This window comes from Mustela lutreola, chromosome 7 (genome assembly GCF_030435805.1).
Source record: "Mustela lutreola isolate mMusLut2 chromosome 7, mMusLut2.pri, whole genome shotgun sequence".
Lineage (NCBI taxonomy): Eukaryota > Metazoa > Chordata > Mammalia > Carnivora > Mustelidae > Mustela > Mustela lutreola.
The window spans coordinates 114,090,049-114,315,348 of NC_081296.1; the positions used below are offsets into that span (position 1 = coordinate 114,090,049).

Consider the following 225,300-nt stretch of genomic DNA (forward strand, 5'->3'; position numbering starts at 1 on the left):
AAGGTGGACCTGAGGGAATTTTGTGACAGAATAATTCGGATGGGTTGTTTACTCTGATCTCAAATTAGATGTTCAGTAAACTATTATTTTGAGAAAACTGCTCAATATTAAAGGTAATTCACCTGAGACATACCCCTTCTTGAATTAGAATAACTGTTACCAAATAATTAGAACAATTTTTAATAATATATTACCACCTATATTGATAAATAAATGTCACAGGGCTGTTTATACGTCTTCCAAACACTTTTTAAGCACCTTAAATTCAAAGAAATGTCTTTAAATGAAAAAAAAAAAAGAAGAAGAAAAGATTGCATTTAAGCTTTAAAAAAGATTTAACCACTAGAAAGTCCTCTTCGTGGAAATATTGATGTTAATAAAAACATTTCTATGTACGTCTGGGCTCTTCCCTAACATAAATGTTTGTTCCAGGCCAAACAAATGAAAAGGCTTTTATTTGACTTCAACTTAAGTATGCTTTAAAATTCCTGCTGGCTGCTAAACTGTAGCAAAATCATCTGAAATATTTATTTTGTTATGTCTTACGCATTATGAAAGTATTTGCCTATGTATATGTGAACATAATGATTAGTTATTTTTTGAGAACCATAAATAATATGACAGCACATTTTCCCCAACAGCTACTGAAATATATAAATAAAATAATTTTGAACATGTAGACATTATAGCATATATGAATGAAGGAAGAAAAGCAGATGTGATCTAAAACTTGATATTTAAGTGTAACTGTACCTGAATTATAACCTGGACAATAATTTCAAAATCAGTTAAAAAAATCCAAATGAAAAAGGACATAGGTGAAAAGCTTAACTTTGTAATGATGGTAAGGAAAGCACCCCTTATTTTCTGAGATTATAAAGTGAGCAAAAGATGTAGATATTCTGGATTTCCATATAAATACTAATTATTGAAGGATAATCTCCGTTGTCTGCACATTTTAAAGCAAGCCTTAGTATCCATTTTTGAGAAAGCCTGAATCCCTAAATGCTTTATTGAGACCTGCAGTCCATAATTACTCTAAAGGAACGTTACTTCCTGGACCCATGTGGTTAAACTTAGGCCTTTAATGCACACAGACAGTCTAAGGATTGACAGCTCTGTCATTTGATCTTAGATTTTTTTTTTTTTTTTAAAGATTTTATTTATTTATTTGACAGAGAGAGATCACAAGTAGGCAGAGAGGCAGGCAGAGAGAGAGAGGAGGAAGCAGGCTCCCCGCTGAGCAGAGAGCCCGACGCGGGGCTCGATCCCAGGACCCCGAGATCATGACCTGAGCCGAAGGCAGCGGCTTAACCCACTGAGCCACCCAGGCGCCCCTGATCTTAGATTTTTTAACTGAAAATGCTATTCTTATTCATATTAAATGTCCCATTTTAAAAATTAGCTGTTAGTTTGCAATGATTTTCTATGGTAGCATATTTCTAGATTGCTTTTTTCTTCTTCCCCAATGTACATCTCATACTTTTTGCTCACATTTGTTGTCTTTAAAATGTTACCTACTGTTTTGGAAATTTCCTGAAAAGACAAAAAGGGGTTAGATCCACATTAAATTACTATACTATAAAATGAAGAACTTTGACTTTCCTTGTGGTTTCCATATTTTTGCCTTAGGTCAGATAGTGACTTGACTTAATCCTTTCCAGAACTTGGAACAATGAATAAATACATGTTGTGCTTCAGGAGTTTTGTGTTTTTACTGCCCTTCTACCTGATAATTGATTCTACAGAATGAAATGTGTTCAACAACATTTTTTCCATTAATGCCTCCTATAAACTGAAGCAGATCATAGTTGTGAAAACAAAAAAAGTTGTGCATAAACGGATATTTTTTTGGATAAAGCCATTTTATAGGAAGCTGATCTTTAAGGCAAACAACTACTTATTTTGGTTTCATAAAAGTCTGGACATTCAGATTCGCTTACAGGAAGGCAAACCTGCATTGACATCACCTACTCCTAAGTTTAAGGGCCTCTGCCACCTCCACTGAGATTCTAACCATTCCTGTTTCTATACACAAACAATGACACAGAGTCATCAGACTTGCTTAAAGTCAGTGAAGAAGTGGCCTATCGGCTTCAGGTTTCCTGAATTTCAGATCAGTGTTTTCTTTAGAATACTGCCCTTGGTCAAGTCACAAACATATATATAATAAGGCTTATAGTTGCCTTCCTAGGGGGGCATACACGCAGAGCAACAGACTCCCAGTCACACATTCCTCTGGTTTTCCTTTAGTTCGTTTTTCAGTTAGTTTTAATTATAGGAGGAACATGATTCAAACACAATTGATTCAGTCTTTTCAGCTTGCTCTTCTAAAACACTTTTTGGTCAAACAGAAAATGCTTAGGTAAAGTGTACACATTTCGTACCAATTGCTTAGACTAATTTTGTGTTCTTAGCAATATCATTAATTTTTAATCTTAAAATGTCAAGCAATGGGTTATTCTGTAAGCACCAATTGACTTATCATATTTCTATAATTGTAGAACTGGCAAGATTTGCTCTGAACTGTATTTTTCCATTCAGTTGTTAGGAAAACAAAAGCCCATCTCCATGATGCCAGAGAGCCAAACAAGCAGGATATTACACTGCTGTGGCAAAGGAGGAGAGACAGACCGAGGCTCTCTGCAGCTGTGGCGGCCAGTAAGGTACCTGAAGAGTAACATCAATCTATAGCTCTCACCAAACGCGTCATTTACAGCAGCAGGCTAAAACAGTCACTGGTGCATTATGGTACCGAATGAGACTTTTACCTTGTGAAGCGGCTACGGAAACAGAAGGCAGCTGCAGTGGAGAGAATCCAATGCTCCCATTAAGGAACTGGCTGTTCGTTCCGGAATTGGGGATCTGGACAATGCCATACTGGTTAATTTGCACGGGTGTAGTAAAAGTCACCACAGAGCCTCCGTCCTGGGAAGCCACTGTTTGAACACCTTCTCTTTTTACCTCAGTGCTGGGGATGAGCCCTGGGAATGACACAGGGGCACTGGAGCTGTAAGACGTGGTGGCTGCTGAGTTAGCTGAAGAACTCTGGAGGACTTTGAATTCCTTCACATCCTGGGAGGTAGACCCAAGTATGTCACTCATGGATATACCATTGCTCACAATGTTTGAGGCCATTTTTGGTGGGTTCAATGACACAGTCTGTGTATTCCCCACATTTAGTCCATTAAGGATGACTCCATTGGGTCCCTGAATGAAAGAATTACCATTAAGAAAGACAGGTGAAGTACTAGCGGGCACCAAGCTTCCGTTCAACAAAACTCCAGAAGAGCTTAATGAGATCTTAGCATTTCCAATTTGTTGCATGTATACTGGCTCCATGTGACTGGGAAGGCTGAGGTTGGCAACACTATCCGAGGAACCGGAGAGTGGATGAGGAGACAAGTCCTCATGGCCCTTGCTGGATTCATCTTCAGTGCTGGGATTGCCATCTGACTCACTGCAGAGAGAGGGAAAACCAAGACATTCCAGAGGTGAGAGGGAGGACGTTCTACATAGTGCCATTTGTTTAGAAATCCAGCCTCTAACCCCATTAAAGTCAGTATTTAAGGAAAGCAGAGCAGGAAGCCTTTGGTTCTGTTTAAGCTATGAGACCTTCCAGCAGATTCGGACCTTCCAGAGAATGTGGGAAGATAAACTCTCCTGTGCCGACCATTTTTACCAATAATAAATTCAGGCAAAGTCCAGAGATCTGGAAGATGTAAATTCAGCTAACAGGATTTACTATGAGAATTGTATATACATTTTTATAGCATTGAAGTTATTCCTTCCTGTTAAATTCGCTGCTACCTACACCACAGAAAAAATTCCCTAGATGAGGTAGGTGGTCAGTGGTCAGTCTTTCCTGTTTAGGAACTCCTTCCCCTCCCCTCAAAACCAATTCAGATTAGTGTGATCTTGGAGGGAAATGAAACTGCCAAAGGAGCAGGAGGTGGGAAGTGTTTTGTTTGTCAGTTAGTTAACAAGAGATCATTTTCTCACCTGCTCCCAAACTTCTACTCCACCAGACTGACAACTCTCTCATTCAACAAAGTGGCTGTCCTTGATGTAGGAAAGGCACTTTCAACCCAAGAACTGTTATGTGCAGTCTCCTTTGAATCCAAAAGAAGCCATAGGGGCCTATTTAACATACACCATCCAGTGCCCTGGTGAGGTGGGAGGGAAAGGGTGTGGGTCACTCAGCAGCCTTGTAACCCCTTCCCCAGCACCCTCATTCCTTCTGCTCCAGGCTGGACTGTGTTCCTCACTCCTTCACTTAAGGGGAAACACCAAATCCGGGAAGGGGTAGTGGTGGGAGTTCCCATTTGGTCTGAAGCTGGGAGGGGGTGAAAGGGTCAGTTAGTGGGCAGCTGGGAAGCGTGGTGCGACTTGGCCTCGTAGAAGATCCACGTCCCTCGCAGTGCCCGGCGGTCGGTTCGCTTTCAAGGGGAGGGGAGGGGATTACCCGGGCTTTGGGCTGCGGGGCCAGGAGCGCAGAAAGCGCTTTGATTTACGAGCTGAGGCTGAGCAGCCGTCGCCGTCTGCGAGGGTGACTCACCGGGGGTGCGGGTGGGAGGTAGATCCGGAGAGGGGCCCAAACCAGGCAACTGGGCCGGGGGCGGGGGTTGTGGCGTTGGGGCGGGGGGACGTACAGAGCCGGCAGAGTGTGGCTAGGGAGACGGGGAACGAGCTCAGGGGAACGAGCTCAGCCGGGGAGTGGGGGCTACAGGGCAGCTGGCCTGCGTGCCACGCCCGCTCCCCACCCCCTGCCTCTGGCCCTGAGGATTCCGACGGAGCTCCGAGCGACAGGATCCGCTGCCACAAGCTGGCGCGGGGTGACCAACAGGCCTCCTCTGGGTCTCCCCTAAAGTCTGCGGAAGGATGCATGCAAGTCACAGTGCGCGTTTTGTTTTGGTTACCGCGAGGCCCGGCTCGGACACAGCGCCTCCCTCCCTGCCTCAGGCGACGAGCGCCGGAGCCGGCCGGCCCCGGGAGGGGCGCAGGGGCAGGAGCGGCAAGGGCGGACCGCGGCGGACGCTGGAATGCGCGGGGTGATCACCTTCGCTCGGCCCGGACGCGCTCCGCGGCTCCCAAATTCCTAACCGGCGCAGAACCTCGAGCTGTAGGGTTCTTTCTGTTCTATGCCCGCGTGGCTTGAGACACCATCTCTTTAGGCGATCTTCTCCATAGTTCGCTCAACAATAAACAAAATATACCCTCCAGGTGTCTGACTCGAAAGGACGCAGGAAAGAGGTGGAAACCCTATTTTCTACCAGCTGGGATCCAAAACTCTGCCAGCCCAAAAGTTCAAACCCGCCAGAGTGGGCACTCTAGGAGGTGTGGAGCTGATAGCGCCCCCACCCCCAATCGCTGTCCCAGGAGGGAGCCACGCAGGGTTCGGGGACCGAGGAAGCAAGCCCTCCAGCCCCACTGCCCCGGCGGCGCTGAAATCCGATCCGAAGGAGTTCAGAATCAGGTTTCAAAACACGGCAGAGCCCAGCCCGCACCATCACCCCACGTTGCCGCGGCCGCGAAGGGAACCACAGCGGGCCGGGTGAATGATTAACTCTGTCACATAAAACCTCGACGTCCCCAGCCCCCCTTCTGAAACGCAAGCCCCCACCAACACCCTCATTCTTCTAGAGCGGCCAAGGCGACCTCTAACGCAGGTTGCGGCGGCGGGGCGGGATGGGGGGCGGCAGCCGAACCCGGGGCGCGGGGTGAAGGAGCTCGTGCGCACGCCCGGCCGGTGTAACCCGCTGGAGGTGCAGACCCGGGCCCGCGCTGGCAACCTCCGTGGGCCTCTGGCGGCAACCAGAGCTGCCTTTCCGGCGCCTACACACGCTCCTGCGCCCCGCCAGAACCCGAGAGAGAGTGGCAACTTCAAAGCCAGCGGGATGGGGGTGGGAAACTGGGCGGCAGTGACCAGCCGTGGTGGGGGCGGGGACTGAGACCTAAGCGGGCGACGAGAAACTTCTGGGGGGAGGAGGGGGAGGGTAAGGAGGGAGGTTCCCCCGCCTCTCGCCACCGCCGCCCCCCCATCCCCCGGTCCGGGAGAGGTGGGGGGCGGGGAGAGGTGGGCAGCCGGACCAGGCTGGTGGGGAAGGTAAGCGCCATGTTTGCGAGCACTTGGAGGAAAAGAAAGCTGGGAAGGGGGTGGGGGAGAGAAAAGGGGAGGCGGAGGAAAGTTGGCGCTCACCTTTTGGACTGGGTCTCTGAGGGGTTCCGATCGCGCTGCCGGCGGTTCTTGAACCAGTTGCTGACCTGGGTGAGGGAGAGGCCGGTGATCTTGGCCAGGTGCCGCTTCTCGGCGGGCGAAGGGTAGCGATTCTGCTTGTAGAGCTCCTTGAGCGCGTTGCGCGACTTCTCCTTGAAACAATACACCGTCTCCTCGCCGTCCCAGATGGTGCGGGGCAGGGGGAATTTCCTGCGCAGCCGGTACTTGTCCACGGCGCCCAGTGGCCGGCCGCGGGCTCGCTCGGCCTCGGTGTAGCGCGCCTTGTACCAGAGCTGCTGCAGCAGCGGGTGGTTGGCCGACTCGAAGCTGTGGCTCTCGAGGATGCTGTAGAGCTCGGGGTAGATGCCCTGGTGGAAGGCCACCAGCGCCCGCGCCTTCAGCAGGCTCTCGTTGCCACGTAGCAGGTCGCTCTGGGGCAGGGACCACAGGAACCGGGCCAGGCGGTCCAGGTTGCCCCCCTGCTGCAGCGCCTCGCACACGCAGGCGACATGGTCGGGCGAGAAGGCCAGTGGGGTCTGCGCGGCGGCGGCGGCGGCGGCGACGGCGGCCGCGGCGTGGTGGTGCCTGCCCAGAAGTTCCGAGTGGAGTTGTACCTGATCCGCCGCCGCTGCCGCCACTGCCCCTTCCTCTCCGCTCACCCTTGCGGCGGCGGCCGAGGCGTCCCCCGGCTCCAGGGGGAAAGGGGCTGGAGCCGGGGGACTCAGCCCCGCCGCCGCGCCCCCCGCCACTTCTCGGGGCGCCTCCTGCCCTTCCGAGGCGCTTTCCATCCCATTCTCCTGCTTGATGTCCGCCGCACTTGCAATCTGCCCGGTGGGGGAGGAAGAGGACATTTTTTGTTGTTTATTTTCCTCCCTCCCTCACTCCCTCGCACTCTTTTCCTCTTTCTTTCCCCCTCTCTTACTCCTCCTTCTTCTTCTCCCTCCCTCCTCCCCCCCTCCGGAAAGCCCACTCCCTCCCTCCCGGTTTCGGCTGGATCTGGCCGATCAGGTTTCCCCCCGGCCACGCAGTCACCATTAAGATAGCTGCTAGAGCAAAGTAGTGTAAAAGGATAGCTGCTTTCTGCTGTTCCCCCAACGTGACTCCTCGGGTTGCTGCATACTATATGGCACTGGCGGCCGGGCCGGCCCGGCCGCGCTACCTCATTGGCTATTTCACATTCAGAGGGAGGAGGAGACACGGTTTCTATCCCTGTCGATCACCCGCCTCCCACTCCACCCCTTGCCTTTCCCTCTCCCCCTGACCCCCAGGCACCTATACCTGAAGGGAAACACCGACATTCTTTTTAGGCCATGCTCCTGGGCGGGAAATTACCTAATGTGGCCTGAAAACTGGACAACAGGCTTTTTCAAAGAGAGTTCCTAGGATTCCAGCGGGAATATTAATTGTGTGGCCTTGAGGTCCAGATGCTGAACTCTTAACAAAGAGACCACCGTCAAGCATCCAGATGACAAAATTTCAAAGGAGACGATTGAGAAGCTTTTATATGTTCCTGTTTCCCCTTTACCTCCCTGTCCAAGACGACTTTATCAAGGATTTTGTATTCAAAAGGGTCCAGAATAGAATGTCACTAGGGAATGTTCCAAGGGGAAAAGGTTTATGCTAAACTAAAAAGGGGGAGATATTTGAATATCTTAGAATAATAGATGTATAAAGAGCCCACTGAAAGGACAAAAACAAGAAACCTTCAAAAGGCATTTAACATTCACTCACCTGGAGGTCTGGCAACACAACAAAGTTGAACAGGGTGCAACTAAAGATATAGACTGTTTAATCAATGTGTTTATCTCAGGGAATAGAGTGGAAGAGATCTAAGCTTTACATTATAATAAAGTATGGAAATTTAAGTCTTCAGTATGGACATTTTTCATGTAAATGTATGAATAGTTCTCTGGTGGTGATATTCTTGGTGGAAGCACCAGTTCTAAGTGCAGGTGTCTTCCAGGAGATCAATGCAGGATCAGCAGCCCTTTCAGCAGCACAGACAGATGGAAGACTGCCCTCTGGTTTGAGGTGAAATGCCTGGGGGTGAAGTCTGCTGCTGTTTGCAGTCATGTCTCTTTTATGGTTTGCATGAGGTCTTAACACAGAAAAGGATGAACCCATCTCTGCTTCTGTGATTTCTTTGGGTTAGTTAGGTCCATCTGCTGGTATTCTTTCTCAAAATCCAACATTTTAATGACATCGTCTTAACATCATCTTTCAAGGTGGCTTTGTGCTGTTTCTGCTTCCCAGTTACCCGTAACTGCCTATTTCAGCACATTATAAAGAAGCTGTTAAGGTTACCTGCTGTCATGATCAGCTTGGTGAGATTTTGTTTTTGGTGGACAGATTTGTTTCATTGCTGTCCAACCAAGATGTCATTCGATTTTGGACTTGCTTTTGTACTGTCCTAATGAAGACAGCACTGAAATCTCTGGCAGATTAAAAAATTCATAGTTATAGAAAAGACCATGGGTCTGTACCCCATGGAAATATGCAGTTAGGTATCCAGCTTTAGGACAATATCTGAGATTCACAACTTCCTTGAATTAAAAAAATTTTTTTAGAATAATTTTGACTTACAGAAAAGTCACAAAAAGAGTTGGAGAGTTCCCACCTACTCTTTACTTAGTTTTCCCTAATTTTGACATTTTACATTACAATGATACATTTGTCCAAACAAATTAACATTGCTGCAATATTATTAACCAAACTGTAGACTTTATTTGGATTCACCAGTTTTTCCATTGATGTCTTTCTTCTATTTCACAATCCAATCCAAAATATGACACTGCATTTTATTCATTGAATTTTTAAAGCATATTTATCAGAGCAGAGTAGACAGGAGGTAGGATGGTTTAGTGGAAAAAATGTGGACTTGGGGATCAGCTAGCTAGATGTAGGTTTGGTTTTTTAAAAATATTTTATTTATTTATTTGACAGAGATCACAAGTAGGCAGAGAGGCAGGCAGAGAGAGGGGAAGCAGGCTCCCCGCTAAGCAAAGAGCCTGATGTGGGGCTCCATCCCAGAACGCTGAAATCATGACCAAACCTGAAGGCAGAGGCTTAACCCACTGAGCCACCCAGGAGCCCCTAGATGTAGTTTTAATCCTAGTTCTGCCTTTTATTAGCTACTTGATATAAAAAGTGGACAGGTTTGTTGTGATGATTAAATGAGATAAGGTGTGCCAAAAAGCACCTGGCACATGATTAATCTTTGTTAAATGTTTGTTTGTTAATGTTTGTTACCTTCCTCCTGATAGTGCAAAGTAGGAAACTTTTTTCAGTTGCATATATCCAATGAAAACTCATTTGGCTATATTATAGGATGACCCAAGTTCAGTTCATAGGACTCTTCTTCAGGCTGTTATCCATTAAATATAGTGCGTTTATTTGGAAAACCACTTACTGGGTTTCTGCATGTCTTCTGAGCATATCTTTTGCCTCCAGAGCACCAAGTTCAACAGATCATATAGAAGTAACAGTGACCTTTTGTGAATTTGCAGCCTGTAGCTACAGTGGTATTGTATAGCTCCAGGAGGAGATTCCTGTAGAACCAGAAGTGAAATGCAACCCCCAGCTCTGGATTCCTTCAGCAGGCTGAGCCTCAGGCTCATTCTGGCAGCAATTCGAAGTGGGACCGGAGGTCTTCCACTTCAACAGGGTCAGCTCCTTGGGAACGGAACACCAGACTTGGCGTCAATCTCCCAGCACTGGTTTACAACTGATTTGTGAAATCATTGACTACTTCTATTCCCCACGTCTGCCATGCTGTAAACACTTGAGTCTGCTGTATTGATATGGTGTCTAAAGGGGTGTTATGACTTGGGAAAACAGAGTTGAGGCTGGGATTGTGTGAGGGTGAAAACCAACCTGCTTGCTTCTGGATCTTTTCCTTCCAGCCTGAGGATAGCAATGAGCGAATATGGAGAACTTTTGCTATTTTAGTGTATTGAAGAAAATCTGGCTTGGCCCAAATTTTTACTCTTTGCTTGAGTATATTTAATGGTGTTGCCGAGAGTAGAGCTGTCCTTTCTCAAGGCTGACTTTGGCTGCCTTGGTAGAGGGATAGATTGAGGGAAGGCCTATATAACTGTATCGTGTTGGGCTCTTTCCATTTCTGAAGCTCATGTACTGGTACTATTAAGAAGTTAGGTTGGAAAGTAATCTCCCAGGTAGAGGGGGCGATCTAGTGTTATTTAGTGACCAATAGTTGGTGATACGCAGTCAGCATTTCTGAAGGATCATTCATTTGCCAAATATTTATTTGGTCCTGATTAAGTGCAATTTATTAGGTACCAGGTGATAGCAAGATGAATATTTTGGGGTCTCAGAAGGGCTTAAAATCTGGTGGGAGAGATAAAATACATCCATTAGGAAATACAGTAGAGGGGATGGGAGTAGTGAGGATAAAGAGGTTAATTTGGGGAGGATGAGGGCAATAGGGAGTGGATTTTTTTTTTCAAGATTTTATTTATTTATTTATTTGACAGAGAAAGAGAGAGAGAGAGACAGTGAGAGAGGGAACACGAACAGGGAGAGTGGGAGAGGGAGAAGCAGGCTTCCCGCGGAGCAGGAGGCCTGATGGGGGGCTTGATCCCAGGATCCTGGGATCATAACCTGAGCCAAAGGCAGATGCATAATGACTTAGCCACCCAGGCATCCCTGGGGAGTGGATTTTTTTGCTAGGTCTTTAGAGACAAGAATTTTGAGAGGACAAGGTTAGAGATCGATAGAGGAAGAGGGAAGAAAATGAGTAGAGCACGGAGCCATGAAAGTATGTGTATATTTCTGAAAATATTGAGTAATTTAGTCTGTCTGGGTTGTGGGGTTTGTATAGTTGTGTGGTGGGAGATTAGCTTAAAGGGCATCTTGGGGACAGATTTTGAAGGCCTTTGAATGGAATGTTCAGTTTGCTGCGGCATGAAGCACCCAGTGGTCCAAGTCCACAGCAGTCTGTGTGTAATGTCATAGCCATGACACATAGCCAAAGTGTCCAGGGATGTACACTTTCCACAAACCAAAGCATTCAGAATCCTTTTTCTGGGGTTTTTCACATTTTAATGAAGAAAAAAAGTTAAGACTGGTAGAGGGAGCCTTGGATGTAATGCTTGGAGTTCTTAGTAACCAAGCTATCTACCTGTGGAGAACATGGATGAGCAGTAGGTAGGAGGGAAGGTGACCTAGTGAGTCTCATGGGTGATAATGGAGGGAGAAGATCCCTGAGTCTCATGGGTGATAGTGGAGGGAGAAGATCCTGGCAGAGAGTGAGTGAGTGCCCGGTTCTAGTCCTCTCCCAGGTGTAGCAGCATTCTTGCCTTTTTTGTGGTGCTGCAGATTTCTCTAGGAGCCAGAAACCCCTCCTTGAGCTAGACTCGACAAAAAGATGAATTTATTGGAATCTGATACCAAACAAGGTGAAAACCTGGAATGCAACTGGTTGAACTTAAAAGACTTGTTGTCCCATGTCACTTTCCCGTTCTCTTTTGTCATCAGTTTTAGCCTTTCAAAGGGTTTTACCCAGAAGTTGGGAACCAGGGCTCCCAGGATTTTTCAACTCACATTTTCTGTCTTCTTACAGGGGTTCTCCTGCTTTTTTTTTTTTTTTTTTTTTAAAGACTTTATTTATTTATTTGACAGAGAGAAATCACAAGTAGGTAGAGAGGCAGGCAGAGAGAGAGAGGAGGAAGCAGGCTCCCTGCCGAGCAGAGAGCCCGATGCGGGACTCGATCCCAGGACCCTGAGATCATGACCTGAGCCGAAGGCAGCGGCTTAACCCACTGAGCCACCCAGGCGCCCCTCCTGCTTTTCTTTTAATGCCAATTTGAAAAATTCTAGAGAAGATCTCTGATTGGCCCAGTAAGGGTTGTATATCAACCCGTAGGCCAGAGGGCCAGGACTATGATTGGCAAGCCCATTAGAAACACAGAAGCCTGTTGGGGAGGAGTTGTTTTGCATTAGAAGGGGGGAGGATGCTATCTTTAGTCAAGGGACAAAACAATAAATAAATGTCACCTGAAGATGAAGTAAGCCCAGTCTGGATCCATAGCCTGGGGGCTAGGAAAGGAGGGTCTGCATTAGAGAAACATTGCAGCAGGAAGACAGGATCTGTAGACATGGTAATGCTAGAAGATGAGCAGATATGGGAAGAGAAATAGTGGGCCAGTTGGTTCACTGTTGGGTTGCTGCTGTCTTAATATCTGTAGGAAACCTGATAGTTTAGTAGTTTTTACAAAGGCTGAGAAGTTCCATTTGAATCAGAAGTCAGGTGCTGTGAGGGCTTTCCTCTTCAAAGCTTTCTGATCATTCTTAGTGAACCTTACAAGTAATTATGGTATACATTTCAGAGTTTCTATTATGTACAAAGCATTGCAGTAGGGCCACATGTTATGTAATTTGATAATTGTAGCAACCTCGTGAAGTGTATTACCTGGAGGAAAGTAGCTGAGGTAAGGGAGGGTAAGAAATTTGGCTCAAAAACAGGTCTGGGTCATTTAAGAGTAGTCTAAGTTCTCATTACCTCTACTTTATCTACTTTAGATACTACTACTTTTATAGTACTGTTAATAAAGGCTAACAGTTATTGAGCTCTTACTCTGTGCTAAGCACTTTAAATGAAATAACTCATTTAATCTTTACAAATACTGTCCTTGATTTATAGTTAGGAAAACTGAAGCCTGAAGCCCTGCAACTAGAAAGAGATGAAGACAACACTTGAATCCAGGTCTCTTGGAGGCAGAGGCCAGATCTCTAAGCACAACTTTCTACTGTCTCCAGCTGCATGAACGATGCTTGTCCAGTAAGAGTTCCAAGTCAGCCGTTGCTACCATTCTTCTCTGATAAGTAGTTCACAGCGTGGGAAAAGGATAAAGCTGGTGGCAATGTTTCCTCCCACAGTCTTCAGTGCTTTCTTTGCCTTGGTGTCAAGATTTGCGCTAAAGGCAAAACAATTCACAAAGTGATTAGGGTCTCCTTTTCAAGGACATGATTAAACAATAAACAAGGGCGCCTGGGTGGCTCAGTGGGTTAAGCCGCTGCCCTCAGCTCAGGTCATGATCTCAGGGTCCTGGGATCGAGTCCCGCATCGGGCTCTCTGCTCAGCAGGGAGCCTGCTTCCTCCTCTCTCTCTCTGCCTGCCTCTCTGCCCACTTGTGATCTCTCTCTGTCAAGTAAATAAATAAAATCTTTAAAAAAAAAAAAAACAATAAACAAGAAGGCCAACTTAATGGATGATGTCTCAGTGTAGTATTGGCTAAAAAAAAAAAAGAAAAGAAAAGAAAAAAAATTTAAGAGAAGCGTAGGGGGCAAAGGAAGAGGGAAAGAATCTTAAGCAAGCTCCATGCCCAATGCAGAGCCTGATATGGGCATCAATCTCACAACCCTGAGATCATGCCCTGAGCTGAAATGAAGAGTCAGGTACTTAACTGACTGAGCCATCCAGGCACCTCTTGGCTAAAAATTTTATTTGCTCACTGACCACATTTACTCTTTAACCAGAAGTTCCTATTCTATTAAAATATAAAGATCAAAAAGCTGTCTTTATTTTTATTTTATTTATTTATTTTTTAAGATTTTATTTATATATTTGACAGAGAGAGAGAGAGATCACAAGTAGGCAGAGAGGCAGGCAGAGAGCCCGATGCAGGGCTCAATGCAGGACTTGATCCCAGGACCCTGAGATCATAACCTGAGCCAAAGGCAGAGGCCTAATCCACTGAGCCACCGAGGCACCCAAAGTTGTCTTTATTTTTAGAGAGCTTCACTCTGAGTCATGTATCTGGTTTGGATGTGGTCTTTTTCAATAAGACAATAGCTGCACAATAAGCCTCCAGGTCAGCCTAGCATTTGCATTGCCTATTTTAATAAACTTACATTTGGTTAGCTCCTGTTAGTGAACAATACTATGATCAAGCAGATGACATGATTTGTTTATTAGGCGAATCCCTGATGTCTACATTTTAATATAAGCGCTGTGCTGCTGTAGCTTGCTTTGGTCCACTGGTTCCTAGATGTGGTATCCAGCTGTTCGTCAGGTTCCCCCTCCGTAACCCATGGAAACCCCAACTGTATTACCACACCATGGGTTTTCTACTGAGTTTATCATTTAAAAAAGTGGGAGTTGGAATGTTCCTTTTTATGTTTTTATTGAAAAGAGCAAAAGTGCTATGAAAAGGTAAAATGACTGTGTGTGTATATAGCTGATATTCTTTGTATGGGTTAATTCGAAAAACTTTGCATGCCTACTTTTGATGGAATTTGGGTCAGATTACAAGATAATGCTTGGCTTAAAATTTTTTCCACAGTAAACTAGTATTTGATGCTCATTCATTCTTCACTGTACTTATTCAATAAAATATCAACAAATCCTTATTATGTGGTTGAACATGTGTCCCTTATGGAGGGAGGAGTTTATTCAATAGAGCTCTATATAGACTTTGTTTTGCAGTCTTGATAACTGCATTGAATGTGGCTTACAATTGCCAGAGACATTCAGGCTCTCAGATCCTACAATTGCTGAAATAAAGTGTATACTCCTGGAGGTGTTGGGAGGGGGGTGTAAGAACCAGGTGACGCGGTTAAGTATGCTTGACAGTCTTGAAGCAAGTGGCTATCTGCAGAGCAGATGCTAGATACAATGTATAGAAGTATCTGACATTTAGTGAGAATCTGTAATATTTAGGGTCAGTGTAGGGGCTTTTGTTCTAGATCATTTTCCCAAACTTCTACCTGCCAATACATAGTATTTTCTGTGCTTGCATGAGTGTGCAAGTATAAAGGAGATTATAGATAGCACAGGCTATCGAATTGTTCAAAAGAAAATGCCAGTCTAAATTATTGATTATGTACACAGGGAATAAATTTTTGAAAACATGATAATGTTTCCAGACAGTACAAGATGGAATCTATGTCTTAGATTTCCTTAAAAAAATGCTGCTGGATGCATGGAGATGGAGCTTTGCGTACAATTTACCATTTTAATAACCCCAGCCGTAGATCTAAGGTAGTGTACTGGCCTACGGAAGCTAAGACAGAGCACCCGGTGCAGGACCGGAAAACTTGCTGCCGGAACCTTTGTGCTGCAGTGTCTCGCCTCCGGCCGGTGCTCATTCTCAAAGGGACCGTCTCAGCCGAGTGCCTGTTGGTAGGAACCCGCTTGGCGTCGGGTCTGTGGAGGTTTGGGGGTGCTCTGGCTGTAACTGAAGCAGGCGTCGGAGAGAGTCCATCGGAGAGAAGGCGCCATGGACGATCAGGGCTGCCCCCGGTGTAAGACCACTAAATACCGCAACCCCTCCTTGAAGCTGATGGTGAATGTGTGCGGACACACGCTGTGAGTCGGGAGACCGTGGGTTCCGGGGGGGGGGGTGCGGGGGTGAGACGCGCAGGGTGGGAGGAGGGAGCAGGGAGAGGCTTGGCCTCGGCTCTGGGGAGGAAAGAGGGCGTCGTTCGTTTCGACACTGAGGAGGGACACGGGACGAGGAACGTTGTTTCTGTGAACGGACTCCAGCCGCCAGCCCCTGAGCCGCGCCGGCCTGCTTTGGACTGCTGGTGCCCAGATGTCGTACCCAGCGGTTTGCCAGGCTCCCCCGCTCCACAGCCCATGCGCTTCCACACCGCGTTGACAGCTGGGGTCCAGCCGTGTCGCGGGCGAAGGGGCGGCGGATCGGAGTGTTTTCATTTCACGCGCAGTATTTTTATGGACAAGGGCGAAATGGCTATGAAAACAAAATTCCTGGGAGTTTCTGCTTGTGTTCATTATGGGGGTTGATTTGAAAACCCCCCGTCTGTAAACCCGTTTGTCTTGACGGAGTTGGGTCAGATACTTCTCCTCGCTGAAAGGGAGAAAGTCTAGATTCTCGGCAGTTGATTTTGGAGAGAGAATGATGGCTGGCATTTAACGAGGCCACCTTGTGTGCCAGGCACTGTTCTAAGCTTTTGCCATGAGTTGTCTCCCTTCATTCCCTCCACAGCCCCATGAGGTGAGTACCCGTCTTATTCCCATTTCACAGAGAAGGAGGCCGAGACTGCTCAAGGTCCCTTATTCAGTGGGCCCTGCTAGAATTGGAACACACCGTGGTTGACGGTGGAACGCGCATTTTGGGGAAGGGACAGGAAAGAGGGAAGTTGAGTTTGCGTATTTTGAAGAACAAGTGCAGGAATTGGTCAATATATTTCTTGTCACATTTTTTTTTTTTTAAGATTTTATTTATTTATTTGACAGAGAGAGATCACAAGCAGACGAAGAGGCAGGCAGAGAGGGAGATAGACGGAAGCAGGCTCCCTGCTGAGCAGAGAGCCCGATGTGGGACTCGATCCCAGGACCCCGAGATCATGACCTGAGCCGAAGGCAGCGGCTTAACCCACTGAGCCACCCAGGCGCCCCTTTTTTTTTTTTTTTTAAGATTTTATTACATTTTTTTAAAAGATTTTATTTATTTATTTATTTATTTTTTAAGATTTTATTTATTTGTCAGAGAGAGCGAGTGAGAGCGAGCACAGGCAGACAGAGTGGAAGGCAGAGTTAGAGGGAGAAGCAGGCTCCCTGCAGAGCAAGGAGCCCGATGTGGGACTCGATCCCAGGACTCTGGGATCATGACCTGAGCCGAAGGCAGCTGCTTAACCAACTGAGCCACCCAGGCGTCCCAAGATTTTATTTATTTATTTGACAGACAGGAGATCACAAGCAGGCAGAGAGGCAGGCAGAGAGAGAGAGGGAAGCAGGCTCCCTGCTGAGCAGAGAGCCCGATGCGGGACTCGATCCCAGGACCCTGGGATCATGACCTGAGCCGAAGGCAGAGGCCTTTACCCACTGAGCCACCCAGGTGCCCCTCTTGTCACATTTTTAAAAAATATATTTTATTTATTTATTAGAGAGAGCGCCCGCATGATGGGGGGTCGGTAGGGGCAGAAGTTATGGTGGCCAGTGTAGGGGGAGCAGACTCCTTGCTGAGCAAGGAGCCCCATGTGGGACTCATTCCCTTGACTGCTGGATCCTGATCTGAGCCTAAAGCGAAGACTTCACCGACTGAGCCGCTCAGGGGCCCCTTCTCGCCACGTCTTTATGGTCACATGTAGTATAGTAAAGGTGGTTTTCTAAAGCACTTTGGGATTAAAGGTGATATATTATGGTGAGCATATATCTATACATGTAATTTCTCTGAGGTTTCTTAGAAATAAAAAATGACATATAAGCTGCAGAGTGATAGACTAAGTCTTTGAGTAAGCAAAAGTTGCATGATCAGTTGTAGTTATTATAATAAGGTTTATTAACTTGCTTAATTGGTACTTTTTCTTTTATTTTTTTTCAAATATTTTATTTATTTATTTGATAGACAGAGATCACAAGCAGGCAGAGAGGCAGGCAGAGAGAGAGGAGGAAGTAGGCTCCCTGCTGAGTAGAGAGCCCAATGCGGGCCTCAATCCCAGGATGATCCCAGGACCCTGGGACCATGACCTGAGCCGAAAGCAGAGGCTTTAATTCACTGAGCCCCCCAGGCGCCCTGGTACTTTTTCCTTATTTTCATTTTCTTTTGCTCTATCCAGTAAAGGGAATGCAATAGAACTGTGATTGAATGGTTTAAGATTAGAAATAAGGTAAAAGTAATAGAATGCATGGTAAAGGGGAAGTGAGATAAACAGTGTATAAAGACTAATAGGTTTTTAGGGAGATTTCGTTCAAGTTCTCTTCATTTGCCTGTAGCAGGTGTGTTGGTGCTCAAAGAAAGTGAATTTGCTTTTTTGAAGGATACTAAATGTAATTTTCTGCCAGATGTTTCCCTGCTGAGCAGAGAGCTCCATGTGTGGCTGGATCCCAGGACCTCAGGATCATGACCTGAGCCGAAGGCAGAGGCTTAACCCACTGAGCCACTCAGGCGCCCCTGAAATAATTTATTTTTAATTAGAGATTGCTTTTGTTGTTTCCTTAGTCCTTCTTGTTTTCTCATAAGAGTTAAGAATTATCTAAGTTATTGGGGCCTGGCTGGCTCACTTGGTAGAGCATGTGACTCTTGATCTTGGGGTTGTGAGTTTGAGCCCCACATTGGGTGTAGAGATTACTTAAAAAATAAAATCATTAAAAAAATTGTCAAAGTTATTCTTGTGTTTCATTTATTTTGGTTTAGTTACTAACTTGTTAGATATAGCCCACATTTTATAGTTCTTTTTTGACTTGATATATGAACAAAATGAATAAGAGTATATAGAGTATTGGCTAAGAGAATAAACTTATGATTTTGAATTCTTTGCACGGTCCCTATATAGGGCTTTGGCTTTGGGCAAATTACTTCTTGTACTCATTTTTCTTATCTGTACGATAGAGGTAGCAGCACTACCTATATTACAGTGTTTGAGGATTAAATACTATATGTAAAATATTTGGAGGTGTTTTATAGAGTTTCTGTCTCTACTGTCAAATACAGTATATGTTTAATATTATCTATGGTATTTGTTTGACGCTATCATATTCTTACTTGTGGGTAGTATGTGTGCTATGCAGAAATGAAATTGAAACAGGAGTCATTTGGGCTTGCACAATAATGATTATATTTAAGTGAATTCAAGAGACTAATAATATGCTAAAATATAGGTTTAATTATAGTGACCCTATGGTGATAGAGTGAGTAGGAGTAGTGATTCATGAAAGATATGAAGTGTAGGATTATGGAAAGATTAATTAGGGTGTATGGTTTATGGGAGAAAATACAGGAGCAAAAAGGAGAAAGGAGGTGAAACATTCCGAAAATACTCCTCCCTTACCTGCTAGTAGTTGAGGAAGCATATTCAGTTCAATCCAGCAAATACCCAAATGAATTGATTACATGTACATGAAAGAAGTTTGGATTCCATGTTCGTTTGTTTTTCAATTCAAGGATGAGCTTTGTTTTAATTACAGAAAAGTGTGATTTTTTTCTTTTTCTTTTTCAGGACCACTTGTTTTAAGAAACAGGCCTTTCGTAGAAATCTTTCTGGATTTCTGGAGAAATCTCCAGAATTCTGGAGCCATACTGATTTAGATCGAGTTATAACTAATTCTCATTTAACCAGGTCTTTAACAATAATTTAATTTTAATCCCAGCCATTCTTGACAAAACTCATCTCTGGAAACTTTAGATGTATTTGATTTTACTAAATCCACTTTTTTCATTTTAAACATGCATAAGACACAGAGTAGTAGAATAAACAAATATGTCCTGATATATAAAAGTCAGCATTTGGCCATATTTACTTAAGACCTTTTTCTCTTCCCTTTTCTATTCCTGCTTCTTACCTACTGATGAGTTTCTGAGAGTTACTACTATGAATTTTACTGATTGCATCTCTGTGGTATTAATATGTTCCTCTGTATTTTCTCTAAATTATTAGTTTTATTTATTTATTTAAAAGATTTTATTTATTTATTTGACAGAGAAAGAAATCACTAGTAGGCAGAGAGGCAGGCAAAGAGAGAGGGAAGCAGACTCCTTGCTGAGCAGAGAGCCTGATGTGGGCCTTGATCCCAGGACCCTGAGATTATGACCTGAGCCAAAGGCAGAGGCTTAACCCACTGAGCCACCCAGGTGCCGTTTTAGTTGTAATTAGAAGCTATATCAGGTTAAAGCTCAGTGGGTTAAGCCAGAGAAAGAATGACTCATAAGTGGCATTAATTTCTTTGTTCTAACTGATACTCTGGACTAACCTTTATGCAAATTAGGAAACAGTGTCTCCTTTGGGCAGGAAAAGTAGGAAAAGGGACTCATTCTTGGTAAAAGAATTTGAAAAAGGGGACTTTGTAGATATATTATTGTTAATTTCTAATTTTCTGTTGTGGTAGGAGAAGATTATTAAATTTCAGTCTTTTGAAATTTTCTGAAAACTTATTTATGGTCCAGTAAATGGTCTATTTCGGTGAGCAGTCAGTGTATATTTGAAAAAAATGGGGGGACCTGGGTGGCTCAGTAGATTAAAGCCTCTGCCTTCAGCTCGGGTCATCATCCCAGGGTCCTGGGATTGAGCCCTGCATCAGGCTCTCTGCTCAACATGGAGCCTGCTTCCCTTCCTCTCTCTCTGCCTGCCTCTCTGCCTACTTGTGATCCCTGTCTGTCAAATAAATAAATAAAATATTAAAAAAAAAAAAAAAAGAATGTTCTGTGACTGCTGGTGTATTATAAATGTCGATTAGGTCAACTTGGTTGGTGGCTTTACTCAGATCATCTATATTTTACAAATTTAATGTCTACTCATTTTATCAATTACTCCAACTAGATTGTGGATCTGTCAGTTTCTCCTTTTAGTTCTGTTATGTTTCATGTATTTTGAAGTTCTCTTATTAGGTACATAGATATTTAGGATTGCTGTGTTGTCCTGACGACAATCTCCTTTTGTCATCATGAAATGTCTCTTTCTGTCTCTTGAAGTATTCTTTATCCTGCAGTTTTTGTCTGAATTAAATAGTCATGTCAGTTTTCTTATGCTTACTGTTTGATGGTATATCTTTTTCCATCCTTTTACCTTCAACCAGTTTATATTACTAGTTAGTTAACATCTTGTTCTTTTATCTGGCCTTCAAATTTCTGCCTTTTAGTTGGTGTATTTGTCCTTTTATATTTAATGTGATTATTGATCTCATTGAGTTTAGGTCTACTTGTTTTCCGTTTGTTTTGGTTTTTGTTCTTGTTCCTTTCTTGCCTTATTTTGATTAATTGCATATTTTAAAGTATTGGCCATTAGCAGTAGCTCTTTGTTATTATTTTAATATTGTAAATAGTTTTTGAGTGGTTTCTCTACGTATAACAATGTATATCTTTATCAAAGTGTATTTAGAGTCACTATCTGACACTCTCCATTTTTCACTTCCCATTTAGCAACTTCTCAAACATGAACAATGTAATTCTGTTTACTCACCCATTTCATCTTTTAGGCTGATCATGTATCTTTTACTTCTATAAATGATTCAGTATTGTTATTTTTGCTTCAAACAGTTGTCTTTAAGGAAAAGTAGAAAATGAAAAAATAGTCTTTTTAAAAACATTTTTTGAGATGTAATTCACATACCACAAAATTCATCCATTTTAAGTGTAGAGTTTGTGGCTTTAAGTATATTCTCCGAGATTGCTTCCATTACCACAGTCAACTTTAGAACATTTTTGTCACTTCATAAAGAAACCCCTCGGTCACTTAGCCATCACCCTCCAAATAGTCCCTCTCCGCCATTGCCCCCCTCTAGCCTGAGGGAACCATTAATCATTCTTTCTCTACGGATTGCCTGTTTGACGTAATTGACATAAGTGGGATCATTCAATATGTGGTCTTCTGTGATTGGCTTTTTCATTTCATTTTTATTATTTATTTATTTATTTTTTTAAAGATTTTATTTATTTATTTGACAGAGATCACAAGTGGGCAGAGAGGCAGGCAGAGAGAGAGAGAGAGAGGAGGAAGCAGGCTCCCTGCTGGGCAGAGAACCTGATGCGGGACTCGATCCCAGGACCCTGGGATCATGACCTGAGCTGAAGGTAGAGGCTTTAACCCACTGAGCCACCCAGGCACCCTCATTTCATTTTAAAAAAGATTTTATTTATTTATTTGACATAGAGAGAGAGCACAGGCAGGGGGAGTGGCAGGCAGAGAGAGAGAGGGAGAAACAGGCTCCCTGAAGAGCAGGGGAGCCTGATGTGGGACTTGATCCCAGGACCCCAGGTTCATGACCTGAGACGAAGGCACTTGCTTAACCAACTGAGAACCCAGCCCTCTCTGTGATTGGCTTTTACTTAGAATTAATATTTTTATGGTTCATCTATGTTGTAGCCTGTATCAGCACTTTATTTCTTTCTGTTACTGAGTAGTATACCATTGTATAGATATATCACTTTTTATTTATCCCTTCATTAGTTGATGGACATTTGGGTTGTTTTCACTTTTTGGCTCTTGTGATAATGCTGTTAGGAACATTCATGTACAAATTTTTATATGCACAAATGATTTTATTTCTCTTGTACTTAGGAATATATATATATATATTTAATATATATATATATATATATATATTAAAGATTTTATTTATTTGACAGAGAGAGAGAGCTCACAAATAGACAAGAGAGGCAGGCAGAGGGAGGGAGGGAAGCAGGCTCCCTGCTGAGCAGAGAGCCCGATGTGGGGCTTAATGTGGGACTTGATCCCAGGACCCTGAGACCATGACCTTAGCCGGAGGCAGAGGCTTTAATCCACTGAGCCACCCAGGCACTCCAGGAGTATAATTTTTGGTTCATATAACTAAGTTTTACTATTTCAGGAAGTGTAAGACTGTTTTTCAAAGTGGCTGCAGCATTTTACATTCCTGCTAGCAGTGTATGAAGGTTCAGTTTCTCTACATCTTTTGCCAGCACCTGTTGTTTAACTTTTCTTGGGTTATAGCCATCCTACTGGGTATAAAGTGGTGAAAAGTAGTCTTTTATATTCACCTACTTATTTACTGACTTGGTGTCCTCCTTCTTCCCTTTGCCTGAAGAATTTTCCTTAGCATTTCTTGTAGGTCTGTTGGTGAATAATTTTCCTAGATTTTGTTTATCTGAAAGTGATATTATTTTGCTCTACTGTGTGAAGGATTATTTTTGCTGAATATGAAATTAGAGGTTGGCATTTCACCACAAGAAAGATACTGTTTTCTGATCTCCATTGTTTGTGATAGGAAGTTGGCTGTTACTGAGGTCTTTGGTTCCATTTACATAAAAACCTTTTGGGGCCGCTTTTAAGATTTTTTTTCTTTAATTTTTGTTTCTGGCAGTTTGAGTATGTTCTAGTTGTATTTTTGTTTGTTTGTATTCATCCTAGTTGAGGTTTGCTGAGCTTAGTAAGTCAGTATTTTTTATTCTATTGGAAAATTTTAGTGATTTTGAACTATTTACACTTTCTTCTTATTTTGGAACTCGAATTACATGTATGTTGGACTCTGACATTCTCTTAAGTCCCAGTGGTATGATTTATTTTTCTTCAGTCTTTTTTCTCTCTCTTCTTTAGTTACTTTCTATTGATCTATCTTCAAGTTCACTGACTCCCATATGCCATTTCTAATCTTCTTTTAAGCTCGTTCAGCATAATTATTACTGTACTTTTTGCTCTAGGGTTTTCATTTTATTCTTTTTTGTAATTTTCCTTGCTTTAATTGGATGTCTTGCTCATACATTCATTAAGACCGTATTTTCTTTTAGTTCTTTGGATGTATTTTCCTTTAATTCTTTGAACATATTTTGTGTTAATACTCTTAAAATATTTATAATAGCTGATTTTAAAGTTTCTATTTGCTAGATCCAACATCTTGGCTATTGCAGGGTTGGTTTCTATTGACTGTTCTTTTTGACCTTGGGTCACATTTTTCTTTTTCCTTTTATGAATGTTCAGTACTTTTTTCAAATGTAAACTGGATCATGAGGCTGCTACATTTTAGAGATACTGGATTTTATCTTTCTCTCTGTGTGTTTGTGTCTGTATGTGTGTTTTAATTTTGTAGGTAGATCACTTACTGGCTGATCACCTTGAACTTTGTAAGCTTGGTTTTAATCTTTGCTAAGACAGATCTGCAGAGATCCCAGTGTGTTTCCTTACTTTAGTGCGACTCAATGTCCTAACTTTTAATTCCTTGCAAAATATGTTGTGTCCTGATTTTAAGCTTTGTTAGGGGAGTCTGAAATAAGTCTTTTTCTAGGTTTTGGCCCTTACTCTTATTTGGTACCTTTTTGGTATTTCGGCTGGATGTCTAAAATGTTAAGGTGTAATGCGGTATCTCTACTCTGACTGGGTAGAAACTTCACAGAATATCCACCACTCCCTTTTTAAATTTTTAATTTTATTTATTTATTTATTTATTTATTTGAGAGATGGAGGGAGAGAGAGAGAATGAGCTGGAGGAGGGGGAAGGAGACAAGGATAAGTAGACTCCTTGCTGAGCAGGGAGACTGATGCAGGGCGTGATACCAGGACCATGAGATCATGACCTGAGCCAAAGTCTAGGGTCCAATGCTTAACTGACCCAGCCACCCAGGGGCACCTCATATATCCACCACTCTTAACTACCTTTTATTCCTCTCTCATCCTCTGTTCTTTAAGCCTTGATTGATTTTTCCCTGCACAGGTATAGCCTTTTTGGCCAAGGACTTATGGGGGGTTTCCTATATATAGACTTCTGGACCTACTGCTTTGCGGTTTTCAGCCATATCAACTGCACTGAACTCTGATCTCTGACTCTTCAGTTTACCATAACCACTGTGCCCTTCTTAAACTCTTACTTGCTGATCCTGGTCATGGAAATTGTGCCAGGTAGAAAACCGAGGCAATTGTAGGGCTTGCTTTGTTAGTTTCCCATCTCTGAGGGATTACAGTGTTTGTGTTGCCTATTGTCCAATGCCTGTAAACCTGTGTCTCATACATTTGTTTGTTTTATGGTTGCTTATGGTGAGAATACTAGTCTGACATCAGTTAACTCCATCATGTTTTTAAGGAAAAGCTGGCCTTAACTATTGTTGAGTCATTTGCTTCCTTAGTCTTAGTTCTATATGTACATGTTCATTTTCTTACCTCAAAATTGGCAGTTGCTTGTACCTATTTAACATTTCTTTTGTAGTTTCTAATTTTTTCACTACTTTAATTTTTTCCCCAGTACTTTTCTAAGCATTCCTTTTTTCTTTTTAGTGGAGTGAATATTTTCAATTGATTAGAATATAATATTGCAGAACAGCTTCAGAAAATTAATGTCTCATATCTTTTGTATGACAATTGCAATAAACATCTCAATATTATTTTTGTAGGGGTGATGGTTTTTGTTTTCAGTATGAGTTGATGTCCTATATTTTTCATAATCCAAATCTATTGAGTAGCGGAAAGAACACTGAGTCACAAGTTAGAAAATCTAGGTTCTTGGTGCACCTGGGTGGCAAAGTCTTTTAAAGGTCTGACTCTTGGTTTTAGCTCAGGTCATGATCTTAGGGTCATGAAATTGAGTCCCACCTAGGGGCTTCTTGCTCATTGTGGAGTCAGCTGGAAATTCTCTTTTCCTCTCCTTTGCCCCTCCCACTTGTGTGTGCACTCTCTCTCAAATAAATAAAAAATTTTTAAATTTTTAAAATTTATTTGAGAGAGAGACACACACAGTGAGAGAGAGAATACAAGCTGGGGAGTGGGAGAGGGAGAAGCAGGCTTCCCGCTGAGCAGGGAGCCCAATGTGGGGCTCTATCCCAGGATCCTGGGATCATGACTTGAGATGAAGGCATGATTGCTTAACCAGCTGAGCCACCCAGGTGCCCCACAAATAACTATGTCTTAAAAAAAAAAAAAAAAGAAAAAGAATATCTGTGTTCTTGGTTTGCCATAACCAGCCAGTTTTATGCCAGCCATTTAACTTTGAATTGTTTATTTGTTTGGAATAGATAATTTTTTCCGCCTTTAATCTCTTAAAATTTAGATAGTTTAGTCAATAGTTAATTAGAAGATTATTGTGGTCAGTAGTTTTGGTCTCTGAATTTACATCATTAATAAAACTCAAGATACAAAAGATTTAGTAATTTTTGTTGTGATTATTCTTTTCCAATATGGAGGAGAGTGCTGATCATTCTGTTTACAGAATATGATTACTTCAGTATGGATTGATTTTGTTTTATGGCTGTGATACATATTTTTTGGTTTGATGAGAAGTGATTATTAGTGTACTTTAGTCTTTAAGATGCAGTGTGTGCTAATATATGTAGTTCCTTTTCTTATCTAGTGTAACCTAATGTTATAGTTCTTTAAAACTACAGTTACTAATATTTAGTAATTATGTTATTTGTAATGTGTCTCTTTGTATCTTATCTCCCATGCTGCTTCTCTTCTTACCTTATCTCTGTTCTGTTCTTTTCTAATCCTTTTCTTCTTACTGGCAGTCCTTTTTAAAGATTCATTTTACCTGGTCTGTGGCTTTTATATATATGTCTATGTCTGTCTGTCTCTCTCTCTCTCTCTCTCTCTCTATATATATATATATATATATATGCATATTTTTCCCCCCTCCTGTTTTGGAGGAAAACTTTTGTGAAATTTTGCCTGTAGGTATCAGAAAATTGCATAGGAATCTTGGCTTCATGAATGGACATTCTTTAGGATTTCTTTCTTTTTTTTTTTTTTTTTTTTTTTTTTTTTTTTTTTTTAAAGATTTTATTTATTTATTTGACAGAGAGAAATCACAAGTAGATGGAGAGGCAGGCAGAGAGAGAGAGAGGGAAGCAGGCTCTCTGCTGAGCAGACAGCCCGATGTGGGACTCGATCCCAGGACTCTGAGATCATGACCTGAGCTGAAGGCAGCGGCTTAACCCACTGAGCCACCCAGGCGCCCTAGGATTTCTTTCTTTAGAAGTTGTATTATCAAATTTGTGTTGTAAGATTCAAACAGGTAATATGAAGCTGTTTTTGAGGTGTTCACACTCATTTGTTAAAATACAAGTTATTTTTTCTGCAGGAACCTGAAATAGTAGCATATTACTTTCCTTTAGGAATATAAGTATAAACAGAGATGGAATTATTTTCCTTTTTTTGAAAATAGTTCTTTTTTAAAATTTTATTTTATTTAGTTATTTGACAGAGAGAGCATGAGTAGAGGGAGTGACAGGCAGAGGGAGAGAAAGAAGCAGGCTCCCTGTTGATCAAGAAGCCCGATGATGCCAGGCTTTATCCCAGGACCCTGGGATTGTGACCTGAGCTGAAGGCAGATGCTTTACTGACTGAGCCACCCAGGCACCCCCAATTTATTTTCTCATTGCTTTTTTTCTGCTTTGGGCATAAACTATTAAATCTAGTTTATGGTTAGTGATTTCTGCCTGAGTTTGAATCCTAGGTTTGCAACTTATTAGCTGTGTGATTGAGGGAAAAGTAGTCATATTCTTTAAGCACTTGATTTCTCACCTGTACAATGAGTTTACCAGTAGCCTGTACCTCACAAGATTACTGTGAGGATTAGATTACACACAGTTCAACTAAGTTTAAGAATTCAGGTAAATTTAAGAGTAAACTTAATTTGTAATCAACTATAAGGAGTTGTTTTTAGTATTATGAATGTACATAACACAGTTTTTAGGTTAAGTGTCAATCTTTTTGGCAGTTTACTTCCTGTTTACCTAGTAGCTGGTCGCTGAGATAGTAAATAGAATGAGAATAATTGAAAATTTAATCTGCAATTTTAATGGTTTCATTCACATTTCAAACGTGTGAAGTCTGTTTTCAAAGAGAAAGAAGACTCAGTAGTAATTTATTAGTTATTGTTTACTATTAAATATAAGTTTGTAGTCTTTCTTGTGTACACTCAGTGGAATTTCCAGATGACTGATACTCAAACTTGCCTCATCCTAAGAATCATCTTGGTTGCTTAATTAAATTACAGATTTTTGGGCTCCACATAGATCTTTGGGGGAGAGACCTTGTATTTTATGCATCTATCTAGGAGAGTCTTGTGTTCAAGCAGTGTTGGAAAACAAGGTGTGCGTGTACAACAGTGAGTGTGGCAGACATGGTTCCTGCCTGAATTAGTTTTATAGTGTTTGAGCTAAAGGAAATTAGTTTTTTTCTCTTTGCAAGAAAGACAAGGGAAGTTTAGAGTTATAAAAATATATTTTATAATTAAGGTATGAAAGTGAGCTTTAACAACTATGCCCCATATTTGTTAAACTATTTGTGGAAAAAGTACTATTACAGAAACAGAAACCAGGGGCACTAGGTGGTGCAGTCTGTTAAGCATGGTACTCCTGGGTTTAGCTCAGGTTGTGATCTCAGGGTTGTGAGATGGAGCTCTGCTCTGATCTGTGTGGAGTCTGCCTGAGATTGTCTCTCCTTCTCTTTCAGCCCCTCCTGCTTGTGCTTTCTCTCTCTCGCAATAAATACATAAGATCCTTTTTTTCTTTAAAAGATTTTATTTATTTATTTGACAGAGAGACTGTGAGAGAGGGAATACAAGCAGGGTTGTCAGAGAGGGAGAAGCAGGCTTCCCGCTGAGCAGGGAGCCTGATACAGGGCTCAGACCCAGGACCCCAGGATCATGAAGGCAGATGCTTAACGGCTGAGCCACTCAGGCACCCCAATAAATAAAACCTTAAAAAAACAAAAACAAAAACAAAAAGCAGAAACCTGAAATCCTGGAACCTGATTGTCACCATTCTGCTGATTTTTAGGGGAAGCACATATTTTTTGTGGATATATTCTAAAGTTTAAGAATTTTTCAAGAGGGGCTCATGGGTGGCTCAGTGGGTTAAAGCCTCTTCCTTTGGCTCAGGTCATGATCCCAGGTCCTGGGATCCAGCTCCACATCAGGCTCTGTGCTCAGCAGGGAGCCTGCTTCCTCCTCCCTCTCTCTGCCTGCCTCTCTGCCTACTTGTGATCTCTCTCTGTCAAATAAATAAATAAAATCTTTAAAAAAAAAAAGAATTTTTCAAGATTAGCATTAAGTGAACAAAAATGTTTAGGTGGTTAAAAATGCATAAACGTTTTTGTGAAGTAACCACTGAAGAGGAAAGATCTAAATATTAGCCCCATTAGGAAGGTGGAATGTGATGTCTGATTTGGCTGTCATGCTGAACATGGAAGCCTGTGTAAAAGTACATCCCTCAAAGTGCTATTTGTTTTGTCAAAAGGATTGATAGGAAGTTGGCAAAGTCAGTTAATTTAAAATTGGGAGGAGTCTAGTAATCATCTTTTTAGTTCTTTTATACCTCTCTCCTGTCTTGTTTTATTTTAACAGATGGGAAAAACAAAGCCTGTTTAAGGTTAAATGGTTGCATTGCCCACCTGGTCAGCTCTACTTTTTTCTTTCTGTGTAAATCCTAGTTAAGAATCATTCAATTAAATTTTAATCACATTTGCTAAATAAAATTCTTTTTTTTTTTTTTAAAAGAAATTTATTTATTTGACAGACAGAAATCCCAAGGATACAGAGAGGCAGGCAGAGAGAGGAGGAAGCAGGCTCCCCGCCGAGCAGAGAGCCCAATGCAGGACTCGATTCCAGGACCCTGGGATCATGACCTTAGCCGAAGGCAGAGGCTTTAACCCACTGAGCCACCCAGGCGTCCTGCTAAATAAAATTCTTATTGATGTATTGCAACTAGATTGCATGTCAAACCCTTTTATTTATTTTTACTTTTTAAAAAGATTTTTATTTATTTATTTATTAGAGAGAGAGAACGCACAAGCACACAAGCAAGGAGAGGGCCAGAAGGAGAGGGAGAAGCAGACTCCTCCCTGAGCAGGGAGTCTGGCACTGGGCTCCATCCCAGAACCCTGGGATCATGACCTGAACTGAAGGCAGATGCTTAACTGACTGAGCCACCCAGGTGCCCCTCAAACCCTTTTAAAAAATGAAAATACAACAATATTATCAAAATCAGTTGGACACACTTAGAACAATTTTCTTTTTATATTTTAGTTTCCAGGATGTTAACATAAAAAAAACAACAACTTTAAATGTTCAATAATGATTTTTCTGCCAATCCTATATTTTGCTATATCATTTTATTTGAATGATAATATATAAACTCATAGTGACTCAAAGTCATAGTGTTTGGCTTTTGAGATATAAATTTGCAAATTGGGAAGCCTAAATGTGGTGTTTGTACAATGAAATTATTTATTTATTTATTTATATATAAAAAAAAAGATTTTATTTCTTTATTTGACAGACAGAGGTCACAAGTAGGCAGAGAGGCAGGCAGAGAGAGAAAGAGGAGGAAGCAGGCTCTCCACTGAGCAGAGAGCCCAACTCAGGACTCCATCCCAGAACCCTGAGATCATGACCTGAGTCTGAAGGCAAAGGCATACCCCTCAGGCGCCCCACAATGAGATGATTTAGAGGGTAACTAATTTTATAGTATTTTTACTTTGCATATTTCATTTTTGATTTGTATCCTAGATACATGCTTGTATAAACAAGTGTATTCTCCACAAAAAGAGAAGAAAATGTAATATTCATGGACTTTGTTAGAACTGTTTGGAAGTATTAGGTTTTCTTACATTCACTGTTAGAATATATAGAAAAACAGAATTTTGAGATGAAGAAAAATGGTTGTATACCTCATTCTGCTTTCTTTAGAACATAAATATGATAGTGGCTATATCATTGAAAATTAATGAAGTCTCCATCAATATGGTGCAGTGCCTCTGCATCACTGATACATATATATTTAATGAGTCTGCTATTGTAATTTCAGGTAACCGAAGCAAACTGCATCTAACTCTGATTTACTTAAAAACAATTCATTCCAGGGGCCCCTGGTGGCTCAGTGGGTTAATAAGCCTCTGCCTTTGGCTCAGGTCATGATCTCAGGATCCTGGGATTGAGCCCTGCATCAAACTCTCTGCTCAGCAGGGAGCCTGCTTCCTCCTCTCTCTCTCTGCCTGCCTTTCTGCCTACTTGTGATCTCTCTCTGTCAAATAAATAAATAAAATCTTAAAAAAAAAAAGTTCATTCCATTAAAATATAAATGTCTTAAAATCTTCTAATATTAAGTATAATTTCTTCATAAATAATTCTACAGTGTTTACTTTTAGGCTATAATTAAGTTGTTTCTAAAGAGAGCATCACTTTTTAGGACTGTTTCAGATAATGTAACCAAAACGTGTCATTTGATCTTACTTCTTGTTACTGATCTGTGGACTTGGAATAGAAAATATGGGGGAAATGTTTTTAAAAAGTTATAGGATTGTGGTGTGACATGGAAGATGTTATATTTTTGAGATCTGTTGGAGGATACATGAGGAACATTTTAAGGGTATATTTCTATATTTGATGTTAGGGATATAACTATATTTATATTCAGTCATATCTTAAAATGCTTTTATTTTAAAATGTGTATTGCATTAGTTTATTGAAAAGATAATATTAAAAACATTTCTAAAAACTAAAACATTTGTGACAACAGAAAAATAGTTGTAAATATAATACTTCTACAGAGAATTTACTTTAATTTTTACCTTTTGATTCTTGTGAGTGATTCTACTTAGAAATCAGTTTTATATAAAGTGTGGTTTTCATAGAACTGGAACTTGCTGAACTACATATTACTTTATTTTTTAGAAATGTTCATATTGCCAGTCAAATGAATACATAATTGATATCTTACAATTTAATAAAATATTGTGTTAGCAGATGAAGATTCTTTATCCATGTTTTTTTAATGCCTAATCAGATCATAATAAAAGGAGTGAGTTTCTTTAGAAAGTTGAGGCCAATAAGCAAAGTTTTAAAGACAAAAAGTTCCTACTTTTAAGGTAGTTTAAATATATTTCTAGGATCTAAACTATAGTATGTTACATATTTGGATTATGAATGTCTTATTTCTCATAATTGTATTTGGGATATTCATTAATATTTAATTCCTTATGGAGGTTAATTGCGAAAAGCAATCTATGTAATGTGTTGCAACTAAATACAAAAACATACAGTTTAAAGTAGGAATGGTGTCAATAATAATAAATTGCTACAGCTAGTATAAATTTAGTGCTTGTAATTTCCCCTTGGGAAATACATTATTTGTGCCTCCTGTTTGCTTTATGTATTTTGGGTTTATATTATTTCGAATTAGCATAGAAGCTAACATGTTATATGTAGAAGTTAGAATGTAGCAAGCTAGAAATTACTGAACTCATATAGGCCAAGTGGATTGATTACTAAAATTCCTCACAGAGGATAATTAGTTACTTACGTAAATACTACCAGGATGTTTTGTTTTGTTTTTTTGTCAAAAGGAAGAGCCAGAAATAAACTAGTGCTTTTTGGCTATTCTTTTTACTAGCACTATTCCCAATTATTGTGTTCATTTATGGGTTTTTGTTTTCTAGATTTTGCTTATAGAGACATTTTGGTACAGTGGTTAAAAGCATCAACTTTGAAATCAAAGAAACTTGAGTTAAATCCTTGTGCTACCATTTACTAGAGACCTGCAGCAAAGGCTTTTTTGACCCCTTGATTCCTAAATCTTAAAAATGGTGCTAAAAATAATGCTACCTGATTTACAGGCTTGTTGTGGAGATTAAGTAAAGGACAACTTGTACAACATTTGCTTGGCATTATTATTGCCTGGCATATAGCAGCTAATATTTATTGAGCACTTACTGTTGTTGTTATTAAGAGCAGTAATGTCAGTCTTAACTGTTATGTAATGTTTCTTTCTGAAAAATTACAAAATAGTTGTAATAATAGAGAATCTTCAGTGTACTGAGGGTACTGGTCAACCAGATGTAATCATAGTTTCTGTGCATATGTATTTGTTTTTTTGAAAATTAAATACAAATTGGATTGTGTTACATGGATTTCTGTGCAACTTAGTTCATTCATTTATCAATATATTTTGAATAACTTACGTTTGAGTATATAAATAGGTCCTTTTTCATGGTTGCATCTTTTGAAAATGCATTGATCACTGTAGCCAGTCCGATAGTTTTTTTTTTTTTTAAAGATTTTATTTATTTATTTGACAGAGAGAGATCACAAGTAGGCAGAGAGGCAGGCAGAGAGAGAGGAGGAAGCAGGCTCCCTGCTGAGCAGAGTTTGATGCGGGACTCGATCCCAGGACCCTGAGATCATGACCTGAGCCGAAGGCAGCGGCTTAATCCACTGAGCCACCCAGGCGCCCGCCAGTCCGATATTAATGGAAGCTTTGGTTGTTTCCAGATATTCAGTATTCCAGTTTTTCAGTGCACATCCTTATCTTTGTGCATAAGCAAGTGTATCTGTGGAGTAAATTTCTAACAGCAAAATGTGTATTTAAAATTTTGTTAGACATTGCTAATATTTTATTTATTTGTTTTACTAACTTTCCTGAGGTGGAATTGACATTCATTAAAATGCATATATTTAAAGTGTATAATTTAATCGGTTTTGACATATTAATAGACCCATGAAGTGATCACTGTAATTAAGATAACAAATATTTCTGTCATTCCCCAGATTTGCTTATGCCTTTTTGTAATCTGTTGTTCCCTTTGCTCCTATCCCCAGGTAGCAACTGATTTGCTCTTTCTTAGAGTAGTTGGCATTTGCTGTATTTTACATAAAATTAGAGAGTCTGTTTTGTTTTCCTTTTTTTGGCTTGGCTTCTTTGACTCCATTATTCTGAGATTCATCTCTTTTATTGTATCAGTGGTTCATTCCTCTTTATTACTAAATAGCATTCTTTTTTTTTTTTTTTTAAGATTTTATTTATTTATTTGACAGAGAGAAATTACAAGTAAGCAGAGAGGGAGGCAGAGAGAGGAGGAAGCAGGCTCCCTGCTGAGCAGAGAGCCCGATGCGGGACTCGATCCCAGGACCCTGAGATCATGACCTGAGCCGAAGGCAGCGGCTTAACCCACTGAGCCACCCAGGCGCCCCTAAATAGCATTCTTGTGTAGATACATAGCTTGTTCATCCACTTACTGAAGGGCTCGTTTCTGGTTACTTGTATTACAAAAGGGCTGCTATGAACTTTCATGTAAAAGTTTTTGTATGAACATGTGCTTTTGTTTCTCTTGGGTAAATACGGCAGTATTTACCATGTCTGGCTTGCATGGTAGGTATATGTTTAACTTTTTAAGTTTTATAGTTTTAGATTTTACATTTAGACTGTGATCCATTTGAAGTTAACTTTTGTGAATGGTGTGAGGTAAGAGTTTTGGTTGGTTGGTTGGTTGGTTGTTTTTCCTATGAGGATATCTAGGGTATCTAGCATTATTTGTTGAAATGCTTTTCCTTTTTCGTTGGATTGCCTTAGTGTTTTTGTCAAGAAGCAATTGACTAAATAAGTATGGGTCTGTTTCTGAGCCCTCTATTCTGCTCCATTGATTTATACCTATCTTTGCTAGTACAACTGAACTGTTTTAATTACTGCAGCTTCATGGTGAGTCTTGAGACTTGGAAGTGTAAGTCTTCCCACTATGTTTTTTATTTTAAAAATTGCTTGGTTATTCTAGGTCATTTACATCTCTGTATAAATTTTAGTATCAGTTTGTCAACTTCCGGTAAAAATGCCTGCTAGAATATTGATTGGGATTGTTTTAAATTAGGGGAGAATTGCCATCTTGACAATATTGAGTATTCAGATCAAAATTTGATATATCTCTTCATCTATACAAGTCCTTAATTTCACTCAGCAGTGTGTTAAAGTTTTCAATTAGAGGTTTTAGACAAGTTTTATTATATTTATGTCTAGGTAATTTTATTTCTTGTTTCTACTATATGTGTCATTTTTTAAAAAACCTCACTTCTTAATCATTTGCTATTAGTATGTGAGAATACAGTAGATTTTTGTATATTAACTTTATATCCTGCAATCTTGCTAAATTCTTTTATTCTAATAATTGATTTGTAGGTTCTCCGAAATCTTATTTATTAATTATAATTTCTACACCCAATGTGGGGCTTGAACTCACACCCCCAAGGTCAAGAGTTGAATGCTCCTCCAAGTGAACTGGTCAGGCCCCTCCCCGCTAATTTTCTGTGTAAACGATCATGTCTGGAAAGGAAGGGCTGTTTTACTTCCTTCATGCCAACTTTATTTATTTATTTCTTTACTCACTTACTTGGCTGTGAGGCAATGCCAGAACTTCTCCGTTAATGCCAAATAGAAGTGCTGAAAATGGCATTCTTGTCTTGGTCTTGGGAGGATGAAGTTCAGTCTTTCACCATTAGATACGATATTTTATAGATTTTCCAAATATTTCCTTTATTAGTTTTAGGAAGTTCTTTATTATTCCTAGTTTGTGGAGAATTTCTCTCTTTTCCTTTTTCAATCATGAATTGGTTTTGAATTCTGCCAGTGCCTTTTATGAATCTGTTTAAATGACCATGTGATTTTTTTTCTCCTTTATTCTGATAATATGGTGAATTACATTGATTCATCCTTGAATGTTAATTCAATATTGTATTCCTGGCTTTAGCATTAACATATCATGGTGTATTATTATTATTATTTAGCATTAACATATCATGGTTATTATTATTATTTATAAGTATTAGATATGGCTTGCTAGTATTTTGATAATCATCTTTGCTTGGGTATCTTAAAAATTTTTTTTGTAATGATCTTTGTTAGGTTTTAGTATTAGAATTACTGTGGCCTGGGCACATGGGTGGCTCAGTCATTAAGCAGCTGCCTTTGGCTCAGGTCATGATCCCAGGGTCCTGGGATCAAGGCCCATATCGGGCTCCCTACTCAGCGGGAAGCCTGCTTCTCCCTTTCCTGCTCCCCCTGCTTGTGCTCCCTCTCTCTCTGTGTCTCTCTCTGTCAAATAAATAAATAAAATCTTAAAAAAAAAGAATTATTATGGCCTCATAAAACCAGTTGTATTGTATATTAGCTATTTCTTTGTAACAAATTATTTCAAAATTTAGTAAGTGAAAACACAAATGATTTCTCACAATTTCTGTGAGTTAGGAGTTCTTTAGTGGCTTAGCTGTGAGATTCTGGCTCAGGATCTCTTACAAGGCAATGATTAAGGTATGGACTGGGTGCTGTAATCATCTGTAGACTACTGGAGAAAGATCAGCTTCCAAACTTCTGGCATGAGCTGTAGTCTTCTGAAGGCACGAATGAAGCTGTGGAGGATACAGTTCTAAGCCTACTTTTGAGACTTTTATGAGAAGTCCTGATTTCTTTACTTTGTTGGTTAGAGGTCTCAGTTCTTTTTGTCCTAAGGATTTTAGTATCCTCCTGACATAGTAGCTTTCAAGAGAAAGAGGCAGAAGCCACAATATCATAAGCTAGCTTTGGATGTCTGACCCTGTCATTTCTATCACATTCTTTTTGTTAGAGTCCTAAGTATAGTTCATATTTAGGGTGGAGGGGAATTAGGCTTCACCTTTAGGTAAGAGAAGCATCAAAGAATTTGTGGATATTTGTACGACCACACCAACTATATATCTGTATGTTCATCATTGTTAGAGCGTAATAAATCCAAGAGAGCTCCTGAGGATTCTTGCCTCCTGATTTTTATGCCCCTGCGGAATTTCTTCCCAAATGGTTATCAGAGTTGCTTGGGTCACCAATTGAATACTGTAGAAGTGATGGTTTGTCATGTCCAAGGGCAGGTCTTAAAAAGACTCTGCAGCTTTCTCATGGATCATTTGTTCTTGGGAAGGACAATTTCTCTGTTGTAAGCAGCCATATGGAAAGGCTTATTTGGTGAAAAACTGAGGCCTTCTGTCAACTGCCATGGTAGTAAGCGGTCTTAGATTTTCTGGCTTCAGTCATGTCTTCAGATGTCTGCAGCCTTGGCTGATGTCGTGACAAATAACCTGCTGTTGGATTCTTGACATTCAGAAACTGTATGAGATAATAAATGTTTATTATTTTAAGCTTGTAGGTTTGAGGGTATTTTGTTACATAGTAGCAGATAGCCAGTACAGTCATTTCACCTTTATTGAAACAAATGACACATTACCAAAACTTGTATACTATTAGGGATTCTTTTTATGATAGTGGGGATAGATTTCCAAAGTCCTGTGTCAAACAAGCCGTTTTTCATTAGGTAGAGAAGTATTTCTTATTCAAGGACATACAAACAACTTTGATTTAGATGTAATCTAGGGAGAAACCAATGATACTGTTTATTGTAATTAAATTGTAAAGGTAAAAAATTTATTATCTTTAACTTTTTAATAGTAAGTCAGTGTTTTTAGTGATAACTTTGTAAACTTCCCATCATTGTCTAAGGTCTTGAATAAACTTTATTAAAATCCACAAAATAGCAATTTGAGGAGTTAATTCTTTGTAAAAATAGTCCAGTTAGTTAGTTAGTTAGTTAATTAATTAATTTATAGTACATTCCATGCCCAGTGTGGAGCCCAACACCAGCCTTGAACTCACAACCCTGAGATTAAGGCCTGAGCCAAAATCGAGTTGGATGATTAAATGACTGAGCCACCCAGGCACCCATATAGGTTTATTTTTATAAGCGATAAATACAGTAGTGTTGAATCTTTTTTTTTTTTTTTAAAGATTTTATTTATTTATTTGACAGAGATCAGAAGTAGGCAGAGAGAGAGAGGAGGAAGCAGGCTCTCCGCAGAGCGGACAGCCCGATGCGGGGCTCGATCCCAGTACCCTGGGATCATGACCTGAGCCGAAGGCAGAGGCTTTAACCCACTGAGCCACCCAGGCGCCCCCAGTAGTGTTGAATCTTGTATGAAATTTTTATTCTCAAGTTGTGTAAGTTAGAAATTATATATAGCAAAAGAAATACCTTTGGTAAAACCAGAAATTGTCAGTATGGATAAACTGTTTTTCACTAAGCTGAGCACAGCCAGATTTTCTTTCAGCATAGGAATGAATCACTGTTTTTGCTGAACATCAGATAAAATATTTGACTCTTCTTTGGCATTGTATTGAAAAGACTTATCTTTCTTTCTTTTCTTTTCTTTTTTGAATATTTTATTTATTTATTTGACAGAGAGAGACGGTGCAAGCAAGGGAAATGGCAGGGAGAGGGAAAAGCAAGTTCCCGCTGAGCAGAGAGACCAACGTGGGGCTCAATCCCAGGAACCTGGGATCATGACCTGATCTGAAGGCAGCTGCTTCACCAACTAAGCCACCCAGGCACCCCAAGACTTATCTTTCAATGCAGTCAGATACAGTCTTATTAAAATAGAGGTATTTGGAAGTGAGTGCAAGTGAAGGAACAACTGAGTGGACATCTCTCATTTTATGCTTACTCTGGAGTGTAGACATAATTGAGAGGAAAGGCTGGTGATACAGGCTTCTTTTTTTTTTTTTTTTTGATTTTATTTATTTATTTGACAGACAGAGATCACAAGTAGGCTGGGAGGCAGGTAGAGAGAGAGGAGGAAGCAGGCTCCCCGCTGAGCAGAGAGCCCGATGCAGGGCTTGATCCCAGGACCCTGGGATCATGACATGAGCCGAAGGCAGAGGCTTTAACCCACTGAGCCACCCAGGTGCCCCTACACTTTTCTTTTTGAGGAAAGCATACACTATTAATTGTGATCTTTATTTGATAGACTGTTTAGTGGGATATGACACAAAAGGTTAAATTTTGTTGATTTCTGTATAGACAATATGGAAACCTCTGTTTATAATGAGGAGTCTTTGTCACTGAGCAGAGTTTCAGTTGTACTCAGCCAGTACACAACCAACACACACATTTGTTGAAGACATGTATTATAGAAAGAGTAACATAAAAAAGTTTAAAATAGAACTTCTATAATTTGGAGTGTGCTACAGTTGTCTGGAAAATTTACTGTCAGATTATTTGTCATTACTTTTGGAATATGCCTTATTATACATGAAATTCTGAACTTTTATAGCATATCAATTAAGAAGTGATTTTTCCCATTGCTAAAGAGGCTGAATATTCAGAAATGACCACCAAGGAATTTCTTTAAATACTACATTCTTATATTTTACAATGTCTTATGGATTGCTCATCATTTAACAGTTAAGCTAAAGGATGGAAAGATCTGGATGCCAGTAGTAGGAGCTGCTTTTAATTAGAAATCAAATAAAGTAAAATTAAAGGAAGTGCAAAGTTTTGGTATTACTGGGAGGATATAGTTTAACTCACTAAGGTGACATTCATGTTCTCTTTCAGGCTGTACACCTGTGACCTAAAGCTGTAGTCTTGTGTGGGGGCTTTAGTTATTAATACAAAAATGTGTTTTATAAAATACAGATATGTTTACTTTAATACCATATAATTCCCTTTTAAAATGTGTAAATGCCTTTGCAAATTTTGGATGAAATCTCTTGTACTCTTTTGTATTTGGAGGTAGACAGTTTAAAAAGTATTATATGGGTTCTCTTCAATTTAGTTTTGTCTTATTTAAAGCATTAGTATAACTGTTTCCAAGAGGTGCTTGGGTGGCTTAGTTGGAATTGCATGCCACTCTTGATCTTGGGATTGTGATTTTGAGCCTCATAACTGGTAAAGAGTTTACTGAAAAAATTTTGAAAAAATAAAGGATTAGTATAACTGTTTGACCTGGGCTGGAACTTGATTTTAAGTTGTCATCAGCTATGAATTCCCCAGTGATTTGCTCTCAAATTTCACTAAGAGATCAGGCTATGTTACCTGTCAGTTTTAAGAAATCATGTGTAGCTTTCTGCTAATGTAGAAAATTTAAAAAATCATGTGAAGCTTTCTGCTAATGCAGAAATTTTAAGAAATGATGTGCAGCTTTCTGCTAATGCAGAAATAATTCTAACATTGAGCTTCAAGAACATGAAAATTTCCTATTTGAAACTATGGTTTAGAAGGTAGTTTCTTTTATTATCTATGGAAGAATTAATATTTGAAAGTGAAAATTCACACTGATCAGTTAATTTCTTACTCTCATTTAGCTGCTTCCTCATTTTTTGGTTATTATTCCAATTTATATCAATTTATAGACTGTATTCAAGTGAATAGGAAAATTTTATCCAAATGAAGTTCCAAATTTTGCAGTATTTTTGTGCATTTTTTTCTTTACTATCTACACACACATGCACACGCTAGACTGACATTTTCTAGTGGTCAGTTGAGATACGACATTGAAAGGCATTGTACTGGGGAGGGGAGCTCCTGTGATCTCAGGGTCATGAGTTTGAGCCCCACATTGGGCTTTATGCTGGGCTTAAGCATCTGACCCAAACAGCAGCCATGAGTTTGGGGTTTTAGGGCAAGATTTTATTTCCTAGAATATCACCTTTGTTATTCCTAAATTATGTCAGAAAAATATAGGAGATAAACTGCAGTTTGATTTTATTTCATACTTGTTCATACCCTTGTTATCTTAGGAATTTTGGTTATGAGTCATGGAGCTTCTCTTTCTATCCTTAATCCCAGAATATATTGAGAAAAAAGTTAGGAACAGAGAAGCTGTTGATGCATAGGAGAAGCTGTTGATGCATTCACTGGATTTTTGTTTTGTTTTGTTTTGTTTTCTCCCTCTTCCAGGTAGTGCTCTAAGTTTGGTGGTTATTTCAAACTTTCTGTTCTTTTAGCATTTACTCCTAGTAGAGGTAATCTTTACCTAGAGGTCTCATAGCTATATATGGAAGGTAGACAAATAAAACAAAATGTTACAATACAGTTCAGTAATTATTATGATAAATGTTGGAGTCATCTGAGCAGCATAATTCAGATGGTAGGGCGTGAGGAGTATAGTGACACCGAGTATACCAGAGGGTCCAAGTCAGAAATATGGAAGTCATCTAGTTTATCCTCATGGCTTATATCCAAGCATCATAAAGTCTTGCCCATACTGTCCCTAAATAACTTTCAGATCACAGGTTTTATAATCATTCTATGATTTTAAAAGATTTTTTTTTTTGTTTACTTAGAAGAACAATTTCTACTTATTTAGATATTTTGTTTTGTTAAGAGAATATACTCTCATGTGGTTTTAAGTCCTCTAGTTAGATTTTATTTAAATAATAGAAAATTGGAACCAGTTGGGATAGGGAGAAGATAAATGAAACTAAAATGTGAAAGATTAAAGTTGCATACAACTTTCGTGCAGTTAGATAATATATGTATTCCAAGTAGGTAATAGAGATTTATACCTTAATGAAATCATATGGTCATATTAATTTGAAATTTGCACAAGTGCCATCATAGTATGCTTTAACCTTGCTTTCTTCAATTAGTGGTAGGTCTTGAGTATTAGCGAATACTACTTAACCTCCTTTTTAGCACTTAATTCTTTGCATGGATGTTTTGCCTATTGATGAGTATTTAGAAATAAGAAATTTTTATAGCTTTCTAAATTTTTTTTAAAATAAAGTGTACTAGTATACTGCAGTAGTATATAAAGGTGCCTGTCTCCTCCCGCCACCCCCCCACCCCACCCCCATCCCCCCAATCCCCCACCTCGTCCCGGCTCTTGTAACACTGAGGATTTCGTGAAGGCTAAATTAGTTTTTTTTTTTTTTTAAAGATTTTATTTATTTCTTTGAAGAGAGAGAGAGATCACAGGTAGGCAGAGAGGCAGGCAGAGAGGGGGGGGAAGCAGGCTCCCTGCTGAGCAGAGAGCCTGATGCGGGGCTCGATGCGGGGCTCGATGCGGGGCTCAATGCGGGGCTCGATCCCAGGACTCTGAGATCATGACCTGAGCCAAAGGCAGAGGCTTAACCCACTGAGCCACCCAGGCGCCCCTAAATTAGTTTTAATATACTGTAGTTACACTTAAACCTATTGCATTTCATATCTGTATTGAGTAGCAGGTCTCCAATATGATTGTAAGAATATAGAAATAAAGTATTTTTTTCTTGATGTTTGTGCTTAAATTAAAGCAAATGCACTGGGTCAAGTTATAGTTTAAAATTGTTTGACTTAATGAGTAATAAAAATCTGAAAGAACATTTAGAAATATGGTTGTATGAAATATCTATTGTTTGTAAGCACTTTATCTACCTCTTATTTTTATAAAAGTGTCATATTACAGTTAGTATAGGATCTATTCTTTGGGCAGCTGGAACGCAGGACAAAGAAAAATCATTCTCCTCTTGTCCAGTAGAAAGTACATTGTGCACTCTGGTACCAGACGTGGGTTTTTTCAGAGGATAATGGATTCCACACAGGTGAGTCAGTCTTTTGTGTTCTTACCAGGTGCCTTAATTGGTTTTCATGATGGCAGTCTAGGTGTTCTCATTCAGCAGCAGTTTCAGCGAATTCACCAAAAGCGGACAAAAAACAGAGATTCTCTCATATTGAGTGCAAGAAGTGAATTTCCTGAACTTTTGGCTATTGTACTTTTTCTTGCTAGGTGTTTATGAACTGTGACTCCTTTGAAAAATATATGCAATATATATAGTTTGTCCTTCCTTCCTAACTTCCTCTCTTTCTTTCTCTCTCTTTCTTTCTTCATGGACCCTGTGTCGTGATCTGTTTATGTAATTTAGATCATGAAGCCAAGTATGTTGACTTAGAAGTTCTTTTCTTGCCCATAAACTTAGTTAAGTAGAATGGGAAGGATCCCCTGTTACCGAAGGTTATCCATGTCCCAGATTCTAGGAATAGGCAAGTTTAGATAGTCATCTAAGGTTACCAATCATTTGATATTAACTTGGTCTTCTCATAACAATACTAAAATTCATTTTGGATTTTAGCTAAGGAAAACATTTCAGAGTAATCTTAATTAAGAATTCTTTGAAAAGATTTCTAAGTGAAAACTGTAATCTACCTAAGAATCCATAATAATTGAGCAAAAGAAAGTACTTGCTACTTTAAAGTTTGGGGTTATCCTTTTTTCAGGTTTGCGAGTTGTTTGTTTTTCACCAATTTTAGCACTAAGGTATGAGCTTAAACTATCTAGCACCGAAGAGCTTATTTTATGTCCATGTTTAGTAAATATTTCAAACAGTTGCAGTGAAATGTTATTTAGGTTGTCTTTCTTTTTTGGGGGTACATTTCTTTTTAGGGTTATATTTTCCTTTAAAAGTTTCATTGCTTTCATTAAAAAAATACTGAGTATGTGGCAAGCATACTCATGGTTACAGAATGATACTGTCTTTTGTCCTGGTCATTAAATTTTTTCAGTTATTGAATATAACTGTAAAGGTTTTATGGGTTGCTTTTCCTTTTTTACATCTTACTTTTTGTAAGTAATAGCTTAGTTTAAAAGTGTTATTTAACCTTTAGTTGTATTTTTAGTATATGTAAATAAATGGCCCAATGGCTAATTTTGGGATCAAACCATCTAGATCGGTGAGTTGATAAATACCAATTCTGGTACTTTATATTTCGTAGCATTTTTTCAAACATTCGTATATTCCTTTTTTCCCCTATGTTTTCTTCAGTTTTTCCCTTTATAAATCATCTTCTTGCTTCTCACATAGCAAATTGCTGCTTCAATTTGAGTCAGTGACTTGAAGTTTGTAGTGCATCAACTGAAGACCATAATCTCTTTCTTTTGGAAATCTCATGCTTAATTCTCAGGAGAAATAATCCTGTAAAATTATTTGGTGTGATTACTGTACTTTCTGGGTAAATCTCATCTTTATGAGAAAATTTTTAGTTCTTTACTCCAATACTTTGTAATGGATTATAGTTGGTTTCAAATAGATTATCAAGAAAGTGAATGTAGAAGGTATTTTAGTACATTCTCTGGTAAAATAGTTCTATGTTATATTTCTTTAAGTGGTTTTTCTATGAGTTTTTAATATGTTTCACTGAAAAATGTGGCTATCATTTGGCTAGAAATTTATATTGAGCACTGGCATTATATTATATATTTCTTATACATTATAAGAAAATGAAACATGTTTCTTCTAGCCCACTTTGTAGTTTGGCTTATCAACTGCTGTATAGAGATAGCTTATTCTCATGTATAGACTTCTTAAAGCCAAAAATGACTTGTAAATCGTCTAGTATAATTTCTTGCTTTTATTGGATGAGAGAGCAGATTTTTCTTTTAAAGCTTTTCTGGCACTGAAATTTTCAAATTGGCCTCTTTCTCAATTAAACTTATAAGTTAGTGATGTTAAAAATAATATCTAAAGAGTTGATTTATACAGTTCTCATTAGTGCTAATGAAATTTCTTTCTTTCTTTCTTTCTTTTTTAAAGAGAGGCTATCTTTTTTTTAAAGTTTTTATTTATTTATTTGACAGACTAGAGATCACAAGTAGGCAGAGAGGCAGGCAGAGAGAGAGAGGAGGAAGCAGGCTCCCTGCAGAGCAAAGAGCCTGATGCTGGGCTCCATCCCAGGACCTTGAGATCATGACCTGAGCCGAAAGCAGAGGCTTTAAATTTAACCCCACTGAGCCACCCAGGTGCCCCAGCCCATATCATTTTATTTATTTATTTATTTTTATTTTTTTTATTTTTAAAGATTTTATTTATTTATTTGAGAGACAGTGAGAGAGAACATGAGAGGCAAGAAGGTCAGAGGGAGAAGCAGACTACCCATGGAGCTGGGAGCCCGATGCGGGACTCCATCCCGGGACTCCAGGACCGTGAGCTGAGACGAAGGCAGTTGCTCAACCAACTGAGCCACCCAGGCACCCCGCCCATATCATTTTAAATGAATAAATAAAGAGGAATGGCTTATACTTTCCTAGAATGTGCATATATTTTAATTTCTTAGAATCATACTATTATGTTGGAAGAGATCTTAGAGAGTATCTAGTTTATGTTCCTGTCTTATAGATTAATAAACTAAGGTACAAAGTGGTGGAATGGTTTGTCTAATCTTCCATGACCATAAAGAATTTTGTATGCTTTCCTCCACTGTGTTTTAATAAAGTTAGTGACTTTAATGCTAACTGACTTCAACTTTCATTTGGTTAAATTCCAGTTTATAAATGTGTTATATCATCTACTTTCTTATTTAGTGTCAGTTATCAAGCAGTGAAAACTCAGAATTCATGGTGAGTAGTAATTGAGCAGAATCATTTCTGTAAACCTATCATTATCTGTAATTTAGAATTACAATGACCAGGAAGCAGTGTTAGTGTAAGCATAGTTTAATATATCCGTATTAATCCACCTGGCAGAATATAACATTTTAACATACCTTTTAGATCCACAGTGATGGAAAAAATGATTAAATTGCTTATTGTCAAAACAAAGAACTGTTTTAGATATGGTCATTTAATAAGCTGTTTGGCTTCATGTAAACTAGTTTTGCTTAAGCTTCAGAGATATAGTCATATGGATTTATCTTTCAATGACAGTTGTTTACTGTCTGGGTTTATGTTTAATGCAGGTGCTGGTGACAATTTGAGATTCTTGACTCATTGCCCAGCATGGAAAATGATTGGTTTTGTTGGCTATACAAAGTACTGTCTTTTAATGTTCACTTTTTAATGCAGTTAAATCTGACTGAATTATTCTGTCTTTATAGTGTTATTAAAGTGTTATGGTAGTATTGTGATCTACCTGTTCAACTACTGTATGTACGTAAAATGAAAAGTTTATACGTATGTGGTGTTTATTGCAGTAATGTGAAGTTTGAAAATAGAAAATAAACATATCAGATTTATAGCTTTATACACTTAAATTGTACAGTACCATTATACCCCTCTTTTTCTGGAAGGTCTCTTTGTGTCAGTACATTCTTCCCTTTTTCTTTTCATTTCATTTCATTTTTTTTTAAAGATTATATTTATTTGACATACAGAGATCACAGGTAGTCAGAGAGGCAGGCAGAGAGGAGGAAGCAGGCTCCCTGCTGAGCAGAGAGCCTGATGCGGGGCTCGATCCCAGGACCCCAGGATCATATCCTGAGCAGAAGGCAGAGGCTTTAATCCACTGAGCCACCCAGGTGTCCCTGCCCCCTTTTTCTTGTTTATGATTTTATGTCTGCAGTAACAGTGACCAATTGCTAAGGAAGCCTCTCTTTTTTATTTATTAGATAGTGAAGCTCATTGTCTTTTTTTTTTTTTTTTAAGATTTTATTTATTTATTTGACAGACAGAGATCACAAATAGGCAGAGAAGCAAGCAGAGAAAGGAGGAAGCAGGCCCCTGCCGAGCAGAGAGCCTGATGCGGGGCTTAGTCCCAGGACCCCAGGATTGTGACTTGAGCTGAAGGCAGAGGCTTTAACCCACTGAGCCACCTAGGCGCCCCTCATTCTCTTTTGATATTGTACTGCTTACTAACTGTCAGAGTCTCATAAATAGATAAAGCTTACTATAAACAGTTACAAGTTAATTGGTTATTTGGTTTTAGAACCTATACTTTAGCCTTTCTTCTTTTATGTTGAATTAATGAATGGGAAGAGTACCTTAACTAAGGCATTAGAGTTGAATTGAAAGTAGGGAAGATTTGAGGGGTGCCTGGGTGGCTCAGTGGTTGAGTGCCTGCTTTCCGGTCAGGTCATGATCCCAGAGTCCTGGGATTGAGCCCTACATCTGGCTCCTTGCTCTACAGGGAGCTTGCTTCTTCCTTTTCCACTCCCCCTGCTTGTGTTCCCTCTCTTGCTGTCTCTCTCTCTCTGCCAAATAAATAAAGTCTTAAAAAAAAAAAAAGTAGATAAGATTTAAGACAGATTTAGGAGGTAGATTGAAAGGATTTGGTGATCTGTTGGCTATGAGGGTAGGAAGGAGTAGTCTAGGGGTGCCTGAGTGGCTCAGTTGGTTAAGCATCTGCCTTGGGCTCAGGCCATGGATCCTGGGTCCGGGGATTGAGCCAGGAGTAGGGACTCAGTGGGAAGCCTGATTCTTCCTCTCCCTCTGCCACTCCTGCTGCTTGTGTTCTCTTGTTCTCTCTTGTTCTCTTGCTCTCTCTCAAATAAATAAATAAAATCTTTAAAAAAAAAAAAAAGGAGTAGTCTAGGATAATTCTCACATTTAGGATATTGATGATTAGGTGAAGAATGGAATTTTGAAGATTCAGTGCATTTCTTTCTGGAGCAAGACAGGGAAATAGATCAGTAAATAGGCAATAAATTAACAAGTGGTAATAGCTGAAATAGTGGGTTTGGGAAGCTAGGTTGGTTATGAAATAAAGTCTAACTAGGAGTTAGCTGATGTTAGGAGAAAAAGGAAGTATCAAAGTATTGGAGGTCTGGGTGAGATCAAGGAGAGCAGTGTAGGTAATGAGGGATTGAGAACTGATAATTCAGTTTATGGCCAGAGTTTATAATATTTTAAATCAATCAATTAATTAATTAAAATTTTATTTATTAATTTGACACAGAGAGAGAGTACGTGCATAAAAGTGGGGAGCAGTAGGCAGAGGGAGAGGAAGAAGCAGGCTTCCTGCTGAGTAGGGAGCCCTACTCCTGGTTCAATTCTTGGACCCCAGGATCATGACCTGAGCTGAAGACAGATGCTTAATGGACTGAGCCACCCAGGTGCTCCCAGAGTTTAGAATATAACTAAACAGGCAGATATTGCTGGAAAACTAGAGACAAGAAAGCCAAACACTAGACAAAAAAAGTTTGAGAGTAAAAAAATAGAGCTTCTTAAAATTACGGTAACTTTGGAAACCGGGGACATAGCCAGAGTAGTTTATTGCTGAAGGATGGTATTTACAGTTAAACTGAACATGAAAATCTTGCCTCCTGTCCCACCCAAGACATACTGGGCTGTTAAAAAATTTTTAAACTTCATCATATGACTGGTTTTGGCAGAGGTTGGATCTAATTTTCTTTTAAGTTTGTAAATACTTTTCTGCATCTATATAACTTAAACCTGCAATCTTAGAAATAATATATATTTTTATGATCCATCCATATTTCATATATATATATATATATATATATATATATAAACTTGACATACAAAAGAAAAAAAATTTTTAAATGAGGGCCTTAATTTTCCAGTATTTATTTTTAGTGATGTTCTAAGATGAAGATTCAGTTAATGTAAAGGAATTCCATGTGTTAAATAATACAGACTTCTCCCCCTCCCCTTTCTGGGTACCCATCTTGCTTTTCAAAATCTTTTTGAAAAACTTTCAGGTACAGGACAAAGAAATTTACTAAGTACTTAATACCACTCATTAAATGACTATTTGGATTTTATTTCTGAGAGGTTTATTAACATAGTTTAATAATTTAATTATTAAAAACAAATGTATTGGGTAGATTCTTGTGAGAACTTAAAATATATTACAGTTGACATTTGAAACAAAAAAGAATAAGCAGTTTTTAAGAAATAGGAAATGTTTTGAGATAATATGGAGAGAGTGTAGGGAATTACAGTTCAGTAATGAAAACTAATGTTTGTAGGTAAATCGTGTTTGAGAGTTTCTGTTTTAAGTTTAAGTTTAAGTTGTTAAGGTTTGGGTTCAGAGATCTGTTTCTCTTATAGTAAACATTTTTAATATAGGAACAGGTCAGGGAAATGGTTTCCATATGCTTTTTGAGGTGTTAACAATGCACTTTTGGATTGGGAATGCAATATAAACCTAAACTACATTGTGGAAGGTGAGTGGAGGAACATTTCAATGGTAATATGTACAAGAAACCCTTGTGCTTTGTGGATTTGTGACTTAAGGTTTTGTGAGTTTCTGGTACATGAAAATTACTCCCCCAGAAAACTGGAGTCTAATACACCTTAACTCTGTCTGGCCAGCTTACAGACTTAGTCTGGCCCAGTATTTGTTTTTACTACAGTTCATCCCTTTGGAATCTTTCTTGGATACACTTTCTTGGATACACTTACTTTTGAGAAAATTGAGGCCAGTTTTGGGGCATAATCTCAGGGGCATAAGATATATAAAACAATGAAGATGGCTAGGGGAAGCAAAAAAAAAAAAAAAATCCAAGGGTTAATTCATTTCTCAGACTCTTCTGGCATTTCTAATGATCTTGGAGACAAGAACAGTTAAGTTTTTGAATTATGACTGACTTTATCCTGCTTAAGGTTGAGTATATAAGTATTATTACCTGTTTATTAAGAGCTCTAAAATATATCCACTTAAAAATAGAATGATTGTCCTTAATGGTATTTGTAATTTTGAAGAGTTGCATGTTTTTTTTTTTTTTTTTTTTTTTGAAGAGTTGCATGTTTAATAATTTTCTTCTTGGTTGGCTTTTAAAAGTCTTGGTTAACTTAAAAAAAAAAGTCTTTTTTTTTTTTTTAAATCTTTGTAAGTGATGTGATAAAAACACAAGAAAAATTTTAGTGGGCTTTAGAGTTATATCTCTTAACAGGATTTTTCTAATCTTTCTTTCAGGATAACAACAAAGTCTTTCAAATGAAGGTAGGACAAGAGAAGGATTAGAATAAGCTAGGAAGTTTTTAAAAATTACTGTCACTCCTACAGAAATGCTTACTGTGTCCTGGGCATAGTACTGAATGCTCTTTATTCATTATCTCATTTAATCTTTGTAATAAGTCTAATTGGTAGGTACTGTTAATATCCTCTTTTTATGGATGTGGGAATTAAGGCTTAGAGACTTTAAGTAACTTGCCTAAGGTAACAAAACTAGTAAATGGCTCAGCCTGGATTCATCTAGGTCTAATTGGTGACAAATCTGCTTCTAAATCACCGTGCTATAATTTAGTTCCCACAAACCCCATTTGTCTTTCTCTTCTCTATCAGAATGGGGGTCAATGGTAATGCCATACATTTTCAAAAAGTTATCCTAGTACCCAAGGCTCTAATGTTGAGTTTACATTAAAAAACCTTTTTTGCATACAAAAATATGTGTATAACATGTTTAGCTTAATAAATAGTAACACCTGGGTACTTACCACCTAGATTAAGAAATAGGGTATTATAAAAAAAAAGAAGTAGGATATTGTTGATAACTTTGAAGACTTTGTCCTTTTAAAAATTATTTTATTTTTAAAAGATTTTTAATATTTAGTCTTAAAAATTAAAAAAATAATTTTAGGGTGCCTGGGTGGCTCAGTGGATTAAGCCTGTGCCTTCGGCTCAGGTCATGATCCCAGGGTCCTGGGATCGAGTCCCGCATCGGGCTCTCTGCTCAGTGGAGAGCCTGCTTCCTTCTCTCTCTGCTTGCTTGTGATCTCTCTCTGTCAAATAAATAAATAAAATCTTTAAAAAAATAATTTTAATTAAGTATTTAATTTTTTATTATTTTATTATTATTATTATTTTCTAAGATTTTATTTATTTATTTGACACAGAGAGAGAGAGAGATCACAAGTAGGCAGAGCAGCAGCCAGAGACAGAGGGGAAGCAGGCTCCCTGCTGAGCAGAGAGCCTGATGCGGGGCTCTCTCCCAGGACCCTGAGATCATGACCTGAGCCGAAGGGAGAGGCTTTAACCCACTGAGCCACCCAGGTGCCCCATTTTATTATTTTTTTCTAAGTGAGCCTTATTCCTCATATGGAGGTTGAACTCAAGATTCTGAGTTTAAGAGTTGAACGCTCTATGAAATGAGCCAGCCAGGAGTGCCAAATTTTTATTTTTAACACATACAGTGTTATGTTAGTTTCCAGTGTACAGTATTATGATTCAGCAATTCTGTACATTACTCAGTGTTCATCATGAGTGTACTCTTTAATCGCAGTCACCTATTTTATCCATCTCCCCTATTATCTCCCCTCTGTTAACCATGTCCTTTCTTTGTCATATTTCCTCCTCCTCCCCCAGAGATGTTTGCTACCCTGAATTTTGTGTTAATCATTCTTCCTTTTTTCTTTTCTTTATAGATATGCTGCATATTGCTGGATTTCTAAGCAGAATATTATTTAGTTTTGAATTTTATGGACCTTTAAGCAGTATATTATTTAGTTTTGAATTTTATGTAAGTGTATGTATTACATATATTTGATTTTTTTTAAAGTTTTTTTTTTGTGGTAAAAAATAACATTAAGTTTGCCACCTTTTCTTTGTTAAGTGTTTAGCTTAGTGGTGTTAAGTATGTTCACCTTGGAGTACCGGAGATTTCCAGAGTTTTTTCATCTTCCAAAACTGGAACTCTTAATTGACACGCATTCTTAATTCACCCACCCCCCAGCTGTTATAGACACTTTCCTATTTTCTGTCTTTCTGATTTTGACTACTTTTGATACTTTATATAAGTGGAGTCATATAGAATCTGTCATATTGTGACAATCTTATTTCACTTAACATAATGTCCTCAAGGCTCACCTGTTTTTAAGGCTGAGTTCCCTTATATATACTACATTTTGTTTATCTATTCAATCATTGGTAGACATTAGGTTGTTTCTGTATTTGGTTATTGTGACTCATACTACAATGAATGTGGCAGTCTGGTTATCTCTTTGAGATTTGGATTTCAGTTCTTTTGGATATATATATCCAGAAGTGGGATTGCTGGATCATGTGTTAATTTTTAATTTTTTGAGGAATCCCCATACTGCTTTCCATAGTGACTATACATTTTTATGTCCCTACTATTAATGTACAGGGTTGCAGTTTATCTATGTGTTCTTTTTCAAGTTTGTTTATTTAGCATTGTTTTTGAGTTCTAGTTTTGAGATTCGTCCATGTTGATATATATTGTTGTAATTTGCTCATTTCCAGTGCTGTATAGTGTTCCACTGCATGAGTATGCTATACAGCATTTTAAAGATTTTATTTATTTATCAGAGAGGGGGGAGAGAGCGAGTACAGGCAGACAGAATGGCAGGCAGAGGCAGAGGGAGAAGCAGGCTCCCTGCTGAGCAAGGAGCCCGATGCGGGACTCGATCCCAGGACGCTGGGATCATGACCTGAGCCGAAGGCAGCTGCTTAACCAACTGAGCCACTCAGGCGTCCCTTTTTTTTTTTTTTTTTAAAGATTTTATTTATTTGCTGTACAGCATTTTATTTATTCCATTCTGTTAATGGAAATATGGGTTGTTTCCAAATTTATTTTTGCTATAGGAAATATATTTTCATAACATTTTTGTATATGTCTGCTGTGTGCACATAGGATTTCTCTAGGATATACCTTGATTAGAATTATTAGGTCATAAGGCATGAGCTTGTTTTATTTTACTAGGAAGTGCCAAACAGTTCTCCGTAGAAGTTGTATGGTCTGCCCTCTTATCAGTAGTTTGAAAATCTGGTTTTTATATCTTTGCCAGATTTTGGAGGTAATGTGTCTGTAAAGAGACATATTTGATAGATAAGGTCAGGATAAGATCTTTTTAAGATAGAGAGATCAGTTTCTAACAAGAATTTTGGCTATTTTATGGCACAAGTAGAGGACTTATCCTTAGTTAGGAATAGGGACAGTTTTTCAATAAGAGCCTTTCTGAATAGATGACTTTTGGTTTGAGACTTGAGTAATGAGAGGAGATAACCATAGGAAGATTGGGAAGAAGAGAGTTTTTGATAGAGAACACAAGTGCAGTTGTCCTAAAACTTGAATGATTGTGGCATGTTGGAAGGGCAGGAAGAAGAAAGACAAAAAGTAGATTGATAGGACTTGAAGCTGAAGAGTTAGGTAGGGGTCATGTTATGTAGGGTCAAGCCTCTTGTAACTGAATTTTATGCTATTTAACATGAGGTGCCATTGGATCATGAACAGGGAATGAATGAAATGAGCCAATTTCTAATTTAAAGAGAATATTCTGGCTGTTCTGTAGAGAATAAATTTTGGGAAAGAGGCCAGTGAGAGTTGGGTTGATTCAGGAGAGGAAGAAAGTCATAATGAGGGAGAAAAGAGAAAGTTGCAGAACTGAAGTATTTGAGTAGAGATTAAAAAGTGAGATGCAGAGCACAAGTGGAGGGGAGAGGTTGGCTCTAGATAAGAGCAGGGATGCTTTTTTCATTTTAATATAAAGGAATACAGTTAATATGGTTAAAGAAGCAGATTGATGGAATTGGTGTTCAGAAATGAGATGAGTTTTGTCTGATTACATCCCATATTAATATAGTATGAGGCTAGGTCACCAGCTATGATTGAGGTGAGAATAAGAAATGTTGGAAGTCTGAAGAGAGAAGAGAGTATGAAATCATTTTCTCAGAGATTGGGAAAATGAATATATTTGGAAAGTGTGGAAGGAATGTCTGGTGATCTTGAATGCTCATTTGAGATCTGTGGTGATTCATGTCTGTTGATGTTGAATGCTCATTTGAGATCTGTGGTGACTCACAAGTAGGCAGAAAGGCAGGCAGAGAGAGAGGGGGAAGCAGGCTCCCCGCTGAGCAGAGAGCCTGATGCAGGGCTTGATCCCCAGACCCTGAGATCATGATCTGAGCCGAAGGCAGAGGCTTTAACCCACTGAGCCACCCAAGTGCCCCATGGTGATAATTTTTAAAGTGAATTCAGCCTGTAGGTTATGAGATGTTTTCTCCAGCAAAACTCAAAAGCTCAGTTAGAGGCATGGACTAGTGGATAGTTGGGTTCAATCACAGAGAGTGGAGAGAATGACACGTGAGTTCAGTGTATTTGCAAAGGATTGGTTATAATACTAGATCCTAGAATGTAAACTTATGTAGGTTTGAACCTTGAAGGGGTGATGAATGTGGAAGAGTAGTAGGGCCAGTGGATGGGAAGTCTTGGGGTCAAAGGATAGAGTGATGGTACTTAATACAAGTCATCCGAAAGGAGTGGAGGAAGTGTTGGGAGAGTGGATGCTAGAAATAAAGAATTCAGAGATATGTCTATTGATAATAACAAGATTGAGGATTGAAGGTATGAGGTTGGGTGACATAAGTGGGATGGAACAAGAGATCATTGAGGTTAAAGAAGTCAAGGAATTAGGTGCCTAGAATAATGGCTGGCTCATTTATGAGGATGTTCAAGTTGCCAAAAATGATGATAGGAATGGTGGTTAACAGGAAGATCATAAGCCAGATATAGAAAACTATATTTGGGAGAAAGAGGAGTTGATACCGTTAGGGGAGTCCATAAGTGAGGGTCAAGATGGTGGGATTCACAACTAGTATGGCACTGGTGGAAGTGTGTGGACAATATGAATACATATTGGGATTACTGTGGATCTTATTCACCATTCTGTGGAGGACATGAGAATAGAGTGAGTGTGATCATGACAGGAAAAAAAGGTATACTGCATTTGAGATAGTTTAAGGGATTGCGTAGTGTTTAAAAAAAATTAATTTGGGTAATTGAGTAAGTGTGTGTGCGCTTATTTAGCTTTGGGAATTAGCTTTTTAGGTAAGATATGTGTTCATTCTCGATATAATCCCATTCTGACACTAATGCATACAAGATTATGTTTTTGGTGATAGGTATGCCAGTTGGTTAGAGATACTTTTTGTTTATGTGCTTTTTTTTGGTGGAGTCCAGATGATCCAAATGAAAATATTTGATTTAATGTAATGTGTTTTCTGTATACTTTTATTATTTATTTATTTATTTTTAAATGATTTTATTTGAGAAAGTGAGCACAAGTAGGGGGAGTGGCAGAAGGAAGGGGAGAAGCAGACTCCCTGCTGAGCAGGGAGCCAGGTGCAGGGCTCGATCTCAGGACCCCAGGATCATGACCTGAGATGAAGGCAGACACCTAACTGAGCCACCCAGGTTCCCTTTCTCCTTACAGATGGTTAGATGGTTGTGCCTAGTCTACTGAGTTTAGTGGGCTTGGTGTGGGACTATACCAAAGAAATCTGAGAGTTCATTTTTTGGCAGTAGTCCAAGGATCGCACACAGGCCTCAAGGTCTTTTCTGAACGTAAACTGTTGGTACTGGGTCTGTTTTGATGTGTTTATAAGGTCCTTATTTATTTTTCAGCCCATTTTCTGCTTTATTCTCATTCTGCCGAGACACTTTCAGTGATTTATATTTGGCTGCAAAGTTTTTTTTTTTTTAAAGATGTATTTATTTGAGAGAGAGAGAGAGAGAGCACATGTGTGAGCCAGCACATAGAGGGGGAAGGGCAGAGGAAGAGGGAGAGAGAGAAAATCTTAAGTAGACTCCTCTGAGTGTGGAGTCTGACGTTGGGCTTGATCTCACAACCTTGAGATCTTAATCTGAGCTCAAGGCAACCGCTTAACTGAGCCACCCAAGTGCCCCTCCATTAGTCTTTATACCATACCTGTTGTCTGGTTATTTTGGATCCTTGGGTTCAGAGGACAACAGGGAAGAAAAGGAGTCATCATTCTGGCAAGAGTAATTGATTCTGATCGTCATCATAATGAGGGTAGGGTAGAATATGTATGGCATTCAAGGGATTCACTAGGGTGTCTCTTGGTGTTCCCAATTCCATTATTATAGTTAATGTGTAAGTACAGCAGACACAGCTTAAATAGAGAATAGTAAATAGGGGTTCAGATCCCTTAAGAGTAAGGGTCTGGGTCATCTTGATCAGCAGAGGTGCTGTTGTTCAGGAAGGGGAAATTAGAGTGGGATGATGAAGATCAGTTTTGGCCAGGAAATCAATGGCAGCATTGGGGCTGCAATTTGTCCCTTTCTCTAGAAAGTTTCTCATGGAAATAAAATAAATAGAATCCTAAAGAGCAGTTTCCAGCTAGGGAACTTATCTGAGAAGAAAGTGCATTTGTATGGTATAATTTGCCTGTTTATATAATCCATCCATTTTTCTGTAGCATTTTTTGTGTTATTGATTTATGGAACCTCTTCATATAGTCTGAATATTATCTTTAATGTGTGATGAAAAAAGTAACTTCCTCAGATTTGGTGAGTCTTTTAGTAGTATTTTGGTTTTCAATTTTGATAAAATGAAATTTATTGGTCTCCTTTGTATGTTAAAGTTTTTTAGTCACTTTTAGGGAATTCTGCTCTGATGTCATAATATTCTCTTGAAAGTGAATTTTCACTTTCATGTTTAGATTATTTATTCATACAGAATTTCTTTCTGTGTACAGTGTAAGAGAGAGGGATCTAGTTCCCCACCCCTTTCATCTAGCAAGTCAGTGGTATCCCAACAATTTATTGAGTCCTCATTCCTTTCTACATTGATTTGTAATACTATTCTTTCCTATGCAGATTCCCTGGTATACATGGAATTTTTTGGGGGGAGGGGGGACGGCATCCTCTCTTCTCTGTTTCTTTAACCAAAGTATATTTGATTCTTGAAGTGTGCTGGTATATTGTTGGCACATGAATCTATAGACATCTTTTTGGGAAATCAATTTTACCCAAAGAATATGAAAAAATTTTTGAGTAATTGAATTACTAGTAATCATTTAAGTTTTTTTTTCAATGAAAATAAATAGGATTATATTATGGAAACAAATTGAACATTTCTAAATTCTTAAGATAAAATATGTAATTTGAAGAAATGTTGACTTAGTGGGAGACCATTTGAGACTCTTGTCTCCAGTCTTCCGGGATATACATTTTTCTCTGCCATTTGAGAGTACTTTGGTGGGAAAGGGTAAGAGCCTGCCTTGCATGCTTACATGAACTCTCTTTTTTGTCCCCTTAAAGTGTTCTCTTTATTGATCTGTGTTTAAATTGTGAGTATTGATACTTTGGTTTTTGCTGTGGTTTCTGCCTGGAATGTCATCCTTCTTTTGTACTTAAAAGCCATCAGATTTTTCAATTCCTGTGTCTTTTCAGCCTGTTTCCTGAGTCCTTTCCCCTTGGTAAACTGTGATACTGGCTTTTGGTCCTTATAGGTCATTCCTTGCATTAAATACTATTTTAATAGCTAATATATATTGAGAGTGTACTATGCCTGGTATAGTTCTAACATTTTTATCTGCATTAATGGGTATAAATCGTACTAGCTCTGTGAGTCTGGATCATCCATCCCCCTCCCCATCAATCCCAGTCCCTGGAAGGTATTATTTTTCTTTTTCACAAGGAAATTGAGGCACAGTGAGGGTTAATAATTTGTCTAGGGTTGCAGGCCTAGCAAATGACTAAAGAAAAGGAGGCAGAATAGCTCCTGGAATCTGTGTACTTAACCGTGCCTTCCTTCTCAGTTGCACAATAATTAATTGTTCAAGGAGTGAATCTATTATTTTTACACTTAGACACAAATTTGTACGATTGTATTATGGGCGTGTCCTCTTGCCTTACTACTTAATATATACCTGAAGATAGTGATCAAATCTTATACTTCTTTATATTGTGACTTTATGTTTTAGGTAGAACCACTGTGTATAATAACTGCCCAGTACATGTTTTTAGATAAGGGTCTGGTAGTGAATTCAGTTTGACCCTTAGACTTGGCATAGAGTAACATAAACCTTGTAATTCATTGTCAAATTGATCTAAGAGTTTTCATGTTAAGTAGTATCTGATGGTTTGTATATTCTAGTGCCATTGATAGCATTGTGAGATATCCTGGTTTGGGCGTGGTGGGGCTTAGCTAGATCTGGAGCATTTCATTGGTAGAAAGATAAGCTTAGGAATTAGGTGAGACATATTTCTGGCCTGCTCTGAAAAAAGATCTATTTATTTATTTGGGAGAGAGAGTGAGAGAGGTTCATGAGCCAATGAGTGAGTGAGAGGGCTGAAGGGTAGAGGGAGAGGGAAAGAATCCTCAAGTGCACTGCACTGACTGAGGAGCCTGACACAGGGCTGGATCCCAAGACCCTGAGATCATAACCTGAGTCAAACTCAAGGGGCACCCAGGTGCCTAAAATTATAACCTTTGACAAGTCATTTGTTTACCATCTATAGAAATGGGAAAATCTAGTTTAGCCTTTATTTTTGAATCATGGTCTTTGTATAGACTTTTAAGCTTTCTGGAAGAAAAGTTGTATGCAATTCAAAGTAGTATCATATTCTTATACTTTGTTTTAATAACTTACATATCGTTATGTTGGTACAAATGGAAAAGAATGTATTATCAGCATAGCTATGCTTTTATTTTTAGTATGAGAAATTTAAGACTAAGAAACATAGTTTTTTTTTTTTTTTTAAAGATTTTATTTATTTATTTGACAGGGAGAGAGGGAGGCAGGAGTATGAAAGGGACAATCAGGCTTCCCACTGAGCAGGGAGCCTGACACGGACTCTGTCCTGGACCCTGGGATCCTGACCTGAGCTGAGGGCAGACGCTTAATTACTGAGCCACCCAGGCACCCCAAAAAACAAAGTTCTTAAAAAAAAAAAGTTCTTAACGAAATATCTTTTTCCTCTATCACAGAACCTTATATATCACATCCCTATAATACAATATCGTAGGTTATACTTGATGGAATTAAAATTTTAAGGAAAAGTCTGTACCATATATAAAGTTTGTAATTATAGGTGGTAGGGAAAAGTTACCGATAATCATCAGTTACATTGAAAGAAAATGTATGTATTCCTATTTGGAAAAAGAAAAATTAACAACCTTTGTAACAACTCAAGGTATCTAGAATTATCGAACTTGGAAGAAACCTTTAATATTTTATAAATGCATATTTGACTTTCTCAAAATTCCCTGTATGATAAGAGACAGAGCTGGAACAGCAACCTAGGTTTTCTGATTGCCAGTGCAGATCTAATTATATCGTTGTGTCTTTGATAAGTGACTTTTATGTGGCTAGTCATAGCTTTACCTTTTTAAAGAAATAGATTCTAGAGTAAAGGAATTATCTTTGTAAGAAAACTAACTTTTATGTGGTAAATGCTGGATTTATCATTTAAGGAAATGCATTCTAGAATAAGAAAACGTAAGTGACTTGATCTTAGGGCATGTAGGTAGTTTTCACAGTGCTTTCACATATGTCTCTCATTTGAATAACATTTTTGGGAGAGAGTTAATTTAGAGATTATTGCTTTTGTGGGTAAGGTAATTGAAGACTGTTTTTGAAATGTCATTTAGGTAGTATATAATTTTAGATGCTTTTGTTTGTAAATAATAGGAAACTCACTCAGACTATCTTAAAAATTTATTGACCTATTACTGAAAAGTACAGCTGTAGATAAGGCGTGATCCAGCTCAATAATGTAACTATTATTTTGTCTTCATTCTATATCTTGGCTTCTGTTTTCTCTTCACAGTGCCGTCTTTCTAAGTTTGCATCTAGATAAACAAAATAGTTGCTTTTTATTATAGGTTTAGAGGGAATGGCAGGATCCCAAAGAATAAGAAAGTACTAATTTCAAAGGATACATGCAGGGCACCTGAGTGGTTCAGTGGGTTAAAGCCTCTGCCTTCGGCTCAGGTCATGATCTCAGGGTCTTGGGATGGAGCCCTGCATCGGGCTCTCTGCTCGACAGGGAGCCTGCTTCCCCCTCTCTCTCTGCCTGCCTCTCTGCCTACTTGTGATCTGTCTCTGTCAAAGAAATAAATAAAAAAAATCTTAAAAAAAAAAAAAGGATACATGCACCCCTGTGTTTATTACAGTATTATTTACAATAGCCAATTTGTGGAAGCAGCCCAAGTGCCCATGGATAGATGAATGGATAAAGAAGAAGCCGCCAGCACACGCACACATGAATGTTACTCAGACATAAAACGGAATGAATCTTGGCATTTGCAACAACATGGATAGGGCAGGAGAGTATAATGCTAAGCAAAGTTAGTCAGAGAAAGACAAATACTATATGATTTCAGTTATATGAGGAATTTAAGAACCAAAACAAATGAACAAAGGAAAGAGAGAGAAACAAAAAAGCAGACTCTTAATTATAGAGAACAAACAGATGGTTACCAGAGAGGAGGTGGATAGGCGATGGTGAAGTAAGTGAAGGGGATTAAGTGTACACTTACCTTCAAGCGGAGAAAGACAACTATCATATGATCTCCCTAATATGAGGAAGTGAAGATGCAACATGGGGGGTTAAGGGGGTAGGAGAAGAATAAATGAAACAAGATGGGATTGGGAGGGAGGCAAACCGTAAGTGACTCTTAATCTCACAAAACAAACTGAGGGTTGCTGGGGGGAGGGGGTTTGGGAGAAATGGTGGTGGGGTTATGGACATTGGGGAGGGTATGTGCTATGGTGAGTGCTGTGAAGTGTGTAAACCTGGCGATTCACAGACCTGTACCCCTGGGGATAAAAATATATGTTTATTTAAAAAAAAGTATACTTACCTTGATGAGCACTGGGTAATATATAGAATTGTTTAATCACTATATTGTACCCCTGAAACTAATATAACATTATATATTAACTTTACTGGAATTAAAATTAAAAAGAAAAAAGGAATGATGGGGAAGTTTTTTTCCCTGCTTTTTTCTGTCGTCATATCTCATAGGGGCATATTGGGTTGCTTGCTTATCTTCAATCAACCATACTGTTAAAGAGGAACCCATTCACTGCTTGGATTAAGCCAGTCAGTGATCACCTCTTGATTTAGGAGTGAGGTCAAACTCATTCACATTGTGTGACTGGGAAATTCATAATTTTATTAGTTTATAATAGGAGAAGGTGTGCCTTGTTAACTGGAGAGGCAAACAAAAGATACCCTTCTCCCCGCATTCCTGCAGCAAGCTAATGTTAGTGTAAGAGTCCAGGTTTTTCATTCTTTGTTGAAAATGATAAATGAATACATAAACTTGACCTTATACTAAGAATATATAACTTTAATTTCTAAGTTTTTTTTAATTGATGTGAAATTCATATTGTATAACATTAAACATTCTAAAGTGAGCAGTTCAGTGGCATTTTGTACATTTAAAAAGTTGTGCAACCACCACCTCTGTCTACTTCTGAAACGTTTTCATCACTGTAAAAGAAAACCCTGTACCCATAAAGCAGTTACTCCCCATTTTCCCCTCATTCCCAGTATCTGGTAACCAATAATCTGTTTTTCGTCTCTATGGACTTACCTATTCTGGATACTTTATGTAAATGGGATCATATAATAGGCAACCTTTTGTGACTGCCTCTTTTCATGTGGCACAATGGTTTCAAGGTTCATCCAAGTTGTAGCATTTATCAGTACTTCATTCTTTTTTATGGTTGGATAGTTCCATTATATGTATATACCACAATTTGTTTCTCTGTTCTTATGTTGATGGACATCTGGCTTCTGTCCTCCTTTGTCAGTAGTGCTGCCACAAACATATTTCTGTATGCATTTGTTTGAGTACTTATTTTCAGTCCTTCTGAATATATACCTAGGAGTGGAATTGCTAGGACATATGGTAATTCTATATTAAACTTTTTGAGGAACCATCAAAATGTTATCCATGGCATCTGAACAATTTTTCGTTCCTACCAGCCATTTATGAGGGTTCCAGTTTCTCCATATCCTCAGCAATGCTTGTTATTGTTATTTTCTTTTTTTTTTCTTCCTTTCTTATTTTTGAATAGCCATCCTAGTGGATATGAAGTGACATTGCATTGTCATTTTAATTTGCATTTCCCTGATGTCTGATGATGCTCAGCATTTTTTCATGTTTTTGTTGGGCATTCGTTGTATATATCTGTTTTGGAGAAATATTGTTCACATCTTTGTCCATTTTTTAATTGTGTTGTTGAGCTGTAATAGTTCTTTATATGTTCTGAATATTAGACACTTAGCAACTATATGATAAGCAGATATTTTTCCCATTCTGTAGGTTGCCTTTTCACTTTTTTGATAATTTCTTTGATGCACTAAATTTTAAAAAATTTTTAAAAAGATTAAAAAAATATATATTTATTTGACAGACAGATCACAAGTATGCAGAGAGGCAGGTAGAGAGAGAGGAGGAAGCAGGCTCTTCACTGAGCAGAGAGCCCGACGCAGGGCTTGATCCCATGACCCTGAGATCATGACCTGAGCTGAAGGCAGAGGCTTTAACCTACTGAGCTACACAGCCTCCCCTAAATTTTTAAATTTTAATGAATTCTAGTATATCTTATTTTTTCCTTTTGTTGTTCGTGCATTGGGTGTCGTATCTAAGAATCTATTGCCAAATCCACAGTCAGGAAGACTTTTTTCTAGATTTTCTTCTTAGAATTTTTCTTCCAAGAGTTTGTTATATTTAGGTCATTGGTCCTTTTTATTTTTATTTATTTATTTTTTTTTTAAAGATTTTATTTATTTATTTGACAGAGAGGATTACAAGTAGGCAGAGAGGCAGGCAGAGAGAGAGAGGAGGAAGCAGGCTCCCTGCTGAGCAGAGAGCCCGATGTGGGACTCTATCCCAGGACCCTGAGATCATGACCTGAGCCGAAGGCAGCGGCTTAACCCACTGAGCCACCCAGGCGCCCCTCATTGGTCCTTTTTAGTTAATTTTTCTAGATAATGTGAGGTAGCAGTCCAATTTCATTCTTTTGCATGTGGATATAACTTTGATTTTTAAAATAATGAAATAATATTTTTAAGGCTGTAAATTTTTTACAAATATTTCAGTTACATGCTTTGTAAATGTACCATTACAATTTGTAAAATTTATAATTTTTTTATCTGTATAATTAGTTGTAATAGGTTAAGAATATTGCATAAGATAGCGTATTACTCACTGGTGTTTTATGTAGAATGAGTAGTGAATTTTGCTTCACCTTAAGAACGTTTCAGAAAGCTATTTTGTATTTTGTTATAAAAATAATACTTCATATTTGAAGATAAAAGGGGCATTGTTAATATATAGATTATCTTTGGAATTAATTTCAAAACAGCAATGAGCAAGTGTGAAGAAATAGGTGGGGTTTTTTTTTTTTTTTTTAAAGATTTTATTTATTTATTTGACAGAGATCACAAGTAGGCAGAGAGGCAGGCAGAGAGAGAGAGAGGAGGAAGCAGGCTTTCTGCGGAGCAGACAACCCGATGCGGGGCTCGATCCCAGGACACTGGGATTTTGACCCGAGCCGAAGGCAGAGGCTTTAACCCACTGAGCCACCCAGGTGCCCCAAAATAGGTGGTTTTATCTTAAATTCTTGAAAATAAACAGTGGGTTTTTTTGTTTTGTTTTGTTTTGTTTTTTGCCTAGCTGTGGTATCTTTGAAAGAAACAAATCTTCAAAGTTTTGAAAATGTAAACACAGGCATTCGCTATAACCTTACTGAGGTTTTCTTCTTCATACTGAGTTCTAACTACTTAGATATTTCCATCCTTAGTTTAGGCCCTTTATGAAAACAAAAAAAAGTCTTAAATTCTGTTGGCTACATATATTTGAATAATTGGACAAATCACTAAGGTAGCTTTTATTAATGGAGTTAGATAACTTACCCTCTCCTAAAAACTCAAGAATACTTGTTAAAAGTAATGCTTATTTGTATTCAATATTAAAAATTTTTTTTCCAGACAAACCATAAGAGACTCTTTTTTTTTTTTTTTTAAAGATTTTATTTATTTATTTGACAGACAGAGATCACAAGTAGGCAGAGAGGCAGGCAGAGAGAGAGGAGGAAGCAGGCTCCCTGCTGAGCAGAGAGCCCGATGTGGGACTCGATCCCAGGACCTTGAGATCATGACCTGAGCCAAAGGCAGCGGCTTAACCCACTGAGCCACCCAGGCGCCCCCATAAGAGACACTTAATCTCACAAAACAAACTGAGGGTTGCTGGGGGTAAGGAGGTTGGGAGAGTGGGGTGGGGTTATAGACATTGGGGAGGGTATGTGCTATGGTGAATGCTGTGAAGTGCGTAAACCTGGCGATTCACAGACCTGTATCCCTGGGGCTAATAATACATTATATGTTAATAAAAAAATTAAAAAATTAATAAAAAAAGAAAAAATTTAAAGAAAAGAAAAAAATTTATTTTAGAGGTAATTGTTTTAATTTTACTTTTAACGGTTTTTGAGAAATACTTTCCCCATAAATCCTTGTCATAGAATATGCTCTTGGTGTCAGTGAAAATGGAAGAAATATGTACCAATTTTATAAAAATATGAGAATTCAGGATGTTGAAAATTGCTGGAAATTTAAATGATAAGTGGAGGGGTGCCTGGGTTGGTTAAGTGACTCTTGATTTCAGCTCAGGTCATGATCTCAGGGTTGTGAGATTGAGACTTTCATTGGGCTCTGTGCTGGGCATAGAGCCTGCTGAGATTCTTTCTCCCTCTCTCTCTGTGCCTGCCTCTCCACTGCTAACATGCACATGTGCATGCACTTTCTCTGTCTCCATCAAAAAAAAGGTAAGTGGAAAATATTATTGTGTCTGCACAGTTTAGGAATTATTTGGTCAGATGGAAAGGACTTGATAAATGTAGAGATACAGCTAACAATTGAGTATTTACTATGTGCCAGACACTGGTTTAAGTTCTTTTATATATAATAACTCATTTCATTAAGTTGATTATTGGGTGGCCATTTGGTTTTTAAAGGCTTAAGTTTTCTCTTTATTAGTGAAATTAAAAATAACTGTCTCTACTATCCAAAAAGTAAAAATCGCTTAGAAATTTAAAATATGATATGGGTTTCAAAGCAATCTGAGGAATAGGTCTCAAGTTTGTCTGTTATTTTATTAATTGAGTTTCTTTAGTGTTTATTGGATATTTAAAATGATTACTTGAAAATGTTAGTAAATGTTGAACAAACATTGGTGTACTTTGCTTTTCAGAAACAAAAATGTTAACATTATCATTGCTTTATAGACTTAATTTTTTAGAGCAGTTTTACATTTATAAGAATTGAGAATTGAGAAGGCAGTACAGAGATTTCTCATATACCCATTATCAACATCATTTATCAGAAATTATACCTTTTTTTTTTTTAACCAAGGATGCACCTACATTGATACGTCATTATCATCCAGAGTCCATAGTTTACTTTAGGATTCACTCTTTTTTTTTTTTTTTTAAATATGGATTGCTTCAAGAATTTGTGTGTCATCCTTGCATATCTTTCCAGTTTTAGTAGATGTGCTGCTGAATTGAGCACTAGGATTCACTCTTACTGTTGTACATTCTTTGGGTTTGGACAAAAGTATAATGACATATATCCATCACTATAATACCATATAGAGTATTTTTACTGCTGTAAAAATCTTCTGTTCCCCTTTCTCCCCGCTGCCAGCCACAATCCCTGATCTTATTGTCTTGAATTTTGCTTATTTTAGAATGTCATATAGTTGGAATCATATACTGGGTAGGCTTTTCAGATTGACATTTTTCAATTAGTAACATGCATTTAAGTCTTTTCATGGTTTGATAGCTCTTTTCTTTCTAGTACTGAATAATATTTTATCATCTGGATATACTACAGTTTATATATCCATTCAGCTGCTGAAGGACATCTGGGTAGCTTCCAGGTTTTGGCAATTATGAATAAAGCTGGTAATAACACCATGTGCAATTTTTTGTGTAGACATAAGTTTCTACCTCCTTTGGGGGTAAGTACCAAGGAGCATAGTAGTAGTGAGTGCTGGCCCACTTGTTCCTGTAGGTGGTTGTGTGTTTATGCTTAGGGGCAGCGGAGGGAAAAGGTGCTTGATAGCTCCTTTGTTCCTGGCTGGGGTCTTCCTGTGATCCCTACCTCTCCAGGATACCTCTGAGATGAGTAAATAGCTCTCCCTCCTGTATGCCACTCATTTTTTTTTTTTTTTAAGATTTTATTTATTTGACAGAGATCACAAGTAGTCAGAGAGGCAGGCAGACAGAGAGGGGGAAGCAGGCTCCCCGATGAGCAGAGAGCCCGATGCGGGGCTCAATCCCAGGACCCTGAGATCATGACCTGAGTCGTAGGCAGAGGCTTAACCCACTGAGCCACCCAGGCACCCCCATGCCACCCATTTTTCAAACTGCTGATTCTACACCGTATCTCCATGAGCTCTTTGTTGTGCTGTCTTTTTCAGGGTGGCAACTCAATTTGCTGTTCCCTCTGGTCTGTCCCAGAACCAAGCTTGCTGATTTTTGAAATTTCAGGTTTTAGGTCCCTGTGGTTTTAAGAACTCAGTTGGGGCACCTGGCTGGCTCAGTTGGAAGAACCTGAGACTCCTGATCTTGGGGTCTTGAGTTTGAGGCCCATGTTGGGTATACAGACTACTAAAAGATATAAATAAAAATAGAAAAGGACATATGAAAGCTGGCTCCTGTTGTTTTCAAAACCAAATATTATGGGACTTTGTCTTCCTGGTGCAGGTTCCCTGATGTGACAGTCTGTTTCTCACTTTTCTTTCTGTGGGCAGCGCCTTCCAACCCCAGATGTCAGCCGTCATTTTGGCTCCCCATCTTTTCTCTGTCCTTCCTATCCTCTTTGCAGTGGCCTCTTCTCTACCTTTAGTTGTGGAGTTTGTTCTGCCAGTCTTAGGGTTGTTTTCTGGATTATTTATGTTGATATGAGTGTAACTTAGTTGTATTCATGGGAAGAGGTGACCTTAGGGTCCTCTTACTCCACCATCTTCCCAGCCTCTGCCTATTGTGGTTCTGAATGAGTATTTTATGTGATTCCATTTTCTCTTCCTTAGCATATCCGTTTTACTTTCTTTTTTTTAAACTTTTGATAGTAGCTGCCCGTAGGTTCTGTAGTCCTTGGATATTCTCTTCGTTCAGTCTTTTTCTCTGGTTTTCAGTTTTCGAGGATTCTGTTCGTATATTTTTTTTGCTCAAGGATTATTTCCTCATCTGTGTCCAGTCTGCTAATAAGGCCATCAAAGTCATTCTGCATCCCTGTTTACATTGCTCACCTGTTCTTGCATCTTGTCTACTTCATTTGTTAGAACCCTTAACATATTAGTTATAGTTCCTTTATGTTTCTAGTTTGATAATTCTAACATCCCTGTCATGTCTGTTCTGAATTTGCTGTGTCTTCCAATTGTGTTTTTTCGCCTTTTGGTATGGCTTTTAAGTTTTTCTTGATAGCTAGATGTGATGTATAGTGTAAAAGGAATTTTTCTAAGTAGGCTTTTAGTAATGTTGTGGTGAGGTATTGTGGGGAGGGCAGTGGTCTATATTCTTGTGATTAGATTTCAGGATTTTAGTGAGCCTATGCTTCAGGACTGTGCAGTTCACAAGTGTCTGAAAGTGGTTTTTTCTTCCTCCTAGTTAGGTGTACTGGATGGCTAGAAATGGCTACCTTCTCACAGTTTAGTTAGGGATAGCATTTTTTACATTTTTGCAAATTCCTTTGTTTAAGGTTAAGAGAAAACAGCTAGATTGTGATATTTGCTTCTGTAGTGATCTATATTGTTACATGTTATTTCAGTTGAAATACATGGAGGTGATACGGCCTCCCATAGAAATATAGTTGGAAAATGGAGGAATCTGTTGATAGCTTTTCAGATAATATTCTTTGGCCTACTTAGGTAAATTTTTATTTAGTTTCTTTGAATCATTGTGAAAGTAAAGGGGATATCTTACTTAGTGTAGGACCTGCTTTTCTGGATATTCGTAGTACTAACCGAATTTGCCCTTAGCTTTCCCAAGGTAGACTTATAGTCATGGTCCCTATAAAGATACTTCCTGGCTTGGTATACTAGCAGTTTGTTTTCTTTAAATTCTTGAAAACTCTGAATGTTCCTGGTGGTCATGTTGTGTTCCTTTACTATTCATATAATTGTTTATCAGGTCTCCCAGTGTACAGTTTTATTTCTGAGGCCCTTCATAAAGTTAGCTAGAGGACTTTCCTTTTAATTTCTAACTGACCTTCACTCTGTTTCGTCAACATATTTGAAGGGGCATTGAGTCTCTGCAAAACTTAGATCTCAGCATCCAACACTATAACCTCCACACACTTTTTGGCTATTCTAGGTCAAAACTGTTCATCAGTGGCAACAAGAATGGGTTCAGAAGAGTAAAGTCCACATATTTTAGGAAATATACTCTACTCAGGATAGTGCATTTGGAACATTCATTGGCTTGGAGCATTTGGAGTGTGATGTGTTAATGCTAGCTGACCTAGAGTATGCAGTATAATTTGTTGAGCTATTGCTTATTGGCTGAGAGCTTATGATAGTATTCAGAGTATATCTTTATTATAGAGTTTTATTTTTTCTTTCTATTTTGATCACTATATTATGAACCCTTATGCACAAAGTTTGTGTTATTTTCTTTGTATCCTTAATAGAGTGGAAGATACTGGTTTTGGATATATTGAGTTCGAGGTAACTTTTTTCTAAATAAAAAAATGTACCCGTGGGATATCAAAGAGGAATTGTGCAGTAGGCAGTGTCTAATAGGAACTCAGGAGAGATATTTGGGCTGGAGGTAGACATTGGGGATTGTTACTTAGGTTATTGTAAAAGTTTTGAGTAAGGATAAGATTGAAAGAGAGAATGTGGAATGTGAAGCAGACCATGGTCACTTCTTGCTAGTTAAATGATTGTAAGTCAGTTATTTGACTTTGTAGTGCTTAGTGACCTCACCTGTAGGATAAGGAAAATCATAAAGATCCCTAATACATGTTATCTTTTTAACTTCCTTCATACATTTCCATCCTTTTTCTAGAAAATACATACAGTGTTGTTCAAGAAAGCATTTAAATTTGGGTTAGGAGTTTACGGACACGAGGGCCAAAAGGGAAATTAGATGTATTCCATGGTCCTTGCTGTCTGTGAGGAGGATACAAATCCACTTTTTGCTGTGGGGGGTGGGTGCTCATGTTTTCTTGGCACAGCTATACTAAATTACTAGCTCTTTCCTTTTTCCCTGTATATAGCTCTATTTTTCTGGCTCAAAATGGGCTTAAACATAATATTTGAATTTATGCATTGTATTATTTGCTTTTTAGTTGTAGATTGGCATGCTAAATGGTAATATCCAACAGAAGATCGAATAGTTATGAATTTTGAGTTCAAAGACAGTGGAAAAAAATGGGTTTACATAATTTCTTTCTTTTTAATTTTGAGAGTAAATTTTATTCCCCAAAGTCTATGAGGGGAAATTTATAATGTTTTATAATGTTCTAACACTTGCAGTTCCAGTCCATCCCTTCTATTTTTATGGATGAATTCTTTGTTTGGTATCTTGAAACACTATGTTGCAGTAGTTTTTGTCCTTAAGCTTTGGAGTAGATGGATTATGAATTCCCTTTTACGTATAAAGTGATACATACCAATTTAACCTTAGATTACAAAAAAGTTATTTACCGGTCTTAGAAAATTTAGGTAGCATATTTTGAGAGAAAAAATTACCTTAATTAATATGTAGCTCCTACCCTATAGAGTTCAGTACACATGAGTTTATGGAATAATTTATTACAGGGAAAATTTTTTCTTTAACAGAAGTTATTACTTGTTTATATTTCAAGACCATAAACTTCTTTTAATTTAATTCAATTTAATTTAATTTATTTTTTGAGAGAGAGTGCATGCACATGAGGAGGTGGGACTAGGGGGGCTGGCAGAGGGAGAAGGCAAGGAGCCCCATGTGGGGCTCTATCCTAGGACTCTGGGATCATGACCTGAACTGAAGGCAGACTCTAAACTAAGTACCCCAAGACACAGACTTCTATTCTGAGTTGTTTCAGGAAGCCAGTGAGTAAAAGAAGAATGGAAAGTCCTGATAAAACTACATGACTTCAGAGACAGTCTTTAAATACAAAATGTATAATTACTTACCTTTTTAAAGTCAGCTAATCTATTTTAATAGCTATTGAAATTCTGCATGAAATAATAATTCGTTTTGAGAAAGAAAAGCAAGTAAGTCAGTTAAATATCTTGACAAAGGAATATAAGCAGTTAAATTTTCATATAAGAAAATCTAAAAATACATTGTTTAGAATGAGAAGAAGGTGGGCACCATTCTGGTTTTTTAAAAACAAGAGAAAACCATAATGATATCTTTGAGAGTGGGTAATGACTAAGGATTTTGGCTTTTCCAGCAAATTTTCCTGTGCTCTGGAAAATATCAGATTTTGTATGAAAAACTTTCTTGCACTCTTGGAGGCCAGAGATTGTCCATATGCTGCTGTTTTGGTTGCTCTGTTGCCAGATGCAGTGAATTAGCAATTATTAACTTTTTCTTTTGTAAGTACTTTATAAATATATATTTCATAAATACGTAGAAAAATTGGTCATATAAACTCTAAAAGTAGTATGTTAGTTGTGGTAAGTGAGATAGAGAATGGAATGAAGTAGAGCTTTAAGTTTTTTTCTCTGTGTGCTTGTATATTTGAGCTCAAGAAAATAGTTATTTGTTCTTATAGCAGTTAAATCAGAAAGGGAGAAAGTTGTATAGGAAAATAAATTATTTTAAAAATTCTTAAATACTGTTGAAATCCTTATGATTTAAAGTAGATTTTAAAAAAAGTAAAGATATAGAACTGATTGTGGAAACAAACATATCTAATATAGAGTATAACTTTTAGAAATACCTTAGTGTTCTGTATAACCTTGTTTTTAAAAATTTTTTTTTAAAGATTTTATTTATTTATTTGAGAAAGAGAGAGAGAGAGAGAGAGAATGAGTGGTGGGGAGAGCAGGGAGAGAGAAGAGAGAAGCGGACTCCTTGCTGAGGGGGAAGCTTGATCCCAGGACCCGGAGGTCATGACCTCAGCTTAACTGACTGAGCCACCCAGGTGCCCCTGTATTGTCTTGTTAAATGAATTATCAACTGAGTCTACTCTCCAAGACCTTGAAATATAGAATACTATTTGTGGTTTGATATTTTTGAGTATTTTTGGTGGCTCCCTGCTTATAAATATCTTTAATCAGTGTAGTTTTATTTATTTATTTTTAAAAAGATTTATTTATTTATTTTGAAGAGACAGCAGGAGTGGAAGGAACAGAGGGAGAGGAGAGAGAGAATCCCAAGCTGACTCTGGCTCAGTGCACAGCCCAGCCTGGGGCTCAATCCCGTGACCTTGAGATCATGACCTGACTTGAAACAGTCAGAGGTCCATGCAGGCATTTCTAGTCAGTGTAGTTTTAAAGTATGCTCATTTTCAACTTCTATAGTTAGATTTCACTTTCTCTAACAACAAAGATTAGGGAAAATGGACCATTCCCAATCTTCTGAATCCTGAAGTGAATTTTCTGGGGTTTTGTTGATCTTGATAATGACAACTGTGATCTGTGTTCTCTTAGGATTTTTTTTTTCCCTTTCTAATATTTGGTGGCCCTGTTAAGATAGAAACATGCAAAGGTAAATGTTATTATTTTACTAATAGCCAACCTTAAAAATTCTTATTTCCTTGTGTCCCCTTATTCATTAGATTTTCTCTTTTCACCTCTTACATTCATTTTTAAAGTATGTATAGTTTTTTCAGTACTTATTATCTGTCAGGCACTGGGGATAGAGAACAGATAGGCCAGATTCCTGCTCTCATGCAATGTAAATACATCCTTCATCTTCATAAAGGTTACAGAAAATCAGCACATAAATAAATAATTTCAGGGCACCTGGGTGGCTCAGTTGGTTAAGCATCTGTCTTTGGCTCAGGTCATGATCCTGGCTGGGGTCCTGGGATCAAGTTCCCTGTTGGGCTCACTGCTCTGTGGAAAGCCTGCTTCTCCCTCAGTACCTCTCTCTGTTTCTCATGAACGAATGAATGAATGAATGAGTGAATGAATAAATAGAATCTTAACAAAAAATTCAAACAATGCTAAGAAAACAGTGATTAGGACTCTTGTAGCCCTCTTGTGTGGAATTGGGCAAGATTACAACTAGAGGACTGTATATCAAAATGTTTAAATATTAGTTAAGAATTAAGCTACACCCTTGGCATAGTCTTGAGTTCCCATGCTGTCCACTTAACTTCCTAGGGCTGCAGCCTCAAGACCCAGAGGCTGAAGGAACTGTTATTTTCTTTTAACCAGGCTTTCTACTTTTTAGTCTGATTAGTAGCATGGATATTTTGGGACAGGGCAAGGATGGTTGAGTGGTGCGGACCCATCAAAAACAGTGTGAACTGATCCTGTCAGATCCCTAGGAATCCAGTATAAGAAGCTAGCCTCTCTAGGTCCTTGTTTTTCCAAGACTTCAGGAAATTCTATACTCTTTGCCAAATTGTACTTCCCAAGAAGAAAGGAGGGAATGCAGTTCTTCTGGTGGATTTGGGGCAGCCAACTTTTACTGATTAAAACTTTCATAAGGGACCATTCCTTCTAGGATTTCTCAGAGCAGAGTAGTGGTAATTTTTTCCCTTTATCCATAGATACTGGGGTACCATCAGTTTCTTCTCTTTGGCCTGGGGTAGAGCAGGGGTATAGAAGCCCTCTTTCAGCTTGCACTTCTCCCTTGCAATTCCTCTTTGTTCAGTTGCTTACTGTACTTTCAAAAAAAACCCCCAAAAAACCTCAAGACAAAAAAACAACTTCCTTATAAGGCTGAAAGAGAAAAAAAAGTCTTTGTTTTAGTGATTGTAGTCTGCCGAGGGCTTTAAAGTGTAACCTTTCTTTGGTGGAGGTCTTTGGTAGAGGCCTTTCTTGCCTAGATCTAAGAGTGTTGCTGGACTGAGAATGGAGGTGACCACAGACCATTCTTTTACATACCTCTTTGACTTTTCCCTATCCTGCTACCTCTGAATCTGCCTAGCCCTCAACTCAGTTGTTTTAATTCGCAAATTTGTTTAATTTGTAAAATGGAACTGGCATCATTTGGATACCTGGATTTAAAAACTAAGCTCCAAATGTAAATAAATACTATCTAAAAGTTCTTTTTTGTGTGAGAGTTTTATGTAGCAATGATTAATTTTCCTGTCTCTGCTCCCCTGCTAGAAAAACACACCCAAACAAAAAACCACCAAAACAACAAAAATGGTAAAGTATATACAAAATTGTTCTGGATTTGAGTATTGGCTTAAAGGTTACCTTGTATTTTCTCCTTACAGATGTGAAAGTTGTGTGGATTTACTGTTTATGAGAGGAGCTGGAAACTGTCCTGAATGTGGCACTCCACTTAGAAAGAGCAACTTCAGGGTACAACTCTTTGAAGATCCTACTGTGGACAAGGAGGTTGAGATTCGGAAAAAAGTCCTAAAAATGTAATTGTTATTGTTTGACTGATTCAATATACAAAGAGGACTTTAAGAATTATTTCAATAATTGCTGTAATTATTTACTGATAGAAATATGGAAATATGGACAGTTAGGCAAGTGAATAATTTATAAGTTCATCTATGCATTTGTTCAACAGAAATTTATTAAGTAATTAGATAATATCTAGCCTTGGTTAGAGAAGAGTAGATCATTTTGATTGATAGCTTTACAATTTGTTTATTTACTGTTTGTTTTTTAATTTAGTTAAATACATATTGAGTACTTTCTGTGTGCAAACGCTGTGTTATGCATATTAGTCACTAGGTACAAAATGAGTAAAATAGCTATGAACCTTGCCCTCATAAGGCTTTCAGTATAGTAGTATAGGATTGCACGGAGATAGATAATAAAGCAGGCAAACTAAACAACTGTGTGTTTATAAATTGAGAAGAATATTATAAAGTTAGTGACTGAGTGTTGGTTGGGTCACTGATACGAGGTAGGGCCTCTGGAGGTATTTAAGTTGAGATTTGAAGTCTGTTAGAGAAAATAATGTTACTGGGGTGCCTGGGTGCCTCAGTGGGTTAAGCCTCTGCCTTTGGCTCAGGTCATGATCTGCTTGTCAGGGAGCCTGCTTCCTCCTCTCTCTCTGCCTGCCTCTCTGCCTACTTGTGATCTCTCTGTCAAATAAGTGAATAAAATCTTAAAAAAAAAAGAAAATAATATTACCTATAATTTGTTTTCATATGTATCTCTGTATATGTACATAATATATTTACCTATAATTTATTTTCATATATGTGTGTATGTACATAATATATTCTTTATAGTATCTTTTTCATTTATAATTTAGTTTTTACTCTTTTTTAAAGATTTTATTGTTTATTTGAGAGAGAATAAGAGAGCATACAAGCAGGGAGAGGGGCAGGGGGAAAGGGAGAGGGACAGACTCCCCACTGAGCAGGGAGCCAGATGCAGGGCTTTATCCCAAGATCGCAGGATCACAACCTGATTTGCTTAACTGACTGAGCCACGCAGATGCCCCTAGTTTTTACTCTTTGTGAATTGTTTTGGGTTTTATTTGATCTGTCCTTTTATTGAAAGTCACCTTATTGTTTTTGAAGTTTAATGAATTAATATATAAATTTAATGTATTATTATATTTTTGGTGGTATATGTCTCAACTTAGGTCACCAATGTTTTAAAGATTTGTTTAATTATTTTGGAGGGAAAGAGTGAAAGAGTGCTAGCAGAAGTGGGAGGGACAGAGGGAGAGAGAGAATCTCATGTAGACTCTGTGCTCAGCGAGAAGTTTGATGTGGGGCTTGATCTCACAACCCTGAGATTGTGATCTGAACCAAAAGCAAGAATTGGACCCCCAATCAACTACACCACCCACGTGCCCTGTAGGTCGCCAGTGTTTTAGCAGCATCTTTCTAGGTATTTAACATGTGTTATTTTATCGATGTTCCAGGCTGCTCTTTTATTATATGTATTGCTTCTGGGAAATAGTCTCTTTTGTTTTTTATTTCTTTCTTAAAGATTTTATTTATTTATTTGAGAGAGAGCGAGAGCATGAGAGAGAGCTAAGAGAGAGAAAGAGAAAGCACAAGCAGGAGGTAGGGTAGAGGGAGAAACAGACTCACCGCCCAGCAAGGAGCCCGATGTGGGACTCCGTTGCAGGTCCTGGGATCATGACCTGAGCTGAAGGCAGGTGCTTAATCAACTGAGCCACTCAGGTGCCCTAGATAGTCTCTTTTATATTTATTTATTTTTATTGAGCCCTTGTCATTTTCTTATTCTTCACAAGGATATTACAGTATTTACAGAATTTCCTGATATGGTATTCTTCATACCATTATTGTCATGAAAAATAGGAAGGTATTTTTTTGAATTAATTTTTAGGTTTCTGAAAATTAGCAAATCTATTTATAAGAAGTAAATTGGGCCCCTAATTTCTTTTTCTTTCTTTTCCCTAAGTTTTAGAAGGATTTAACATATTTTATCACCCTTTCTTGATTCTGTTCCTTCTCTATAATCGTAAGAATTTAAGAACAACATTCTTGGTCTGGTTACAAACATGGTGTCAGGAAAACAGTGTTTTACACAGTAAGCAATATTCTTTTCTATATGTCATGAATAAAATATGTGAAAAGAAACCAATTAGATAATATTGAAAGCAAGAGATATGTAATATGTTGAATTTTTTTCTTCTATTGAAGATACAATAAAAGAGAAGAAGACTTTCCTAGTCTAAGAGAATATAATGATTTCCTGGAAGAAGTGGAAGAAATTGGTATGTTTTTTGATGCTTGTGTTTTTGATATGATACCCTGTGTGCTTTTATTTTTTACATGCCTAAAAGATAAACATCTCACACAAAATCTCTAATAAGTTTTGTTGTGATAGCTGATGTTTTACCTCTTTACTTTCTGTTGTACTTAATCATGTTTGTTAAATGTTTTGTCTCAGGAAAAATAGTATCACTTTTATTCCCCCAAGATTTTATTTATTTATTTGAGAGAGACAGAGCACAAGTGGGAGAGTGGGAGAGAGAGAGGGAGAGGCAGGTTCCCTGCTGAGCAGAGAGCCTGACTTGGGGCTCGATCCCAGGACCCCGGGATCATGACCTGAACCAAAGGAAGACACTTAACCAACTGAGCCACCCAGGTGCTGCAATAGTATCAGCTTATAGATGAGAAGAAAGGCTGTATTTGTATATATCATCTATATGTTCAGGAGGTATTAGAGTAAACACAAAGAAAAAGTACACAGATTTTTTAAAAATAGGATTTCTGTTAACTGTGTATGATGACTAAAGCCACATGGTTTTTTTTTTCATTTATGTCTCTGTGCATACAGTAGTTTGAAAATAGTTAGAAGCAGTTGACTATTGAGTGGCATTTTAAAATTAGTATTGTTCTAGAATCAGAGGCTAGAGTAATCTTAGCGCCTTTTCTTTCTTTTGTGATTAGTGGAAGGATACATTCATCAAAAGAAAGAATTATTTTTGCTTTCTTTTTTTTTCTTTAAAAAAAAAAAGAGACAGAGAGAGACTCAGTGAAAGAGGGAGCACAACAGGGGGAGTGGGTGGGGGAGAAGCAGGCTTTCCGCAGAGCAGGGAGCCTAATGGGCTTGATCTCAGGACCCCGGGATCATGACCTGAGCTGAAGGCAGATGCTTAACGACTGAGCCACCCAGGTGCCCCTATTTTCACTTTCTTATTTAAGATTTCACAGATGTTAAAAAGCCTGGAAGTTGTTATACATCAATTAAAAAAATTAATTTTTTTTATAGCTGCCGTAATTATTATTACTTAATACAGGTATGGAAATGAAACAGAAATTACAGATTGTGGAAATAAGAATGAGACTTAGAGAATTAAACAAATCATCTTTTTTCTTCTTCTCTCAACCTGGTAACCAAGCTGTCTTTATGTTGTTTCATATTTAAGATATGAATATAACAGATTGATTGTTCATTAGAAGATTTATATAGAGAAATGGAGTATTCTGATGCCTTTAACTTCTTTACTAACAGAAAAATCCAGAGAATATTTTATTTCAACTGTTATGGAAACTTTTCTAAAATATCTAAGTTCATTTGTTATGTCATAGCAAATAGCATGTACAGAATATAACTTAACCTTTTTGTGGAATCTTTTAGTGCCTTGGAGCCATTGTTTTTTCATTCTAATTGTATTGATTGCACTTCATTTGTAATCTTACCAATCCAACCATCAGTGGCTTGGATTTTAGTTGAAAAAGAGGTAGAATGGTAGAGTTGGGAGTGCTAAGGCAAAGTAGAAAAGTTATGATCTCAACTGAGAAGATAAACTGAAAGAATTCTGTGAGAACTGGGCAAGTGTAGAATTCTGGCTGTATGTAGATATTAAGTATAGGACAGGTACCTGGATAGTAGCAGGAAGAAATCCAGCTCGCATTTATTATAAAGGCAATGTGATTCATTAAGAGTCTGGTCAAGCAACAAAGAGAAAGGAGATTATAGATGTCACAGAGCAAGGTGTACTACATGGTTACAAGTCCAAGCAGGCAGGTGGGATGGTTACTCTAAAGAAATCAATGGACAAAGAAGGTGGGGAAGGGAGGCGGGGATCTTGATTCTAGAGTAAGGTTCTGGTTGAGCCATTATTTTTAAACATACATATTTTTCTATGGGTTGAATTAGTTGGAAGGTATGAACAACTGGGGACCCATAGGTAAGACCATGTTTATGTCCAGAAGCAGGAGCCAGGATTGACTGGCTATTACAGCTGTACCATATGTAATTCTTCCCTTAGCAGAGGAGAAAATTGTCTCGGAGCATTTAATTTGAATGTGATTCTGCTATCACGTATATTCATGAAGGACTGTCTTCAGTTGCAGTTATGTCGAAGCTTTCTTAACCTGCCTCCACTGAATTGACGTATTGGGGTAACTGACATTTCCCAGTCCTTCCATAAAATACACTGATTGAAGCCCAAAACATAAGAATACACGATGAACCTCGTTCATTAGTAGATGTCTTCAGTTCACCTCTGTACTTCTCTTCAGTTCATTTGAATACTGAAAGTTGTTTGTGTTGGTAACCAGGCCTTATTTATTTATACTTGTAATTAGGTAATTTAATTAAGTAGTTTATATGGTTGGTGGAGAAAAGTACACAAGTGAAGGTTCCTGCTTTAGAAAATGGAAAATGAACAATATAGATGACAAGTATGGTTTATATAAGAAAGATGCAGTTAAAGATACTAACTAGACATTGGCTGTATGTCATTAAGTTAGAGAGGGACTGTATACTTACTTATATATGTTAAGTTAAAGTATTTAAGGAGTGTGTATGTGTGTTGCCCTCCCTTAACAGACTTTTGTAAGTAATCAGCTACTAATTTTTTTTTTAAAGATTTTATTTATTTATTTATTTGACAGAGAGAGAGAGAGGGAGAGAGAGAGAGACAGTGAGAGAGGGAACACAAGCAAGGGAAGCAGGAGATGGAGAAGCAGGCTTCCTACCAAGCAGGAAGCCTGATGTAGGGCCTGATCCCAGGACCCTGGGATCATTACCTGAGCCGAAGGCAGACATTTAACAATTGAGCCACCCAGGTGTCCCAGCTACTAATCTTGATCCTGCTGGATAAAGAGCCATTCTGATTGTATTTGAAGATATTGATGAAGTTTGGGGTCTAGCCTCTTGGACTTAGACTTTATTTTCTGAACTTCAGCAAATATTGTTCTATGTGAACTACTTTACTTGCAGGGCAGACTCTAAAGAGGAAAAATAATTATGTAAACTAATAACTATAATATAATGTGAAAGTAGTATAGGCATTTATAAAGTGTTATGGGAATACTGATAACATTTCAACATTGGGAAATAGAAGTATAGTTTGATCAGAGAAGAGGTCGTATTTGAATTTGACCTTAAAAGATGGAATAGGAGTTTACCAGGTGGGAAGAGGATGGAAGAACATTTTTAGCAAAAGACAAAATTACAGAGATAGAGGGTATTGAATATATTAGAGAATGAGCAAGTAATGTTATAAGTCACTAGAACATGGGGAATGACTAGAAATGAGGCTTGAGAAACAGACTAGATCTGAGTTAATGAGAGCTTTGCAAGCTGAGCTGTCAGGGTAAGATTTTATTCTATGGTCAATAGTGAGTCAGCAGGATAGTGTGGTAGTGATGTGGATTATTGACAGGTGAGCTTTGAGTTTGGGAAACATTTTTAAGGGACCATTACAGCAATTTGGATAAATAATGAGAGCTAACTTTAGTCACAGGGATATAATGAGAGTAGGGTGTAGAGGGGTAGAGTAGATAAAGGGGATGTTTTAGAATATTCAAGGACTAATTTGATATAGGTGGTGAGGTAGAGCAGGCAGGGATGAGTTAAAATTGATGATCTTACACAGTAGTATAGTATTAATCAAGAAGATAAAAGCTGGAGAACAGGCAGTATTTTTTATTGTTTTGTTGGGTGGAGAGTAAAGCAATGATGGAAAGACTAGTTTTAGCACTTTTAAGTTTTGTTAGGGTGTGGCCGCACCACTGCGTTGTATTTGTTTTTAATTGTTATGGTATAAATAAAACTTCCTTTTAAAATCTTGTTTCAGTAGCTGTCTGCTTTGTGTTTTATTCATGATTTCAAAGATGATTATTTCAATGTCCATTATATCTGTATTGGCTATCTCTGTTAATCAGAAGTATAAAATGTTAATTTAATGGGCACCTGCTAAGTGCCAGACTATGCTGTATTCATATTATCTCGCATAATTTTCACAACTCTGAGAGGGGCACTTTTATTCCTTATTTTGCATATGGAGAAGAGATAAAGGGAGCTTAGATTACATTGCTAGTAAATAATGGAGCCAAATTTTGAACATAAGTTTTTCTGACTCTCAGAGCCTATGAAGGTGCTTGCTAGTCTCAGAGTAGTTACTATTCCATGTCTAAAACATGGGATGGTAATTGGGGAAACAGTAGGAGATGAAAGAAGAAGAAGTAGATTGGGGCCATATTTTGAAGGACCTTAAAGAAGATTGAACTCAGTTATAAAGGTCGAAGGGTTCTATTGAAGATGCTTAGGCCTAGAGTGAGAGGAATAGAGTTGATAGAGAGGCTAAGGAGTCAGTGTTTGAGGATTTAGAAGTTGGGGATTGGTCATTTGGTTAAATAAATTTCATTTTGAATCCTTATAATGTCACAAATATAAAAATTTTAAGATATTGTAATTTTGAATAATGGCATAAAAATTATAATAGAAGGGGCACACATGAAGATGAACTTTCTTACAGCATTAACAATAAGCTCCTTTCTATGGTTATGACAATCTAAACATAAAAATTCTTGTTTCCTTTTGGCCCCAGGGCTTATCTCAAAGGTTTGTTCTTAGTTTCATAATAAATAGATTATTCTTTTGGTTCAGGGTATGCTTATTTTGAAAGGGTGAGAAAGTCCTAAGGGCTCTAATTATAAATTCTGGATGTCAAAAAGACTTCAGAATTGTACTTAAATAACATTAAATCTTTCAGAAAACACAATAGGTTTTTTGTTGCCTTTTAATACTTGAGTAAGGCAGGTCAACATCTGAGCTATACCAGCAGCCAGATAAAGGGGCAGATGATTGTTACAGAAAATTATCTTGTATTCTTTTTTCTTCAAGACTATTATACCAGCCTGAACCATTATGGCATGAATGAAGCTTGCTTCATCTGAAAAGTTTTTAAGATAGTACTTTTACTTTAAAAAAATTTTTTTTTCTTCTTATTAAGGGAAGTGATTTGTATTATTTATGATTATAAATTTTATTGTTATTACCTTGACTTTCCAAATGAAAAAAATGAAATGAATTGATTATTTCACTTTTATTGGGATTGATTATAAAGTTTTTAATAAGCATGAGAGAAAATTGTATACAGATGAATTTCACTTAGGTTTCAACTTTACCTATTTCTGGGTTCTACTTAATAGAAAACTTTGATCAGTAGTACTCTGTCCAGCTTGTTGATAAACTTTGTGTTTTCTTTAACGGGTCTAAATATTCTATTAAAGTTCAATATAGGATAACAGTTTGATTATCTTTGCTTCTCAGATTTATAACCAAAAGAAAGATAATTTTTTTCTTGTATTTTGTATCCATTTGCTTTGCTATTCTATAGAATTCAATTCTGTAATTATATTCAATTCTGTAATTATAAAGTTCATTTTAATCTGTAATTATAAAGGTAATTATAAACATTAGCATTTGTTTATTTATTTTTTCCTCTTGTGGTAATTCCACAAGTATTTCTTGAGCTCTTACTAGAGCTTTTTTAAAAAGACTTTATTTTTTAGAGCAGTTTTAGGGTCATAGCAAAATTAAGTGGAAAGTACAGAGTTCCATATACCTTCTACCACACACATGCACAGACTTCCCTGCTATCAGCATCCCCCCACCAGAGTGGTAAATTTGTTACAGTTGATGAGCCTGTATTGACATATCATTATTGCTCAAAGACCATAGTTGATGTGAGAGTTGTACGTGTTGTACATTTTATGGGTTTGAACAAATATAATATAATGACACGTATCCACCCTTATGGTATTGTACAGAATAGTTTTACTGCCCTAAAATTACTATGTGCTCTGCTTTTTTGTCTCTTCTTCCTCCCCTAACTTCTGGCAACCATTGATTTTTTTCTGCTTTTGTAGATTTACCTTTTTTTAGACTGTCATGTAGTTGGAATCATATACAGTATGTAGCCTTCTCAGATCAGCTTCTTTGACTTAGCAGAAATAACACATTTATGGTTCCTCCTTGTCTTTTCATGATTTGATAGCTCATTTCATTTTAGTGCTGTATAATATTTCATTGTCTGGATGTACCACAGTTTATCCATTAACCTGTTGAAGGACATGTTGGTTGCTTCCATGCTTTGGCAATTGTGAATAAAGTTGCTGTAAACATTTGTATATGGGTTTTGTGTGGACAGTTTTTAGTTCCTTTGGATTAATACCAAGGAGTGTGATTGTTGCATAAAATGGTAAGAGTATGTTTAATTTTGTAAGTAAGATACTGTCTTCCAAAGTGTTCTGTCATTTTGCATTCCTGTTGGAATGAGCAAGCGTTGTTTTTTCTTCACATCCATGTCAGCATTTGTTGTTGTCAGTGTACTGGATTTTGGTCATTTTAATGGGTATGTACTGGAAATTTTTTATTGAAGTGTTGGGAGTGATAAAGATCAATCAGACCTAGAATCTGCCCTCAGTTGATACTCTGTTAGGTCAAATAGATACGTACATTGAAAGTAATTTTATAGGGTAGAAAATGGGTAAGTGCCACCAGTGTAATATTAAACAATATATTGTGGGCATTCAGGGATGGAGAGATTGTACCTGCAAAGTGAGTTATAAAGAAGAGTTGGTGCTTAAACTGCGTATAGAATGCTGAGGCAGATACGGATATCCATAGTTCTCGGTTGAGGTTGGTACTAAGATATGGGTACTCTGGGAGCAATATGATCACAGTTTGGAAGTAGGTAAGTGTGGAGCCTGTGCTGGTGCAGAAGAAGAGCTGAACTGTGCTAGCAGTGTTTTTCTGGCATTGAGAGGAACAATACAACTAGTATTGTAGGAAGAAGTTCAGGCTTTGGAATCAGATAGTCTGTGTTAAAATCCTGGTTACAACATTTACTGGCTGCATAGCTTGGGTGTAGGTATTTAATGTCTTTAAACCTTATCTGTAAAGTGTGAATAATAGAAGTACCAATCTCATAAGGTTATTGGGAGGATTAAGTGATGTATTAATTAAGGCCAGATGCTGGACATAGTACCTGTCATATATACTTCATAGATACTTGGTACACAGTGTAGAGTGTATTCTTCAAGCAAAATTTTGAAGAGATCACTTGAAGCAAACAAATGAAGCAAAGCCTCTCTGGATAGAATTGCTTAGTCTTCCCGTTGGTTCTTGAAGAGACTCTGAGGAATCTGCAGAACTCAGAGTAGGAAGGGAAAAGCATTAGATTTTCCTTTTTCAAGGCATTGTGGAGGCAGAAGCAGTGAGTGAACTGAGTGACTAAATGACATAATCAGTACTTTGTTTTAGTAGGGTTAATTGGTTAAAAGGAAGGGCAGTTTCTTTAATAAATATTTCTTCAGCAGCTAGCACAGTGCTAGATATTATTTAATGCATGAAGCAGGGTAATTTTAGTTCTCCCCTATTGTCACTTGATCATATAGTGTCCTACATTATTACTTAAGTTTATGTGTTTTGGGGTGATCTCCCTAATGAGAGATCTTTAGTCTTTGAAAATAGGAAATTCTTTGTATGCTCGCAGCACCTGTGTTGGGATCTGAATAGATAATCATTGAGTTCTTGTTTCCTTTCCTCACTTTTTTCCTTATGTCTGGATAATACAGAGATTGTATAAAATATGGTCTTTGAGTGCAAGATAAAGTGTAAGTAAAGAATGCTTTAGGGATGCCTGGGTGGCTCAGTGGGTTGGGCCTCTGCCTTTGGCTCGGGTCGTGGTCTCGGGGTCCTGGGATCGAGCCCCACATCAGGGCTCTCTGCTCAGTGGGGAGCCTGCTTCCCCCTCTCTCTCTGCCTGCCTCTCTGCCTGCTTGTGATTTCTCTCTCTGTCAAATAAATACATAAATAAAATCTTAAAAAAAAGAACACTGTGTATGTGTATGCATATTATATGTAGTAGAAAAAGATTTTTTATAAGCTGTAAATAATGTTTTCAGCATTTATAAGAGAAGGAAGTTCTTTCTAGTTAGGGAAGTTGGGGAGAATTTTATAGAAAAGGTAGTTTTTGAGTAGACATTTAAAGATTGGGTATAATTTCACTAGTAAGAATGGGATCAGGCATGCCGACAGAATGGTATGATCAAAGGAACTAGAATAGGAAATGTAGGGGACATTTGGGAAATGCAGACTGTCCGCTTTCAAGAGAGGTCTTTATTTAGGAGAGAGAAAAATAGTTAAAGCTAGATTGTGAGGGGTTCTGAATTCTAAAAGTGTTTGATTTTTTTTTTTTTTTTCCTAGTAAAAGGGGGAAAGGCAGAAGGGAGGAGAGGACTATAGGATGGTAGAGGTGCAAGGTGATTAGAGGTGTGCTTCAGAAATATTAGTGTGACAGCATTGTATGTTATGAATTGGGTTAGAGTGTAGGATCAGATGCAGAGATTTTGGAGATAGGAGATTAAGTCAGAGATTATTAGAAATGATCTGGGAGAAATACCATCTGGCTTGTTATATTGTCAGGGCACTTTGAGAATAAGGACAGCTTTAAAGAGATTTTGGTGGTAGCATCTGCTGTTTGTAGAATGCAAAGGAGAGGGGTCAGATGAAGATGCTAAATCTTGGTGTCTTAGTATGATAATCAGTATCATACTAATGGAGGAACAAATTTGGAGGAACAAATATAACAAGGAGGAACAAATTTGGAGATAATTATGTGTTTGGCTTTCTGAAATGCACTTTGAAATAGTGTCAGCATTTTCTGGCATTTATTTGGTTGAAACTATGGAAAGTGATGAGATTGCCCAAGGAATAGAGAGGGAAGGAAAGAGGGCAAAAGCCAGAATCATACAGGTTATGTAGAGGCTAAGAAGAACCAGAGACGGAAACAGGAAGGAATAGTTGGAGTAGTGGGAGACAGATCAGGAGAATGTATTAAATTAGTCAAGAGAAGAAAGTGCCTAAGGAAAAATAAGTTATCGATATTGTTAAGTGGTCATAGATACTGAGGATGATAGAAGTTATAAAAGATGATTGGCGGAGAAAGACAACTATCATATGATCTCCCTGATACGAGGAAGTGGAGATGCAACGTGAGGGGTTTGGGGGGTAGGAAAAGAATAAATGAAACAAGAGGGGATCAGGAAGGAGACAAACCATAAGTGACTCTTAATCTCACAAAACAAACTGAGGGTTGCGGTGGGGTTGGGGCTAGGGAGAGGGTGGTGGGGTTATGGACATTGGGGAGGGTATGTGATATGGTGAGTGCTGTGAAGTATGTAAACCTGGCAATTCACAGACCTGTACCCCTGGGGATAAAAATACATTTATATGTTTATAAAAATAAATTTAATAAAGTAAAAAAAAAAGAGATGGTTGGATTTGGTGGCTGAATAGATGACCTGTTAAATACAAGAAGTCAATTGTGAATGATTGGCAAAGATAGCAGAATCACCCTACATTTACAAGTGGGTCACAGTTGACTTTCTAAGGGCAGTTGGTAGTTTTGAGCCTCCTTCTTAGTTTTTTCTAGGGGCCAGAGTGGGATTTATGCGGAGTGCCTTAGTTGCATATTAACCAGATTCCCTGGTTTACCACAATTACTATTTTTTTTTCTACTTTGTGGTAAAAAAGCTGGAGAGGTAGCTAGAGGGCTGTTGTTTCTCAGTTTCCCTCGTTTTTTTCAGAGTTTTCAAATTGCATATAATAGAATTGATGATTGGTTTTGTTTTTTTCTACACATGTAGGTGAGCCTGGGTTTTTAACAGTGATTATGATAAGTTGATGTTCTGAAGTCCTTTGGCCTTTTGAGGATCAGATTGGTCTTTAGAGTATGTTTGATGCCTTACTCAACAAAAAAAGGTAACCCTATATTGGGTTCCCAATGTTACTTTTCAGATCTGTAAGCCTCTGTAAATCCCAAAGTCTAGGAACTATTTGACTTTCTCTGTCTGGCTTATTTTACTTAGTGTAATACCTTCCAGGTCCATCCATGTTGTTGCAAATGACAAGATCTCATCTTCTTTTTATGGCTAATATTTCATTGTCTGTATATGCTCTATCTTCTGTATCCATTCCTTTATTGATGGACATTTGAGTTGCTTCCATATCTTGGCTGTTGCAAATGATGCTGCAATAAACATAGGGGTGCATATATCTTTTTGGATTAGTGTTTTTGTTTTCTTTGGTAAATACCCAGTAGTGGAATTACTGGATCATGTGGTATTTCTGCTTTACTTTTGTGAAGAACCTTCATATTGTCTTCCATAATTACTATATTAATTTACATTCCCACCAAAAGTGGATGAGGGTTCCTTTTTCAATGTATCTTTGCCAACATTTATTATCTCTCTTTTGATTTTTTAGCCTTTCTTACAGGTGTAAGGTGATATCTCATTGTGGTATTGATTTGCATTTTCCTGATGATTGGTGATACTGAGGAACTTTTCATGTATCTGTTGGTCATTTGTATGTCTTCCTTGGAAAACTGTTTATTCAGTTCCTCTGCTTTTTAATCAGATTATATGTGTTTTTGGTGTTGAGTTGTATCAGTTCTTTATAAATTACTTGTATTACTCCTTATTATACATCATTTGCAGATATCTTCTTTCATTCAGCAGGTTGCCCTTTTGTTCTGTTGATGGTTTTCTTCACTGTCCAAAAAGGTTTTTGTTTTGATATAGTCCCAATGCTGTATTTTGGCTTTTGTTTCACTTGCCTTAGGAGACTTACCATATGATTTCAATTGTATGTGGAATCTAAAAAAACAAATAAATGAATAAACAAAGTGGAATCAGACCTATAAATATAGAGAACAAACTGATTATTGCCAGAGGGGATTCACAACATGGGTGAAGGGGAGTAGGAGATTCAGTCTTTGAGTTATGGAATGAATAAGTCACAGGGATATAAGGTACAGCATAGGGAATGATATGGATTTTTCTTTAGACAGATTGATGTAAACACTGTAAAGGATAGGGTATGGGTTAGTACTTTTATAATATGATTTGTATATACCAATAGAGGTGCTTTTGGTTGTTATTCAGAGTATCATAGTGACTAATTTATGTATGTAAACTTAGAAGGGAATAAGGCATTATTTTGAGTCAGAATTATATAAAAAATACAAAATTATTACAAAATTAAAAATTATAAAAAATTCTATCTCATTGAAAGCCTATCACTTTTTTGAACATACCTCAGTGGCTTTTCTTACAAAATTATTTCAGTCTTTTTTAAAAGATTTTTATTTATTTATTTGATAGACAGAGAGAGATCACAAGTAGGCAGAGAGGCAGGCAGAGAGAGAGGGTGAAGCAGGCTCCCCGCCGAGCAGAGAGCCCGATGTGGGGCTCGATCCCAGGACCCTAAGATCATGACCTGAGCTGAAGGCAGAGGCTTAAACCACTGAGCCACCCAGGCGCCCCCAAAATTATTTCAGTCTTAAGTTTGGGTGCCAGATTATTCTTTACTAGTTAAGCTATACTAGTTAAGCTATACTCTATTCTAGACTATGTGGGAAATAATTCAGGCTTGCGTCCAGCCATGTTGGAGACCATTGGAATGTGAATAAAACTTGTTTTTCTGGGGGTACCTGGATGGCTCAGTTGGTTAAGTGTGTGCCTTTGGCTCAGATTGTGATCCCAGGATCCTGGGATTGAGCATTGGTCAGTGGGGAGTCTCCTCCCTCTGCACCTACCCCTCCTTGTGTTCTCTCTCTCAAATAAATAAATAAAACCTTAAAAGAAACTTGATTTTTTGCTGTAAACTATACCAATGTATAATATTTTTTATTCTTTTGGATAATTTTTCTGTTTGTGGAGCACAGATTCTTTTCAGTATGGATTCTGACCAGTGTAGTAGATTACAGACTTACTCTTTTTACTTAAATTTAAGTAATCTTTTATATGCTTTTAAAGTTAGACTGGATCCTTTAAAAATCAAATCTAATATGATTATGGCAAGCATATATCTTAGGTTTTCTGGGGGGTGATTTAAAGGTTTAGATATTCTGTGTGGTAGTCTGACAGTCTTATAGTTAGCTTTGAAAACATAGTTGCAGAACTAGAATAAGTCTCTAAAATAGCCAGTAGGTAAAAGAACATAAAAAGAGCTGTAAGTAGTAATCTGAAGAATTAAGTCACTCTGAGGAATTTTTTTAATCTACTCAGGATTTGTATTAAAACTATATTTTATGTCATTGTTTCCTATTTCAGTTTTCAACTTGACCAACAATGTGGATTTGGACAACACCAAAAAGAAAATGGAGATGTACCAGAAGGAAAATAAAGATGTCATTCAGAAAAATAAGTTAAAGCTGGTTGGTTGCTAAGTATTTTCTTCTTTTGTATTAGAAATGAATGCTTCCATATGATCCCTGAAAAGCTATCTTCCTCTAAAATAAATTAAATTTACAAAAAATTTAGCTGAAATCCAGATCAGAAATACTGTATATGTATATGTATACAGTATATGTATACATATACTGTATATGTATATGTAGGCACATAGATAGGAGGCACACTGTAGGCATACCAATTTTGATGGCATTATTAAAATATATTCTCTAAAGGAAGAACTGTGTGTATGCAGAGATTTGTCTTAACTTAAACAATTTAGCTGTTATTTCTTTAATACTTGCCTTTCTAGTTTTGGAGGAAAGCAGAAGTACTTATTTTTGAGGTACTTTATCAGGAATTTGTGATTGTTAATCAAAATGATAAAGTCGTATCTGGATCACATAGCTTGTGTTTTCATTTTGTGTTTAAAAGTACTTTCTCCTTATAGTCTTACAAGTGTTATCATTTAGATACTTCATTCCTGCCTTCAAGCTCTCAAGGAATTGACACTACATTCTCCTTCCATTTATATCCAGTGACTTTCTTAGAAAGTTGTCTCATTTCTGAGAGGATCAATGTGCCATAAAATGACTTTCTTTGCCCAGTAGCCTTCTGTGGGTACATTAGAAAATACGTTCAAAGTAGATAATAGGTAACTTGTTGCACTAGCCCCACTTAACTCATTAATAGAAGGATATTCCTTTCACGTGAATACTTTTTTTCATTTAGCATTTTAAGCTTGGAAATACTAAGAATTGCTGTGAAAGAATGATCTAATTTCAGGTAGCTATTTATTTTAAGGCAGAAATTTCTAATTATCTGAAAACTATAGGTTATTGAATAAAACAAATACTGTATTTCAGTGGGAATATTTGAGCTGCTTTTATTCATTTTATTCTATTAATTATAATACCTAGCTATGTTTTAACTAAGTAATTTGGTTAGTAACTCATTAACATTTATTAACTGATCATTCTATGCAGAATGTTATACCTACTAGTGATACTGACCAAGGTATTTGGTATTGGCACAAACATACAGACATAGGACCACATTTTTTAAGACAGTGCTAGTTGACCTATATCAGTAACTGTGGCATTATTGAATAGAGCTTAGCTCTCTTGTGGCCCATGAAGCATGGACTAACTTACATGGCTGGTGTCTAAGATAAGATAGCAACTTGCTTTTCATGTCTCTGTGAATGTTGAAGTCTCACTGTTCTAAAAACATCAAAGTTGTATCAAAGAAGAAAAAAAAATCTTTTGCATGATTAGTCATATAAAGCGATTCTTTTTTTTTTTTTTTTTAAAGATTTTATTTATTTATTTGTCAGAGAGAGAGAGCAAGAGCGAGCACAGGCAGAGTGGCAGGCAGAGTCAGAGGGAGAAGCAGGCTCCCTGCGGAGCAAGGAGCCCAATGTGGGACTCGATCCCAGGACGCTGGGATCACAACCCGAGGAAAAACTATACTGACATTTCTGCTAAGGAGATCTTACTTGTTTCATGGAGGCAGTCATTGTGAGCATGGAGAAACTGAATGTGATCTAATCTTGAAATAGAGTCTTAGTGAAGATTACTTTAATATTTAGTCTGTTCTCCTTATTTATTATTTGAACTACAGTTGACACAAATTGTTACCATAGTTTCCAGTATACAATATAACGATTCAACAAGCATATACTATATGCTATTCTCATAACAAGTGTAGCTATCGTCTGTCACCATACAACACTATTATAATACCATTGACTGTATTCTCTATGCTGTACCTTTTATCTCTTAGTTTATTCATTCCATAACTGGAAGCTTGTATCTTCTACTCCCCTTCACCCATTTTGCCTGTCACCCCACCCCTTGCCCCACTGGCAGCCACCAGTTTGTTCTCTGTGTTTATGGATCTGTTTCTGCTTTTTGTTTGTTTGTTTATTAATTTGTTTTGTTTTTTAGATTTCATATATAGGTGAAATCATGATATTTGTCTTTCTTTGACTTCTGATTTATTTCACTTAGTATAATACCCTCTAGGTCCATCTGTGTTGTTGCAAATCACAAGATCTTATCCTTTCTTTGTGGCTGAGTAATATCCCTCTGTGTGTGTATGTGTGTGTGGGGGTGTGTGTGTAGGTAAACTACATCTTTTTTATCCATTCAACCTTAAGTGGACACTTGGGTTGCCTATTTAGAGTAGCCATATCTGGGCTGCAATAAATGCTGCAAATTCTACTGCTGCAATAAATACAGGGGTGCATATATCTTTTTGAATTATTGTTTCATGTTATTTGGGTAAATATCCAGCAGTGGAATTACTGGACCATACGGTATTTCTATTTTTAATTTTTTGAGAAACTTCCATATCATTTTCCACAGTGGCTATTCCAGTTTACATTTTCACCAGTAGTGCACAAGAGTTCCTTTTTCTCCACATTCTGGAAAACACTTGTTACTTAAAATTATCTTAATTTTTATTTTCAGTTTTCTAGATTCTCATGAGCAGTAGAGATTGCTGTGTAGAATATCTGTCAGTTTAGCAAAATAAAAAAAAAATCAGTTCAATAAATTTGTTGAACATTTGCTAAGCATATTATACAGAAAGATGAATAAGAAGCCAGGTAATTTCAATACAGTGTCATAAGCATGTGGAAAGTGCTGTTGCTTGTTATAATAGGAGTATAAGGAGGAATACCTAATCCATTCTGAGAGTATTGGGAAAGGCATTCCAAGTGAGATGATGCCTAAATGGGAGCCTTAAAGGACAAGTAGAACTTGACAAAGTGGAGAAGATGGGACAAGGGTGGAAATATGGATGCTGCACAAGGACATTCCAGGCAGAAAGAAATCATAAGCAAAGGCAAAAAGGCATGGGTAATCAGAGTTCTGAGAGGTTTTAGTAGCTTTATATTGCTGAAGTTCAGTAGAGAGAGAGTTGAAGTTGGAGAAGTAGAAAGGGCATAGGTCACATAAGGAAATTTATCATGAAAAGTAATTTTGGCTTACATAGTTAGACCAGTTAGTGTGTGTGTGTGTAGAGGGAAAGAGTAAAGTGGCAGGAGGGACAGAGGAAGAGGGAGAGGGAGAATTCTAAGCACACTCCACCATGGGGCTTGATCCGGAAACCCTGAGATCATGACTGAAATCAAGAGTTAGACATTTAACTGACTGAGTTACCCAGGTGTCCCACTTATTTTTATGTTTTAATAGGTGAAGCTTTTCTTTAAATGAAAGCTTGCTTGGAATACTTTTGTTAAAGTGATAGTGGGAAGAGAGAAGCCGAATTTCTATCTGTTCAATCTCTTCTGTATTGTACCTTAGTCATCTTATCAGGGAGTTACAAGATTCCTTGGAGTAATGTTTTAAAATGTGTCTGTGGATGATTGTCACTGAAGGGTTTTAAACCAAGTGGTTATAAGGTATTGTCTGTGTTAGTATAAATGTAGTGGTTTGGTGGAGGCTGAATTTGAGAGAATCAAGCTGGAGTTTGGGAAACCAGTGGGAAGTTATTGCAGTCATGTTGGTGAATTTAGAGGTGACTTAGACAAGAAATGGAGAGGTGAGGATGAATTGGAGAGACAGTTTGAGTTTAAAATAGCAAGTCCTGGGGGCGCCTGGGTGGCTCAGTGGGATAAGCCGCTGCCTTCGGCTCGGGTCATGATCTCGGGGTCCCGGGATCGAGTCCCGCGTCGGGCTCTCTGCTCAGCAGGGAGCCTGCTTCCTCCTCTCTCTCTGCCTGCCTCTCTGCCTACTTGTGATCTCTCTCTGTCAAATAAATAAATAACATCTTTAAAAAAATAAAAAAAAAATAAAATAGCAAGTCCTACTGATGGAGTAGGAGTGGGAGGTGAAAGCAAGGGAGGTTGGTTGGGTAAGGTAGTATCAGGAAGAACACACAAAGATCTTTAGTTTTCAACATGCTTCTGTTCTCTCAGTCCAGTACATTCTTCATTGTCCCCACAGTGTTTGATTTTTACTGATGGCTCTTCTTCCAGTTATTCATTCAGCTAGCTAGATAGCTAATCAATATTTATTGAGGCCTACTATGTCCAAGATGCTCACATATTCTATTTCAGTGAGAAAATTGAGGCTACCAGTGTCTCATTGTTAGAAATGGTAGACTGTTGGTCTGATCTCATTTGGCCTGTTGGCAGTGTTTGGTGTAGTCTTCTCCTTTGATACAGAAACCCTGTACCTTAACTTCCATGGGACCACTTGATTTCCTCATCCTGCTGCTGTCACCTTCCCCTTTCATCTTCTTAAAGAGGCTTAACTTTCCTTCCTGACTCTAAAACATAGTTCCTTTCAGGGCTTCTCTTTATGAATTACCCCTTTAAACTAATTACTCTCAAATGTTTCTGTAGCACATTGTTTTTCTCTTGAAAAACATATATTTCTCTTGAAAAACATTATACTATGCAATATACTATACTATGCAATATAGACATATATGTATAAATAGTTAATAGATATTTATTTCTTGATGTATTATAGGCACTTTTAATTCAGCATTCCAGAGCTGAATTTTTAAGTCTTTACCTCTTGTTTTTACTATTATGTTCTTCATCCAAGTATTCAAGCCATATATGGTCTATCTTCTTATACTGTTGATGGTCTCTCCTCATCATTTTTCAATTCTGGTTCCCCTTGCATTTCTATTATTATTACCTTATTTAGGGCTCTCATCATTTCTTGTCTAGGTTATTGAAATGTTTTTCTAACTGGTTTTCCTGTCTTCAGTCATGACCCGATTGATTTGTATACTTTACTGCATCTAGTTGTCTTTCTAAAGTTATCCCTCAAATTTCCTTAATGTCGTCCTGATTATCTTAGTATGGCTCTAGTTGCCTTAGTATGGCATTAGGACCCTCCATGATCTGCCCTCTGCTTGTCTTTTCAGTTTTACCTAGAACTTTTCCCCACCCCCATACTTCATAACTTGGCCATACCATGCATTCTGGCTTTATTCATGTCTTTGCACCTTTGTTTTCTCTTCCTGAATAGCTGTCCACTCTCCAATAGGGGCAAATACCTACTGTTTGAAGTCTTAGCTCAACCTCTTAGGTTTCCTAGGGCTGCTGTAACAAATTACTAAAAACTGGATGACTTATAACAATAGGAATTTATTATTGTTCTAGTCTACAAGTCTAAAATTAAGGTGTCATCAAGGTCATTCTTTCTGTAAATGCTCTAGGGAAGACTCCTTCCTTGCCTCTTCTAGTGCCTGGTGGTTGTCAGCAATCTTCAGTGCCTCTCTGATTTGTACCATTGTCTTCACATGAACTTCTCCTTTGTGTCTCTCTCCACGTTTCTAGTATGATCCCCTTTTAACTTGATTACAACTGCAAAGATCCTATTTCCAAATAAGGGCACATTTATATGTACGAGGGGTTAAGACTTCAACATGTATTTTGGGGGGATACATTTAACCCACAATACTGTGTATGAAATCTTATCTTTCTCTGTGTGTCCTTTATCACTGCAAGGAGAGTTTACCCTCTATCAATTCTGTTTTCACCATTCTGTTTTACTATAAGACTTACCTTTTTCTGCTCATATGTCTCCAGTCAAGTAGTTTACTTTTCCAACTTTCATATCTCAGCCCCTAACCTTTTACATTTATTCCTACTAATTATTCTGTATCAAGTTTGAATTCTCTTTTCTACTGAGTTAGAGTAGCAATCTTGCCAATATAATGGCAAGTTTGCTATGGAATGGAAAAGTTTGTAAAATTATAGGGAGAGATGCTAATAGGATGTAGCAACTGATTTAAGGGGAATGGGAATGGGGGGCAGAGAGGGAGTAAACAGAGATGAATTTATGGTTTTAAATGGAGTTGACTAAGATGTAGGTGTGTACTTAGTGGACATAAGGAATATAGGAGTATGATCAGCTTTGGGAGACCAGATGCTAAACTGAATTTTGGATCTAGTAGTGAGTTTTAATTGTAGGTAAAACATCTTTTTGTTTGAGAACTTTGTTTATCTAATATATGAATTGAAAAAAAATCTAATAGAGGGTTTTATATATTATTTATATAAAAATATATTTTTCTTTGAGGTCTTTGTTATTCATATATTCATGATGCTCAAACCTATTATGTTGTCTTCCTCCATTTTGTATTTTCTTGAGGTGCCATAATTTCTGTGTTCTGTCAAATTAAAAAAAGAGCTTTAAAATAAAGCCATTTAGATTTTACTGTATTTTTCATTCATAAGAATTAAAGAGCAAAGACTAGGTATATTATTGCTTTGAAATATGACTTAGAGTTGGAATAAATTTCAGAGCGTGGAATTATTTAATATTCTGAGGAATTCCATAAAAGGAGAATAAGTAGAACTGTGGTTCATTCATATTAGCTTTGAATTTTGACTTTTTCAGTGCACAAATTTATATGCTTATCTTAAAAAATAACTTCAGTTTCTTACAACTTCCCTTAAATGCTATTTGAAATTCTAACCTCATGAAGACTTATATTTCAGCTTAGGAAAAAGAAATTCAGTACAGTGATAAGTTTTCATTATCTGGAATGTTTTGGAAATTGTTTCTTATTAAATAAGCCAATCTTTTTGATGGAGTGTTTCCATTAGTAGCTCTGTATATAGATTGTCTCTTTGTTGTATTCTTGGGTTTTTGGTTTTGTTTTTCTTGTTAAATCTTCTAAAATGAATGACTTGTGGGTGCCTGGGTGGATCAGTGGGTTAAGCCTCTGCCTTCAGCTCAGGTCATGATCCCAGGGTCCTGAGATTGAGCCCCACATCGGGCTCCCTGCTTAGCAGGAAGCCTGTTTCTCCCTCTCCCTCTCTTTTACTTGTGTTCCCTTTCTCTCTGTGTCTCTCTCTGTCAAACAAATAAGTAAAAATCTTTAAAAAAAATAATGGTAAGTGTCATTCTCTTTGACAGTACAATGTCCACATTAAATAAAATGAACTCTAGTTCCCTCAGAGTAGAGATACTGCTCTGTTAAACTGTAAGTGACTAGATGTTTTATGCTTCTAAAAAGGATAGTGTCAGAGTGTAGTTAGGATTGATTTTGGTTACTAAATTTATTCCATGTTGTATATAAATATTTCTGTTTTAGACTCGGGAACAGGAGGAATTGGAAGAAGCTTTAGAGGTAGAAAGACAGGAAAATGAACAAAGAAGACTGTTTATACAAAAAGAAGAACAACGGCAGCAGATTCTAAAAAGGAAGAATAAGCAGGCTTTTTTAGATGAACTGGTATGTATTAAGGCTAAGTGCATTCAGAGTTTATCTTTCCTATTTATTATGCTGGATAATGACATTTAAGTGGCACTTCTACTGGTATATTCAAGGCTGATATATTCAGCTTCTGTTCCTTCATTAAAAAAAACATTTTGTCAATATCTGTTTTTTTTTTTTTTTTTTTTTTTTTTTTTTTTTTTTATTTTTTTTTTTTTTTTATTTTTTTTTAAAGATTTTATTTATTTATTTGACAGACAGAGATCACAAGTAGGCAGAGAGGCGGGCAGAGAGAGAGAGGAGGAAGCAGGCTCTCTGCTGAGCAGAGAGCCCGATGCGGGACTCGATCCCAGGACCCTGAGATCATGACCTGAGCCGAAGGCAGCGGCTTAACCCACTGAGCCACCCAGGCGCCCCCGTCAATATCTGTTTTATTTTCAGATGAAAGAGCAATATAACTGATGTAAGACAGTATGCTATTAATAGGTTATTTATGTGTTTTTAAGGTTACTAACTGAAACTCATTGTTTTCAGAGCAATTTTCTCCTGATTAATACTGGCTTTCTTATAACTAGCTCATTTTCAAGTGTTTTGGCTTCATGGTGAAATTTGTAGTGATTCTAGTTACTCTGTGAGAACTGTGTTTCATATTTTTGCATGAGCAAATGAAAATGCCATTTTCAAAGAAATGGCAGTGTTTTGTTAGTTGTGTTTCCCAATAGTTAGCTCCCGAAGTATTCACCATTGTTAGATAACAGCAGTAATAATAACTAAGGTTTATGAAGTGTGTCACAGATTCGACAATATATTACTTGATGCTTATAAGCTGGGGTGATACTGTTAAAATCACAGTAGAGGGGGACGCCTGGGTGGCTCAGTTGGTTGAGCGGCCGCCTTCGGTTCAGGTCATGATCTCAGCATCCTGGGATGGAGTCCCGCATCCGGCTCCTTGCTCAGCAGGGAGTCTGCTTCTGCCTGCCACTCTGTCTGCCTGTGCTCACTGACTCTGACAAATAAATAAATAAAATCTTCAAAAAAAAAAAAATCAGAGTAGAAATGGTCCTCTCCAGAAAAGTCTATTTGCATTCTTCCCTTTCCTTGTCTGTCCATATAATTAATTTCTATGTTGTGTTAACATACAACTTTAATTCTTTGGTCTAGTTGATATGGTGTTTCTCTATGATGTACATGGGTAAATGTTTTATGTGTATATTTTTCCATTCTTCTTTTGGCCAGAAGTTAGCTAACCAAGTATAAAAAGAGAAAGCAAGAATTAAATTAGAAGTAGGTGAGAAAGTAATGGAAAAGTAAGAGGGCATTAATGAGGCTTAGGTAGAAAATGCTTATCATAAACCCTATCTACTTTGTATAAATGCAGTATAAATTGTTTTCTAAGAAGATAGTAGCATATAAAATAGAATGCGGTATTTTCCTTAGCAATTTCCATTAATTTTTCTTGAAACTATTAAGTGTCAGTTGTGGCTTTTAACAGTTGAAATGGCACATGTTTCACATTTTTTGTTGACGTTATCTTGTGAGAAATTAAAAACTTTAAAGAATGAATTAGTAAATATTTATGTTAAAATTATTTTATTGATATGTTTTTTCCCCATCATTTTATACAAAGAGGAACACACTTTCCTTGGTAACCCTTCTCCTTTGTTCAATTAATTGAATTAATTGTAAATATAGAACTTAGATATAAAATGAAAATACAGTTTAGCATTAAAAAATATTGCATCTAATACAGTCTTTAGATTTAATTTTGAGGTTAGCTAGCTTTGCATAGCAATTGCTCTTGCATATTTTTTTTAGTCCTCAAAGTACTAAGTTTTGCTGCCTCATTGAGCTGCTATTGGCACGAAGTTCCCCTTTAATTCAGTGGAGCATGAAGCAAGATGTGAAACTGCCAATGTTGTATGTACATTGTGTATAATCTGGAGTTAATATTGGTTTTTGTGAGACCTCCCTCCCCCCCAACTACTTCCTGTTTTCTTCACCTGCAAGTCATTACTGCACATACTTTCTTCACTATTTAGATCATGTAACATGGTGGTTAAATAATCCTTAGCAATTTACTGTATTCATTAGAACAATTAATTATAACAGATTGCTCTAGAATATCAGCATGTTTTGAATTTCTGGTTTCCTAATTTTAAAAATTCTGTTATTTTAATTTTTTATAATTAAATTTCTTTGTTAAAATATGACTATACATTTTAGTCCTTATTGACTAATTAAAAGTATTTATTAAGTTTCTTCTTATCTTCCTAAATCCCTAATAAGTGAAAAAGCACATTCTATTTCTTTTTCTATGTTTGTTCATCTTTTAGATTCTATAAAAAAAGATAATATTGGCATTTGTAAATATGTCTAGAACACTTAAATCCTAAAATTATTCTCTGGATCTAATTTAAGCAAAAGTATTACTTAATAGAACTTTTTCTCCTGTTTTGGGATTTGGTTTTTGTGCCTATGGTCACTTTTTAACCTTTGAAAAGCATTACATTATACTGTATGTGACAGGATTTTAATGTTATGGTCTTAATGTTTATGGCTTAGCATTTACCATAATGTTGCCTAAAAGTCCATTTATTTAATCCTAACTGTAAATTCAGTTTTTTTTTACAGTTTGGAAAAAGATTTTTAAACAGGTCCTGACTTATTAAATCTTTTTATATTCCTATTTGAAAATTCTCTTCAGTTAGGTCTTAAATTTTGTTAAGGGCTAATATTGTTGTCAAATGTAGTAGCTGATTTTTATTAGAAATATTGTTTGCCAGATGGCTTGCTTAAAGTCAGTTAAAATAATCTTTAAAAACTGGTCATTATAAAGCTTTTAATGAGTATTACAGGCAGTCTTATTAAAATTTCTTTAAATATTAAACAGTAAACCTTCAGGCAATTAATGTAAGTTAGAGAACCTTTCAAGATAGACTGGAAAGCTAAGAAAAATTAAATAACTTGCAGAGCTGAATCTGCATGTTATGTATTCCTGAGAGCATGTATGTTCCCATAATTTATTTTACTCTACAGATTTTGTTGTTGTTAGCGCTCCTGCTTAATTCTTATTTAGCATTCTCAAAGATTTTCAGACTTTGGCGTTTTGAATGCTAAAATGGAATAAAGCAGATTGAAGTAAATTGTATGCCTTAATGTCAAAATTTGTTTTAGATTCCTAGAACGTTTATTTTTTATTAAATTTCATTTGTATTACTAAGACATTTTAATATTCAGGCCCTTTTCTATGTGAAAGCAAAAGCAGGATTAAAACAGGCCGAAGTATTGATTAGCAACCTTTTTGAAGTGAACGCATCATCTTGCTTTTACACAAGGACATTCACTTACTAGAGGAAATACCAGGTATGGAAGAGCATTTGAATCCACTTATACACTAAATTGAGAAGGAATGCCAAAGAAATTTATTTTTCTTCTGTTAGGTTTTACATATGAAAAGATAGTAATGGCTTTAATTAAATTAATTAATTAATTAAACAGAGATCACTAGTAGGCAGAGAGGCAGGCAAAGAGAGAGGAAGGGAAGCAGGCTCCCCCCTTAGCAGAGAGCCCGATGCAGGGCTGGATCCCAGGACCCTGGGATCATGACCTGAGCCGAAAGCAGAGGCTTTAACCCACTGAGCCACCCAGGTGCCCTAGTAATGGCTTTTAAAAAGTACTTTGGGCCATAGCCATTTAAAATCTCTTAATTTTACATTTTATTTAAGATTCTTGGGGGGAGGAGCAGAGGGAAAGGGACAAGCAGACTTCTCACTGAGCACAGAGCCCAGTGTGGGGCTCACTGTCATGACCCTTAGATCCTGACCTGGTCTGAAATCAGGTATTGGACACCTGACCAACTGAGCTACCCCGGTGCCCCTTTTTAATACCCCCCCCCCATTTATTTATTTATTTATTTATTTGACTCACACACACACACACACACACAGACAGAAATCACAAATAGGCAGAGAGGCAGGTAGAGAGAGAGGGGGAAGCAGGCTCCTTGCTGAGCAGAGTGCCCAATGCAGGGCTCGATTCCCTGAGATTCATGATCTGAGCCGAAGGCAGAGGCTTAACCCACTGAGCCACCCAAGTGCCCTAAAATTCTTAATGGAAATCTAGAATAGCTGCAGAAATTCACAGTATTATACTATTACTAATGAAGAACTAATGCTTTATTGTAGAATATGAAAGATATTCAAGTATATTTTCATAGTATCTTTCATTCATTCTCCTTTATTATTGCTAAAGGCCCTAAGGCTCTATTTTATAAATACAATTTGTGTTCTTCTGTTGAAAAAAGTTTAATCTTTGTAAATTTCTCTTGCAAAGCACTTCTTTTACCAAATCTTTAGGTACAAATGCATTCTAGGACAACTCTGTTGAAATAAATTGCTCGTTACTCAAATTACTTCTGTACTGTAGCCTTAAAACAGTTTCTTTAACTATGTTAATTAAGTACATTTGTGCCTTAAAAATATTCTTAAGTTGTAAGATTTGGAAAGAAACTTAGATTCTGCTATATTTTTTACTTTCATACTATGAAATGTTTAACAGTATAGTTTTCTTTAAGGATTAAAGTCTAGGTATTTATTATTTTAAAAATCTGTAGGCCATTTGAAGAATATGTGTTTTTTGTAGGTAGCCTTGGTATAGGAGATAGAAATGTGTTTGTAACCTTCATTTTTGTTTACACATATAAAGTATTGTGTTTGTATATATTATCTCCTTCCTTCTTGGCTTTCTTCTGCATGTGTTTCTGAGTTTTTATTTAACTGAAATCTCAAAAAGGAAGGGGTCTGCATACATTTAGTTTAGACCTTAGTGCTACAGCACTTTAAGCATGTAGGGGAACTTCATGTTAAACAGGATAAGTAAGCCTGTGTATAAAAATTTTTTAGTAATTTGCTTGTTATTAATATGTATGTGTGCAGATTTGTGTAAATAGTAGCTCTGATTTCGTATCAGTATAAGATATTAGAAATATTTACTATCATTTTGTTAATTAAGAAAATCTAGAGTTAATTTCTAAAAATAAGTCCATAAAGGAGAAAATAAATATGTTTTTGCTTGTAGTTAACAATTATTCCGTTGTGCAAAACAGAACAAGGATCATTTCCAAACAGCCTCAGGTGAAATATAATAGGAAACAATTGCAGACTGGTCTGAATTCACTGGTAGAAGAATGTGTCTTAGATAAACATCTGATCTAAGTTATAGTACTTTGTATTACTCTTTTTGTGATTAGCTCTTAATTTTTATTAGTTTAATAAATATGGTTGGCTTTGCTAGATGAAATAAGGCCCTGTTATATTGTCTTTAATGTGGATTTTATAAAAATACTTTTTTGCAGGTTATTTTGATTTATGAATCTCAAACAGCCTTTTCTTATTATGGAATGTTAAAATTTTTTGTGAAGTGTTCTCCATAAAGTGAATATTTAGGTTGACATCAAATGCTTATGAAAAGGCATAATTTAAAATAAAAGACTTGTTGCTCATTAGTTTTTCCTTTTTAACTTTCATATTGCACTTTTACTTTTCTTACAGGAGAGTTCTGATCTCCCTGTTGCTCTGCTTTTGGCTCAGCATAAAGATAGATCTACCCAGTTGGAAATGCAACTTGAGAAACCAAAACCTATAAAACCAGTGACATTTTCCACAGGCATCAAAATGGTAAGCTCTATTTTAATTACTTGTTTGAAGAATGTATTTTAAGGATTGCACTTTATAACTTTATATTGATTTCTACAGTTAAATTGGAAGGTTCAGATGTTTAAGAACATTATCTCATCTAGGCTAGACATGTAGAAATGTGAAAACATGCAGTGTAAAGGGAAAAAGGAAAGAAATTGTTTTCAAAGTACACAACACAATTTGTTGTACATGATATTGGGTTTATGAGTTTTTTTCTTATTCTACATAAACTTTTAAGCTGGTAGTGTAGAAAAACATTTTTTTTTAAAGATTTTATTTATTTATTTGACACAGAGATAGAGAGAGTGAACAAGCACAAGCAGGGAAAGCAGCAGGTAGAGGGAGAAGCAGGGTCTCTGCTGAGCAAGAGGGAGAAGCAGGGTCCCTGCTGAGCAAGGAGCCTGATGTGGGGCTCAATTCCAGAACCCTGGGATCATGACCTGAGCTGAAGGCAGCTGTTTAACCAACTACGCCACCCAGGCACCCTGTAGAAAAACATTCTTTTTTTTTTTTTTTTTTTAAAGATTTTATTAATTTATTTGACAGAGAGAAAGATCACAAGTAGGTGGAGAGTCAGGCAGAGAGAGAGGAGGAAGCAGGCTCCCGCTGAGAAAATGCAGACTTCTGGTTCCTGGTATGGCATGTAAGAAGCTTGGATATTGCCATCCCATTCTAACAATGAGTAAAAAGCTGAACATACTGGGCGCCTGGGTGGCTCAGTGGGTTGAGCCGCTGCCTTCGGCTCAGGTCTTGATCTCAGGGTCCTGGGATCGAGTCCCGCATCAGGCTCTCTGCTCAGCAGGGAGCCTGCTTCCTCCTCTCTCTCTCTCTCTGCCTGCCTCTCTGCCTACTTGTGATCTCTCTCTGTCAAATAAATAAATAAAATCTTAAAAAAAAAAAAATCTGAACATACTAAAAAATCCAACAACTTTTCTTAGATCCATGATTGAAGAGAGGTCACAAGGCAAACCACTGCCCTTAAAATTGGAGAGATCGGTAGAGAATACAGTGAATTACAACTTAACTGGAGTAGCAACCTCATGGGGAACTAGTGCTGGTATAGGTAAATCTATTGTAATTGTAACTGACAAATTGCTGGAGGCTCAGTGTGGACAGCCCTAAGAGTTCAGACCTCTGCTGGGGAACCACTTATTGAGGGCCCCTGTACTTGTGTGAGTTTTTACCTCTTTCATCTCTATCACATTCTCTCAGTGAATATTAGAGAAAAATCCCCTCTTGCTTTTAGCAGAGAAAAGGAAAAAGGAACAATTTTGAAATATACCAGAGCATTTTGTTCTTATTAAGGCCTACCCGCAGGAGAAACTATTTTGTCAGAGCCTAAACTACTGGAGTTTATGATAACCTGCCTGATGTAGGGGAAAGGAAATACTCTATTCCAGTTGCTCAAGCCTTCTGTATGGGAGAAGGGAAACAACACAACTTCAGCCTACTTTAACCATCCTGCCCTGACTAAGGGGAGGTGGGATGGGTTGAGAAGCACTTGTGAAGTTCACAATGTTAGAAGCACAGGCTCTCCAAAGGACTGAGACTTGATCATAGAAAAATAAAATGCTCTGTCACCCCCACACCTCACCACCACATTGCTAAAGGCTTGTTTATAGTGGTGCCTCTTGCCTAGCCCATTATGCTTTGGCTGTCAAGAAAAAAAATTACAAAACATAACAAAAGGCAGAAGACACAGTTGGAAGAGACAGAGCAAGCATCAAAATCAGTCTTAGATATGACAGGGGTGTTGGAATAATCAGACTGGGAATATAAAACAATTGTTATTAATATGCCAAAGGTGCTAATGGATAAAGTAGACAACATATAAGAAAAGTGGGCAATGGTAAGGAGAAGGATGGAAATTCTGAGGAAGAGCCAGAAAGAAATGCTAGAGAAAAGAACTCTAACAGAAATGAGGATTAGCTTTGATGGGCTCATTAGTACACTAGACACCCTGATGAAAGAATCTTTGAGCAAGAGGATATATCAACACACTTCTTGAAAACTGAAAATCAAAGAGAAAAAGACAAAACCAGAAAAAGACAAAACCAGGAAAAAACAAAACCAGAACAGAATATCCAAGGACTGTGGGACGACTATAAAAGGTGTAACACATGCATAATGGGAATACCAGAAAGAGAAGAATGAGAGAAAGGCACAGAATATTTGAAACAATAATGACCGAGAATTTATCAGATACTAAACCAAAGATACAGAAAGCTCAGAGGACACTAAGTAGGATAAATGCCAAAAGAACTACACCTAGGTGTATCATTTTCAAAAATCAGAAAACTGAAGATGAAGAAAAAAGCCACTTGTCTATAGAAGAGCAAAAAATACCTTGGGGAAAAAAATACCTTGTCTATAGAAGAGCAAAGATAATAATTTTATCTAGCTTCTCCTCAGAAACCACACAAACAAGAAGAGAGTAGAATGAAATATTTAAGGTAATGAGAGAAAAAATCACCAACTTAGAATAATGTACCATACAAAATTATCTTTTAAAAGTGAAGGAGAGGGACACTTGTGTGGCTTGGTTGGTTAAGCGGCTGCCTTCTGCTCAGGTCATGATCCCAGGTTTTGGGATCGAGTCCCACATCAAGCTCCTTGCTCAGCGGGGGAACCTTCTTCTCCTCTGTCTGCTTCTCCTCATGCTTGTGCATTCTCTCTCTTTGACAAATAAATACAAATCTTAAAAAAAAGAAAAAAAGTGAAGGAGAAATTGGTGTGCCTGGGTGGCTTAGTTGGTAAAGCATCCAAGTGTTGGTCTTGGCTTGGGTCATTGTCTTAGGGTCATAGGCATGAGCCCCACCTTGGGCTCCTATACTCACGGGGGAGTCACCTCTGCTCAAGGATTCTCTCTCCCTCTGCCTCCCCTCTGCTCATGCATGCATGATCTCTCTTTCTAAAATTAAAAAGTGAAGGAGAAATAAAGATTATCAGACAAACAAGGAGTCTTTTGCCAATAGGGCCTTCCTTGCAAGAAATGTGAAAAAAAGTTCTTTTAGAGCTAAGGAAAATGATACAGGCAGAAACTTAGATCTAAATAAAGGAAGAACATCAGAGCAGAAAAGAGTGAAGGTAAAATAAAAACTGGTTTGTTCTTCATCTAACAGCAGTTTGTTTAATAACAATACTGTATTTGAATATGTTTGCTTATGTGTATGTGTATACACAAACACACACTTGCTTATATATAAGTAGTGAATGACGATGATGCAAGATACAGGAGGAAGCAGTTAGAACTATCTTATTATAAGGTAGTCACACACCCATTTTTTTTCTTCCTAACTGCCCATTCAGGTACCCTGTTTTTTTTTTTTAAGCTTTTGTTTATTTTTGCGAGAGAGAGAAAGGGAGAGAGAGAAAGCATTCGTGGGCCCACGAGCAGAGAGGAGGGGCAGAGGGAGAAGCAGACTTGATCCCAGGACCCTAGGATCATGACCTGAGCCGAAAGCATATGCTTAACCGACTTAGCTACCCACTCACTAAGCTACTGTTTTTTGATTTTTAAAATTGCCTATCTTGTTTGTCATATGTGTGCCGCCTATTAGATTATAACATCTTGAGGGCAGAAGCTGCATATTTAAACTTTGTTTTATATGATTATGAGTATGTGAGTACCTGAATAATACAAAATATCCCTGATCAATTTTAAATTTAGAAATTTAGGAAGTATTAATACATTTTTATATAATATGAAGAAAAAAATTACTCATTAAGGAATTATGAAAGCTTTTGAATTAAGAGACAGTACAGAGAAAAGAAAATAGACATGGAAAGACTCAGGAACAAGGGCATTACACTTCAGCTTTACCACTTACTAGGTGTCTGTGCATGGGTAAGATATTTCTTTGTTCTTTCTGAGTTTGTTTCCTCATTGGTGAAGTTGAGGTAATTTTTACTTTCTATGATTATTTGGAGGATTAAAAATGTATATACAAAATATTAACCAAATGTATCTTTAATGTTATCCTTTTTTTTTTTTTTTTTTTTAAAAAGAGAGGGAGAATTGGGGGAAGATTGAGAGGGAGGTAGAGGGTCAGAGGGAGAGAAAGAATCTTAAGCGGGCTCCATGCCCAGTGCAGAGACTGATGCCGAGCTTGATCTCATGACTCTTGAGATCATGACCTGAGCCAAAACCAAGAGTCAGCTGCTTAACCAACTGTAACACCCAGGTGCCTCATCAGTAATGTTTATTGTTATTATTATAGTTAAATATCTAAGTGAATTACATAATTTTTTTTTTTTACTTTGTATAATTAGGCAATAACAGATTTCTAAGATTCCTGAATTTGAGGGAATTTTATGATAAATTTGTTATTTTGATTCTTCTATAAATCCGTGGTAGTTCTGTGACCATAATGTTTTAAAGTTTTTTAAAATTTATTTTTATTTTTATTTTTATTTTAATTTTTTTTAAGATTTTATTTATTTATTTGACAGACAGAGATCACAAGTAGGCAGAGAGGCAGGCAGAGAGAGAGAGAGAGGGAAGCAGGCTTCCTGCGGAGCAGAGAGCCCGATGCGGGGCTCGATCCCAGGACCCTGAGATCATGACCCGAGCCGAAGGCAGCAGCCCAAACCACTGAGCCACCCAGGCGCCCCTTAAAATTTATTTTTAATTAGTATATATTAAAGGTCATTCTTTGTGATATTCAGGGACTTCACAAATATACAGTTGTATATCTACCACCATAGTCATAATATAGAGTAGTTCCATCCCTCCTCAAAATTCCTTTGTTCAAAATTCCTTTGTTTCATTTCAAGTACAGTCAGCTGTACTTCTAGCCCCTTAGCAACCAGTGGTTTGTTCTGTGTCTCTACTGTTTTGTGTTTTCTAGAATGTTATGTAAATGGAATCATACATACAGGCCTTTTAGGTCAAGCTTTGTTAACTTAGCAACATGTATTTGAGATCATTGCATGTTGTTGTTGTTCCTTTTTGTTGAGTAACCAGTTTCTTTATCAGTTGAAGGATATTTGGATTTGTGTTTTGTTTTTTAATGATTATGAGTGAAGCTGCTGTAAACATTTGCATGCAGTTTTGTGTGTACGTAAGTTTTTGTGTCTATTGGCTAAATATTAAGAATGAAATTGGAGAATTATATCAAAGTGGCTGTACCAGTTTGCATTCTCATCCACCTTTTATGAGTGTTCCAGTTGCTCTGTTTCCTTGCCAATGCACAGTATTTTGTGTTCTAAAAGTATTGTTTGCGGGGTGCCTGGGTGGCTCAGTGGGTTAAGCCTCTGCCTTCCACTCAGGTCATGATCCCAGGGTCCTGGGATCGAGCCCTGCATCGGGCTCTCTGCTCAGTGGGGAGCCTGCTTCTTCCTCTCTCTCTCTCTCTGCCTGCCTATCTGCCTACTTCTGATCTCTGCCTGTCAAATAAATAAATAAATCTTTAAAAAAATATTTTATGCATTCTAAACAGGTGTGTAATATTATTTCCATTATGGTTTTAGTTTGGATGTCCCCGATGACTAGTGAAGTTGAGCATCTTTTCATGTGCTTATTTGCTATCAGTTTTTCATTTGCTCTTAGCATTTACTTTTTTTTTGCCCTGTTATTTTTAATTAATTATTTTTATTAACATATAATCTATTATTTACCCCAGGGCTACAGGTCTGTGAATCGTCAGGCTTACACATTTCACAGCACCCACCATAGCACATACCTTCGCCAGTGTCCATAACCCAACCACCCTTAGCATTTGCTTTAATACTTCAGGTATCATTTTAGAAAAGGTTGTGACCTTATTGTTTATTCTTTTTTCTTCTTCCCTCTCTTACAACTTTTTTGTTTTGTGTAATGTAGTGTATGTACACAGAAGTACACAGACCAAAATATATAGCTCAGTGAATTAAGATGTAACTATCACAGAGGTAAGAGAAAAAAGTATTGTCAATGCACTAGAAGTCTGCCGTACGACTCCTTAGACTTGGTTAGTACCTGTTTTTTTCCTTGAAGTTGTCACTCTTCTTCTTCTTATTATTATTTTTTAAGATTTTTAAAATTTTCTTTTGAGAGAGAGAGAGCGTGAATGAGGGGAAGAACAGAGAGAGGGAGAAGCAGACTTCTCACTGAGCAGGGAACCTGATGCGGGACTTGATCCCAGGACCCTGGGATCCTAACCTGAGCCAAAGGCAGACGTTTACCTGACTGAGCCACCCAGGTGCCCCAAAGTAGTCATTCTTTTATGGCTTCTTCTTGCTCTTACAAATAGCTTTAACATCTAAGCATATATGTCTTAATCTGATTAATGTTGGGCCTGTTCATGTTATATTTGTGAGACTCATCCATGTTTTTTGCATATAGCTCTTTTTTTCCTCTTTTCATTATTGGATAATATTGGAGGAATATACTACTATTTATCTGTTCTACTGTTGCTGGATGATTGGATACCTTTGAGTTTTTGGTATTATGAATTATGCTAATATGTTAATATATGTTTCTTGGTGCACATTTACACACATTGTTTTGGTGGCTATTTACCTAAGAATAGATATACCAGGTCATAGTGAATATGTTTGTTTATTTCAGGCAATGTTGCCAGATCATTTTCCAAAGTGGTTTTTGCCAGTTGTACTTCTACCAGTAATGTGCTTGTTGTTCCACATTTTTGTCAACACTTAATGATTTTCTGTCTTTTCCAGCTTTACTATACTGGTGGGTATTTAGTAGTGTTTGAATTGTGATTCTAATCTGCATTTTATTTTGCTGATCACTGAACATTTGCTATCCTATTTTCTGAAATGTCTGATCAAGACTTGCTAATGTGTAGAAGTTTTTTATGTGTTTTGAATCGAAGCCTTTTATTAATTATATGTGTTGTTGGAATTTAAATTATTTGCTGGGTCATCTGGTTGGCTCAGTCAGTGAAACATATGACTCTTGATCTTGGGGTTGTGAGTTCAAGCCTCATTATTTGGTGTAGAGATTACCTCAAAATAAAATCTTTAAAAAAATTATTTGCTGTCTCTCAAGGGATAAGGATTCTTGGTTGTGTGATTTCAGTAGTGGCATTTGTAATCTTTTTTTTTTTTTTTTTTAAGATTTTATTTATTTATTTGACAGACAGAGATCACAAGTAAGCAGAGAGGCAGGCAGAGAGTGAGAGGGGGAAGCAGGCTCACCGCCGAGCAGGGAGCCCAATGTGGGGCTCGATCCCAGGACCCTGGGATCATGACCCGAGCCGAAGGCAGAGGCTTTAATCCACTGAGCCACCCAGGTGCCCCGGCATTTGTAATCTTTTGCACAACTTCACACTTCTATTCCAATTTGTTCTGAGAAATGAAAGTGTTTTTTTTTACCTGCCTCCCCGCCCTCCAAAACCCACAAGCGACTTATTTCTTTTCACTTTCTTGAGGGTATTTTTGATGCCTTTATTGTTTTACTTTTTTATTATCTACCTGGAATTTTTTTTTTTTAATATGGTGTATGGTAGGTGATCTAATTACTTTAATGCTTGTTGAGATTCATGTAACCTAAGTGTATGATAGAGTACCTATTATTATTGTTTGCTGTAACAACTCAGCTTTTGGTTCAATGGCAGGTGAAAATTTTAAATGTTGCAGTTTTTATGTGAATTTATTAAGATTACTGAATGGGGAGACTGAAGAAAATGTAGATGAGAATCCAATGTTTATGTAGTTGAATGTTTTTATACTCTTTGGAAAAGCAATCCTAAAATACAGAATGAAAGTAACATTTATTGAGCACCTATATCCCAGGGGTTGATTTCATTGAGCAAGTGTTGGTAAGGATGCCAACATTGCTTAGGACTTTGTGACTTTTGATAGTTCTTTTCAATATAAGTTGTCATCTTTTGTTTTTATATCTCCATGAAATGGTATTCTTATTTTTGCAGATGTGAAAACTGAGTCTCAAAGAAGTTAGATCACATTTAAAAGATGACACTAAGACTCATTCTCTTTCTGTTATACCTCTTTATTTAATTAATGAGAATATTAAGAAACAATTTATAAATTCTACTTCAGGTGTCTTTGTGATTTAAAGAGAGCTAGGATTTGAGTTATTGCTTCTAATAGTGGGCTAATTGTGTGGACTGGGTAATGTAAGGGACAGGAGCCAGCACAATGACTTTTTCTTTTCCTGATCTGCTCTACTTAAAGAATGTTCAGCACAACAAATGAACTCAGATATACTGAACTTGGAGAAGGTCCAAGGAAGACATACAAATGTGATAAAGGGTTTTAGAAATAGATCCTTTGAGATGTGACCGAGAAGACTAAATTTATTTATTAAACCCAGAGGAAGATAAAGGGCTAAAAATTGGTGTAATATAATGAGTAAGAAATTAGGATTTAATTATTATTTATTGAGATATGTAGAGTTGAGACAAGGGAAGATTTTGGTTAGGGATGTTTACATATATTGTACATGATGAATCCTTTGAATTATATTTCCTAGGAATTAAACTCTCAGTGGGAGGGGACATATTAGGGGTAGAATCTTAGAAAATTATTTGTAAATTTGTGACTTGACTTTCTTAGAGATTTCCACTTAATCACGGTCTTATGCATGAATAGGAGAGACTTCATTTTTTTTATTTTTTTAAAGATTTTATTTATTCATTTGAGAGGGAGAGAGAGAGAGACAAGAGAGTACCAAGAGGTGGAGGGAGAGGGAGAAGCAGACTTTCTACTGAGTTGGGAGCCCAATGTGGGGCTTGATCCCAGGACCTCGATGTCATGACCTGAACTGAAGGCAGACACTTAACCATCTGAGCCACCCAGGTGCCCCAGGGGAAACTTCATTTTATATATATTTTATCTTTTCTGCGGTGATAGTTTTGAGTCTTTTTTTTTTTTTTTTAAGATTTTATTTTTTTTAACTAATCTCTATACCCAGTGTGGGGGCTCAAACTTAGAACCCTGTGATCAAGCTTTAAATGCTTTACCAACTGAGGCAGCCAGGCACCCCTGAACTCTTAAAATAAGAGTCCAGTGTTGTTTCCCAGTCAAGCATTAGCTATTTTAATTTCATTGTTTTAAATCCCAGCAATATAATTTTAGGGTCTTCTATTTCTTCTTCATTTCATGAGTAATTCTTGTTTTTTTCCCAAAAGAATAGATCTGGCTACTATTCCTGATTATATCATTCTCAGGTGAATTTATGAATAGACTTCAAAAAACCAGGGTTTTATCCCCACTTGTTGCTAATTTGTGTAGTTAAATCATTAAATATCCATACAGAAAATCAAGTAACTAAGTCTTAGACTTGTCTTTTTTTGGGGGGGGGGTAGGGGTAGAGGGAGAGAGAGAGAATCTTAAGCAGACTCTGTGCCCAGCATGGAGCCAGTCACAGGGCTGTGTTTCACTACCTTGAGATCATGACCTGAGTTAAAATCAAGGGTTGGACGCTTAACCAGCTGAGCCACCCAGGCACCCCATCAATCAATCTTTGGGAGGGAAAAAAGCCGCATTAGTTGGGTCATAAAATTAGGAGCCAGAATCTAAGGCTGGGAATATGGTGCTTTTTCAGATAAGATGGTGTTCTAAACATCACTGTGTTTTTGTATGCAAACTGGAAACAAACTAAGTCACAAAGGTAACCTAAGAATTACTTCTAAGTATAGCTTTTGGTCCTTTGTGGGTGATTACTGGGGAGTAGTTTAGGAGAATCTGCTATTCATTGCTAAAGGGGAAAGTTGTTTGAGTATTTTAACCCTGATGTTTAAAAAATTTTATATAATCTATGGGTAAGCGAAAACAGAGCTCATTTGTGGTATACATTGACTTTTCTGATCGCAACAAATACTATTTAGCTATTTATGTCAAGTATTGTGTATTCCTCTGATCGCATTTGAGATTAAACTCTTTGTTAAAATGTTACAGAAAATTAATGTCTAGTTGTATCTGAAATAAAATATTGTATTGAATAGTCACTTTTGTCCTATAAAGCTATAAATTTGAACCAAATAGCTTAAGGCTATTATGCCTAAAAAATGAAAAAATACTTGAACAAATGTTATTAATCCTGTTTTTTTAAAAAAGATTCATTTATTTAGTTTAGAGATAGAGATAGAGATAGAGAGCTCACAAGTGGAGGGACAAGGAGAGGGAGCTAAATCCTCAAGTAGACTTTCTTGCTGAGCATGGAGCTCAATACAAGGGCTCCATCCCAGAACCTTGATGTCATGACGTGAGCTGAGAATAAGAGTCAGATGCCTAACCCACTGAGCCATCCATGGGCTCCACTATTCCTTTATTTATTTTTTTATTTGACTGAGAGAGATCACAAGTGGGCAGAGAGGCAGGCAGAGAGAGCCGGGAAGCAGGCTCCCCGCTGAGCGGAGAGCCTGATGCAGGGCTTGATCCCAGGACCCCGAGACCATAACCTGAGCTGAAGGCAGAGGCCCAACCCACTGAGCCACCCAGGCGCCCCTGTTTTTTTTTTTTTTTTTTTTTTTAAGATTTTATTTATTTCAGAGGGGTATAGGGAGAGGGGGAAGCAAGCAGACTCTCAGCCAAGCAGGGAGCCCTTATGTGGTCCCAATCCCAAGACCCTGAGATGATGATCTGAGCTAAAAGCAGATGCTTAACTAATTGAGCCACTCAGACACCCCTAATTCTGTTTTTAATAGACAGTTTGCACTTAGGTAGCAAATCAAAGTGTGGGAACCAAAGAAGTCATGTGTCCTTTATCAAGTCTTGTGAAAATGCAAGTAGTATTTGAATTCTTTTTGTTTTTATCTTTAAATGTGTTTTCAAATATTAGTAAAATTAGCATTAAAATAGCCTTATAAGTTGTTATGCATTATGAAATCCATCCATACATAAGTGATTGAGCTATTTATTACTTTCTCTCTTTTTTTTTAAATTTTATTATTTTTTTAAGATTTAATTTATTTATTTATTTGACAGACAGAGAGCCACTGAGCCTTTATTCCTTTCTCTTAACAAATGTCTCTAGCTGGGACACTTGGGTGGCTCAGTGGGTTAAAGCCTCTGCCTTTAGCTCAGGTCATGATCTCAGGGTCCTGGGATCAAGCCCCGCATCAGCCTCTCTGCTCAGCGGGGAGCCAGTTTCCTTCTCACTCTCTGTCTGCCTCTCTGCCTACTTGTGATCTCTGTCTGTCAAATAAGTAAATAAACTCTTAAAAAAAAATGTCTCTAGCTAAAATAAATAAATAAATATCTCTAGCTATTTTGTTATTTTGACAAAATTGTAGTTTATTCTAATTTTCACCATAAATATCTTCAAAGAGTTTATAGGTAAGTATATAGAAGTTTTGTTAGTTGACATATTTTGAAGGAAATGAAGATTCTTTTTTTTTTAAATTTTTAATTATTATTATTATTTTATAAACATATAATGTATTTTTATCCCTAGGGGTACATGTCTGTGAATCGCCAGGTTTACACACTTCATAGCACTCACCATAGCATATATCCTCCCCAATGTCCATAACCCCCCCACCCTCTCCTGAGCCCCCTCCCCCCAGCAACCCTCAGTTTGTTTTGTGACATAAGAGTCACTTATGGTTTGTCTCCCTCCCAATCCCATCTTGTTTCATTTATTCTTCTCCTACTCCTCAAACCCCCCCATGTTGCACCTCTACTTCCTCATATCAGGGAGATCATGTGATAGTTGTCTTTCTCTGATTGACTTATTTCGCTAAGCATGATACCCTCTAGTTCCATCCACGTTGTCGCAAACGGCAAGATTTCCTTTCTTTTGATGGCTGCATAGTATTCCATTGTGTATATATACCACATCTTCTCGATCCATTCATCTGTTGATGGACATCTAGGTTCTTTCCATAGTTTGGCTATTGTGAACATTGCTGCTATAAACATTCGGGTGCACGTGCCCCTTCGGATCACTACATTTGTATCTTTAGGGTAAATACCCAGTAGTGCAATTGCTGGGTCATAGGGTAGTTCTATTTTCAACATTTTGAGGAACCTCCATGCTGTTTTCCAGAGTGGTTGCACCAGCTTGCATTCCCACCAACAGTGTAGGAGGGTTCCCCTTTCTCTGCTTCCTCACCAGCATCTGTCATTTCCTGACTTGTTAATTTTAGCCATTCTGACTGGTATGAGGTGATATCTCATTGTGGTTTTGATTTGTAGGAAATGAAGATTCTTATAAATTTGGATAATCCTATGCTTGAGTACTTTAATAAGTAAACCTTTTATAAAATGAATAGTTGCTCATGATTAAAATTGTAAATTTGAATTTTATTATTTTAAAATTATTTAAAATGGGTTGTCCATATGTTATTATTATAAGAGGTTCACATTGTGGCTCCTCTACTATATACATTCTAGCTTTATGACCTTGGAAAAAACAGTTAACCTGATAAAGCCTTAAGTTACTCAGTTCTTTTTTTTTGTTGTTCTTTTTTTTTAATTAAAAATATAAAAACAAGTTTTAAATAAAATCCCAGTTAACATACAGTGTAATATTAGTTTCATTTATACAGTGTAGTGATTCAGCTCTTCCATACAACGCCCAAGGCTCATCTCAGCAAGTGTATGCCTTAATCCCCATCACCTATTTTACACCCGCCATCTACCTTCCCTCTGGTAAATATTAGTTTGTTCTCCATAGTTAAGAGTCTGTTTCTTGATTTGCCTCTCTCTTTTTCCCATTTATTTGTTTTGTTTCTTAAATTCCACATAGAAATCATATAGTATTTGTTTTTCTCTGACACACTTAGTTGGCTTAGCAGAAAATCTCTAGCTTTGTCCATGTCTTTGCAAATGGCAAGATTTCATCTTTTTTTTTATGGCTGAGTAATACTGCATTATATGTATGTAAACATACATGTATTTTTTTTTTTAAAAGATTTTATTTATTTATTTATTTGTCAGAGAGAGAGTGAGCGAGAGAGAGCATAGGCAGACAGAGTGGAAGGCAGAGTCAGAGGGAGAAGCAGGCTCCCTGCGGAGGGCAAGGAGCCCGATGTGGGACTCGATCCCAGGACGCTGGGATCATGACCTGAGCCGAAGGCAGCTGCTTAACCAACTGAGCCACCCAGGCGCCCCCATACATGTATTTTTATATATGTATGTATGTATATACATTCTACATCTTTTTTATTCATTTATCAGTTGATGGACACTTGGGCTGTTTCCATAATTTGCCTGTTAAAAATAACGCTACTATTAACATTGGGGTACATGTATCTCTTTGAGTTAGTATAGGGTTGTTGAGTATTCTTTTGAAATAATTATGTAAAACTCAAGATTCCTAGCCCATTGTAAGTATAAATGGGTATAGATATAGGTAAAATCTATAATAGACCAGTGAATTTTATTGTAGATAGGGTTTGTGACTTTTTAAATTTATACCATATATTTTTTACTGAATATTTTACTTAATGTCCCCCAAATGCCTTTAGAAACCTTTTTTTATACTCCACATTTCTAGATAACATTTCAGTTGTACTATGGACATATAAGAAACTGAAATATTTGTGACTATAGTTGGTGAGACATAGAAATAACTAATTATATACTGTGAGCTTTATATTCTTTCCCATGCCTTACCATGGTGAAGGGAAAAAAGCAGTTAATGCTCAAACTATTGACTATAGAATTTATTGCAGTGGCTGAATTTATTCCAGGAAACTTGTCTTATGGCCTGGACATGAGCATAGGCAGAAATAATGAATCAGGGAGCTATAAGTTATATCAGTTATTTTGATTATAATAGGAACAAGTTAAAATCAGTAAGATATGAATAGAAACTTTGATCCTTTAATCGTGGTATGGAGTTCTTTCTAGATATGTGAAAACGTGGAAATACTCTTAGTCTGGAATGCAGAAATAATGGTTTCCTGATTGAATTAATATAATAAAGAAGCATTTTTCCAAAGTGTTTTATACACTTTATTTTGTATTGCTTAAGGTAATGAGACAAATTTTTCAGTCTTACAGATGCTTTTATCAGGTACCAGTCAGCCTATCACAATGGGGTTTTATCAAGTACCTATTACCTTTGCAGGGCAATGTTAGCTGCTGGTGTTGAAGATAGGATAATTTTAAAAGTGGGGAAAAAGAAGGAAGATGTGATTAAAGCAGTCCCTGAATATTATTTCATTTAATCCTCACAAATATCCTGCAAGATTGATAGTGATATCACTGTTTATGAGGAAACATGATGACTCAGAAAAATTAAGTCTCCCATACTCATAATTCTGCTGAGTGGGAGAACTAGAAAGGCTTTGGCAGATTTCAAGTGTTTCCTCCTACTTTACCTTAGTGGTCTTTGTCATCCATAAGTTGATTTTCTAAGTGGGACGTAAAAACTAATATGTATAAATTAACTGAATGGTATTGTTTCTAAATACAGTGAAGTTTTCTACCAAGGGACCCAAATTAAATAAGTCCTTGTGGAATTGATACTTGGAAATGCTGAAGTAAATTAATTTTTTTGTGTTTGCTTAGGACTATGATATATACAGTATTTTCCTGAGAAGTCTGGCTGCCACAAATGTTTGGCAGTCTTACAAGACTACATCTGTACATGTATGTGCATGACCAAATAATTTCTGCTGTGCTTGTCAGTGTGATACACTAAATTTAGTTAAGCAAATTTATTTTTTCTTTGTAGTTTTATCAGTGCACGAACAGTATTGTCTTGAGCTAATTTAGTATTCTTGTTACTGTTCATCTAATAATATTTGTAGGAACATTACTATTTGGACTATAGTGGGAAAAGTACTCTTAGGTTTTTCTTTTGTTGATCATTTTATTGTAAGTTCCTATATAATTTTACTTGTTATTTTGTTCATCTCTAATTTATTTCTATTATAGACTCCTTTATGTTAGAATATAATTTACCACACCTTCTGGGGCTGTGGCTAAGTTTGAAAACTAGAGATTATATTCAGTTATTTTTGGAAACTCTCTTTTAACTTTCTTAACATACGCAGTTGGATGGAAAACTTATAATACACTCTCATTCTTTCAGTGCCCTTTCTCCTCACAGTTTTTGCACTAGAATCTTTTCTCTCTCTCTTTTTTTTTTTTTTTGCTGAGGATGCTTCTGGCACCTCCTCACAGCCTTCACTGGGGAATGGAGAGTAGAGCTAAGAACATATTGCTGCTGTCTTGTCTTCGTCTTCATCAGAGCTTTTCCCTGGTGCCATGGCAGTCTTGAAATCTCCACCCAGCCCCTACATTGGTCTCAGGGTGGTATAGGATTCATAACTCCTAGAAGCTTGAGCTTAGAGGGGTTAACTAATTTTAAGGAAAACAAAGGCTTTCAGCTATATCATAATTTAAATAAGATTCTCTGGGTTAGCAAAGCATCATAGCATGGCTGGTGGACTTATTAGCAAACATATGAAAGATGTTATTTATAAGTTGAGAAGTTCCTGTAGGATTTCTAGTACTGTTCCCTTTTTCATTCCTGATACTGGTAATTTATATCTTCTCACTTATTTTCTCTAGTCATTTTGAGTGGAGGTTTATCAATTTTCTTGGTCTGGTCAGAGAACCAGTTGTTTATGTTATTATTTATTTTCCAGTTGCTCTTCTATTTTCCATTCCAGTGATATTTACTCTTCATTATATCTTTCATCCTCCTTAATTGGGATATAATTTCCTCTACCTTTCTATTTTCTAAATGTATAAGCTTAGATGATTGGTTTGAGACTTTCTGATTTTTTTTTTATTACCAACACTTAATGGTATAAATGTTCTTTTAGCCATTTCTTTCGTTGCATCTCACACATTTGACATTTTATTTTGACAGTTTGAGTCCTCTGAGAGGCAGTTACAAGATAGATTTAAATGTGCAAGAAATGTGTTAGGGAAAATGCCTGTGAGAGAAAATGAGGCAGCTGTAGGAGACTGAGAAAATCATTAAATGGTGATGTGGGTTTGATCCCAAGTGAAGAAAGAAAAAAGGTTAGGTAGGGGCACCTGGATGGCTCAGTCAGTTAAGCTTCTGCCTTTGGCTCAGGTCATGATCCCGGGTTCCTGCGATTGAGCCCTGTTTTGGGCTCCCTGCTCAGTGGGAGTCTGCTTCTCCCTCTCTTCCCTGCTTGTGCTCTCTCTCAATATCTCTGTCTTTCTCAAATAAATAATAAATAAATAAAATCTTTTTTTAAAAATATTTTATTTATTTATTTGAGAGAGAGACAGTGAGAGAGAGCATGAGCGAGGAGAAGGTCAGAGAGAGAAGCAGACTCCCCATGGAGTTGGGAGCCTGATGCGGGACTCGATCCAAGGAATCCAGGATCATGACCTGAGCCGAAGGCAGTCGTCCAACCAACTGAGCCACCCAGGCGTCCCAAAATAAATAAAATCTTAAAAAACATTCTTACGAGGGAAGGCAACATTAAAAAAAGAGTTTGGGTTGAAGTATCTCAGACTGCAGTATATTTTTCTCTTTTCTTTTTTTCGCTCTCTTGTTTTGTTACACTATAGTATATTACTAAGGAAAGTTTGGCAAGGCAGCTGGGGAGTTCTTGTGACAGAGATTTTGGCACAGGTGTGTGGTGTTCCTGCCTCACTCAGTCATTGGCTAGAAGATGGCCTTAGTGCAAATGTGGAGCTGAATTTCAGAGTGTAGCAGCTGGGACCCTTAGCCCATTATGCTCCTGCACTTGGAAGATGAGAGATGCATTCATGTAGCCATCATAGTTGTGTTTTCATTTTCATTTAGTTCAAATAATTGAGTAATTTTTGTTTTGATTTCTTGCTTGACCAGGGGGTTATTTAGAAATGTGCTGTTTAATTTCCAAATATTTCCAGATTTTCTAAATACCTTTTCGCTATTGATTTGTAGTTTCATTCCCTTGTAGTGAGAGAACGTTCTTTGTATGATTTTAGACATCTTTGATATATTGAGACTTGTTCTCTAGCCCAGAGTATGGTCTATCTTGGTGAAGTTCTTTGTGAATTTGCAATGATTGTGTTATAGTCTTGGGCAGAGAGTACTCTGTAAATCTGAAGTTAATTGGCATTGTTAAGTCTTGTTTCCTCGTTGATTTTTTTTTCTTTTCTAATTGAGAGAGCAGTGTTGAAGTATTCTAGCATGATTGTAGATTTTAAAAAAAAATCAACTTTGCATTATATATTTTCAAGCTCTGTTTTTAGTAGCCTAGACATGTAGGATAGTTAACATCCTTTTCATAATTTCACATCTTTATTATAAAATATCCCTCTTTATTCCTGATAATATTCTTTGTTCTAGTACTACTTTTTTTTTTTTTTTAAGATTTTATTTATTTGAGAGAGAGAAAGGGAGAGAAATTGAGCACAAGCAGGGAGAATGGCAGAGGGAAAAGCAGACTCCCTGCTGAGCAGGAAACCTGAGGTGGGGCTTGATCCCAGGACCCTGAAATCATGATTGGAGCCACCCAGGTGCTCCTAACTACTTTTTTTTTTATGTTAATATAGTCATTCTACCTTTTTGGTTGGCGTTTTCACGTATGAGTTGCTTTCTTAATGTGTACAGTTGGATCTTGTTTTCTATTCTCCCACACTGAATTCAATTACACATAAGTTATGGAGCTTGATATTGTTATAAAGTTCATCAGTGCTTTGCTGATCATTTTTCTAGTCTTTTTTTTTTTTTTTTAAAGATATCATTTATTTGACAGAGAAAAATCACAAGCAGGCAGAGAGGCAGAGGGGAGGAAGCAGGCTCCCTGCGGAGCAGAGAGCCAGATGCGGGGCTCCATCCCAGGACCCTGAGATCATGACCTGAGCCTAAGGCAGCGGCTTAACCCACTGAGCCACCCAGGCGCCCAAGGTCACTGATTTTTACCTGGCTTAGTTATCCTTCTTGTTATTGTTTTTCTTTCTTTCTTTCTTCTTCTTCTTTTTTTTTTTTTAAAGATTTTATTTGTTTATTTGATAGAAAGAGAGATCATAAGTAGACAGAGAGGCAGGCAGCGAGAGGGAGAAGCAGGCTCCCCACTGAGCAGAGAGCCTGATGCGGAGCTCGATCCCAGGACCCTGGGATCATGACCTGAGCTGAAGGTAGAGGCTTAACTGTCCAGGCGCCCCTTGTTATATTTTTCATTTTGGGTAGTGCGTGTTTTAAATCTCTGTATATTCCTTTTGAACCTTTCTTTTTTTTTTTTTTTTTTGAAGATTTTATTTATTTGAGAGAGAGAGAGAGAGAGAGCATGAAAGGGGCGAGGGGCAGAGGGAGAAGCTGGCTCCCAGATGAGCAGAGGGCTTGATGTGGGACTTGATCCTGGGACTCCAGGATCATGACCTGAGCCAAAGGCAGTTGCTTAACCAACTGAGCCAGGTGCCCTGAATCTTTTTTTTTCCCCCCAAAATTTTATTCATTCATTTGAGAGAGAGAGAGAAAGTGAGAAAGTGCGTGCACGAGTAGGGGGGAGAGGCAGAGGGAAAGGGACAAGCAGACTTCCCACAGGGATCCTGATGTTGGGCTCTGGGGCTCAATCCAGGATCCTGAGATGATGACCTGAGCCAAAGGCAGATGCTTAACTGACTGAGCCACTCAGACGTCCCTGAACTTTTTTTTTTTTTTTTTAAACAAAAGATTTATTTATTCGTTTTAGAAAACATGCCTGTGCTTGGGGAGGGGAGGATTAGGGGCAGAGGGAGTCAGAGTCCTAAGCCGACTACCTGCTGGGTGCAAGCCCCAGGAGGAACTCAGTCCCATGATGCTGAAATCATGGACTGAACCAAAACCAAGAGCCAGGAGTTGGACACTTAACTGACTGGGCCACTCAGGTGCCCCTGAGAGTCTTTTTTTTAAATCACCATTTCTCTCATCATGTTCATGTTTTTCCTCTACCTTCTTAAGCATGTAGAGCATATTTATAATAACTCTTTTAGTGTCCTTTACTGCTAATTTAATGAGTTTTTATTTCTGTGTCTTCTGTTGACTGATTTTTTTCTCCTAGTATGGGTCATATATTTTTGCATTGTTTTTGAATACTCGGGTAGTTTTTGGTATTCCAATAAATATTTCCAAGCTCTGTTTGGGATTGTAGTTAAGTCACTTATAATCTGTTAGATCCAGTTAAGTCACTTATAATCTGTTAGATCCTTGCAAGGATTGTTTTTAAGCATCATTAGGGTATAAAGGAGAAGATTGGTAGGCTAATTTAGCTCCATTTTCAAGGTGATGCATTTAGAGGACTCTGCCTGATGCCCCATGTATTGAGACCTTTTACCTTGTTCTTTGAGAATATGAACTATTCTGATAACTGTGTGAACTTTGGAAATTGTGTGACCCGTTGGGTCCAAGGTTATTTTCTTGGCCTTTTAAAGTTTACACTTTGTCATGTCATATCAATATCCGAGCATAAATTAAGGACTTACTCTGTAGATTTCTAGAGCAGAATGGGCAAATTATAGCACCCAGGCCAATCCCCCCTACCACCTGTTGCTCTAACAAAAGTTTTATTGGAATATAGCCATACTCATTCATTTGTATATTGTCTTTATTTGCTTTTATGTTTTAATGAGTTGAGTAGCTATGACAGAGATTGTATGGCCTACAAAACTTAAAATATGTGCCCTTTACAGAAAACATTTACTGACTCCTGCTTTAGAGTTTTCTTTCTGTGCAGCATTTTCCTATCTAGTAATCTACCCTGGAAATTATTGCCACCCTGACAGCCGTGACATCTGATCTCAGTCTTTTGACTCCCTGGCTTTTTTTGGGTTCCTCACATATCATGGCCTGGAAATTGCCTTCATGTAGTAAGCTGGGGCAGTATAGGACTCACTTCATTTGCTTCCCTTCCCTTGGAGATCATAGTCCTGTATGGCTGATAGTCATTTTCTAAAACCATTGGTGTGTGTGTGTGTGTGTGTGTGTGTTTGTACACACACACTGGGAAATGGGCCATTCAGTCCTTATTATTGTAAAATGGCCATATGCAAGAAAAGCAGAATAATATTTTGAGATTCATGTTGTTTTGTTTATTAGGAATTACTTTTCATTGCTATGTGGTATTTTGTTTGAATATATAGTTTAGTGATTCTCTTATTGATGAATATCTGAGCTGTTTTGTTTTGTTTTTATCTTAATAAAGCTGCTATGAACTTTCTTGGATAAACTCACCCAAGATTTTGTGAATCTGTCTTTTAATTTCTCTTGGGTGAAATGCAAGTGAAATTGCTTATTTGTAGGGTAGTTATTTGTTAATTTTAGAAGCACATATCAGTCTTTTTCCCATTAGTCGTTACATAGTTTTATACTATAACCCATAATATGAGAGTTTTGATTGTTCAACTTTTTGTCATCATTTAGTGCTGTGTGTTTTTAGCTATTTTGGTGGGTGTTTAACAGTATCTTACTGTAATTTTAATTTGCATTTCCTTTTGAACTAATGGTTTTGAGGACTTTTTCATTTGTTTGCCTTTTTAAAATCTCCCTTTGTGATGTCTCTTCATATCTTTTGTCTATTTAAGTAATTGGAATGGTGTCCTTTTATTATTTATAAAAGATTTAAAAATATGTCATATAGGAATTTTTTGGTCAGATACTGTTTAATGAATTTCTCCTAGTCTACAGTTCACTTTTTTGGTTTTTTAATCATTATCTTTTGATGAGCTGAAGTGTTTTAATTTTAAGGAAATCTAATTTATGGTACTTTTTTCTTTTAAGGTTCGTTCTTTTTGTATCTTCTGTAAGGAATCTTTATAGCCTTAAAGTCATAAAGATACCCTTTTGTTTAAAAGCTTTAGCGTTTTTGCTTTTACAGATAGGTCCCTGATCCATCTTGGATTAATTTTTGTGTATGGTGTGTAGTACTTGTTGAGGTTCTTTTTTTGCGTATGGACATCATCCATTTATTCTAACACTATTTGCTTACAAGACTTTCTTTGCTCCATTGGATTGTTTACATACATTTGGTACCTTTGTTTATAACCAATTGTCTGTATGTAAATGTGGGTCTCTTTCTGTTCTCTCTATTCAGTTCTTATAACTCCCTATCTTGGTTACTGTAGCTTACTAGTAATTCTTGAAGTCAGGTAGTATAAGTCTCTGAACTTTGTTTTTTTTTCAAGATTGCTTTCCACAGATTCAGAATTTTATTTTATCTTTTTCTGTAGATTCAAAATTTGAGAGTCAATTTGCTAATTTTTACAAAAAGGGATTTTGTTGGATCTATAGATCAATTTGGGGTGAATTGAGATCTTAATAATATCCTTGAAGTCTATGAGCTTTAATTTTTAAAGTAGATATCGGCTATTTGGATTTTCTATATTTTTTTGTAAATTGCATTTTTCAAGGAATTGGAGTGTATCACGATTTATCATATATACTGACATAAAGTTGTTTATAATATTCCCTCAAAATTTTTTTAATGCCTGTATGTTATAGTGATGATCATTTAAAAATTCCTCATATTCTCGCCTGGGTGGCTCAGTCAGTTAAGTGTCTGCGTTTGCTCAGATAATGATCCCAGGATCCTGAGACTGAGTCCTGTATTGAGCTCCTTGCTCAGTGGGGAGCCCACTTCTCTCTCTGCCTTCCACTCCCCCTGTTTGTGCACGTGCTCTCTCTCTCTGAAAAATAAATTAATAAAATCTTAAAGAAAAAGAAATTCCAGGGTACCTGGGTGGCTTAGTGGATTAACCCTCTGCCTTTGGCTCAGGTTATGGTCTCAGGGTTCTGGGATGGAGCTCCGCATGGGGTTCTCTGCTCAGCAGGAGCCTGCTTCCCCCTCTCTCTCTGCCTGCCTCTCTGCCTACTTGTGATCACTCTCTCTCTGTCAAATAAATAAATAAAATCTTTGAAAAATTCCTGATATTCTCGCTTTTATTTTGATCAGTCTAGCTAGAGGTTGTTGATGTAGTCAATAAGCCAGGTTTTTTTTCTTTCTTTCTTTCTTTTTTTTTTTTTTAAAAGATTTTATTTATTTATTTGACAGAGATCACAAGTAGGCAGAGAGGCAGGCAGAGAGAGAGAGGAGGAAGCAGTCTCCCTGCCGAGCAGAGAGCCTGATGTGGAGCTCAATCCCAGGACCCTGGGATCATGACCTGAGCCAAAGGCAGAGGCTTTAACCCACTGAGCTACCCAGGCGCCCCAAGCCAGTTTTTTTTCCTTAAACAGTGTTATTGAAGTATAATTTACACACAGTAAAATTCACCTGTATTTAATGTACATTTTAATGACTTTTAGGGATATTAAAGATACGTGCAGCCACAATCTAGGTTTAGAGTATTTAATCACTCCAGAAATATTTCCCTGACAGTTTGCACTTAATTCTTGTTTACACTCCCAGCCCCAGGAAACCACTCATCTGCTTTCTGTCTCTATAATAAAGTTGTCTTCTTTATACATTTTCTGTAAACGGAATTATGCATTATGTAGTCTAACTTCCTTAATTTAGCATAATATTTTAATGCTTAATCCATATTACAGTATGGCTTTGTCTGGCTTTAGTGTCATGGCAATGTTGACCTCATATAATGAGTTGGAAAATATTCTCCTCTGTTTTCTGGAAGATCTTGTAAAGGATTGGTGATATATCTTTGTTAAATATTTGGTGGATTTCCCAGTGAAACCATCTGACTTCAGCTTTTCTTAATGGGAGGATTTCTAAGTACTGTTTTAACTTCTTTACTTGGTATAGGTCTATTCAGACATTTTCTTTTCTTTTTTCTTTCTCTCTCTCCCTTCCTTTCTCTATCTTTCCCTCCCTTCCTCGCTCTCCCCCTCGCATCTTTTAGTAATGTCAGTTTTCCTATGAATTGGTTAATTTCATCTAAGTAGAATTTTTATAGGGTCAGAAGAGATCTCCCCTTTTCATTTCTTCTTGTGGTAGTTTGTCTCTTTTTTTCCTTTGGTCAGTCAAGCTATCAGTGTGGCAATTTTGTTGATTTTTTTCAAAGAACAAACCCTGGTTTTATTGATTTTTTTTTTTTTCTCATTGCTTTCCTTATGTCTGTTTTACTGATTTCCATTTCAGTATTCTATCCTTGTTCTACTTTGGGTTTACTTTGCTTTTTTTCCCCCCTAGTTTCTTAAGGTAGGAACTTGGGTTGTTTATTTGAGATCTTTCTTTCCTAATATGGACATTTAAAGATACAAATCTCTCTATATACTGCTAATATGTTGCCCTAATATGTTGTGTTTTCATTTTTATACAGTTGAAAATATTTTTGTCTCTTGTAAGTTTTTGTCTTTAAAACTGTTTTGTTATTAGGGTAACCCTTTTGGCTCTCTCATGGTTATTGTTTCTGTAGTTTATCTTGTTATATACTTTCTCTTTCAATCTGTTTTATGTCTTTGATTCTAAGATGTGTTTCCTGTTGGGAGTGTATAGTTGGATCTTATTTTTTCCAGTTTTCCATTCTGATTGGCATGCTTAATCCATTTACACTTAATGTAATTATCAGTATGGTTTGATTTACATCACCATTTTGATATTTGTTCTCTGTATATCTTGTAGTCCTTTTTGGTCCCCTCTTCCTTGTTTATTGCTTCCTTTTGTGTTAAGTAGTAGGCATTTTTCTGTTGCACCTGGTAATTTTTTTACTACGCATATTTTTTGTAATGTTTTAGTGGTTACAATATGTATCTTACTGCTTCCTATTATTTAATTCATTACCAGTAATATAGAATCTTTGATCCAGATTAGTTTCTTTTTCATCTTCTGTATGGTTATTGTCGTATATGGTATGTTTTGTTATAAGCCAACGATATAATCTTACATTTTTTGCAGCCATTTTTCAAATCAGTTAAGAGAAGAAAAGAGGAATAAATGTTTTCATTGAGTTTTTTATATTTACCTGTGTAATTCCCAAGAAGTGTTCCTTATTTCTTTGTGAGAATTTAAGTTATTGCCTGCTGTTGTTTCTTTGTAGCCTGAAGGATTTCTTTATGTTTTGGGGCTTTTTTTCCTTTTCTTCTTCTTTTTCCTAAATGCAAGGGTACTAGCAACAGTTTTTGTTTACTTGGAAATATCTTTTATTTTGCCTCTGTATTTTTGGATAGTTTAATTGGAAAAGCAAGTCTTGGTTGACAGTATTTTTCTTTTAGCACTTTGAATATATTCATTCCACTATATTCTGATTTCAGGGTTTCTAATGAGAAGTCAGTTGGTAATCTTTTTGGGGTTTCCTTTTATGTAAGAAGCCATTTTTCTTTTGCTACTTTCAAGATTTTCTCTTTGTTTTTCTGTATTTATAGGCTCCCCAGGGCTTCAACTTCTCTACTTTGTCACCCTTTATTGACTTTAGAGTTAAGCTTTAAAAGAAAAATTCCATGGATTTTCGTTGTGTTTTAAAAATACTTATAACCTAAACTTATTTTTTGTATGTTTGCTTTTTCCTCAAGTCTTCATAGTTTTGAAATTCAGTTACACTTGTTTGTGGAGGGGCTACTTAAGCATCTTTGCTAGTGAGAAATGGTAGAATCCTAGTTTTCTTGTTTTATTTCATTTTGTGGCATTATATATTGTTGCTTTCAGATTTTTCTCCTGCCTTATGAGATTTTGTACACATAGATCCATGTATACATATTTTCCATATATTTGACAGATAAAAATCCATATATAGAAATAAGGCTTATAAGAATAGAAGGTATTGATTTTTCTTAAGGAATATATGATCTTAATATATTTTCCTTTTCATGAATATTAAATGATAATCTTTAAGACTGCATAAAAGATACCACAGCATATTTAGTATTTGTATTGAGGCATGTGTTAGTCTCTTTAGGTGTTTATGTCCATAAATAGTTAGTCTGGACTGCGTCATTGTCAAGTAACATCTAGGACTAGAATTCCCAGCTGGGTACCTTAATTTCGCTGCCTTATTCTTTTAGAAGTGTTACTATGAACTATAGGTAGGCAACAAAAGGAAAGAAGGGGAGTGGGACAAAGGAAAAATAAAAGACAAACAGATGTCAGGGAAATAAAAACTATAAAAAATTTCTTAAGTTTTGTTTGTTTTAGATACTTTTTTTATTTAGCACATGGAAATACTTTGCACGTTTGAGAATTACTGACTTCCTATATGCTATTTTTGAGAAACAGCAAATCATTCATGTAATATAAACACAATTATTATTTTGCTGGAATTTTTCATTTCTGGGCTTTATTTTTTCAAAAAATAAGTAACAGTGACTTCTTTCAAATCATGTTATGACAATATATTTGGAGGATCATAAATATAAATTTAAATTGAATGGTGCTAATGCAAGTAAATGGTAGACATTCATTCCGAACTTTCTGGGTCCAGCCTGATTGAGTTATAATTCTGCTCTACAAATGAAAGTTATTAGTGGGAATGGACTTTTTAGGGTACATCTTAAGTTAGTATAGTGAATTTTGAAATGCCTTTGGTTTTAGATTTCTATATTTGTAATCATATTAAAAGATCTTGTGATTGAAGAATATTTTATATCATTTAATATACTTGCATGTAAATATGCAGCATAAATGTTACTAGTTCTAACTTCCCCTTTTTTAGCTGATATGTTCTCTCAGCCCAAAAGGAAACTAAGAGTCAGAGTGAGAGTATAAGCTTTCAGATTCTAAGTTCAATTCTTTTTGTTTTCATGGTGTCTCTTGAGTTAGAATGAAAAGTAGGAGAGATGGAAAAAGGCAGAAATGAAAATAGTAAGAGAATTTGTTATAAGAAGTAATATTGGATCTGAATCAACCATATAATCAGTGGTAGGCACTCTTACATTGCCCTTGTGTATGCTTAGGTTCTTGAATGAGGATTATTGATAATGATAGGGCTCTGTGAAATAGTCTTTTTATTTCTGTATTACTGATTTTAGTTTTAGAAGTTAAAGCCATAAATGTAATTACGTATTTCTGGGGCAGGGCCTCTTATCTTTGAAATGGTAAAAGAATGTTGCATACTTTTCTATTGCTGTCACCAGTTCTAGCAAAGTTCCATTATGTTTTATCAAAGACTATCAGACTTTCCCCTGTTTTCTTTATAGTGGCAACTTAAATCTTCTAGTAGGAGCATTTGAGTTGAGAAACTAATGGGGAGTAATTGCAGGCTCCTTTCACTCTGTTCAATGTTACAGAATGTGCCTTTTATTTCTCTGTTTTTTTTTTTTTTAACCTTTTTACAGAAGATAGGTAGGATAGCAATGTGATTAGGAATAGATAAGGATTTTAATGTTAGTGGGTTAAAATTCTGGCTGTGTGAGTTAATGCTTATAGGACATAGGTAAATAACTTCATTCATCTGGAATAATATAAACCTTATTCACTGGAATGTACCTTGCAATGTGGCAGATTTTTTATTTTATTTTTTTATTTTTTAAGTCTTTATTTGATAGAGAGAAGGAGCATGGGGAAGGGCAGAGGGAGAGGGAGTAGGAGATTCCCAGCTGAGCAGAGAGCTAGACGTGGGGCTCCATCTCTGGATCCTGGGACCATGACCTGAGCCGAAGGCAGACCCTTAACTGAGCCACCCAGGAATCCCTCAGATATACTATCAATTATAAAGACAAACTCTTTTCCGGATGTAACATATTTGTTTTTTCCTATATCTATAAATATGAATAGCACAGTAGTTTAATTATTTTTTTAAAAGAAACTGACAGGGGCGCCTGGGTGGCTCAGTGGTTTAGGCCTCTGCCTTCGGCTCAGGTCATGATCTCAGGTTCCTGGGATCGAGCCCCACATCGGGCTCTCTGCTCAGCGGGGAGCCTGCTTCCCCCCCCCCTCTCTGCTGCCTCTCTGACTACTTGTGATCTCTCTGTCTCTGTCAAGTAAATAAATAAAATCTTAAAAAAAAAATAAAAGAAACTGACAATAACAAAGTAAAAGGGGAAGAGTGATTAAGTGATTAATTCCAAATATAAGATAAGCCTTAGAACTGGATATAGAATTGCCCAAAATTTTAAGTGGTCTGAAGACAAAGGGAGAATCATCTATTCTAAGTTACAAATACTAAAAAGTATTAATAACTCTTTAAAATCATTGAAGGATGACATAAGGAAAATTTCATTTTGCAGATAGTGGGAACCCTAAAAGTAACTCCATTCTTTATCAGGTTCACATTTTATAATAATTTCTATTGAGCAGATATTGTCTGCTTAATATATACATTAAAAAACCTTCGATCTTGCCATCAGTTGGAATTATTGGTGTCAGAAATCAAGAATTCAGAGTCAATCAAAGCCTTAAATCAACTCATAGTTAAGAAACAATCAGGTGCTTCCTTTACTAAAATAGCTTTAGATTAAGAAGCTTCCTAAATGTGACTTTGTATTTTGTATTACTATGGTGATAATATGTCAATGCATTTTTCTCAGTCAGAACATACTTTTCTTCAGTAAGAATCATATATCTAGAAAGTGTTATGAGACAAAGAAACTAAAGAGAATTTCTGATATGGTTTGTGTATATTAACAGTATACATAATATTGTATAATAATAGAGTTTTATCTGTGTTCTCTACATTTCATCTCCATTTAGTTAGGTGTGTATGTTTATGCATTTGTTTGGGTACAGAGGCATATTTAAAGACTGTTTTGGTGCTTTGGCCTATCTTGGTAAACATGAGGTGTTTAGCTAGAGACAGGGATATTGAAGGAGGGGTTAAAAATTCCAGTGGCTGCTAAGACTGGAGGTGGTCTTTAACATCCTGTCTACTTCTGAGATTGTCTGAATTTCATTTATAGACACTTAGATTTTAGTCAGGGCTTCTACCTTTCCAATCTTTATCATGGTACTTCAGTTGAGTCTTTGTGAAAAATGTTAATGCTTTTTGAGAGTCTTTTTTTATATAGGGAAATATGAAGATGAAAAAAATGGCCTAAATAATTTGTTGACACTTGCTAAGAATCCAAACACATTAAGCAAGATACAAAATGATCAGTGAATATTTCTTAGCGCATGACTTTAAAAGGTAACTGCTGGTTTGTATTTTGTCTGGAGAAAAAAGTTTTACAAATGTTCTTTTTGAAAGCAATAATAATCTAATAAAAACCAGATGTCCACTAAGCAAAATCATACAATGCAATTTCTTTCTTCCTAACACCTTAGAGATATCAGGAAGTTTTGATTGCAGTGAGATGCAGGTTGGTGACTTAAGATCACGGAAACACATTAGGAGTCAAGTCAGCAAGTTTGAGTGGAGTGTTTCCAATTAGGAGCATAGTATTACAGTGTTGTGGGCACATATAATGCCTGGGAAAGGCACTGGGTGCTGGGTAGGAATGCAAAAGGCAAAATGGGAGAAGTTAAAATTTTGGAAATTGGGAATTTTTGCCTGAGGTCAGGGTTGCTCCCAGGAAAGATGAAGTAAACTTCTTTGTTTTCTCTCCTATATTACTCCTAAGGCTCAAGACTAAATTTAAGAAAATTAATTTGCTTTATGTATTGTTGGCCTAGGATTGTACCATCATTTACAACTTTGTTTCTGTAGAAAGATGCTTTGAGTGAGTTCTAACTTATAAGCAGACTTTTGATGGGTGGTAACCCATTCACATGTTGATTGCCTGTGGTGATTTTATCTGGTGATGGTGACCAAGAAGAGATGGTCTGTGAAGATGGTGTAATATATTCCTTATCTTCATGAAGGTGATGATACAGTAGTAGTAGTAATAATATCGGTAGCATTTTTGTAGACACTTGACTCTCTATGTCCTTTAAATATATTTTATTTGATCCTTGTAAAATAATTTTTTACAAGTGAAACTGAGACTTGCTAAAGATAGTTGCTTAAGGTAGAGCTGCGCTTTGACTCTTTTTAGGCTCCAAAGCCTGTGTATTTTGCATGGTTTTTTATAAGGTGACACACAAAACGGGGAATTTAAAAGAATAGGATATTATAGGCAGGTAATGTATATGTTTGCATTCTTGATGGAAAGATGGGAAAGCTGTTGTAGTGTGAAGAACCACAATAAATGGAGACTGGAATTGTTCTTAAAGCTGCTTTAAGTTATTTGGAGGTTAATCTGGGTTAACCTTCTTGATGTTGCCACTTAGGGTTCTCTGGATGTTGTTTTTAATTATAGTTATGACTTAATCAAGAGTAGTTTTGGATATTTTGGAAATCATGAAGTATATACATTTCAAAATGAGTTAGAGAGCTTAGGCATTTTAAAAATACCACCAGTGTTGACATAGTATTGGAACATAGTGTAAAATCAGGTCTTGAGACTTTTTTACATATTTGATTCATACTCTGTAGTTATTCTCATCGATTTTAATATTGCCTCATGTGGTATAGATTAATATAATGAATGAAACTGGTTAGTAATTTTCTTGCATGCTAATTATGTCTAAAGATGTAATGCCTGCAAAAACACTTAACATTTAATATAATTCAGTTTTTTCTGAAAGATCATATATTCTGAGAAAAAATGTTTTGTTTCAGCAATGAATGAAAAAAATGTCCAAATTCATAAACTTGTACTTGTATGCTCTAGACAGAGGAAGAAAATATTAGGGATATAAACTGTTTAAAATCTCCTTTCTTTGAAGTGAAACAACATGGGGCGCCTGGGTGGCTCAGTGGGTTAAAGCCCCTGCCTTCAGCTTGAGTTATGGTCCCAGGGTCCTGGGATTGAGCCCCGCATTAGGCTCTCTGCTCAGCGGGGAGCCTGCTTCCTCCTATCTGCCTACCTCTCTGCCTGCTTGTGATCTCTGTCTGTCAAATAAATAAATAAAATCTTAAAAAAAAAAAGAATTGAAACAACATGAATATGTTGCTTAAAATGTTAAACTTTAATGAAAGAAATTTCTTATTTAACTCTTCAGTTATTTTGTTCTTTATGAAATATATTTGGTGCCATCTCTGAACATGTTTGTTTCTCTCAACTGTTGAACCCCTAATTCCTACAAATGTATCAGATTTTTTCACCGTTAAAAAATCAGTTCAATAGTCAATTTTTAAAAATAATTCTTCTTTAAAGACTTTATTTGGTATATAGAGAGAGATTACAAGTAGGTAAGAAAGGTAGGCAGAGAGAGAAGGGGAAGCAGGCTCCCTGCTGAGCAGAGAGCCCCATGCGGGGCTCGATCCCAAGACCCTGAGATCATGACCTGAGCCAAAGGCAGAGGTTTAACCCACTGAGCCACCCAGGCACCCCCAAAATAATTTTTTAATTATAATTTTTTTATTCCAGTAAAATACACATAACATAAAACTTACCATTTTAACCATTTTTAAATGTACAGCTCAGTGGAATTAAATACATTAATATTGTGCAACAATCACTACCATCAATGTCCATAACTCTTCCTCTTGTAAAAATTTATGCCTGTTAAACAGTACTCCCACCCCCTCCATAGCTCTACAGACATTTTTTTCAATTGTATGTATAGTTACTAATAATGAAAAATTGAAAAGAATTTAGAACAGGGAAATAGTCACCTGAATCAACATATCTTAGTTTTCTTTAATGAGCAATTAGCTGATAAGCTAGTTTGTACCTGACTTCCAGGATAGAATATTTTTGAGATTATATTAGTTTCTTTGTTTTCAGTAAGCCAAATCTTGATAATATATCAATTAGCAAATTCTGAAGAATTGATGTAAATGGTGTGGTAATTCCTGTTATAAGAGATACTTCTTAGAACTCCTGAACTCCTCTTTCCCCCAGGGTATCAAATCTGCTGTTGAATCGAGGAAGTTGCCTCGATACCAAGACTGGCAGCAGTCTTGTGTATCTGAGCTAAGTTCAGAATTGTCTAGAATGGGAAGTGTTTCTAAAACACTATGGGAAGGCTAATTAAAATAGAACTTTGGAAAAAAGAAAATAGAAAACAGTGTAGAAGTAAAGGTCAGTGTTTTCTGTCAAATGTTTTTGAAAGATTTATGTAAGAGTACTCTATTTTCAACCTGTTAAAATATGGATCCTTGAAGACGTATTTATTAATTGCATTGACCTTGCTAAAGACAGCAAGGCAGGTAATTATTTAGGTCGGAGTATTAGAAGTATTATTATTTTTGAATAAATATTAAGAAACTAAACTTAACATCTTGGTACATATGCTCTGTGTGTTGTTAGCTTTTTCCTAATGTAAAATGAATCTCAATATGCCGAATGATTGGTGACAAATAAGAAAGTCTTTGTGCAATTAAGAGAAGATCTGTTTACTTAAGAGCTCTCAAAGGTTGTAAAAGATTATACTTGGCTATATGTGAAGGATAAATGTTGTGCAATAATGCCCCTTAGTTCCCCTTTTATAATAAATCTCAGCTGTGTGTTCAGCACAAGGGCTCAGTGCCAAAAAGAACAGGTTCAGCTTGTCTGTGAGGATTTGCACCACAGTAAAGTGCACAACTGCTTTTGTAAAGGTCATTGTAGAGGTCACAGGCATGTATAGTTGAATGAAAGCAACTTTAAAAACATGGTAGAACAGATAGTATTATTTAAGATTTGAGAATCAATGTTAACTTAAACCATTAAAAGGATAGAAAAATCAAAAAGAACCCTCACATATTCACTTTCTGTTTCTGTTTTCAAAGGGATTTAAAACAATTTGTCAACTTGGGCCAGCATATTTTAAAATAACTTCATAATTGCTTTTTTCCCAAAGATTGATTTATTTTAGAGTGACAGCTGGGGGGGCAGGACAGAGAGGGAGAGAAGCAAACTCTCCGCTGAATGCAGAGCCTGCTGTGTGAGGCTTTTGATCCCATGGTACTGAGATCATGACCTAAGTTGAAACCAGGAGTTGGATGCTCAACTGACTGAGCCACCCAGGCGCCCCCATAATCACTTTCATAATAACTGTCCAGACTTGGAAACATTGACTAATGTTTGTTAAATTCTGAGGAGTGTTCTGAACAGAGTTCGTATAATAAAGGTAGGACATGACCATGGTAAAATGAGGTGTGTGTGTGTGTCTGTGTGTGTGTTGGGGCATGGGCCCAAAGGAGCATGGATGAATTCTAATGAAAATGCAGATGTGATCTAAAGGAGAATGTCTCCAGGGGTCATATTTCTTCTGAGGTTATTATTGAGTTAAAATTAACAACAAAGAAAATGCTGTCTTATATTTCTATGAATCTTTTCCTCTTGATATGTCACCAATTCTATATACATTTGTGGTAAGTGGAAATAACTCAGAAATAGCAGGTGGAGAGACTATAAGACCATGATTCCAGGCAATGCAAGTTTTGAGTTTAGTGTAATGAATACCAGAAAATGATAGAACTAAGTAATTGAGTAGCTACAAAGCTTACCTAGAGTTGTGTTTTACATGGAGTTGTATCTGGTCATAGAGTGACTGTTTCTTTTTCTTTTTTCTTTTTAATGGTGATGAAAATGGCAGGCAGCCATTGTTTTCAGTATAGAGATTAATTAGTAATCTGTTAGAATATGCTTCAGCAAATGCAGCTGATTGGCAGTAGCACCTGTCTCAGCAACTGGTAGAATGTTAGTGCTTTCATCAAGCATGTAATTTCCAGAAGGGCTTCAAAGCTGTGTTCATTAAAGTCTCCCATACTAATTACTTTCTTTGTCCTCTGGGGCACTGTTTTACTAAATGTGTACCTCTCTATTTTTATTTATTCATGTTGGTATTTATGTACATATGAAGATTATAAAATAATTTTTTTAATTTTTAAAAATAAATTATGTGGTAGTCTGTCTACTATTGTATTTGTGGAACCACCATTTATGCTTACTGAACACATAATGCTCCCACCTGAAAAATTTACCAGTATTGTGATTTCTGTGCATTGCTTTTGTAATTCATATCATAAATATAAAATATATCTGTAAATTTTGAAAAATGATCTGTTAAAGTATAGTAAAATGTGATTTAAAGGATGGGATATTATAATCAACTGTAGGTAGTTTATTTCTGCATTGTTAGGAAGTCTTTTTTCTAGTTGAAATAGTCTTTCTGGGCCATATTTCAAATTATATTCAATTTACATGGATTTATAGATAAGGCACCAGTGTATTATTGTTTGAGGAAGGTAGTATTTTTGCTTGTTATGAAAAGAAGCCTGAACTACTAAGAGAGTATTTAAAAGAGATGAAGAAAAAAATAAGGATGAAGCACATATCTTGGTATAGGTGAAATTTGCATCATTCTCAGTGTATTATGGAAGAATTGAATGTGAATATTTTCTGAAGGTAAAATTATATGTTTTAATGAATGAGGATAATTTTCATTTAAAAACTAATGATATACTAATATATTTTTTAAAGATTTTATTTATTTGAGACAGACTTTTTTATGTTTCATAAATATAAAGATAAGTTATGAAATACTTAACATAGAATCAGTTCTGGTGGTGTATCCTTTCTGTCATACCTTCACAGTGCCTATCATCCACTAAATGTTTGGATAAATAGCTGAATTTTCATATTCCAGACCTGTAACAGCAAAGTGCTTGGTGGATTTTGGCAGTATAGGCTTTAAAATCTGGGTAGGTTACTTGGCCTTGGGAAACATCAATTTCTTTTCCTGTAAAATAGGCAAAATAATAATTATTTCAAATGTATGTGTAGTGCCTAGTACAGTGCACAGCATATAGTAGATGTTTGGTAGACATTTTTGTGTCCTTTGCATGGAATCCCACTATTAATAATCATATTCTGTATATGCATGACTTTAGTAAAAGACAGTTTAGGCAAAACTGCAAGTGAAAAGGGAATCAGAGAATCCTAAACATTCTATTCTATTATGTATTTAGAATGTAGAGTTTGGGGTGCCTGGCTGGCTCAGTTTGTGGAACATGTGACTCTTGATCTCAGGGTTGTAGGTTTGAGACCCACGTTGGGTGTGATGATTGCATAAAAAAATAAGATCTTAGGGAAAAAAGGATGTAGCTCTAATTGCATGGTGGTTTTTGTGAAGGTGGTGGCAGTGCTGATGAGGGTGGTGTGGTTGTGTGTGGTTGAAGAGAGCAGTTTGGGATGGTTATAGTATTCATACCATTTGTTTCCTTTTAGGACAGAAGAAGGATAAACTCAGTTCCAGCTTGGCTTAGGTCTTTTTTTTTTTTTTTTAAAGATTTTATTTATTTGACAGACAGAGATCACAAGTAGGCAGAGAGGCAGGCAGATGGAGAGTGAGAGAAGGAAGCAGGCTCCCTGCTGAGCAGAGAGCCCGATGTGGGACTCGATCCCAGGACCCTGAGATCATGACCTGAGCCGAAGGCAGCAGCTTAACCCACTGAGCCACCCAGGCGCCCTTGGCTTAGGTTTTTACTTATTTTCTATAATGGAAATGACATGGGAACTGCTCGTTTTGTAGTTAAGTTATCTCAACTAGAATTAAGTTTGTTATATAGTTTTGGGGGATGATATCTTTGGAGTAGGGGATTGGAGTAAGTAGGATACTGTGGGTCATTACAAAACACTTGTTCATTCATAATGCAAACATTCCTAATATGTACCAAGCAGTGTACTAGGCACAGGAAGTTTAGTTCTGAATAAAGTGAGATTTCTTTAATTATTCAAGCTTTCTGCTACCTTTTCACTAAAAAATATTTCTCCTCCAGAAGACTAATAATCTTCCTTTATGGTATTTTTTGTTTTGCTAATATAATTGTAGTATTTGTAGGGAACTATATAAAGCAATTTTCTTACTTTATTACATTCAGAAATGTAGACTTATGTATAAATTGCCATTATGATTGATAACTAAAATTTCACCTAAAGTGGCAAGATAAGAATTCTTTCTGGGAACTGTTTTTGTAATTACTAAAAGCAAATTAACTAAAATGCTGTATGTCTGAAAAGTTTTAAAAATTTCCAGCAAATTCTGTTTTTCTTAAAATTAATGTGGACTCTTTTTTAAGGAGGCAAGTTTTGTCTCACCGAATAGTCTTCTTGATGCTTTTCTTTTCTGATCTTTTTATAGAAACAGATACGATTTGCTGGACACTCTGTCCTCTTGGCAACAAATGGTAGTTCAGTAGCAAGACAAGCATCAGAGAAAGAATGTAAAAATAATGCTTTCAACACTACCTCATTTATCAGTACTTAAGGAAAAATAAAACCTAGAACCGCAAAAATAAAAGAAAATAAAATATCTTCCCGGGACCCTATTTTTTCTTTAAGCTACTGCTGTATCTTTTCATTTTATCTTATAATTTAATAAAAATAATAATCACGTTTGCTCAGTGTTTCTACTTCCTCAATTCTCATTCTTTCTTCTATCATTTATATTCTTGCTCCTACTTTCACTACTGTACTGAAGCTGCCGTTAGAATTGAATTCCCTTCACTAGAAATGATCTTTCTTCCCTTCCATTTCAGCCCCATTCAGCCTTCATAGTCCATCTCAAATGTCATTTTTTCCCTAAGGATTCAGTTGAATGAACATTTAAATACCTGTCATAAGTAACCAAGTCGTATCATACATACATTTAACTTATTTGAATTCAACTAAAGTTGAAAACACAAAACTAGGGAGAAAAGTATGGTTGGCAAAAAGAAGCCAACTGCTTTATCTATCTGCTTTTGCACAGAACACACGGTCATCTATTCCAGTGCTGGAGGAAAAAGTAGTTTATTTATATAAAGCAATTACAGTATGTATAGAGCAATGTATAGTTTACTTTATGGGCTATTTAAGGGATTTTTTTGAGAGGTTATTTTGACCACTTTTTGCCTTTTTGCCTTCCTCTGACCTTAGAACCTTTAAGATGTGACTTCACTGTTGCAGCTTTGTTGAATTTAAGTCAGTCACATTACTTAGAGTCCTTCTATATAACATTTGGAGTTCTCTGATTTTTTAGGTGTAGAGCTATCTGAGGCAGAGATAACTAGCTTGTTAGTTTCTTTCCTGTCTTTGCATTTTTCAGGAGATAAATTTGTATAAATGCAATTTTAGTCAAAACAGGTAGAAGCATGGGGGGCAAATGCTATTCCTTTGTATTTCATGTTCATCTCTGTAGTTTGAGACCCTTGGCTTTCTGAAAACTAATGGCATATGTTCACAAACATATTGTTGAATTTAGTTTCTATATGAGCCATAGTAGTTCTACACCAACACAAAGGAATTTATAGAAATGCTTTTTAAAAAATATGTAGAGCTTGGTTATGATGATATTTGAGATATTTTATTAATATTAATCTTTTTAAAAGATATTGTTTCCTAATTTCCCCCCATTTTAAGTATCTACATATGCTAAATTTTAAAGTTTTTTCTCAAGGAATAATTTATGTTTGTGTAACAGTAAGAAACAAAATATAATAACAATACACACAAATATATTTGTATAACAATAATAATTTTAAAGCAATTATCATTAAAGGATGTTTTTCTCTGTGATTTTGAACACTAAATGTTGTATGTTGTAGTGAGGGAATTACAAATGACTTTAGTTAACAAAGCCTTAAAGTAATTCTACTATAGTAACTAGATTGTGATGAGGTTTCCAGGGCCAATGTGATAGAAATTGTTTTTGGAGACTTGGCTTAGGCAAGCAAGGGTATAACTCTTTTAGGACCATTTGCTTTCTAATGATGAACAAGAAGCTCAAGCCCAGCTAGATATAGAAATTCTTCTTTAATGTTTTAAAGCATAGATTACATATTTGAATGGGACTGATCATCACTAAAGAACTAGGAAAATATGGTGCTATTCCTAATGTATTCAGGATGAGGCATTTTTCATACTCTGAAAAAACCTGCCTTTTTTTGAGAAGGAAAATTCTGGAGAAAAATTGGTCCTGTAACTATTAGGCACCGTATTTTAAAAGATAGGGAATACTCATAAAGGCTGATTTGTGAGAATCAGCATTAGAAAGCTGAAAAGAGCAAACCGTATAATTTTTATTTTTATATTTTTTAATTTTTAGAAAAAGGTATATTCTCTTCTTTACAAAACATGCATTCAGAAAGAGAATGTAGTCTCATGATTCTAGTAGAGACTTGAGAACTGGGGATTCATGCTTTTTTTCTCACTGGCTGTTTCTCTGGTCATATTTAGAATAAAATTATTCTACATTAAATTTGGGGAAAATTATTTTTATTTTTATGACATATTATGAGGTAGTGGCTTTTTTCTACTTAGTGGTCATGAAGTCATAGCAGGTTAGATCTGGAAGAACATCTAGACCAACCCCAAGTTCACTTCCTACATCCCCATTTTAGATTATGAAAATGAAACTGAGAATTTTATCACCTCGTTCATTTTATTTTATTTTTTAAAAATAAGATTTTATTTTTAAGTAATCTCTATATCTATATATCCTGTGTGGGGCTCAGACTTACAGCCCTGAGACCAGGAATCACATGCTCCACCAACTAAACCAGCCAGGCGCCCCTCCCTCAGTTCATTTTAGTTTAGAGGCAGTGCCAACATAAATATAGAGTTACCTCTTACCGTGCAGGGTCTTATCCCTCATTGACCTTAATACTGTTTACTATAACTTTTTGAAAGAAATTAGAGAAAGCCATTTGTATGGGGGGAAAAATGAATTGTACTTACCATAAAATTCTGCACGACCAGGAAGTTATTACTATGCAGCTGTTGCAGCGATGACAAGCTGATATCACCCTAGAATGACCAGAACAGCATAGTATAAAAATTGTTCTGCTTGCTACCCAAAAAATTTAAGAACAACTGAATTACCAAGAAAATATTACTTAGAGTGAGCAGATAGAAGGCAGTGCCAGGTATATAATTCACTATGCTATTGCAAAATTGTGTGAGAATCCATACACACACCACACAATTAAAAAAATCTATCTATATCCATATACAGATGTGTACATATATATATGCACAAATGAAAAACACATGTATGTATGTGCACATACATATTTAAATTATTAGGACACTAACCAACATAGAAATAGTATTTCAGAAAAAACAGTTGATCTTCTAAAATGCACCCAAAGATACTTTCTTTGGAAATAATAACCAGGATTGTAGTGGTTTAATGCTTCAAGAACACTGAAATATTCAGGTTTTTAATTCCCTTTGGCAGTATGACACACCCTGTAGGATTTGATAAATTTAAGATGTGAAAGGATTTAGTTTATGAAGACAACTACCACTATCACTGTTTTCTTTCTTCTTCTTTTTTTTTTGGTTTGTTTTTTGTTTTTGTTTTGCATTTAGATAATTCAGAGACTTAAAAGTAGAAAGCACAATCTCATCAGAAAGTTATTGGAATATAAGCTCCCTGAGTGCAGGGCTTGTATCTGTTTTGATCACTGCTGGAGTTTTTACTTTTGGACATAGAGTTAGTATTCAGTATTTGTTATGTGAATGGGTGATGATAGCCACGGGATACCACAGTATCATCTGAAAATTTTTTAAAATGAATTCTTAAGTGGCTAAAGACACCTTTCCAGCCTAGGGATAAAAAGCATTCACGGGCTTTCTGAAGTGGGTAAGTGAAAGAAAACAATATTAAAGTGTGGAGAAGGTGAAGTTGTATTCCTTATGTGCCTTTATAGTACATGTGATTAACAAAATTTCAATTGTTTATGCTTAGTAAGAGCATTCTTAAATTTATAGAATATGGAAACCTGACTCTTAACAGTTTTCCTAGTGTTCATATTGGTATACCTTTTGGCCATTCATATGCCCTTTTATATTATTCAGGGTTTGAACAAAGCATCAAGTAGTTCTTTCTTGCCAGGCACTGTGCTGTACACATTGCAGCGAACATGGGGCTTTATAGTCTAATGGGAGAGATAGATGTTAAACAGATAACTCTATACAGTTTAACAAGCTTATAGGGCTTATTAGCAAATATACTAAAAATGAGACTAGCCTGGCAAGTAAGTCATTTAAGCAAGACAGAAAAATGAAGAGTCCTTAAAATTGTGTTGAAGGATTTTCAGAATCATTCAGTCTATCACCCTTAATTACTAATACTTTATAAATTACAGCCTCTTCTATGGTACTTAGCAAAAAATTATATACTGATTTTATGAAAGGATGTTTTCATTTTTAGTATTTTTCAAGTTTCTATTTATTTTTTTTTAAAGATTTTATTTATTTATTTGACAGACAGAGATCACAAGTAGGCAGAGAGGCAGGTAGAGAGAGAGAGAGAGAGAGGAGGAAGCAGGCTCCCCGCTGAGCAGAGAGCCCGATGTAGGGCTCGATCCCAGAACCCTGGGATCATAACCTGAGTGGAAGGTAGAGGCCTTAACCCACTGAGCCACCCAGGCACCCCTCAAGTTTCTATTTTAATTTCAATTAACATCCAGTATTATATTACTTTTAGGTGTACAATATAGTGATTCAACAATTCCATGTATCACCTCGTGCTCATCACAACAAGTTCATTCTTTCATTTTTAGTATTTTTATTATTGCTTATTTCAACAGCCTTATACTAATGATTACGATCATTAATATTGCTATTGCTATTGCTTTATTTTTATTAGAAAATAATATATTTTCTTTAGTAATGTTATTGTAAATGGTTGCTACATTCCAAAAGTGTGTGTGTATCTCTTTTACTTTCCTCAGTAATCACATCCTCAGTAAAACTTTTTTTTGTTTGTCTTTTTGATTATAATCAATCTAGTGGGTGAAGTGGTATTTCGTTGTGGTTGTAATTTGCATTTTTCTCAAATGTTGAGCATCTTTTCATGTACTTCTTTGCCATTTGTGTATCATCTTTGGTGAAATGTCCATTAATTCAGCTGTGATAGATCACTAGTGCATCATGTAGTTTGATTTCCTTAATCTGATAATTTGGATAATATAATACTTACTGTCTTGGTGGAAATAGCACATTCAGTTACTAATTTGCATCCAGATTTGAGATACTCTTTTGCCTCCAGTCACTTAAAACTGCCAACACTGGGGCACCTGGGTGGCTCAGTTGGTTGGGCATCTGCCTTCAGCTCGGGTCATGATCCCAGGGTCCTGGGATTGAGCCCCACGTTGGGCTTCCTGCTCAGTGGCAAGTCTGCTTCTCCCTTTCCTTCTGCTTCTCCCTCTGCATATGTGCGCATGCTCTCTCTTTCCCAAATAAATAAATCTTACTCAAAAACAAAAACAACCCCCCAACACTTTCCTCATAGGACTTGCATGACATTTTGTCTATTGCTGACTTAATTTTAATTTTAATTATGTCAATGATTGCCTGTAAGTTCTTTCCCAGCTTTAGATTTGAGAAATTCGGCATCTCTCTCCACACCAAGTTTTTTTGGGGAAAGATTGATTGACTGTTACAAAGCTAAGTTGTGCATCATTTATGAACTTTGTTTTTATCATTCTCATGGTAAACAGAATTACCACTGAGTGATGTTTACTGTTCTCTAAATGCCATAATTAAAAAAAAATCCTTTTTGAGCCTGCGTTGTTTTGACCAAATCTAAGTTATTAGAATTTGTATAAAAATTTATCTTGATCTAGGGTTTACTTACTAAGATCAAACTTTTAAATTGAGCAACCATCACTATATTATCTAAAAATAAGATATTAAAAATTATATGGTAGAACCCATACTGACAGGAATTAGGAGATTTGACTCTTACTACATGACTTTTGGAAAATTTATATTTTAAATGGTTCTTTTTTCATAAAATAAGGAAGTTAGGGGAGAAGAACACACTTTAGAATCTAACAGAACTGGCTTCTAATTCTCAACCTGCCATTAATACAGAGTGACCTTGCCAAGTCACATATATAAACCCCTGTTCCTTATCTGTAAGGTAGGAGTAATAGTATTTATCTCATAAAACTGTTATGAATACTAATGAAATAATGCATAAAAAGTCCTTAGACCAGTTCTGGGCACTGAGTAGATAATGTTAACTGTTATTATATTAGGTGATCTTTTATGTGCCCACAAACTTGCAGAAAAGATTTTGCATTATATGATTTCATAACTTTAGTAACTTGGGCTTTATTGTTGGTATTTAGTGAATGATCACTTTTAGTATGTTTCCACTGTAATGGCTTAAGAGAGTCTATCTTTTTGAATATTATTTTCTTTGGAAAGTGTTCTAGCTCTTGAAAATACCCATTGCGTATCATCTTTTCTGGGCCTTGCATGATTTATAAAATGCAAATGGAGTAATTCAGTAGGACTCTAAATTTTCTTCCTTTAATTTTTGTAATTTTTCTTTTTCACCCTCCCCCCCCCCCCCCCCCCCCGCCTAACAATGTGAATTTTTTTATCATAATATTCTGGGATTTTTATATCATATGGCAGGAGAATTTAGTACTTCGCAGCTTATGAAGAAGATACTTTGAAACAGGAATGTCAAAATGTCACTCAAAATAACTGGCTTAGGCAGTCCTTTTCTTAACCTGTGTAACCCCCTGTGCTCAGTTTCATTGTTCACAGATTGGATTTTTGTGAGATAGTGTAAGATTTAGTTTGACAGTCTGATGTTTATTTAGAAAAGCTGTGAAACATATGGAGGTTAAGGGTTAAAATAATGTTAACAGACTTTTCTAGGTATTTCACTTCTTTTTTTCCTGTGTATTACTCTCGCCAGGTAAATGAGTAAATAGAATATCTAAAACCCATTTTTTAAAAATTGTGATAAAATATGTATAACATAAATTTTACCATTTTAACTCTTTTTAAGGATATGTGTGTTTTTTTTTTTTTTAAAGATTTATTTATTTGAGAGAGAATGAGCAAGAAGGGAAGACTGAGTGAGAATCTCAAGCAGACTCCATGCTTAGCTGGAGCCCACCAACATGGGGCTCTATCTCAGGACCATGAGATTATAACCTGAGCTGAAACCAATAGTCAAATGATTGACTGACTCCACCATCTAGGGCCCCCAAGTATATGGTTCTTGATATCAAATACATTCATATTGTAGCGTATCCATCTCCAGACTTTCTCAGACTTCTCCAACTACAACTCTATACTTATTAAATACTAACACCCCATCCCCTTCTTGCCTCACCCTAGCTTCTGGCAACCACTATTCTACTTTCTGTTTCTATGAGTTTGACTACTCTAGTAACCTCAGGTAATTGGAATCATATAATGTTTGTCTTTTTGTAAGTGGCTTTTTTCACTTAGCGTATTTTTAAGATTCACCTATGTTTTAACATGTGTCAAAATTTCTTCCTTTTTAAGGCTAAATAATATTCCATTGTGTGTATATGCCACATTTGGTCTATTCATTCATCCATCCATGGATACCTGGATTGCTCCTGTGGTTACTGTGAATTATGATGCTGTGAACATGGGTGTGCAAATATTTGTTCTATTCTTGCTTTTACTACTTTTGTGTATGTACCCAAGAATGGAATTTTTGGCTCGAATGGTAATTCTGTAGTTAATATTTTGAGGAATCATGATCCTGTTTTCTATAGTGGCTGTGCCATTTTACATTCCCATCAGCAATGCACATTGGTTCCAATTTTTATACATCCTTGCCAAAACTTGTTATTTTCTGTGATTTTTTTTAAAAAAAGATTTTATTTATTTATTTGACAGACAGAGATCACAAGTAAGCAGAGAGGCAGGCAGAGAGAGAGGAGTAAGCAGGCCCCCCCTGCTGAGCAGAGAGCCCGATGCGGGGCTCCATCCCAGGATCCTGGGATCATGACCTGAGCTGAAGGCAGAGGCTTTAACCCACTGAGCCACCAAGGCACCCCTATTTTTTGTGGTTTTATTTGTTTGTTTGTTTTGAATAATAGCCATCCTAAATAGTCATGGGTGTTAAGTGGCATATCATTGTGGTTTTGATTTGCATTTTCTTAATGACCAGTGTCATTAAGCATCTTTTCATGTGCTTAATGGCAGTTTGTATATCTTTGGGGGAAATGTCTGTTCAAGTCCTTTGTCAATGTTTGATGAAGGACTTTTGAGGTCACCTTGTCAGGGAAGCTATTAATACATGATAGTGAACTAGCTAGGGTGATGCTAAATGGGATTAAAACTTGTTGAAGAGAAAAACCGCAAGTCAGATGCAAACACTGTCATGTTCCTCACTGAGTCAGTTGCACTTTAACACTTTTAAGTCATGGTTTTTATTTGTTAATTTATGTAAATAAAAGAGAAAAATGTACTGTATTAGTAATTTAGGGGAAAAGGAAACTAAGGGAGGTAACAACAGAAATCAACTAGAAAATGGTAGAACAAATAACTAGAGGAGCTAGTTTTTGTTAAAAAGTTAGGAAATAAAGAACTTGATGAACACTATACAAAGATAAAGAACAGAACTAGACTTAGAATCTGAAAACATGAACAATATAAAAAATAGGGATTTTTGAAAAATAGAATCCATGCTCAGCAAAAAAAAAAAAAAATCTACGCTCACATGTATGATAAACCTCAGTTTAATGATGTTATATGGCTAAATGGCATTTTATTTTGTATCTGTGTAATCAAATACAGTGCTTTTCTTTTGGTTATTCAGTAATTATTTGTTTTCAGAAAAATCCTAGATGTTTTATTCAATTTAGTTTATAGCACAAAATCCCCTGTGTGTGTATGTAAGTAGATATCATATACACATTTTTGGTAAGTAACCTTGATTTCATTGTGAAGACTTAAGAGAGTGGATGTTTATGTAGCAAAATTTTGTGGAGGATAATTTCATTAGTGTTTTTCCCTAATTAGGGCTTTCAAGAAAACACTGATTTTACCAAAATTCTCAGAGCTGTGTAATAAAGTAGGAAATGTGAGGAGAGACTGAGCTTTTATATTTGCTGAATTCTACCATTTATGTTGAATAGCTATATTCTTTAAGTCTGAATTTGAATTTAATGATGGATTTGGCTTGCTGCTTTTATTTTTATTTATTTATTTTCAAGATTTATTTTTTTATTTGAGAGAGTGAGTGAGTGAGAGAGAGAGAGAACACACAAGCCTGAAGAGAGGCAGTAGGAGAGGGAGAAGCATACTCCCCACTGAGCAGGGAGCCCGATGTGGGGCTCCATTCCTGAGATCATGACCTGAGCTGAAGGCAGCTGCTTAACCAACTGAGCCACCCAAGTCCCCCAGTTTTCTTTCAAATTATATGTAAATTACTATATAAAACTAGTTTAGGTTTATAAAAGTATGAAATGTGGATTTCAGTAATATAATGAATTGTACCCATGAATTGGCAGACTTCATGGATAATATTTTTAAATTTTATTTCCTTTTAAAATTACTCTACACCCTGTATGGGGCTCAAACTCAGGACCCTGAGATCAACACTTGTATGCTCCACTGGCTGAGCCAGCAAGACCTCCCCATGGATATTTTTATTTTTTATTTAAAAATTTTTTAAAAGAATTATTTATTTATTTTAGAGTAGGGGAAGGTCAGAGGGAGAGGGAGAGAGTTCTAAGCAGACTCCATGCTGAGCAGGGAGCTGACTCAGGGCTCAGTTCTAGGATCCTGAGATCACAATGTGAGTGGAAACCAAGAGTCCAATGCTTAACTGACTGTGCCACCTAGGTGTCCCAGGATAATATTTTTAAAGTGAGGAAGGAGTTTTGTCTGAAAAGATGTAGTAATATGGAAGTATTATTAACAGGTATCGCTTTCCTTCATTTTTCTAACAGGGTCAGCATATTTCATTAGCACCTGTTCAAAAGCTTGAAGAAGCTCTATATGAATACCAACCACTGCAGATAGAGACATGTGGACCGCAAGTTCCTGAGCTTGAGATGTTAGGAAGACTTGGGTAAGTGTCTAGGGACTTCTTTTTGATGGACTAATGTTTGGCTTATCTGTTAATATTTAAGTTTATTTAAGTTTAAGTTACACTTTTAAAAAAATTCTTAGATTTTGAAGTTTAGAACTTTACTCTTTTGTGAAAAATGAATGCCTAACAGTAAGTGTACACATTTTTTGTATGTTTCATTAGGTCTTTTAAGATTAAGATTGGTTTGTATTTTCTTTTTTAATGATGTTGTTGGCAGCTATATCGAAGTAACTGTTCATTTGCAGCTTACTCTGTAATTTTTTAAAAATAGGAGCTTAATTTAGTCATTAGTAAGCCAGTAAATATATGAGAGTTGACTTTGCCATGAAAAAGAGTAGATGTATGCATTGTCTGCTATTTACAGTATAACTATATTTATGAGAAAGGAGCCACAAAATATTTTAGTCAAAGGTATAATGTATGGCTGGCCCAGTGGCTCAAAAGCCATATTATATGCATCTGTTTTGGAAATGAACCTGGGATGGTGACAGTTTTGAGCGATGGAGATGATCACAGTCTGTCTCAGGGAAGCAGGTGGTGTCTATAGTATACTTGAAAAGTGTAAACCAGACTTCATTGGGGAACAATTCATGTCTGAGTCTGGTATCTCAAGTTAAAGTTTTGAATGAAAAGATGATCTAGAAACCTTTGCTTCTTAGCAAAGTAAAATAATGTAAAGAATATAATGTGAACAGAAATAATGGGTACAGTGAAACAAGTGATTAAAAAGTAATTTAATCAGCAAAAGTTTTAGCAGCAAAAACAAGATAAATAATAAAACAAAAAAAACCCCCAAGACCAAAACAACAAAAAAACCCTGTATGCGTCTTCAATACCAAAATTTTGAACGTGACTCTTAGTATTATACATATGCAACTGGAGCCTCCAAGTTCATGACTATTAAAATGATAGATAATTCGCTAATCTGCTATTTAGTAGATCTTATTATTTCTTTAGTTCTATATTTTCTTAAGGTCCTACATCTTCCAAACATGAAGCTAAGGAGATGTGAAACAAAACCTTAAAACCCGTTTGAGTCTGAGATAACAGATTTACTAAATAATTTGTGTTAAGTGCTAAAATTGAAGCTCGAGATAGACAATATAGGGTTTCATGATGTAAAAAGTTAATAGTGTTAAAGACGTTGGTTTCTTCTCTCTTATTGGGTTAACAAGAGCCAGATCTTTAAAATAAGTTTTCTTAAAATCTTTACTTTTATTTTAGTGAAGACAAAGTATTTAAAACTATTCCTTTGTTACAGGGTTTTTTCATTTTCTAATAGTTTTGTCATCAAAATTACATTTGAAAGATTATGGAAATGGGCATAATAACAATGCACAAGTAAAATGTGTGACAACAGTTAGTGCCATAATAAACAGTTAATGCCCATAACAGTTAATGCCCATAATAAATGGGCATAATAACAATGCACAAGTAAAATGTGTGACAACAGTTAGTGCCAAGGATAGAAGAGGAAATAACTTGTTGTAATGTTCTTACAGTGTACCGGAAGTGGCATAGTTGTATCTGGAAATAGATTGTAGTAAGTTAAAAATGTTTAATGTTAACTCTCTAGCAACTGCAAAAAATGTGGGAGGGGGAGGGAAGAGGGATGGTTAATTAGTTTGTAGCAGAGAAAAATTATGAAATCATAAAAAATATTAATGAAAAGGAGAACAGGAAGAGAGGGTGACAAAAATAAAGAAATGAAGCAATTAAGAAATAACATGGTAGTAGATTTAGTCTTAACTCTGTAATTACCTTGCATAGAAATGTTCTAAATCAGCACTAACCAATACAACTTTCTGAAATGATAGAAATAGTTTAGGTTTATGCTGTCATGTATAGTAGCCCTCAGTTTCATGTTTCTGCTGAGCACTTGAATATGTCTAGTGCAGTTGAAGAACTGAATTTTATATTTTATTCAGTTTAGTTTAAATAACCATGTATGATGAGTGGCTCCCATATTGGATAGCACAGATCTGAATATTCTAAGTAATAAGCAGAGATTACCAGATTATACCAAAAATAAGATTTATTTTATGTTTTCTATAAGGAACTGGCATTATATTTAAAAATATAGTTTCTCTGAACTTTCCAAGTTTCTCTGTACTTGGATCTATAATTTGTTGTTTTTTTGTTTTTTTGTTTTTTTGTTTTTTATTTTTTTATTTTTTTTTTAATTTTTTATTTTTTATAAACATATATTTTTTATATACATATATTTTTATCCCCAGGTCTGTGAATCACCAGGTTTACACACTTCACAGCACTCACCAAATCACATACCCTCCCCAATGTCCATAATTAATTTGTTGTTTTTATTTTGTAAATATCTCAACCATTATTTCTTCACAGATTTTTTTTTTCATCAAAGGAATTCTTTTTGATCTTGCTATTTTTATATCTAGCATTTCCATATCATTCCTTTTTATAATTTTCATCTCTTTTCTGAAATTCCCTGTTTATACATGTTCTCTATCTTTCCCCCCCTAAGTCTTTTAACTTTAAAGTGCCGCTTTGATATCCAACATTTCTTGGTCTGGTTCTGTTGATTAGTTTATGTCATGATGATAGATTTATTTTTCCTGCTTTCTTGTATTTATTATAATTATTGTTTGAGTATTGGATATTCTGTGTGACAGAACAGCAGAAACTGAGATTTATTTTTTTTATTTTTTATTTTTTTTAAAGATTTTATTTACTTATTTGACAGAGACAGATCACAAGTAGGCAGAGAGGCAGGCAGAGAGAGAGAGAGGAGGAAGCAGGCTCCCTGCTGAGCAGAGAGCCCGATGCGGGACTTGATCCCAGGACCCTGAGATCATGACCTGAGCCGAAGGCAGTGGCTTAACCCACTGAGCCACCCAGGCGCCCAGAAACTGAGATTTATACCCTGAAATATTTATGTCCTTTTTTTCTGTCAGGGCATTAGGATAGAGAATTGAGTATTAAGTAGATAGTTTGATTTTAGTTTGGGTTTTGTTGTTCAGTTGTTGCTCATAGGCTTCAACTTCTTCCAGATAGTCTCTTGCCACTTTGAGTCTAGTATGAGGGTTGGAGTGCTGGAGGGATTTTTCAGTCTTGCTCCAGTCTGTTTTCAGCAACAGGCTCTGACCACCTAAGCCACATAAGGGTTCTCTCTTGGTGCTCCTCCCCAGCCACAGACTGCTTTTTCCTCTTGGAGTAAGTTTTGTGATGGGAACAAGGGGATTTCTTAGTTCTCCTGTTCCAGCTTTTAGCCTTAGGTGGTCTTGGGTACCAGAGCCTCAGGGTAGGGCTTTCTTGGTGTATCTGTCTCTTTCCTAGAGGTGAACAACTTTTGTTTCTTATTTTGGAGAGCAGGCAGGTTTGCTTTTCCTCTCCCAGCCCCACAACTGAACTCTCTTATGTTGGTAGGCATGGGAAGTGTTGGCTGTAAGACAGTTTTTTGTACCCCTCCCTCCCTGCCCACTTTGCATCATTGTGTTAGCACAGGTAAGAATTGGTTTCTTCCCTTTCCTCAGTAGCTGTAAGGCTTTTGTCTGTGTCAGTATAGAGTTGAGGAGGGCGACAGAAGGTTTTCTACTTTTCCCCCAGTGGCAGCCAACCTTTGCCTTTCCCAGCAGTTGAGTCCTGGCTGTTTGTTTGTTTTTAAGTTCATTTTCTCTTGTATTGAGTGTTCTGTTATTGCCAAATTTTATTGGGTCTTTTCAATGGACTATCCCCCTTATCTTCCTCTTTTAATCTGCTACGGTGGTGCTGTTGCTATATATATGTGTGTGTATTTAACTAACTCTTAGAAATTTGTATGAAATAGATGTAGCTTGCTTTTTTCCCAATAATTTTGAGTAAATTGTTAAATTTAATAAACATTGGCAACTCTTCTGATTGTTTGGATCCCTTTTTGGTTTCCTTTTGCCTTTGCCATTATGATTTAGATTTTAAAATGTAGGGTAAGTGTCCATTAGATAAGATATAACCATAGCATTTGTACTTTTCCCAAATTTTTTGTACATGAAATCTTATTTGAACCTAAATAAAGGAGGCTGGATCGTGTGTGTGTGTGTGTGTGTGTGTGTGTGTGTGTGTGTGTGTGTGTGTTGGTGGGTGGGGGACTTTCATTAACCATTGAGTATTTAGAATACAGTTAGTTCCAGAATTTTTTTTCTTTTTTTAAGATTTTATTTATTTATTTGAGAGAGAGAACACATGTGCATATGCACTGGGGTTGGAAGGGGGCTCCTGGCAGAGGGAGAGGGAGAGGCAGACTCCTCACCAAGTGGCAGGACTCCATTCCAGGACGTGGAGATCAGGACCTGAGCCAAAGACACACTTAACTGAGTGAGCCATGTAGGTGCCCCCAGAATTTCTCAAAGTAGACTTTTGCTTTTCTCAGCAGAGACTATACATATATTCTGTCCCACAATAGTTACAAGGCAGATTGTTGTGATTTCAAATAAGCATGTATGTTTAAGTTAATAAACCTTGATGGTAATCGTTTCTTTTAGCCATTGGTGGCTAAGTAGTGTAGGAATTTCTAGATCATCAACATTGATATCAGAATTGCTAAAGAAACAGTGACTTTTTCCTGATTTAGAACTATTTATCTATCGGGAAAGAATTCATCCCACATCTCTTTAGCCTTCTACCTTGAGAAAGAGATTGTATTCAATACAGACAGCTTTAGTGTTTGGAGCTTGGATCAGCTCAGGCAGTCTTTTTGGTAATGCTCTGACCTCATACTGAAACACCTGCTAAAATAAATTCTAAATTGATTTCTTATACTATTAGTTCATTTTCTCTTCTGGAAATATTATTTGAAGCTATGTGCTATCTTATTTTTTCTTATTAAACTTTATAAATCTAAGGATATATCTTTACCTAATACAACTTTCAGAAACATTTAGAGAGAAACTGAAGAATTTGTTCTGTGAAGTGACTTTTAAAAAAATGATTTATATCCTCAAAGGTGCTGCTTTTAGGGTAGAAGGAATATAAGTTTAAATTGACTAAAGTAATAATAATTATACATCTGTCCTAAAAGTTGTCCATGTCTTGCATTTAAATAAGCCCCATTTATCCCTTTATGGCGAGATCTCCCCCTTTCCCCAGTCCTCTAGTTTCTCTTCCTCTCTCTTTTCCTATTACAACAAAATTTTCCATTTTATATTATGTTATCCTACAGAGGGAACAAGATCAATTTTTCTAGAGGCAAACAGAATTAATTACTTATTTTTATTTTCTTTTATCTGCTTTGAAATCTGTGTGACTTGGTGAAGTTAAGAAGGCTACACTTTGCACTTTCACTTTAGCTAGTGCAGAAGTACAGGTGCCAGCACTTTCAGAATAATTTTAATTATATATTTTGGGGAGCAAGTGATTTAAGATCTTGGGTAGCATCGTGTCTCCAAAGAACTACATTTTTTTCCACAATATATAACTTTGAGAAAGGGTGAAATCAAAAGTACATTGTCATGAAATTTTTGGAGTTTTTTTCTTTTACTAAGAACTTCTTTACAGTTAGTTAAACTTGAGAAGCAAGTTTAAATGAAAATTTTTCATTCAAGAGGGTATTATGAAGGTATAATTGTAGTTCACATTGGACTGGTAGTACTCTTCTGGTTTACTTAAGGCAATATGTAAACAAGTTTATTAATTCTCTGCCAGTGGGAGAATGCTTTGGGAAAACTTAACTGCTAATTGAAATTCCCTAGACAATGGCTTTCGTGGTTAGTCTAGTATTCTCATTGATTGGCACTCTGAGACTGTCTTTTTAATAATCAACTGGATTTCTAGTTAATATTTTACTACCCTCCATCCAAAGATGAGTTATTTCCTTAACTGATATAAATTATGAGTGCTTACCAATTTTGTTCATCAGTTTCACATTATTTAATCAGATACCTCTACTGTTTTAGGAAGATGGAAGTGATTTATTCAATATGAGCTTTTCATTTGTGAGCTTATTATAAAAATGAGGAAAAACTTGTTTTATAAGATGAAATAGGATCTTTATGATCTCTTCTATTAATACAACTGATAGAAGTGTGTGCTATCAGTTATGATAGCTTTATTTTTAAATAAATCTTAAATCTTTTCAAAGATTTTTTAAAAATTTTATTTTATTAAAAGATTTTATTTATTTGAGAGGGACAGAGGGAGAGGGAGAGAGAGAATCCCAAGAAGACTTCATGCTGAGTGTGGAGCCCCATGTGTGGCTCGATCTCACTAATCATGAGATCATGACCTGAGCTGAAATCAAGAGCTAGATGTTTAACTGAGCCACCCAGGAGCACCTTAAGATTTTTATTTTTTTATTATTTTTAAAGATTTTATTTATTTATTTGACAAAGAGAGAGAGAGAGATCATAAGTAGGCAGAGAGGCAGGCAGAGAGAGGGGGAAGCAGACTCTGCTGAGCGGAAAGCTGGATATGGGGCTCAATCCCAAGATCCTGAGACCATGACCTGAGCCGAAGGCAGAGGCTTAACCCACTGAGCCACCCAGGTGCCCCAAGATTTTTATTTTTAAGTAATCTCTACATCCAGTGTGGGCTCGAATTTACAACCCCAAGGTCAAGGGTTGCATGCTATACTGACTGAGGCAGCCAGGTGCCCCAAGTTGTGAGAGCTTTAAAAAACAGATTTGAAGTCTGATGATTTAAGATCTTGAGAGCTTCCTTACCAGATGCTAAGATTAGTTAGCTATTACTGCATAATCAATAGTGAAAAAATGTGTGACAGTAATAGTTGTATTGAATTGACTTAGTTAACTAGAAACTAATGATAATTAGAAGATAGTTTTTTGTTTGATTTCTATCAGCACCTATTAATTTTGTTTTCTTGTGTAGCCATAGAACGTCTTAATAAAACCAACCAACCAAAAGTAGCTAACCTATTAACAGATCCATTACTATTGGCAAAGAAAGCATTTAGAAGTGTTCATTCATGAGGAAATAGGATAGGGTATAGTCCTCAGAATAGAAGATCTACCTTCACAGTAACCTTGGAGATGCTTTCATGACTTTTCTTTTGTCTTAAGAACTGTATTTTTTTTTCCCAATTGATAAATTAGAACTTTAAATATTGAGAATTTGAGATAAGACATTGAACCTGTTCTATCAAATTTTTTGTTATAATACTGTCTCTCTTCTTAAGGACTTCCCCACTGTTGCCATGGAAGACTAATATATCAATCTGGTTATGTCTCTTTGGTTTTAATGTATCAGTCTGGTCATGTCTGTTTGTTATTAATATCTTTCAGTAGCTCATCATTACCTGCACAATCTGAACCCTGACTTTATATTCCTATACCCTACCTCCTTATACTTGGTGTTTCTTAAGAACCTTATGGTGTCTCACATATTTTTGTGTTGTTAAACATGCTGTTTCCTTTCCTTAGAATTTTCATATTGTCTTTATATTTGTGGCATAGTCCATCCAGTAATTTCTTTTCCTCTTACCTCCTATGTGTGAGAATTTCTTTTCCTCTTTCCTCCTATGTGTGAGTTGTCTGTTTATTCCCCATTGTCTCCTTTTTTTATTGGGATAATATTGTTTGCCTTTATTTATTTATATGAGTCAGCTGTGTAATAAGGATATTAACTCTTAGAATCTTAAATTCTATTTTATTTAGGGTGCCTGGGTGGCTCAGAAGCCTCTGCCTTCTGCTCAGCGGGGAGCCTGCTTCCTCCTCTCTCTCTGCCTGCTGCCTCTGCCTGCTTGTCATCTCTGTCAAATAAATAAATAAAATCTTTAAAAAAAAACTATTAAAAATTCTATTTTATTCTTTTTTAAAAGATTTATTTATTTATTTTGGGATGGGGGGTGCAGGGAGAGACAGAATGAGAGAGAGAGAGAGAGAATCCCAAGCCAATTGTGCACTGAGCACAGAGCCCAACGCAGGGCTCTATCCTATAAACCTGTGATTATGACCTGAGCCAAAGCCAAGAGTCAGATGCTAATTGATTGTGCCACCCAGGCACACCTCATTTTTTAAAATTCTTTTTAAAAAAGATTTATTTAATTATGAGAAAGAGCGAGTGCATGAGTGGGAGGGGCAGAGGGAGAGGGAGAGAAAATCTCAGACTCTGCACTGAGCATGGAGCCTGATGCAGAGCATTATCTCACCACCCCAAAACCACTAAAACTAAAACCAAGAGTTGGGTGCTTAACTAAATGCACCACCCAGGCACCCCTTAGTTTTTTATTCTTACATTGTTTATGATATGCAGTAGTTTTAATTCTGAGCAATGGTTGTATTGATGATGTCCTATTGACTTTCCATTGTTCTTCCACTAAGGAACTCCTAAACCAACATGAACTTTATGTATATTTATATTCTAATTTTTGCGTGGCTTCAGTTTTTTATCTCATCACTAAATCCATATGGAATTTATTTTGTTTATAAGGAACTATAAATGAATCTTTTTTTTTTCGAAATGGTAAACCAATTGGCACAGACCAGTATGTCTAATAATACTTTTTTCTATTCATGTGTTTTACTAATATAGTAAGAGTTTTTCTCCACTGCCCTTTCTTTTGCATTAATCTGTTTCAGGTTTTTTTAACAGTATCATATAATTACTAATTTAAATTCATGATATGTTTTAATATTAAGTGATGCATTTATTTTTCTTTTGTGTATCAAATTACCACAAATTTAAGTGGCTTAAAACAACATCCATTTTTATCTCATTCCTTTTCAGTGTTTGTAAGTCAGCAGTCAGTGTATGGGTTACCCAGATCCTTGAACCTCAAGTGTCGCATGGTTGTAGTAAAAATGTCAGCAGGTGCTGTGGTTCCATGTAAGCAAGGCTTGGTGGGTGGGAGTTGTCTTCCAAGCTTTTATACTATTGGCAGAATTAAGTTTTTCGCAGATGTCAAACTCACGGTAGCTTTCATCTTCAGTGCCAGCAAGAGAAAAATCACTTTGAATCTCTTCCTTTTAAAGGTTACTTACCTGATTAAGTTTGGCTCACCTAGATAATTTCCCTTTTTATTAACTCATAGTCAACTGATTTGAGATCTTAACTATATCTTCAAAATCCCTTTTGCCATATAATCTCAGGAGTGAAATCCATCATATCAACCCATGGGGAAAGGATTTTTGCAAGGATGCACATAAGGAAACCTCAGAATTCTGCCTACCATGGTGGGACAAGTCTTCCTTTGCTATTTATCTTTTTCACAGTAGTCTTAGCATTTTTATGCATTTATTATCCCAAGTAAACCTTGTTGGCCAAAGCAGCAAATTACTGTACAATTCTTTCAAGTTTTCTATACATTTGGAAAATTTCATAATAAAGTGTTGTGAAACAGGTAAACAAACCAAAGCCCGCCAACTACTTAACTAAGAATAGCCATTCTTCTCACTACTTAGATAATAACCAAGCACAGCTCCTTTTGGAATTTTATTTGGAATTGCTTTAAACTTATAAACTGATTAGAAAAGAACGGGTATTTAAAATTCATTGAGTTTTCATATATCTCACTTAAAAATTAATTTTTATTATAGTTTTGATACTGTTAGGAAATTATTTTCATTGTGCTTTTTGATTCTTAAATATATTTTCATTTTGTGTGTGGCTGCTTTACTGAACTCTTAATTATTTTCTTCTCTTAGGTGAATGTCTGGGTTTTATTTGGAAGTGAATCATCTGAAAAAATGAATTTTTTCTTTTAAATGCTCTGTGTCTGACTTCAGTTTTGTATTTTGTTGAATTTGGCTAGAACTTCTTGACCTGGTGTTATCTGGTTCTGATAGCTGCAGTTTCTTGTTTCTGATGCTTCCAAGTGTTTCATCAGTGATTTTTCTTACCACTTTGGAGAAGCATTTTTTTAAGTCACATTGAAGAAATTGCTGGGTTTTGGTCAAGGTTATGAGTTATCTAAAAATGAAAAAAGGTGTTTGTTTTATCTTTGTTTGTGATGCTGTCCACCTAAGTTTATGTTAGTTTTATAAAAAGTGTTAAGGATATTGAAAAACCAAAGAATATGGAAAAATTAAAAAGTCACAAAAAAGACTGCAGTATGTATGTGTATATAATATATGATATATGTCATATTTTGTAATTATGAATATAATTACAAAATTAACTTTTTTTCACTGGCTGTGACAGGAAAATGTCTTTAGTATCTGTTTTTCTTGGCATTTGAATTAGAAATCAACTCACACATCTAACATGAACCTTTATGCTTAAAGTTCTTGTCTGGCTCTAGTCTGGTAAGTTTTAAATCTTTTTTATGCATTCATGGAAAAAATATGTTTCTGGTTGAAGCAGTTGTCAAACACGCTTCTCTCATCGGCAGTCAGACACAGGGCAGCTGAATGAGGCTGTTTAGTCTAGAGTAAATGCTCACGAGATTATAAGGTCACTGAGGAAATGTAATTATGCAGTTGTTTCCAGAATAGTTTTTTGTAGTAAGGACTTTAAGACTATTAAATCATAATATTAATTAAAATACATATATTTAAAAATTAATCTTAGAAAACAACACTAAATAAACCAAATTATTTAGTTTAAATAATAAAATCATAACAAATTATTCCAGTGAAATATAGTTTTAATTCAGATTTTTGCAGTTTACTATTGGAATTTGGTCAGTTCTTCCCAAATCATTATAAAATTCAGTAGAACGAACACACACACACACACACACACACACACACACAAATATAGTTGTTTCCATTGGAAAATGAAATCTTACAATATTTAGCCCATGCTAATTGAGAAAACAGTTGGTTATTTAACAATTCCTTTACTTTTGTTTTTCATTCAGTTATGGAGTGCCTTCTGTGTAGCAATTACTCTTCTAGGTACTAAGAAAATAGCAGTGAGCAAAACAGAGAGAACATCTACTGTCATTCTGCTGGGGTGAAGCCAACAACTAAAATATACTAATGAATCTTTAGATGGTAATTAATGCTTCAAAGACAAATACAGAAGGCTAAAGGGATAGGTAGTGATTGGAAGAGAGTGCTATTTTTACGTAGGTACTGATAGAATCTTTTGTAGGAAGATATTTGAACAGACATGAATTAAGCAAAGAAGCCAATCATGTGATATCATGGGGAGAGTCAGAATGAAGTGTAACTGTAAAGATCCTGAGGTGGGAGTGTGTATGAGGAGGAGAAAGCAGGCCAGTATCTGGAGCAGAGTGAATTGGGGAATGGTAGGTGATGAGATCAGAGTGGTAGCGGGTTTTTTAGGTAAGGAGGCAGGCTGTGCTTAGTTAGATCACATAGAGTTTTTAAGGTAATGGCCAAGACTTGGGCTTTTACTTTGAAGGAGATGGGAAGTCATAAGAGAATTTTGAACAGTGTGTCATGGAACTTACGTTTAGAAAGGGTAATTATAGGAGAATTAATAGGATGAAAACAAGAAAACTTGCAGCAGTCCTGGTTAAGATGGTAGTGACTTATATACTAAGATGGTAGCAGTGTAGTTGCTGAGAAAACGGTCAGAGTATGGATATAGTTTTGATACAGAGACCAGAGAATTTTTGATGGATTAGATATAGGGAGATAGAAAAAAGTTTTCCCCAAAGTTTTTTAATCTGAGTAACAGAGCTGCCATTTACTGTGATAATGGAGACTAGGGGGAGGAGTTCTTTGAGGCAGCGTAATTGTGCCAATTGCTTTAAGTTACTTATCAAATATCATTATTAAAAACTATTTTGAAAAAATGTTTTTAAAGAGACTGTAAGAGTTGGAGAAAAACCCTAGAGATAATCTGTAGGAAAGTGAACTGTCTTGAGGCCACTATAGACAAGTGAGGCCAGAGAAGAAAACTCTTCCCTTAGTCACATCACTGGTTCATGCAAAGCTAGGACTAGCTTTTTACTTTGAAGGAGATGTGAAGTCATAAGAGAATTTTGAACAGTGTGTCATAGAACTTACGTTTAGAAAGGGTAATTATAGGCTACTTTTATAGGGTAATTTTAGGCTACTTTTTCTCTGTTGCACTGCATACCTTTGCCATGTACAGAGCTTTCAAAATCTGAATGAGCTTTTTAAAATTTTGCTTTTAGATTATTATAATTTCAGATAGTATATTAAGGGCAATGAGTTCAAGTTATGTAGCACCTTTATATTCTCAAAAGATTATTCTTTTCTAAGCATAAGGCAAGTTCTCAGTTTTCATTCAGCATTTTTTTGTGTATGTGCATGTGAGCAAAATAGGATTGAGTTGGGCAAAGTGACTCACAAGCTTTTGGGGTGGAGCATAGGTAAAGGTGAGTTGATACTGGAAGAGTTACAAGGGTGAGGCGTTAGGAATAGTCTGTCCCAGGTGCAAGCAATAAGGACTTGAATATTCTGTCAAGAAATTTAAAAAATAATAAAACCAGTTGAAAGTCGGTCTGTTTTCTGTCACCATGTACTAGCAGTTCTAAACAATGTCTGTTTTCAAATACTCCTTCCTTAAAAAAATCTTTTGTTGGTCCAAGTTCTAAACAGTTGCTGTTGTTACTTTTGAATTTAACAGTATATATGTAAATTTTCAATTAGTACATCTTTATTTTTTGTTTTTTAATAACACTGTATTGCACAGAGAAGTTAATTCAGAGAACTCCCAGTTTTATATGGTCAGCCCTACACTCCACATCTCACCATCTCCAATACCTATGCACTCAGCTATATTAAGCCTCATTCGAGAGTGAGTTTGTGAGGTTTTAGAATCCTTTCAGATTCATTCGGGCAAAATTTTTATTTCCAACTCCCCTATTCTACTATAATTTCCAGAGTTTAAGTATTAGATTTGGAGTAAATGTCAAATAGATTGATATAGCTCAGTGATTGTAAATATGAAAAAATAAAACTTAAGTTCTTTGAGTATTTATTTGTGTTTAAAAGCTTTTCAACAGGGGTACATCTGGAAGGTGTTACTAGAATCAGTCCTAAAGAAACAAAGACATGAATAGTACTGCAGTTTTTGTAATTTATTGTGAAATAGATATTTTATGAAACTATCAAAGTCATCCTTATCATTAAGATATTTCCTAGCTATTTGGATATCTGTTGCTTCAGGAAAGAAACTGGAAATTAAAATTAACTGAACATATTCTTCCTTGTTTATGAGCAAGATAAACTTTTTAATTGAAATATAATTAACATTTGGTATTGTACTAGTTTCAGGTATACATCATAGTGATTCAGTATTTTTATACATGACACAATAATCCCCATGCTAAGTCTAGTTAACCATCTCTTTCCCTGCAAAGTTATTACAATATTACTGACTATAAGACCTATGTTCTGCATTATATCCCCATGACTTACTTATTTTTTAACTGGAATAAGCAAAGATAAATTGACAAATCTGGTCTTACTGTATACTGAACACAAATATGTGGAGATCAATTTTAAATTTTTATTTTTAAAATATTTTTCTTTTCAAATTTTTATTTAAATTCTATTTAGTTAACGTATAGTGTAATAGTTGTTTCAGGAGTAGAATTTAGTGATTCATCACTTACCTGTAGCACCCAGTACTTATCACAAGTGCCTTACTTAATACCCATCACCCATTTAGCCCATCCCTCATCCCTGTTCTCCATTACCCTCAGTTCTCTGTCATTGAGAGTCTTTTATGGGGGGTACATGGGTGGTTCAGTCAGTTAAAGCACCCAACTTTTGATCTCAGTTCAGGTCTTGAACTCAAGGTCATGAGTTCTGTGTTGGGCCTTATGCTGGATGTGGAGCCTACTTTGTAAAAAAAAGTCTCTTACGGTTTGCTTCCTTCTCTCTCTCTTTTTTTCCTTCCCATACGCTCATCTGTTTTTGTTTTTCAAAACTCCATATATGAGTGAAACCATATGATATTTGTCTTTCTCTGACTAACTTACTTGGCTTAGCATAATACACTCTAGCGCCATCCACATTGTTTGGCAAGATTTCATTCTTTTTGATGGCTGAGTAATATTCATTATATATATATGTGTGTGTGTATACACACACACACACACCCACACCCCCCTTATCTTCTTTATCCATTCATTAGTTGATGGATATTTGGGACATTTTGGGCTCTCTCCATATTTTGGCTATTGTTGATAATGCTACTGTAAGCATCAGGGTGCACATACCCCTTTGAATCTGGGTTTTTTTTTTGTATCCTTTGGGTAAATAGCTAGTATTGCTGTTGTTGGATTGTAGGGTAGTTGTATTTTTAACTTCTTCAGGAACCTCCATACTGTTCTCCAGGGTGGCTGCACCAGTTTGCATTCCCACCAACAGTGTTAAGAGCATTCCCTTTCTCTGTTTCCTTGCTAACACCTGTTGTTTCCTGTGTTGTTAATTTTAGCCATTCTGACAGGTGTGAAGTGTTATGTCATCGTGGTTTTGATTTGTATTTCCCTGATGATGAGTGATGCTGAGCATCCTTTCATGTGTCTGTTAGCCATCTGGATTTCTTCTTTGGAAAAATGTCTATTCATGTCTTCTGCCCCTTTCTTAACTGGATTATATTTCTTAACTGGATTATTTCTTAACTGGATTATTTGTGTGTTGGTGTTGAGTTTGATAAGTTCTTTATATATTTTGGATACTAACCCTTTAGCAGGTATGTCATTTTTAAATACCCTCTTCCATTCCTTAGGCTGCCTTTTAGTTTTGTTGATTGGTTCCTTTGCTGTGGAGGAGCTTTTTATCTTGATGAAGTCCCAATAGTTTGTTTGTGTAGGTCAGTTTTAATGAACTCATCAACAAATTTGCAGAGGTCAGAGCTCAAGCAAAGTATTTTGAGTCCATTATGTACTTAGAAATATTTTCATGTTTTTGAAAATTAATATATTTAATGAGTATTTTCTTTTCTTTTTTTCTTTTTTTAAAGATTTTATTTACTTATTTGATAGACAGAGATCACAAGTAGGAATAGAAGAGAGGCAGGCAGAGAGAAAAGGGGAAGCAGGCTCCCCGCTGAGCAGAGAGCCCGATGCAGGGCTGGATCCCAGGACACTGGGATCATCACCTGAGCTGAAGGCAGAGGCCTTAACCCACTGAACCACCCAGGCACCCCTAGTGGGTATTTTCTTTCATCTGTTAGTTTTTACCCTCTTTTGTGATATAAATTGTATTTTTATTTTATATTAGAAATTTTTTACTGGCATAATTACATGTACAAAGTCTAATAAAAGAAAACTCTCTGTGTATTTTCTGCATTGTTACTCTCCTTTTATGATTATTACAGAAAATGGTTTTGTTGTGTATAGAAGTAGGCATGGTAAAATATGGATTTGCTCTAGTTATCCAATATTCTAGGTATGTAACTGATTGGTAAGAGTTGGTCCTGAGGACAGGATCCTGTGTCACATGTTTCTAGGACCAAAGCGTCTTGTCAATTTAGGCTTAAAAATGAATTTTTCATATTTGGTCTTATTACTTTGAGGAAAATGTGATGACTTAGATTTTGCTTTATTTGAGGCATATTATACTCAGAGACTGAGATTGTATTTGCCAATAATTTATTTTTTAAATAAAGGTTTATTTTGGAAATTATAATTTATAATAATATTCACAAGTCAATGGTATATAGGATAATGCCTCTTAATAAGCCAATAAAGAAATATTCGAGGGGCGCCTGGGTGGCTCAGTGGGTTAAGAAATATTCGAAATCAGTGATAAATTAATTACAGTATTGTTTCAGGCAAAGGAGAAGTGAAAGAAATAAGATTCATATTTAGTTGAGGTTTACCTTTCTATGAGTTGGTTCTCAGAAGAGTCAGTCAGTCTTTCCAACTAAGATCTAGGTATCACCTGCTGGCTTAGGTCCCTTGCTGCTGTAGCATGTAGTGAATGGCATTGGTGTTGGCATGCAGGGTGGGCTGTTCTGAAAGTTATTATTCTAGGGACTATTTACACAGTTTACACCACTGCCTATGATGAGTCGCCTTGCCAAGGCAGGAACAGATGTCCCTTCCCTTCCTGGGAGTGCTGCATGGTTTAACACCATTGCCAACCAAGAGGAGCCTGGTTATGGCAGGAGCAAGTATCTCAAGTATCTTCAATCTTTGAAGAGTTCTTTAGATCAACAAAGAATAGCTTTGTCCAGACTGATCACTCCTCAGTAAGACCTCACAAACTCTTGGTATTTAAAGTTTAAATGTTCATTACATTATTGCTGCTCTTCCATATGTTACTATCAGTAAGTCTCCAGCAGTGCCTGTCAACAGTTGAGCTATTGAGTACTTAACCACCAGAACAGGTGTCAGTGACAACATCCCAACACTGCTTCTTCAGTGTAAACAAATTTGCCCTTAGATCAAAACAACTTAAGTCATAAACAAGTGGATTTGAAATCATAACAAACCAATATACAACAGTTTAAAAAAAAAAAGTAATGGTCAGGAATTAGATCTTACTTAGGTCAAAAACTTGTGGTTGTTGAATCTGGAAAACAAATGGATATGCTTTTGGGGAGCAGAATAAACATGGCTGATTAAAGAAAAATTTTTTTAAGGAATACTGTTTTTGAAAGGAAAATTGACAATAAGATGGTACAATGTGGATCAGATGACCAGGCAGGATTAGACTCTCTTCATGCTGAAATGTTTTGGTGTGGGGAAAAAAATGCTGATTGGTTCTCTGAAACTTTGATTATTTATTTACTGAGAACAAGGTACTATTTCAGGTAATTTTTCAAAGCCAATGAATTGTTTTTCTTAGATACTGTATACCTCAGTATAACTTTTTTTTTTACTCTGCCCAGCTTCTAAATCTTAGCTTTTTTGGGTTATATTTATCTGTATATTTCTGAATAACACAGTTCTGCAGCAGTTTCTTGATTACTAATTTTAGACTTGTCTCTTCACATCGCAATGTGAGAGGTAAAGATTTAGCCCTCTAAAACTCCTTCCTGCGGCGCCTGGGTGGCTCAGTGAGTTAAACCTCTGCCTTCAGCTCAGGTCATGGTTTCAGGGTCCTGCGTTGGGCTCTCTGCTCAGCAGGGAACCTGCTTTCCCCGCCCTCTCTGCCTGCCTCTCTGCCTACTTGTGATCTTTCTCTCTGTGTCAAATAAATAAATAAAATCTTTAAAAAAAAAAAAAAAAAGAAAGAAACCCAACTCCTTCCCTGGCTTTATTTCAGTCCCCCCATTTTGTCTCAATAGAGTTAGTCATGCTTTTTAAATTGAATCAGTATTCACTATTTCCATGGTGAATATGTAAATACTATTTTCAGTTGAGCCACATATAAAAACAGTGATTTTGTTTCTTTAGCTTTCTCATAATAATGTTGCCTGTCCTCATTTTTTCCCCCCCTTTGGACTTAATCAACATCTTGCCTACGTCATCAAACCCTAAAATCATCTTGACTTTTCTGAGACTAATGGATATGAAAACAAAACAGAATATCACCATTTGTCAGTGTCTTTCCTACCTTAGCAAGCCCTAAAGCTATCTTACCCTTTCTGTGGCTAAAAAATATGGAAACAATAGAATAACTATTTGTCACTTCTTTTAACCTTCTTACTCAGTGTAGATGGCACTTCAGTGCTGTTTTTGTTAACAACTTAGTCTTTCCTGCCCTCATGTTTGCCAGTGTTGTAGGCATGCAATCTATCTGCTTTGCTAATTTATGATGGGTAACATCTGGGCTTATGGGATAGCTGCTTTCTAAGTCTTTAAAAAATGTTCTGCCAAGGAGTGATGAGCTGTCTTCAGATTTAGAGAAAATTTGGTCAACCTTTTGGTTCAGTTCAATTAATTGTTTATTTTTACATCATCTCCTTTCTTCCAAATACCTTAGGATATACACTAATACTATAGCAAGTTAATTATGGTACACAAACATCAAAGATAAAGAAATGTTGACACACATTCTTTCAGCAAAATGACAGAGTTTTTGTTCCATGTTATATATTGTGGAATGAAATCCATCCCATTTAAAGAAACTAAATGGATGAGGGTATAATATTTCCTGGAGTGCCTGGGTGGCACATTTAGCATCCGACTTTTGGTTTTGGCTCAGGTCGTGATCTCAGGGTTGTGAGATCCGGCCCCGCTTTGGGCTCCGCACTTTGTGCAGAGCCTACTTGAGATTTTCCCTCTGCCCCTCCTGTTCATATGCTCTCTCTTTACAATAAATGAATATATCTTTTGTTTTTAAAAAGAGAAAGAATATAATATTTCCTTTTTGTCCTTAAAAATATACCCTTTGGTGACTCCAGCTGGGCATCAGGAATCTGTTTTGGGGTAATGAAAATGTTCTAAACTGGATTGTGTTGATGGCTTTACAATTCTGTAATTTACTAAAAATGATTGAATTGAAATTGAAATTTAGTAAATGATTAAGACTACATTGATAACTCACTGATTTGGGGGTTTGAGAAAATTACCTAGGGTATTTTAATAATTCTCTTAAGAAATGATGCCAAGGGTGCCTCAGTCGTTAAGCGTCTGCCTTTGGCTCAGGTCATGATCTGAGGGTCCTGCGATCAAGCTCCATCCACATCAGGCTCTCTGCTCAGCAGGGAGCCTGCTTCCCTTCCTCTCTCTCTGACTGCCTCTTTTCCTACTTGTAATCTCTGTCTGTTAAATAAATAAATAAAATCTTTAAAAAAAAAAAAAAAAGAAATAATGCCGGAAAAAGATGTAATAATTTGAACAATGTAGTATAAAAACTGAAGATTGATATGATAGTTGTGATTTATTTAACTATTCTTTGGTTGGTTCCATCATCTTTTGTTTGTTGTTTTAGGTGGTTTTTTTTTTTTTCTTTTTTTAAGCGTTGGAGGGAATAATTGAAATAATTCCTAGGGTTATAAAGCTATAATGTACTTCTATATATAGTAAAAATAAGGTCAGTAAGATCCCATGATATATCTTACATTAATAAAATGGTTTAGTGAGCTTACATGGTAATTTCATTATGACAATTTAAAATTAAATTTACTCTATGTTTAAGCAGTTTACTGAGGTATAGATGACATACAGTAGACAACATATATTTAAAATACACAGTTTGGTGAGCTTTGACATGTGTACCATCAAGATACCTGTCATTCTCAAAAGACTGCTGGTGTCAATTTGTAATTTCTCCTTCACACCTCTCAGGCAACCACCAAGGAAATTGTCGTATACTTTATTGAGCTGTATGAGTTCGTTATATATTTTGAATATCCACTCTTTATAGGATGTATGATTTACAGATGTCTTCTATTTAACAGAAGACAATATAACAATTATTAATTATTAATAAATGATTATTATAAATAATAATTGTTAATAAATAATAATAAATATAAAATAAAATTTAATATTTTGTTTTGTTGATGATGTCGTTTTCTGTGGAGATGCTTTTCAGTTTGACACGGTCCCATTTGTTATTTTTGCTTTTGTTGCCATTGCTTCAGAAGCTTACCACCCATGTCCTCTTGTAGGAATGTTATGGTTTCTGGTCTTACATTCAAGTCTTTAATCTGTTTTGAGTTAATTTTGGGGTATGGTGTAAGATAGTAGTTCAGTTTTCATTCTTTTGCCTTTGCTGTCGATTTTGCCCATTTCTTTATTAGATTTGTTTTCCTACTGAGTTTTGACATTTTGTATATATGCTATATTCAGATTTTTATATATTCTGTTTATCAGATACATGATTTGCAAATTTTCCTCGTCCATGGCTTTTTTTTTTTAATCTCTTAAGTGTCTTTAAAACAGAAGCTTTCTTTGATCAAGTGTAGTTTATCAATTTTTTTTTCTTATATGGATTGCACTTCTGGTGTTACATCTAAGAAATTTTTGTTTAATACTAGTTCAAAATAAAATTTCCTGCCTTTTCTTCCATAAGTTTTGTATTTTAGGGGTTAATATTATTTAGCTGTGTGATCTACTTATAGTTTATTTTTGAATATGGTAAGTATGATTTGAAGGATTTGTTTTTTGCATATGAATATTGAATTGTTTCCATACTGTTGAAAGGACTATTATTTCTCCATTGAATTGACTTTTCACCTTTGTCAAAAATCTGTTGTCCATAAATGTGTAGATCTATTTTTCAACTTCATTTTGTTCCAGTGGTTTGTTGATCCTGATGCCAAAACTATGTTGTCTTGATTGCTATAGCTTTTATAGTAAGTCTGAACATCAGTTCTCCAGTTTATTTATTTATTTTTTTACAAAGTTGTTTTGACTGTTCTGGGTTCTTTGCATTTCCATGTAAATTTTAGATTTAGTTTGTCCATTCCTACAAAAATACGCTGCTAGTTTTTTTTTAAACAAACATTTTATTTTATTTTATTTTATTTTATTTTTTTTAAAGATTTTATTTATTTATTTGACAGAGATCACAAGTAGGCAGAGAGGCAGGCAGAAAGAGAGGAGGGGGAAGCAGGCTCCCCACCGAGCAGAGAGCCCGACGCGGGGCTCGATCCCAGAATCCTGAGATCATGACCCGAGGCTTTAACCCACTGAGCCACCCAGGTGCCCCAACTTTTTATTTTAGAACAGCTTTGTATTTATAGAAATATTGCAAAGATAATACAGAAAATTTATACCCCATATAATTTTCCTGTTATTAAATACGGTTAATAGTAACATGACATATTTGTTATAATTAATGAACCAATATTGATACAGATTTAGTAATTAATGTCTGTACTTCATTATGATTTTCTTTGTTTTTACCTACTGTCATTTCTGTGTTCTAGAATTTCATCTAGGATACCACATTACATTTAGTAGTTATGTCTCTTTAGGCTCCTCTTAGTTATGACAGTTTCTCAGACCTTCCTGTTGCTGAGGACCTTAATAGTTTTAAGTAGTGGTCAGGTATTTTGTAGAATGTCCTATTATATGTTTAATGTTTTTCTCATAATTAGACTAGGGTTATATGCTCTTTCGAGGAAGACTGTAGAGATAAAATGCCATTTTCATGACTTCATATCAAGGGTACATGCTGTCAGTACATCTTATTAGTGTTGGTGTTAACATGATCATGTAGTGTTTGTCAGCTTTTTCCACTGTAAAGTCACTCTTAATCCCTTTTCTTGCACTCTTTGGAAAAAAGTCATTATGCACTGTCCATATTAAAAGTGTGGGGAGTTCTGCTCGATTTTCTTGAGGATGTTGAATCTACATAAATTATTTGGAATTCTTCTGCATTGGAGATTTGACACTTTTCCCCCATCTATTTATTCAGTCTTTTCTTTTTTTTTCCCCACCACTAAGGACTCGTGAGTGAACATTTTACACTTTGGATTATAGTCAGGTTTTGGCCACTTGAGGTGTTTTAGTTAGCTCTAGTGCCTAGTTGTCATTCCCACATCATTGTGTTCTTTTTTTTAAAGTACTTCTTTACTTTCTGGCACTAAAAGATGCCTCAGGCTCATCATATACATTTCTTGACCCAGTTCTAGAATCAAACGTTCTCCAAGAAGCCTTGGTCTCTTTTATTAGAGAAATAGTATTAGAAACTAATGTCTGTGCTGTATGTATACTTGTGTTACTGGGGATCATTGCTTCTAAATTCTATCAGAAGTTGACTGGGATTGTATTCAATCAGTAGATCAATTTGGAGTGAATTGGCTCTATTTTAATAATAGAGTCTTCTGATACAGGCAAAAGACATAATTTCCCATTTATTTAGTCTTTAATTTCTCCCACCAGTTTTAATGTACATATTTTTTGTATATTTTTGTCAGATTTATCTCTATCTTATATATTTTTTAAAGTTTTTGTTTAAATTCCAGTTAGTTACCATATAGTGTAATACTAGTTTTAGGTTTAGGTATAGAGATCCAGCACTTACAAAGAACCCCAAGTACTCATCACAATAAGTGTACTCCTGAATCCCCATCCCCTGTTCAACCCATCCATCAACTGATGAGTGGATAAAGGAGATGTGATACATATATTTTAATGTTATTGTAAATGACATTTAAAAATTTTTTTCAGGGACGCCTGGGTGGCTCAGTTGGTTAAGCAGCTGCCTTCGGCTCAGGTCATGATCCCAGCGTCCTGGGATCGAGTCCCACATCGGGCTCCTTGCTCAGCAGGGAGCCTGCTTCTCCCTCTGCCTCTGCCTGCCATTCTGTCTGCCTGTGCTCACTCTCTCCCCCTCTCTCTCTGATAAATAAATAAAATCTTTAAAAAAAAATTTTTTTTTTCAATTTATAATTGCTTTCTTCTGGAATGAAGGAATAACTACATTTTCTGTGTTAATCTTACAGCTTGCAACCTTGCAGAACTCACTTAGTTCTAGTAGTTTCTTGCAGAGTCCACTGAGTTTTTTGTGTGTTTTACATGTCCTTTGCAAATTTGCTTTCATTAGGAACATAAACATTTAGGATTCTTATAACCTCTTCATTTATTGGCCTCTTTATTATCATGGAATTATTCTCTTTATTTCTGGTAATATTCTTTGCTATGAAATCTAATTAATTTGATATTAAAATAGCCACTACAGCTTCCTTTTGACTAGTATTACATGGTGTGTTATCTTAACATGTAATAAGCTTTAATTGTTATTTTAAAATGAATTAATATTTTCTGATTTTTTAGTTTCAACTTTTCTATAAGATTTATTTATTTATTTGAGATAGGAGAGGGGAAGGCAGAGAGAGGAGGGGGAGCGTCCCAACCGTGCTGTGCACTGAGCTTAAAACCTGACATGGGGCTTAGTTTCACGACCTTGAGATTATGACCTGAGCTGAAATCCAGAGTCAGACCTTTTAACCAGCGGCACCATCCAAGTGCTCCATTTTAATTTTGAATGTAGAAAATACAGGTATGTATAACCTGCCTAAACAGAACCTCTTTAAGAGTCCTCGGTAATTTTTAAGAGTGTAAAGAGGTCCTAAGGTGAAAAAGTTTGAAAATTACTGATCTTTTTTTTTTTTTTTTTCATTAGATAATGCAACTTTTGTTGTAATCATCTGTTCATTCGTTTGTTCATCAGATGTTCATTAAACCCAGTTTATTTTTAGGAAATAAAAACAAGCATATAAGACATGGTTTTGTTCATCAAAGAACTCTTGATATAGAAGAATTGAGGGATATGATGATGGTATGTGAATGAATAGGATACAATGCATTGTGTGAGATATATGCTCTCATAGTGTCACTGTGCCTAGCACAGGGTTAAGCAGCATAGATTTAGTGTTAAATATACCTGACTTCAAATCTAAGCTCTGTAGCTTAGCTATGAGAATCTATCTCTCAGGATTGTTTTGATTATATAGCTTAATTTATAGTATTTAAGGCATAGTACTTTCAGTACTTAGAAAACATTCCATAATTTCTAACTGTTGTTGTTGTTTTGATAGTAAAGGTTTTATGGAGCAAGGAAGGAGAGGTATAGGTCACATCTGGCTTTAAAGGCAAGGGAAAGGTTCATGGAGGTGGACACTTGTTGAATTGAGTCTAATTTTGGTTTACCAAGATTGTGGGCTAGTTAACATAGGCAAAAGGAATGCCCCATAGTAGTTGGAATGATAAATTACTAGTAGGAATAATGTCATCTCTTCCTCTGTTAATTTATTAAATATAGGTATAGTAATTTATCAAATATAGAGGTAGTAATTAAACCAATCTATTTAAAGTTTATTATCACATTAACCTTTTAATGTAGAAATTAAAAGAACATACTTTAGAGCTACATTGGTTGGGTTTAGTCAATACTAGATTTTTCATTGATTAGTTCCCTTGGCAGTTTGCTAATCTCTCTGTGCTTTGTTTCCCCATTTTCAAAATGAAGATAATATTAGTGCCCATGTCAGAGAGTTGGGAGGATTTAATGAGTTAGTAAATGATAAATTCTTACAATAATACCTGACACGTGGTAAGTACTATAGAAATACTAGATATTTGAATGATAAATGCTACCATTGGAATTAACATTTGTTGCTGGGAATACTGATGTAGTGAGCTCTGTTAATATTGAACTGAAACTCATTTTTTAAAGTTTAAGTTCAGCTTAACTTTGTTGATGGATTTTGTTTTTCTTTCTCATTTGATTGTCAAATTGCATTTTCAGGCCAAAGATGCTTTAATATAAAGACACTTGTTAAATTATGTAAACTAGGTCATTTAATTGATCTGCATGATCTGTATCAATTTTTTTTCAAAGTGAAGTTTTGTTTTTAATCTCAGTACTATTTCAGTTTCTACAATCTTCTACTATTTGTTAAGTATAATGATTTTTTTTTTTTTAAAGATTTTATTTATTTGACAGACAGAGATCACAAGTAGGCAGAGAGGCAGGCAGATAGAGAGTGAGAGAAGGAAGCAGGCTTCCTGCTGAGCAGAGAGCCCGATGTGGGACTCGATCCCAGGACCCTGAGATCATGACCTGAGCCGAAGGCAGTGGCTTAACCCACTGAGCCACCCAGGCGCCCCAAGTATAATGATTTTTAAAGATCTATAAAGAATAATTATACCCTAGAGTTTGTTTTTTCTAAGTTTATAGGTAAATGTTAAAATATATAATTTTAACATACCTATGAGAAATATTTTCTAGTCAATGGAATGTGACAGATAGTAATCAGGGAATGCTTGTTAAAGACTTAAACAGATAAGTAGTAAATGAGATGACTGTGCTAGGAGGTCTTTGTCATTTATTTTTTGCTTGTTATTTGTTGTAAAGAACACTTAATGAGGGACGCCTGGGTGGCTCAGTTGGTTGGACAACTGCCTTCGGCTCAGGTCATGATCCTGGAGTCCCGGGATCGAGTCCCGCATCGGACTCCCAGCTCCATGGGGAGTCTGCTTCTCTCTCTGACCTTCTCCTCGTTCATGCTCTCTCTCACTGTCTCTCTCAAGTAAATAAATAAAATCTTTAAAGAAAAAAAAAAAAGAACACTTAATGAAAATTGTTAAGTGTTTTTAATTTTTTATTTTTTTATTAACATAAAATGTATTATTGCCCCAGGGTACAGGTCTGTGAATTGCCAGGTTTACATACTTCACAGCACTCACCATAGCACATACCTTCCCTAATGTCCATAACCCTGTCCCTATGCCCCTCCCCCTGGCAACCCTCAGTTTGTTTTGTGAGATTAAGAGTCTCTAATGGTTTGTCTCCCTCCTGATCCCATCTTGTTTCATTTATTCCCTTCCTACCCCCCCAAACCTCTCATGTTGCCTCTCAACTTCCTCATATCAGGGAGATCATATGATAATTGTCTTTCTCTGATTGACTTATTTCGCAAAGCATAATACCCTCTATTTCCATACATGTCATCGCAAATAGCAAGATTTCATTTCTTTTGATGGCTGCATAGTATTCCATTGTATATATATACCACATCTTCTTTATCCATTCATCTGTTGATGGACATCCAAACTTTCCATAGTTTGGCTATTGTGGACATTGCTGTTATTAACATTTGGGTGCACGTGCCCCTTCGGATCACTATGTTTGTATCTTTAGGGTAAATAACCCAGTAGTGCGATTGCTGGGTCGAAGGGTAGCTCTATTTTCAACTTTTTGAGGAACTTCCATGCTGTTTTCCAGAGTGGTTGCACCAGCTTGCATTCCCACCAACAGTGTAGGAAGGTTCCCCTTTCTCCACATACTCGCCTGCATCTGTCATTTCCTGACTTGTTAATTTTAGCCATTCTGACTGCTGTGAGGTGGTACCTCATTGTGGTTTTGATTTGTATTTCCCTGATGCCGAGTGATGTGGAGCACTTTTCCACATGTCTTTTGGCCATCTGGATGTCTTCTTTGCAGAAATGTCTGTTCATGTCCTCTGCCCATTTCTTGACTGGACTGTTTGTTCTTTGGGTGTTGAGTTTGAAAAGTTCTTTAGAGATTTTGGAAACTAGCCCTTTATCTTATATGCCGTTTGCAAATATCTTCTCCCATTCTGTCAGTTGTCTTTTGGTTTTGTTAACTGTTTCCTTTGCTATGCAAAAGCTTTTGATCTTGATGAAGTCCCAATAGTTCATTTTTGCCTTTGCTTCCATTGCCTTTGGCGATGTTCCTTGCTGCTGCTGAGGTTGAAAAGGATACTGCCTGTGTTCTCCTCAAGGATTTTGTTGGATTCCTTTCTCACATTGAGGTCCTTCATCCATTTTGAGTCTTATTTTCATGTGTAGTGTAAGGAAATGGTCCAGTTTCATTTTTCTGCATGTGGGTGTCCAATTTTCCCAACATCATTTGTTGAAGAGACTTTTTTCCATTGTACATTCTTTCCTGCTTTGTCGAAGATGAGTTGACCATGAAATATGTTAAGTGTTTTTAAAGGCAGCTTTGAGTTTTGTAAATAATGACTTCAGTAATACAATGTAGAGTTTAAATTAATCACTTAAATATTTATATTCACATTGGGGGTAATATTTCTGTGCCTATATTGAAGTGTGGGTCTTTAAAAAAATCAGCAAGAAAAGTCATTCTTTTAATTATATGTTGGCTAGACCATTAATTGAAGGTACTGTAAAGTGTGTGATCACTTACTAATTCTTCATTTTTTTGGTGGGAACTCAGGATCACAGGCTAGGATTCAGGTTAACCATTTTGAGATGTGCCCTGAAAGATTCATATTTTCTTAAAAAACACTTCCAAGTAGAGATTATTTAATTTTCTTTAGATATATAGAAATTGTATTTCCTTAGAAAAAGGAAAAATAATATGGAGATTGAATTGTTAGGAAATTATTAGACATGTGTAGGTTGGTGACTCTTTTAACCTTTCACATGTAAAACTTGTTGGTTCTTGGGTTAAAGAACCCTCTATTTATAGTTAACATGTTCTATGATTGTCACCTAGGTCTGTTTTCTTTTTGTCTTTTTATTAAGTAAGGTATAATTCATGCTTTAGTTTTTCTAAATCCTTCTGCCATGAATCTTCTAACTAAATTAAGCATCAAGCATAAGAAACATTGGATTTTATAGAAGCTTCAGAAATTGTCATTTATTTCAAAAAGAATAGAGATTATAAACATTTAAATTTGAAAGAAAATGTGTACAATATAATATGCTAAGACAAGTAAACTTTTTATGTTCTAAGTATCTTCTCCAGTCATTTTGGAGTCACGTGTAATTTTCTTAAGAGGTTGTATTAAAGTAAATAAGTTCATTAAGTTTTTTCCATTATAAAGGTAATATGTGGGGGTGCCTCGGTGGCTCAGTGGGTTAAAGCCTCTGCCTTCGGCTCAGGTCATGATCTCAGGGTTCTGGGAATGAGGCCCACATTGGGCTCTCTGCTCTGTGGGAAGCCTGCTTCCTCCTCTCTCTCTGCCTGCCTTTCTGCCTCTCTGTCAAAAAAATAAATAAAATCTTAAAAAAAAAAATAAAGGTAATATGTGTCCTTTATAGAAAAACTTAAAAAATATAAATAAACAGAAGAAAAATTGCCAGTGTTTCTACCACTGAGTGTTTTTTTTTTTTTCAGTATGCAAATCATAATTTGTCCATAGTTTCTATCCTTGGGAAAAAATTACTGAAATCTCCTATGCTGTTTTCTTATCATTTTATCATCTAAATGTTGATTCCCTCCTCCTGGTTTGGAAGAAGCCCATGTCACCACTCTTCAAACAAATATTCAACAAGTGAAAACTAGATAGTTGGTTTTGCTGGTATAGACTCACAGTATATTCAAGCTTTGCCTCTATTAAAGTTCAGTTATTTTTAACATGGTAAGAATGAAGTAGTCATTATTCCGATTTGAAGGTAATGTTGCCATGTTTGTCGTCGTTGTTTCTTTGGATAACTGGTTTTCAATGTAAAAACATAAATCCTAACAAGTGGGAGTGGAAAAACAGGGATGGTTTTCATTTGCTACAATTTCCTGTGAGACATGGCTCTAAACAAGGCCCATATTTACACAAGACAGTATAGTTTTACATACAGTGGTGTATTCAGCACATTTTGAAATTCTTTAACCAGTCACCTGTATTTAATACTTTCATAGTAAATGTGTTTAATAATGCTAGGTGAAATTTGAAATAATTTTTAAATAATTTTACAGTAGAAACACCAGTTAAATCAACCTTTGGTAGTAAATGTCGGAAAAAAAAATAATTATTTTTGCTGCCACTGCAAAATCAATTGTGTAACTGTTCTTTTTAAACTGACTTACATTACTAAATTCCAAACACTACACTCCTGTAACTTGTCAGAAGCAAGTTTGAGTTAATAGATATTTTCAGTGATGTAATGGGAACTTTTGGCAGTGGGTCAGAATATAATGGACTGTGATTAATGTTTTAATAAGTACTTTTCTATTGCTCATGATGTAGAGGAGAAATAGTTTCCTGCTTGGATTGATAGGAGAATAGCAGGTGTGCATGTAGTGGTTTTTTTTTTTTTTATTAGAAAAAAACAAAACAGAGAGAGTTGGATTATTTTTCTTAGAATAACATTCATTTTTTTTTAATGGTTAAACTTTATTATCGTAGGAGATGCACATGTTTCCACAGAAACCTGCAGTTGATTTTGAAGAATACAATTAGGAGATGATTACAGACTAACTAATTAAATCTTCTAATTTGTAGCCTTTGTTTTCTTAAGAAGCTGTACTCGGAAGTCTGTGTAGTTTGATGTTACTTCTTATTATAAGTTAAAGGAAATCAGGGATCTACTTAAATCAGAGGACATGGGAGTTCTATGCTTCTTTGTTTTTAAAACATTCACATTGTCAGAAATCAGAAAAAAAAAGATTCAACTTTGAACATTTTTCTCTTAAGGCCAGGAAGTTCAGATTGATAGTCAAATGGAATAGTGATCATGTGAGAATTCTCCATTGCAAAGGGCACAAGTTCAACCTATAAACTCAGTAAAGTTCAGAAGTTTGGAAAGTTAAACCCAGGAGATTTTGTGTCAGCCTTGGAATTTGAGTAAGTGAAGACAAACCAGAAGAAATACTGGTGTGCCAGACTTGAGGATTTGGTTTGCAATTTTCTGGTTCTTTCATTTTTCTTAGTTTAATTTTGGCAACTTATATGCAGTTATGTATGGGTTTTTGTTGTAGATAGAGCCCTAGGGCTCAGTAGATACACTCCATTGAGGATAATATTGTACCACTGAAAATACCCTTTGCTGTTTGTCTGTGAAATACACATAAAATTGAGCATTCCAAATGTGCATTACTCTGGGAGAACATTCGTAGTTGTCATCAGAGTCTCAAAGGGATCCTGATCCCAATAAGGGATCTGGAATAATGGTTCTCAAACTTCGGTATTCATCAGAATTAGTCGGAGGATTTACTGGAGAGGAAAAAAAAAAAAAACCACTGACCACAATCCGGTGTTAGAACTTTTCCATCACCCCAAAAAGATTCATCATGTCATTTTACTGAAACAGATTGATGAGTCCTGCCTCCACGGTATCTAATTTAAAGGACTGGAATGGAGACCCAGAATTGTCATGTCTTTTTTTTTTTTTTTAAAGGTTTATTTGTTTATTTTAGAGAGAGAGAGCGCACGTGCATATGTGCAAGAGCAGGGGGAAGGGCAGAGGAAGAGAATCTCTAGCATGCACACAACATGGAGCCAGATGTGGGCTGGATCTCATGACCATGAGATTCCTGACATGAGCCCCTGAGATCATGACCTGAGCTGAAATCAAGAGTCAAATGCTTAGTCAACTGAGCCATCCACGTGCCCCCAGAATTTCATATCTAACAAGTTCCAACTGATGCTGATGCTGTTGATTGGGGAACCATACTTCAAGGATCACCGGTTTAGCGTTGGTAAATAGCTTTGTAGACCTTTTCCTGTATTCATGTATAGCATATTATTTTATAAAAACACATTTACTTGCTATGTTAGTTTGTTACCTCTTTTAACTTAATTATGTTTTGACTATCTTTCCATATTTATCCATAGCATCATTTAAAGTTTTCCATATCGTAATTTAAGCAATTCTATATTAGATAGAGATAAATCTCACTGTGGTGATTTAGGTCATTTTTCACCTGTTATTTTATAAACAGATTGTTGCAAAATTTTTGTGTAATCTTCCTATTATTTCATTAGTAAAAATCCCTGGACTGAAGGATAGAAGTCCTTCTGAGGCCCATCTGAGGTTAAAGGACTTTTAACATCTGGCATGTGAACATTAATAAATATATGACCACTGCTATAAAAAAGAAGAAATGTTAAAAGTAAAGTAAAAAAGCTTGTTTCAGGAAATATGTGTTTACGTTTTGTTGACCCAATCGTTTGCATCTTTTTTTTTCTTTTTCTTTTAAGGTTTTATTTATTTATTTGTAAGAGAGAGAGAGCACAAGCAAGGGGAATGGCAGGCAGAGGGAGTATTTGATCCCAGGACCCCAGGATTATGACCTGAGCCGAAGGCAGATGCTTGACTGAGCCACTCAGGCATCCCAATAGTTTGCATCTTTTTTTTTTTTTTTTAAAGATTATTTATTTATTTATTTGACAGAAAGAGAGATCACAAGTAGGCAGAGAGGCAGGCAGAGAGAGAGAGAGGAGGAAGCAGGCTCCCTGCTGAGCAGAGAGCCCGATGTGGGGCTCGATCCCAGGACCCTGAGATCATGACCTGAGCTGAAGGCAGCGGCTTAACCCACTGAGCCACCCAGGCGCCCTAGTTTGCATCTTTTTAATGATGAAAACTTGTTTGACCAGTAGATTTTTCTAAGTTATTAGCATTTATGTCAATATTTGTAACCATAATTTCTAAGAGTAATAATAGTTATTTTTTTTTAATTTGGAGAGACATAACCTTATTACATACGTAAGTTCACATATACATAGAACTTACAAATTGCACAAAAAATTATATTATGAAGCTTCTGCCAGCATTACAGAGCTGTTCAAATTCAGTGCCTGATTTTTAAAAAAATTATGTTCTGTGCCTTGAAAATAGCAAAACTGTGGTATAGATTATGGTGGGAAAGTACTTTTTTCTGCTTAGTGTTATAGTTAGAAAAATTAACGCATTGTTTTTCAGTGTGAGAACTAAATGAAGTACAGTAGCAACACCCCCCTCTCCCCAATCCATTCTTGCTTTCCGTGGTTTCAGTTACCCATGGTCAACCAGAGCTTGCATGCAGCTGGTCTTCCTTCTGACTTATTATCAGAGGGTCAATAGTAGGCTAATACTGTGGCACAATTCCTGTCATCTACCTCACTTCATCTCATCATGTAGGCATTTTATCTCATGTAATTAGAAGAATAAGGGTGAGTATAGTATAGTAAGGTATATCTAGAGAGAGATCACATTGGTATAACTTTTATTATATTACATTTGTTCTAATTTATTATTGTTGTTGTTAATCTCTTACTGTGCCTAATTTATAAATTAAACTTTATCATATGTGCGTGTATATATAGGAAAACCACAGTACATACAGGGTTTTATCTGTGGTTCTAAGCATCCCCTGGGGGACTGGGGCAGGGAACAGTACTGTATTCATTCATCTAATTTAAAAAGAATGAAGAAATAAGGATATATATTAAATCTCTTTGCTGTATTGTTAAGCCATCCTGATAGACACCTTCCCCACCCCCTACTCTGAAAACAAAATGCTAAGTGCATAGAGAGAAAAATTATCTGAAAGGTGTTCCACAGATGTGATCACTGTATCTAGCACTGTGGATCTTGGGTAAAGCAAACTAGGGAATAGATAAGGGAAAGTAAACAAATTGGAGGAAAGTTGAAGCAGGTAGTAGATCAAATGCAGTTTGTCCTGTTTAATCACCTGTTTCTAGAACACAGACATATCTTTAACACAAATTAACTCATATGTGAATGTTATTAGAGGAATGATAGCTATAAAATATGAGAGTCATTTTGGTTCACACATGATTTTCTCCAGTAGATAATGAGTTATATTATCTAGTAATAGCAGCTGAACTCAGATATACAGATACATTAACACAGATGAATGCAAGCAGCAAGCCACAGAAAAATGAATACCGTACTATACAGGATGCCCATTCTCACCATGTTCTTCCTTTTGGCTTAGCTTTGTCATGTACTGTCTCTTAGAAGTGCTGTTTTTGGAGTTCTCCCCAATTTTTATGCATTTGCCCTTGTTTTCATGAGTTGACACCCTTACCCCTTTCTTACAACTCTTTCCCATCAAATTACATTTACCTTTTTCTTTATCCTAAAAGGTATATTTACTATATTACCCATTTATTTGGAACTTAATCCACCTTTTACTTTAAAAAAAAAAAAAGATTTTATTTATTTATTTGACAGACAGAGATCACAAGTAGGCAGAGAGGCAGGCAGAGAGAGAGGAAGGGAAGCCGGCTCCCCACTGAGCAGATAGCCCGATGCAGGCCTTGATCCCAGGACCCTGGAATCATGACCTGAGCTGAAGGCAGAGGCTTTAACCTACTGAGCCACCCAGGTGCCCTTAATCCACCTTTTAAAATAAACTATGCTAGTACTTTTGGGAGGATTATTAATGTTTTTGTTAGTACTGTGATTATGAATTTTGCATAGGTTTTGTGTGAACTGCCTCAGTCCTGTTTTACCCGTAATTTGGGGTATGTATTTTGGCAGAATGTGAGGTCTTTTAAGAGCACTTAAGTTATCACAACTCCAGCATAGAGATATAGGCCTGTGGTTCATTGAGTCAGAGTAGGCTCAGGCAGAAATAATTAAGCATTTGGAATTGTCAGTGTAAGAGCTCTTTTGATAGAGATTACCTCTTTTTAAAAGATTTTATTTATTTTAGAGAGTATGTGTGAGCAAGTGAGTGACGGGAGGGGTTCGGGGAGGGGCAAGCGGGCTCCATGCTGATCGCCTGGCCTGTTTCGGGGCTCAATCCCAAGATCCTGAGATCATGACCTGAGCCAGACCAAGAGTCTGAGAAACCATGAATTGGTTGTTCAACCTACTGAGCCGCCCAGGCGCCCTGATGGAGATTCAGTCTTGATTGTAGAGTTTGAGCACAGTGCTCTTCATTTGGCCTTATGCTCCCTTTAGAAACCTCTAGCATCTAAGAGGTCTTCTCCAGTCATGAGATAAACTTATTACCTCAGAAGTCACCTCTGTTCTGTCCACAGAGTAGTCAGTTTGCATATTCAAAAAGAGAACTTTATCCTCCGACCTGACGGGAGCTTTCTGAGATACAATTTCTTTTTCATAGGGTATCCTTTCCTGGCTCTGGTAAAGGTCCTTAGGCTGATTTACTCACTTAGGCCCAGACATCAAGTATTCTCTTATGATGATGCTTTACTCCTTTGGTAAATTTGAGTATGCTGCCACCAAAGACTTAAAGTCACTAAAAAATCCCACAAAAACCCACAATGCTTTGTTGCCATATAATTTGCATGCTATAGATTTCACCCATTTTAAGTGTATGATTCAGTTAATTTTGGTAAATTTACCAAGTTGTGCAGCCATCACCACAATTAAGTCCTGATTCATGTATATATGACTAGTGCAGTCCCATGCTCAGAAAGGGGCCCTGTACTTGGAGTTCAGTGCTCTTTAGTCATCATCTTGAAATTCTTTTTTTTTTTTTTAAAGATTTTATTTATTTATTTGTCATAGAGAGAGAAGCGAGAGCAAGCACAGGCAGACAGAGTGGCAGGCAGAGGCAGAGGGAGAAGCTGGCTCCCCATCAAGCAAGGAGCCCGATGTGGGACTCGATCCCAGGACGCTGGGATCATGACTTGAGCCGAAGGCAGCTGCTTAACCAACTGAGCCACCCAGGCGTCCCATCATCTTGAAATTCTTAATAATTTTATCTTTGAATTCGTGTTTTATCAGTGAAGTCTGATGGAACGGTGGAGCATACCTTAGTGGGCTTGGAGCCACATACACTTGCCTGCCTCACTGCAACATGTTCTAGGCCATTTTACTCCCTGCCCCTGCTCAGTTCCTGCTGCTATTGCCACCACCAGCAGGGCTGTGGACACAGGGAATGTCAGGACTGGATGTATGTGCCCTACATGCCTGGGAGGGTCTTCACTCAGTGAGTATCATCATGCTCGAAGGAGCCCAGTTTTAAGTAGCAAATAGAAAGTACTATGACAGGTCTAGAGAAATCACTGAAGAAAGAGAAAAAAAAAAATCTTTTTGAGCATTTTTATTTTGTCCTGGGCCTGACCACAATCCAGTGTTAGAACTTTTCCATAACTCCAGAAAGATTCATCATGTTGGTTTACAATTATTCTCCATTTCCCATCCCTAGACATGGGCAACCATTTTCACCTCCTTTTTGTCTCTATAGATTTGCCTATCTAGACATCTCATGTAAATGTAATCGTATAATATGAAGACTTTGGTGTCTGGCTTCTTTCATGGTTTTGAGTTCATATTGTAGCATATTTCATTTCTTTTTGTTGCTGAATAATATTCCATTGATGGATATACAACCCTTTATCTATTATCTGTCTTATCCATTCATAAATTGATGGACTTCTGGGTTGTTTCTACATTTTGGGCATTATGAATAATATTACTATGAATATTCATATAGAAGTCCTTGTATGGACTTATGTTTTCATTTCTCTTGGGCATATACCTAGCAGTAGGTATAGGAACTACTGTCCAAGTCAGCTGTAACATGTTTTAACATTGCCCCTAGTGTGAGGGTTCCTGTTTTTCCATATCCTTAGCAGTGTGTGTGTGTGCACGTGCACAGGGTGAGGGTAGGAGTCAGGAAGAGATGAGTGGGCTTCTGTTTAGCTTTTGAAAAGGTGCAGAATATTTCCAATCTCCAAAATAGAATAAGTTTCTAAGAAATTATTACCCTTTTGTCCTGGTATGAGCATGGTCCAAAGGTATTATTACTTGTCATTTTAAAAGATTTTATTTATTTGTTTGTTTGTCTGTTTGTCTATCTGTTTAACAGAGAGAGCACAAATGGGAGGGATGGGAGGGAGAGGAAGACAGAGAGGCAGGCTCCCAGCTGAGCAGGAAGCCTGATGTGGGGCTTAATCCCAGGACCCTGGGATCATGACCTGAGCCGAAGACAGATGCTTAACCAACTCAGCCACCCACATGCCCCAGGATTTTATTTATTTGAGAGAGAGAGTGCATGCATCTGTGTTCACAAGCAAGGGGAGGGGCAGAGGGAGAGGAAGAGAGTGAACCTCAAGCAAACTCCCCACTGAGGACGAAGCCTTGCTCAGGGCTGGATCTCAGGACCCTGAGATTATGACCTGAGCCAAAATCAAGGGTCCATTGCTTAACTGACTGAGCCACACAGGCACCCAGTAATACCTGTCATTTTGATTGTAACTGTTTTAGTGGGTAAAATGTAGTATCCCAATGCATATTTAGTTTACGTTTTCCTGTTGACTAATGGTGTTAAACATCTTTTTATATCCTTATGAACCATTCAGATACCTTTTTTGTTTAGATACCTGTTCAGATCTATTGTCCATTTTAAAATTTGTCTTACTAAGTTGTAAGAGTTATTTATATATTCTGATATCAATTCTTTTTTAGCAGCATAACTTGTCAGTATTTTTCCCAGAGTGTGGTTTATTTTTTCACGTGTTAATTGTTTCTTTTGAAACATAAATGTAGTTTAATTTTTATCAAATCCAGCTTTTGAAAAGGTGCAGAATATTTCCAATCCCCAAAATAGAATAAGTTTTTTTCTTTCATGGATCATGCTTTTGGTGTCTTATCTAAGATGACTTTGCCTACCTGAAGGCCTTGGAAATTTCCTCCTATGTTTTCCTCTAAACGTTTTTATAGTTTTAGTCTTTAAATTTAGGTCTCTGATTTATGCCAAGTTAATGTTTTTGTGATGGTGTGAGATACAGGTCCAAGTTCATTTTTTTGCATAGTTACCAAATTGTCCCAATACCATTTGTTGAAAAATTATCTTTTCCTCATTGAATTTCCTTTAAAGCCACATGTTTTGCATATCATCCTCAGTAATTCTTATTGTAAGCAAAGCTATGTGACTGTAGAGTCTTGAACTTTTTCTTGACCTTAGGAATATTGTTTTGTCTTTGAATTATATTTTTAGCTTTGGACCTCTCTGAAATAGTAATAGTGAGTATTAGACGAGGTGTATATTAAGCTTGAGGAATGTTTAATTTTAAATGTGAAAACTGTAAGGAAACATTTCACATCTTTGCTGTCAATTTGTAATTAAGTCCTGAAGTATATATTTGTTATTACTCTTTTAGATCCAAGAGGGTCTCTGATTCCTAAGTCAGGAAACATTTTGACAGGAACCAGCTTCTTTCAACCTCAGACACCTAACCTTCTAATGCCAAATGTCTCAGTCTTCAAACTCAAAATATTTTTATTCACAGGTCAGAAAAATATAATATGCTTTGGTAAAGCAAAATTGGCTCCCTTAGTTGCTTTACCAGGTTGAAAGTTAGAGGTCATTGAGGCAGTGTTTAGTTTTGGCTGTGTTACAGATACTATCATCAGTTAATTCCAGAGTATTTACTTAAGACAACTTCCTTCAAAATCTTTATTATTAGAGATTCATCTTCCTCTTTAATCTTTTTTTGTCAGTTTTTTCCCTGTAGATAGTAAGTTCTTCAAAGTCTGAGAATATCTCTTACTCATTTTTGTGTTTTCATTTCCTTGCACCCCACTTCACCTCATCCCACAGTGCCTCTTCAAGGCAGGTGATTCTGAAATGGCTTTATTTTTAAATTTTTAAATTTTACTTATTTTTTTATTGCTTCTTTAATATAACACTAGACTTAAATTAGTAGTGTTTTCTTGAAGATCTTCAGATCTTTAATCCTAAACACAGTTGCCGTATGGTATTTTGAAGATTTTAAAGTCAATCTTTTGCTGCTTCATAAACGGTTTTCTGTGTTCTGAAACCATCTCAATAGCATAAGAATGTTCTTGACATAACTTTCCTGTAAAATCATCTGAATCATCTTTCCCTGAAATGACTTTTTTAGACTGAAGAGAATTTGAGAGCTATAACAGAGAGGCACGATAGTGCCAAGTGCCAAGATTATTCTTCTTTGGAAGTGTATTAAGTATAATTGTGCTGTGAGCTTAAATTATGAATACCAACCATCCATGGTTCCTTCCTCAAGAGCTAATTTGTGGAGATGGAGACTGTCATGTGAACAAGTATATCATTATTTGGGAGAGGGTCAAGGAAGGCTTCAAGAGATGGTAGAATTTCAGCTCTATTTTAAAGATTAAATTTGAGTCTGCCAGTAGCATGCTTATACCATTCTGTTGGAGGAGAAAGAGTGAGATTTAAAAGAACATGGTGCTTTTGACAGAAATATAAGTAGTTCAGTCTGACTAGAGCACAGGGTTTTTAACAAGGAGTGACAAGAAACTGGTTAGGATTCCAGAGCGCCAGGAGTCTTATTTACCATAGTAAGTATTTTAGGTAATACACATTTTCCCTACTTACTTCCCATTTAACTCTTAAATTACTGTCTTAAATCAAGGTTGAAAGACCACTGTGTTTTTCTGTCCCCTCTATATGGGTTTTGAAATACATATATATATATATATATATATTCAATTTTTCCCCCCACGGTTTTCTTTTTAAGCCATCTCTATACCCATTGTGGGACTTGAACTTATACCCCCAAGATCAAGAATTGCATGCTGTACTGACTGAGTCAGCCAGGCACCCCTGGACCATACACTTTTAGTAATTGGGAGCAGTTGAAGAACTTTTAAATAGGTGACATACTCAGATTTATATTTTAGAAAAATACTTCTCAGAGCAGCAGTGTGTATGATGTATTAGAATAGGCTAAAATAAAAAAAGAGCCCAAAATAGAGGGGTCTGAATAGTGAGGATGGAGTTAAGAGAATGAATCCAAGAGAGATTTAGGGATAGAATTAATAGGATTTGGCAACTGACTTCATGTGGAGAGTCTACGAAATTGCCAAAGTTTTTGGCTTGGATGCCTGCCCAACTCTGTGATGACTTTCACAGAGAGAAGGACTCCTTTGGAGTTTTACATGGCCTGCAGAATATGACACTTGGACGTTAAGTCTTTATGGGTGAGAGCTACAAACATCAGAATGTTAAGGCAGCTGCTTCAGGCTTTATTTCTCACTGCTTGCTCTTGTTGCCTACTGTGTTGAGGGAGGTCCAAGGTGAGAAGTCAGAGAGGGACAGAGATTCCGTTACTCTGTTGCTCCAGAATACTTGGAGCTGCCACTTCCTTCTGATTCACCACTACCACTTGCCACAGCTGCTGGGCTGGATAAAAGTAGGTAGACTGTAAAAACTTCTGCCTTAACACAGACTGTTGTTAACGTTGGATGGAACTTAAAATTTTGTATTCAAGTAGTTCTCCAATTTTTGTTTTAGTGTCCTTAATTTTAAAAAAATCTGTGTGTGGTTATTTTAGACCTAAATTTTTTATTTAATAATGCTGAAACTGTTAGTATTTATGATTTAGTCAGTGTGGGTGAGTACTGCTACCTATGTTAAAATCCATATATATGTATACGTACATAAATATGTATATTATGAATATGTAATTTAAAGCATATATTACAGCTGTGGAGTTCTGTTAGCATCTTAGAGGAATTATTTACTTGTCAAGATAACAAATTTTTTATATATTCTGAAAGTTTTAAAAAATACTGGTGAGTTAATTATGTACTCCTTTAGGTACACACCTAACTTTAAATTTACACAACTATTTAAATCTTTCGTTTGGTGATTTTGGGAATAAGCATGCTATTTGTCCATAAGATAGCTTGTACTTTAATGTTTGCCTTTTTAGAGTGTTCAGACTTCTTCCTATTACTTATTTTTCTCAAGTCCAAACTTCATACTCCAGGGATAATACTTTTAATCCTCTTTCTTTCTTTTTCTTAAGATTTTATTTATTTGATGGAGAGAGACACAGCGAGAGAGGGAATACAAGCAGGGAGAGTGGAAGAGAGGGAGAAGCAGGATTCTGGCTGAGCAGGGAGCCCGATGCAGGGCTTGATCCCAGGACCCTGGGATCATGACCCAAGCTGAAGGTAGCCACCCAATGGACTGAGCTCACCCAGGAGCCCTTTTAATCCACTTTTTACTTAATTACCAAGTTTTTTCTGCTTGTAGTATGTGTCTTTAACTTTGCTTTGTACAGACGCCTTGCGCTTTCCTGTCTAGAAAGGTAAAATCTCTTTTTTTAATTTAATTTTTTTTTCTTTCTCTTTTGCTCTTCCTCTTTATTCTGCAGTTGGTAATCTGTCTCAGGAACAAAAGCTCTTTCAAAGACTGTCTTTGGGTTTATTATTCTACTTGGTTATGTTTGTTTGTAATCTAAGATACAGTTATGTCATCTTTGTAAACTCTGTAGTCAGTGGCACAAAATATTTTATTGTATCATGTTAATTTTCTTAACCTGCCCTCTACCCTTACATTTCTGCTTTCTTAAAATGTGGAGAACAGTATCATCTTCGTTGGGTGACTGGAGCCAGTCCCCATCATGTTTATATGCTACATGGTCTCTTTCAGTTGTTTGATGGATTTCTACATGTGTAAGTTTACATTAGTGTGTTTAAAAAATCACAGCTTTATTATTATTTTTTTTAAGATTTTATTTATTTGTCAGAGAGAGAGAGCAAGCACACAGGCAGACAGAGTGGAAGAGGGAGAAGCAGGCTCCCTGCGGAGCAAGGAGCCTGATGTGGAACTCGATCCCAGACGCTGGGATCATGACCTGAACCGAAGGCAGCCGCTTAACCAACTGAGCCACCCAGGCATCCCTAATCACAGCTTCATTTAAAACAAGTTGCTCCTCTCAGTATAGTTACCATTATGCTAATGTTATTTTTCTAATGATCAGCAGATTGATTATTTGCCATTCATTTTTAAAACTTTTTTTTTTAATTGAGGTATAGTTGATACAAAATGTTACATTAGTTTCAGGTATTCAACATGGTGATTGGGTGGTTCTATATTATAGGTTATGCTGTGCTCACCACAAGTGTAGCTACCATTCATCATGATACAGTGCTGTTGCAGTATCATTGACTATATTACCTATGCTGTACCTTTCGTCCCTGTGAGTTATTCATTCCATAACTGGAAGTCTGTACCTCTACTCCCTTCATCCATATGGCCCATCCCCCCTACTTCCTCCTGGCAACCATTAGTTTGTTCTCTGTATTTATATCTGTTTGTTGCCTTTGAATTTTTTTTTTTTTGTTTTGTTTTTTAGAATCTACATGTAAGTGCAATCATATTTGTCTTTTTCCTTCTGACTTATTCCACTTAGTTAATAACCTCTGGGTCCATCCATGTTGTTGCAAATGAAATTGCCATTCATTTTTCATTACAGTTTTATTTTCCATAACTTATTTGATAGATGATACCAAACAAAAAAAGATGATAGAGAATCCTTTTCATTTTATGTACTCAACTATATTATTCATTTTGCTTCCTTCTTTTTTAGCCTTATGAAAGACAGATACTTTCAAATTGGAATGATATTGGTTCCAGTTGCACATGGGAAAAATGAGGTTTTCTTACAAAGCATGCAGACGCTTTCTTTTAGTACTCATACTTTGCCACCCAGTGACATCAGGAATGTATTATTACTTAACAGGAAATGACTTCTCTCAAACAAGTGTTATTAAAGTCCTATTACTTTTTTTCTTATATGAAGTGCAGTCTAAAATTAGACTGACAAATTAGTTTCTTATTCATTCATATTTCTTAAAATGTTTCTTTTTTTTTTTTTGTATAAAACACTTTTTAAGAGAATAATATTTAGTTTTTCTTTTTCCTTGCAAAGCTACAACAACTTTAAATTATGCCATAAGTATTCAGTTTTGGTTCATCATAAATTGGTTTGCATCCCAGAAATGTAATTCCACTTAGTATAATATTTCATTTCACTTTAGGAAGAAGTTGCCATTTTAAGAAAATTTGAAGGGTTTTTTTTTTTTTCCCTTAAGGCTGTTGAGGTTGAATGATTAAATATGGTTCAAAATGTCATAGAAAGAGTGTGCAAGTATTTCAGCTATTTGTTTTTTGCTTTTCATGCTTCTTTAAGTGCTAGCTACATTTTAGTTTACCCCTTTAGAACATTAGTTGTAAGGGGTTTACAGTTATATGCATATAATACTTACATTTAATGTCACTTATTTAAGAATCTTAGTCTACACTATTGACATTAATTCCCAAGACAGTTAAACACACTCTACAGTTGTTATTTTACTATTTCTTATCCTGTGCTCTAGCACTTACCATTTTTAAAGCCACGTTCAAAGGTTGTGCTTATCTCTGAGTAATTAGTCATGATTTTGTCTCACAATTTCAAATAGCATGTTTTCTATTTCCTGAAAATTGGATATAATAAATATAATAGTAATCTTAAAAATAAATCTTTGAAGGTACACAGATCACTTTGCAAATAATAATAAAATGCAGTGTAGTACAGAAGTTGTGAGAAGGATTTTTGGAGTTATATTGCCTGGTTTTAAATCTTGACTGTGTTTTTGCTGATTTATTACTCTGGACAAGTTGCTTAATCATTCAGTGTCTTTGTTTCCTCCTTTATGAAATGGATATAATAATAGCACATAGCTTGTTCTGACTAGTTGAGACAATGTATCTAAGACCCTAGAATACTAACTGGTAGGATATGAAAATACAGTATGGAAAAGTCTAGTCTCTTGGAATCTGTTTGTATTAGGTGTGCTGTTTTTAGAGCTACTGAGTTTTCCTACTTTGTTTTTTCTGCCACCTAATTTGATCAATTAAGTGTATCAACTCAATGATAAATGGTTGTATTGCCATTCTTCCTTATAGTTTTGGGGGTTTAGTTAAATGTTAGCCTTTGTTTTCTTATTACTGAAATATGTAGTTTATTTTTGAGGAAGACTGCTATGGGTTTTTAATGTTTTAAAGTAGACAAAGTAGCAGGAACCAATCATAGATAAGAATTACCACTTGATCCAGTAATTCCACTACTGGGTATTTACACAAAGAAAACAAAGACACTAATTTGGAAAGATACATGCACCCCTCTGTGTATTTCAGCATCATTTACATTTACAATAGCCAAGATATGGAAGCAACCCAAGTTGCTGTGATATCCACAGACAAATGGGACGAGAAGATGTATTATATGTGTGTGTGTGCGTACACACACGCACACAGAGACACAGACACAGAGGCAATGGAGTATTATTCAGCCATAAAGAAGAATGAAATCCTGCCATTTGAAACAACATGAATGAACCTAGAGAGTATAATGCTAAGTGAAATAAGTTGCTTAGAGAAAGACAAATAGCATATGATTTCACTCATGTGGAATTTAAGAAACAAATCCAATGAGCAAACAAATTAAAAAAAGTGATAAACAATCAGACTCTTAAATACAGACAATAAATGTAGTTGCCAAGGGGTGGGTGGGAGGGCTGAAATAGATAAGAGAGGATCAAGAGCATACTTTACTTTGAATAGCATTGAGTAATGAATAGAATTGTTGAATCACTATATTGTATACCTGAAACTAATATAACACTGTATGTTAATAATACTTCAATTTTAAGAAAAGAAATTCAAATGAAAAAAAAGTAATCATGATAATCCTGAAAAAAAAAAAAAAGAATTTTAAGGAACAGTGTGAAGAAAAAAAGGTAGGGAGCATTATTGACAATTCCCCACTTATTTATTTAGTGACAGTTTTTGTTCTTAAAGGAGGAAATGATACACCTTCCTTTGTCATTTAAATAAAAAGCATAATCACATCTGAAACATGTATCTCAACAATTCAATAGCTATTGACAGTCTACAGCCATCCACATAAATTTGTCTTTCCCTTGTTTCCCTCCCTGTCTAGTTCTATGCTAAGATAATCCTTTTTTTTTTTTTAAGATTTTATTTATTTGAGAGAGAGTAAGAGATATCATGAGCAGGGGTGATTGGTAGAGGGAAAGGCAGACTCCCTGCTGAACAGGGAGCCCGATGTGGGTCTTGATCCCAGGACCCCAGGATCCTGACCTGAGCCAAAAAGGCAGACGCTTAACTGACTGAGCCACCCATGCACCCTCGAGACATTCCATTAAGAAGCTCTGTCCCACCCTGTGATAGCTTGGATATAGAAGTTTATGGCTTCTATGAATTTCCCCCAAAAATCTCCTCATATTTTCTTAAGGGTTACAAAAGGAGGGATAGTATCACCTACCTGCAGCTATAATCTCAAGTCATTTTTTTTGGATTTGCTTCTTCTCTTTTGTTTTCTTTTTCTGTTACTTACAGAAATTCCTTCCCATACTTTATGGAAGGCTCTTTTCTTCTACATTTCAGTGCTCATGGGAGGAGCTCAGTGTTTCATCTTTTTCTCAAGTTTATTCAAGAGTTTCTCTTTAAGCAAATAAAGAGTACAAACAAATACAGATAGTGTTTTCCATGAAAGTAATTCTGGTAAAGTAGAATTTTTTGTACCTTAGTACATTTTTATTTGTGTTGTTTATTAGTTATTTTTTTCCTTTTTGTATTTTAAATGGTAAGAAAATTCAAGCATAGGTTTGGGGGAGGCAGTGGAGTTGCCCTGCTTAGTGGGTTCTAAACCTTACTGCATCACGTATTATGTTGTAAATGTTCTATAACATTTTATAAGTGGCTTAACCTCTCTAAGTCTCAATTGCCTCGCATCTAAAATGAGAACTATAATATCTTCTTTGTAGGGCTGTTGTGTGGAACAAATGAGATAAGAGTATTAAGGGGCTTAGTAAAATACTGTGCATATAGTAAGCCCTTAATAAATGATAACTGCTCTTGCTGTTGTCACTACCATCACCACTGCTGTCCAGTGCTACTGCTGTACCCACTGCAATTAAGATAGTTGTCATCTTTAAAAACTAAAGTGTCTGGTTAAATGCTTTAAGCATCTACTTATTGATATCAGCAAAAAAAATATGTGTGCCAGATTATCTTAGATTATGATATAATGGGACTATATAGTTCTGATTTGGAAAAACCAAATTATATACTGTTTTTTGTTTTGTTGTGTTGTGTTTTGGGTTTTTTTTTTTTTTTTTAAGAGAGAGTGTTTTGAGAGAATAAGAGTGGAAGTAGGAGTAGGAGTAGAAGAACCTGTAGCAGAGGGGAGGGAGAGAATCTTAAGCAGGCTCCACCCTTAGAGCAAGCCTGATGCAGGGCTTGATGCAGGCTCACAACCCTGAGATCATGATGTGAGCTGAAATCAAGAGTGGGATGGTTAACTGACTGAGTCACCTAGGCACCACTGTTTTTCTGTTTTCACTTAGATGTTTATTAAAGGCTTATAGTTTATCATTGATATTGCAGGAATTATATATTTTTTATGTATAAATATGAATTTTATTTATTTATATAATATTGAATATATATTTTTATATATGTGAATTCTATTCATTCATTCATTCTTCATTCATTTATTTATTTATTTTTAAAAGACTTTATTTATTTATTTGAGAGAGCGAGAGAGAGAGCATGAGAGGGGAAGAAGACCAGAGGGAGAAGCAGACTTCCTGCCGAGAAAGGGGCCTGATGTGGGACTTGATCCCAGAACCCTGGGATCGTGACCCAAGCCAAAGGCAGTCACCCAACCAACTGAGCCACCCAGGTGCCTGAAAATTTAAGTGAATTTTAAATGAATCTCAGAAATCACCTAGGTAAATGTTTTCCTCCACCATGCCCTCCTTTTTTTAGCCATGTAGGACAACTATTTCTAGAAAAAAAATTCTCCTGAAGAGGATGAATTACATAGTTAATACATAGTTAATTACATAGTTAATGTTACATAGTTAATGGCCACTTTCTAGGCAGGTACATTTTCTTTTTAATATTGCAATTAATATTAAAACCTTTATGGTAAAGTACAAAAATATATTTACATGCGGCATTGATGAAAAGTTGGCATTTGGTTCTTACTGATGCTCATTTTGCATTAGTTGAAGGAAATGAAAAGTATTTTGTATTAACTTCCAGATATGTTGCTGTTATTCCCTTTAATCATAAAGTAGTATCCTCTTCTATGTTCCTGTATTTTTAATCCATTTAATAAATATTGTGAGTACATTCATGGGTACATGATGTGTTTGACACTGAAAAACTCCAAAATATATTAGACCTGGTTTCTGCTCTCAGAGCCTACAGACTAGTCATATAAGTAACTCTAAGAAAAAATAGGCCTGAATGTTTATAGCAGCAATGTCCACAATCGCCAAACTATGGAAAGAACCTAGATGTCCATCAACAGATGAATGGATAAAGAAGATGTGGTACATATATACAATGCAATACTATGCAGCCATCAAAAGAAATGAAATCTTTCCATTTGCGACGACATGGATGGAACTAGAGGGTATTATGCTTAGCGAAATAAGTCAGTCAGAGAAAGACAACTATTATATGATCTCTCTGATATGAGGAAGTGGAGATGCAACGTAGGGGGCTTGGGGGGTAGGAAAAGGATAAATGAAACAAGATGGGATCGGGAGGGAGACAAACCATAAGAGACTCTTACTGTCACAAAACAAACTGAGGGTGCCCGGGGGTGGGGGTGGGTAGGGAGAGGGTGGTGGGGTTATGGACATTGGGGAAGGTATGTGATATGGTGAGTGCTGTGAAGTGTGTAAACCTGGCGATTCACAGACCTGTACCCCTGGGGCTAATAATACATTATATGTTTATAAAAAAATAAAAAAAAATTTTTAAAAAGTATTAAGTGAGGAGAGCCATAAAAAACTAAATAAAGAGTACTCTTGGGGTCCAGAGGAAGGAATAAAACTAATTTTAAGCATATGTAGTCCTAATTCCTAACATGGAATACTGAATACATCTGCCATTTGCTAGATACTATATTAAGCATTGGTATTACATTAATTTCACAGCAACCCTATAATGAAGTGTCATCATTGTTTTATAGATAAGGAGACAGGGTTTAAAGAGGCTAAATAACTTGTCAAAGTCCTAAAGCTTTGGAAATAAGATTTAAACCTAGAACTGACTCCAAAGTGTATATTCTTCCTGTTCTTTGGAAGAAATCCAGGTAAGCTTAAGTTTTTTTCAGGAATTCCAGTTGGAAATAGGTAGGATTTTGGCATGTAAAACTGAGGAAGTTAAGAGATAGCAATGCATCAGTCAGTAATGAAGCTTGGGTGCAGAATTGGTTGCAGGAAAAGGAATAGTGGAAGGTGAGGGTAGAAAAAGGTGGGAATTAGATTCTGTCAGGTTGAGGAATTTGAACTTTCTTTACTCTCAGACTTTACTAGAATCTTATGATTAGTACTGTTGTAATTTGGAGGTGAGTCATCTTTGTATTTCATACTGCTTAGTAGAAGATTTAGAGAGTGGGAGAGGCAAAGAATGAATCAGAGTTTCATAGAGAAAAGGGACTTCAGACTTCATTTCTCTCAAAATTATTATTTTAGACACAAAGAAATTGAAGTCTCAGGGATTAAGATATGTTGAAGTCATATAGTGCAGTGAATTAGATTTGTATCCAACAGTAGGAACAAAAATATGAAGAAAAAGTTAAAATTCTTTGATTAAGGTAAAAGAGTCTTAAAAACAACTGAGAGAGACCAAGAAAATTGCATCGTCTCAAGAAAGTGGTTAATCGAAGCAGGCATGCCATCGTCTGCTTTACTGGCTAATCTGAAAAGTAAAATATACTTTGATACGAGGTTTCATTTGTTATTTTCAGGAAGGACTCTAGGAAGAAGACATAAATTTGTTTACTTCAGTCTTATATTATCACCACTAGTTCTACAATTCACATATTCCTTCTCTATACATATGTTATAGCATAGAGAAAGGGAAGCAAAACAAAAGTAAAACAAAGCAAAAAAATAAAACTCTAAATGCTATTTTTTATGTTGTTTGCAACTCTGTCCATTTTGATTACTTTTTTTCTCTTTTTAACTCAACAAATACATTAGGTGGTCAAAAAATAGGTATCAAAACAGAATAGGATGAAAAGAGACAATGACAAAGGTTGATGAAATGCCAGGAATAAGTACAAATCGGGGGAGAAGAAGAAATGAAAAAGCAGTATATTTTGTATAATAGATTTTGGCCCTCACAGATGCTGCTGTTTTCAAATTGTAGGATTCAGCATTAGATTTCAAAGTCACTGCAAAGGAGAAATTTTACCATCAGGCTTTCTTAGTTATTTATATGAATTCAGTGAGTAGATAGCCTGATGAAAGGAAGCCCAAGGGGCGCCTGGGTGGCTCAGTGGGTTAAGCCGCTGCCTTCGGCTCAGGTCATGATCTCGGGGTCCTGGGATCAAGTCCCGCATCGGGCTCTCTGCTCGGCAGGAGCCTGCTTCCTCCTCTCTTTCTCTCTGCCTGCCTCTCTGCCTACTCGTGATCTCTCTCTGTCAAATAAATAAATAAAATCTTTAAAAAAAAAAAAAAAAAAAAAGGAAGCCCAAGGAAGCCCTTACATTTAATTCTTCCTTATTCTTTCTCATGTCTCTTCAACATTACAAAATGTGAAAAAGGGTCAAATTTAGAATAGATTGTCTGAGAAGCTCAAGTTAAAAAAAAAAAATTTAATGTGAATTTTGGACTTGTAATTTATTTCTTCTATTAAATAATTTAAACTGTATGTATTATTAAGAACATAATATAGCCTTCTGCCACCTAGTGCTAATATTTGAATTATTTCTTTGAAACTTTCTAGGAAATCCTTGTTAAGTACTGGTAATTTTATAGTATTCCAGTTAGTTTCATAATACATAGAATGTTTGTTTTATTTCCAGATTTTATAGTGTGTAGTTCTTGGTGTGACTGTTTTATGTGATTTTTAAATAATAAACAATGATGAATTTAACTAGTCAAAATTTTGTTCAGTTGTACAACTACTTTATATCTCATCTAAAAATACTTCTGGTTCCTTTTCCCTTGGTCTCTTAGTCCATAATTTGGGAAACTGTATTAGTGAATGGACAATATAATTGACAGGATACTCTAAATAAAGTAGTTTAAAATGTAGAATTACTTTTTTGTAGCTAGACTGATGAAACAAAACATTGCTTCTTGTGAAGATTTCCGTTGTTATAAAATAGATTCTGATAAAATAGAAGCATTATGTATATTATTTAATTTCTCACTTAGTTAAGTTTGAAGAAAAGTGTAGTGTTATTGAAAGTCAATAAAATGAAAGCTGCTTCTATATTCAGAGGTGGGGAGTGGTTGTTGAAATCTTTTTCCCACATGCCACTAAAATGTTTTTAAGCTGACACTTTTAGGGGAACAGACTCAGAAGTAGAGTGGTTTCTATGATTGAAATGATTTTTATTAAGTTGTCTTTCTTAAAGACTTTAGCCACAGTTGCTTCTTATTCTTAATTCACTAATAATAGTTTAGGGAAACCTGTTATTCTGGACATTTTCTATCTTATTCTCAAGCAGTGTCCAGAAGCAAAATCCTGTAACTTGTTGAGGATATTTAAGCTTGTTCATCAGTACCAAAATCGGATGTTGGCCTCATCATTTGTAGAGTCTTGGGGAGCGGGGCCCTGGTGTAATTCCTTGTCTTTTTTTTTCCCCCCAACCTGGACTTAAAGTCTTATTTAAAATAGTGCCAGTCAAACAGTAGTCCTGCAGTACTGGCATTTGTTTTTCTACCACAGCAGTGTAAGACAATCTGTGACAACTATCAAAATAGTAAGTTTTTTTTTTTTTGCTTGATTTTGGATGCTTAAGAGTCTCTTTAATTTTGTTGTATTGATACTTACATCAAATGGAATTTTTTAAAAATCAGCTCATTTTTATGAATAAAATGGTAGGTAGAAATTTGCATATCGTAAGTGACCATTTTATGCCCATTACAATTTATTTTAGAAATTAAGGGGTGCCTGGGGGCACCTGGATGGCTTGGTGAGGTAAAGCCTCTGCTTTCAGCTCAGGTCATGATCTTAGGGTCCTGGGATCGAGCCCCACATTGGGCTCTCTGCTCAACTGGGAGCCTGTTTCCCACCCCATTCTCTGCCTGCCTCTCTGCCTACTTGTGATCTCTTTGTCTGTCAAATAAATAAATAAAATCTTAAAAAAAAAAAGAAAAAGAAATTAAGGGGTGCCTGGCTAGCCCAGTCGGAAGAGCATGTGACTCTTAATCTTGAGGTCATGAGTTTGAGTATTACATTAGGAGTAGAGATTACTTAAATAAATAAAACTCTAAAAAAAAGAAATTAAATGTAAAACATACTTTAAAAAACATATGTAATATCAAGGGGAAAATATATCAAAGTCAATTGAAATGAGTGTTTTGAGGCAGATAAAATTCACTCTTCAGAACATCATAAAACATAAGTATATGCTATCCTTCATTATCCTTAAATAGCAAAATAAACCAAATAATTATCATCTGTTTATTCTTCTATGTTAATATTGGAAAGTTTTTGTCATATTATTAAAGGAACACACAGGAGAGAACCTTAGTTCTTTTCATGAAGCCTGTGATCAAGGAACTAATGAGTAGATTTTCTGCAGACAGGGACTGTGACAGCAGCAAGACATCTCTTTACCTTCTTTACTAGCAAATCTTCCCATATTTGTAGGAGTCAGGGACATGAGTAAAAATTTGTGCTTTAACCTGCAAAATAATTCCAACTAAAATTCTGTCATGACTCTTTCAGAACTCTGAGTATTCATTAGTTTTTCATAATCCCAAATAGTCCAGTTTTCACTTGTTCCTGAAATTTATAATCCTGGTTATCAGTATTCAACATTTCTCTTTCTGCAAGTTATTTATATTAAAGATAATTAAATTTGCAAGATTTTAATACCAGGCATAGAATATGGTTAAGAATGCCAGGAATGAGTTTTTGTTAGTAATTTTAAACTACAAATGTAATAGCCTGATTACTCCAAGATGCATTAGGTAAGAAGCCTATGATTTCAAAAAATCATAAATTCCAAGGACTGTGCTTGTTGGCTCTTGATGCCTACTATTCCAAATGGTAAGTTTAATACTTTAAAACAATGAACTTAATATACTCTTTTCCTCACCCTGTGTTGAATATTATAAAGGATCAAAATAAAAATTTGGTAAGATTGGGAGATGCTTTCTCCAAACGTACTTTTAAAAGATGTTTTATGTAGATTCCAGTTAGTTAACATAGAGTGCAATATTAGTTTTAGGTGTTCAATGTAGTGATTCCATACATCACCCAGTGCTTATACGACAAGTGGACAAGTGTACTCTTTAATCCCCATCAGCTATTTAATGCATCGCCCCACCCACCTCCCCTCTAATACCATTAGTTTGTTCTCTATAGTTAAGAATCTGTTTCTTGGTTTGGTTCCCTCGCTCTTTTTTTCCTTCCTTTGTTCATTTGTTTGTTTGTTTCTTTTTTTTTTTTTTAAAGATTTTATTTATTTATTTGACAGAGAGAGAGCATAAGCAGGGGGAACAGCAGAGGGAGAGGGAGAAACAGGCTCCCTGAGGAGTAGGGAGCCCGATGGTGGGACTCGATTGCAGGACCCTGGTATCATGACCTGAGCTGAAGGCAGACACTTAACTGACTGAGCCACCTAGGCATCCCATTTGTTTCGTTTCTTAAATTCCACATGTGAATGAAATAATATGATATTTGTCTTGCTTTGCATAATATTCTCTAGCTCTGTCTATATCATTGCAAATGTCAGGATTTCATTTTTTAATGGCTGAGTAATATTCGTGTGTGTGTGTGTGTGTACGTCTTCTTTACCTATTCATGAATTAATAAACATTTGGGTTCTTTCCATAATTTGGCTATTGTTGATAATGCTGCTATAAACATAGGGGTGCATATATCCCATCAAAGTAGCATTTTTGTGTTCTTTGGGTAAATACCTAGTAGTGTAATTGCTGGATCATAGGGCTGTTCTATTCTTAACTTTTTGAGGAAATTCCATATTGTTTTGCATAGTGGTTGTGTACCAGTTTGCATTCCCACCAATAGTGCCAGAGGTTTCCCCTTTCTCCCCATCTTCATCAGTACCTGTTGTGTCTCGTGTTGTTGATTGTAGTCATCCAGATGTACTATTTAAGTACTATCTGCAAAAAAATCAAAGATTTTATTTTAATAGTACGTTTTTACACTTTTGTAGAGATACTAATAAAAATTCATTTTCTGGAAAGATAAAAAATGGCAACAAAAACACTAAACAGCAAGTAAATAGTGTATGTTTTAAGTTGAAATTATAATTCAGAAGGGTGTATTACTGTTTTATTTTTTACTATATAAAAATATATCAGAAGTTTTTAAAAAATAATTATTATTTGATATCTGTGCTAGCCAGAGGTCAATTTATAAACACTCTCTTTGAACACATAGGAATTCCTTTCCCCTGTCTCCTTTGAAGTGGGCTACATGGGTTGCTTCCACCAATAGAATCTGAGCTTTTCAGAGCAAAAGCTTTCATGGCTGTGTTTAAGATTCTCCATATTCTGGGGCGCCTGGGTGGCTCAGTGGGTTAAGCAGCTGCCTTCGGCTCAGGTCATGATCTCAGGGTCCTGGGATCGAGTCCCGCATCGGGCTCCCTGCTTCCCTCTCTCTCTCTCTGCCTGCCTCTCCATCTACTTGTGATTTCTCTCTGTCAAATAAATAAGCAAAATCTTTAAAAAAAAAAAAAAAAGATTCTCCATATTTCCATATTCTCTTCCTCCTGACTTAGTAATCATGGAAGCAATTGAGGTGGGGTCTCCCATCAGACTGGGTCCCTAAATGACTATGATGAGTGGTACTTCCCATCCTGACCTACATTAGACAGTGTTGGGAAGCAATAAGCCTCTGTTAGATTAAATCACTGAAATTTAGGTATTATTCATTACTACTGCAGAACTGAGCCTATCCTGATTGATACGATGCTTTTTTTTCAATAGAATTAAGTTGTTAGACATTTTATTACAGTGAATATTACAAAATATTAAATGATTTATTTATTTGCAGATGTGTTTTTAACCTGCTGGTAGTTTCTTATTTTGTCATTTGACTTTCCATAAATATTTTAAAATTTTATTATTTTTTAAATGTTTACATTTTTTAAAAAATATTTTTAATTTATTTTTTTGAACCATAGAGAGAGAGAGAGAGAGAGATATCATGAGGGGTCAGAGGGAGAGGGGGAATGAGAAGCAGGCTGGGAGCAGGGAGCTTCATGTGGGCTCAGTCCCAGCACCTTGGGATCATGGCCTGAGCTAAATGTAGATACTTAACCAACTGAGCCACCCAGGCACTCTAGTTTAAGATTTTAAAGTGATCTACACCCAGTGCAGGGCCTGAACTCATAAAACTAAGGTCAAGAGTTGCATACTCTATGGACTGAGCCAGTCATGCGCCCCTTTTTGACTTCCATAAATTTATTTAATTGAATAAAAACCATGTGTGTTTGTAAATCAACATGTGTGATTCTTCTGATGAATGTTGAACATATAATTCATCTTTCAAGTTTAACTGCTATAGATCTGTGAAGACACTTTATAAATCGCTATTGAAAATGATTGAAAATTAACTGAGTAAATGTGCCTTCATTAATACTAACACTGTGATATAATTTTAGAGCACTTCACAATTTCAAACACATCATCTCATTTGATTCATAACTACAATCCTGGGAGATAATCAGGGCAAGTTTAATTACCATCATCACATCCATTTTACAGGTGGGGAAGTTGCTGCAAAGCCATTTGCTTTAGGCCATATGGCCTGTAGGCAGCAGAATTAGGATGTCACCTTCTGGCTGATCTTTCATCTGTTTGTTTTTGTTTTTCTTATCCTCTCATTAGGATCAATTATATGTCCAGCATTTGGGTAGTAGGAGGTGGGGAGGAGGAAAAGGAATTTTCATTTACTTTATCATTTTACTCCCAAACATTTCTGTCAGAGATAAAAATTATCCAAAGCAGATAAATGCATCACATTCACAATTTTTGTGTTTCTAGGACTTGTTCATATCATTTAGGTGATACAGTTTGTTGTCCTATAATTGTTCATAGTTTTTAGTTAATTGCATCTTTTTTTTTTTTTTTTTTTTTTTGTCAGTCTGGCTAAAGGTTTGTCAGAGTTGCTAAGTTTTTCAAAGGACAGTTTGTTTTTATTGATTCTCTTTTTGTTGTTGTTCTCTCTTTTATTTATGTTCAGTCTAGTCTGTGGTTAGATGGGAGGGCTGGCGGCAGTGGGGGTTTGGTGAAAGAATTTACCAAGACAGACCAAAAAAGATGAAAGTTGATTGGATACACTGCAAGGGAGCAATAGGAGGGAGAGCCTCTGTGAGGAGATGGTGGTGAGGGAGTGAGGGTGTATGGGGATGTATGCAATTTTCCCTTTTGATAGTCTTGGGAACTGTTCTTGGTTGTAATTGGTCAGTTAGGGCCTATGGCTATTTTGAAGTGGGTTGCTTTATGAACTTGTTTGCATTTAGTTCTGTGGTGGTCACTGTTGGCCTTTTTTTTGCCTTGCTCAAGTTTACATTGCTCAAGCCTGTTTAAAAGCAGCCTCTACATTCTCTGTATCCTGTAAGTTTTGGGTGTTGTATTTTCATTTTCATTCATCACTAAGTATTTTCTAATTTCCCTTTGGATATCTTCTTTGACCCATTGTTTAAGTTTATATTGTTTAATTTCCACTTTCCTTCTTTTATTGATTTCTAACTTCATTCCATTGTGATCAGAGAGGATGCTTTGTATGATTCCAGTCTTTGTAAAATTTATTGACACTAACATATGCTGTGGCCTAGCATATGCACTATTCTTGAGAGTGTTCCATATGCATTTAAAAAATATGTATATTCTCTCCTTAACTTTTCTTCCCCGGCTGTAGGTGGTCTACTGTATGTCTGAACTATAATTTTTTCCTTTAGGTAGAGATGAGTGCCTTGTCTCAGTCCTTTAGGTAGCCCTCAGACAGGATAGAGCAGACAAACACAATAATTTGCTTATAATGTCTGCTCTGCTCCCTCTGGAACCAGGAACCATGTCTCCACACAGGAAAGGTAGGGTGCTGAGCTGGGGAGGGTGTGGGACAAGGGCAAGTAAACAGGCCACACAGCTTTCCTGTTTTTAAGTTGCCTTTTTCTTGATTAAACATTCCCTTGGTTGCTGTAACCTTTAGCTATTTTCCAGAGTTCTGACAAAGTTGGATTGGCAGTTTTAGCTTGTTTTCAGTGTTTCTGTAGAGGGATGGAAGCTTGGAACTGCCTTTCCACCATTTTGCTCATGTTCTGGCTTCTCACTGACTTTTATAATTCATTTATATATCTTTGACTACCATTATGCAATCACTTTCTAGATAGTCTTAGATTTAATCATGTTTTTGTTACCCCCTTTGGATAGGGCAATATCTATTATCTTAAGCAAATTGAAACTTCTCTGAGCCTTAACTTTTTTTTTTTTTTTAATTGAGGATAGTCTCCTTTCATCCCCTCTTTCCTCCCTCATTGGGTTCTTACGAAGAGCAAAGAAGAAATTGAACATGAAAGTATCTTTGTAAAATTAACCTAAATTGTATAATCTGTTGATGTGGAACCATATCAATGGCTTGTTTTCTTTTGTCATTGAAATATGAATCATCAAAAACCATCAAGTAGAAATAAATTACACAGGGAACTCTGTGAATCTATTCTCTGTTCGACATTTTTTGTCAGCAAATTATAGTTACTGCAGAACATGCATATTTTTTGGATCACTGCAGACTAAAATGCTTGTCCTTGAGCAGAGAAAGAACAGGAAGCAAACTAAGGGAAAATTCACATCACTAAACTTCTTCCAGTTTTCTGTGATCAAATCTGAGTTTAAACATTGCCAGTATTAAAGCATAAATTGATTAAAATGCTGTGTAGTTTTCTGCATCTTAGACATCATTCTTAGTCTTCTGTTTTCTTTATACTCGTGTAAATTTCCATTTTCTTTCTTTCTTTTTTTTAAGATTTTATTTGTTTATTTGATAGTGAGAAAGGGAACACAAGCAGGGGAAGTGGGTTAGGGAGAAGCAGGTTTTCTGCTGAGCAGGGAGCCCCATGCAGGCTTGATCCCAGGACCCTGGGATCATGACCTGAGCCAAAGGCAGACACTTAACCACTGAGCCACCAGGCCACCCCTAAATTTCCATTTTCTTGACATAAGACCCTAAGATACTCTGCCAATCACTAGAAAGTATTATCCTCTTAGAGGAAAACACAGTAGGATTGAGAAGATGGACTGTAGACATATTTGTACTGTCTGATTATAGTGTTATTGCTGCTTTTTTTATTAAAAGACTCCTTATATGCAAATTAAGAGCATGATGTACCTTCTGGAAAAAAGCTTGTCCTTGTATTTTCTACTTGGTGTACTGTTTATTAAAATGCAGCAGTGTTAAACATCTTTATTATATAACTACAATGGTATTTTAATGTTTGACACTTCATGGTCTTGATTGTTTTATATAATGTTACTTTATGTAGAAATACAGAATTATTCCATAGACATAGTTTACTGTATTCCGTCCCTGAATATTTCTAATTTTTGTTCAGTGATTTGCCATCCTCTTGAAGAATTCTCCTCCTGCATTCATATATTACAGCTAATTAAGTGTTTGAGTTTTATATATACCACTATAACACACTGACAGATATTTCAGTAGACTCCATTATATGGGAGTCCATTATATGGGAGTCCATTATACTGATTTGAGCATAGTGAGGTATTTTAAAAATACTAAATGTGAGTGCTAAAGCTAAACTGAAGTTTCTTGTTTGGGTAGTATCTAAAGTGTTTGCCCCAATTAGCCAACATGTAACCATTTTTTTAAGTTTGTAGGATATATTCATTTATACCAGCATAAAAGCTGATTTCTTCCTGGTTCCTAGAATTAAAAAATTCTAGGGGTGCCTGGGTGGCTCAATGGGTTAAAGACTCTGCATTGAGCTCAGGTCTTCGTCCTGGGCTTCTGGGATTGAGCCTGGAATTGGGCTCTCTGCTCAGCGGGGAGCCTGCTTCCTCCTCTCTCTCTACCTGCCTCTCTGCCTGCCTCTTATGATCTCTGTCTGTCAGATAAATAAATAAAACCTTAAAAAAAAAAAAAAAAGAATTACAAAGCTACAAATTGTCCAAGTTCTGGTAAGCCAGGCACTTCAGTTTTGGTTTTTAGAACTAATAGTTTTCTGTGAGAAATCATCTCTGATTTTCTGGCTAGTACTGGGAACCATTTTATTGTCTTAACTATTTATAGAAAAATAAATAAGGAAGACTCCTGAGTGTTCACGTAAAACATAGCTATTAAGGAGTATTAAGTCGTTGTTCACTCTGAGGGAATAAATGTTTAGAAAATTCTTACTGTAAACATGATTATAACAGTTTCCCAAAGGGTAAAATAAGTATTTGGTTAGCTAATGAAAAATTCAGTCAGCGCAATTAAGCAGCTAATATGAAGACATGGATCAGAGTTTCAAAGCTACTTAGTACCACTTACTATCATCATGTCTCAGCAGTGTACTTTTCTTGCTCAAGGTAAACTTCATTAGGAGTAAGGATATTTCTAAAACTATAGCCTCCTCCTGTGTTCAGAAATGTTTTTTTGAAACACAGGTAGCACTTTCAATTTTATAAATCCATCTTTTGAGATGTAACAATCTGTTACAGAAACCTTAATATGTAAGATAGTAGTCAGATACTTTGGCCTCTGCCTAGAGCTCTTTGCCAAGAATAAGATAGTGGATCTTTAGGTGAAGGAATCCTATCAAATAAGTATATTCCTTATTTTTGTTTGGAGTGAATTTGAATATGAAATGGATTTAGTCTAAGGAACACTTTATAATATGGGCCGAGACCCAAGGTTAAATGAATTTTTGGTCATTCTTCTCTGTAACCACAAGACAAGATTGGCATAGGTCGTTGAGGCACTTTCTAATATTCTTTTATAAGCATGTCCATTATCCTTAATAAATGAAGATCACATGAGTATTTTTAGTGTTTTAATTATATTGTGACAGTTTATGACGTTAAATACACAGAGCAATTGGAAATTTAAAAAAATATATGAGTTGTTAAATTTTTTCTGAGTACAGTTGAAGAAAATCTTACAACTGAGCAGATTGGAGTCACTGAGCAATCATTTTTACGTATTGCTGGCTTCTCTCTTTTCCCTGTGGCTGTCCCAGATCACCAGTCTTTTACATCTCACTCCCACTTGCCCTCTTTCACATTTAGCAGCTAACCTTTCCATGTACATAGAGAAAATAATCTCTCTCAAAAGCCACACCCTAACTATAAACTTATCTTTGTTTGCAGCCACTGTTAAGTCCTGTCCCTCCTTAGAGGCAAGGGGCCTATCCTGCATTTGAGGCTAACCCTGCTGTCTGTGTTCATGGCTCCTTTGCCCTTCAGCTCTGGGATATCACGCCATCAATCAAGTTGGTCTTTCAGATCTTCTCTTCTGCACTGAAACTTTAATTGACCACATGAATATATTCAGATTTCTGTCTTGAAACTTAAATTCATCACTTTGTCAATCCTGAATGTTCCTTTAACTACTGTTCCTTGTACCATATTCAACAACAAACTACTGAACAAAGTTTTATGCTTGCTATCTCCATCTCTACTTCCTTATTTCTGATTAATTCCCTAAACTTAATACAACTTGACTTTTATTTAGAATCCAGTTTTGCTCATTCACGATTGACTTCCCAATTAGAAAATTTAGTAGAGTTCTTACATTCTTTGCTTTGTGACATAACTGCCTTTTTGTTTTCTTTCATTCTCTCTGAATTCTCCTTTTAAATCTTTTTTGTCTAACTCTTCTTCCTCTCTTAAAGTTGTTACTATGCAAGGTTCTTCATTGATCTTTTAGTCTCATTCAGTATTGAGTACTTACTGTGTGCTAGGCTTTGCCATAGGCACTTCTTTTACATTGTTCCTTATAATTTGTAACAACTCATAACTTTCCAGAGTCCACTACTAAGGGGTAGTCTGATTTAATACCAAATCTGTTTGATTCTAAAGCTATATAATAGTAGTTTTCAAACTTTTTAAAAAAATTAACATATAATGTATTATTTGTTTCAGGGGTAACGATCATTAGTCTTACACAATATCCATACCCACCACAACACATACCCTTCCCAGAGTCCATCACTCAGCCACCTCCCCCACCTTCTGCAACCCTCAGTTTTCATCCTTCTTAAAGAAACAGAATGGTTTTAAAAAATCTTACTTAGGACCTCAAAATATAAACAGATGAAAGCAGAACTACTCTGTTACAGTGGAGGTGACAGATCCAGCTTGGCTCTCCTCCCCATCCTGCCCTCGATGATGCCTAAAGGCACTTAATCAGAATCCAACGACTCTGGGAAGTTCTCTTAAAAAGTACAGTGAGGGCACCTGGGTGGCTCAGTGGGTTAAGCTGCTGCCTTCGGGTCAGGTCATGATCTCAGGGTCCTGGGATGGAGTCCCGCATCGGGCTCTCTGCTCAGCAGGGAGCCTGCTTCCTCCTCTCTCTCTGCCTGCCTCTCTGCAGTGATTTATATGAAGTCCCAAGCCTGTGTTAACTTTCCTTGTTTTAAAACTCAGGTATCCAACTTGACCCTGGACATTTTTATCTTTCTACCTGCGTGTCTGACAAGTGCCTATTTTATTTTTTTTGAATCTCCAGTGGAACTTGGCTTCTTTGTGAAACCTCTTCTAACTGTTGTATGTCCTGGTGTAGTGAAACTTCCTAGCCTAGCCAAACTTGGGAGTTCTTAAAGATTCCTCTTGAGTCAGTCTCACATATAATTGGATCATTAAGGTCCTTAAGGACATAGCCCCTAGAGGTGCTCATAGTCATTTACTTTGCTTCCTTTTCACCCTCTTTTTCTTCCAGTCTGTTTTTCATATGAACATTTCTTTCTTTCTTTTTTGTTTTTAAGATTTTTTTTATGTTGTTTATTTGTCAGAGGAGAGAGAGTATGAGCAAGGGGAGGGGCAGAGTCCGAGGGAGAGAAGCAGGATCCTTGCTGAGCAAGGAGCCTGATGTGAGACTTGATCCCAGGACTCTGGGATCATGACCTGACCCAGAGTTAGATACTTAACTGACTTAGCCACCTAGGTGTCCCTTATATGAAGATTTCTAAAATTTAGGTCAGATGTCATTACTCACCTACTAACACTTTCATAGGTGCCCATTATCTATTTTAAAAAATATTCAGGGCATATAAAGTCGCTTCATATTTGACACTCAGACTCTCAGGCCTCAAGCCATTATATACTCTTGTCCTTTCTGGAATACCTTCTTTGCCTCTTGATGGCAAATTATCATTCTTCCTTCAAATATCAACTTATATCTTCTGCAAACACTCCTTTCTTGAGGCTTCTGGTTCTTCTGCATTTAAAAATTGCTCGTTTTCATGTCTTTCTTCATACTAGACTTTGAGCTACTTAGGAACAAAGACTGTTTTCTCATTTAACACCTAGTGTAATACTGATACATAGTAAGTTGTCAAGATTTATTAATATTCATTGAATAAGTGAATATTATTTATTGTTATGTTAGTCACCATAAAATACATCATTAGTTTTTGATGCAGTGTTCCAAGATTAACTGCTAATTTACAACACCCAGTACTCTGTGCAAGATGTGCCCTCCTTAGAATAAGTTAATTCTTTCCAAGAAGATCAAAATGTTTAACCATGATCTAGTATCAACTGCTTTATCTGCTTTATCTGTTAATGAGACAGTGGGATAAAATGGTTTTAAATGTTCCCTTCCAGTTTTAGGCTTCTGCATTTTTTTTTTTTTTTATTTTTAAAGATTTTATTTATTTATTTGGGGCTTCTGCATTATTAACCTTACTGTACTACCTGTATTATCTTTACTTGGTATTCTCATTTTTTTAAAAGATTTTATTTATTTATTTGACAGAGAGAGATCACAAGTAGGCAGAGAGGCAGGCAGAGAGAGAGAAGGAAGCAGGTTCCCCACTGAGCAGAGAGCCCGATGTGGGGCTCAATCCCAGGACCCCGGGATCATGACCTGAGCTGAAGGCAGAGTCTTAACCCACTGAGCCACCCAGGCACCCCACTATTCTCATTTTTTAAATAAAACATTTAAAATTTATTTTCTGTAACCACATATAGGATTGAATAATCTTAAGTGCATCTTAAAATGATGGGATTTTATCCCCTTGGTATTTATATAATTTCAATTAAAATTTTTTCCTATCTTTAGTTCGTTTAATACCTTAGCTTTTACAATTGGAGGCCAGTTAGGGACAAAATATATCAGGAATAATCTTGGTTTGGATTTTACTTTTATGTTGATACATACCCAAAGCATAATCTAGGGATGAGAAAACTGTGTCTTACTAACTTTGAAATGACAGGTGGAAATTCATTTTTTTCCCCAAAAGTAGAATTCAAGAAAACAGTAGGGTTCTTTTCTTCCTCTTAACCTTTTAAGGTAATAAAATAAGAAATCTAGGTTTACTGTAAAGAATTTTTATAATATTGAAGCATATTCTGCACATTTAAACTGTTAAAGCTTCTGATTTTCAGAATAAGTCATATGTAACTGATTAGAATGTGTTTTTACTTAAAATATTATACCAGCATGTGCAGAGTTATAACACATTGCCAAAAAATGTAGTCTGGAAGCAAAACAGAAAACTCAAAATAATGCTATAATTTTTTAAGTAAGAGGAAAATATTTTCTTTACACATGAAGATTTTGGGCCAAATGGTATTTAACCAACTAACTTACTAGACTGTTACAGCACTCTATTGTAGAAAAGCTTCAGTTTTGGTAAATCTGATTGCATTAGCATATTACTTATGAAATGGACATGGATTACTTTTTTCCCAAAGCGATGCTGTGATTTAGCTTTTGAAAGAAAGCTCAAGTTTTCTGTGGGCTTAAGTATTAAAAGTGCTTCTTAACAACTTCAAATTGTTGTGCATTAAGCCAGGATTCTTGGCGTTTTTTCAGATTTTAGTACTCATAGTCACTTCTGCCTTGAGTAGATATTTTATGAACCTGTTTTTACTTGCTAGAAAATAGAATTTTCCATAATTAAGAGAAAACATCAGTTATTTTATCCACTTGACTTTGTCTTTGCTTGTTATTGTTTGCTTTAGAGATTTATCTAAGTTATTGACATGATTTGGATTCCAGTGTATGAAATAGAGCTTTTGAGAAGGTGCTTTGAATGGAAAAATAAATATCTTACAAAAGATCTTGCTTTGGGTGTGTTTAGTGCGGTTTGAATTTCTTGTTTTTCTTTGCATTCATAGCTATATTCCATTTTATTATGTAGCTTTAAGTAAAATAGTGGTTAACACTGAAAGTTTAGGTTATGAGATAGAGGATGTTAATCTCAAACCATTTTCAAATATACCTATTTCAGAAAATGCTCATTTATGCTTTAAATAAAGTCATTTTACACTACACATTATATCCCATCTCTCTGTTATTACAGGCATCTTCTGATTTCCAGGAAACCTTATCTTCCATAGGGACTGATGTGCAGTCTGTCTTCCATTCAATCCTGTGCTGTTTTTCCTCTGCAGCTTCATAATATGTGGTGATAACTCTTTTTCATATCCTTTGTATTTTTAATTGCCTTTTGTTATCATGGCCATTCTTTTTTTTTTTTTTTTAAGATTTTATTTATTTATTTGACAGAGAGAGATCACAAGTAGGCAGAGAGGCAGGCAGAGAGAGAGGAAGGGAAGCAGGCCCCCTGCTGAGCAGAGAGCCCGATGCGGGACTCGATCCCAGGACCCTGAGATCATGACTTGAGCCGAAGGCAGCGCCTTAACCCACTGAGCCACCCAGGCACCCTATCATGGCCATTCTGTAGGTCTGTATCTTAACTAGGAAAACCAGAATTTTTATTTAATTAAAAAAAACTATATACTCTGCTTACAGGTTTGGATGAGTTTTTAAAAAGTGATGACTCGGGACACCTGGCTGGCTCAGTTAGTTAAGTCACTGCCTTTGGCTCAGGTCGTGATCCCAGGGTCCTGGGATTGAGTCCTGCATCAGGCTCCTTGCTCGGCAGGGAGCCTGCTTCTCTCTCTGCCTCTGCCTGCCACTCTGCCTGGTTGTGTGCTCTCTCTCTCTCTCTGACAACTAACTAACTAAAAAAAAAAAAAAAAAAAAGTGATGACTCTTTAGTGAGTAGATATTTATTTTGTTATCAAGAAACTTATCTGACAGGGGCACCTGGGTGGCTCAGATGGTTAAGCCTCTGCCTTCAGATGAGGTCATGATCCAGGATCCTGGGATCGAGTCCCTCATTGGGCTCCCTGCTCAGTGGGGAGCCTGCTTCTCCCTCACTCTTTGCCTGTCACTCTGCCTACTTGTGCTCTCTCTCTGTCAAATAAATAAATAAAATCTTTAGGAAAAAAAAAATTTACCTGACAGGGAACTTGTAACTATAATAGCCAAAGTACTTACTTAGAGATGAAGTGCTATGCACATTAGGAGGAGCAAAGAAGTAATTCTATTGGGCAATCCAGAGGAGGTAGAATCTAAGAAAACTCTTAAATATTTCAAACATAGAGAAGTATAGAGAGTAATATTATTGTTATATATGTAATATATATTAAATATATAGTTCTGTCACCCAGAATTAACAAATGTTATTTTCAGAAGTTCTAAAGGTTAAAATTTCTCCTTTCCTTCAACAAAACAAAGGATTTAGAATGCTTAACCTTAGACTTCCCCTTCTACTTTCCTTGTTATTGTTAGCAGTTTGTGGCAATAGTAGTGGTAGTGGTGGTATTTTTGTCTCATCGTCTTTGTTCCTTATATCCTGCTCTTCCCATTGGGGTTTAATTTTCTTCTTGTTGAAATATCCTTTGGTTCTTTCCTTTTTGGTTCTTTTAGCTCTAAATTCTTCATGTTTTCCTCACATAGTCTTCTACTCACTAATTTTTTTCTTTATCTATCAATAACCAACTGCTTAATCTGTCCATTGAGACTTTTATTCTAAGAATTGCCAAGAAAATGCTTGTTCTTTTCATTTTGTTGATTTTTTGTCTTACGGCATCTATTTCTTTATTCATCTTTTCTAACATGAAATATATTTCTTTCAGTTTTTCCTATCTGGGTGTGGTAGTCCTGCCATTGATTGTGTCTTCTAACTCTTATAAATGAGACGTATTTCTTTTTTTTTTTTTTTTTAAACTGTGCATCTCTTTTTAGTAGGTGTTGTAGTCCCATGAACCTTGGATTGAGATTAATTGCTTTGACCAAACTCCTGTTAGCTTCACTGGATCTTGACATACCGTTATTCTTAATTTCTTGGAAATGGAACAGACTTGGGTATGGTGAATTTTTTTTTTTAAATGTTTAATTCTTTTCAGTCCATGCCCCTAGACTTTGTTGTGACTATCCCAGGCCAGTGAGCAGAATATTCCCACAAGTTAGCTTATAGATGTGATGACATTTTGTAGATCCAAGTTATATGCAGGGAGCCAACCCCAGTTCTAGCTTCCTACATCTGAGAGGATTGAGGTCTGTTTCCTGTCACTGTGTGGGTATTGAATGACTGGTACCCAGCACCTTCCTGAACTTATGCTCTGATTTTAAGTTCTTGTATAATTTCTAGCACCTGAGAGTTTCTTTTCTTGCTTTTAAGCTTAGTTTATTTTATTGTTTTTTGTTTTGTTATTCCATATATAACATTTCTTCGTGACATAGTTAAAGCTTTTCATGTCTTTGTTCAGAATTGAGGCATTGACATTTGAACCATGGCTTTGGAAGACAGGCAATGGTGAGGGCATTCCAAGATAATGAAATAGCTTGAACAAACGTATGAAACAAGTAGTTATGATGCTTTCATAGAGAATAACTGAAAACCTCATGGTTGGTTTTGGCTTACATTCAGGGTACATGGAGACGATTAATGGGAGATACATTTGGAAATGTGGGGATTGGAATCATGTACAGTAGGCCTTGAGTGGTAGGCCAAGGAACTTGGACTTTATTCTCCATACAGCAGAGAGCCAATGAATGTTTATTTGTATGAGAGTGATGCATAGCTTTGCCCTAGGAAAATTAGTATGATAACTAGGAATGGATTGGAATGGAGAGAACACCCTGGAAATAGGGAGACCGGTTAAGAGAGTATTAACTGTAGGACATGGAAGAGGCAAAAAAGAGCTAAAACTAGGTAACAGTAGCAGCTTTGAAGATGATGTGAGACGTAAATAGATGTTTGTAGAGAGATACTCTATATAGATTTCTCATTGGTGTGCAATGGGAAGAGGGTTCCAAGATGACCCTAGGAGTATGTTGGAACTATTAAGAGAAATTAAGAAACACAGACAAAGGGCTAGGTTTGTAAAGGAAGATGAGTTCAATTATGAAAATACTGAATTTGTGGTGCCAGTGGGACACCCAAGTATGAAAGGCCACCTAAGCAGATAAAAATGCTGGACTATAACAAAAAAGGGCAGAAGACCAAAAGATAAGATTTGTAGGTTTAGTAGAACAGAAGTAATAAATGAAGCTATACATTTCAGAGATAGTCAAGAATAAAGATGAGAAATGCCAAGAAGAAAACTAGTAATTAGGAAGCAAGTGGCAGAAGAGAAATTTGAGGAATCCTGTGTGAAAGTGGTAAGAGTATGACCCAAATTATAGGCATTGTTATAGAAATCACAGGCTAAGAGTGTTTTACAGCTGGAAGCTATCTCCAGATTTAGAGAGGTAGAAGAAGATGTTGAGGAGGATGAGGACAGAACAATGGTCACTTAATGATGAGAGTCAAAATACAGGATGTGAGAGAGGAAATAATGTAGCAATTTAACTTTTGAAATAAAACTTACTAAGCTGAACTAGTATTTGTGAAACGCAGATCTGTACATATGTCTATGTATATATAAATGTATATGTATATATGTAAATTTTTCCCATTGCCTTTTAATATAAAAGTATTAGCATCCTTGGATTATTATTCTTTTACTCTGTGATAAAAGATTAACAAGCAGGACTACTCCTTACCTTTTGTCTAATTTAAAAAATGTAAACAAAATTTCCACTTGATTCTTTATACTTAGGCTACAGCAAAATGGGGAGGAAAGAAGGCAACACTATTATTGTTGAAATAAATGTGGGAATGGACAGTACGGTCACAGAATTGGGAAAGGAGAGGTATATATTAGTTAGCCGAAGGTAACACACTTTGAAAATTTATTCCTTGTGAGAGTATATACTTTGTATTAATAGTATCAAAGAAAATATGTAGGGTGGTCAGGCATATATACTTTATTGAATATCCGTTCTTTACCAGATGTATTACATACATTTTCTTGTAATGTTAGTCTGCATTTCTTCTAAATTACTATGAGGTATTATTGTCTCCCTTTTGCAGATGAGGAAATGATGATGGAAAAACTAAAGCACTTTGCAAATCATAATGTTAGTAATTGTACAAGGAGGCATTCAAACCCAAATGTATCTGTTTCTAAAATCTTTGTCCTTTCTACCAAAACCATCATGTCCTTATGTACTTACGTGGGGTACAGAGAAGAAAAGGGAATGGTAGAGGGGAGAAGTCTGAGGTTGTTTATTTTTAACTTAGAGAGTTTGCACTCAGGAAAAAAAAAAAAAAAAACCCACACCAATAGGGAGAGTCCTTCTGCAAACTTAGGAGGGTGTTTAACTACCATTGGACAGACAGAGGAATTGGATTTGGTTTATACATCTAGACTGTTACCTTAATATTAGTCACAGAAAGCACTGTATGTTTCCTTTTGGTAAAGAAATAGAAATCTGCAGCATTATCATGGGGGACAACTTCAGAGTATCAGGACTTTGCGTGAGGTCTCCTTGACCACCTAACTGATTTCATCTGCCACTTAATTTTTGCGGCTTTAGTAGATAACTTTTTAACTACTGATCAATACTTAGAATTGCTATTTAGATGTATATTCTTCAAAGGTTTCCCTACAAATCAATCTGATTTTACTAACTTCTCCCATCTTAAATTAATGTATTGATCTTGCTTATAAACCAGTACAGAGAACGATATGAATGTAACATATTGAAGTTTGTTTTGTTTTGTTTTAAAGAAAGCTTGTGCCCATGGGGATTGCGGCAGGGAAAGAGAGAGAAACTCTTAAGCATGCTCCATACCTTTGGTGGGGCTTGATCTCATAATCTTCAGATCATGACCTGAGCTGAAATAAAAGTCTGATGCTTAACTGGCTGAGCCGCCCAGGTAGCCCACAACATATTGCAGTATTAAACATATTTTAAGATGAATAATTGTGGTTAACATGAATTATTACAAATGAAATAAAAATAGTAACATTTTATGAAATCAAGACCAACTAAGAATGGTTTGGTGTTTGCATGCAGATTATTTACTAGATTAGTGGCAGTTAAAGCTGTGACTATGCTCTTTTGCACTACTTTTTTTTTTTTTTTTTTTGGTATTTCATACATAGAAAAAATATATAATACATATTTTACAAAGACTAATAATAAAACAGTTGCTGAATTCTCATTGTTTCTCCCTCCTCTACTCCTTCATTTTGAATGAATTCCACTCATTAACTTAAGAGATAGAGCATAACCATTGCTGTAGAAGCCCTCTCTGTGTGCATTTTTCTTCTCTTCATTGTGGTCCCACCTCACCTCACATCAGAGATTCAGTCACCCTGAATGGGCTGTTTATCATTTGCTTGCTTTCCCCCCACCCCCACTCTTTGGTCATATCTATATATTCCATGTATAGTTTGCATTTCCGAATTTTATGTAAATGGACCATGCTGTACATATTTTCTGTAACTTACTATTTGTTGTTGTTTTTACTCAGCATTGTATGTGAGAGTAAACAGTGTTGATATATGCATGAAGCTGTGTATGTCCTTTGTTTTCAGTGCTGTACAGTATTTATTTGCCTGTTTTCCTCTCTGTGAACATTTGGATTGTTTCTTTTGTTCTTTTGTTATAAGAAACACTACTGCTATAAATGCCATGAAGAGAGCCTCTGGAGCCTTCCTAGATGGAGAAATTTAATAGGTTTCCCATCTCTGTGTCTGCTATTATTATCTCTTCAAAATTACAAGAAGGAGTCAGGTACAAGTAGCAGGTTCTTACTCCTTTCCAAGCAGTTTACACCTTCCTTCTACCTCCTTTGCAAGTCTATAAGAAGAGAGCGCATGAGGTATTGGTAGGGAATGGCAGTATTTGCATTTACCACACCTTGAACACATACCCTTCACTTCAAAATATTTTGCCTTCTGTATTAGTTGTCTAGAGAAACAGAACCAGTATGGGAGATAGATGGATGATGGATGGTAGATAGATAGAGAAAGAGAGAGAGAGATTTATTATTAGGTACTGGCTCATGTAATTATGGAGGGTGAGAAGGCCCATGATCTGCTGTCTGCAGGCTGGAGACCCAGGAAACCCAGTGGTGTAGTGCAAAGGCCTGAGAGTGAATGGTGTAGATGTCAATTTAAGTCTAGATGCCAGTCTGGAGCACCAAAGGGCAGGAGAAGATCGATGTTCCACCTCAGTCAGGCAAACTGAATTCAACCTTTCTCCGTCTTTTTGTTATTCTCTGGTCCTCAATAGACTGGATAATACCCACTCACGTTGGGGAGGGCCATCTGCTTTCCTCAGTTCACCAATGCTAATTTCTTCCAGAAACACCCTTACTGACTCACACAGAAATGATTTACCAGATAATCTGGGCATTCTTTGGCTCACTCAGTGTAATTTTATGTTTACACATAATATTAACCACCATGGTTTCTTTTGTCATATCACTGTATATTTCGTTCTCTAGGCCTTTGCCTTAGGCCCTTCTCTCTCTTCTCATTCTGTCCTCTCTCCCTAAATACTAGCATTTACATGATGGTTTCAAATACCATCTAACTACTAATAACTCCCAAACAGTTAATAACATCATCCCATAATTTTCTTCTTAGCACTTGGCCCATATACCCAGCTGCCACTCTGTATCTCTCTTCTATAATCACTTCAGACTTAAGTCCAAAATTAAACTCATGATCTTTCCGTTCTCTTCTCCTCCACCCCAGTTTGTTTCTCCTGCAGTTTTCTGTTTCTGTGAAGGTATTTTCCCTGTTCTATTTGACTAGATAGCCCGGAGTTGCTTTTGCCTTTACTTTCTTCTCCCCATCTCTTGCCCCCATACCTACTAGTCGTTTGGGTATTTTTTGTTGTTTTTGTTTTTGTTTTTTAAGATTATTTATTTATTTATTTGACAGAGAGAGAGAGAGAGAACAAGCAGGGGGAATGACAGGGAGGGGGAGAGGGAGAAGCAGGCTCCCCACTGAGCATAGAGCCCATCTGTAGGGCTCCATCCCAAGACCCCGGGATCATGGCCCATGCAGCCGCTTAACCAACTGAGCCACCCAGGTGCCCCTACTCAGTTGGTTTTTAATTGTCTCGTGAAGCAGTATTTCTTTATTTCCTCTGCTGCCACCCTAATCCAGTTAGCATGATCTTAAGCCTAGAATAGAGAAACTCTAAAGGGTCTTTAAATAATCAACTCCTGCTTTTCTCTCATCCACTGTGTAGCCAAAGTAGCTTACATTATCAGGTTCCTAACAGTAACTTTCCAGTGGCTTCCCATTGCCCTTTCAATAAAATTCATAATTCTCAAAATTTCTTTTGAATACTTTCTGCCAACATCTCTAGCCTCATCCTGAGCCACCTTTCCTGCATATTTCCAGTATGTGCTCCGGCTCCTTGCTGCTACGTTCTTTTCTTCACTGGGTTGCTAAGTAACTCTTCCTCATCCTTTGGGTCTAAGCCATCCTTTGGGACTGTCATTTCCTTAGGGAGACCTTTTCTGAACTTGTTCATGTTGGCTTCCTTTTAATCTACACTGACTTTCTCATTCATAATATTCGTTATTTAACATCTTTCTTTCTCTGCTGAATTACAAGGTCCATTAGAACATGGAGTTTGCTCTTTGTTTTATCCTCAGAGTTGCTTCAATACCTGGCACATAGGAGACACTCGGTAAATTTTTTTTTTTTTTTTTAAAAAGAAGGTATGAACTGTATACATACAAATTTCTATATTTGCCTTTCCCACCCTTGGGGAAAAATTACCATACTCTCTTTATAAAGATGTGATGAAACTTCTGGCATGCAGCTGTTACTAACATGGAATTTATAGTAAAAAATTACATTAGACAAGCCAGAATGAGACACTAGAATTTTTAGGAACTTAGAAACTAGGATATTTATTTTTATGATCTCTATTGTATTTCTACCACAGAAGTGATAGCTCTTTTCCCTCCCTGGGATATACAAACTCTGTGTATGATTTGTTGTTTTTATGACTCTGATATGATTTGTTTATTTTTAGATTTTTCATGAAATTTTGCTTCCTTTCCTCTGGTTATCTTGATTAAATTCATGAGTATCATAATGTTTTAAGAATCAATAAGTAAAAGCATTATTTATACCATTTTTCTGCTTAATCTCACTTAAGCATATAAGAACAATACTGAAATTAGTCAAACATATTATAACTGAGATAAACATCTAACTTTGAAGAATATATTTAAGACTTATTGCTACCGTGCATTATCTGTTTTCATGGATCTTTTCAAGTTTCTGATCACACCTGATTCCTGAGATACTCTTGTATTTATCTGTATTATACAGATGGAGTGTGTCCTTAGGGGTCTGTCAGTTGGATACCCAGAACTACCAACAATATTGTTCATAGAGTATGTTACACTTAAATAGCTATATCTTTTATGCATTCAGTCATTTTTCCTTTCACTATGTAACTTTGGTAACAGCTACCCTGCCCTCAAAATGCCTAGTGTATTATTTGGTAGCAATAAATTGCACACTTGAGTTATAATTCAGAAAGGCTTATCTGAGCAATCTGTATTCAGCTGTACACTTGGGCGCTGCATGTGGCTTTTAATTTCCAAATCTGAGCTTTGGTGTTCAGATGGTGTAAATGTCTGGAATAAATTGGTTACTAGATTCCCAAGTATATTCGTATAGATCTGAAATAGCTTTAATAATTAGTTTATTCAAGTTGTGTTCTCATTTGCAGGTTAGATAATGAAGTGAAGAGTAATCCCATGACTGTGGTTTGTGATATTTTGGTTTGAGTTCATGAAGCCTTGGTTGGTATTTTATAACCAAACTGCTCATAGAATTATGGACAGTAGTTCTGACTTGAAGTCCTTTCCTGACCATTTATATTGGAGTATATGATTATCTGTTTCCCTGTGTAGACAGTTTGTCTGTTATTCTGTCATCCTGATTAGGTTAGGACACCTGAGCACTAACCTCTGTTTTCAGAATATTTCTGCTTTTTAGTGATAATTGAGCATACTGTTGTTTGTCTTTAAATCTGTTGAGATACATTTCACGTTGTTAATGTAAATCTTTTATAGCCTTAGCTGAATACAGTAGCTCTTGGTCTTGACATCTGAAATCAGCTGGTTCATGTCTCTTAATGGCACTTAGATTTGAATTTTGTAGGCTGGGAGGCAGAACTACTTGGAACTGGTCTGTTTAATGCATGGTGGCTTTAAATTCAGGCTTAAAAATGGGCCCACTTAGGGGTGCCTGGGTGGCTTAGTGGTTTAAGCCTCTGCCTTCAGCTCAGGTCATGATCTCAGGGTCCTGGGATCGAGCCCCACATCGGGCTCTCTGCTCAGCGGGGAGCCTACTTCCCCCTCTCTCTCTGCCTGCCTCTCTGCCTACTTGTGATCTCTCTCTATCAAGTAAATAAATAAAAATCTTTAAAAAAAAAAATGGGCCCACTTATAAAAAGAAGGTCTTAATCTCTGAAGAGTTCTCTCTAGAGCAACACTATGAAGTTAAAAACTGTTGGACTCTTTTTTTTTTTTTTAAAGATTTTATTTATTTATCAGAGAGAGAGAAGGGGAGAGAGCGAGCACAGGCAGACAGAATGGCAGGCAGAGGCAGAGGGAGAAGCAGGCTCCCCGCTGAGCAAGGAGCCCGATGTGGGACTCGATCCCAGGACGCTGGGATCATGACCTGAGCCGAAGGCAGCTGCTTAACCAACTGAGCCACCCAGGCGTCCCTGGACTCTTTTTTTTTTAACCGTCCATTGGTCCTGGTAATTTGAGGTGAAGGAAACTAATACGAACTTAACATTTTCATTTCAGTTTGAATTCCAAGATTCTTTGATTCTCTAGAGTCAAAGTGTTTCAAGGGTTTTCATGAGGAAGTTATGACTGGAGGGGAAGAGTGCTGCCTCTCGGTCTTGAGTGACAGCCCCTGCCCTCTGCCCCTAGCTGAGAACTCAAAGCATTGTTGAATAGCACTAAAATGAGCTGAGTCCAAGACTTTAGCCAGATGGTCGATATAGGGCTTTTAAAGGAAGGGAAATAGTAAAAGAGTAATCTCAGAGGAACTCTCTTATGTTAAAGAACTGAGAAAATGAAGTCTTTCTGAAGCTAAGTGTAAATTATACCACCTTCTTTGAGAGCAAAAGCTGCTAAATGTAACAGAAGAAAATGACAGTGCAGAAAATCAAAGTTCAGGAACAAACTTTCAAGTGTGGTTTTTGAATGCTTAATCCTCTCTTACTCCTCTCTCAGGATCCATTGCCTCCTTTTCCTCCCCCTCCTCAAGTCTGTTTGAAAGGGATTTTGATGGGTAATGGCAAAGGAAGGCAACTTTAGACAGAGTATAAATTAGGGCACAAGATACCTTTGTAGAGGAATTATCTTAGACATGCTTTTGAAAACATACTTTTTTTAAGTCATTAAGAAAATAAAGGTACGATTTGTAAAGCTTTGAGTTTAGTCTGCTTTCAGTAAAAATAAGGTATAGATACCAAAATAAGCAAACCCTTTTTTTCTTTCCTCGTTTCTGCTTATAAGATTTACAGGTATTTAAAATAAACCCATGAAAACAGAAATACTGTCCTGGGATTGGCTAAGTAGTCAGAGCAGTTAACTCTAGGCTCCGAAGTCCAACTGAGCTTGACTTTTGGAAGTAAATTTGGCTAAGACTTCTTCCTCATTCTGTTCTTTAAAGGTGTACTTGAAATGATACTGACCTTTGCCAGAAACCCCAGGAATCCTATTCAGTGATGTACTTGTAATGGTCATGAAAGAATTAAAACAACACAGATGTGGATTAATGGGAGAAAGTAGGCAAAAATGCTAAATTCTCATTGTGTGGTTTCAATGTGGCAGATCCTTTAAAATACTTCAGTGTACCACAATAATTAAAGGGTTTAAGGACATTAAAATACCTAGAAAATAAAAGCCAACAGTTGAGTAACGAGAATGAACTGTGTTTTACTTTTTTAAATTGGAATTAATGTAGGTTGCCATGGTGAAAATAGATTGAAATATTTAACAGTAACCGTTTTGTGCAGCCCTAGAGATCAAAAACAGTAATGTAAATAAGTAGGTCTTTAAAGAATATACTCACAGGCATGCTTAATGTAAATGATTGCTAGAAGAGAAATGCATTTTCTTCAGTGCTACACAAAGAAATTTTAATTTACTTGATTTTGGCAGCAAGAATCTACAACTTAGCATTAGCAACTAAAATTTTAAAATATTTGCTCATTGCTCTGGATTATGACTGTTTAAGAATTACTGTTTTCAAACACTAATTAATCATTTTAAATAAACTTTTTTTATACATTTATGGCATCAATGAGTATGACTGTTTATTACATTTTACCTATAAAAAGTTGAACTGTTTTATATACTCTTTATGGAAGCAGTGCACAGTCATAAATTAAAAGATGCAACTGTTTTGGATATTTTACTGGTGGTCCTGTGTTTTCCTGCCAGCAGTGCAGCTGTTTCAGGTTTCTCAGGATAACATATAAAAAGCTGTATGTACACTGCAAGTTTATGCTTGAATTGCCAAGCCAGAGGTGGTATGATTCAACTTTCCCAGAAGCAAGTTGTACCAAAATGTGATGAATCAAAACAACCAGTTGCACAGTGGTTTGTATTACAGCTATGAAAAACAATTCTGTTTATGATAGTTGGCTTCTTAAGGTTAACAGACATTCTCCTGTGGTACCCGAGCTTTACCATGAGTGAACAGCTATTGGGAGCTAAGGCTGTGCTTTTGAGGGTCTGAGAAAAGGAAAAAGGGTAATATGGCGGTATCTGGTGTATGGGTAAAATTTACCTGGAAACTCATACTAGGAATGGAATGTCTCATTTCTAAGATACCTGTAAAAATATTACTAAATATTACTTATTTGTGTGGTAGTTATTGAATTCTCAGTGAACAGAAATTGATTTTATCCTGTTCCAGGTTTATTTTTAGATGTCTGAGATGACTTATTTAACTTACATAATTTCTCGTGCATCATAATCTTAACAGTGGACATTTTATTGTGTCCTGGGATGTAATAAGCAGATACTTTCTTTGTGGTAGATTTGGTGAATCCCTGTTTATGTTCAGTGGGACCTAAGTTTCTATCAAGAGTTTGACAATGAAATTGGGATGCATCCCACCAAGGTTTATAAGATGGGATGTAGAGAGAAAATACTAGAACTTTTGTTGAAATATTTTTATCTCCTCCTTTAAATATTTATATTTTATAATATACTTCTTTATATTATATGTAATTATATACTATATAACTGATAATACAATAGGTATATGGTTTATAAATAAGTACACAAATTTTGGAGTAGCACGCTCAAATATTTTTACTGCTATAAGTATACTATCAAAAGTTGGCGGGGGGGCACCAGTGGGTTGAAGCCACTCAGGTCATGATCTCAGGGTCCTGGGATGGAGCCCCACATCGGGCTCTCTGCCCAGCAGGGAGCCTGCTTCCCTTCTTCTCTCTCTGCCTGCCTCTCTGCCTACTTGTGATCTCTGTCTGTCCAAAAAAAAAGAGTTTGTGGGGAAGCCAGGGTGGCTTAGTCAGTTAAGCATCTGACTTGATCTCAGGGTCATGAGTTTGAGCCCTTTACTAGGCTCCACACTGGGCATGCAGCCTACTTAAAAAAAAAAAAAAAAAAAAAGTTTGTAGATCATTGCTCAGTAAATATTAATTTCCTTTCTCCTTCACTTTTCCCTTTCACCCTTGGCAGAGAAGCAAAGAATTGAGTTAACACCTTGATTTGTGGTAGTGTGAATAAATTATAGCCAATTCTGGGAGCTTATCCTGTGTCTTACTTTGACCACTTTTTCTATTTGGCCTCTTACATTGCCATATATTTTTTAATCACACAGCCTTATTAAAGATGGATACAAATGAAAAACAGACTTGTTATTATGTTAGAAATAAGAAGTTGCTCATGCATCAAGACTTTGACACACAGGAAGTTTGAATGAATGAGTAGAAAAGTTTCCAAGTTATTAAAATGTTCTGGTACCTGATTTATTCATTTGCCATAACCGTAATTCTAAGGCGGATGAAGCTCCTTTACTTCCTGAGGCCTGAAGAAACAATGTGGTTTCTTAAACTAGGCATTGAAGCAGAGCTGGAAATATTTGTTTTCCAACAGTGCTGTTAGTCATGCTAATAAGTTGACCTTCTTTGGCTAAGATTGTCCCATATTTTAGGTCTCTTTACCTTTATCAATGTAAAAAGGTTTAATTGCTAAATAATATATATATATATGATTGAAGAAAAATGGTACACTGTCTTTTGAGATCAGTTCAGAAGACTTTTGTATTTACTAATTGGGACTGTTGAACTCAGGCTGTCAGAGATTTCTTGAGCATGTAATTTTCTAAGGGTTCACTTCCTGTGTAGAAGGAGACAATACATTTTTGTAATGCTGAAGTATATTTGAAGTAATTAGTATATTCTCTTCTCCCTCCTCCTCCTTTGAAGTATTTATTTTAGAATATATTTATGTAAAGTATTCAATATTTATGTAAAAATATTAATACAATAGTATTATGATACCAGGTATTTATACCAGGTATGATACTACCCCAGGAGGTGGGGCACCTGGGTGGCTTAAAGCTTCTGTCTTTGGCCCAGGTCATGATGCCAAGGTCCTGGGATCAAGCCCTGCATTGCGCTGTCTGCTCAGCAGGGAGCCTGCTTCCTCCTTTCTCTCTCTATCTGCCTCTCTGCCTGCCTCTTGTGATCTCTGTCAAATAAATAACTAAAATCTTAAAAAAAAAAAAAGAAAAGAAAAGAAAAGAAAAAGTATGCAAGGAGGACAGTAGCAGTTAGGTACCCAAACAACAACCAATAAACTAAGTTCTGAAAATTGGGAACAGTGAACATTTTAATAGCAAGTATTATTTTTGAAACCTCCTTAAGAGCTGTTTTTAGATCTTAATGTAATTTGCTTTATAATTTTGTTTAACAAACTGGTTTAGGCACTTTCTATATATAGTCAGTGTGTTTCTTTTTAAAAGGTAATAATGCATTTAAGAAGTCTGAACATTTCAGTCTCAGAATTCTGCTTTAAAATGTGAATCAGTTTTATTATTATTTTTAAAAATGTACCAATTTATATGTGCTTTCTGTGTCACTGTTACACTTTTTGTTTTGTTTTAGATATTTAAACCATGTCAGAGCTGCCTCTCCACAGGACCTTGCTGGAGGCTATACTTCTTCTCTTGCTTGTCACAGAGCACTACAGGATGCATTCAGCGGGCTTTTCTGGCAGCCCAGTTAACCTTTATTTCTCCTTTATAAGATTTGGACCTAGGAGCCGAACCAGGGAGCTAGCAAAAGAAAAGCAGACATGTAAAAATATAGCCATGTGCAGCTGCCCAGCAGCAGTACACCAACTAGCAGCTGTGTTAAAGTATTTATAAGAGAAAATTTCAGAACTAAGTTGAGCAATACGGTGGATAAATATATGTGAAAAGATTTATTTTTTACTTATATTTTTCTGAGAGGGATTGAAGCTGTAAACTTTATCTGATGGAAGACATGAATAATTTACCTATGTATGCTTGAGGTTGACAGACTTGTAAAATCTTTTTAAAAATAAAGCTAGACTTTATATGAAGTTCTGTGGTTTTTCTCTTATTACAGTGTTTTACTTGAACACATTTTAAAATGCCATTTTGAATACGACATTTAGTGTTAATATCCAAGTCTATTATTTTCTCTCATAAAATGTTCTCTTTTTTTCCCCTATGTTCTTTAATACTAGTCCAGACAAGTGAATATATTTCCTTCTGCCAGCAGGTTGTGGCAAGTAAAACTTGACTTGTGATAATGCCACTCTCTTGATATTAAGGACTCAGTGCCTGTTTTGAACAGTGGAAGGTGAGACAGACCTTGATCAAGGTATTATAGTTCCCAGCTGTGAGCCACACTTAGGATAAACCAGATGAGAATATTAACCTACTTTTAATGACAAATTCAAAGAAGTAAGTTAATAAAATTTAATACTTAAATGGCACCTTTCACTTCAAATGTGAGCTCATTTTATGATGAAACCTTGGAGACTGGAATGGATACATTTTAAACAAAATTTCTCTGAGTAAATTGCAGACTCTGATTCAGTTTCTATTAAAACTTCAAGGGCGTTTAGTAAACCTAGGATTTTGCTTAGAGTTGGCAGTAGAGAGGATGGATATTTGTAGCATCTCAATCTTATACGAGGCTGTTACATAGACCACTGGGCCTAGGACATAGTTTCTCAAGGAAATTAAGGGATTTCCTATCAAATGTTCCTTATAACAGATGTTAATTTTATGGGAGGAAAATTATGTGAAATAAAATTTGTGGTTACATTAGGGTGGAATATCCATATTTAACAACTGCAGCTTATTTGCCTAGGCAGGTATTAATTTCAGGGATACATCTTTATCTTTTACAATATGGTTGACCCTTGAATAATGCAAGTTTAAACTGTATGGATTCACTTGTACGTGGATTTTTTTTGTATGGTACCTTATTATTTTAACATTTTCTTTTTTCTAGCTTATTGTAAGTATATAGTGTATAACATACAAAAACATGTATACTTGACTATTATGTTTGTGTTAAGGCTTCTGGTGAACAGTAGGCTATTAGCACTTACATTTTGGGAGTGTGGGAGTCAGAAGTTACATGTCGATTTTCTAGTGTGTGTGTGTTGGGGTGGGGGGGTTAATGTCCCTCATCCCTGTGTTAGTTAGCTGTACAGCTGACCTTTGAACAGTCTTTGATAACTAAGAAAACCAAGGCATCAAATAATTGAGTAGGCCCAGATCATATACACATTAGAAAAAAAGCCAGAATTAAAACTGTTTGATTTTTATTTTTAAGTCTAGTTCTGTCTGTACTTTACAGGCTGCATCCTATTTTTCATTTCTATTAGCATTCCCAACTGAGGATTTTAAGTATAGTCTATACATCTGTTCAAAGAAGTGAGAACATTGACTTAAAGTTAAGACTTTGCTGTACAGTATCCAGTCTTTACAAAAGAAATACTATTATTTGTTCTCAGTACCTTGTATAATATATTTAAGTGAATGAACTAATTAATAGAACACTTAAAAGGCTTTTAAAACATTTTTTGAGCCTACCTCATTATTGTGGAAATTGCCTGCATCTGATTTGGCAAATAAATTGAATTCGAAAACCTTTATACATTTGTAAATATTTTGCTCTTATTATTGCTGTACTTTGTTCGATAGGCCAAATAAGTTGTTAATTGACCTATTAGATGAAAGACAATGGTGGAAGGTAAGTAACTTAATGACAGTATACACTCTAAATTGATTAGGTTATCCCCTATCCCCCAGTGATTTTTCCTCTCCGAGTCAAAAGGCTGCACAAGTCTATCATATACATCAATTAAGTCTTTTAACCTTGTACAACACTAGCCCAGAAGCAATAGCTAACAACTGCTGAGCATTATGTATGCGCCAAGCACTGTGCTTCATGTATTGTGTATTCTTACTTAATCTTTACAATGCTAGTATTTTTTCCCCCATTTTCACAGATGGAGAAGCTGAGGCATAGGGAGGTTAACTAACTTCCAGAAGGTTAATCGAACTTAAAAGTAGCAGAGTGGATTTGAACCAAAGTGGTGAGAGTCCATGCTTCAGAGATGAGTATCAAACTGGCAAGCTTATAAACAATAGCTCTGTAGAACCAAGTCTGAGTAATCAAACTTCCCAAGATTTCCAGGAAGTTTTATGGATCAGGTGTCTAGTTATTTTATGGCATATAAATGACAGCAACTTAATAACCTTATTTATATCCTTGAGAGAAGTTCTGAGAAATTCATTATGTAGAACCTCATTTATCCATTAACTACCTTCCTTTTAAACATATATTAATGGTATTGAATACATTTACATCATAGTTGGGATGCACTATTAGTGTTCCTTAATTTCATTCAATAAATATTTGACCTAAGCTTCTCTTAGAAATTATCCTTAGACTGTTAACTGGTGGTAATTATTTCAAAATCCAATTAAGGTGGCAGGAAACTTGTCAAAAAGCTAAGAAAATTTTTTAAAAAAATTGTATCTGGTAAGTTCTCCAGCTGTCATTTTTTAGTGGACATCAAGAGTTCACTTACTAGGTATCATGTTAAAAACTTTAGGGTGGGCCTAGATTTAAATAATGAAATAATCATACATGCACTTAGCCACTCTGAAGGAAAAGGGGGAGGAGTTAAAGTGTTAATAGAGAGACTGGATATTTGACCAAATAGAGGCAAGAATCTTATCACTTTCCATGTATGAATAAAAACATCATTTGTACCCATATTTAATATTTATAACCTAGCATATCACTGTATAATACTGGGAAAAAACTCTTACTCCTACCTGAAAATTAAAATTCTCTTCACCTAGATCAGGCCAACTGTGGACCCTTGGCCAAATCCAGCTGCTGTCTTTTTCTGTATGCTTCATGAGCTAAGATTGATGTCTACATTTTTTAAGGTTGAAGAAAGCCAAAATCATATACTTTTTAACAAGTGGAAAGCATATGATTTTCAAATTTCAGTATCCATAAATAAAGTTGTTTTGGCATATAGTGTTTATGTATTGTTTATGGCTCTTCTGGGGGGCTACTGCAACAGAGTTGAGCAGCAAAAGAGACCTTATGGCTAAAATACTATCTGGTCCTTTACCGAAAGCTTTCTGACCCTTCACCTACATACTCCTCACTTGAAGGGAAGGGAGGAGAGGAAAATTAGAAGTCCCAAATGGTAATCCCTGGCTGAATTAGCCTCCTGGGTCTTGCAGAGGAGAGGTTTGGTTGAGTTTCAAAAACCATTTTTAAGTGCCTTTAGAGAAGGGATGAGAGCTCCAACTCATTACTTTCCTACACTTCTTACCATTTATTGCCTTCACTGATTTATATTACCTGCCTCACTTCTGAAGGCATTTGAGTTTGTAATGAATGATTTAATGAGTGGTCCTCAAACATTTTTTGTAGGACCAGGCAGGAAGTATTTTAGGCTTTATGATAAAATAATTGGTACAATGTTTTTAATGAACAAAATTCAAAATATAATTGGGTATATGTAATTACATTGTTTGTAACTCCTTTTGTGGGGGAATAACACTTGTTCCTTTAATTGGGGTTCCAAGTGTTTCCTATCATCAAAATCAGTTGTAAATGACCACCTGTTAATGGTTATCTGTAATAAGATTTTACACATTTTATCTCTAAAAATGTATTTTCACACAAATAGATACTGCCAAATACTGGCATCAGTCCAGAAGCATAAGATTTTAACTGGGCATATTCATCACTTGGAAGGCATTTGTAAAACCTGTTAGATTCTTCCCTTGATATTTGCTTTATTGTCATTACATAGTACATTAATCACTTCCAATTTAAGGTAGAAGCTCAATTATAGGTGAATGGATTTTGAAATATGTAAATTTCCTTTCTTTGCATTTTCACCAAGGTCCCAAAAATGCTGAACACAGAAAATGTATCCACTGCTAATTTGAGGGAAATCTTTAACTTTTGATAGCATGAGAAATGTGTAACACAAGATACTGTGATTCAAATGTCAGTTTGTTGAAATGACCAGTTTCACAGTGAATTATAATTTTAACCTTATAATTATAGGTTAAAATCTTTAAGAAATACTAGTATGCCATTAGCAAAAGCTAATTTCCAGAGCCTTTCAGCATTCTAGAATGTTTAAGAGTGGTTCCTCTTTGTTTTTTTTTTTTTTAAGATTTTATTTCTTTATCAGATAGAGATCACAAGTAGGCAGAGAGGCAGGCAGAGGGGGGAGGTAGGCTCCCTGCTGAGCAGAGAGCCCAATGCAGGGCTGGATCCCAGGACGCTGGGATCATGACCTGAGCCCAAGGCAGAGGCTCTTAAGAAAAATTTCAGTCTTGACCCTGAGCTCAAAAAACTTCAAACTTCACAATTGCTAAGAAAATCAAACAGGTTGAGCAGTTTCTGACAGAATTCAATCATGGTTAGAATCCATGAAAGCAAATGAAATTCACCATTGACACATGACAGTTCAAATGTCTTCTGCAGGGTACTTGCTGGTGAATAATAGAATGAATAACCACAGGTTTTATATATGCTACATTTTCACAAGCTTTATATATTTTTCCAACCAAGTCTTTTTCTACTCTGCAGATTTTAACCACTGGGTTGTAATACATCATAGCAGATGCCACTTTTGGTTGTACAGAATTTTTTCTCACCTTCTTTAAAAATACTCCCCCTAGTTGTTCCATGCAGAGTATTCATAGAAGCTCATTCTTAAGTAACTTCAGACTAAGCACTGATGTCTCAAATGAGACCTGAGCAGTATTAGTAACATCTGTCAACTCAGCAAGAGTCAAGCTCATTTACTTTCTTAATTGACTTGACTTTGCTCACAAAATCCTAAACTCTTTGAGCAACTGTTCTTGCCCAAAGGCCAACAGTCCTAAACAAATTTTCTCTGGATACATTTCTTTGGCTGCTGCATTCAAATACAATAAACTTACCATCAGTAAATGGCTTTCCTTGCTTGGCTTATAAAAGTGTCACTTGGAGACTTACTTTCAAGTTGCGCCCTCATTTTCAGTTTTTATTTTATGAAGAAATTCTATGTTCAGATATTTCCAGATTAAATTTCTAGTTTTTCTGACAGTTGCTTGCTTGTGAGGGAAATCTGTGATGAGTACCGCTATTGGTAATGTCAACATGTATTGTATTTTAGCTCAGGTATATATGCTTTGTTACCTAATTCAGTATCAAAATAGTTCACACTCCACTATGCTTTTAAAAGTACATCATAAGTCCACTTTTCTTGTTTTGAAATAATGAATATACACTAGCAATAAGATATTATAGCTTGGCGATTTACATGGCACTCAAAATGGTGTTGAGTTAGAATCCTGTCCCTGTGAGCAGCAGTATGAACTGCTGAGAATCACTTTCTGTCTGTGTTGTAACTGTGCTGCTATTATAGCATGAAAGCAGCCACAGACAGCATATAAACAAATGAGCATGGTGTGTTCCAATAAAACTGTATTTATGGACACTGAAATTCAAATTTCATATAATTTTCATGTCACAAGATTTAATTTTTCAAGATTAGTATAAGAACCAATCTCCAGTCATTTGCCATACAAAAACCAGTGGTAGGCTAGATTTGG

The 225,300-nt window shown here is 36.4% G+C and overlaps 2 protein-coding genes across 4 annotated transcripts in view; one reads left to right on the forward strand and one right to left on the reverse strand.

The window, feature by feature from the left end:
* The window catches only part of LOC131836647 (homeobox protein SIX4), a 12,782-nt gene extending 5,479 nt beyond the window's left edge, over positions 1-7,303 (reverse strand). The window contains exons 1-3 of one of the 2 annotated variants that reach the window (XM_059182252.1): positions 7,250-7,303; positions 6,200-7,041; positions 2,772-3,460 (exon numbers count right to left, since the gene is read on the reverse strand). In XM_059182252.1, the coding sequence (XP_059038235.1) occupies positions 2,772-3,460; positions 6,200-7,041; positions 7,250-7,252 (1,534 nt within the window). In that variant the 5' untranslated portion in view covers positions 7,253-7,303. Of the gene's footprint in view, positions 1-2,771; positions 3,461-6,199; positions 7,160-7,249 lie in introns of those variants that run through there. The other variant, XM_059182251.1, reaches the window with a different exon arrangement.
* Positions 7,304-15,317: 8,014 nt separating this feature from the next.
* MNAT1 (MNAT1 component of CDK activating kinase) lies at positions 15,318-219,734 on the forward strand. 2 transcript variants are annotated; one of them, XM_059182253.1, is made up of 8 exons: positions 15,320-15,545; positions 71,993-72,145; positions 74,363-74,436; positions 86,585-86,688; positions 93,776-93,916; positions 99,448-99,573; positions 143,929-144,050; positions 219,275-219,734. In XM_059182253.1, the coding sequence occupies exons 1-8, from the start codon at positions 15,457-15,459 to the stop codon at positions 219,393-219,395; spliced, it is 930 nt and encodes a 309-aa protein (XP_059038236.1). In that variant the 5' UTR covers positions 15,320-15,456; the 3' UTR covers positions 219,396-219,734. The 2 variants fall into 2 exon arrangements, with proteins under 2 accessions (XP_059038237.1, XP_059038236.1); XM_059182254.1 differs by lacking the exon at positions 71,993-72,145 and having other exon boundaries at positions 15,318-15,545.
* Positions 219,735-225,300: the final 5,566 nt, after the last annotated feature.

What these genes read in the sequence shown, in the direction of transcription:
- MNAT1 (XM_059182253.1), top strand. Translation starts at nt 15,457, where the DNA reads ATGGACGATCAGGGCTGCCCCCGGTGTAAGACCACTAAATACCGCAAC. An exon ending in AATGTGTGCGGACACACGCT is followed by an intron (nt 15,546 to 71,992) that starts GTGAGTCGGGAG and finishes TTCTCCTTACAG; the next exon opens with ATGTGAAAGTTGTGTGGATT. An exon ending in AGGCTTTTTTAGATGAACTG is followed by an intron (nt 93,917 to 99,447) that starts GTATGTATTAAG and finishes CTTTTCTTACAG; the next exon opens with GAGAGTTCTGATCTCCCTGT.